Source organism: Elephas maximus, chromosome 25 (assembly GCF_024166365.1).
Source record: "Elephas maximus indicus isolate mEleMax1 chromosome 25, mEleMax1 primary haplotype, whole genome shotgun sequence".
Lineage (NCBI taxonomy): Eukaryota > Metazoa > Chordata > Mammalia > Proboscidea > Elephantidae > Elephas > Elephas maximus.
The window spans coordinates 52,284,111-52,572,468 of NC_064843.1; the positions used below are offsets into that span (position 1 = coordinate 52,284,111).

General features: G+C 40.1%; 1 protein-coding gene and 1 long non-coding RNA gene across 2 annotated transcripts; one reads left to right on the top strand and one right to left on the bottom strand.

The window, feature by feature from the left end:
- The first annotated feature begins 51,049 nt into the window (after positions 1 to 51,049).
- On the top strand, positions 51,050 to 230,903 carry SPTLC3 (serine palmitoyltransferase long chain base subunit 3). The gene is made up of 12 exons (XM_049868957.1): positions 51,050 to 51,479; positions 93,545 to 93,727; positions 114,573 to 114,727; positions 115,595 to 115,743; positions 136,531 to 136,655; positions 139,609 to 139,702; positions 165,986 to 166,091; positions 179,341 to 179,560; positions 189,012 to 189,138; positions 217,897 to 218,032; positions 223,728 to 223,857; positions 229,788 to 230,903. Exons 1-12 carry the CDS (start codon positions 51,363 to 51,365, stop codon positions 229,869 to 229,871), a joined length of 1,626 nt encoding a protein of 541 aa, XP_049724914.1. The 5' UTR covers positions 51,050 to 51,362; the 3' UTR covers positions 229,872 to 230,903.
- Positions 68,367 to 139,738, bottom strand: LOC126067249 (uncharacterized). Its single transcript, XR_007515377.1, has 3 exons — positions 139,575 to 139,738; positions 69,184 to 69,316; positions 68,367 to 68,479 (listed from the first exon to the last, which is right to left on the bottom strand). It is a non-coding gene; the product is annotated as an uncharacterized LOC126067249 (long non-coding RNA).
- Positions 230,904 to 288,358: the final 57,455 nt, after the last annotated feature.

Sequence of the window (288,358 nt, forward strand, 5' to 3'; positions counted from 1 at the left end):
CTTTGAGGCAAAATCTACCATAAAAGACAAGGAAGGACATTATATTATGATAAAAGGGACGATTCACCGAGAAGACATAGCCCTTATAAAAATCTACATACCCAAAGACAGGACTCCAAAATACGTAAAACAAACAACACTGAAAAGAGAAATAGAAAGTTCCACGATAATAGTAGGAGACTTCAATACACCACTCTCTGTAAAGGACAGAATATCTAGAAAGAAATTCAGCAAAGATACAGAAGCTCTAAAGGCCACAATGAAACAGCTTGAGCCCATAGACATATATAGAACACTCCACCCAACAGCAACAAAATATGCATTTTCTTCCAACACACATGGAACCTTCCCAGAATAGACCACATTTTAGGACACAAAGCACCCTCAGTAAAATCCAAACCATTGAAATAATCCAAAGCATTCTCTCTGATCACACTACCATAAAGGTAGAAATCAATAATAGGAAGAACAAGGAAAAGAAAATCAAATACATGGAAACCAAATAACGCTTTGATAAAAACAGCTGGGTAATAGAAGAAATTTTAAAAATTCCTAGATTCAAATGAAAATGAAAACACAACATACTAAAACCTTTGGGACACAGCAAAGGTAGTGCTCAGAGGTCAATTTATAACAATAAATGCACACATCAAAAAAGAACAGGCCGAGATCAGAACACTACCCTTACAATTCTAACAAAGAGAAAGAGAAAAGCAAAAGGAGCCCATAGGCTCCAGAAGAAAGAAAATAATAAAGAATAGACCAGAAATAAATGAAATAGAGAACAGAAAAGCAACAGAAAGCATAAAAAGACCAAAAATTGATTCTTTGAAAAGATCATCAAACAACTGGTCAAACTGGCAAAAGAAAAACTGGACAGGAAGCAAATAATCCCAATAGGAAATGAGATGGGGGACATTACAACAGACCCAACTGAAATAAAAATGGTCATGACAGAATACTATGAAAAACTGTACTCCAACAAGTTTGAGAACCTAGAGGAAATGGAAAAATTTCTAGAAACACACTACCTACCTAAACTAACACAAACTCAAGTAGAAAATCTGAACAGACCTATAACAAGACAACAGATTGAAGAGGTAATAAAAATAGTTCCAACAATAAAAAGCACTGGTCCAGACAGCTTCACTAAAGAGCTCTACCAAACATTTGGAGAAGAGTTCACACCAGTAATACTCAAACTATTTCGGAGCATAGAAAGGGAAGGAATACTCTCAAATTCATTCCTTGAAGCCACCATAAGTCTGATACTAAAGCTAGGCAAAGGCACCACAAAAAAAAGAAAATTATAGACCAATATCTGTTATGAATATAGAGGCACAATCTGTTACATATACTGTATAGGCGTTATGAGGTGGTTTATATTTAAACCAAATAAATTATCCCACAGTTAATATCAACTAATTTTAATCATATTTTATTATAAAAATAATACAGCAATAGATTTATATTTGCCTTAACTAGTTTTGAACTGGGAGGAGCCCAAGATGGCAACTTAGACTAAAACACTAGGACATCTCCCTACATCAAAGATCTAAAAACCAAGTGAAACAGATATAGGAGACAACCTTGGAACACCAAACATCATACAGAATGATGAAGAATAAGACTGAGCTCCAAGTGGAAAGAGAAACAGAAAGTAAACAATGGACATGGAGAGATATAAATCCTCAGTTCCTTGCAACCTGGCCCAGCACAGCATGGCCAGCTTGGGACAAAGCAGGTAGCATTCCTGGGTGAAGAGCAAAGGAAGGAAAGTATACAGAACTTAGAACAGGAGAAAGAGATACTGTGCAAAAACCTGGACTAAAACAAGTTGAGCAGAACGTAAAACGGGGCTAAAAGGGGAAACTGCAGGAAGACATGGAAAAAGCACCAATGATTCTTGTCCACCACAGAGAACAGAGGGAGCCAGGACTGGGGAAGGGCCCATTTGCCAAAAGCAGAGCCTGACCATTTGGCTGGGAAACACCCACTGAGTAGTTAAACCACAGAGGAACAACAAGAAACTTCCCAGCCAGCCAGTCTCCAGCCCCCCCCCAACTTAAACAGGGTGACCCTAGTTGCCTGAGGTGGCCAGGCAGGAGAGTCCCCTAGCCCCGCATCTGCTACAGGTAAGAGTGACCCCACACCCCCTGTCCGGAGACCAGCAGGAGAGACACTTACAGCCTGGCAACAAGAAGGAGAAGGCCTGTTTTCTGGTGATCTGCAGTCCAGAGGTCGGCGGGAGTATGACCACTTCCCAGGAACTGGTGGGAGTATGCCTGCAACTTGACAATTGGCGGGAGAGTGCCCACTGCCCAGCGACTGGCAGAAGCGTATTGCCACGCCTGTGATTGGCAGGAGTGCATTCGCTTCCCAGTAACTGGCAAAAGCACATCTGCAACCAGGCATCTGCAGCAAGCACACTTGCATCCAGGCAACCAGCATGAGCACCTCTGCAGGCTGGGAATTGATGTAAGCATGCTTGCTATGTGGTGACCAGTACAAGTGCACTTGCAGCCCAGTGATCAGTAGAAGTGGCCCACATCAGATGCCCAGCAACCACTGTAATTCCCCCAAGCCCCCACAATAACCAGAAACACACCCAGTGCTATTGCCCAGAAACCAACAGGTGTTCTCCATGCCCAAGCCCAGTGACTAGCAGACACACCTGTGTGCACTATTCCAACAAACACAGGGCATGGCTTGGTAGGCACATCCAGCCACCTAGTGACCACCAGTTGCATCCCAACAGGCTCCAATGACAAGCAGACATTCTCTGTGTTAACACCCAAAGACCACCTGGCGCCAGCATCAGCCATCCAACACTCTGCCAGTTCCCACAGGCCAACGCCATACACACTGAGACCCCCTTGACTTCCTACCACATACTAAGACACAAATTGTGCTTACATAAAGGGCTTACCATGAGCATTTGGGTAGCATTGTTAACCTGTGGTTACAAAGACAACCTGTCTTGCTCTCCAGCAGAGGTACTAACTGCTAGCACCAAACCAGAAGGACCCCATGGTCCTTCAAGGGCTGTGTAGGGACCCAGAACATACAACACTTGTCACCACAAAACAAAAAACCAAGACAAAACAAGCAAACATACAATCAATAAATAAAATAACACCTCAGTGCCTTGGAGACAGCAGATAATATCAAATCATATAAAGATACAGGATAAAATGGCTAAAACAAGCGACCAAAATGAAGGAACAAAAAATTTTCCTTATGAAGCAATGGCAACAGAACTACCTGATAAGGAATTTTAGAAATTTGCATATAGGATCTTCAAAGAGATCAAGGAAAGCACAGACAATACTCTAGAAGAATTCAGGAAAACAATACAAGAAAAAAATGACAACTTAAACAGACCATTAGAAACCATACAAAACCAGCAACTAGTAATCTAGAAGCTTAACAATACAATATCAGAAATAGATAACTTAATGACAGGAAACAGTAGAAGAACTGAATCAATGGAAGAAAGCACCCGTGAAATAGAGGACAAATCCCTTGATACTAATTTATCTGAAGAGCAATCAAGAAAAATGAAGAATGCCTAAGAGTTATGTGGGGCACTATCAAAAGGAATGATCTATGAGTGTGATTGGAATTCCAGAACAGAAGGAGACAAGAAAAAGCACAGGGAGAATTTTCAAAGAATTGCTGGCAGAAAACGTCCCTGATATGAAACATGAGACAGTTTCCATCCAAGAAGCTTAACAAACCCTATACAGGATAGATGCCGAAAGAAAGTCACCATTACATACCATAATGAAACTTTCCAATACTAAAGAAAGAATTCCGAGAGCAGCTTATGAAAAATGGAATATGACATACAAAGCACATGAATAAGACTAAGCCCTGACTTTTCAGCAGAAACCATGTAAGCAGGAAGGCAATGGGATGAAATATATAAAACTCTGAAAGAAGAGAATTGCCAACCAAGAATCATACATCCAGTAAAACTGTTTCTTAAATACAATGGTGAAATTAGGACTTCCCAGATAAAAAAGAAATTAAGGGAATTTGTAAAAACCAGACCAACCTTACAAGAAATATTAAAAGGAGTCCTTCGGACAGAGAACCAATGACATCAGATTACAACCTGAGACCAAGATACATGATAACATCACACAGATACCAACCAAGACAAAGAACTCTCAAAATGCAAATAAAGCTACAAAAATGAAAACAGGGAGCCAGAGATGTCAATCCAAAATCAATGAGAACTTCAAAAAACAAAATGGGGGAATGGATGATGTAGTTACAGAACTTCCATATGGAAAGGAAATCAAGGCAGTGAAAAAAAAAAAAGATGTTTTAAACATAGGATGATAAAGTAAACATCTCAGTAACCACGAAGAAAATTAACAAACTTACCCACCAAAAAAAAAAAAAGACTCAGTAAGCACAAAATGAACAAAAACAAAGGAAATGACAATCCATGAAAAAAAGAATTTAGGACAGAAAGTTAAGTGGAGAATAGAAACCATCAACACCACAAAAAAAAGAATAACAAAATGGCAGCAGTAAATTCATATCTCTCAATAGTCACACTGAATGTAAACAGTTTAAATGCACCAGTCAAGAGAGAGTGGTAGAATGGATAAAACAATATGACCCATCCATATGTTGCACGCAAGAGACACAAGGACATAAATCGGTTAAAAATCAAAGGATGCAAAAAAATACATATATATATGAAGCAAACAGTAATCAAAAAAGAGCAAGAGTAGCAATATTAATCTCTACTAAAATAGCCTTTAAATCAAACTCCATTATAAGAGACAAGGAAGGACATTATACGATGATTAAGGGATCAGTTAGAACTCTGGTGGTGCAGTGGTTAAGCATTGGCTGCTAACCAAGAGATCAGCAGTTTCAATCCACCAACCACTCCTTGGAAACTCTATGAGGCAGTTCCACTCTGTCCTATAGGGTCACTATGAGTCAGTACTGACTTGATGGCAACTTGATGGTAAGGTATCAATTGGCCAAGAGGACATAACCATAGTAAATATTTACGTACCCAATGACAGACTTCCAAAATACATAAATAAACCCTAATATAACTGAAAAGAGACATAGAAGCTCTACAATAATAGTAGGAGATTTTAACACACCACTTTTGACGATGGACAGAAAAACTAGAAAGAAACTCAACAAAGATACAGAATATCTAAATAACACAATCTACCAATTTGATATCATAAACATATACAGAGTACTGCACCCAGCAGCAGCACAGTACACCTTCTTTTCCAGCGCGCATGTATCAGTCTCTAAAATAGACCATATTTTAGGCCACAAAGTAATCTTCAACAAATAAAAAAAATACTGAAATAATACAAAGCATATTCTCCTATCACAATGCCGTAAATTTAGAAGTCAATAACAGGAAGAACAAGGAAAAAAAATCAAATACATGGACACTGAATATCACCTTGCTTAAAAACCAGTGGGTAACATAAGAAATTAAAAATGAAATAGAAAAATACTGAGCATCAAACAAGCATGAAAAGGGGTGAGGCCAAGATGGTGGAGTAGTCAGATACTTCCTTTGGTCCCTCTTGCAACAAAAACCCGAAAAAGCAAGTAAATCAATTATATATGAAAATCTAGGAGTCCTGAACATGAAAGGCAAAGTTGAGGAATCGGACTGAGCGGCAGGGGGAGGGAGAGATGATTCAGAAGCAGCGAGGAGTTGCCAGAACTGACCTGGGGAGAACTGGAACCCTGCAAGCTGGATCAGCTGTGTGCAGTGAGGCAAGCAGTGTCACTTGGGGCCCATTTTCCACATCAGGAGAGACAAGTTGTGGAGACTCTACTCACACCTCCAGAACCAATGAAAAATGGCATTCAATCAGCAAAAGATAAGTACATGCATCTAACCTACCACACGGATCAAAAAACACCTATTAGGAAAAAACTCTGCTATTTATCTGACTCTTTCCCATTCTGCACCAGGTCCTGAGCTGGCTTTAGTGATTGCCGCATCCCCTGGGCCAGAAGTAAAACTTGTCCTGAACCCTTAGCCATTCTCCTGGCCTTGGAGAGGGAACAAATTAACAAATAGGGAAAAATAATCTGCCAGCTCCTCTAAGCAAGGCAGAAACAGCTCCTTTGCCTAGGCACAGGCATAAGAGGTCCACAGACTTTGAATGCCTTTCAACACTGCATAGTCCTGTGTGAGGCCATTTTAACAGCATAGACCCTCATTAGCACAGGACAACAGAGTCTATACCAGACTTTACTTCAACTGTTTCAGCTGTATGGTGGAGAGACAGGCTCATGACATTTGACACCACTCTGACTATTAACCAAGGTCATCACCTACCCACAACAGAGGCCTGATGACTGGTGGCTCCACCCATGCCACCTAGCCATCTACAACAGGGGTCCAAGAACAAGTGGTGCCTCCCAGTTCTTACAGCCAACAGCACTGGGTGCCCATAGTCCAGCTGGAATACTCACCAACCTATGCACTCTAGGGAACAGGAACATACTTTCCTCCCAGACACTCAGGGGCTGTTGTCAACTCCCTGCCTTACTCAGTATGTGACCCCCCCCACCCACTGCAGCCAGATACCTGTGCCTACACCAATCACCCCTGCCCATCTAGGACTGTAGGTGAGAGCCTGCACCACACACTTGGTGACTGGACACCTGAGCTGAATCTATACAAGAAAAGAAAACAGACTCCTGGGATCACATACTTAGTAACAGATCTAACTGCCTGATGACAGGATGTTAGAGTTTCAAAGGCACCAATAATCAAAGTAGCCCACATAAGCAGCCTATTTGGGCATATAAAAACAAAACAAAACAAGAAGCTAGGACACAGTAGGCAAACATTAAATAAATAAATACAATAATCTATTGATGGCTCAGAGACAACAGCCAATATCAAATCACATAAAGAGGTAGACCATGATGACTTTAGCAAGGTCCCAAAACAAAGAATCAAGAAATCTTCTGATGAAGAGAACTTCCTAGAATTACTTGAGGTAAAACACAAAAGATTAATATACAGAACTCTTCAATAGATCAGGAAGAAGATCAAGCAAAACACAGAATAAGCCAAGGAGCACATGGACAAAACAACAGAGGAACTTAAGAAGATTAGGGAAGAGCATAATGACAAACTTAACAAGCTGCAAGAATCCACACAGAGACAGCAAACAGAAATCCAGAAGATTAACAATAAAATGTCAGAATTAGACAACTCAATAGAAAGTCTAGGAGCAAAGCTGAGGCAATGGAAACAGAATTAGTGAGACTGAAGATAAAGCACTTGACATCAACTTATCTGAGGAAAAATCAGATAAAAGAATTAAAAAAAATGAAGAAACCCTAAGAATTACGTGGGACTTTATCAAGAGGAATAACCTAAGAGTGATTGGAATACCAGAACAGGGAGGAAGAACAGAAAATACAGACAGAATTGTTGAAAATTTGTTGGCAGAAAGCCTTCCTAATATCTTGAAATATGAGAACATATCTATCCAAGATGTTCACTGAACACCACACAAGGTAGATTCAAAAAGAAAGTCCCCAAGACATATTATAATCAAACTTGCCAAAAACAAAGATAAAAAGAGAAGTTTAACAGTGACTAGGGATAAACGAAAAATCGTCTACAAAGGACAGTTGATAAGACTAAGTAGGACTACTCAGCAGAAACCATGCAGGCAAGAAGGCAGTGGGATGACATACATAAAACTGTGAAAGAGAAAAATTACCAGCCAAGAATTATATATCCAGCAAAACTGTCTCTCAAATATAATGGTGAAACTAGGGCATTTCCAGATAAACAGAAGTTTAGGGAATTTGCAAAAACAAAGCCAAAATTACAAGAAATACTAAAGGGAGTCCTCTGGTTAGAAAATCAATAAAATCAGATAAGAACCCAAGACTAGAACAGAGGACAGAGCAACCAGATATTAACCCAGATAGAGAAGTCACAAAAATAAAGCAAAGCTAAAACACTGAAAATAGGGAAATAGAGACATCTTTACGTAAAAGATGAAAACATTAAACCAAAAAAGAGGGACTAAAAAATGTAGCCATAGATCTTTCATATGAAGAGGAAGTCAAGGTGATATAAAGAAATAAAAGATTTGTTTAAACTTAGAAAAATAGGGGCAAATATTAAGGTAACCACAAAGGAAATTAATAATCCTGCACATCAAAATAAAAAACAAGAAAAATATATTCAGCAAACAAAATCAACAACAATGAAAAATAAATAAATAATGACTCAGCACAGAAAATCAAGTGAAATGAAGAAACTGTGAACAAAACACACATGAAAATATCAAAATGACAGCGCTAAAGTCATATCTATCAATAATTACGCTGAATGTAAACTGACTAAATGTACCAATAAAGAGATGAAGAGTGGCAGAATGAATAAAAAAACACAAGCTGTCTATATGCTGCCTACAAGACACACCTTAGGCTTAAAGGCAAAAAACAAAGTAAAACTCAAAGGATGGAAAAAAATATATCAAGTAACAACAATCAAAAAAGAGTAGGAGTGGCAATATTAACTTCTGACAAAATAGACTTTAAAATAAAATACACCACAAAGGATAAAGAAGGATACTATATAATGATTAAAGGGTCAATAGACCAGGAGCACACAACCATAAAAAATATTTACAAACCCAATGACAGGGCTCCAAAATACATAAAACAAACTCGAACAGCATTGAAAAGAGAGCTAGACCACTTCACAATAATAGTAGGAGACTTCAACACACCACTTTTGGTAAAGGACAGAACACCCAGAAAGAAGCTCAATAAAGACATGGAAGATCTCACAGACATATGCAAGACACTGAACCCAACAACAGACAACTATACTTTCTTTTCTAACACACATGGAACATTCTCCAGAATAGACCACATATTAGGCCATAAACAAGCCTTAACATAGTCCAAAGCACTGAATTATTACAAAGCATCTTTTCTGACCACAAAGACATAAAAATAGAAATCAACAGAAAAATCAAGGAAAAAAAAATCAAACACATGGAAACTGAACAATACCTTGCTCAAAAATTACAGGGCCATACAAGAATGAAGAATGAAACAAGAATGAAAACACATCCTACCACAACCTTTGAGACAGCAAAAACAGCTCTCAGAGGTCAATGTATAGTTATAAATGCACACATCCAAAAACAAGAAAGGATGAAAATCAAAGCATTAACCCTACAACACAAACAAATAGAAAGAGAGAAGAAAAAGAAACTCTGGCGCACCAGAAGAAGGGAAATAATAAAAATAAGAGCAGAATTAAATGAAACAGAGAATAGAAAAACAACTGAAAAGAGTTAAGAAGGCCAAAAGCTGGTTCTTTGAAAAGATCAACAAAATTGATAAACCACTGGCCAAACCGACAAAAGAAAAACAGGAGAGGAAGCAAAAAAAACCAACAAGAAATGAAAAGGGCAATATCACAACAGGCCCAACTGAAATTAAAAAAAATTGTAACAGAATACTATGAAAAATTGTACTCTAAAAAATTTGAAAACTTACAGGAAACGAACAAATTTCTAGAAACACTCTACCTATCTAAACTAACACAAACAGGTAGAACGACTAAATAGACTATAACAAAAGAAGAGATTGAAAAGGTAATTTAAAAACTCCCAACAATAACAACAAAAAAGTCCTGTCCCTGACAGCATCACTGGAGGATTCTACCAAACTTTCAGAGAAGAGTTACCATCACTACTACTAAAGGTATTTCAGAGCACAGAAAAGGATGGAATACTCCCAAACTCATTCTATGAAAGCAGCATAACCCTGATACCAAAACCAAGTAAAGACACCACAGAAGAAGATTACAGACATATAGCCCTCATGAAATTAGATGCAAAAATCCTCAATAAAATCTCAGCCAATAGAATTCAACAACATATCAAAAAAATAGTTCACCATGATCAAGTGGGATTCATGCCAAGTATGCAGGGATGGTTCAACATTAGAAAAACAATTAATGTAATCCACCACATAAATAAAACAAAAGACAAAAACCATATGATCTTATCAATTGATGCAGAAAAGGCATTTGACAAAGTCTAACACTCATTCAAGATAAAACTCTCAACAAGATAGGAATAGAAGGAAAATTTCTCGTCATAATAAAGGGCATTTATACAAAGCCAACAGCCAACATCATCCTAAATGGAGAATCTGAAAGCATTCCCCTTGAGAACAGGAACCAGACAAGGATGCCCTTTGTCACCACTCTTATTAGACATTGTGCTGGAGGTCCTAGCCAGATAATTAGTCTAGAAAATGAAAAAAAGTACACACAATTTGGTAAGGAAGAAGTAAAAGTATCTCTATTTGCAGATGACTTGATCTTATACATAGAAAACCCCAAAGAACCTACAGGAACACTACTAGAACTAGTACAAGATTTCAGCAAAGTACCAGGATACAAGATATAAAAAAAAAAAAAAGTATGAAAATTAGGTAGATCCCTCTACACCAACAAAGAGAACTTCGAAGAGGAACTCACCAAATCAATATCATTTATAACAGCCCCCAAGGAGATAAAATACTTAGGAATAAATCTAACCAGAGATGTAAAATACCTATACAAAGAAAACTACAAGACACTACTGCAAGAAACCAAATGACACCAACATAAGCAGAAAAACATACCTTGATCATGGGTAGGGAGACTCAATATTGTGAAAATGTCTGTTCTACCAAAGCAATCTACAGATACAATGCAATCCTGATCTAAATTCCAATGGCATTTTTTAATAAGACAGAGAAACAAATCACCAACTTCATACGAAAAGGGAAGAGGTCTGGGATAAGTAAAGCATTACTGAATAAGAACAAAGTGGGAGGCTTCATACTACCTGATTTTAGATCCTATTATACTGCCACAGTAGTCAAAACAGCCAGGTACTGGTAGAACAAAAGATGCATAGACCAATGGAACAGAATTGAGAATCCAGACATAAATTCATCCACATATGAGCAGCTCATATTTGGCAAAGGCCCAAAGTCAGTTAAACAGGGAAAAGACAGTCTCTTTAACAAATGGTGCTGGTATAACTGGATATCCACTTCAAAAAAAAATGAAACAAGACCCATACCTCACACCACGCACCAAAACTAACTCAAAATGGATCGAAGACTTAAATATAAACCCGACATGATAATGATCATGGAAGAAAAAATAGGGAGAATGCTAGGAGCCCTAACACATGGCATAAACAGTATACAAAACATTACTAAGAATGTACAAACACCAGAAGAGAAACTAGATAACTGGGAGCTCCTAAAAATTAAACACTTATGCTCATCCAAAGATTAAAAAATGGGCAAAGGATATGAATAGGCACTTCACCAAAGAAGACATTCAAGTGGCTAACATACATGAGGAAACGCTCATGGTCATTAGCCACTAGAGGAATGCAAAACAAAACTACAGTGAGATACCATCTCATCCCAACATTTCTGGCACTAATCAAAAATTAAAATAACATAAAACAAAATTTTGTAGATGTCGTGGGGAGATTGGAACTCTCATACGCTCCTGGTGGGAATGTAAAATGGTACAACCACTATGAAAATGATATGGCACTTCCTTAAAAAGCTAGAAATAGAAATACCATATAATCCAACAATCCCACTCCCAGGAATATATCCTAGAGAAATAATAGCTTTCCCACAAAGAGACATACGCACACCTATGTTCATTGCAGCATTATTCACAATAGCAAAAAGATGGAAATAGCCTAAGTGCCCAACAATAGACGAATGGATAAACAAATTATGGTACATGCACATAATGGAATACTACACAATGATAAAGAACAATGATCAATCCGCTAAACATCTCACAGCTTGGATGAATCCGGAGGGTATTATGCTGAGTGAAGTAAGTCAATCACAAAAGTACAAATATTGTAGGATATTGCTAGTATAAAAACTCAAGAACAGGTTTACACCTAGAAAAAAAACAATCTTTGATGATTATGTGAGACGGGAGGAGTGGAGAAGGGGAATCACTAACTAGATAGTAGACAACACACAATACTGGGAAAGTCAGCACGACTTGACCAAGGTCAAGTTATACAAGCTTCCCAGCACATTCAAACACCTCGAGGGCTAGACACCATGATCTTTTGGGATATCTAGGTCAATTGGTATAACATAATTCATAAAGAAAATGTTCTACATCCTAGTTTGGTGAGTAGTGCCTGGGGTCTTCAAAGCTTGGGAGTGGCTATCTATTGGTCCCTTCCTGTCCGAAGCAAAGGAAAATGTGGAAAACAAAAGACACAAGGAAATTATTAGTCCAAAGGACTAATGAACAACATGAATCACAGCCTGTACCAGCCTGAGCTCAGAAGAGCTTGATAATGTCCTGCTACCACCACCAACCACTCTGACAGGGACTACAACAGAGGGTCCCGGACAGAGCAGGAGAGAAATGTAGAACAAAATTGAAATTCACAAAAAAATGCCCAGATTTACTGGTCTGACAGAGACTGGGGGAACTCTAAAGCTATGGCCCCGGGTTACCCCAGTCACTCAGAACTGAAGCCACTCCTGAAGTCACCTTTCTGCCAAAGATTAAACAGACCTATAAAAGAACCAATAACACAGGAACCTGCTTCTTAACTTAATCAAGTATATGAGAAGAAATGGGAAACTCTTGGTCAAAAGCAAAGATGATAAGGCAGGAAGGGACAGGAAAACTGAACAAATGGATATGGGGGAACCTGGGGTGAAAAGGGAAAGGGAGAGAGTGTGGATACATTGTGGGGATTGCAACTAATGTTACAAAAAATGGGCATATAAATTTTTGTAAGAGAAATTAATTTGCACTGTAAATGTTCACCTAAATCAGAATAAAATTTTAAAAAATTGTTTTAGTCATCTAGTGCTGCTATAACAGAAATACTGTAAGTGGGTGGCTTTAACAAAGAGAAGTTTATTCTCTCACATTCCAATAGGCTAGAAGTCTGAATTCAGGCACCAGCTCTAGGGGAAGGCTTCCTCTCTCTGTCAGCTCTGGAGGAAGGTCCTTGTCATCAGCCTCCCCTTGGTCTGGGAGCATCTCAGCTTGGGAATCTCAGGTCCAAAGGACGCTCTCAGCTCCCGGCACTGCTTTCTTGGTGGTATGAGGTTCCCAACTCTCTCCTTGCTTCCCTTTCCTTTTATCTCTTGAGAGATAAAAGACGGTGCAGGTCATACCCCAGGGAAACTCCCTTTACATTGGATCAGGGATGTGACCTCTTAAGGGTGTTACAATTCCACCTTATCCTCTTTAACATAAAATTCCAATCACAAAATGGAGGACAACCAGAGAATACTGGGAATCATGGCCTAACCAAGTTGATACACACAGTTTTGGGGGGACATAATTCATGACAATTGTTCTTGGACAACACTGAGGAAAATTTTATATTTACTGAACAAATTAAGGAATACACTAGAATCAAACTGACTACGTTTTTGGAAAAAGGCTATGGAGAAGCTCAATATCATCAGTCAGAACAAGGCCAGGGGCCAACTGTGGAACAGATCTTCAATTGCTCATATGCAAGTTCAAGTTGAAGCTGAAGAAAATTAGCACAAATCCACAAAACCCACAGTACAACCTTGCATATATCCCACCTGAATTTAGAAACTATCTCAAGAAAAGACTCGATGTGTTAAACAGATGAGTTGTGGGATGATGCCAAGGACACCATACATAAATAAAACAAAAATTATTTAAAAGACAGGAAAGAAAGAAAAGAGCAAAATGGATGTCTGACTCAGAGCAACCCCATGAACAACAGAATGAAACACTGCCCAGTCCTGCACCATCCTCACAACTGTTGCTATGTTTGAACCCATTGTTGTAGCCACTGTGTCAATCCATCACATTGAGGGTCTTCCTCTTTTTTGACAACCCTCTACTTATCAAGCATTTTGTCCTTTTCCAGGGACTGGTATCTCCTGATACTATGTCCAAAATACGTGATACGAAATCTTGCCATCCTTGCTTCTAAGGAACATTTTGGCTGTACTTCTTCCAAAACAGATTTGTTAGTTCTTCTGGCAATCCATAGTATATACGATACTCTTTGCCAACACCATAATTCAAGTTCATCAATTCTTCAGTCTTCCTTAGTCATTGTCCAGCTTTCACATGCATAGGAGACGACCAAAAATACCATGGCTTGGGTCAGGCATGCTGTAGTCTTTAAAGTGACATCTTTGCTCTTTAACACTTTGAAGAGGTCTTTTGCAGCAGATTTGCCCAATACAATATGTCATTTGATTTTTGACTGCTGCCTCCATGGTCATTGATTGTGGTTCCCAGTAAAATGAAATCCTTGACAGCTTCAACATAGCCTAGGGAACCTGATGGGGCAGTTCTACTCTGTCCTATAGGGTCACTAGGAATCAGAAGTGAAGACTGGCAAACAACTACAGCAGCAACGCATGCCATTTAATAGTAGATGAAATAGTCTGTTGTTGTTGTTAACTGTCATTGAGTCAGCATCCGACTTACGGTCACCCTATTCACAACCAAACAAAATGCTGCCTGGTTGCAGATTGGACCGTTGTGATTTCACTGGCTTATTTTTGGAAGTAGATTGCCAGGCCTTTCTTTCTAGTCTGTCTTACTCTGGAAGTTCCACTTAAATCTGTTTAGCATCATAGAAACACACAAGACTCCACTAACAGACAGATAGTGGCTTCTTACGAGGTGCATTTACTAGGCATCGAACCCAGTTCTCCCGCATGGAAGGTCAGAATTCTACCACTCAATCACCACTCTCCTTGATGAAATTTTCTAGTTGGTATAAGTCTGTACTTAGCAGTTTGTCATGTCAGGGAAATTATTGGTCAGTATCTAAGTATAAGAGCTTTGGGAAAATGACTGATCTCTAAAAATATTTATCTTTTTATTAATTTCTTTTTTAGAAATTACACAGTTACACCTACTCAAACTAACCGATACAAGGATATATTAGGAATGAATGTTTACCTTCTCATTTCCCCAGGTAACCAGAGAATAATTCCATATATTTCTCCATGACCACACAAATGCTTATGATGATTTGCAATGTTTTTACGAAATGATTTTGTATTGTTCACATTACTCTTCAGCTTCTTATTCTCACTCAGCAATCACTCAGGAGTATTTCTCCAAGTCAATCATAGAAATCTGTTATTCCTTTTAATAGCTGCAAAATGTTTCAATCTATGAAAGTACCACAATTTATCCAACTGTTGAGCAGCTAATGGACATTCAGGTTGTCTCCAGTTTTTTTTTTTTGTTGTTGTTGTTCTTGTTGTTTGTGCGTTTCTATGTTCTTCTACACAAAATAAGCTATACATATGCCTTTGAGTCTTGGCACTATTACTTATCTGGAATATATTCCCAGACAAAAACTTTTCACTCATAGGGTGCATGGATTTTTCTTTTACCAGTTATTGATTGTTTCCTGAAAGCTAGTGCCAGTTTATAAACCCACCATCAGTATATGAAAGTGCCCATTTCCTTGAATCATTGCCAACACTGGAGGTAGTTGTGCTTTAGAATTTTTGCCATTCTGATAGCTGTCGGTTGACTTTTAGTTTAAAAACGAAAGTTGGAAGTCTTCTTGTTCCTTTGTACCTTAAAAGCGCTGACTGTACTGTTATATATCTTTCTTTATTTTAAATAGAAAAGCTTGCATCTTTTTATTTTGTCCGTCAGAATTTTTATTGCATTAACAATTTTATAACATAATAACAGATGTAGAAAACAAATGTCATCCTTGCAGAAATATTTTCTAGTTCTTGTCCACTTGCGTTTGAGTTTTATAAAGATGTAATGCTAGCATACTGCAATCTTAGACTCTTAATTTTTTACTAAAAATTCTCTCTTAGTTATCTAGTGCTGCTATAACAGAAATACCACAAATGAGTGGTTTTAACAAATAGAAATTTAAATTTATTTTCTCACAGTTAAGGAGGCTAGAAGTCTGAATTCAGGGCACCAATTCTAGGGGAAGGCCTTCTCTTGCTGTTGGCTCTGGGGAAAGGTCCTTCTCTCGTTTCAGCTTCTTCCTCTCTTCCTTGGTGATCTTCACGTGGCCTGGCATCTATCATCCCCATCTCTGCTTTCTTCTCTGTGCCTAATATGCTCGTTTTAAAACTCAAAGGTGATTGGCTTAAAACACACGTTACACACTGATATGGCCTCATTAACATAAGAAAGAAAACCCTATTCCCAAATGAGATTACATCCACAAGTGTAGGATTGGAATTTATAAGACATATTTTGGGGGGACACAATTCAATTCGTAATGCATTACAAGATAAGTACTTTCCCTTTTGTTAAAGAATATTTTTTTAAATTGTACTTTAGATGAAGGTTTACAGAACAAACTAGTTTCTCATTAAACAGTTAGTACACGTGTTATTCTATGACGTTGGTTAACAACCCCACGTCATGTCAGCACTCTCCCTTCTCAACCTTGGGTTCCCTATTACCGGCTTTCCTGCCCCCTCCTGCCTTCTAGTCCTTGTTCCTGGGCTGGCGAGCACCTTTGGTCTCATTTTGTTTTATGGACCTATCTAATCTTTGGCTGAAGGATGAACCTCGGAAGTGACTTCATTATTGAGCTAAATTGTGTCTGGGGGCTGCACTCTTGAGGTTTCTCTAGTCTCTGTCAGGCCAGTAAGTCTGGTCTTTTTCTGTGAGTTAGAATTTTGTTCTACATTTTTCTCCAGCTCTGTTCAGAACCCTCTATCGTGATCCCTTCCAGAGCAGTCAATAGTAGTAGCCGGTCACTGGACTCAGTCTGGTGGAGGCCTTGGTAGATGTTGTCCATTAGTCCCTTGGACCAATCTTTCCCTTGCATCTTTAGTTTTCTTTATTCTTCCTTCCTCCTGAATAGGTGAGACCAGTGGAGTATCTTCGATGGCCACTCACAGGTTTTTAAGGCCCCAGACACTACCCACCAAAGTAGAATGTAGAACATTCTCTTTATAAACTATATTATGCCACTTGAGCTAGATGTTCCCTGAGACAATAGTCCCCACAGCTTCCAGCCCAGCAATTCAGTCCCTCAGGGAGTTTGGGTGTGTCTATGGAGCTTCTACAACCCCGCCTTGTACAAGTTGTGCTTGCTTTCCCAGTGTTGTGTACTCTCCTACACTTCACCAAAGTTAAATAGACAATAGATAAAGAGTATTTTTTTAACAGCTGCTTAATGTTTCACGGTTGGTATCTACAAATTGGAAACCTGCTGGCATAGTGGTTAAGTGCTACGCCTGCTAACCAAAGGGTTGGCAGTTTGAATCTGCCAGGCACTCCTTGGAAACTCTATGGGGCAGTTCTATTCTGTCCTGTAGGGTCGCTGTGAGTTGGAATCGACTCGACGGCGCTGGGTTTGGTTTTTTGATCTACAAATTGTTTAATGATTCACTTATTGCTGGATGTCTAGGTTACTTCTGAGTTTAATAACAGATAAGAGTGAAGTAAAAATATTTATGAATATAAAAAAATTCTTTTTTGAGCAATGTGTTTCCTTTGAATGAACTTCCAAGAACAGTGTGATGGATTGAATTATGTCCCCGCAAAAATGTGTGTATCAACTTGGTTAGGCCACGATTTCCAGTATTGTGTGGTTGTCCTCCATTTTGTGATTGTAATTTTATGTTGAGAGGATTGGAGTGGGATTTTAACACCACGCTTACTCAGGTCACCTCCCTGATCCAGTGTAAAGGGAGTTTCCCTGGGGGTGTGGCCTGTACCACCTTTTATCTCTCAGGAGATAAAAGGGAAGGAAAGCAACCAGAAAGTTGGGGGCCTCATACCACCAAGAAAGCAGAACCAGGAGCAGAGACCGTCCTTTGGACATGGGGTCCCTGCTTCTGAGAAGCTCCTCGACCAGGGGAAGATTGAGAGCAAGGACCTTCCTCCAGAGCCGACAGAGAGAGAAAGACTTCCCCTGGAGCTGATGCCCTAAATCTGGATTTGTAACCTACTAGACTGTGAGAAAATAAATTTCTCTTTGTTAAAGCCATCCACTTATAGTATTTCTGTTATAGCAGCACTAGATGACTAAAACAAGCAGAATAGCATAAAACTATTAACAGATCTTAAGACATACTGCCAAATTATTTCCCAAAAGTGTTGTATCTACTTATTCAGAAACAAGCAAAGGATTCGACTTTTGGAGGACACTTAAAGTCTCTTAAACTAGTAATCTTTATTTTCAATGAGCTTTTTGATATTTTAAAACTGCTCAATACTATTAGAAATCAGTGATTGTCCTTGGGGGAGGTAGTAACTAGAATAGGGCACGGAAGGGTTCTGGGCCCTGGTCATGTTCTGTTTTCTTGGTCTGGGAACTGATTATTCAGGTGTGTTCACTTTGTGAAAACTAGGCACACAGGACACTTGTGCCTTGAGCATTTTCTATACAGATGTTCTAAGTCAATAGAAAGTTCAAGAAATGCATTGCAGAAAATTCCTGAGGCTGTGAGTCTTACTGCAGGAAGATACCTGAGCAATTTGGAATATTTCCCAAGCACCACTTTGGATTGGAATCGAATGTCAATATATATGCTTATGCATTTTGGCACATAAACCATCAAGGATGTTGCAAAACACCAAGTGTATAGGTGTTAGAAAGTTGCCCCCAGCCCCAGGAGACCAAACAATCTTTATTTTCCAAACTTCAGCAACAGTCTGACAGTAGAAACTTTAAACAAGCTAGGACTAGCAGCCTAGAGCTTAATGATTCTCAGAATAAACATTAAGGCACTTATCTGGTGAAAAAGACCAGAGAGGCTAAATGAACGGTCTAAGCCACACAGCTAACCAGTAGTAGAGCCAGAACTAAATCAATCCAGGCCTCCTATTTACCATAACAGGGCTTTTCCCAAGATGACAGTTTTCCTTTTCTCCGGCCTGAGATAAGCATCAGACATAATAGTTGATTAAAAGTCTTCAGAGCTTCTTATTGTGCCTGGTTTAAGTCTTCTGATTCTGTTTTAGTTCCTCTTCCAGGTATTCCTAGATCTACTTTTTGGATATTTACCAACACATACTCACATCCTGTGGGAATTACATACTTCTGTGCTTTGCACCTGTTGCTTCCTTCACCTAAAATGTAAAAGAACCTCCTGTGTTTAGTCCTTTGTATATACGACCTCATTAAAAAGAATCCACACAAAAATCTCATAAAGTAGAATTTTCAGATGAGGACTTGTGCAATAGCACAGAGCTACTAAATTTTAGCCCAGTTCTTAATTCCAAAGCCCATGGTCCTAGCTACTCCTCTCTGTTCCCGCATTCATGGTAGCTGTGAGTCTTGACAGTTACAATGCACTCTTGCATAGGCAGTGTCGTATTTGTCCTTCCTTACAACCTTCAGTGTTGAGCATTTTTATTGTCCCCAGTTGAAGATGAATAAACCAAGTTTAGGTAAGGTGAAGAGGCTTGTCCAGAGTCACACCATAATTATAGTCTACACCACACACTTCAGTCCCTGATTCGATACGATCTTTAAGTTAATCTAGTTTACTCAATAAATAATATTTACTGAGGACTTATTTCAAAAGCCACAGCCTGTCTGTCAGTTTGTCATACTGTGGTGGCTTGCACATTGTTATGATGCTGGAAGATACACTACTGGTATTTCGAATACCAACAGGATCACCCACGGTGGACAGGTTACAGTAGTTGTCAAGATTATTCTACTTGGACCAACCATCAACGCCCATAGAAGCAGCAGTCAAAAAATCAAACGGCATTGCATTGAGGAAATCTGAGACAAAAGACCTCTTTAAAAACTTAAAAAGCAGTGTCATTTTAACGGCTAAGGTGCACCTGACCCAAGCCCTGGTATTTTCAGTTGCCTCATACGCATGTGAAACCTGGACAAAGAAAAAGGAAGACTGAGGAAGAGTTGACACTTTTTTTTTTTAACTTAAAATGAATTATTTTTGTTGTTGAGAATATACACAGCAAAACACACAGCAACTCAAGTTTCTACATATACAGTTCAGTGACAATGACTACATTCTTTCAGTTACGCACCCATTCTCACCCTCCTTTTCTGAGTTGTTCCACCCCCATTAACATAAACTCAGTGCTCCATCAGGTTCCTATCTAATCTTTTGGGTTGCTGTTGTCAATTTGATCCCATATACATAGATCTTTAAAAAGCAAAATGCTCAAGGCAGACATTCTTTTATAAGCTAAACTATTCTCTTTTAAGGAAACGTTAGTTTTTGGTTTAAGGTTTAAAGATTACCTCAGGGCAGTAGTTTCTAGGATTCAGCCAGCCTCCACAGCTCTAGAAATTCTAGATTCCGTGAAAATTTGAAATTCTGTTTTGCATTTTCCCCTTTTTGATCAGGACAGTCCAGTTACTTTTTTTTTGTTTTTAGTTATGTTTTTTTTTTTAAGTGAAAGTTTACAAATCAAGTCAGTCTCTCATACAAAAAATTTATACACACCTTGTTATGTACCCTTAGCTGCTCTCCCTCTAATGAGACAGCACAATCCTCCTCTCCACCCTGTATTCCCCGTGACCGTGCAACCAACTCCTGTCCCCCTCTGCCTTCTCATCTCTCCTTCAGACAGGACCTGCCCACACAGTCTCATGTGTCTACGTGAGCCAAGAAGCTCACTCCTCACCGGTATCATTTTCTGTCTTATAGTCCAGTCCAATCCCTGTATAAAGAGTTGGCTTCAGGAATGGTTCCAGTCTTGGGCTAACAAAGGGTCCAGGGACCATGACCTCCAGGTACCTCTAGTCTTAGTCTGGTCTTTTTATGAGAATTTGAGGTCTACATCCCACTGTTCTCCTGCTCCATCAGGGATACTCTGTTGTGTTCCCTGTCAGGGCAGTCATCGGTGGTAGCTGGGTACCATCTAGTTCTACCAGCTCTGGTTTATGAGGCCCATTCTGTCTCTTGGGCTCACATTTACCTTGTGCCTTTGGTGTTCTTCATTACCTTTTGCTCCAGGTGGGATGAGACAAATTGATGCATCTTAGATGGCCACCTGCTAGAGTTTAAGACACCAGACACCACTCACCACAGTGGAATTCAGAATGTTTTCATAATACATTTTGTTATGCCAATTGACCTAGATGTCCTCTGAAACCATGATCCCCCCACCCGGTCCCTGCTACTCTGGCCTTCGAAGCCTTTGGTCGTATTCACGGAACTTCTTTGCTTTTGGTTTAGTGCAGTTGTGCTGACCTCTCCTGTATTGTGTGTTGTCTTTCCCTTCACCTAAAATAGTTCTTATCTACTATCTAATTAGTGAATACCCCTCTCCTTCCCTCCCCACTCTCATAACCATCAAAGAATATTTTCTTCTGTGTTTAAACTTTTTCTTGAGTTCTTATAGTAGTGGTATCATACAATATTAGTCCTTTTGCAACTGATTAATTTCACTTAGCATAATGCCTTCCAGATTCATCCATGTTATGAGATGTTTTACGGACCCATCATTGTTCTTAATCATTGCACAGTATTTCATTATGTGAGTATACCATAATTTATTTAACAATTCAGCCATTGATGGGAACCTTGGGTGCTTCCATCTTTTTGCTATTATAAATAGTGCTGCAATGAACATGGGTGTGTGTATATCTGTTCACGAGAATGATCTTATTTCTCTAGGATATATTACAAGGAGTAGGATTGCTGGTAGTTCTATTTCCAGTTTTTTAAGAAAGCACCAAATTGATTTCCAAAATGGTTGTACCATTTTACATTCCCACCAGCAGTGTATAAGTGTTCCAGTCTCTCCACAACCTCTCCAACATTTATTATTTTGTGTTTTTTGGCTTGATGCTACCCTTGTTGGGGTGATGATAATATCTCATTGTATTTTGAGTTGCATTTCTCTAACGGCTAATGATCATGAGCATTTCCTTGTGTATCTTTTAGCCACCTGAATGTCTTCTTTGGTGAAGTGCCTGTTCATATCCTTTTCCCATTTTTAATTGGGTTATTTGTCTTTTTGTTGTTGAGTTTTTGCAGTATCATGTAGATTTTACAGCTCAGACACTGATAGGAAACGTCATAGCTAAAAACGTTTTCCCGGTCTGTAGGTAATCTTTTTACTCTTTTGGTTAAGTCTTTGGATAAGCACAGGTGTTTTATTTTTAGGAGCTCCAGTTACCTAGTTTCTCTTCTGGTGTTTGTGCATTGTTAGCAATGTTTTGTATTCCATTAATGCCACGTATTAGGGCTCAGAGTTATCCCTATTTTTTCTTCCATGACCTTTATGGTTTTTGATTTTATATTTAGGTCTTTAATCCATTTTGAGTTAGTTTTTGTGCATGGTGTGAGGTATGGGTCTTGTTTCATTTTTTTGCAGATGGATATCCAGTTATGCCTGCAACATTGTTAAAGAGACTGTCTTTTTCTCATTTAACATACTTTGGGACATTGTCAAATATCAGCTGCTCATATGTGGATGGATTTATGTCTGGATTCTCAATTCTGTTCCATTGGTTGTGTATCTGTTGTACCACTACCAGCCTGTTTTGACAACCATAGCAGTATAATAGGTTCTAAAATCAGGTAACGTGAGGCCTTCCAATTCGTTCTTCTTTTTCAGTAATGCTTTACTTATCCAGGGCCTCTTCCCTTCCATATGAAGTTGGTGATTTGTTTCTCCATCTCCTTAAAAATTGTCATTGGAATTTGGATCGGCATCACATTGTATCTATAGATTACTTTGGATACTTTGGATAGAATAGACATTTTCACAACGTTGAGCAAGGTATGTTTTTCCACTTATGTAGGGCTCTTTTGGTTTCTTGCAGTAGTGTCTTGTAGTTTTCTTTGTATAGGTCTTTTACATCTCTGGTTAGATGTATTCCTAAGTATTTTATCTTCTTCGGGGGTCTTATAAATGGTACTGATTTGGTGATTTCCTCTTCACCGTTCTCTTTGTTGGTGTAGAGGAATCCAACTGATTTTTGTATGTTTAGCTTGTATCCTGATACTCTGCTGAACTCTTCTATTAGTTTCAGTAGCTTCCTTGAGGATTCTTTAGAGTTTTCTGTGTATAAGATCATATCATCTGCAAATAGAGATACTTTTACTTCTTCCTTACCAATCTGGATGCCCTTTATTTCTTTATCTAGCCTAATTGCTCTGGCTAGGGCCTCCAGCACAATGTTGAATAAGAGTGATGATAAAGGCATCTTTATCAGGTTCCCATCCTCAAAGGGAATGGTTTCGGACTCTCTCCATTTAGGACGATGTTGGCCGTTGGCTTTGTATAAATGTCCTTTAGTACGTTGAGGAATTTTCCTTCTATTCCTAGTTTGCTGAGAGTTTTTATCATGAATGGGCATTGGACTTGGTCAAATGCCTTTTCAGCATCAATTGATAAGATCATGTGGTTCTTGTCTTTTATTTATATGATATGTTACATTGATTTTTTTTCTAATGTTGAACCATCCCTGTATACCTGGTATGAATCCCACTTGGTCGTGGCGAATTACTTTTTTGATATGCTGTTGAATTCTCTTGGCTAGAATTTTGTTGAGGATTTTTGCATCTAAGTTCATGAGGGATATAGTCTGTAATTTTCTTTTTTTGTGGCATCTTTATCTGGTTTTGGTATCAGGGATATGGTGGCTTCAGAGTGTTAACTCTTCTCTGAAAGATTGGTAGAATTTTCCATTGAAGCCATCAGGGCCAGGGCTGTTTTTGTTGGGAATTTTTAAATTACCTTTTCAATCTCTTCTTTTGTTACGGGTTTCTTCTGTTTGTGTTAGTTTAGGTAGGCAGTGTGTTTCTAGAAATGTGTCCATTTCTTCTAGGTTTTCAGATTTGTTAGAGTACAATTTTTCATAGTAATCTGATAAGATTCTTTTAATTTCATTTGGGTCTGTTGTGATATCGCCCATCTCATTTCTTATTGAAGATATTTTCTTCCTCTCCTGTTTTTGCTTCTTTCAGTTTGACCAATGGTTTATTGATTTTGTTAATCTTTTCAAAGAACCAGCTTTTGGTTCTATTTACTCTTTCAATTGTTTTCTGTTCTCTATTTCATTTAATTCTGCTCTAATTATTACTATTTGGTTTCTTCTGGTGCCTAATTGTTTCTTTTGTTGCTCTTTTTTATTTGCTCAAGTTGTAGGGATAATTCTTTGAATTTAGCCCTTTCTTCTTTTAGGATGTGCCTTTATTGCTATAATTTGACCTCTGAGCACTGCTTTAGTTGTGTCCCAAACGTCCTGATAGGAAGTGTTTTCATTCTTATTGGAGTCTATGAATTTCTTTATTCCATCCTTAATTTCTTCTATAACCCAGTAGTTTTTGAGCAAGGTATTGTTCCATTTCCATGTGTTTGATTTCTTTTCCCTGCTGTTTCTGTTATTGATTTCTACTTTTATGGCTTTATGGTCAAAGAAGATGCTTTGTAATATTTCGATGTTTTTGATTCCGTTAAGCCTTGCTTTATGACCTAATATGTGGTCTATTTGAGAGAATGTTCCATGTGCATTGGAAAAGAAAGTATACTTCTCTGCTGTTGAGTGAAGAGTTCTGTATATGGCTATGAGGTCAGGTTGGTTGATCGTAGCATTTAGATCTTCTGTGTCTTTATTGAGCTTCTTTCTGGATGCTTTGTCCTTCACCAAAAGTGGTGTGTTGAAGTCTCCTACTATTATTGTGGAGCTATCTCGCTTTTCAGTGTTGTTAGAGTTTGTTTTATGTATTTGAAGCCCTGTCGTTGGGTAGGTAAATATTTAATATTGTTATATCCTCCTGGTATATTGTCCTTTTAATCATTTTATAGTGTCATTCCTTATCCTTTGTGGTGGATTTAACTTTAAAGTCTATTTTGTCCGAAATTAATATTGCCACTGTTGCTTTTTTTTAATTGTTGTTTGCTTGATATATTTTTTCCATCCTTTGCATTTCAGTTTATTTCTGTCTTTAAGTCTAAGGTATGTCTCTTGTAGGCAGCATATAGATGGATTGTGTTTTTTTATCCATTCTGCCACTGTGTCTCTTTATTGGTGCATTTAGTCCATTTACATTCAGCATAATTACTGCTAGGTAGGAGTTTAGTGGTGTCATTTTGATGTCTTTTTTATGTGTTGGTGACAGTTTCTTTTTTCCACTTAATTTTTTGTGCTGAGTAGTTTCTCTTTATATATTGTCTAATCCTCTTTTTAATTTTTGTTGATTTTATTTTTGCTAAGTTTTTATGTTTTTCTTGTTTTTTATTTTGATGTGTAGGATTGTTAGTTTCCTTTGTGGATACCTTAATATTTACCCCTATTTTTGTAAGTTTAATCCAATCCTTTATTTCTTTATATCTCCTTTACTTCCTCTCCATATGAAAGATCTATGGCTACATTTTTAGTCCCTCTCTATTTAATATTGTCATCTTTTATATATTGACATCACTTTTTTCCTGTTTTGATTGTATTTTTATCTTGATTTATTTTTGTGATTTCCCTATCTGGGTGGATATCTGGCTGCTCTGTCCTGTGTTCTAGTCTTGAGTTGTTATCTGATGTTATTGATTTGCTAACCAGAGGACTGCCTTTAGTATTTCTTGTAATTATGGTTTGGCTTTTGAAAATTCCCAAACTTCATTTTATCTGGAAATGTCTTAATTTCACCTACATATTTGAGATAATTTGGCTGGGTATATGATTCATGGCTAGCACTTTTTGTCCTTCAAGGCTTTATATATGTCATCCCATTGCCTTCTTGCTTGCATGGTTTCTGCCGAGTAGTCTGAGATTCTTCTTATTGAATCTCCTTTGTAGGTGACTTTTTATTTATCCCTCAAAACTTGTTGCTGTGGAGTCAATTCTGACTCATAGCGACCCTATAGGACAGAGTAGACCTGCCCCATAGAGTTTCCAAGGAGCACCTGGTGGATTTGAACTGCCATCCCTTTGGTTAGCAGCCATAGTACTTGACCAGTATGCCACCAGAGTTTCCCATTTATCCCTGTCCATTCTTAAAATTCTCTTTATCTTTGGTTTTGGCAAGTTTGATTATATCTTGATGACTTTCTTTTGGGATCTACCTTATGTAGGGTTTGATGAGCATTTTGGATAAATATCTTCTTGTCTTTCATGATATCAGGGAAGTTTTCTGCCAACAAATCTTCGACAATTCTCTCTGTATTTTCCATTCTCCCTTCCTGTTCTGGTACTCCAATCACTTGTAGGTTATTTCTTTTGATAGAGTCCCACATGATTCTTCGATTTTCTTTATTTTTTAAAACTCTTTTGTGTGACTTTTCTTCTAATATACTGGTGCCAAGTGTTTTATCTTCTATCTCACCATTTCCTCAATTCTGCTCTTTTGACTTTCTATTGAGTTGTCTAATTCTCAAATTTTATTGTTAATCTTCTGAATTTCTGATTGCTTTCTCTCTATGGATTCTTGCAGCCTATTAAATTTGTCATTATGCTCTTGAATAACCTTCTTAATTTCCTCCACTGCTTTATCTGTGTGTTCCTTGGCTTCTTCTGCATTATGCCTGGTCTCCTTCTTGATCTCTTGAACAGTTCTGTATATTTATCTTTTGTATTCTACCTTTGGTTATTACTGGAGGTTCCCGTCATCCAGAAGATTCCTTGATTCTTTGTTTTCGAAGCTTGTTGACAATAACTTGCAGTCTCTGAGCCATCTGTAAGTTACTGTATTAATTTATTTTATATTTGCTTACTGTGTCCTAGTTTCTTGGTTTGTTTTGTTTTGATATGCCCAAATAGGCTGCTTGAGTGATCTAACTTGATTATTGGTGCCTTTGAAGTTCTAACATCCTGTCACCAGATAGCTAGAGCTGTTACCAGGTATATGAGCTTAGGAGTCCATTCATTTTTCTTATATGGATTCACCTCAGGTATCCAGGTAGTTGGTCACCAAGTGTGTGGTGCAGGCTCTCACCTACAGTCTTAGAAGAGCAGGAGTGATTGGTGTAGGCACAAGTATCTGGTTGCAGCAGGGGGTCATGCTCTGAGCAAGGCAGGAGGCTGACAACTGTCTCCCAGGGTCTGTGAGGAAAGCAATCCCTGTTCCCTAGAGTGTACAGGTGGGTGGGCTCTGCAGCCAGATGATGGGCACCCAATGCTTTTGGCTGCAAGGACTGGGAGGCACCACTTATCCTTGGACTCCTGTTGCAGGTGGCTAGGTGGCATGGGTGGAGTCCCCAGTCCTTAGGTCCCTGATGTGAGTAGGTGAGGGCCCTGCTTAATAGGTACAGCAGTGTCAAACATCAAAAACCTGCCTTTCCACCACACAGCTGAAACAGTTGGAGCCAGACCTCAGGCACCTATACCACTGCACCCTGCCAACAAGGGCCTAAGATGCTGAAATGGGCCCACGCAAGTCCATGCAGAGGTGAAAGGCATTTGAAGTCCATGGACCACTTGTGCCAGGACAGGAGCCACTTGTGCCAGGACAGGAGCCACTTCTGCCCTGAGTTCCCAGTTTAAAGGAGCTGGCAGATTATTTTTTCCCCATTTGTTAATTTGTTTCTTCTCCAATGCCAGTAGAATGTCTCAGAATGTGCAGCAGGACCAACCTCAGGCCCAGGGAAATAGACCACTACTGAAGCAGGCTTGGGGCCTGGGTCAGAGGGATGAGGGATCAGATAAGTGGGAGAGAGTTCTTTCAGAAAGGGGTGCTTTGTGATCTGCATGGTAAATTAGACGCAAGTACTTATCTTTTGCCAAGAACACTGTTCTTTGCTGATTCTGGAGGCATGAGTAGACTTTGCACCACTCACTCTCTCTTGCTGAGGAAATCACATGCAAACACTACCTCTAGCCTTGCCATGGTCGCACCAGGGGATCAGGTCTGTGAGGCACCGATTTTGTCACTGAGTCAGGCCCGGCAACTCCTCACTGCTTCTGAACTGTCTCCCGCTCCCACCCCCTGCCTTTCAGTCCAATTTCTTAACTTTGCTTTTGATGTTCAGGGCTCCTAGCTTGTCATATATATAATCGATTCACTTATCTTTTCAGGTCTTTGTTGTAATAGAGACCACCGGAAACATCTGACTACTCTGCCATCTTGGCCCCACCTCCTTCACATTTTTAAAAATATTTATTTTATTTTTGTTGAAAATATACAGAGCAAAACATGCACTCATTCAACAATTTTGATACATACAGTTCAGTGATATTGGTTACATTCTTTAGAGTCAGCACATTTGAATTATGGTGCTGGCAAAAAATATTGAATATACCATGAACTACCAGAGGAATGAAAAAATCAGTCTTGCGGGGAGTACAGCCAGAATGCTCCTTAGAAGCAAGAATGGCAAGACTTTGTCTCATTTACTTTGGACGTATCATCAGGGAGGACCAATTGCTGGAGAAGGACATCACGCTTGGTAAAGTAGAAGGTCAGTGAAAAAGGGAGAGACCCTCAATGAGATCAGTTGACACATGGCTTCAACAATGGGCTCAAACAACAATGATTGCAAGGATGACACAGGGCTAGGCAATGTTTCTTTCTGTTATATGTTAAGGTTCCTATGATTCAGAGCTGACTTGATGGCACATAACAACAACTTCAAAAGCATTAAACTGGATATCCTGGGAATTAGAAAGATTGATCATTGATTGCTTCGTGTGTGTTAGATGAGCCTCTTCTGCCTACCGCATGAGATCTTTAACAGGGCAGAACTTATCCTGTACTGCTTGTCAGCCTCCCACAATACTTAGTCCAGCCTGGGGCCCAGAGTCAGTAAGGATACAGTATTAAGAGACTCTCATTTGGGCTGTCAAAATGATCAGATGCCAATCAGAAACAAAAGCAGTTTTTCTGTGGTTGATTCCGAGGACATTGACTTCCTAGATAATCTTATTTCCTTTGTTAAAAAAAAAAAAAAGAAATTCTCATTTAATTTTAGAAAAAAGATTTTCATACAAACCTGTCCTATGCTACAAATATGAATTCCACCCTTCTGAAAGCATGCAGAAAGTTGGCTGGTTTGCCACCTGAAATTCTTCTTTAAAATGATAGGAAACATATCAAGTTGCGAGAAGAAAATATGCAATGATATTTTAAGCATTAATAATTCAAAAATGCTCTGAAATCAACTTTTAAAATAAACTTCAATGACACCAGCAACACAGGAGACAAAAAAAAAGACAAATTGGATTTCATCAAAATAAAAAATGTGCTTGAAAAGATATCATAAAAAAAGTGAAAAGACAGCCTACAGAATGGGAGAAAATATTGCAAGTCATATATCTGATAAGGGACTTACATCTAGAACATATAAAGAACTTTTACAACTTAATTATAAAAAGACATATAACCTAGTTTTTAAAATGGACAAAGGATCTGGATAGACATATCTCCAAAGAAGATATTCAAATGCCCAATAAGCACATGAAAAATTGCTTAACAAAACTAGCTATCAGGGAAAAGCAACTCAAAACCACAAAGAGATAACACTTCACACCACTAACCAGTTGCTATTGATTAGAGTCCACTCATAATGACCTCATGTGTGTTAGAGTAGGACTGTGCTCCTTAGAGTTTCCAATGGCTAGTTTTTCAGAAGTAGATTGCTGAGTCTTTCTTCCAAGGTACCTTGGGTAGACTCAAATCTACAACTTTTCAGTTAACAGCTGAGCACATTAACTGTTTACATCACCCAGGAACTCCTCACATCCACTAGGATGGCTATAATTAAAAAAAAAAAAAAAGTTAATAATTAATGTTGGCAAGATGTGGGGAAATTGGAATCCTCACACATTTCTGGTGGAAATGTAAAATGATTTAGCCATATTGGAAAACAGTTGGCAGTTCCTCAGGAGGTTTAATATAAAGTTACCATATAACCCAGCAGTTCAATTCCTAGGTATATACCCAAGAGAATTGAAAACTTGTCCACATAAACATTTGCACATGAGTGTTCCTAGAAGCATTATTCATAACACCCAAAAAATAGAGTCTAGATGTCCATCAGCAGATGGATGGATAAACAAAATATGTGCTCATACTATTTTTCAGCCATAAAAGTGAATGAAGCAATGATACATGCTACAACATGGATGAACCTTGAAAACATCATGCTAAGTGGAGGAAGCCAGACATAAAAGACCACATAGTGTATCATTATGTTTTTTTATGAAATGTCCAGAATAGGCAAAGTTACATAGACAGAAAGTACATCAGTGATTACCTAGGGCTAGCAGAGTAGGGGATGGGGAGTGACTACTAGCAGTAGTGACTACTGCAGTGAGAAAATGTTCTAAAATTAATTGTGGTGATGGTTTCACAGCCCTGTGATCATAGTGAAAACGACTGAATTATATACATTTAATGAGTGAACTATATCACATGTGAATTGTTTCTCAATATAGCTGTTATACAAAGAAAAGAATAAAGTTTTATGTGGAAAATTTCAAAAACGTTAGAAAAAAATGTTTGATGACATATCCCTATGTTCAAAACAAGCTAAGATGTAACTGATGTACATTCTACTTGTGGTTCATTTCCATAAATTCTTCCACATGTCATTATGTGTATGTGATTTCTTCTTGCCCATCTTTGCATTAACATGGCAAGAACTAGAAATTAACTAGCTGGAAATGGAATGAGGGAAAAGTTGTCAGGTTCAGAACTGGAAAGGCAGGTTGAACACAGATGTGGTATGTCACCAGTAGGCTTATGTACACTAGCTCACTCATGGGAAGGGGAAAAGAAAGACATTTGGAAGGAAGGTGATTTCATTAACTGTGTCAGCCTGTAACTTCTGGAAATTGAACACATCACGATTTCTAGGCAACCAAGATTCTATTCAAAGGTCAACACCTGGTTAATATATAACCTTCCTTTTCCACCTCAATTCAGAGTAGACTGAATTCATCACAAAGTGTGGGCATGTCAGAGGAAAGATTTGGAGGAAAATGAAATTTACTATATCAGCTCTAATAATGTTAAAACTATTTAAAATAAATGCTATTCAGTAATAAGGATGAGCAAATTATAATCACATACAACAATCTGGAAAAATCTTACAATGATAATGTTCAGCAAAAGGAGCCAGACTCAAAACGGTACGTCTTGTATAATTACATTAACATATATCAAAAAAGAGGCAAAACTAATCTATGCTATTAGAAGTCAGCATAGTGGTTGTCCTTGGGAAATTTACAACTGGAGGGGAGCATGTGGAAGGTTCTGGAGTGCTGAAATGCTCTGCTCTTTGATTTGGGTTCTGGTTTGTAAAAATGGGCAGTTTGCAAAGATTTACTAAGCTGTACACTGATGACTGATGCGCAGATTTTTGAAGGTATGTTTTAAACATATGCAATGGAAAAACATCTTTAATATGACAGAAAAAAATTTTTTTTTGTTAAGATTCAAAGTTGTTTATTAAAAATAAAAGATTCTGGAGTAAAAAAGGGAATTATGTTTATACGTTTGGACAAAAAATTAAATATTGTACCCAAATATAGTTCAGCTTGGTTACTTTCTCTTGGCCAAAGAATTAAAATAAACCCTGCCTCTAAATAGGTTAACATTTATTTCTGAATTGCTAGTCTACTTTATATACAATTTCATTTCTAATTATTTCAGGGGCCAAAGAGCAATATATTATATGTATTATATAGTTATTATGAGGTGGTTTTTATATATATATATATATGTATATATATATGTATTATATCTATTATAATAAATATTATATATATTATAATATATTTGGCAATAAATTATCACACAGTTAACATCAACCAACTTTAATCATATTTTATTATAAGACTAATGCAGTAATAGGTTTATATTTACCTTAATAGCATTGAACCATGAGGAGCCCAAGATAGCAACTTAGACTGATGCACCAAAATGTTTTCCTACGTTAAAGACCCAAGAAACCAAGTGAAACAGATACAGAAGACAAGGTTGGAATCCTGAATATCAACCAGAAGAAAGAAGAATAATACCAAGATCTGAGTGGGAAGAGAAACAAAAAGTAAACAGCGGACATGGAGAGATATAGACCCTTGGTGCCTTTCCACTCAGCCTGGCACAACATGGCCATCTTGGGACAAATCAGGCAGTGTTCCTGCTGAGGAGCAAAGGAAGGCAACTATATGGAACTCACAACGAGAAAGAGATAACGTGCAAACAAAATGTAATGAAATAAGGTGAACAGAACACAAACTGGAGTTAAAAACAGGAACTGCAGGAAGATGGGGCAGGAGCTCCAGTGATCCTGATGACCACAGAGCATGGAAGGAGCCAGGAACTGGGAAAGAGTCTACCCACCAGTGGATGAGTCTGACCATTTGGCCAGGAAACACCCACTGGGTAGTAAAACAGCAGAGTAGCAACTAGAGGCTCTCCACACAGCCAGCCTCTGGGCTCCTCCACCCCCCACATTTAAACAGGCTGGACCCTAGTCACCTGGGTTGGCCAGGCAGGAGAACCCCCCCCCGCCCACCCACAACCTGTGGTGGCAAGCCCACACCTGCTGTCCAGAGACAAGTGGGAATGTGCCTGTAGCCTGGTGACCAGCGGGAAAGGTCCCACTTCCTGGTGAATGGCAGCAGCACACTTGCAGTACAGTGATCAGTGGGAGTGGACCTGCTTCCCAGCAACCAATGGGAATGTGCCCATTTCCCAGCAACTAGCAGGAGCAGACCTGCACCCAGGCAATTGGGGAGAGTGTGACTGCTTCCCTGCAACTAGTGGGAATGCACCTACAATCTGGTGATTCGTGGAGCACACCCCTGCCCAGTGACTGGTGGAAGTGTGCCTGCACCCCTGTGATCTGTGGGGGTGAGCTCACTTCCCAGAGACTGGCAGGAGTGCACCTGCAGTTGGTGACTAGCAGAAGTGCACCCTCTGCCCAGTGACTAGTGGGAGTACACACACTTCCCAGTGTCTGGAGGGAATGTGTCCACTTCCCAGTGACTGGAAAGAACATACTTGCAACTAGATGACTGCAGTAAGAACACCAGCAGCCAGCTGACCAGCATGAGTATATCTGCACCCCAGGAATACACAATGACCAACACAAGTGCCCCAGCAGAAGCACCCCCATGTCAGCTGCCCAGCAAAAAGTGCAATCCCCCCAAGCCTGTACAGTAACTGAAACACACTCAGTGCCATTACCCAGCAACCAACAGGTGGGCCCCATGCCCTATCTCACCAACTAGCAGATGAACCCCTATGCACTCTTCCAACAACCTCATGGCATGTCTCATCAGGCACATCCCAGCACCAACAACCACCAGGTGCAACCGATGGACTCCAATCATGAGCAGGCATCCCCTGTGCCAACATCCAACAACCACCTAGCTGCAGCAACACCCATCTTACACCTAGCCAGTTCCCACAGGCCAATGCCACACTCATTGAGACCCGTTGCTCTCCCACCACCTACTGAGAAACAAATCTGTGCCCACATAAAGGGCCTATTCTGTCCATTTGGGTAGCATTGCTAAGCTGTGGCTACAAACACGATCTGTCCTGCTTCCCAGCAGATTCACTAACTGCTAGCAGCAACCCAGAAGGACCCTGCAGTTCCACAGGGTTGTGGAGGGACCCAGAACACACAACACTTGTCACCACAGAACAAAAAACCAAAATGACATGAATAATCAACCAATAAATAACACCTCAATGCCTCAGAGGCAGCAGACAATATCAAATCAAATAAAGACAAAAGATAAAATGGCTGAAGCAGGTGACCAAAATAAAAGGAAATAAAGTTTTCCTGATGAAGAAACAGCAATAGAACTACCTCATAAGGAATTCAAAAGACTTACATATCAAATTGTCATAGATCAAGGAAAACACAGACAAAACACTAGAAGAATTCAGGAAAACAATACAAGAATAAAACAACAACATAAACAGACAATTAGAAACCATACAAAAACAGCAACTAGAAATTCAGAAGCTTAACAGTAAAATATCAGAAATAGATAATTCAATGGCAGAACACAGAATTGAATCAATGGAAGAAAAGATCAGCAAAGTAAAGGACAAATCCGTCGATACTAATTTTTTTGAGAAACAATCAGGAAAAAAGAACATATAAAAATGAAGAAAGCCTAAGAGCTACGTAGGACAATATCAAGGGGAATAATCTATGCTTGAATGGAATTCCAGAACAGGGGGAGATAAGAAAAGGCACAGAGAGAATTTTCAAAATATTGCTGGCTAAAAACTTGCCTGATATCACAAAGATGATCTGTACTGCTCTCCAGATGATGCACTAACTGCTAGCACCAACGCAGAAGGACTCCATGGTCCCACAGGGCTGTAGAGGGACCCAGAACACACACTTGTCACCACAAAACAAAAAACCAAGGTGAAGCAAAGAAACATACAATCAATCAATAAATAAAATAACACCTCAATGCCTCAGAGAAGACAAACAATATCAAATAAAGATACAGGACCAAACCCAGTGCCGTTGAGTCAATTCCGACTCATAGCGACCCTATACAGGACAGGATGGCTCAAACAAGTGACCAGAATAAAAGAAAGAAAATTTTCCTGAGAAATAAATGGCACTAGAACTACCTGATAAGGAATTCAAGAGACTTACATATAGGATCCTCAAAGAGATCCAGGAAAACACAGACAGTACTCTGGGAGAATTCAGGAAAACAATACAAGAACAAAATGACAACATAAACAATCAGAAACCATATAAAAACAACAACTAGAAATCCAGAAGCTTAATAATAAAATATCTAAAATAGATAACTCAGTGGCAGGACACAGAAGAAAAATTGAATCAAAGGAAGACAGGGGATCAGTGAAATAGAGGACATATTCTTTGAAACTAATTTATTTGAGGAACAATCAGGAAAAAAGAATAAAGAAAACCTAAGAATTATGTGGGACACTATCAAGAGAAACAATCTACACATGATTGGAATTCACATGTAGATTGACAAGAGAAGGAGACAAGAAAAAGCACAGAGAGAATTTTTAAGGAATTGCTGGCAGAAAACTTGGCTGGCATCATGAAAGATGAGAAGGTTTCCATCCAAGAGGATCAATGAACCCCCTACAGGATAGACCCCAAAAGAAAATCACCAAGACACATCATAGTCAAACTTTCTAAAACCAAAGACAAAAAAAAATTCTGAGATCAGTTCATAAAAAAAACAAAATATCACATACAAAGGGACACCAATAAGACTAAGCTATGAATTCTTGGGAGAAACCATGAATGAGGGAAGGCAATGGGATGAAATATGTAAAACTCTGAAAGAAAAGAATTGCCATCGAGAATAATATATCCAGTAAAACTGTCTCTCAAATAAAATGGCAAAATTAGGACTTTCCCAGATAAATAAAAATTAAGGGAATTTGTAAAAAACCAGACTAAACTTACAAGAAATGTTAAAGGGAATTCTTCAAACAGAGAAACAATGACATCAGAATACAACCTGAGACCAAGGCATACATCACTATTACCCAGATACCAACCAAGACAAAGAACTCTCAAAATTAAAATAAAGTAACAAAGCTGAAAACAGGGAACCAGAGATGACAATCTGAAGCTAATAAAAACTTCAAAACAAAAAGGGGGAATAAATGGTGTAGTTATAGAACTTCCATATGAAGAGGAAGTCAAAGTCATCATAAAAAAAAAGGCTGTTTTAAACATAGGATAATAAAAGTAAACCTCTCAGTAACCAAGAAGAAAATTAACAAACCTACCCACCAAAACAGTACTCAGAGGTCAATTTATAGCAATAAACACATACATCAAAAAAGGAGAATGGGCCAAAATCAATACTTTAACCATACAACCCAAACAAATAGAAAAAGAACAGCAAAAGAAGCCCACAGCCACCAGAAGAAAGCAAATAATAAAGACTAGAGTGTGAATAAATGAAACAGAAAACAGGAAAGCAATTGAAGCAATTGACAAGACCAGAAAGCTGATTCTTTGAAAGGATCAATAAAATTGGCAAAACACTTGCCAAGCTGACAAAAGGAAAAAAGGAGAAGATGCAAATAAACCAAATAAGAAATGAGATGGGTGACATTACCACAGAACCAACTGAAATAAAAAGGATCATAACAGAATACTGGGAAAAATTATACTCTATCAAATTTGAAAGCCTAAAGAAAATGAACAAATTTCTAGAAACACACTACCTACCTAAACTAACACAAACTGAGATAGAAAATCTGAACAGATCCAAAACAAAAGAAGAAATTGAAAAGGTCATAAAAATATTACCCCCCCTCCCCCCCCCCAAAAAAAGCCCTGTCTTGGACAGTTTCACTGGAGAATTCCATCAAACATTCAGAGAAGAGTTACCAATACTACTCAAACTATTTCAGAGCATAGAAAAGGAAGGAATACTCCTGAATTCACGCTATGAAACCAGTCAGAATAGCCCTGATACCAAAGCCAGACAAAGATAATACTAAAAAATAAAATTATAGAACAATATCCCTCTTGAACACTGATGCAAAAATTCTCAACAAAATTCTGGCCAATAGAATCCAACAGCATATCAAAAAAATAATACATCATCACCAAGTGAAATTCATTCCAGATATGCAAGGATGGTTCAATAACATTAGAAAATCAACCAATATAATCCACCACATAAATGAAACAAAGGAAAAGGATTACATGACCATCTTAATTCATACAGGAAAGGAATTTGATAAAGTCCAAAACCCATTCCTGATAAATACTCTCAGCAAAATTGGAATAGAAGGGAAATTCCTCAACATAATTAAAGGCATATATGCAAAACCAACAGTCAGCATTATTCTCAACAGAAAGAAACTGAAAGTATTTCCCTTGAGAACAGGAACCAGTCAAGGATACACTTTATCACCACTCTTACTCAACACTTTACTGCAAGTCCTAGCTAGAGCAATAAGAAAAGAAAATCAAGGACATCCAAATTGGAAAAAAAGGAAGATGTAAAACTATCCACATTCACAGATGATATGATCCTATACATAGAAAATCCTAAAGAATCCACAAGAAAGCTACTGGACCTAAAAAAAGGATGCAGCAAAGTAGCAGGTCCAAGATCAACAAACAAAAAGCAGTCTGATTCCTCTATACTAACAAAGAGAGCTTGGAAAAGGAATTCAGGAAAGCAATACCATTCACAATAGTCCCCCAAAAGATAAATAATTAGAAATAAATCTAATAGGAATGTAAAATACTTATACAAAGAAAACTACCAAACTCTGCAGCAAGAAAGCAAAAGAAGCCTTCATAAATGGAAAAACATGCCGTGCTCATGGATAGGAAGACTTAAAATTATGAAAGTGACCTATTTATATGATGGAATTCCCATCTAAATTCCAACATTCTTTTATGAGATGGAAAAACTAATTACCAACTTTATATAGAAAGGAAAGGACCAAAAAAGGAAAAGTAGGAGGCTTCACACTACCCTATCTCAGAACCTATTATACAGCCACGGTAGTCAAAACAGTCTGGTACTGGTACAACCACAGACACATAGAACAATGGAACAGAGTTGAAAACCCAGACCTAAATCCACCCACCTATGGACACTTGATCTTCAACAAGGGATTGAAGTCCATTAAATGGGGAAGAGAGAGTCTCTTCAAAAAATGGTGCTGGAAAAACTGGATTTTCCTTTGCAGAAAAATGAAGCAGGATTCATACCTTACACCATACACAAAAACTAACTCAAAATGAATCAAAGATCTAAATGTAAAATCTAAAACTGTAAAAATCATGAAAGAGAACATAGAGACAGTACTAGGGACCCTAGTTCATGGCATAAATAGGATATCAATCATAACTAAAAATGCACAAACTCCAGAAGATATACCGATGATTGGGACCTCCTAAAAATTAAATACTTATTCTCATCAAAGACTTTATCAAGAGAGTAAAAAGAGAACCTACAGATTGTGAAAAAGTCTTTGACAACAACGTATCTGATAAAGGTCTAATCTCTACAATATACAGAACACTTCAACAACTCAACAACAAAAGACAAACAACCCAATCATAAAATCGGCGAAGGATATGACCAGATACTTCACCAAAGAGGACATTCAGGTGGCCAACAAATACATGAAAAGATGCTTAGGATCATTAGCCATTCCAAAAAAATTCAAACTCCTAGTGACCCGATAGGATAGTGTAGAACTGCCTCATAGGGCTTCCAAGGAGCTCCTGGTGGATTCAAACTGCCAACCTTTTCGTTAGCAGCTGTGGCTCTTAACCACTACGTCACCAGAGTTTCGCATTAGCCATTAGAGAGATGCAAATTAAAACCAAGATGAGATACTATCTCACTCCTGCAAGAATAACACTGACCAAAAAAAAAAAAAAAAAAGGCAATAAATGCTGGCAAGGTTGTGGTGAGATTGGAACTATCATACATTGCTGATGGGAATGTAAAATGGAGAAACCACTATGGTAAACGATATGGTGCCTCCTTAAAAAACCAGAAATAGAAATATCACACAATTCAGCAATTTCATTCCTAGGATTATATCCTAGAGAAATAACAGCCATCACATGAATAGATGTGTGCACACCTATGTTCACTGCAGCATTATTCACAATAGTGAAAGATGGAAACAATTGCATGGACAAATAAATTATGGTACATAAACACAACAGAATACTACGCAACGGTAAAAAACAGTGATGAATCAGGGAAATATCTCACAACTTAAATGAACCTGGAGGGCATTATGCTGACAGAAAAAATAAATCACAAAAGGACAAATATCATACGAGACCACTATTTGAGAAACTCAAGAAAAGGTTTACAGGCAGAAAGAAACAACCTGACTGTTACCAGGCAGGGGAAGGATGGGGAGGCAGAACCACTAACTAGGTAGTAGACATGTGTTACATTTGTTGAAGAGAAAGGCAATACACAATGTAGGAGAAGTCAGCACAACTTGGCGAAGGCAAAAGAAGCCACTGAAACGCAGGAAAACTGGAGAAATGGAAATGGCAACTGGAGCAGGGGAAAGGGTGGAGTGCTGACACATTGCAAGCAACGTCAGAAACAATTTGTATATAAAGTTTTCGAATGGGAAGCTAATCTGCCCTGCAAACTTCAACCTAAAGTATAATATATTTTTTTAAAGAGATAAATATACAAAGATTAAAAAAAAATAGTATTAAACCAATGCCAATTTCCTGGTTTTGCCAGTATACTGTGGTTATCATTGAGGGAAAGAATACCCTTCACACAATACTTGCAACTTCTTGTGGGCCTATATTTATTCCAAATAAAGAAGTGAGAATGAACATTTTTATTTATCCCTAACTCTTTAACAGCTCTTAATTCCATAAATTTCTTTCTACCTTTTGTTCCTATGAAATAAATAGTTTTACAATCTATGCTTTTTATTACATATAAATTGTAAATATTACCGCATTTTTTCACACCAACCCTTCCTTACAGATGCACCAAGTTTTATGTTCTGACTATTCAATGTTTAAGTTGTTTCAGACTTTCAGGGCAAGTTAAACCCGAGTCACAATGCCCTTAACAGAAGTCTCACTGGGAAGTCAGGCAGAAGGAGCCTGAGATCCACGTGAGTCTCTGCAGAAGCCACTTAGCATTAGCACCACACAGAGAAGGAGACAGTGCACTGGCTGAGCTCCTGTCCCACAAAACAGCCGTCAGGTTCTTGCCAGGCGAGTTCGTGGCGAATTTTAATGGGACAATTATTAAAATTTGTATTCTAAGAACTGTTCTCTGTGTTACAAAATCACTGTTCCACTCAAGACAGAGAACTTAATATTTCACATAAATAATAGATTATATTACCAATGCCCACGTCCTCTGATCCAGCAGTTATACTCAATGCTAGATGGTCATCCTGCAGATATGATTGGCACTGTGCTAAATGTGATACATGTATGTGGTTATTCTCAGTGGCGGTATGGGTGAGAACAACGAAGGTGCCCACCAACAGGACACAAATTGGGGTTGTAAAATGAATTGCAGGCAGTCCCCAGGTTATGAATGTCCTACTTAAGGACAACTCCTATTTGCCCTTTAATGTTACATAAATTGCTCTCACTTTGAAAAGATTGAACCAATCCCTACTCGGAACAAATTCTTCATCACAACACTCACTGTCTCATGTGCTGCTTTTCAATCATTGAAAAGGTTTCAAGCTTTTCCTGCACTAATGACATGTGCAAAGAGCTGGAGATGGAAAACCAAAAGGGAAGAACACGCTCGACGTTCCTCAAGCTGAAAGAACTGAAGAAAAAATTCAAGCCTCAAGTTGCAATAGTAAAGGATTCTATGGGGAAAATATTTAATGACACAGGGAGCATCAAAAGAAGACGGAAGGAATACACAGAGTCATTATACCAAAAAGAATTAGTCGATGTTCAACCATTTCGAGAGGTGGCATATGATCAGGAACCGATGGTATGGAAGGAAGAAGTCCAAGCTGCTCTGAAGGCTTTGGCGAAAAACAAGGCTCCAGGAATTGATGGAATATCAAATGAGATGTTTCAACAAACAGATGCAGTGCTGGACGTGCTCACTCGTCTATGTCAAGAAATATGGAAGACACCTTCCTGGCCAACTGACTGGAAGAGATCCATATTTATGCCTATTCCCAAGAAAGGTGATCCAACCAAATGTGGAAATTATAGAACAATATCATTAATATCACATGCAAGCAAAATTTTGCTAAAAATCATTCAAAAATGGCCGCAGCAGTATATCAACAGGGAACTGCCAGAAATTCAGACCAGTTTCAGAAGAAGATGTGGAACGAGAGATATCATTGCTGATGTCAGGGATCCTGGCTGAAAGCAGAGAATACCAGAAGGATGTTTACCTGTGTTTTATTGACTATGCAAAAGCTTTCGACTGTGTGGATTAGAACAAATTATGGATAACATTGTGAAGAATGGGAATTAGAGAGCACTTAATTGTGCTCATGAGGAACATTTTCATAGATCAAGAGACAGTTGTTCGGACAGAACAGGGGCATACCGATTGGTTTAAAGTCAGGAAAGGTGTGCGCCAGGGTTGTATTCTTTCACATACCTATTCAATCTGTATGCTGAGCAAATAATCCAAGAAACTGGACTATATGAAGAAGAACAGGGCATCAGGATTGGAGGAAGACTCATTAACAACCTGCGTTATGCAGATGACACAATCTTGCTTGCTGAAAGTGAAGAGGACTTGAAGCACTCACTAATGAAGATTAAAGACCACAGCCTTCAGTATGGATTGCACCTCAACATAAAGAAAACAAAAATCCTCACAACTGGACCAATGAGCAACATCATGATAAACAGAAAAAATCGAAGTTGTCAAGAATTTCATTTTACTTGGATCCACAATCAACAGCCAGGGAAGCAGCAGTCAAGAACTCAAGAGACGCATTGCAAAGGGCCTCTTTAAAGTGTTGAAGAGCAAAGATGTCACCTTGCAAGACTAAGGTGCGCCTGACCCAAGCCATGGTATTTTCAATGGCATCATATGCATGTGAAAGCTGGACAATGAATAAGGAAGACTAACAAGAATTGATGCCTTTGAATTGTGGTGTTGGCGAAAAATATTGAATATACCATGGACTGCCAAAAGAACAAATAAATCTGTCTTGGAAGAAGTACAACCAGAATGCTCCTTAGAAGCGAGGATGGCGAGACTGCGCCTTACATACCTTGGACATGTTGTCAGGAGGGATCAGTCTCTGAAGAAGGACATCATGCTTGGCAAAGTACAGGGTCAGCGGAAAAGAGGAAGACCCTCAACGAGGTGGATTGACACAGTGGCTGCAACAATGGGCTCAAGCATAACAACGATTGTAATGATGGCACAGGACCGGGCAGTGTTTCGTTCTGTTGTGCATGGGGTTGCTATGAGTCAGAACCGGCTCGACGGCACCTAACAACAACAACAAACCTATTGCCATTGACTCAATTCTGACTCATAGGGGCCCTATAGGACAGAGTAGAACTGCCCCACAGGGTTTCTAAGGAGTGACTGGGGGATTTGAACTGCTGATCTTTATGGTTAGCAGCCGAATGCTTAACCACTGTGCCACCAGGGCTCCTTCTTGCACTAAAAAAAAAAAAAAAAAAAAAAGTAAGGCTAAATAAGAAACATACGCACTTGTTCCGACTTGCCTACAAATTCTTAAAAACACAGTTAGGAGACAGATCTTGTTCATACCCCAGGGACTGCCTTACACTATTGCCTCAAAAAAATAAAAAAGAGAAGGCTCTCTTTTAACTAATATGGAAATATCTCCAAGATAAATGGCGAAGTGCAAAAATGTCAGTTGAAGCACTCCGGTATGCAACCATACAAACAATATGTAATCCTATATGTTTGAATTTACACAAAATAGATCACTGATAACTGTGATCATCTATGGAGAGGAGAGTATGGAAGCTGGTGAAAGGAGAGACTTTTTACTGAATATCCTTTTACCCTCTTTGATTTATGAAGTAGGTGATATTTCCTATTAAGAATATAAATACCCCAATTTTTCAAATATGGGTACATCTTGCATGAAAAATAATGACAACCCTAGGCAGCTTGCTACTTGTGTGTGTGCCATGTTCAAATTGCAGAGTAATGAGGGCAAAAAGGATCCATGAACTGTCCCTTCATAGCCAGAGCACAGGAGAAGAAAGCATGTGTACATTCACACACACACATCTCTACATGGCAAAATCTTAGCATAAAAGTCTGTACAACTTTCAAGACTCTTCCCAACATTCCTCCTTCCTCCAGATTTATTTTGCTTTTTAGACTCCGGAGCCATTTTCATGAATATCTGGATGGTGGGTGCAGTGAAGAATGGCAGGCAGCTGAAGTTGTAGTGTAGATGGTGCAGTTCTCCCAGGAATATCAGTACTATAACTACAGGACCTCATGGTAGAGGACAATTGCATTCTTAATAATTTTCATGCCTCACAACAATTGGGGCTCAGTACACAGCTTGGTAGAATCTTGGTTACTGCTTTCCTGGGGTGGTTGGGATAGCTCTGACTAGCTAGACACACTTTACACAACACTGGCATAGTAGGGGCAAGAAGCCGAGAGGAAGATGGCGCCTATCATTGTTGGGTAAAAAATGCAATGCGTTGAGTTAGCAGGATGTTGTGCCTCTGGCCCTTTAACTGCCAAAGGTCTTGAAAGCCAGCTCACTCTTCTTCCAGAATAGGAACACACACATAGCCAGGGCTGGTGCCACGAGCAGGCAACCTGTGCAATCACTCTGGGCCCCTGCACATAGAAGGGCTGTGCTCCTGGTTTAATGTTTTGCTGTCGCCCTCTTGAGATTCTTAATAATGTTTAAACAAGGCATTTGTATTTTTATTTTTCACTGGGCCCCGCATATTTACTATGTCTGGGAACTCAAGAAAAATGTTTACAGTTGTTCTGAAAAATATCATGAATCATGAGCTCAGGGCAAGAAAAATTCAACAAAGGCAAGTCAGTCTCAAGAACAGCAAGAACTCTATACACTGTCAAAAGTACCCCAGTGCTGGTACCATTCAACTTTGAATCACAGTTTCCTTGTGGTTTAGAGAGGAGAGAAAAAGGAAACTAATTAAGATGGACTGACCAAATTTGAACTTGAATGCCAACATGATATAAAACATATATTCTCTGCTTTTTCTCTTTCCACTAAGGAGAGGAACATTCATTTGATCACTAATTTCTAATTAATTGTGATGTCTCATCTATTGTTTTTCTGAAAAAAATTCAGATTAAATCTTTTAAACATAGGGACATTTTTTATTTTACATGTCCATGTCTTGTCTCCTTACCTGGATTATTGATTGTTAGCCTCCCAAACATCATATATTCCTGATGCAACTAATACCCATTATCCAAAGTCCTGCAGGCTAGCTTCCAATTAGTTGCTGTTGTTAGTTGCCTTCAAGTCGATTCTGACTTGTGGAGACCCCATGTGTAGAGAGTAGAATGCTCCATAGAGTTTTCAAGGCTGTGAACTTTCAGAAGCAGATTACCATGCCCTTCTTTCATGGCACCTCTGGGTGGATTCGAATTGCCAACCTTTCAGCTAGTGGCCTAGCATTTAATTGTCTGTGCCACCCAGGGACTCCTTTTTATAGACTATGGATGCAAAAGTAATTGGCTGGTCAGTCTTGATTCCTTATCAAATGTTGCTTTGAATTTACACCCCCAAAGTTAATATTTTTTTTCTTTTTGAAAGGCTTTAAATGAGGACCATAAGGTCTTCTCATACATTTACAAGAAACTGTATAGTCCTCAGCAACTTTATCTATAAAATGGTCTAGGGTAATACAAGGGAGGCACAAGGATGTAAAGTAATCTAAATAGTGACTCAAAATCTAGCTCTATTACTTAATCCACCAACCCAGTGCCATCGAGTCGATTCCAACTCATAGCGACCCTATGAGACAGATACTAGTTTTTTAAATTATATGAGACCTATGATTAAAGAAACTATTCTTTGAGTCACACCACTCATCTGTCAGATTTTTGTACTGTGGTGGCTTGCGTGTTGTGATGCTGGAAGCTATGCCACCAGTATTTCAAATACCAGCAGAGTCACCCCTGGTGGACAGATTTCAGCAGAGTTTTCAGACTAAGACAGATTAGGAAGAAGGACCTGACAATCTACTCCCCCCCGCAAAAAAAAATTAGCCAATAAAAACCTTATGAATAGCTGCAGGACATCTTCTGATATAGTGCCAGAATATGAACCCCTTAGATTGGAAGGCAATCAAAATACAACTGGAGAAGAAGTGCCTCCACAAAGTAGAGTCAACCTTAATGACATGGATAAAGTTTTTAGGACCTTCATTTGCTGCTGTGGCATGACTCAAAATGAGAAGAAACAGTTGGAAACATCCATTAATAATCAGAACTTGGAATGTACAAAGTATGAATCTAGGAAAACTGAAAGTCGTAAAAAATGAAATGGAATGCATAAAGATGGATATGCTAAGCTTTAGTTAGCTGAAGTGGACTGGTATTAGCCATTGTGAATCAGACAATCATATGGTCTACTATCCCGGGGATGGAAAATTGAAGAGGAATGGCGTTGCATTCATTGTCAAAAAAATTTCAAGAACTATCCTGAAGTACACTGTTAAAGTGATAGAAAAATAGCCATATGCCTACAAAGAAGACCATTTAATACAACTACTATTCAAATTTACACACCAACCACAAATGCCAAAGATGAAGAAATTGAAGATTTTTACCCACTTCTGCAGACTGAAACTGATCAAACATGCAATCAAGATGCATTGATAATTACTGGTGATTGGAATGTGAAAGTTTGAAACAAAGAAAAAGGAGCAACAGTTGGAAAATCTGGCCTTGCTGATAAAAAGGATGCAGGAGATTGCATGATAGAATTTTGCAAGACCAATGCAATGACCTATTCATTACAAATAGCCTTTTTCAACAACATAAACACTGCCTATACATATGGACCTTACCAGATGGAATACACAGGAATCAAATAGACTACATCTGTGGAAAGAGACGCTGGAGAAGCTCAATATTATCAGTCAGAACACAGCAGAATGGAGCAGACCATCAATTGCTCATATGCAAGTTCAAATTGAAGATGAAGAAAATTAGAACAAGTCCACAAGAGCCAAAAAAGAACCTTGAGTATATCCCACCTGAATTTAGAGACCACCTCAAGAATAAGTTTGATGAACACTAATGACCAAAGATGAGAAGAGTTGTGGGATGATATCAAACAAGAAGAAAGCAAAAGGTCATTAAAGAGACAGCAACGAAAGAAAAGACCAAAATGGATGTTAGAAGAGACACTGAAACTTGCTCTTGAACATACAGTAGCTTAAGGTAATGGAAGAAATGATGAAATAAAAGAGCTAAACAGAAGATTTCAAAAGAGAAGCTAGAGAAGATAAAGAAAGTATTATAATGAAATGTGCAAAGACCTGGAGTTAAAGGACCAAAAGGGAAGAATATGATCAGCATTTCTCAAGCTGAAAGAACTGTAGAAAAAATTCAAGCCTCGAGTTGCTGTATTGAAGGATTCTATGGGCAAAACATTGAATGACACAGGAAGCAGCAAAAGAAGGTGGAAAGAATACACACAGACACAGTATCAAAAAGAATTGGTTGACGTTCAATCGTTTCAAGAGGTAGCATATGATCAAAAACCAATGGTATTGAAGGAAGAAGTCCAAGCTGCACTGAAGGCACTGACGAAAAACAAGGCTCCGGGAATTGACAGAATACCAACTGAGAAGTTTCAACAAATGGATGTAACACTGGAAGCACTCATTCATCTATGACAAGAAATTTGGAAAACAGTTACCTGGCCAACTGACTTGAAGAGATCCATATTTGTGCCCATTCCAAAGAAAGGTGATCCAACAGAATGTGGAATTTATTTCTGTTATAGCAGCACAAGATGACTTGAAGCACTTACTAATGAAGATCATAGACCACAGCCTTCAGTATGGATTGCACCTCAACATAAAGAAAACAAAAATCCTCACAACTGGACCAGTGAGCAACATCATGATAAACAGAGAAAAGATCGAAGTCGTCAAGGATTTCATTTTACTTGGATCCACAATCGACAGCCAGGGAAGCAGCAGTCAAGAACTCCAGAGATGCATTGCATTGGATAAATCTGCTGCAAAGGGCCTCTTTAAAGTGTTGAAGAGCAAAGATGTCACCTTGAAGACTAAGGTGCACCTGACCCAAGCCATGGTATTTTCAATAGCATCATATGCATGTGAAAGCTGGACAATGAATAAGGAAGACCAAGAAGAATTGATGCCTTTGAATTGTGGTGTTGGCGAAGAATATTGAACATGCCATGGACTGCCAGAAGAACAAATAAATCTGTCTTGGAAGAAGTACAACCAGAATGCTCCTTAGAAGCGAGGATGGCGAGACTGCACCTTACATACCTTGGACATGTTGTCAGGAGGGATCAGTGTCTGCAGAAGGACATCATGCTTGGCAAAGTACAGGGTCAGCGGAAAAGAGAAAGACCCTCAACGAGGTGGATTGACACAGTGGCTGCAACAATGGGCTCAAGCATAACAACGATTGTAAGGATGGCACAGGACCTGGCAGTGTTTCGTTCTGTTATACATGGGATCACTATGAGTCGGAACCAACTCGATGGCACCTAACAATAACAACAACATAGCAGCACTAGATGACTAAGACAATTTTTAAATACTTTATTGTGATTTAGGTGAAAATTTACAGTACAAGTGGATGGGTTTAACAAAGAGAAATTTATTTTCTCACAATTTAGTAGGCTAGAAGTCCAGATTCAGGGTGTCAGCTCCAGGGGGAGCCTTTCTCTCTCTGTTGGCTCTGCAGGAAGGTCCTTGTCATCAATTTTCCCCTGAACTAGGAGCTTCTCTGAGCAGGAGCCCTGTGTCCAATGAACAAGCTCTGCTCAAGGTGCTTCTTTCTGAGTGGAGTGAAGTCCCACCCTCTCTGCTTGCTTCTCTTTCCTTTTAACTCTTGTAAGATAAAAGGTGGTGCAGGCCACACCCAGGGAAACTCCCTTCAAGGGGATCAGGGATGTGACCTTACTAAGGGTGTTACAATCCCACCCTAATCCTCTTTAACATAAAATTACAATCACAAAATTGAGGACAACCACACAGTACTGGGAATCATGGCCTAGCCAAGGTGACACGTATTTTGGGGGGACACATTCAATCTATGGCAGTAATGGAGGGTGTTTTCACTCTTCCCATCATCCCTCATCCTAGTTGTTAAGCTTTTTTATTATCATTGAACTAGGAGGGGGAATTACAGAGTGGAAAGTAGAAGAATAAAAAAAGAACCTCTTTTGGACTTTGGTGTTCCAAAAGCAAAGCCTTTAAAGGAACACAAAAGACTCACATGAGCGTCAGCAGCAGGTTTGAGAAGAGAAGGACATTCTTGATGGACTGGAAGAAAGATGCTTCTAAGTTGTGAGGATAGCAATCTAAAGGGAATTAATGACAGAACAGGCATGTGTGGGTGGCAGTGGGAGGGGCCTTGCCCTACTTCCTGGCCATGTTCTGAGGATCACAGAGGCTGGGTCACATCAGTGTGGGTGTCAGACTTTAACTGAGCAGTGTGGCCCTGTCAATGCCCAGGTTGCTTTTCTGGCTTCTTGGTTAGCAGTGTTGAAAGGACCAGGTTGGTTTGGGGCCACAGATGTTCTTGCTGAGCCATCCTTTAAGGATGGACTTAGATCAGTCAAATTTACAGCTCGTGGTCTTTGAGCCTTTGTTTTGAGGAGTCTCAACAGCTCCATGAATGTCTTTCTATCATTAGTAGCAATGTTCATGGATTAAGGAGAAAGAGATACACTAAACTTAGGTATTGTATGCTACCTGATGTTTTCTCGTATAATTCTCATAATAGCCCTAGGAGGCTGTTATCCTTGTTCATGGATGGAAAAATCAAGATTTAGAAAGATTAATTTCCCTAATCTCAGAGAGCCAATTATTAACACCGCCCAGTCTCCAGGGAATATTGACATGTATTAGTGAGAGTTAAGAGTGTTTTATTTGATAGAAGAACATCCAGGACATCAATTTTTAATAAATCAGCTCTTTCTTTTTTCTCTTCTTCTTTATTTGCAGAAAAATTGCAACTATATGCTACATTTCTGTAGTGAAGCTAAGAGTGAAGCATTAAGAGCTGGTGGTGTGCCAGGGACATGGAAGAGTGTGTGTTTTAACCACGGCATAAATACCTACTTTTATATGACTCACTCAGGGATGTGGCAATAGCAAAAAAAGAGGAAAACAGCTATTTTGAAGTCTGAATGCCCTTGAGTTCATTGCTATCACATAGTTGTGGTTTGGCACCAGAAACAAGAACCTTGCGCAGAACAAGAAGACTCTTTTGATGCTAGGCTACTATGTGATGTTTCTGAGACTCAGAGGCTACTGCTCTGGTGTCCCCTTTCCTGGGCAGGTGCCACTCAGGTCAGTAAGTAAACGGCCTCTGCACAGTTAAAACATACTAACTGGGTCAATCCAACAGTCCACAGACTCTGATTGACTGCCTGCAGTGTGCCTGTACATTATGCCTGCCACTGGAAAAAGTGGGTTAGGAGAATAAGTAAATACTGTATTCCCTCTTCAGCCACAAGAATTTAATTCCCAAAGCCTCCTTGATACTAAAATTCATAGTTAAACCAAGTTGGAACCTTATAGTTCAAACAAGCTCGTTGTTAGGTGCTGTCTAGTCGGTTATAACTCACAGCGACCCGATAAGACAGAGCAGAACTGCCCCACAGGGTTTCCAAAGGAATAGCTGGTGGATTTGAACTGCTGACCTTTTGGTTAGCAGCTGAACTCTTAACCACTTTGCCATCAGGGTTCCTCAAACAAGCTCAGTGTTTGTCAAAATTCATTGAATTGTACCCTTAGGATTTGCACATTTTATTATTGTAAATTGTACCTAAGAAAATTGAAACAGCAAACAATCAACGAGCAATCACATTTAAAACACTGACCATACCAAGTGTTGGTCAGGATGTAGAGTACCAGAATGTTCATGCGTTACTGGGTGAAGAATAAACTGGTAAAGCACTTGGAAAACTTTGTCAGTATCTCCCAAAGCTAGGTGCATGTACGTATTATGACCAGAAATTCTTGTCCTAGGGTATATACATACCAAAGTATATAGTAAGAAAATTTATAGTATCAATATTTTGAATAGCTAAAAACTGGAAGCAATCCAAAACATCCATAATATAATGGATAAATAAATTATGGTATGTTAATAAAATGCATTACTAGATATCCGTTACAATGAATAAATTACTGCTACATCTGACAACATGGAAATTTTTCTCAAATATGGCATTGAATGAAAGAAGCTAAGCACAAAAAAACATATATTTTATTATTCTATTTATATAAGATTGAGAGGCCAAAGTAATCTATGGTGACAGAAATCAGGATAGTGGTTTCCTTTGGGTAGAAAGAAATAAACCAATACAAGTTTAGCTCCCAACTCCCAGTGTAACAGCCTCAAAGGAGAGAGACCAACGAAAAGCTAGTTCTGCTCTGATGACAAAGATTAGGTAGAAATGGAATAAAAATTCTCAACCTGAGACACAAATCAGGGTCTATGTACTTGCTATAAATTCTATCGCCTCACATGCAAATCATGGTTGGGAGAAGCATTATTCTTGCCTCCTCATTCTGTAAGCCACACCATTCTGTAGAGGAAACAAGCTCCTGCCCAGGAGAGCTGAGAACTAGGTAAGGAGGTCGTTTCTGTTTTCGTGTTTGTTGCTGCTGTTGTTTGTCCATTGACCAAAGAAATGGGTTTCTTTTTTAGGTGACTGATGTTAAAATTTTGATTCAGGAGAACCATGAGAGTGAGCTTGGAGGACTCAAATGGGTTGCCAATGATTGACATTCTCCAGCAGACCATGTCACCACAATTGCATTTGATGATGAAAAAAGATGCCTGATGACCGGGGCATTTAGAGAGTAAGAGTTAACGAGTAAACCGGCAGTGTTTCTGGACTAAACCTTGCAACCACTATCTGTCTCGCACACCTGTATCAGTAACAAACCCATGTCATGATTCTATTTTCCTACTACAACCTCAGACTTAGTCCACTAAAATTTCTTTGTCTTATATTACAGATGGAGAAGCTGAGGCATGAAGAGGGCGAATGACGCTCCCAAGTTCATGTTGTAAAAGTAATGAAGTAATGACTAGAATCAAATATTCTATCTCCTAGATTCTGTCTTACTGAAATACTTAATGGATTGGTACTCCTCATGATATCACTGGTTTTAAAGTTTGGTGGGTTCTAAATGTTATTTTTCTGCAAAAAGAAAAGTTGACCTTTCAGCTTGGTTGACAACCAAAAAATGGAATTAGACATGAGAGGGAGGGGATGTGGTAGGTGAATATAAATTCAGAATTGACCTTACTTAGAAGATTCTGAGTGTGAATGGGCTGTGGATGTATGTGTGTATGTCTTTAAAAGATTCTCCACCTCCCAGCCCGCCTCCTTACAGTTTGCCACTAGTTTCTTCAGTCCACATCAGGAGCTAACATGGGCACCCACATTTGATGTTTTGGAAGTGGGTTTGTTGCCTTGGAGCCCATATTCTGACTCTTTGCAGCTGAGGAATGCAAAGGTACCCATTTGTTTTTCATTTCAAAGATCTGGCAAAAAGATAGGCTGCTGCTCCTCTTCTGGAAAAGCCTGATTGGGTAGGTTTCCTTTTAAGGGCTCAGCCCCGAAGAAGTGTTTTATCCCATCCCCTCGCCAACGTGAAAACTAAAAGCTCGGCAAGATCCTCTGGAGGTAAACTTGCAGGGCTCCGTCATTTCACACAAATGGCTAATCCCGGAGGTAGTGCTGTTTGCAACGGGAGTCTTCACGATCAGGAGAAACAGAGCAATGGCTCACATAGTGGAAATTGCAGGAGGAATGGGATCTCAAAAGAAGCCCAGGTAAGAGCCACTCACCCCCTTCACCTTACTCTAATAACCTGAATATTTCAGCATTTCTTGGTAAAGCTGTTGAAACCTGTCATAATTTCGAGGTTTTTTTTTTTTTTTTTTATGAAGTGTTTTATTGCTTTGACTCTTCAGTTCTTTTTAAATGCTTGGGTACCAAAAAGTTTAGGTACAGATTAAAGAGAGAATGCCTTTTCTACTCAATAAAGAAAACACTTGTACCCACACAACCTTAAACTCCCTGAAATACAAATATAAATACTAAGCTTTTTTTTCTCCACCAAGCTTCTAATGGGGCAGGGTTGTGAAGGCACAAATTCCTCAGCTAAGAAACATCAATGTGCTACATTCAGCATGCTTTATTAGAAAAAGAAGAACTGAGATTATGCGGGATGGGAGGCATTTTCCCCTGATACATGAGAAATGCCTCCCTGGTTGAAAAGTGAATTCTCTTTGGTGTTCAGTGGAGCATTGTCATAGCTTACAGCTTGACTTTAAGCCAGTCTTTCTTTGAAACTTGACATCACAGGCATTTCTTTCCAAGACACTTCAGAAAGTGTGGCTCATTGTGACATGCTCACTGGAACCAAAGCAGCATCTTTGAAACAGATTTTTGTTTTCCAATTTGACATTTGAGTTTTTTGTTTTGTTTTTTGCTCCTCTTACGACAGAATGTTTGATGGGGATGTATGGAGAAAGAACTCAGGATTACAAGTACACCTGGCCATCTGGGTCTGATATACAAGGTGTACTTGTAAAAAGGCAGTTTCCCAAATCTTGTCCTTCCAGTTCCCACATGATGGCCTGTTGCTCTGCTCTGAGCAGCAGGGATGAGCTCACATGCTCCAGGCACAAACTCAAGTAGCCAAACAGGTAGCTTCACTGTTGGAAAACAAGGAGATGCTCAGGCAACCCCATGCTATCCTCCATCACTCATTTATCCTGGGGAATCAGCATCCACCCAGGGGGAAGGTCAGATTGTTCTAAGATCACAGGACAGGTGGGGCTGGTGGAGGCTGGTGTTCTAGTCAAGAAATTAAATTAGCATGTCCAGTTGGAAGAGGTGAGAGGTACTGTGGAGCCTGGGTTGTGTATGATCCCAGAAATGTGCCTTGGTCCCAAAAATGTAACCATTTTTTTTTTTTTTTTTTAACAAAAGGCATTACCCTAGACAGGGAAGTGTCTCCCAGAAACCTCAGGCCTGGCATCACCCAGCTGAGTATGTGAAATCTGGTGGGCCATGCAAGAGAAAGCACTCAACTCCCGTCATTTGCATGAGGACAATCACAGTCATATCCACTGTTTACTCAATCACCAAGTCTGGATTCCAACCACCACCCAAGATGTTCCTTGTCCTTGCGACACCTGGAAATCACTGGCCACTTGTCTACCAGCCATCTGGACCATTCTGATCCTGAGGGCTCTAATTTGGGCAGAGATCCCTTCAAAACTGTTCTCCTGTCTCTTTACTTTATCTTGGTTTTATAACCACGATATTTCCTAATGCCTAAGAGTAGAAACTGTGGTTACAACCACTTCTAAGTAAGGAAAAAGCCAGGATCCTAAAGCCTCGTCTGAGTCCAGGGGTGGTGCAAACAGTTAATGCATTCAGCTGCTAACTGAAAGGTGGCAGTTCGAGTCCACCCAGAGGTGCCTGGGAAGAAAGTCCTGTTGATCTACTTCTGAAAAATCAGCTGTTGAAAACTCTAAGGAGCACAGTTCTACCCTGGTCACACATTGGGTTGCCAAGAGCCAGGGCCAACTCGATGGCAACTGGTGAACAATTTGTTACTAATTGCTCCTGTAAGACTATAAATATCTTTGAACGTTGAGGCTTCCCTTTGAGCAGCAGAAAATGTCCTGGCTGCTGTTGCCTTTCCTGACAGTGCTTTCTGAAGAGCTACCCAGAGCCTGTTGGCTTGGATATATTTAGGTGTCGCTAAGTTGAAATTGGCTTCCGTTGAAAGCCTCAGTAGTCATAGCTTAAAAATATTTTTCAGAAGGAATAAACCCTGCTGAGATCTTGGTGTAACAGGGCAAACAAGGGCCTATCTTCCTCCCTCCCCCACACTCCACACACACACTATAGGAAGGGAATTGTCTTCACCATCATGATTCTCAACCACAAGTTTTAGACAATTTTACTTTGGGCCTTTTACCAAACTAGATCTTGACCAAAAACCTTGGCTGTTAATCTCATTTGGAAGCCAAAAGGCCGCAAATATCCTAGGCTAACGGTCTTCAAAACACACTCTGCCAGACCTCAGTTCCTGTGATCACCACCAGCAGTGGCCACTGAGTTGATTTTGACTTGTGGTGACCCCATGTGTATCAGAGGAGAACTGTGGTCCTCAGGATTTTCGATGGCTGATTTTTCAGTGGATTACCAGATCTTTCTTTCAAGACACTTCGGGGTGGACTCGACCCTCCAACCTTTCAGTTAGGAGCTCAGCATGTTAATCGTTTGCACCACCAGGGACTGCTATGGAATGGCATCTAAAATCCCACTGGCTTCCCCACTCGAGATCCTCTTACCCTTTGTCTTCCGGCTTATTTGCAACCACACAGCAACACATTTATCTCTTTTGCATACTGAAGGACCCTATAAGATTCTGTTGAGCATAGGGTTCCCTGGCATTAAAAAAAAAAACAATATGGAAATCACTGTTAAGCAGTTGCTTAGAAACCCTCCTTCCCTTTGTTTCAACATAGCCTAATTTCAACACTCTGGCCCTGGAGTCAAGGCTTGATAACCCAACCTCAAGATTGTCAAGGCGGCCAGAATATTTCCATTCTGGAAACCTTTTAGAGTTCCTTTGTGGAGTTTTTTGGAGCTTGACCATATTGCTTGTTTTTTTGTCTTTAAACGTCATACGCCCTGAGGATGCAATGATAACTGGTTTTCATCACTGATTAAGTCTCTTTCTTTGTTCACTTCTAATATGTCATTCTACCTCTTACTTCTGACTGATGGGGGCTTAGTCAGTAGCAGAACTCTATTGTTCTGAGAGATTTGTTCTCCTGCCTCATGAGTATGTACATCTAAGAGAGAGAAGTGCCCTTAGTGTCTTAATCCATAAACTCAATATTTCCTACTGAGTCACTTAATCCCCATATAATTAATTTGGAATTATTATCCACATAATTGCTTTTCACTCCCACTTATTTTTAACCAAGGGAGGTAGACCTTGTGTCTTTAGCAGTCTTACTACTGCATCCCCCTGGATATAGTCCTTTAATGGGATGGGGTCTGCATTTTCATGGATTAAATTAATCATCTATAGGATGAAAGACAATTTGTGCCCTTTCCCCTAATGGTTCCTTCCCTAAGAAATAAAAATATCCTGGGTTTATTGGTAGTCTAATTCAGCATGTACTGAGTCTTGACTCTGAATGTTATAACATTACCAGGTAAAGTGAGCCCTAAGGAAGTAGTTGCTTGTTCTATCATCCATCTATCCATTTAGTCATTCTCCAATATTTATTAATAATTTGTTATCCTTGTGACATATAAAGATAAGAGGTTTATAATCTAGCTATTAGGAAAAGCTTATATCAAAAGCAGGACAATAATATTAACATTAATATAAGGACAAGAGCTGCCAAAAGGCTGGTATAGTTTGAGGACAAATGGGTGGTACAGATATTAAGTACCAGAAATTCAGAAATTTGAAGAGGGGAAAGGAAAATAACATATCTTAATGCCAAGCTACGCATGAGGACCAAGCCAGGCACTTCACCTCATGAAGTGGTAACACCATGCCCATTGTACAGATGAAGAAATACAAGAGATTAAGGAATTTGTGCAAAATCATAAGCGGCATAGTCATGATTTAAACCTAAATCATTTTATTCCAAAGCCAATTCTCTTAACTTTCTAGTAAACCATAGGCTGAGGTGGTTATTGATGGCTTTGCAGAGGAGAGAAGACTTGAACTGAGTCTTGAGATATTTGAAATGGCAGAGAAAATGGGAAGTTTATTCTTGGCCGCAAATGAGAGAAAGAAGGGAAAGGAGCTCCAGAGATGAATGTAAAGAATTAGCTTGGTGAAGGGCATGGGGAAGGTTATATAGTATAAAGAAGGAGGAAGAAAACACAATGGCTGTGAGTCATGGCAGAGCATAGGACCTTTGAGAAACATCTCTCAACTCAGTGAGGCCCCTGCTTAGAGAGTGAGAGGGAGGGCTGTGACCAAGATGGGGCTCCGTAGATGCAGAATAAAGGGAAATCACTAAACCAGATATCATGCAGATCCTTTCTAGTTCTATAACCATTTAAGATGACTTTCCTATTTTCCCCACCTTTTCCTAAAGGCCTGTAGTGTTCTGGTCCATCTCTGTTTTTCTCTGACAGTATATGCTTCTGCAGAGTGAGAACCGAGACTGATAGTTTCATTGCACCCAGTGGTAGCTGCCTGACAGGTTCTTTTGAATACCAGTGACTGTGGGGCTCACCTATGCTGCACACTGATTGAAATAGAGTTCAGTCATCTTGCCAGTCATTAGGAGAATTTATAAAATAATAGAGTTTTTAGTATCACTTTCAATTGCTCTAAAATTTCATCTTCCTTTTGTCTCCCACCATCATTCTGTAACAACTTCTGTTTTGTAGTCCCCGTTCCTAAAAAAATCCCTAACGTGACAAGCTTCTCTGTGATCTCCCTGAGGAATCCCTATTTTTATGGGCTTGTTGTTATAAAGAATCCCTGTGTTTCAGATGCTGGATTCATAAAGATGAAAATATTCTATCTCCACTCATAAGCAGCTCACAGTTTGAATGGGAAAGACAGACAAGTATACAAGTCGTTACATGTTTTAATGATCGGCATTATAATAGATATCATGGTTATTACTGCTGGGTAACAACCACTCCAAAATGCAATCGCTTAAAACAATAGCTATCGTATTGCTTATGGTTTCTCTGAGTCAGGAATTAAGGTAGGGCTTGGTAGACATGACACATCTCCGTTCCACATGGTGTTGGCTGAAGATGGAATGGACTGAGTATCCACTCCTTTGACTGGGGCTTTGGTGCTAGCTGTTATCTAGTGCAGCTTGTGTCACCTTTACAAGGACACCCTTTCCATGTGGTCTCTCATTATTCGTCAGTGTAGTTCAAGCTTCTTTGCACGATGGCTGGCTTCCAAGAGAGTGAAAAAGGAAGCTGCTAGGCCTGTTAAGACCTAGATCAGAAGACACAAAATGTTATTTCCACCACATTCTGTTGTCAAAGCGAATTATAACCAACCCAGATGCAAGTAGAAGGAAAATAAACTCTGCTTCTTAATGGATTAGAGAGATTGTTGCGACCATCTTTGGAAACTGTTTATCACAATAGAGATATGTGCAACATGCTTGGGAGCTCAGGGAAGGAACATCTGACCTGGGCCAAGAAGGCAAAAGCCACCCCACAAGGTGATATTCAACTGAAGTGTTGATAGCAGAGTAGGAGTTTTCTACGCACATGGGCACAGAAAGGCATTCTAAGTAGAGAGAAAACTCTTAGAAAGATACAAAACATCAGAACATGATATGTTTGGGCAATGGAAGACTAAGCCTAGGATGCTGAATGATGAGACACAGGCAATAAGACTACAAAAGTAGGTGGGAACCAGACTGTGAAACGCCTTTGTTTTAGTTTGTGTTCCCCCAAGAGATAGACCCTGAGATAATAATTTGAGTGCAAGAAATTTGTTTTGGAGGTGAATCCAGAAAACACTGTAGGGGGACAGGAAAGCGAATGGGACAAAGAAGGGAAGGAAGCCAATATATTCATGAACAGATTATCACTGTGGACACCTGGGGCTCAGACTTGCTGGAGACCTCTGGGGGATTGTGTAGAACATGCTTCAAAGTTGTCCCAGTTGAGGCACAAGAAAACTGAGGTATTTATCAACCAACTCCTGTCCATTAGGAATTGAAGGATGCTTTTTTAATTTTTTAAATTTTTTCCAAGGAGGTTAATCTCTTGGCACCTGTAGCCTGCTCAACTGGATCGAGCACACTCCTGTAGCCGTAAAAGCCCTCGGGCTGAGTCGCAGGTGCCCCCAGGAAGAAGTCATCAGAATACAATGGGGTCTAGGTGTGGCACTAAGAGTGTCTGCAATAGCCTTAAATATTTGTAATTGATACAAGTTTGATAGAAGAATTGGCAGGATCAGATGTGGCTTTCTCGGGCATTTAGATTTGAATATCTGGTGACTTTTAAAGCACGCTTATGGATTAGCCCCGGCCCAATGGATTAATCATCAGAGAGAACTGGATTATGTTATTAAGCAAAATAAACAGAGCCTACCAACTGTGGCTGGCAAAAAAGAAAAAGAGTATGTCAGGGTTGACTATACTTGCCATGATTTGCTTTTCTTTGCACTCAACCAAAGTGAAAAAGCAGAAACCATAAAGAAAAGGTTCATGAATTTTAACTACACAAAAAATCTAAAACTCTGTAAGGCAAAAAGCTTTGAGAAGGCCAATAAAATATAAAATCAATTAGAAAACATAACTGAGGTAAAAACCCCATTGAAAGTAGCCTGAGACACATGAAATGCCTGGGAAGACTTAACAAGTAAAATGAAAATCAATCTGAAGAATATATGAAAACGCTACTGAGGGACAATAAAGAAAACTAGAATAAGTAGAAAAGCATACGATCCTTGTGAGTCAGCAGATTCAAGATGAAAAATATGTTAATGCTGCTTAAGGTAATCCATAAATTTCATGTAAGCCCAGTAAGTAAAAAAGATTTTTTTTTGAACCAGACAAAACTACTTAAATGTTTATGTGCAAAACCTAGCAAGCGAGAACAAATAAAAATCATTAAAGAGAAGAATAATGAGGGTTGACTAGCACTGCCAAATATTAAACCATGTAAAGCATAAGAATGAGAATGGTAGTGGCGCATGAATAGACAGATTAATATTCACAATCGGTAAAACTAATCCATAAAAGTAGAAGGAAAAGAATATTGTAAGGTTTTAAATATTCTCTACAAGGGGAAAGTCTTGATAATTATGACATAATACCCAGGAGCCATAAAGAAGAGGTTGAAAATTTTGCCAAATAAAAAACAATTCTTCTTGCATAGAAAAAAGAACAGAAAAGAAACCAACAAAACTGCTACCAGAGTATAATCAAAAGACAGATTACAGAAGAGGAAAATGTTTACAATTCAGGTCACAAAATGCAAGTGTTCTTGATATATGAAGAGCTTTTACAAATCAGTCCAAAAGAGTTCAAAAACCAGAAAGAAAAAAAATGGGCAAAAGAAATGAAGGAAATACAAATGGAAACACGAAAGGCGAGGAAAGGAAAAGGGAAAGAAATGGAAGGGAAGAAAATGAAATACGCGTTTTGGTATCAGTTTCTGTGAGAAGAGAAATAAAAGTCTATTTTCTCAGGTTGTGTTTATATAATACAAAATTAAGTTGAACTTAGTTTAAAGAATCTGGTTATTTTTATCAGTTTGATAACAGTAAAGCTAATAGGTAATATTTTTGGTAGTTGTTACATTCCAGTCCTTTTATATTATTTGCCTCATTTAATTCTCATAACAATACTAATCAAAACAAGAAACCCAAACCAAGTGCCACTGAGTTGATTCCAACTTATGGCAACCCCATGTGTGCCGAACAGAACTATAGTCCCTAGGGTTTTCAAGGCCATAACTTTCTGGAAGCTAATTGCTAGGCCTGTCTTCTGAGGCACCTCTGAGTGGGTTTGAATTGCCAATCTTTTCCTAGTAGTCAAGAGCTTAACCATCTGCATCACCCAGGGACTCCTAGTGACCCTAATTTTAAGAACTGAACAGAATTCCAGTTGCTGAAGGTATCAGTGACATTCAAGAGTGCTTTTGCTTTCATTGTGACCACCAATAATCAAGAACATCTGCTCCAAGTATGTGTTAGTCTGTGGTTAAAAATTTTGGGAGGTAGTGAAGAAAATATTATAACAACCCCTAACATATATGGAGTTCCAAGTGCCAGGCGTTCTAAGGGCTGTAGAGTCATCATCTATAAAAATGATGTGTTGTGAGGTACATACTATTATTATCTGATCCATTTTTGAGGTGACAAAACAGAGATTTATAAGTAGCAAAACCAAATTTGTAAACCAAGTTTGCTCAATTCTAGAACCCAAGTTTTTATGCCCTAGTCTGCCGTGCCTTTCTAAAATACAAGATATTGTTAGGAATGAGATGTATGCCTACTTCCACAGAGAAGGGGAGACCCACACACACTCAGTCTAATTCCTCTCCCCTTGAATCTGGGCTGGAATTAATGACTTTTTTGGCCAATAAAATGTGACAGAAGAGACATTCTGTGACTTCTGAGACTGAGCCATAAGAAGCCTTGCAGCTTGAACCCAGGCCTTTTAGAACACTCAAGCTTGAAGCCTAGCTGCCATGCTTGGAGGAAGCTAAAGCAGTCCCAAGAAGAAGACCACAGTGAGAGAAACCAAGGATTCTTGCTGTGTCCTAGCTGAGATGCAGCATGAACTTGACAACTCTGTGAGTCAGCTCTCCTGCAAGTGACTCATCTCCTTCCCCTCTCGCCCTCACCCCCACAGCCACCTGTACTTCACAAGGCCTGGCATCCTCACACCTTAGGACATTTGCACATCTTCTTCCCTTGGCCTGGAGCACTCCTACCCCAAATATCCACGTGGCGCTTTCACTCCCTTTCTTCAGGCCTTTACTTGGGTGTCACCTTGTCTGTGAGACTGAGGCTCACCGTCCTATTTAAAATTGCAAACTGGCTCACTTCCTATCCCTTTCCTTGTTTATTTTTTTTCTTTACCACTTAACATCATCTACACAGAGAGAGAGAGAGAGAGAGCACACCCATGTGCACATATTCATTTATTTCATCTTTTTGTGTGCCTCAACATATAGGATGTAAGCTCCACTTGGACAGAGATTTCTCCCTTGTTCACTGCTGTCTCCCCAGCACTTAGACTGGCACATAGTAGATACTCAGTAATATTTGTGGAATGAATAAACACCACCAGGTACTTGTTGTCTGGGAGAGCTCTCATATAAGCCTATTTTTTGTTTTGTTTTGTTTGTTTGTTATTTAAACTACCATTTGTTGTCCATATACCTAGTTCTTTAAATGACAAAAAAAAAAAAAGCTCCTATGCAATCCACAGGCTTCTCTGTAGACTTCAAAGTACAGAAACTTGTGTTAATTTACTAGTTTCCTAGCCTTTGTTGGAGAACATGGCTACTCTCCACTGTGTCCTTTTGAAAAATCACTAAATTGCTGGGTGGTACAGTTAACGCACTCAGCTGCTAACAGAAAGGTTGGAGATTTGAGTCCATCCAGAGGGACCTTGGAAGAAAGGCCTAGCAATCTACTTCCAAAAAGTCAGCTGTTGATAGCCAGGTGAAGCACAGTTCTACTCTGACACACATGGGGTTAACTCGAAGGCAACTGAGGAATCATTAGATTACTTTGTGTGACCAGGTAGTGACACGATTTTATATTGATATCCAGATTTTACATATAATTAGGCAAGTGAAATTTTTTGATGAAAACGAAAATGGAAATTAAATGCTATCGATTCATCCTGACAATTCCTGCTGCCTCTTAGCTGGAGATGAAATATGCGTGTTTTAGAGGGGAATGACTAATACCCCAGGGTGTGCAGGCCTGTTTATGATTATGCTCATGGAAGTCAGTATGGTCTGATTTCTTACCCATGACCCAGTTTATGAAATGATTTTTACAAGTTTGTTGAACAAACTTTTGCATCACACTGTATGCTTAGAACTTTACAAATATTAACTCATTTGACCCTCACAACCACCTTATAAAGTAGATACTGTTACTATTCCCATCTTCTAGATAAGGAAATGTGATGGTTAACGTTACATGTCAACTTGGCTAGGCTGTAATTCTCTCAGTGGTTTGGCAGACACTATATAATCACTTGCATTTTGTGATTTGATGCGAACAGTCAATCAGTTGAAAGGTGAGCTTCTTTGGGGGTGGGACCTGCCTCCAGTATGTAAATGGATGCTTGAGCAAAGCTTGCTCTCGCTCTCATTATCAGCCCTATACTCTTCTCATCACCTGACCTGCGGTTCCTGGGACATAAGGCTGCAGAAATCTCTGTAGAGGCCTCCAGCCTGCTGCCTGACCTACAGGTTTTGGGTTTGTCAGTCTCTGCCACCATGTGAGCCAGCAGAGGTCTTTAGCCTATTACCTGACCAAGGGATTTGAGACTTGCTAGTCATTGGGTAGTCCCAACAATCGCATGAGTCATTTCCTCACAATTGCATGAGCCATTTCCTTCAAGTAGGTCTTTCTCTCTATGTATATCTATATATGCTCCACTGGTTTTGCTTCTCTAGAGAATCCAGACTAAGACATGAAATAGGTCACACAAAAGTTAGATAAACTTGCCTAAGACCACACCTTTAGTTATAACAGAGGCTGGTCAACATTTTGCTGTACTTGTTTTATTATATGTCTGTCCATCCATCCATCCTTCTATCCATCCACCAATCAGTATGTATTATGCATTTCAAAGAAAGCTGTAGAATCAGTACCCTTCTCCCCTAAATCTTTCAGCATGCACATCATTAACTAGATGTCAGTGATCATTGATAGTTTTTTTTTTAATTTACGTATAATGAAATGGACAAATCTACATTATATCATTCAATGAGTTTTGATCTCTACTGCCTTTTGATTGATCTTATTGGAAAGGGTTTCATAATATAGTTATCGACTATGGAAAGGTACTATAATACTGCTCACTTAGCAGTGGGAGTTTAAAGCTTGGATAAGAGAACTGGCTGCATGTGAATTAGTGTCTAAAGAGGTAAAGAAGGGCACACTGGAAGGATGCCAAGTGGAGAGTCTCCCGGTTGTGCATCTGTAAATGCAAACAGGTCAAGAGCCATTTTTCTTTTTATTTTCAGAAGGGACTTTAGCAATGCTTACAGTTCCACTCCATCCCATCTTTTTGGACATGGGGCTCAGCAAAGCTAGATGACTACCTCATACAGCCAATGTGAGTTCCCCAGTCTCTTGATACATAGCCCATTGCCCTTTCTGGGAAGTTATACTTTTGAAACCTCAGCCTGTTAAAGCAATGACCAGGGTCTACAATATTTAATGACTCTTAAAATGGTACCTGCTGTTGCAAATTTCTTTCGTCTCAATTTCAAAATTGATATTGCAAAATTACATTTATTTCATGTCAGAAGGAAAGGCACCCCCTTTCCTATATCCCAAAATAAGAGCCACATGTATGTTGTTGTTAAAAAAAAAATGTCAATTCCGACTCATAGCAACCCTATGTATAACAAAACGAAGCACTGCCCTGTCCTGTACCATCCTCACAATCATTACTATATTTAAGCTCATTGTTTTAGCTACTGTGTCAATCCATCTCATTCAGGGTCTTCCTCTTCTTTGCTGACCCTCTAACAAGCATGCTGTCCTTCTCCAGGGACTAGTTCCTCCCAATAACATATCCAATGTACATAAAGTGAAGTCTTGCCATCTTTGCTTCTAAGGAGCATTATGGCTGTACTTCTTTCAAGACAGATTTATTTGTTCTTCTGGCAGTCCATGGTATATTCCATATTCACATGTATAGAGCTTTCATTTTTTGTGTACCATAGAAGACCATGTCAGAGAAATCAATAATAATTTCAGTTAATGATTGCTACCTATAAAAACAACATGGAAGGAGCATCTGACCTTCTCCAACCCTACAAGGGGAAGAAGAACCAAGATGGTATGGTGCAAGGCTGGCTCCCATGGGGCAGAGGCCGGACAAGCCCAGACAAACCTCCTCTCTCCGCCATCTTTACTAATTCTGACACCAGCTGTCCCTCACACGGCACTCTCTACTTCTCTGCCGGGTTTGATAATTCACTGCAATGGCCACAGAGAACTCAAAAACCATACTCACAGTTATGGGGTTTATTATAAGGGAAGTAACAGTTACAATTCCGTCATTAGGACAGTCTCTCCCCAGCTGTCAACTTGTCTAGGCTATAATTCTCTTAGTGGTTTGGCATGCCTCTTCCTGGCCCTCGGCCTCTGCCCAAAGGCACTTTGCTTTATCTCTCCATGGGCCAGGAAGCCCACCACACCATCTCCTGCTGCTGTGTCTCTGTTGCCAGTTCTCTCCTCCTGGTCTCTCCTTTCTTGGTGGTGGTGGACTCTTCTCTCTGCACTGGAATTGGCTCTCTTTTAAGGCAAAACTGACCAATCCCTTTGGTGGGCCACAATTATTTTATTTTCACATCCCTGCCCGATCACCTGGGTGAGAGCTACAAGACCATTGCAAGAAAAACCATACTAATTCATCACACTGCACTACCATACGTGAGGACCTACAATGTGTTTGCCCTTTTGGGGGTATTACTGTTTGTTCTCACAATATGCTTTCAAATTTTATACAGACGGAAAATTTTGAAGAGATCAGATTATCACTCACATAGCTGGCAAATAGTAGAGCCAGGATTTTCTGACTCCTAACATCATATAAGTGGGGACATTGGTACATCAGTGACAGAATTCTTGACCACCATGTGGGAGGCCTAGATTCAATTCCTGGCCAATGCACCTCGTGCATAGCCGCTGCCTGTCTGTCAGTAGAGGCTTGTGTCTTGCTATGATGCTAAACAGGTTTTAGCTGCACTTCCAGACTAAGATGGACTAGTTTGTCAATCTACTTCAAAAATAAGTCATTGAAAACCCTATGGATCACAATAGTCCTATCCACAACTGATCATGGGGATGGTGCAGGACCGAGCAGTGTTTCATCCTGTTGTACATAGGGTCTCCATAATTCAAGGGTGGCTCGGTGACAGCTAACAACACCACCAATATCGCATACCTCTAGGTAGGCCTCACAGCCCTGCCTCCCTAATAAATCGAATCATCACATGGAAGTTGGAAGCACAGCCTTATCTTCATACTGCCTGGTCTTGAATCTCAGCTTCATACTGATAGCTCTGTGACCTTGAGCAAGTAGCTTAATATCTTTGTGCTTCAGTTTCCTCCTCTGGAAGATGGAAATAATAGTAGTGCCTACCTGATAGGGCTGTTGTGAGAAGTAAATAAGAAAGTACATATAAAGTGTTAGATTGGTACCAGGCACCAGAGAAAATTCTCCATAAACAAGGGCTATTACTAATGTATTTTGCTGAAGATCATTCAAAAGTAAATGCAGCAGTACATTGACAGGGAACAGCTAGAAGTTCAAGCCAGAGTCAGAAGGGGATGTGGAATATGGGACATCATTGCTGATGTCAGCTGGATCTTGGCTGAAAGCGGATGTGGAATGGGGGACATCATTGCTGATGTCAGCTGGATCTTGGCTGAAAGCATAAAATGCCAGAAACATGGTTACCTGTATTTTACTGGCTATGCAAAGGTATTCGACTGTCCGGATCATAACAGATTATTGATAACATGACGAATGGGAATTCCAGAACACTTAATTGTGCTCATAAAGAACCTGTATGTAGGCCAAGAGGCAGTCATTTGTACAGAACAAGGGGATATTGAGTGGTTAAAGTCAGGAAAGGCCTGTATCAGGGTTGAGTCCTTCCACCATACCTATTCAATCTGTATGCCAAGAAGCTGAGAAGAACACAGCATCAGGATTGGAGGAAGACTCGTTAACAACCTGTGATATGCAAATGATACAACCTTCCTTGCTGAAAGTGAAGAGGACTTGAAGCACTTACTGATGAAGATCAGAGACCACAGCCTACAGTAGGGATTGACCTCAACATAAAAAAAAAAAAAAAAATCCTCACGATTGGACCAATAAACTACATCACGATAAATGGAGAAAAGATTAAAGTTGTCAAGGTTTTCATTTTATTGGATCCACAATCAACGCCATAAAAGAAGCAGTCAAGAAATCGAACAATGTATTGAATTGGTCAAATCTGATACAAAAGACCTCTTTAAAGTATTAAAAAGCAAAGATGTCACTTTGAGGACTAAGGTGTGCCTGGCCAAGTCATGGTATTTGTAGTCACCTCATATGTATATGAAAGCTAGACAATGAATAAGAAAGACCAAAGAAGAATTGATGCATTTAAGTTATGGTGTTGGTGAAGAATATTGAATAGACCATGGACTACTAGAAGAATGAACAAATCTGTCTTGGAAGAAGTACAGCCAGAATACTCCTTAGAAACAAGGATGGTGAGACTTTGTATCACGTATTTTGGGCAAGTTATCAGGAGGAACTAGTCCTTGGGGAAGGACATCATGCTGGGTAAAGTAGATGGTCAGTGAAGAAGAGGAAGACCCTCAAGGAGATGGATTGACACAGTGGCTGCAACGATGGGATCAAGTATAACAACGATTGCGGGTAGTGTAAGATTGGGCAGTGTTTTGTTCTGTGTATATAGGGTCGCTATGAGTCGGAACTGGCTCGACAGCAGGTAACAACAACATTAATAACTTTGGCTCTTGTGGGAATCTGCCTTATTTCTACTTCTAACTTTTATTTGGTGAAACAAAGTCAGAAGATGTCAAGGGAATACATATTCGGCCACAGAAGCCTTTAACACACAGTTACAGAAATGCTTGAGTAAAATACCAACAAGTTTTCAAATGAAAACAAACTGAATATTAGATAATAAAAATATGGAGAGGCAAAGGTTAGGTGTAAAGAAAGACAAATTATAGAATCAGGATGACTGTAGCAGATGCTGTTGGTGCCTGGTCCACTTCTCCTCTTGACTCTATTTCCAACTATGCAGACTGACTTCTAAACTCCAGCACCTGTATCCTTTACCTGAGGGCTTTCTATAGCCTGCTTGAAGCCCTAGTGATCAACAGGCCAGAAATGCCTGAAAATTGGATGGCACAAATGGTTTGCACTCAACTACTAACCTAAAGGTTAGCAGTACAAACCCACTCAGTGGTACTGCAGAAGAAAAGACTTGGTGATCTGCTTCCATAAAGATTCAAAACAAACAAACAAACCCACTGACTTTGAGTTGATTTTGGCTATTATGTGCCAAGCATTTATTTATGATGTTTCCATAAAGATTTCAGCCAAGAAAACCTTATGAAGAAATTCTACTCTGTAACTCGTGGGGTTGTCAAGAGTCAGAATCGACTCCATGGCAGTAGGTTTGTTATTGTTTTAGGCTGGGTTCTCTTGCAGGGGGCTGATGAACCCAAACTGGCAGGTCACATGGCAAGCTGCTCGCACATGGAGCTGCAGAAGCTGAAGAATCCCAGAATTGGCAGGTCAGATAGCAGGCTACTGGCTGAAGTCCCAAGAACTGAGGTCAGATGATGACAAGCCAGATGCAGGATCCAGCCAGCCAGCTTTGCCAGAACATCTGCGTATATTGGATACAAGCCACACCCCCAAGGAAACTCCCTTTTTAACTGATTGGCTACTCACATCAGATCACAAAATGGGGGTGCTGATTACATCATTGCATAACTGCCAAATTACTTCATTACATGACTGCCGAACTACAATCATTACATAATTGCCAAACCGTTGAGAATCATGGCCCAGCCACATTGACAAACAACTTTAACCATCACAGCTATATAGATTTGTTTTGCTTTTTTTTCCTAGAGCAGTCCTTAAGGATTGATGACAGGAGCTGGAAGATAAATATCCAAGCTCCCTTGCCCACTAGATGGAATAACTCTGGGTATGTCCTATACTGTCTCCCAGAACTCACAGTGGAATTGAGTTCCAGCTTCCTACAGCGATAACTGGCTTAATAACTCATATTTTATTGGTGTCCTTCCCTTCCATGTCTCATTCCCCCTCTTCTACCAGTGCTTCCTGAGGGTGACTTCCAAATAGACAACTTACACTTAAGCCTTCAGAGTCTGCTTCTGAGGGACCCAAAATTAAGACAATGATCTTTTTTTTAACATAACTAATTATTTGCACCATAACTTCACCATCAACTACAATGATCCTTGTATCCATGAGGCACATGGATGATAGAAACACAATTGGACGACAACTCCAAACTCTGGCTGTAATGCCAAGGATGTCTCTAAGGACAGGTTACAGTATACATTTGTCAAGCCCTTATTCAGTACATACAACTCCATCGATTGTGACTTACAATTATTATTATTGCTGGTCATGGTTGCTGTTGAGTCACTTAGGACTCATAGTGCCCCCGGGTGTGCAGAGTAGAACTGCTCCATATGGTTTCCAAGGCTGTGACCTTCTGGAAGCAGATTGCCAGGCCTCTCTTCCAAGGTGCTTCTGGGTATGTTCGAACCTCCAACCTTCCTGAAAACATCAGGGCCTTCGTCCTTCCATTCACAGCAAAAAAAAAGGCCATCTCAGGTATTACACTTGCTCAACCTCGAGGGCAGTCTTAGTAAATTAAAAAATATATGTATATATATGTACGTATATATATCCATGCTATTCTAAAAGTCTTCAAGAACAGCATGATTTCTAACTCAGATTTCTTAACCAGGCAGCAGAGTGACTTACGCAGTGCATCAGATACCAAAATTTCTGACACATTTTTCTTAAAAAATAATTGACCTTTTATCTTCACATCCTTATGTTATGGCACATGTGTATTCCTCAGAAATTTCTTCTTCTGAGCCTTCTATCAGCATTGACTCTATTTAAAAAAAACCTGACATATGAACACTTCCAGACCCAGCAAGAGTGTGAGAGTTAATTCTTTCCTTGGTTCTTTTGCTGAGCTTACTTGAGGCAATTACATTGATGACATGGTTGGGGGACACTTTGAATTTTGAACATGGCATGTTTTTCAGCCACCAATTCTGATGTTTAGTCCTATAGAAACCAGACTCCAGTTCTCCTCAAGCATTAAAATAATAATAGCAGAACTGATCTTAGATTTCAGCAAAGCGTGTTACCTGATTTTCTAAATCCTGGTGGCATACTTCTCCATAGGACCAAAAGATGTGAAAGCTAAGAGAACTGATACCTGGTAGTTTTGCCCAAGGAATTCCAGACTTTAGAATTTCACAGACCTTTAAGATAAAAAAAAAGGTGACCAATCTTAGTATGTGAACTTTTTATTTTGCCACAATCCAAAAAATCATAACCCATCATCTACAGTCACCATCATCTATAATATCACAACGGAAATGATATATCAACCCCAAAAGATAGTGAGGACATAATATCTGATTAAGGGACAGTCCCTAAGAAAGAAAATGTGCACATATGTATATGTATGTATACGTGTACATGTATATACAGAGATACATACATGCACATATATGTATACACGTGTGTGTATATGTATACATCTTTATACATACATCCAATTCTTTCTCATTTCGCCATGCATTAGTGAACATTTCAGCAAATATCTTCATAGACCTATACAGCACATTCAGGAATGGTTAAACTAAGCAAGGAGAACATGCAAAGACAATAGTGGAATGTTTTCTCCCATTGGTTTTGCATTTGTCAAAATCAGAATCAAAGACTGCAACAGCTACTGGCTCCTACTTCATTTAAGACTGAATCCTTCCAAGGCAGAGCCAAGATGGCGGAATAGACAGATGCTTCCGGTGAGTCATCTTTACAAAAAAGAGCCGAAAAAACAAGTGGAATGAGTATATTTGTGACAAGCTGGGAGTCCTGAGCATCAAAGGCAAGCTTAGACAACGAACTGAGGGGCAGGGGGAGGAAGAGACTGTTCAGAAGTGGAGAGGAGTTACCGGACCTGAATCGCAGGGAGCCCTCAGGCACCATTCCTGGAGTGGCGGTGGCAGCGGTGGTGGGCTGCTACTAGTGTTGGGCCGCAGTTTCCTCAGGGAGAAGCAGCCAGCTGCACAGCCTACCCACACCTCCGGAACCTGAGAAGAATGGCACTCTCAGCAAAAGCTAAGTACTTGCGTATATTTTACCGCACCCCCCACCCCAACCCCCAAGCCGGCTTCAGTGGCTGAATCCCTGGGCCTGAGATAGGCTCTGTTGAGCACCTAGAGCCATCGTCCCGGCCTTGGGGAAGGAAAAAATTTGCAATTGAGGGGAAAAGATACGTTGCTTGCTCCATTAACTGGGGGAGCTCAGGACAAAAGTGGCACCTGTCCAGGCATAAACCGTCCATGGACCTTGACCGCCTTTTCCTTCTTCATAGACCTGTGTGGGCCTATTTTGGGAGACTAGGCCCTTGTTGGCAAACTCCAACCAATTCAGCTGTGTGGTGGAGAGGTGGGTGTTTGACGTTTGACATTGCTTTGCCTATTAAACAAGGTCCTCACCTACCCACATCAGGGACATAAGGACTGGTAGCTCCACTCAGGTCACCCAGCCACCCGCTACAGGGTTCCAAAGATAACTGGTACCTCCAAGTTCTTACAACAAAAAACTTTGGGTACCCATGGTCCATCTGCAGAACCCACCCACCAGCACTCTCTAGGAAACAGGAATGCATTTTCCTCAGAGACACTTGGGTGTTGGTTCTCAGCCCCCTGCCTTGTTCAGAGTGTGGCCCCCTGCTGCAATCAGATACCAGTATATACATCAATCACCCCTGTCCCCCTAAGACTGTAGGACAGAGACTGTACCACACACTTGATGATCAGCTACCTGGAAACCTGAGCTGAATTCATACAAGAAAACTGAATGGACTCCTAGACTGATACACCTGATAACAGCTCTAGCCAGCTGGGGACAGGACACCAGAGCTCCAAAGGTGAAAATAATCAAGCTAGCTCACTCAAGCAACCCATAGGGGTATACCAAAACGAAACAAAGAAAGCAGCTACGACACAGTAAGCAAGCATAAACTAATACAATAACTTATAGATGGCTCAGAGACAATAGTCAATATCAAGTTACATAGAGAAACAGACCATGAACACCTCAACAGGCTCTCAGAACAAAGAATTGAGGGATCATCTAGATGAAAGTGCATTCCTGGAATTACCAGATGCAGAATACAAAAGTTTAATATGCAGAACTCTTCAAGACATCAGGAACGAAATGAGGCAACACGCAGAACAAGCCAAGGAACACACAAATAAAGCAATTGAAGAAATTAGAAAGATTATTCAGGAACATAATGAAAAGTTTAATAAGCTAGAAAAATCAATAGACAGACAGCAATTAGAAATTCAGAAGATTAACAAAATTACAGAATTAGACAACTCAATGGAAAGTCAGAGGCGCAGCATTGAGCAAGTAGAAGCTAGAATTTCTGAACTCAAAGATAAGTCACTTGGCACTAATATATTTGAAGAAAATTTGGATAAAAGAATTTTAAAAAATGAAGAAAGCTTAAGAATCATGTGGGACTCTATCAAGAGAAATAACCTACAAGTGATTGGAGTACCAGAACAGGGAGGGTAACAGAAAATACAGAGAAAATTGTTGAAGATTTGTTGGCAGAAAACTTCCCTGATACTGTGAAAGGTGAGAAGATATCTATCCAAGATGCTCATCGAACTCCACATAGGGTAGATCTGAAAAGAAAGTCACCAAGACATATTATAATCAAACTTGCCAAAACCAAAGATAAAGAGAGAATTATAAGAGCAGTGAGGGATAAAGGAAAAGTCACTTACAAAGGAGAGCCAATAAGAATAATCTCAGACTACTCAGCAGAAACCATGCAGGCAAGAGGCAATGGGCTGACATATTTAAAAAATTGAAGGAAAAAAATTGCTGCCAAGAATCACATATCCAGCAAAACTTTCTCTTAAATATGAAGGCGAAATTAAGACATTTCCAGACAAACACAAATTGAGGGAATTCGTAAAAACCAAACCAAAACTATAAGAAATACTAAAGGGAGTTCTTTGGTTAGAAAATCAATAATATCAGATATCAACCCAAGATTAGAACACTGGGCAGAGCAGCCAGAAGTCAACCCAGAGAAGGAAATCCAAAAAAACAAAGCAAGATTATATATATATATATATATATATATATATATATATATATATATATATATATATATAAAGCCCAAAACAGGGTAACAGCGATGTTATTATATAAAAGAAGACAACATTAAAATAATAAAGACAGTCTAAGAAATGTAATCATATACCTTCCATATGGAGAGGAAGATACGGTGATACAAAGAAATAAAAGTTAGCTTTAAATTTAGAAAAATAGGGGTAAATAATAAGGCAACCACAAAGGAGACAAACTATCCTAGTCATCAAAATAAAATACAAGGGAAAAATACAGACTTAGCAGAAACAAAATCACCAACAACAAATATGAGGAAAGGACAACATATAAAGAAAATCTACCCAGCACATAAAATTGAGTGAGACAAAGAAACCGTCAACAACACGCACAAAAAAAAGACACCGAAATGATAGCACTAAATTCATACCTATCCATAATTACCCTGAATGTAAATGGACTAAATGCACCAATAAAGAGACAGAGAGTGGCAGAATGGATTAAAAAACAAGATCCATCTATATGCTGTCTACAAGAGACACACCTTAGACTTAGAGACACAAACAAACTAAAACTCAAAGGATGGAAAAAAATATACCAAGCAAACAACAATCAAAAAAGAGCAGGAGTGGCAATATTAATTTCTGTCAAAATAGACTTTAAAGTTAAAGCCATCAGAAAGGATAAGGAAGGACACTATATAATGATTAAAGGGAAAATACACCAAGAAGATATAACCATATTAAATATTTATGCACCCAATGACGGGGCTGCAAGATACATAAAACAAACTCAGCATTGAAAAGTGAGATAGACAGCTCCATGATAATAGTAGAAGACTTCAACACACCACTTTCGGTGAAGGACAGGACATCCAGAAAGAAGCTCAATAAAGACGCGGAAGATCTACATGCCACAATCAAACAACTTGACCTTGTAGACATATACAGAACACTCCACCCAATAGCAACCAAGTATACTTTCTTTTCTAGTGCACATGGAACATTCTCTAGAATAGACCACATATTAGGTCATAAAGCAAGCCTTAGCAGAATCCAAAACATTGAAATATTACAAAGCATCTTCTCTGACCATAAGGCCATAAAAGTGGAAATCAATAACAGGAAAAGCAGGGAAAAGAAATCAAACACTTAGAAACTGAACAATACCCTGCTCAGAAAAGACTGGATTATAGAAGACATTAAGGATGGAATAAAGAAATTCAGAGAATCCAATGAGAATGAAAACACTTCCTATCAGAATATTTGGGACACAGCAAAAGCGGTGCTCAGAGGCCGATTTATATTAATAAATGCAAACATCCAAAAAGAAGAAAGGGCCAAAATCAAAGAATTATCCATACAACTTGAACAAACAAAAAGAGAGCAACAAAAGAAACCCACAGGCACCAGAAGAAAACAATAGTAAAAATTAGAGCTGAACTAAATGAAATAGAAAACAGAAAAACAATTGAAAGAATTAAGAAGGCCAAAAGCTGACTTTTTGGAAAAATCAACAAAATTGATAAGCTACTGGCCAAACTGACAAAAGAAAAACAGGAGAGGAAGCAAATAACCCGAATAAGAAATGAGATGGGCAATATTGCAACAGACCCAACTGAAATTAAAAGAATCATATCAGATTACTATGAAAAACTGTACTCCAACAAATTTGAAAACATAGAAGAAATGGATGAATTCCTAGAAACACACTATCTACCTAAACTAACACAAACAGAGGTAGAACAACTAAACAGACCCATAACAAAAGAAGAGATTGAAAAGGTAAAAAAAAAAAAAAAAAAAACTCCCAACAATAAAAAGCCCTGGTCCGGACGGCTTCATGCAGAGTTCTACCAAACTTTCAGAGGAGAGTTAACACCACTACTACTAAAGGTATTTCAGAGTATAGGAAAGGACCGAATACTACCAAACTCATTCTATGAAGCCACCATATCCCTGATACCAAAACCAGGTAAAGACACCACAAAAAAAGAAAATTATAGACTTATATCCCTCATGAACTTAGATGCAAAAATCCTCAACAAAATTCTAGCCAAGAGAATTCAACAACATATCAAAAAAATAATTCACCAACATATCAAAAAAATAATTCACCATGACCAAGTGGGATTCATACCAGGTATGCAGGGATGGTTCAACATTAGAAAAACAATTAATGTAATCCACCACATAAATAAAACAAAAACAAGAATCACATGATTTTATCAATTGATACAGAAAAGGCATTTGACAAAGTTCAACACTCAGTCATGATAAAAACACTCAGCAAAATAGGAATAGAAGGAAAATTCCTCAACATAATAAAAGGCATTTATACAAAGCCAACAGCCAACATCACCCTAAATGCAGAGAGCCTGAAAGCATTCCCATTGACATCGGGAACCAGACAAGGATACCCTTTATCGCTGCTCTTATCCAACATTTTGTTGGAGGTCCTAGCCAGCAATTAGGCTAGATAAAGAAATAAAGGGAATCCAGATTGGCAAGGAAGAAGTAAAAGTACCTCTGTTTGCAGATGACATGATCTTATACACAGAAAACCCTAAGGAATCCTCCAGAAAACTACTGAAACTAATAGAAGAGTTCAGCAAAGTATCGGGGTACAAGATAAACATACAAAAATCAGTTGGATTCCTCTACACCAACAAAAAGAACATCCAAGAGAAAATCACCAAATCAATGCCAGTTACAGTAGCCACCAAGAAGATAAAATACTTAGGAATAAATCTTACCAGAGATGTAAAAGACTTATACAAAGAAAACTAAAGTACACTTCTGCAAGAAATCAAAAGAGACTTACATAAGTAGAAGAACATACCTTGCTCGTGGTTAGGAAGACTTAACACTGTGAAAATGCCTATTCTACCAAAAGCGATCTATACTTTTAATGCAATTCCGACCCAAATCCCAATGACATTCTTTAATGAGATGGAGAAACAAATCACCAACTTCCTACGGAAGGGAAAGAGGCCCTGGATAAATAAGGCATTACTGAAAAGGAAGAACAAAGTGGGAGGCCTTACTTTACCTGATTTTAGAACCTATTATACCACCACAGTAGTCAAAACACCCTGGTACTGGTACAACAACAGATACACGTAACGATGGAACAGAATTGAGAATCCAGATATAAATCCAGCCACATATGAGCAGTTGATATTTGACAAAGTCCCCAAAACAGTTAAATGGGGAAAAGACAGTCTTTTTAACAAATGGTGCCGGCATAACTGGATATCCATCTGCAAAAAAATGAAAGAAGAGCCATACCTCACTCCATGCACAAAAACTACCTCAAAATAGATCAAAGACCTAAATATAAAATCTAAAATGATAAAGATCATGGAAGAAAAAATAGGGACAATGTTAGGAGCCCTAATATATGGCATAAACAGTATACAAAACATTATAAAGAATCCAGAAGAAAAACTAGATAACTGGGAGCTCCTAAAAATCAAACACTTACATTCATCCAAAGACTTCACCAAAAGAGTAAAAAGGCTACCTACAGACTGGGAAAAAGTTTTTAGCTATGACATTTCTGATCAGCACCTGATCTCTAAAATCTACATGATACTGCAAAAGCTCAACTGCAAAAAGACAAATAACCCAAATAAAAAATGGGCAAAAGATATGAATAGACACTCCACTAAAGAAGACATTCAGGTAGCTAACAGATATATGAGGAAATGTTCACGATCATTAGCCATTAGAGAAATGCAGATCAAAACTACAATGAGATTTCATCTCACTCCAACAAGGCTGGCATTAATCCAAAAAACACAAAATAATAAAGGTTGGAGAGGCTGTGGAGAGATTGGAACACTTCTACACTGCTGGTGGGAATGTCAAATGGTACAATCACTTTGGAAATTGGTTTGGCGCTTCCTTAAAAAGCTAGAAATACAAATACCATATGATTCAGCAATCCCACTCTTTGGAATATATCCTAGAGAAATAAGAGCCTTCACACGAACAGATATATGCACACCCATGTTTATTTCAGCAGTGTTTACAATAGCAAAAAGATGGAAGCAACGAAGGTGCCCATCAACAGATGAATGGATGTTATTGTATATTCACACAATGGAATAGTACGCATCGATAAAGAACAGTGAGGAACCTGTGAAACATTTCGTAACATGGAGGAATCTGGAAGGCATTATGCTGAGTGAAATTAGTTGCAAAAGGAAATTGTATAAGACCACTATTATAAGAACTTGAGAAATAGTTTAAACTGAGAAGGAAACATTCTTTTGTGGTTATAAGAGGGGGGAGGGAGGGAGGGTGGGAGAGGAGCATTCACTAATTAGATAGTAGATAGGAACTACTTTAGGTGAAGGGAAAGATAGCACATAATACAGGGGAGGTCAGCACAACTGGACTAAACCAAAAGCAAAGAAATTTCCTGAATAAACTGAATGCTTCAAAGGCCAGAATAGCAGGGGCAGGGGTCTGGGAACCATGGTTTCAGGGGACATCTAAGTCAATTGGCATAATAAAATCTATTAAGAAAACATTCTGCATCCCACCTTGAAGAGTGGTGTCTGAGGTTTTAAACACTAGCAAGCAGCCATCTAAGCTGTATCAATTGGTCTCAACCCACCTGGATCAAAGGAGAATGAAGAACACCAAGGACACAAGGTGATTACAAGCCCAAGAGACAGAAAGGGCCACATGAACCAGACTACAGCATCCTGAGACCAGAAAAACTAGATGGTGCCTGGCTACAACCGATGACTGCCCTGACAGGGAACACAACAGAGAACCCCTGAGGGACGTAGAGACCATAAGACCAGACTTAATGGTCTGATTGAGACTAGAAGGACCCCGGTGGTCATGGCCCCCAGACCTTCTGTTGGCCTAGGACAGGAACGATTCCCGAAGCCAACTCTTCAGACATGGACTGGACTGGACAATGGGTTGGAGAGGGATGCTGGTGAGGAGTGAGCTTCTTGGATCAGGTGGACACTTGAGACTATGTTGGCATCTCCTGCCTGGAGGGGAGATGAGAGGATGGAGGGGGTTAGAAGCTGGTGAAATGGACATGAAAAGAGGGAGTGGAGGAAGAGAGCGGGCTGTCTCATTAGGAGGAGAGTAATTGGGAGTGTGTAGCAAGGTGTATATGGGTTTTTGTGTGAGAAACTGACTTGATTTGTAAACTTTCACTTAAAGCACAATAAAAATTATTAAAAAAAAAAAAAAAGACTGAATCCTTCCTTAATTCTTATCACCTTCACCAGAGTCTGAGATTCAGACTTGGGCTACAGCTGATTAGGCTACATAGGTTTCGTTTTTCTCAAATAGCTGATGTCAGTTGTCCAAGATGCCAAAATGGCGGATCCAGGGCAAGACACACCTCTACCCACTTCCATTCTCCAGCTTCTCAACACAACACTCCCTTTCACATTATAGAACCAAAAACAAACCCTTACAAGCCCCATCACTAACACTTTTTGCCAACTTGTGCAAATGATTGGAGGCATCTGCAAAAACCGCACAAGTGATGTACCTCAGGATTTGTTTTTTTTCACTCATGAGAAGAGGTGCTGGCTTTCCTCTAAGGAGCCATGCCTCCTGTTAGTTAAATCTCAGCAAGGTAACTGGATTAGGTGCCTGTAGACAGAGAAACAGATAAAATACCCCACATGGCCTGAGGGAATGATTCAATGGCTGAAACAAATATATCACAAACATTAGTTTTCTTTTGTTAAGTATTAATATCAGTCTTCATACCCCATTCATATGGCTCATGCCTTCCACTCATCGTGTACTCAGGATTCAGAAACTATGAGGGCTGAAAGAGTGACTGGATCTATTAAGTTGGTTGATTCAGGAGTATAGGTTAAAACTAGCCAAGGCTAGTCTTTCCTCGGAAGTGGTTACTCTTTTTCTACATTATGTGCCACATGGTAAGAAAAATGTAATTATTCGGTAATTACAGCTATGACCTTTCTGAAGCAAGGAAATAAACTGTTGTGGCAAATATGTTGCTTGAAGGAAATATACTTATTTTTTCAAGAAGCAAAGGGTTTTCATAGAGAGTAAAATGATATTTACTGTCTTCCATGAAAACAAGAAATTTCAACCAGAGAATCTCTGAGCATGCAGCTAAGTATTGTCTCCTTAAGGACACACTTGGTCTTTAAAGGTAAGCAAAAGACAAGCCAGGTCATGGGTTCCTAGGTTGCTCTTGACACGCATAAAACGTGTGTGTTTTATCAGGTGAGACGCAGGGGAGGAAGTAGAGAAACCAGTTTGTGTAATCACAAGCCAACTGCTAACAGACACAGAGAAAGGAATAGAGACAGAATCCTTGGCACATTTCTCTCGTCCTCAGGAGGAAGGCTTTCTGCTTCTACATGGTGCTAAGTGGCAGGCCTTCTTTGATCAAGCTTCGGGGGGACAGGATATTTTGGATGGGGCCCAGGTACAGTAGTTCAGTAAGGAGGTGCAAGAAGACATTGGTTCAATCTGATTCAAAGAAAAGAATTGTCATTTGTAATTCGTGCTCAGCCCACTGAGCTCCGCTAATGACTGTGTGCGCTCAGAGCCTCACACCTCTGGGTAACTTGCCGGTGAGTCACTGGCCACCTGGCACACTGAAAACATGCTCACATCGTGAGGTTAGGGTGGGCCTCTGTTGCCGTTCATTGCTCTGCAGTTTAGGAGACTGGCTCCCCTTGATTTTCAGTCGTAGGGTCAAAATTGCAGCATCAACTAAGGAAGTGTGATCCATTGAATCTTCTTCCTTGATGGATACAGAGGAGCCTTTAAAATTACCAACCATAAATCGCTGTGAATCTTTGCCAGCACCAGCGCTCTGAAGATCCCTCATCCACAGGGCTATCACCGACCCTTTTGAAAATGCCTCTCTAATCAGGCCACCATTTGCTCAAAACTCATCCATGGCTGCTCTTGTTCTTAGGATCAAGGCTCCAATCCTGAAGTTGGTTTACAAGTCCTGCATGACCTCCCCAGGCTATTCATTTATAGAATCATTCACCCATTCATCAGATATTTATTGGACAACTACTACTTGCCAGACTCTGTTCTAGGCACTGGGGAAATAGTAATGAAAAAGCCCCTGCCCTCTTGGGCCTGACAGTCATGTCTATGCCCTCACTCTCAGTGCCTCCTGCCAGCCCCAGGCTTCATTCAGTCCCTTGACTGTGCCAGGCCTTTCTCCTCCTCAGGCTCTTCCTGATGAACTCCAACTGATTCTTCCAATCTCATTTTAAACAACTTCTTCTTTGGAAAGGCTTTTCCCTTTTCCTGAACTAGGTTAGATCCTGGTACTCTTACAGTACTCTTACTTATTCATCATATCCCTGTTTCTAAGTACTTTTTCTTCATATGTATTTCCATCTAGACCAGGGGTCACAAAATTTTTCTATAAAGGGTCAGACAGTAAATACCTTCAGTTTTCTGGGTCATACAGTTTCTGTCCCAGCTACTCAGCTCTGCCATTAAAATGTAAAAGCAGCCATAGGTAATATATAAATAAATGGGTGTAGATATGTTGCAATAAAACTTCATTTACAAACAGAGGCATTGGGCCAGATTTGGTCTGCAGGCCATAGTTTGCCAACTCTGATCTAGACCACCACCGAATAAGAGAACTTCCTATGATGATGGAAATAGCCCCTATCTCCCCTGTCCAATGACATAGCTCCTAGCCACATGTGGTTACTGAGCACTTGAAATATGTCTGGTGCAACTAAGGATCTAAATCTCTAATTTTATTTAATGTAAGTTTCAGTGTAAACAGCTTCGTGTGGCTAGTGACTACTATAATAGACAGTACAGCTCTAGACTGGGAGTGTCATAAGGTCAAGGGCTGTGTCTGTCTTGCTCACCACTGTATCTCCTAGACCTAGCACAGGGGCTGACATACAGTAGGTGCTCAATAAGTATTCATCGAATGACTAAATGAATGAACAAATTAGTATATAAATATTGAATGAATTATTGAATTTTTTGCTTGTTTCTTACTGCTGCTATGATTAGATGTTGCCACTGGATGCTTTGTGTTCTCGGATCTTGAAATGCTATATTTTTAGGTATATGTTTTATCTCCCCCCTAACTCATGAGTTCCATAGAGATGGGAGCTATACGAGAGACTACCTGAGTGTTCCTTCTAGTGCCCAGCACAGGTACATGCATGTGGCTGTAGGCGTTCATACAGAGTGTTTGCCGCTACCAACACCCACCTGGGAAAGAAAGGAAGTCAGTCCCATAGCTATTTGATTTCTGAAATATGTTCCAATCTGTCATGTCTCAATAGTCTTATTTTAAGCATCTTTCTGGCTTCAACTTTGGTGTTATGGAGGTGATGGCGTTACAGAGATTCTACTTGGTCCTGCCTTTCCTGCTTTATAACCTTACCCAAGTTGCTTAATGCCCTTGTATCTAACTCATAAGTGAAGAGAATTCTAATTCTATTACAGTTATCTACCATCTACCTTTTAGAAATATCATGTGAATAAACAAGATCCTGTCTACAAAAGCCTCCGAACCCCTCAGGGATAAGCATTGTTCTCACGTGGTTCATTTTAAAACGAATCAAGAAGAGTAAACCAAAAAACCAAACCAAACCCAGTGCCATGGAGTTGATTCTGACTCAGACAGAGTAGAACTGCCCCATAGGGTTTCCAAGGAGCACCTGGCGGATTTGAACTGCCGACCCTTTGGTTAGCAGCCACAGCACTTAACCACTACGCCACCAGGGTTTCCTCAAGAATTCTCAGTGATTTAAAACCTTCGGTGCATTGCTGTCTTGTTTCCAGGGATAGTTTAATAACAGCTCTGTGTTCCTCAAGTGAGCCAGCTGGCTATAAACAAAATCAGAAGAATGCAGCCGTTGCAGGGTGGTGGTAAAGGATGACCACTTTCTTCTAACGAGAAATTATGTCCAGGCTAAAGTTTGTCTGCACTATGTTCCTCCTGTGGTTTTAATTGGGGGCATCTCAGTGAGGGCACACCTTTCTTTCACCAGCACCTACAAGAGAAAATGTGACTCACCCTGGCATAGAAGGCCTTCCATAATGCAATTCCAGTGGGCTTTATATATATCATCTCCAAGTATGTAATGAGTGAGGTCCTGCCAGATATCTGTATGAAGCCCTTTTCTCCTATCCTTACACATCAGCTGGTGCCTGTGCGGGCTCTCCCATCCCAATCGTCACTTCCTCTCTTAAACTTTCCCCATCTTAGTTCTCCCTCATTCGCCCATTCCTTCGGCAGATAGTCATTGTGCACTCTGCTAACTGCTGATTCCAAGGCACCTCTGAGTGGACTTGAACTTCCGATTACTTTTTGGTTATCAGCCAAGCATGTTAACCATTTGTACCACCCAGGGATTCCATTTAGACCTTTCAGACCCTTCTAAGCAATTCTACCTTCTCTGTGATTTCTGGCTGCCCCCTATGGAAGCCTGTGGCACTCCTCACGGGCTGCCATGAGTTGTAGCTAAATTCTCAGATGGTGAAGGAGAAAGCAAAGATGATAGGAAATCCAGTTACCTGAGAGGTCTGGTTATCTCACTTTGGGCAAGCCATAATTCTTAAGAACCGAACTACTTCATCAATAGAAAGAAGGTGTTGAATTAGTTAACATACAAAGAACTTGCCCCCTCAAAAGTTCTCTGTTCATAACCTGCCTCTGTCTTTGACTTCTGGGGTCACCGAAGCCTAAGCCTTGGAATGTACTTTATCACGTCATGCACCACCTATCACAAAGACATGCTCCATGATTATGATTGAATCTTTGTTTGGGTTTATTTTCTGGCTTAAACTTCTCCTGAAATTTAAATTTGAATTTTTGGTTAGCCCAGGCAGTTCTTGACACAGAGGTTACTTGATTCTCAGGCATCTTCCAAACATTTCCAAGCAAGGGTTAGAAATGAAATAATTTTAATAATGTGTGTATGTATTCGTTAAGGTAATACTAGGTGGTATAATATGTCCCTAGGTGGCACAAATGTTTTGCTCCCAACTACCAACTGCCAAAGGTTGGCAGCTCAAACCCGTCCAGTGGTGCCATGAAAGAAAGGCCTGGCAATCTGCTTCTATAGAGATTACAGCCAAGAAAACCCCACGAAGCAGTTCTACTCTGTAACACATGGGGTTGCATGAGTCAAAAATTGATTGATGGCAAAGGTTTGTTTTTTTTGTTTTAGTTGGCATAATAGATAATCTACCAAACCTCAATGGCATAACCCAGTAGAAGATTATTTCTCACTCATATTAAGTATAATTAGTAGTGGTGAGGAGTTGGAGAGGGAAGTGGGGGAGATTCTGTTCCACACAGTTATTCAGGGACTTAGGCTAACAAAGACTCATGAGTCTTTAACGTGTGGCTTCCAAAATCAATTGGGCCATCAACATCTAGATGGCAGCAAGGAAAGGAAAGAAAGAGGAGCTTTAATGTAGTGGCTTGTGTATTGCCATGATGCTGGAAGCTATGCTGCTGCTGGTATTTCAAATACAAGCAGGGTCACCCATGGTGGACAGGTTTCAGCAGACCTTTCAGACTAAGACAGACTAGGAAGAAAGGCCTGGTGATCTACTATCAACAATTAGCCATAAAAACTTTATGGATCACAACAGAACATTGTCTGATATGCTTTCTTTGGATACATCATCAGAAAGGATCAATCACTGAAGGAGGATGTCATGTTTGGTGAAGCAGAGGGCCAACGAGGGTGAAGGGGACCCTTGGTGAGATGAATTGGCACAAGAGCCATAGTGACGGACTCAAACATGCTTGAACTGTGAGGACGACACACAACTTGGCAAGATTTTGTTCTGTTGTACCTAAGGTCACCTTGAGTCAGAGTCGACTTGATGGCAGCTAATAACAACATTAGGCAGGCAAAGAATAAAGGTGTTTGGGGTGGGGATGGGGATGGGGAGGTAACAGGGAAGGACAGTTAGGAAAAGGAGTAGAAACCAAAGAAATTACAGGAAAATAGTAGCAAGAGAAAAGGTTTGGAGGGGATAAAAAGGAGGGTGTGAAGTGGAAGTAGTCTGATGTCGTTTAAGCAACAAACGGTAGGCAGGAAGCCAGAGAACATCAGGGAGGTCATTGTCTTCTATCCTAAGCAACTTAGTTTTACGCTGAAAACCAACACTTCCCAAAGAGCATTTTGCTATGAAAATTTTTCTTGGGAAAAACACATTTGATATATGTGTTGGGTTTCCCAACATTAAATGGTTTTTCAATTCGATATTTTTCATAGCCTTTAATAGTCTGATTCCACAGACAAATATTTATCCCACACCTACCATGTGTGAGGCCCTGAGCTGGCACTGGAATATAATGATGAATAAGAGAGATATCTCCTCCTAACTGTTACATTCTAGCTATTGGACATCGTGAATCCTCAAAAGGAGACAGACAAGGTACGTAGCCTTTTCAAAATGTTTCCATAGAATCCTTTTTGGTGAGGGCCTTCTTTAGGAAACATTTTGGAAATGCTGTTATAAATAATGGTTAAATGCTACATTAGAGCTAGAGTTCTCTAGCAACTGCAGATTTAAGAAACCAGCATGAAGTAAAGAGACCAGTTAGGAGGCGATTGCAGTGGTCTAGGAAAAAGAGAATGAGTATCTCCCTTGATCTCAGTGATCTTTCTCTCCATTCATTGCTACTGCCCTCATCCTTCCATACCTCATCCTTCAAGCCTTTGCTCAATTGACCCGTCATTCCTGAAGCCTTGCCTGCCTCTTCCAGCCAGGTTTAGATGCAGCCTCCTCTCACTTCCCACAGTATCCTGAACATCTCCTTTTGGTACCAATTTTTAGCCTGCAGTCTCTCCGTGGGAACATCCTATCTCCTGGTAGAGGATCTGGTAACACAGGACCTCAGTTGGTTTTGTGGTGAAATGAGAAGAAAACAGCAACTACCACAATACCTTTTAGAAAGACTTGATACTGGAGTTTTGATACTGTTGGAGAAAATAAATTTTAACGCAAGTCATCTTACAACTTGAGTTGAACAGCTTGCGGTAGCTAAGCAACTCAATTTCTTCTACTCTAGCTCTCTTGCTGGGCCTTCTAGATAAGAGGTTTCCACTTGGATTGTACCATATGGAATATCTCTTTATTCCAGGCCATGCCAATAAACCGGCTAATAATTAATTACATCAGGTGTCTGAAAAATCAGAAGCAAAATTACCAGGAAGTTGCTTATATCCAAGTAGATTTATAAAACATGACTGTATACATGTAGAATCAGGTGACACATTTAAGCAGAAGATGAGCTAGGCTGAGACATATGGGTTCATAGGGGATTTCTAAACATCTCTATCCATAAAACACAAGGCACAAGGCTGTTGTAAGCATTCCCAGCCAACCTTAAGGCATTAAACACCCTTCCAAACAAGGTAAAATTCTGTAACCTCCTAATTTTAGTATCATTCCACTTTCATGATCTTTGTATGACTTTATCCATATCCAATTGACATTTTAAAACATTTTAGAAGAGAAAAAACAGCAGTTTGGGAATCATCCAGGAACTCAAATGTTTTAGTCTAAAAGTAGGGTATTATACTGGTGAAAGGGCTGCTTTGAATTTTACCTACCATTAGGGATGATGATAATAATCATGCTATCAGTCTGTCATGGGAAACCCTGGTGGGGTAGTCGCTAAGTGCTATGGCTGCTAATCAAAGGGTCGGCAGTTCGAATCCACCAGGCACTCCTTGGAAACTCTGTGGGGCAGTTCTGCTCTGTTCTGTAGGGTCGCTATGAGTCAGAATTGACTCGACGGCAATGGATTTTGGTTTTTACCTGTCTGTAATGTATACCAACCAATCAGAACAGGGCACTTACCAATCCAACTGAAATGGATATATCTGTATATTTTAGATGACCATCAGTCCTGCCCTAACCCTCCACCCATCTCTCATCTAGTCTACAATTCCTGTCACTTCCTTGGCTGGGGATAGAAATGGACTGATGAGATCCTTTCAGCAGCAAGTTATGAAAGGCTCAAATATAAGAAGATGAAAAATAAGTTTTTTTTTTTAAATCTCATATAATAAGAAGTCTGCTGTTGGGGTGGCCCACTGGTTTGTTAATTCAATGACCCAACAATATCAAGGACCATAGTGCTTTCCATCTCTCCATTCTGGTATCTGTTCTGCCTCTCCAGATACACTCCTCTCATTGCCACGAGATGGCTGCTACAATTTCTAAGGTCCCAAGCAGACATAATAATGTCTGGGAAAGAACAGTGGCATTTCTTTTTTTTTGCATTTCTTTTTATTCTTGAGTAAAGCCTTTCTCAGGAGCCATCCAATGGACTTTCCCTCAGTTCCCATTAACCAGCACTGGACCACATGCCCTGTCTAAGTCACATCACTATGGAAAGCTTGGGCTCTAATCATGATTTACCCCTAAGGCTAGGGAAGGGTCACTTTCAGGTGAATATCAAAGCTCTTCCCAGTAACAAATAAAGAATGCAGGATATGGCCCTGAGGTAGGTAACCAACAGTGTCCACACCACATGGAAAACCTTACTAGACAGTCTGTTTGAAAAGGTAGTTTTTGGTCCTATAAAGATAAACTTGCACTCAAATCTCAGTGTTTAAGCTCGTGAAGCCCAAAGCCGTGGCCCTCTCTTCCATTTCTTTTGTAGAAATAGCAACTGGACCACAGGGCATTTGGGGGTTCTGAAGACAAAAAATTCCTACATAAACATGAACTATAAACACCTACTATCTGAAAGTCCATCCCAGCACTCAGGGTCATCAGGAATGAAATGAGTCTTAGATACAAGGAGGTCTTTAACCTTGAAAGCATATCTTTTAATTGTATAGATAGATGGTGTATAGATAGATGGATTAATTGGAGTAAATAATACTAGTTACTGCAACAAGCCACACAAATCTCTCTAATGCTTAAGGTATTTGTCAGATAAATACCATACAATTCACCAATTTTAAGTGTACAATTCAGTGTTTTAGTATATTCATAGAGTTGTGCAACCATTATCACAATCAACTTTAGAATATTTCCATCACTCCAAAGAAGCCACATTACCTGTCATTACCATTTCCTCCAAACCCTCATGCCTCAGCAGAGGCAACCACAAATCTGTCTCTTAGATTTGCCTATTCTAAGTGTTTTATAAACAGAAATCATACAATCAGACTTTTCACTTAGCATAAGGTTTTCAAGGTTCATCCATGTTGTAACATGTATCGGTATTTCATCCTTTTTTACTGCCAGATAATATTTCCTTGTGGATATACCACATTTTATTTATCCATTCATCAGTGGATGTGTATCTGAACTGTTTCCAATTTTTAGCTAGTATGAATAATGCTACTATGAAATCTTGTGCGCATTTTTATATGGACATATATTTCAATTCCTCTTGGGTATAGGAGAGAAATTGCTGCATCGTACGGTAACTGTGAGGAACTGCAATGAGTGAGAGTTTTAATTTCTTCACATCCTTGACAATATTTGTTATTATCTGTGTTTTTTTTTTTTCTGGGTTTTTTTTTTTTTTTTTAGAGTCATACTAGTGAGTGTGAAGTGATATCTCATTGTGGTTTTGATTTGCATTTTCCTAACGCTCGATGATATTGAGCATCTTTTCATGTGCTTATTGGCCATTTGTATGTCTTCTTTGGAGAAAGATCTACTGAGATTCTTTCTTTGCCCATTTTTTAATTGGGTTGTCATTTTACTATTGAATTGTAAGTCTTCTTTATGTATTCTGGATACTAGACCTGTAGCAGAAATATTATTTGCAAATAAATTTCTCCAATTATGTGAATTGTCTTTCCACCTTCTTGATGGTATCCTTTGAAGCTCAAAAGTTTTTAATTTTGATGAAATTCAACTTATCTATGTTTTCTTCTGTTGCCTCTGCTTTTGGTGTCCTGTCTAAGAAGGCTTTGCCTTCCCTAGATCACGAACATTTACTTTGTTCGCTTTCTTCTTAGAATTTTACAATTTCAACTTTTACGTTTAGTTATTTGATCCATTTTGTGTTAATTTTTTGTATGGTGTGAGGAAGGGATACAGCTTCATTATTTTGTATCTGGACATTCAGTTGTCCCAGCATCGTTTATCGAAAAGACACTAAATTGTCTTAGCACCCTTGTCAAAACTCAGTTGACCGTAAATATGAGGGCTTATCTCAGAACTGTCAATTGTATTTCATTGATTTATGTTTTCCATTATGCCAATACCACACTGTCTTTACTACCCTAGCTTTGTAGAAAATTTTGAAATCATCAGCTGTGAGTTCTCCAACTTTGTTCTTCTTTTACAAGATTATTTTAGCTATTCTGGGTCTTTTGCATTTCCACATGAATTTTAGGATCAGCTTGTTCATTTATACAAAAACAAAACAAAAAAGTAGACAGCTGGGGTTTGATAGAGATTGTGTTGAATCTGTAGATCAGTTTGGAGAATAATGCCGTCTTAACAATATTAAGTCTTCCAATCCATTAGCATGGTATGTCTTCCCATTTATTTAGGTCTTTTTTAAATTTCTCTTAACAATGTTTTTGTAGTATTCATTTTAAAAGTCTTACACTTTTTGGTAAGTTTCTTCCTAAGTATTTTATTCTTTTTTATGCTACTATAAATGGAATTTTTTTCTTGTTTATTAATTTCATTGTTGGATCATTCATTGCTAATGTATAGAAATACAACTTATTTTTCTATAAAGATTTTGTACCCTGCAAACTTGCTGATCTATTAGCACTAATAGTTGTGGGCAAATTCCTTAGGATTTTCAATATACAAGATCATGTTATCTACAAGTAGAGACAAGTTTAAGTTTATTCCTATCCAATGTGAGATCTTTTTTTTTTTTTTTTTGCTTAAATGCCCTAGCTACAACTTCCAGTACAATATTAAATAGAAGTGGCAACAGCAGACACATTTGTCTCGTTCCTGATCTTAAGGGCAATGCATTAAATCTTTCACCATTAGGTATGATGTTAGCTGTAGATTTTCAGAGATGCCTAATCATTTGTGCCTGTGTATTCATACTAACTTTCAATTATAATTTAGAAAACTCTATACACATTCCACCTCTGAAAAGAATACAGTCATCTCCTTATCTTCAGTACTCTAAGTTTCCTTTAGCATTTCATCATCCCAGATCCCATCTTTTCCCCAAACTTCCCACCCTTGTAGATTGACCAAGGCCTGAAAGCATCCTCTTCCTTCTCATTCTCATCTTGGCTTTTCTTTCCAGGGATCAGCCTAGCATTGTAATGGAGCATACCATCTTACATGACCTGCCTCAGTCTGAAAACAAATGTTTGGTTGCAAATGAGTGGTTAATCTTTAGAATGACTTGGTTTCAGAACTGCTCGTGATTTTTTAGCATATCCTTACAGTAGCTCTTAACCGCTATACTACCAGGGAAGAGCCCAGAGTAGGACAAAGATCTGCAGCACAAGTTTTTCAAAATGCTTGGGGGCAAATGCTAGTCTGTGCCATTTTGGTTAGGACAGTGGTGCGTACTCATTCCATCCTCCTCAGGGGCCTTGCTTCAGGAATTAAACCATCTCTTACCTTTATCTCCAATTTTTCTTAATCTCTTGAGTATCTTCCTCAGCTCTGAAATATGCTAAACTTTCCTTATCACAAAAGAAGCATTTCTCCTCTTTATTAGTATCTAAAGCCACTCCCTTTTCTCTCATTCTTCACTCCACACTTCTTTAATCAGTAGTCACTACTTGCTGCCCCACTGCCCATACTCACTCACCTTTTTCCTCAAATCCTTGCAATCTAAAGCTGCAGGGATAACAGATGGATAAAACTACTTGCTCAAGTTCTCCTGTGAGAGTACCCTCATCCAATGGTCTTCCTCAGTTTCAGCATTTCAACCTCAGCCACCTTGAACCTTCTTCTTCTTCCCATCTCACCACGTGTTGTGTTCTTAGTGAACCCTCATTCTTCCTCTTCATCCTACATGTAGGTATTGGCCAAAGCTCTGTATATTTTCTTTCTCTTTTCTCCCAAACATTTCTCTAAAGGTAGCATTATCCATATCAACAGTTTCATCTAACAATTCTATTTAGAAGATTTAACAAAAATCGTAGCATTCGTTGAGTACTCACTCTGTGCCAGGTACTTTGCGTAAAGTATCTCCTTTAATTTTCAAAACAACCTTAGGAGGTAAATGTCTTTATTAGCCCTATTTTAAACTTGATGTATTTGAGGCCTAGAGAAATTAAGTGGTTTTCTCAAGGTCACACAGTCAGAAAATGAAAATTCCAAGGTTAGAACCCAGGTAGTCTGACTTCTTTACAACTCCTCTCCACCATTATGCTTTACCTTTGGTCAAGGCTGGGCTCAAATGCCACCTCCGTCAAGAAGCCACTCTTCATTACCCAGTGTAATGTGGTCCTTCCATTTGTGCCACCCTTATGAGATTAAAAATTTGTTTTATGTTATGGCCATTTATACCCTACAGACATAAAACATGTCCACACACCATTATACAATTGATTCTGGGAGGAACTGCTATACTGATTTCGAATCCCCTCTAATGTTAGTCTAAGACAGTACAAAATAGGCAACCAGTAAACAATCTGTTGAATTGAATGGAAGAGAAACTGTCTATAAAGATAAGTCTACTCAGCGCGATACAACGTCCTGTTTATTTTATGTAACAAGAAGGCAAGAAGGAAAAGAAAAAAAAAAAAAAACCCAGATGTCACAGTGTCCCAAATGCATTCTGGGCAATGTGGCTTATAATCTGTTTATTTACAAGGCTATGAAAGAAAAGGTAGACTAGTCCAAAGTGTATTGCAGATTGCAGTGCTGTGTCTGCCTTGGCCAACAAACTTATTAAGCAAGATTCTATGCTTCGTTTACTTTGATCAGAACATAATTTCATATTTCAGAACAACTAACCAATCCCAGATTGAGAAATCTGTCCCAACAGGGGTGGCTGACTTCAAATTTAAATAAAGGAATATAGTACATAAGTAACTTTCCATCTATTAAGAAAGATCTGTACATTTCCAGATATATTCGTTCTCCACAAAGGCATCTTGTTTTCTTTCTCCCATGTAAAACAAAATAAAGTAACATAAAAAATAAAGCTATCTGAAAAAGAGTAAAGTAAAAATTGATTTGGGCCTATGGGCATTGTTGGAAGTTTCTCCTTTTCATTATAACTTTCTTCTAGAACAAGTCATTGGGGCAAAATGTAGTTACACAGGCCCAGCCTGTGCAACTGAGGGTTTGGTTTGCATCTATGCAGACAATCCATTGTGTACAGCACAGGCTTGCCTCAGAGCCGATTCAAGCAGACACTGCCTGTGGAATTCAGGGAGAATGTTGTGCTTCATTTGGCCCCATGTGGAGCTCAGAAATTGACACAGGGCCAGGAACAGGAAGAAGGGGAAGCCTTGTGCTGAGCCTCATGCATTGACCTTGAATGTCCTGGAAATTTATCTCTGTAAATGCACCCACATAACAGCCATTCTTGAAGTCAGCTAAAAGGGTTAGTTTGTGAACAGGGCTGATTTTGGGCTAAACCAAGGTTCTGCAGTCACCCAGATCGGGTCCCCTGTATCCACCCTTCTTTCTCTGCAACGCTCTTAAATGCAGTGTGTCCCAGAATTCTGTCTTATGCTCACTGCTCTTCTCGCTTTAGGATTTGTCCTTTATTACATTCACCTCCAAGTATGGCTCGAACTGTGCCTCACAGATGTTGACCCTCAGATTTTCTAATTCAGCCAGGGTCTCTGCCTTTTCGTGTATCTCTAACTTCCTGGTGAGCAATCCCACTTCTGTGTGCAGCCACCACCTCTAACTTAATATGTCCCATACAGATTGATCATCGTCTTTTCCCAAGAAGTTGGTCTCCTTCTAATTCCAATTTTTTTATTTGTTTGTTTTTAGCAACAATATGATAATGCTCCTTGCAGATATTTTTCATTTTCCTCTTCCTTGGCCTCATACCTATCAAGTCACAAAGTTTCATCAAATCTTTCATGAATATTTCTGTCCCTTTTGCCAGAGTCTGGGAAAATCCAGTGAGGAAGCCTATTATATATATCCATGATGTGAAAGGAACCAAGAGGTGGATTTAACTGGGTCAGGAGGTCACCTAGAATACTGGAGACAGTTGTAGTCCAAAGGTGAGGTACAGAACAGAGCCAAAAAAAGAGGGGAGCGAAGTCTTGGTACTGGATTAGCAATATCAATTGTCCATCAGACCACACCTGGTGTAAGAACATAGGAGGGAGATCAAGAAGTCAGGAGCCTACCAGGGTCTGTCTTTTGTTGGAAAGGAGCAGTGTGATTAGGGAGCTGAGGTAACCTAGCATCATTTTTAAAAGTACCATCATTGCTTGGAGTCAGACAGAAGTTCAAATCCTGACTCTGCTACTTACTGGCTATGTGTTACTGGGCAGGTTATTCAACTTCTCTAAGCTTCAGCTTTTTTAATCTGCAAAATACACGTGAAACTAAGGGAACCCACCCCATGAGGCTGTTGGGAGGATGACTTGGTTTGATGGATATAAATCTCTTCATAACAGTAACTTTCACAACATTATATCTCAACCAATGGTAGCTATGAGGGTTGCTATTAAAGACAGAAGGCCATGCTAATTGAAATGCCATGCCCACATGCTTTGCTTTCTATTCCTTCTGTTGCCTTGCTCAGCCAGGCCCTTAATTCATGGGCTCCACCTAAACAGCTTTTTAGCCTCTAGCTCTCCTCTGAACCACCTGCTCAGATTAAACTTCATAGAACATCTCTTCCATACTGTCAACTTACTCACTGAAAAACTTTCATAGTAACTCATTGCCTTCTGGATAGAATCTGAATGACAAGGTCTGCATGCAAAGTCCAACTGAATGTGGCCTCAACGTAATGTCCATACATTAGCTATGGGTAAATGCTCTAGAAGGACCTACTGTCCTTCTCCCAAACTCTAGCTCACTTTGGTCTCTTGGCCTTGGTTTGAGGCTACACCCCACCCCCCCACCCCCCTGTCCCGAATCCTTCTTATTCTTTTAAGTCTCAAATCTTCTCTGAGGAACTACACCAGCAAACCTCCTGCTTGAAGGTGCTCAGATTCCTTGCTCCATGGGCTGTGTAGCCTGACAGACCATCTCTTTCTGGTCTCCTGCCAGTCTCCTGGTTCTGCTGCCTTTTCTGCTGCAATTTCTCTGATGCTCCTTCTCACTATCTTGCCGTCTTCAGGGTTAAACTCTATCTCCCTACTTTAAAAGGGTCTCAGCACAAGGATCCCAGGTCCAAAGGATGTGTTCTACTCATGGTTCTTCTTCCTTGGCAGTGGTGAGATCCTCCCCTTTCTGGCTTTGGGGTAGCTCATTTTAAGCCTAGCAGAATGGCAAAACTGACCGATCCCTTCCTTAGGGTTCCATAGACCTTATTTGCATGGTCCCACATTCACACTAGTACCATGAACTTTATTTGTATTATTAGCAAGCTATCCAATCCCCTTACCCTTTGCCACAGAGTTGATTTCGACTCACAGCTACCCTATACGACAGAGTAGAACTGCCCCATAGAGTTGCCAAGGAGCGCCTGGTGGATTTGAACTGCCGACCTTTTGGTGAGCAGCTGTAGCACTTAACTACTATGTCACCAGGGTTTCCCTTTGGTGGGCCACAATTACCTTATTTTCACAGTCACACTTAATCACTTGGATAGGAATTGCAAGACTGTGGTGAGAAAGGCCATGTAAAAGTGATCCATCATACTGGACATCCCATGGTTTAACAAAAGTAACTTGAAAACAGCAAATTACTCAAAGAACTGAAAAGAACAAAAGCACAATATTTATGTTCTTGTATTCCTTAGACACATATTAGAATTTGAAACATATTTATGCCAGTTATCTACAGCTGTGTAAAGAAATCCCTAAATTTATTTTAATGTTTTTTTTTATACGTATACTCCATATATAGTCAATAAAACCAACCCGCTGCCATCGAGTCGATTCCGACTCATATGATATATAGTCAATAGTTGTTAGAATTTCTCCAAATTTGTTTCGTCTCTATATTTAACTCTTCATGAGCTACTTGAAACAAAATTGCAGCTGTCATAACACTTCATCCCTTAATGCTTCAGCATGTGTCTCCAAAGACTACAACATTCTCCTCCATTAACAGTAATTCTACTATCACGCCTAATAAAATTAACAAAAATTCCTTAACTCTAGATCATACACAGTTCACATTTGAATTTTCACAGTTGTCTAAAATACGTCTTTTTTGCCTGCGTGTAAAAACAAAGAAAGCCAAGATCTAATCAAGGTTTCTATTTGGTTGTTGTGTCTCTTAAGACCCACCCCTGCCCCCCACTACCAATCTTCTTTTCTTATGAGGGTTGGTTTTTTTAAAATATTAGGCCAATTGTAATAGAGAAAATCTCACCTTCTGAATTATCTGATTGTTTCTTCAGGAAGTCATTTAACACGCTCCTCTATCCCAGATAAAAAAAGATAAAACCCCAAAAATCCAAACCCGCTGTCATACAGTTCTGACTCATAGTGACCCTATAGGGTTTCCAGGGCTGTAAATCTTTCTGGAAGCAGGCTGCCACATCTTTTTCCATGGTGCATCTGGTGTGTTCAAACTGCCGACCCTTTGGTTAGCAGCTGAGTGCTTTAACCACCATGCTACCCGGGCCTCTTTATATTTATTGTAAACTGGAAGTTAGATATAAGAGCTTACATAAATTCAGGTTAAACATTTTTGACAAAAATGTTTCATAGATGATACTGTGTATTAAATATTACATCATGGAAAGAATACAGAGTGGCTGGTTCCTACCAACGTTTGTGATATAATTTGATCACCTGGCTATGGGAGGGACCCCAGCTTTGTGATTAGGGCATGTTATTGCTCCTCGTTAACTTTTCACCTAATAGTTTTAGCATCTGTTGAGAATTTTACCTGAATCAATTATTACATTAGGGGTTGTAAAATAGAATTCACATTTCTGATTATCATCTTCAATTATCCATTTCTAATTTTCTCCAAGCAGCTTTTACAATTCTAAATATGCTCAAGGAAAAATAAATTAATGTCACTAGTACAAAACATTAAGTGTCATAGTATGTTTATAATGGGAGCGTGCTAACCTTTGATTCTGTTTTGTGTTTTCAGCAAAATGGAAAGCCACATTTCTATAAGCCAATTGTTGAATCCTTTGAGGAAGCACCTCTTCACGTTATGGTTTTCACTTACATGGGATATGCACTTGGAACCCTGTTTGGCTATTTCAGAGACTTTTTGAGAAACTGGGGAATAGAAAAATGCAAAGCAGCTGCAGAGCGAAAGGAACAAAAAGTACGTATGTGCACCGCCCTGGATCTTTGTCAATGTCAATTCTTCTGTAAAGTGTTCTCAGAAGTGGAGATGTGTGTACAGCTCCTAGAAGGAGTGAGGTGCTCAGGAACTACTCAGGGTACATCTCTTTTATCTCCTCTCCTTAAGCCCCCGTTCCCTGTCCATTCGTGAACTTGTTTGTTTCTTGTTTTTCCCAAACGTTTATTGGGCAACTATTTGCTCTATACTGAAATAAAGGTTCTGCCATATATTAACCTATCTAACTTTTATAATACCCCATGAGATAGATATTGAAATACCATTTGAAAGATGAAGAAATTGAAATATAAGAACAAGGGCATGGAGGGGTGCCGGGGGGTGGGGGGACCATACCCTGATTTCCTGGTTCTTAAGCTGAGTATTATTTACAGTCAATCCCAGAATCAATAAGTGTGTCTGAGTGAAATGTGAGATTTTTAGTTCATCTAGCTCATGGTTTCCCAACTACAACACTGACATTTTGGACCAGATAACTCTTCGATGTGGAGGGCTACTCTGTGCATTGTACCATATTTGACAACTTCCCTGGCCTTACCCACTAGATGCCAATAGCAGCCCCCACACACTTGTGACAACCAGAAAGGTCCATTGTCAAGTTGTGGTCCCTGACTTATGGCAAGCCCACGCACAACAGAACTAAACACTGCCGGGTCCTGTGCTATCTCCATGATCAGTTGCAGATCGGATACAGATTAAACCATTGCGATCTGTGAGTTTTCATCAGCCGATTTTCAGAAGTAGAACGCCGGGCATTGTTTCCTAGTCTGTCTTAGTCTGGAATCTCCACTGAAGCTCACTCGGCACTGTACCAACATGCAAGCCTCCACTCTCAGATGGGTAGTGACTATGCTTGAGGTGCATTGGCTGGGAATGCCTGTAGACACTGCCAAGTATCTCATAAGGCACGGAATCATCCCCAGAGTAGAATCATTGATCTAGATACTTTCAATACTTATAAAACTCTGCATCATCCTCTTTTCACACAGAGCTAACATGACAGACAACATGGAAAACATTCAGAGATCTGCAAAGGCCCTGCATTTTGTTAATATGTTCTCTAAATAGGTTCAAAGGATTTATGATGCCATGCATTTCTTTTTTCTAAAAATTGCTTTGGAATAGTATCAGTGTGGGCATGGAGTATTCCATGCAATTGAACCTTGAACACATCAAGGCAAAGAACATAGGTGAGGCATGAACATCAATGTAACAAGAGAACTTAAAATCCTGAAACCTAGTGACCGGTACCTGTGATAAGACAAACACTTATGACAGTGATGCATCCATGGATAAAAGCTATGGAACAATCTTTTGTAATTTCCTTAAGTCAAATGTTTCACCTTTAGAAGCAAATCAGGCCCAGTTTTATTATTATAATCCCCTTACCTTTAGCAAGTATTTGAGCACATGCTCTACACACTAGGTAATAGGTACAAAATACGCATAGAAGAAAAGATAGGTCCTGCCTTCAAATACTTTGAAGTCTAGTTTGCAAAGAGACTCACAAGAAAATAAGGCAATGAAAGGTGATGATGGGGAGGGGGTAATGTGGGAACACTGTGACTTACCTAGGGAATCAGTAGGGCATTATGTTGGGACTTGAATTGTGAACAGGAATTTGCCAAGTGAACACGGGTGCAAAGGGAGGACATTTGCAGAAGAGGGTATTGGTTATGCCAAGGTATTTATTGGTTAAATAAGCAAATCAGATTGTTTTGGGGCATGTATTTATGCCAGGCTCTGCACTACTATCTGAGGATATGAAAGTAAACAAGGCAGGCATGGTCCCTGCCCTCTGGGAGCTAACCAGGAAATAAGTAGTTGCCCTAGAATGTGGAAATAGGTAGAGTAGGAGTAAGTGGAGGTTGTAAGTAGTGGTAAGTAGAGGATGTCACGGGAGCAAAGAAGAGAAACATCTAACCTGAACTTGGGTGTTAAGTGAAGACTTCTGGGAGGAAGACCAAGTTAAACTAAGATCAAAAGGCTGGATGGTAAGTAGCAAAATAATGAGTGAGGCAAGATGTGGATAGAAGTGGTCTTCAGGGAGAAGGAACATGGTATGAGATGGCCCAGAGGTAAGAGAAAGCATTGTGCATTCAAGGAGCTAAGCAATTCCAGTGACTGGAGTGTTGTCAGTGAGAGTGGGAACATGTGGGGAGAAGCACTGTCTGAGAAGCACGCAGGGGCCAGACTATAATGGGTTTTTATAAGCCATGAATGTTTATTACAAAACCAATGAGAAAACACTGAAGGATTTCAGGCAGACGAATGCAGATTAGAAAGAGCGTGCTCACTGCCTTATGAGAAATGGATCACAGGAGGATAGCATGGAGACCAAAAAAACCAGTTAAGAAGCTGATGCAGAAATTCCAGATTTAAAAAAAAAAAAAAAAAACAACTTAGTGAGTGGGGCTGGGACCAGAATGGTGATAATAGGGGTGGTGATGAGAGATAAGGCCAAGAGATCAATAAGAGGTGGAGATAGGGAGATTGGATGGTGGATTCGACAGGGGAAATTACGGAGAGGACAGATCAAAAACCATACCCTGGTTTATGACTTGGTGAATTCATTTTTGGAAAATTAGGTTTGAAGTATTGGCAGCTAGATATTAGAGATCTGGACCTCCAGAGAAAAGCCTCAGACAGATATCGTGGCATCTTAACAAGTCAGCATTAATCAAAGCCGCAGAAGTAAACAAGATCTCCCAGGAAGGGCCCATAGGGAAAAAAGAGAAAGTGAGAAGAGAACTAAGAACTTCAGAGAATGTAATAGGTATTAGAGATAGAATTCCAATTCAAGACTAGAAGCAAAGGGACAATACTACTTTGATAGTTTAGCAAAGAAATGATTCATGCTTCAACTGGAAAAGGCAGATGGAAAAAAGAAAAGAGCTGATTGTAGAGACATGTAGGAGACAAAAACAAGTCTTGGCAGCTGAGTGTATAAAAGATGAGATAAAGAGAAGAAACAAGGGTAATCCCATATTTCTAGTTTGGTCAGACAGGTATATGGCAATACCATACCCATCACAATGGAATGGTCCTAAACTGGCAAAAAGATGGCCACAGACACAGTTTTGAGGATTTAAAAGTTCTTGAATGGTAACAGGTATAGAAACAGTTAAATAGATCAGGAGGCAACCCCACCTGCATTCCCAGATGCTAGTAGAACTGATGATGAGCTGGAAAATTGAGAGGTGAAAGCAATCTCGGCCATTCTCACGAGGAGTTTTATAACTTCCTGTACCCATGGCCTCTCCCCTACACCAACATGACACTTCTAGAGGTTTTTATCACCAATCTCCCTGCTCAACAGCTGTGAAAAACAGGTGCCCCATAAATCAGCACATTCCAGAGTGTTTACCGGGACAAAGGGGCGAATTAAACGTAACTTTCTCAGGTGTGGCATCTGTGGACCTAAATCGGCCAATTTAGGCTTCAGATCTATAATCTATTTTCTAACCTGAGTTTCAGTATTTTTGCTGGATCAACCCAGGGTGTCAGTTTTTCTTTTATTTTATTTATTTAGTCTAGTTTAGTTTTGTTTTTCTAAAGGGCTTCTTAGATTTCAGGCAGGAAAAAACAAACAAAATATACCCACCTTAAGTTGATTACCCAGGAAGCTTACTCTGTGATGGAGGCTTATAGGTGAGAAGGGCGTTGGGAAGTGCTCTCACCTCAACATCTGTGAGGACGTAAATAAGGCAAGGTGGGATCAGGGGAGGTAAATTGTGATGCAATCACAGCGAAGGTCTCAGCTCATCCTATTGGGAGCTCTAGGGGAGGGGTGGTCCTTCAGAATCATTCCAAATTGAGGGAAGGGGTAGGGCCTTTGGACTCTTACATTGGTGCTGGTTGCTACCAGGGAGGGGCTTGATCTTCAGTCAGGCAGCTCCTTTCAGCCTCAGGCAATCCTTGGAGAACTGTCAGATCCCATGCCCCCAGCATCTGGGAGGATGAGTGCTTCAGTATTGAATGGTGGGATGTGGGCAGTGCATCACAGCCTCTACTTGAACATCTATCACTATTGCTACAAGAACTTGTATTTGAACTACCCCACAGGAAGAAGTCATTGCACAAAATAAATCAGTGTCTTACATTTCTTTACAAGCAAAATGGCTTGCATTCTCTTTATTTCTGTGAGTTAGAGAGCATTGGTCAATTGACTCACCTCTGTAGGTATACCATTTATATCACACACTTTTTATTATTTGTTGCTATTTATTGTTTTGTGCCTTTGTAGAGATTGAGAGCCTGTCAGAGCTACAAGTTACAATTGATTGCTATCACTACATATATATACATCCACACAGTCCCTGGGTTGCAAATGTCTGACTTAGGCCAACTTGGCTTTGCCCTTTAATATTATGTAAATTTGCCCTCACTTTGATACAGTTCGGCCAACGCCTACTCACAGCAAAGTCTTCATCACAATAACCTTCACTTATTGCACATGCAACTTTTAAATCAGTGAAAAGGCTTTAAGCCTTTCTTGCACTAAAGTAAGACTAAATAAGAACCACACGCACCTGTTCCGACTTACGTACTTAAAGACACACTTAGGGACAGACCTTGTTCATAATCTGGGGACTGCCTTATTTATTTATTTATTTATAATGGAGTTGGTCACTAGCAACCCTGTCTTCAGGCTGACCCTTTATTCTTTTAATACTACCACCATTCCAGTGCTGACAGTGTCCAAGCTTTAGGTTAATAGGCCTTCTAAGCCGTATCTTGAACTCTCTTGTTTGAAACATGGAACATGCTACTTTTCCCACATTTCTTTTAGCAGAAATGAGCATTATCCTATTCTAAAATCTGGTCAGTGGGAGTGCAGAATAGGTTGTCCCACAAGACAAACCAACTATGGGTAAAATGACCCCAGAGAAGAAATTGCAGACACTTAAGTGGTGGTGGAACAAATCAATTTTTTTTTAAATCATAACTGGGTGCTCCTATTTCTGATTTTACTCTGTCTTTGAACTTTGTTTACTTAATCAAATGTAAGGATTTATTAATCCAATTTCCAATTTTTTCTCTCATCCTGATGACTTTTTGCATACCAAACCATCCATTCAAACTAAAGCCTTGTCACAAAGTCAGTTTTTTCAGCGCTCTCTTGGAGGGAGGTTGTGATTTTTCCATTCTTTTCTTTTTTTTTTTTATTTCTGGCCCAAATATCCTGCAATTGACTCTAAAGCATGAAGTCTCTGATGACCCCCTTTATCTCTACTACTTGAGTATCAACTAAGTGAAAAGAATAGAAAATCACAACCTCCCCCCAAGAGAGCACAAAAAAACTCACAGGCCCAGTGTACTTGGTACCTCGGATAGACAACAGCAACAAAAAGACAATACAGGCAGATAAAAGGTTTAAATGTTTTGCTTAAATTCTAACTCTCCATCTTTGGGTGACCAGTATCATTTCGTTTTTTTCTTTCTTTCTTTTTTAATCAAAGGCAACTGTAGAATTGAACTGCAATTTCTTGCTTCTGGTTAGATTATCAATGATGCAATGCTCCAATTCTGCAAACTCTAGGACATATCAGCAAATACAACCAAATTAATGTCAAGACTCATCAGAGACTCAAAAACTTCAAGCACAGCCATTGCACAGTTCTACATTTCTGAAGTCCATATGTTCCCAGTACTAAGTGGGTTCCACGAGACCCAGCTGACAGGACACTAGCCTGTTATAAACCATGTCCGTTGCAATCTTGTGTTCACATTACATCTGGATAATCTCCAGTGCCCTCAAGTAAATCCCAGACATTCCTGGCCTATCCCCAGAGATTTTTACTCCCACGTGAAATAAAGAGAATTCAGCAAGTTATAGCTATAGAAAATTTTAAGACAAACATCTGAATGTTCGCATGAATTAAAACTTGCCCTTTTGCATACATATTTTACATTCTGATGCAACAGCAAGATTAGCCCGGAAGAATTTCCTCCTGAGTGATTTGATGGATTGGGTTCATTAAGGTGGCTGGGTGTGAGATATAGTTGTATCCAAAGGAAACAAGCAATTCCTGTTTAAGCCTGGGTGAGTCCAAATCCAAAGGTTTATTGGGACACCGGGAGGAACTTAGATTAGCCAACAGTTTGGGGGATGATAACGCTAGACCAGTGCTTCTCAACTTTGGCTGCCCATTGGAATCTCTGGGCTTCACACACAAATATTCTGATTTAATCAGTTTGGGATGCAGAGGGGGTTTATAAAAGTCCTCCAAGTGATTCTCACGTGCAGTCAAGGTTACAAACCAATGTTTTAGATCGGTGCTTCTCAAATTTTTCTGTGCACACAAATTGTCTGGGGATCATGTTAAAATGCAGGTTCTTCTTCAATAGCTTTGAGATGAAGACAAAAATATGCATTTCTAACAAGCTCCCTGGTGGTGCCAAAGCTGCTTGTCCTGACACCACACATTGAGCCTTCTCACCATTAACACCTAGGAGCTGGTTAGAGAGATAAAATCTCAGTCCTAGCCCCAAACTACTGAAGCAGAATCTTTGTTTTGCCACATCTCTCAAGTGATGTGGATGCACATGGAAATCTGAGAAGCGCTGTTGGTCCAGAGGTTCTCAATGTGGAGTTCAGATAGCAGCTGTACCATCGCTTGAAGCCTTGAGGTGCCCAGCCCTCCCATGTGGTCAGCTGTCCTACTGTCAGTGCCACATAAAGTGATCCAAGTTCACCTATGCCTTATTGGGATGGCTCTTGGAAGTTAACTATTACAGATTAACTAGCAACTCGAGGGATGGTAATACTAGATGAGTGCATCTCAACTTTGACAGCACATTGGCCTCACCTGGCCTACTCCAGGCCTTTTCAGTACCAGCTTACTCCCTCCAGTTCTGCCTCCAACAACCCTTTTTATCCCACCCTTCCCTGCAGCTTATAATTCCTTGATTTTAACCTTATTTCATTCTTTCACATTTCCCCATGTTCTCTTTTCCTCCCTCCTGTGTAGTTTAAATTTCTTGGTCTTTCATTACAATCATTCCCTGGATACACCCTGAACTCCCTTGTATCTGTCTCTCCCTTGGTGTAGTCTCCAGACAATACTCCACGCATACTGGCAACCAACTTTCCACCAACAGCACCATGTCCATCTCCACCAACTCAGTGCCTACCTCCAAGTGGCTGAGCACAGCTAGGGAAAAACCCATCACCATGTAGATTGCACTCTCTTTACATTCAGGATCACTAGCCTCAAGGTGTCCCTAGTGCTGCCTGCCAATTATACTACGTTACCCTATTGCTTTTAGTCTACACTTAGCTGGGGGCAGTGATGGTTCAGTGGTAGAATTCTCACCTTCCATACCGGATACTTAGGTTCCGTTCCCAGACAGCATCTCATGCGCATGGATCACAACAGCCCATTCTGCAACTGAGTGTGGGGATGGCACAGAACTGGGCAACATTTCATTCCTTTGTGCATGGGATCACCCTGAGTCAGGGTCTGATTCCACGGCAACTAACAACAACACATTTAGTCACTGACTCTTCTAGGTGACTGTTTCATGCTATCCCCTTCTCCTTCAAACCAAAACCTCTGGGTGGCTTGCACTGGGAAAAAGGAAAAAATCAGAATTTCCATACACTCCCGCCTCTTGTACCTGTGCACACATACATGGCCTTCCTCCCTGTTACTGTGGAGGAAATATCTGTTCTATCAAGACAAAGCTTTCCACCTGTGCACTAGGTCGCATTCTTCAGCAAGCTCTCAACATGACCTTTGGCCTCTGCATTGCATGCCTAATAGGCATCTCAGCCTTGCACATCCAAAATTGAGCACTTGTGTTTCCCTCCAAACACGTTCCTCTCACAGTTTCCCCCATCAGTAAATCAGAACTCCACCATTCCAGGTACTTGTGCCAAAAACCTCAGTGTCACCCTTGACTCCCTTCTCTCCCACCCCAAGTCACATATGTCAGCAAAATTCCGTCCCTTCTATGTTCAAAATATATTCATAATCACATTAGTTCTTACCAACCTTGCTGCAATCAGCTTTGTCCAAGCCACCATCTTCTCATGTTTGGACGCAACTGCTTCTACCCTCGACCCCTACAGTCTTTTCTCAACCAACAACCAACGCGATCCTTTGAAAACTTAAGTTGGGTCACATCACACCTTTGGCCAAAACCCTTTAATGCCTTCCTATTTTACTCAGAGTAAGGGCTTAGAGTTGGCCAAGAAAAATGCAACCCCCACCCCTTATATCTCAAAATTCATCTCTCTATTCCTCCATTCTTTCACTTTGCTTCAAATACTAAGACCTCCTTGTTCTTCCTCAAGTATCCCCCCACACTCCCTCCTCAGGGGATTTTCATTTGATTTTCTGTCTGCCTAGAGTGCTCCTCCCTCAGATAGCTACGTGGCTCACTCCTTCGCTCCTTGACTCAAAATATCACCATGAAGTCAATAGCATTAAATACATCAGGAATCACCGGCCAGCGTGATCCCCAATTTCCTTCACGAGGCTTGGTTCCACATACTTCTGGTTGCTTCTAAGAAGCGAAAATCCATCCTCACAGGGGATAAAGACGTTCCACAACTGCATCGAGCACAGCATGTGCCATAGGTTGTAAAGGCAACCCAAAATTTAAAGATCTAGAAATTCGCAAAATAGGACCATCAGCAAAAGCAGATCAAAGCCTGTGAGTACTCTATCAGATCAATATTTACTTGAATATATACACACACATAAATAATTTCTTACATGTCACTAAAATGATGTATGTCACCTTATAGTTCTACAAAATAGACCTCTTTGCTTCCCTCAGCAAGAAGGAATCTATGGTAATAGGCAAGGTTGGTTGGTTTTGATGAAGTGGAGCTATGGTAATATTCATCAACTGGTACAAAACCAATCTGTGAAATGGGTGCATCATGACAAGTCTTAATGAAGAGCCATTTCTCAAACTCATGTCTTTTTTCCCTTTCCTATTATTATGGAAAAAAAATATGAAAGCAATCTCATTATGTATCCTTCCATCCCTTTGCATGCCCTTTCCTGCATATATTTTCATTTGTACTTACTTTGTCCTTTCCTTAATATAAAAGTGATTATATCATCATATTGTTCTATGACTTGCCTTTTTTACCTAATTATGAGGCACCAGTGGTTCAGTGGTAGATCCTTCACCTTCCACGTGAGCAACCCGGGTTTAATACCTGGCCAATGCACCATCTGTCTGTCATTGAGCGCTGTGTGTTGCTATGATGCAGAAAAGGTCTCAGTAGAACTTCCAGAGTAAGATGGACTAGGAAGAAAGAGCTGGCAATCTACGTCTGAAAATCAGCCAGTGAAAACCTTATGGATCACAACTGCCTGATTTACAACTGATCGTGGGGATGGCACAGGATCAGTAAGCATTTTCTCCCCTTGTGCGTGGGGTTGCCACGAGTGGGGGCCGACTCAACAGCTGCTAACAAAAACGATAGTAACAAATATGTCTGCGCATCTTTACATGCTGGTGTAGGTTTACTTCATCTCTTAATATCTTCATGATGGTACTGCATAATATGAAATATCGTAATTTATGTTGCAATTTTTTATTATTGCAAGTAATTCTTCAGTGAACAGTATATGCGTTAATTCTAGGATAATTCCTAGAAGTGTCTTTCAGAGTCAAAGGAATCCACATTTTAACTTCTGAGTGATACTGCCAAGTTGCCTTTCAAAAAAAGCTTAAACACGTAGCTAGACTCCAGTCAACAGTATCTGAGAGTGCTTGCTTCCTCGCCGATAGTTACACTGATGTTATAAAAATATTTTTAATTTTTGCCAATCTGCTGGGTAAAATTTTTTTTGTTCTTGTCTTAATTTGCATTTTCCTGGTTAATAGTGAGACTGAGCTTCTTTTCATTTGTTTATTAGTCATCTATACTTTTTTTTATACTTCTCTGTGAACTGCCTATTCATAGCCTTTGCTCATATTATTAAACTGTTTTTTTCTTACTTATTTAGAGCTCTTTCTACAGCCTCAATTTGTCTATTAAATGCATTTAAATATTTACCAATTATATTTCTTGGTTTTAACTTTGTATTTCCAAAGTTATATTTAGTTAGCCACACAAAAATTTTTAATTTTTGAGTAATATGTATCAAATATTTCTTTTATGTTTTTTGTTGTTAGTTTTGTTGTTATTGTTTTGTTTTGTTTGAAGGGGGAGTTAGTCACATTCAGGAAGGTATTTTTTTTTTCATCTTAAAGCTACAAAAAATTTTCCTATAGTTTCTTTCAGTACTCTTATAATTTAGTGGTTTTTAATTTTATACATTTACTCCACAGATCCACCAGAAATTTGTTACTATGTTTTTTTTTATTATTATTATGTGAGGTGGAGGCCTGGTGGCACAATGGTTAAGAGCTCAGCTGCTAACCAAAAGGTGGCCAGTTCGAATTCACCAGCTGTGCCTTGGAAACCCTATGTGGCCATTCTACTCTGTCCTATAGGGTCTCTATGAGTTGGAATCAATTCGACAGAAACAGGTTTTTGTTGTCATTTGTTTTTATTTAAGGTGGTGGGCTATTTTTTAAAGAGGTTTCCAATTGTCCCAGCGTCATTAATTGAATAGTTCACTTTTATTACCCACAGACTGGAACTATTGATCAATTTGTCAATTTTTTAGATAATTTTATAATTATTTTTAGATAATTCTTAAATATTTTCTTTGTTTATACCATGGAATTAGCTTGTCAAGTATTGAGTTTTTAAAAAAGTGTTGGCATTTTGACTGGAAATACAATCTATAGGTTGATTTTGGAAAATGTGACATCTATACAATATTTAGACTCCTCATACAGAAATATGATATATCTCTCCACTATTTCAATATTTCTTATCTCCTATAATAAAGTTTTGTAATTGTCTTTATAAAAGATTTACCCATTTCCCCTGAGGATTATTATTTGGGTAGGATTTTGTTAATGGTTCTGCTACTTGAATGCTATCATTTTGTTTTTCCCTCCATTCCATCTTCTAATTTAGTCACTGATGAAATATAAAAAAGCTATTTTTATTTTCATACTGTACTATTAGCTACTAGGATTTTAATGAGTTCTCTCCTTCTAGCCTTAGTTTTCACAGTTTCTCAGGTAATTTCATTTGAATTCCTTAGAATTTTCCATGTGTGTCAGGGAAAAAGCTATACTGTCCATTAGGTACAAAGATAGTAGTTTTTATTGCCAGAAACTTGTTAACTATGTTATTAAGATCCTCTAGATTTATTTTTTGTCTATGCAAACAAAATTTCTGAGAAATATGTATGAAGGCCTTCCACTCTGATTGTGGATTTGTTAGTTTATTTTTTTATTATTCTTTATGTATTTCAGTGTAACTGTCAGATATATATAAGTCTGTGGCTCCTATAGTTCTTGGTGGCTTTTCCTTTTTGTCAAGATTTTTACCTTGTATTCAATTTTACCTGATATTAATATTTTGTATCTTCAATGGCCATCTATTTACAGCCTTCCTTCACTATCTTCAGAAAATGTGGGCCTCTTATAAACAGCATACAGACTGATATTTTTAAATAATGTGCTTCTATATTTTAAGAAGCCCTGGTGGCACAGTGGTTAAAGTGACCAACTGCTAACCGAAAGATTGGCGGTTCAAAACCACCAGCAGCTCCGTGGGAGAAAGATGTGGTAGGCTGCTCCTATAGAGATCTACAGCCTTGGAAACCTATGGGGTCGTTATGAGTTGGAATCAGCTCAATGGCAGTGGGCTTGGTTTTTTTTCGTTTTTGATACTTTAATAAGATAATAATAATAATCAGCCAATATTTACTTCAACCTTGAATTATGCATACAATATATATATAAAAAACCAAACCCGGTGCTGTCGATTCCGACTCATAGCGACCCTATAGGACAGAGTAGAACTGCCCCATAGAGTTTCCAAGGAGCACCTGGTGGATTCAAACTGCCAACCCTTTGGTTAGCAGCTGTAGCACTTAACTACTACACCACCAGGGTTTCATATATATATATATATATATATATATATATATATATGATATAGTATGGAGCCCTCCTGACTCCATAAAATGTGATTAAACATTAAACTACTAACCAGAAGGTTGGCAGTTCGAATCCATCAGCCACTCCTTGGAAACCCTATGGGGCAGTCCTACTCTGTCCTATAGGGTCACTATGAGTTGGAATCGATTCTAAGGCAACAGGTATAATGTATTATAGAAGCACAAACAGTTAAGCGTTCCACTACTAGCTAAAATGTTGGCAGTTGGAATTCACCCAGAGGTGCCTCAGAAGACAGACCTGGTGATTTGCTTCTGAAAGTTCACAATCTTGAAAACCCTATTAAACAGTTCTGCAATCACACATGGGGACACCGTGAGTTGGAATTGATTCAATAGCAACTAACCACAAAAATAACATATTATGCATTACTTTTTTGAACATACATTTCAACTTAGAATTCAGCTACCATTATTTAGCATCTAAGGAGCCTGAGTGATGCAATGGTCAAGTGCTCAGCTGCTATCGAAAGGTTGAGGTTCAAACTCACCCAGCGGCTCCACAGGAGAAAGACCTGGTGATCTGCTCCCATAAAGATTACAGCCTAGAAAACCCTATGGGCAGTTCTACTCTGTCACATGGAGTCGCTGTGAGTCAAAACTCAACTCGATGGCACCTAACAACAATATTTAGTATCTAGAATCTACTACTAACCAAGAGAAGAACTTAATGTAAGTTTTGCTTTCTTTCTCCCACACACTCATCCTCTGTTTCATTTGTTTATTTAGTTTTAGGCTTTTGTTGTTGTTGTTTTTACACTACACATTGACAATTATTTGGATTAAGCCATATTCCACCAGTTTCTTTACTCAATATTTTTTCTCATTTCCTCTTTAGTTATTTCATTTTTTGCTTTGTTGGGGTACACACTCAAATAATTACTATAGAACAGCCTTTTGGGTATTAAACTTTATGACTTCTTACATATACTGGCGTGTTTCTATTGTCTCATTTGGCTACTGGCTCAGCTGAGTACAGGATTTTAGGTTCAAAATAATTTTCTCTTACAATCTTTTCCATCACTGTCACCTATGAAAAGTGACAATCTGATTCTTTTTCCCTTGTATATAAACTGCCCCCTGCCACTCTCCAAATACTTTTAAGATTTTTCTCTTTATTCTTGGAGATCTGATATTTACTCAGATGTATGTTAGTGTGACAATTCTTTACTCATCTGCTGTACTTAGTACTTAATGTGTCCTTCACATGTTAGGATTCAAACCTTCTTCATTTGCTAGAAATTTCCTCCTCTTCCTGTACCTCCTCTCCGTCTTCTTTCCCTTTTCTTCCTCCTCTACCTTCTCTTACTTCTCTCTTTTTTTTTTTTTTTGCCTTCTTTTCTTTCTCTTGCCTTCTTTTCTTTCTCTTCCTCTCCTCATCTTCCTTCTCTCAATTTTACAACTCGTCTTAGAGATATATTGAGTATTCTGAATCCGACGTGCATGTTTCTTGACTTTTCCTTCATTCTTTCATTCCTCTTTGTCCTTTTTCACTGTGCTCTGGGAAAATTAACTTAATATTCCAGCTTATTAATTTGCTTTTCATCTGTGTCCATTGTACTCCTGAACTGTTTATCCTTTTAAGGGTTGCATTGTTCAGTTGTGTCTCCCTGAAGATATTACTCCTATACGTTTTTAACTCCTTTTCTGTTTGCCCTATAAATCCTTTCACCAGATGTTAATTGTTCTGTTTGTTGAATTTGGTGCCTCCCTCTCATTTTGCTAGTTCCCAAGTATGGTGGCACTTTGTTTTATGCACATTCTTGTATTTGAGAACGTTCACCTGCCTTGAGCGATTGCAAAAGGGGAATGGAATGAGTTTCCAGGACCAGTAGCTTGTCTTCCTGATGTGCGGAGTCCTCACCATTTTACACTGGGGCACTGCTCTTACATTTCTTGCTGCCCACCACAGTGCTTTGTCCTGAGGACAATATTACTGTTTATTTCTTAGCCCAAAACAAGGAGGATGAAAGGGTCTAGCTTTCCTGTTAATAACATGACTGAATCTCTTGTAGATATTGATGCGCAGCTTGAAGTTCCCCTGAAGTTAGCTTATGTTTACACCAGTTTTATCTGAAAATATTTTGCATTATGTTTTCCTATGGTTTTATTTCTCTACTGATTGGATCATATTTGAGTTCTCTTGTGATTCTTCAACATTTCTGATTCATCGATGATACTCTTGATTGTTTTTCTAGGCATTTACAAATTTATTTTGTTTTTTAAATATATTTTTTGCCATTTCATGGGACTTTTAGATGAATGGTAGGATTCATGCAATGTTCAGTCTGCCATCTTCACTCAATTGCCTTCTAATTTTATTTAAATAACATTTTATTATGTTTTTGGTGAAAATTTATACAGCAGATTAAGCACCCCCTTCTAATTTCTTTTTTTTTTTCTAATTTCTTAAAAAGAGAAATTAAATTTAGCTACCTTTACTTTGTTTTATCATAATTCAAACAATTGTTTAAAATACAGTCCTGTACCACATAACGTCCATTCGGGCAACATCTGACCACATAACGTGGCCCCATAACATTATAATAGAGTTCAGAAATCCCAGAGAATGGGATGTAGTGGACATAACTAAATGTGGCAAACACAACGGCTTCCTGCATGCAACGTGCCTCTTGTATACAAAGCAACTGTGCTGCCAGGTGTATAATGGTACAGTACATGTATAACCTATAATACTTATGTCTTGATAGTCATAATAAATGCCTATGTTACTGGTTTATGTGTATACTGTACCATACTTTCTATTGTTATTTTAATGTGAACTTTCACTACTTACAAATAAAAAGTTTATGATTTAACAGTGTATGCTTCAACTGGTAGGCAGCAGTATCCAGTCTTATGTATCAGATGTCTCTTGAGTGTTATAGTATTATCTATCTGTTTAATTTTCTTTTGAAATCATTACCGTGAAGTTCATCATGGCTCGCAAACACAGCAAAACCAGTGCTAGTGATAGCAGCTGCAAGAGGCAAAGGAGAAGTATCTATCTGGAAGTGAAACAAAAGGTTATGAAACAACACGGAGGTGGAAAATTAGTGAATGCTCTTGCTCGCGATTTAGGCATGTTTGCACAATGTCTGAATCATGTTACGTCTCATTTCACAGAACGTATCACGGGTGTTAAGCAATACATGACTGTATAGTTACCTTTACCAACATAAAAGTAATCACAAACACATTTGGTTGTTATTCTGAGCTTAATGTTGGTAAGACAAACAGTTGTTTCTCAAAAAGAAATAATAAAACAGTAGGTGAGAAGAAATATGTCAGTGTAGGCACAAATGAATAACTGGTGTTCCATAATGATTTTTTCTCTCTCTCTACAAATCTATTAGTCTATTTGCTACTGAATAGGCATGTTGTTAAATCAAATAAAAAGGCATATGCATCCAAATTTGAGACATATGTGTGTGTGTGTATATATATACGTCATGGACATGTTCTCTTCACTTCCTTATAAACACCGGGTTCGGCAGCATGGCATATTGGAAAGTGCATTGGCTTTGAAACTGGGCACAATTCCTAATATGTCTTCTGAAATTTTCTGACTTGTCTTTAAAAGTTGGATAGAAATATCTATAACACTTTGAAAATGATAAAGTACCATGTAAATTGAAAGGCAACATTGTGAAGAATGAGAATTCCAGAACACTTAATTGTGCTCATGAGGAACCTTTACACACAGCAAGAGGCAGTTGTTTGGACAGAACAAGGGGATACTGATTGGTTGAAAGTCAGGAAAGGTGTGTGCCAGAGCTGTATTCTCTCACCATACCTATTCAATCTGCATGCTGAGCAAATAATATGAGAAGCTGGACTATATGAAGAAGAACAGGGCATCAGGATTGGAGGAAGACTCATTAACAACCTGCGTTATGCAGATGACACAACCTTGCTTGCTGAAAGTGAAGAGGACTTGAAGCACTTACTAATGAAGATCAAGACCACGGCCTTCAGTATGGATTACACCTCAACATAAAGAAAACAAAAATCCTCACAACTGGACCAATGAGCAACATCATGATAAATGGAGAAAAGATTGAAGTTGTCAAGGATTTCATTTTACTTGGATCCACAATCAACAGCCAGGGAAGCAGCAGTCAAGAACTCAAGAGATGCATTGCATTGGGTAAACCTGCTGCAAAAGACCTCTTCAAAGTGTTGAAGAGCAAAGATGTCACCTTGAAGACTAAGGTGCACCTGACCCAAGCCATGGTATTTTCAGTAGCATCATATGCATGTGAAAGCTGGACAATGAATAAGGAAAACCGAAGAAGAGTTGACACCTTTGAATTGTGGTGTTGGCGAAGAATGTTGAATATACCATGGACTGCCAGAAGAATGAACAAATCTGTCTTAGAAGAAGTACAACCAGAATGCTCCTCAGAAGCAAGGATGGCAAGACTGTGTCTTAATACTTTGGACATGTTGTCAGGAGGGATCAGCCCCTGGAGGAGGACATCATGCTTGGCAGAGTACAGGGTCAGCCGAAAAGAGGAAGACCCACAACGTGGTGGATTTACACAGTGGCTGCAACAATAAGCTCAAGCATAACGATTGTGAGGATGGCTCAGGACTGGGCAGTGTTTCGTTCTGTTGTGCATAGGGTTGTTCTGAGTTGGAACCAACTCGATGGCACCTAACAACAGCAACAAATTGAAAGATAGAAAAAGAAAGATTGTCACAAAGCAGAAGAATTGTCACATAGCAGGACTGTCACATTGCAGAAGAAACCATTTTTGTGGCTGCATATTTAGGAATCATTTGACCCCTCCCTCACCCTATACCCCAAAATGATTATGTCCTTACAGCCTAGGTTTAATTATCACATCTATCCGTTTGCCTCGGGAAGAAAAATGAAGATAATGAGTAAGCAAAGTGACATATTAAATCTACAGATGGATAAAGATATGTCCTATTGAAACACTTCTGTTCTTGCAATATCAAGTCCAGTTTCATTTTCTGGTGTAGTTAAAGTGTGGTGGGAGGCTTACCTGAGACTAGAAGGCACTGATCTTTGTAAGTGTTGCTCCTGAAGAAACATCCCTGGTGCTGAAAGGAATGGGTTGGAGTGAACAGACACCCTTGCAGAGGCAGGAAGCCTCACAGGTGAGGAGGAAGAAGAGGATGACACCCCAAAGGCAAGTCAGTTCATTCCAAGACCAGTTCTTGAATTCTAAGTAGTTTTCCAAGCTCATTGTCTATCTCAGGAACATGTAGGCTGCTAAACTAGTGTTTCAGATCTGGGTTAGTGCTCACTTCAACCACAAAGAAACGGCTTTGTGCAATCATAAAACTGGCTCTTCCTGTTTGCAAAGGAGTTTCAGGTAGCTTATTTATAAAATTTCTACTGAATGTGAAGATCACTCCCTAACAAGAAGTCTTCCCTGATCCCGCAGAAAAACCAAACCAAACCCCCTGCCATCAAGTCTATTCTGCTCATGGCAACCCCAGAGGGCTCACGAGGCTATAAATCTTTATAAAAGCAGACTGTCACATCTTTCTCTGGCAGAGCTGCTGGTGGTTTCCAACCAACGACCCTTCGGTTAGCAGCTGATCTCTTCAATCATTGCACTACCAGGGGTCTTTTCTGATCCCACAAAGTAGGTCAAAATCCTGTGTCTTGCCCTCAGAGCATTTATGTCAGTTTAGAAGTAGCTGTCCATTTCCTCATAGGTATGAATTCTGGATCACTGAGCCAAAGGTAGAAAGACTGAGTAGGACAAAGTATTTTTCCACCTTCTCTCAGGTGGCAAGCCACGGGATGTTTTCCTCAAGTCAACACCAAATTCCTTATGACTAATGGACACCCCTCCCATATTTTGGCAATCTGCTGGCCTTAGTTTTCCATGCCATGGGCCACATTCACTGTCGTCACTGGTGTTTTAGAGGGAAGCTGGGAAAAGCCAGGCGGATTCAAGCCTGGTGCCACTCTGAAGTGGGTGCCTAGGAGAATGGACTAGGCAGAAGACCAGCCAGAGTTCAAATCACTCACCTTGCTAGGTGTGATTATCCTCACACGTCAAATGGGATACTTGAACTATATAATCACATAATCTCCATGTCCCCTCAACCCCTGATATGTTGTGCATTTTGTGGTTCCATCTCTGAAATTAATTTGTGTTTTAATTTTATAGACAGAGTATTTTGGTTCTTTCCTCCTCCTCTCCTAAACTAACTGTTGCTTTAAGTAAAATTTCTCATAAAACCCAAAACTATGCTTCCATTTCAGAATCCACAAATATTACTTACAGACCTACTTGTTTCTTTTAACTTGGTAGGAATGTCTATGTAATATGATTTCAAATGTGGCTTTAAAGAATTAGAATGAGAGGGTCTCAGATGACGGCCGATATATAGGATAATCCACGGAGCAGTAAACAGCCTGGAAAAAAAAAAAAAAAACACTATTGAATCAAAGAAGAAAAATAGTTTGGAAAAAACTTTTCTGGAATTACTGAATTTCCTTGTCTCTCGAAAATATGTCATTTCCCTGTGAGACTATATGGGTATATGTGAGTCGTATAAGGGTATATGACTGACTGTCATACTCTGGCAGTTTTAAATTATATTAAAACACTACTATATTTAGCTATTTGGGAGAAAAAACATTTAGTATGAGATTTTAACTTCTAAGTGTAATCAACAGAGTTGTCCAATCATCTTCCAAATAGTGCCTCAAATTCACATGCAATATACAGTCCCCAGTTTGTGGTTATGAGGAGCCCTGGGGGCTCAGTGGTTAAAGCACTCAGATGCTAACCAAAAGGTTAGTTGTTCAAACCCACCAGCCACTCCGTGGGAGAAAGATGTGTCAGTATGCTTCCGTAAAGATTTACAACCTTGGAAAGCCTATGAGGCAGTTCTACCCTGTCCTGTAGAGTTGCTATGAGTCAGAATTCACTCAACAGCAATGGGTTTGGTTTTGGATTTTTACGCAGTTATGAAGTTGTCCTGGTAGCACAATGGTTAAGCACCTGGCTGCTAATCAAAAGGTTGGAGGTTTAAACACACCAGCAGCTCTGGAGAGAAAAAAAAAAAAAAAAACCTGGAAATCTGTTCCTGTAAAGATTTAAAAAGAAAAAAAAAAGCCTACAAAACCCTATGAGGCAGATCTACCCTGTTATGTAGGGTCACTATGAGTCAGAATCAACTTGACGGCACACAATAACGTGGTTATGAGCATTCTTTCCTACAAGTAATCACAGTTTTGGTCACTGAGGACCAAAGCATACAGTGCCACAGAGTGCTGTGACTTGGATGCAGCCGCCAGCTGCTGAAACTTACAAATCCTACATGTTTTCCTCTGAAATGAACTAGCTCAGGGGATGAGTGAGGCAAATCCGTAGTATATAAGGTCTTCCAGAAAGCCTTTCCCCACGGTCCTTCTCATTCCCTGGGGAAGCCACCTCTGTTCCATCAGGGGAAGTAGTGCTAAGAACTCAAAGAGGACTAGAGGGAGAATGTGAAAGCCCACTCAGACTGCTCAGCAGCTCCCCATTGCCTCCAGAATGAGGCCACGCTGTTCATGCAGACATTTAGGGCTCCTACCATCTGTGCCCAGCTGATATTCGCAGGCTCACCCACACTCAGGATAGTAGGGGATGGGATCGTAGAGGTAACAGGGAGTCAGACCATGCAAGGCCTTGGTCAAAAACTTGACTTTGACTCAGATGGAAGCCATTATAGGCTCTGAGCAAAGAGTGACAAGATTTGCCTTATGTTTTATCCTTACTTGCTCTTTTCAAACACACCCAACATTTCCAGCTACTGGCCCTATTCACCCTGAGTGACCTCCTCAAGAATCCCTGCCCACAACAAACTTATTCTGTCTTCAGTGTCCAACTGCAAGGCTCCTCCTACAGAAGCCGCTCTGATTCCTCCAGGAAGAAGGAACCCTTCCTTTTGTTCTAATCCTACGGACAGTCAAAGTACTTGGTTTAGATCAAAATTACGGTTTTTGCCATTTTTCTACCTTAATGTAAGTAAACTAAGATTCCTCCAGAAAGATGTGACCCTTCCTTTTGCTTTAATCTTACGGAAACCAACGTAATAGCTTAGACCAAAATTCCAGCTGTTTCCATTTTCTGCCTTATATTAATTCTTAGGAGTTAGATGACAGAGTTAGATACGTCTTGCTTTACCCTCGGCCGGATCGCAAATCCCTCAAGGCATGGATTACATGTTATACAGCAGCACAGGGGTTCTACCTCAGCTGTGAAAGAGGCCAGGTGCCTCCATGAGCTCCTGAGCTCCATTTCCAAGCCCTCAGCCACATGACAACAGTTTTGTCAACAAGTTCAACAGTTAAGTCCATTCACACTTCTGAAAACACAGTGAGTGGTAATATTCATATTTTTAAAAGTTAAGAGGAAACCGATGTCTCAATTTTTTTTCTGACTAAAACTGCTTTGGACATAGCCACCTGCTCTTACCCTTCAGATGGAATTCTCTCTCCTTCATAACACTGCAGTAATTCATTGTCTCTGTCATTTGTTTTGGGACTCATATTGTCCCATCATCTTTGTTAGCTTGATTTGTTTCATCTTTTACCTTCACTAAAGAGTAAATTCTTAGGAGATATATTTTTGCATGCTACCTGTCTCCTCACCCACTAGCCCTGGATCAAAATTACCTGATGATGCTTTATTTGTACGGCTTTTCTCCCAATCTTCCACTGCAAATGAAATATGAAAAAAGAGTCTAAAGCTATACTTCTGCCTCTGTTACAACAGGATTTTGTGCCGCTGTATCTAGACTTTGAGAATTTTTTCAAGCGGAACATATACGTGCGAATCAGAGACAACTGGAACCGGCCTATCTGCAGCAGCCCAGCGTCTCGGTTCGATATAATGGAGAGGGTGTCAGATGACTACAACTGGACATTTAGGTGAGGCAGTCACCTGGAGGGGGTTGGTTGAAAGACAATTATTTTCAAGGAAATACTAATACGGGGCATCAGATTTCCGATCTCAAGAAACAAAGGACATGGAACTGGCTAGTCTTCCATGCTCAGCCTTCCTAAGCCCTTGTAATGCCAGTGGAAGAAGCCACAGTAATTAAGTTGCCAAGGGTGTCTGTTTATATTGCAACTAAAGCTAGATATATGCCAACAGGTGCAGGAGCTGACACAGAAAGCCACCAGGTGGGGCCCTTTTCAGTTTTATTAACAAATTGTGCCCTCGTAATTCTCATTGAAAGAGAAAGGGATCGGCATAGCTCTTGTTCATTTTGAAAGTTTTCTGGAATTAAAAACAGCCTATGTGTCATGAAAGCAAGTGCCCAAGGAAAACCAGGGCTAAGTCGGACTTAGGATGTCTCTCTCCAATGTTCTTTCAAACGTCAGTATGAGTTTATTTTTCCCTAAAGGCAAGCCCTGTTGTGGTAACAGTAGTGCAAGTTAAAAAAAAAAAAAAAAAGGCAGAAAGAAAATGTATGATTTAGGGTAGGCTCAAGGCATCTTTGTGAGAGTCTTTTATGGGGCTCTAGGTAGTGCAAACAGTTAAGCACTCAAGCACTAATCAAAAAGTTTGTAGTTCAAACCCATCCAGAGGCACCTTGGAAGAAAGGCCTAGAGACCTATTTCTAAAAGTTCACAGTCTTGAAAATCCCATGGAGCACAGTTCTACTCTGCAACACATGGGGTCATGATGAGTTGGAATTGACCCAACAGCAATGGGTTTGGATTTTCGTTTGTTTGTTCAGAATGATATTAAATGGGAAAGCACTTGGTGCTCACTTGCCCCTCTCTCTGCAGGTTTACTGGAAAGATCATCAAAGATGTCATCAATATGGGCTCCTATAACTTCCTTGGCCTTGGAGTCAAGTACAATGAATCTATGAGGACAGTAAAGGATGTTTTAGAGGCATATGGCGTGGGCGTGGCCAGCACCAGACAGGAGATGGGTATGTGCATTCACTATTTTGATACTTTGTCCAATTGGATCTCCAGTTCCTTGTGCTGACTGTCAAATCCAGATCATATCTTGATTGTGCACCTCAAAAAGCTATTATAAAGTACAAAAAGGACAGGAGATATGAAAATCTTTGGGGAATTTCAAGGATTATGCTGTGGCAAGGTGGTTTCTTAATTGTAGGTTTTAACTCTCCAGAAAAAATAACTATGGATCACACTATCTAAAATAGCATTCATTGTGCCTCCTCCACCAAGTCATTTTCAGTCCCTTTATTCCACTTTTTTTAATGGCATCTATCACTGACTAAAATGACCTTGCCTTTGCATTTATATATTGCCTGTCTTCTCCACAGAAACATAAGCTTCATGACTAGAGGGGTTCGCTCTTTTGACTGTTGTATGTCAGTACCTAGGGCAGTGCCTGGCACATAGTAGGCCCTCAATAGAGAACTGTGAATGAATGAATGAATGAACAAAGTGGAACAGACTGCCTGTATATTTGTCTTTTAGCTAGAGTATTTTTCTCTTAAAGGAGTGAACTCGTGAGAAGAAAACATCCTGTCTTCACTTCAGGGAAAAGGAATACACAAGCTTCCTCTTATAGAGTACTTTGTGATTCCTGGCACACTTCTTTTTTTTTAATATGATCTCCTCTATTCCTCACAAAAACCCTGTAATGTGGTGTTATTCCCATTTTCTGGAAGAGGAAACTAACCATGGTGATGTCTAAATGATGTGCCCAGAATGGTGCTTAATTAACCATCCTACTTCCCAGTATAGCTACAGCTTTTTCTGCTACAGCTTCCTGCCCGAGGTAACACATGCAATGTTAACAAGGTCAGTTCCAGGCCTAAGAATCAGGGGTAATTCTGCTAAAAAGGGGTTGACCATTAATGAAAACGGAACCACAGGGCCTGGATAAAACCAGCTCTCAGAAAGGGCTTTAAAAACAAAGGGCTTTGCTACAATTAAAAACAATTAACAATTACGTTACTTTTTTTATCCACACATTAAGTAAATACTTAGCTATGGCTCCAAAGTTAATAAGTGGTTGCCCAGGTTTCTTATAGAAGACATCTTAACGTGTTTTCATTTTGAAGACTAATAGTTGGAGATATAAACAGGCTGCAGGGGCAAAGTTCTCTTCCACTTAGAAGAACTGGGTCAGTCACAATGCCCATCTGGAGATGGGACAGAGACTGGGAAAATACTCCCAGCCACAACAGACATGGAGTCAATAACCTTTTGGAATGTGTCCTCTGGCACTGGTAGCACCAACACCAGACAGGAGCTAATGACTCCCTTACTCAGTGAGACAGAACAGCCCCCATCACAGCTAGCAACTTAAGTAAGGAAGGCAGCTTAGCACAGCCAAGGGTTAGCCTGCGATGGAGGCCAGGCGTGGGACATGGACCCCTGATTCTGCAGTCTCAACGTACTTGGAAAAATCAGGCAGAGATGCAGTTGCTTGGCTGGGACTGCCCATAGCCTAAATTCTTTCTCCACCTACTCATCCTTCTGAATCAATGGACTATTGTCCTGCTTCATTTAGCATTTCAGCTCCGGTTCAGTGAAGAGGATTTTAACATTTTTTCAAGTTAACAGTGAGAGACTAGTTTTAGACAAATACACGGCCTAAGCGAGGGTTCAACAAAGAAAGAGGGAGAAGGAGGGAGGGGTAGAAGGAAGGAGGGACGGAGGGAGAAAGGAAAGAAGAAAGACAAACGGGGCATTTGAAAATATTCTGCAGCATAAATAATAATCTTACTACAGCACGCAAGAGTTAGGAGGAACATCATTTTAAAAGCCAGTTATTCTAAACACTACAAGTAACTTTTGGGAAGCATAGGCTTTACAGCCTTAATATGTAACAGTGCCAATGGATTAAAAATGACAACTCAGGAAGGTAGAGGTTTAGCAATATTTGGTAACCCCAATAGCTTTCCGAGAGACTAAAAGAGTGTAAGAACTTTTCATCACTTAAAAGTAACACTCCCAGAGCTTTTAAAAATAGTGTTCAAAGCTCTAAGAAAGTGGAGGGGGCAATAAGGAAAGTAACAACTCATATTATAAAAAAGAAAACAAAAAAGGAAATTGAGAGGAAGCATTTAAAATATAGTAAAAGGCAAGACCACATATACTATTTTGACTTCCCTCCAAAAAAAAAAATTGTAACTAGAGAATATCTGCCTATTAAAAATAACAAGACTAAGATTTGGCCAAAAATCTAAATTCAACTTTGCAATGTAATTAAAAGAAGAAGAAAACACACACTCAAGAGAAAACTAAATCTACTCCAAAGATAGGTCCCAGCTAGGCACCTGGCTCTGCCTCCCTGCTACAACCATCACCACCAGGATGCCTTCATGCCAGGAGGGAAGTCAAGTCAGTTAAAAGAGTAGCAAAGGAAGTGCCCAAGACATCAGTAAGGTTATGTCCAACTCAGGGCCTGCAAAAATTAAACTAACCCCGAAATAAACCCGGAAAGAATCCACCTCCAGACAGATACATAAACCAAAAACCAAACCCAGTGCCATCGAGTCGATCCCGACTCATAGTGACCCTATAAGACAGAGTAGAACTGCCCCATAGAGTTTCCAAGGAGCACCTAGAGGATTCAAACTGCCGACCCTTTGGTTAGCAGCCGTAGCATTTAACCACTACGCCACCAGGGTTTCCGACAGATACATACTGAAGCGTAAATGCTGTTTTTAAGGTGTGAAATGATGTGTTGTACAAGTAGAAATTAGTGGACTACAGAAATAATGCAGGCCTGGACTCTCTTGTCAGACAATTTAACATTCTATGGCTGATAGGGATGGGGCTGTGCGATTTTATATCCTGAATATGAGGCAGAGGGAAATGGCACTTTGGAGTCATAGTGAAGCATTTAACCTGTCTTCAACATTTTGAATTCCTATCTTCTATACTCTTATTGTTTTCCGTTGCAGTGCTCCCTGATCTTGGCTGTCCCTTTCAAATTCTGCACTGTATGTGACATCTTTAGTAATGACAATCTAGTTTTCTCTAACAACTTTGTAAATTTTATGTGAACAATTAGTTTTTGAGTCTTGGTATATATAATATTAAATTATTAATTAGTAGATTAATTATTCATTAGTAAACTCTAGACCTAATAGACCCTCTCTATGGCTCTCTCCCTGTGCACTTAAAAGAGAGTTTTGGTCCACTTTCCTCTGGTTCACATATTTAAATAATCTAAAATCTATTAGAAATAATAAGTGGTTCATTAAATTAATTCATTAAAGAACAATTTTTTTAATTCATGTGATATAATCAACAATCAATAATAATCAGTAAGAGGATATACTGGATAAGAAATATCATTAATAATGAGCAAAAATAGCAAATACCTAGGAAATAAACTTACTTTTAAAATGTATAGAACTGATTTGAAGAAAATAATAAAATTTTAAAAAGGGCTTAAAAGAAGGCTTAAAAATTTTTTGAAAGAAATACCATATTCTTGAGAGGGAATACCCCACATATTTTAATGCTATCAATTCTTCCCCAAATTAATACATAAATTTATCACAATTCTGTTGACATTTATGGTCAGGATAGGGGTGGGTGAGTCTAAACTGAAAGTCTAAAAACAGACATAACTTTGCACACTCATTTATAGATACTGCCTTTGAGTCGATTCCGACTCATAGCAACCCTATAGGGAATAATATTTCTTTTTTTTTAAATAAATTACTACATATGTATGTTTATTATTGTACTTTAGATGAAGGTTTACAGAACAACTACTTCCTCTTTAAACAATTAATGCAGATATTGTTTTGTGACATTGGTTACCAACCCCACAACATGTTAACACTCTCCTTTCTCAACCTCAAGTTCCCTATTACCAGCTTTCCTGTCCCCTCCAGTCTTCTAGTCCTTGCCCCTGGGTTAGTATGCTCATTTAGGCTCGTTTTGTTTTGTGGGCTTGTCTAACCTTTGGCCAAAGGGTGAACCACAGACTTCATTACTGAGCTAAAAGGGTATCTGGGGGCCATACTCTCAGGGTTTCTCCAGTCTCTGTCAGGCCAATAAGTCTGCTCTTTTTTAGTGAGTTGGAATTTTGTTCTACATTTTTCTCCAGTTCTGTCTGGAGCCCTCTATTGTGATCCCTGTCAGAGAAGTCAGTGGTGGTAGCCAGGTACCATCTAGTTGTGTTGGACTCAGTCTGGTAAAGGGTGTGGTAGTTGTGCTTCATTAGTCCTTTGGACTAATCTATCCCTTGTATCTTTGGTTTTCTTCATTCTCCCTTGCTCTAGATGGGGTGAGACCAGTAGAGTATATTAGATGGCTGCTCACAGGCTTTTAAGACCCCAGAGGCTACTCACCAAAGCAGAATGCAGAACATTTTCTGTATAAACTATATGTTATGCCAGTTAAGCTAGATGTTCCCTGAGACCACGGTCCCCACAGCCCCCAGTCCAGCAATTTGGTCCCTCATGGAGTTTCGATGTGTCTATGGATCGTCCGTGGCCTTGTCTTGTACAAGTTGTGCTGACTTCTCCAGTATTGTGTACTGTCTTACCCTTCACCGAAGTTACCACTTACCTATTGTCTAGTGTTTTTCCATCCCCACTCCTTCCCTCCCTCGTAACCATCAAAGATCGTATCTTTTCGTATGTAAACTTTCTCATGAGTTTTTGTAGTAGCAGTCTCATACAATATTTGTCACTTTGTGATTGGCTTATTTCACTCAGCATAATGCCCTCCCTCATTTACCCATGTTGTGAGATGCTTCGCAAATTTATCATTGTTCTTTATCATTGCGTAGTACTCCGTTGTGTGTACTTACCAAAGTTTGTTTATTCGTTCTTCTGCTGATGGGCATCTAGGTTGTTTCCATCTTTTTGCTATTGCAAACAATGCTACAACAAACATGGGTGTGCATATGTCTATTCACATGATGGCTCTTATTTCTCTAGGACTTGTTCCTAGGAGTAGGATTACTAGATCATATGGTATTTCTATTTCTAGCTTTCTAAGGAAGCACCATATCATTTTCCAAAATGGTTGAATAAGGAACAATATTTCAGGTCAGTGAGAAAAGGATGAATTATTTCATAATTGGTGTTGTGATAATGGCTGATCATGTAGGGGAGTAAGGTAGATTCCTGCTTCACACCTTACATCTAGGTAAATTAAAAACCAAAACCAGTTGCAGTCAAGTTGGTTCCAACTCGTGCGTGTCAGAGTAAAGCTGCGCTTCAGGGAGTTTTCAGTGGCTGTAATCTTTGGAAGTAAATCATCAGGACGTTCTTCCATGGTGCTTCTGGGTGTATTCGAGTCACCAACCTTTCTGTTAGCTGTCAAGCACATATCCATTTATGCCACCCAGGGGTTTCTGTTGGTAAATTATACCTAGGTAAATTGCAAATGTAGTTGAAATTGAAATACTAAAAAAATAAAAGCAACTACCACCAAAGATAACTATATAAAGTTGAAAATGAAAATGGATGAATGATTAAAGAATGAACAGAATATAACTCCTCGGACAATTCAAATGCAGAATGAAACTGTGTGTGTTCCTTGGTAAGTGCCCTGCTAGATATGTTTTCCCTTGATATGGACAATGCCTCTTCTATGGCTTGTCACTTATGACCAATCCCTTGGGTCTACAACCTGTGATGATCTCCAGAATATGCCAGCTAAGCTCATGTCACCCTGGAAGAATACCCTCTTAGATGGGAGAGGTCCATTGAAATGACCTCCAAACTGACTCAGGCCTCGCAGACTACACTGAACTTATGGAAAACAGGCACTCCACCTTATTAGAGGAGAGGCAGCCTGCTCCCAACCCTACCGCTAGCCATAGCCATTTGCCCTTCGGATGTCTCAGGCCTGATTCAGACAGTAGTCTACTTGTCCTCATAATCCAGGGAACCAAAGTAAGCACTCTCAAAAACCCTAAGGGAAATGATCCGGCAAAATAAAAAACCTAAACTTCTGTACATCAAAAATAATAAAGTTAAAAGTCAGAGGACAAAATTAGAAAAAGTTATTTTCAACATATGTTATTTTCATCAAAAATGTTCGTAACTGTAACATGTAAAGACTCTTCCAAAAAGAACACCCCAATTTAAAAAAAAAGGCCTCAATTTTTATAAAGTTCAAAAGAGGCAAAACTACACGGTCAGAATAGTGTTTCTAAACATGTTTTTCACAATCACCCTCCCAATCCTGGAGCCCTGGTGGCTCACTGGTTAAGAGCTCAGCTATTAACCAAAAGGTCGGTAGTTAGGATCCACCAGCCACTTGTTGGAAACCCTACGGGGTAGCTCTATTCTATCCTATAGGGTCACTATGAGTCAGAATTGACTCAGTGGCAATGGGCTTGGTTTTGGATTTTCTCCTACCCCATGAAATTTTAATACCACAGATATACCATATAGCTATTTATGTAACACTACATTTATATCTGTGCTTTAGATATAAAAAGAGTAAGATATCTTCTCCCCTGCCCCATCCTAGAACCAATGTTTCACCACTTTGGGGCCAATAATGCCCCTGTTGAGAATGTGCGGATTAGTGGTTACATTTGGGGTAGATGGATGTTGACCAGAAGGGGGCACAAGGCAATGTCCAGGGTTCTAGTCATGTTCTGTTTTTGATCTTGATGCTAGTTATATTTGTGTGTTCACTTTATAAAACTTTATAGAGCTCTACGCTAGTGGTTTACTTTTCTGCATGTATGTTATAGTCCAATGGAAATTTTACATTAAAAAGTCAATCTAGCGTACAACCAAAAAAAAAAAAAAAAACCAGTGCCGTCGAGTCGGAATCCAGAGAATTAAAAAAAAAAAAAGAAATCTAAGTGGCCAATGAGCCCATAGAAAATACTCATTCTCATTAATAATCAAAGAGTGATTAAGACACTGACAACCACTTTTTTACATAATTGGCAAAAAAAAAAATTGAACATAATAATATCCAGTAATTTCCAAGGAAAAAAGGACACCCTTAGATATTGTAGATGCATCTGTTGTTTTGGTGTACTGTTGGGGCTTGCATGTTGCTGTGATGCTGGAAGCTATGCCACTGGTATTCAAATACCAGCAGGGTCACCCGTGGTGGACAGGTTTCAGCTGAGCTTCCAGACTAATGGAGACTATTAAGAAGGACCTGGCAGTCTACATCTAATAAAATTAGCCAGTGAAAACCTTATGAATACCCACAGAAAATTGTCTGATATACTGTCGGAAGATGAGCCCCTCAGCTTAGAAGGCACTCAAAAGGTGACTGGGGAAGAGCTGCCTCCTTAAAGTAAAGTCACCCTGTCAACCTTAATGACATGGATGGAGTCAAGCTTTCAGGACCTACATGTACTGACGTGGCATGACTCAAAATGAGAAGAAACAGTGGCAAAAATCCATTAATAATCAGAATGTGGAATGTATGAAGTATGAATCTAGGAAATTGGAAATCATCAAAAATGAAATGGAGCACATAAACATTGGTATCTTAGGCATTAGTGAGCTGAAATGAACTGGCATTAGCCATTTTGAATCAGATAATCATATGCTCTGTTATGCCAGGAATGACACCTTGAAGAGGAATGGGACTGCATTCATTGTCAAAAGAACATTTCAAGATCTATCCTGAAGTACAATGCTGTCAGTGATAGGAAAATATTCATACACCTACAAGGAAGACCAGTTAATACAACTATTATTCAAATTCATACACCATCCACAAGGGCCAAAGATGAAGGAATTGAAAATTTTTACCAGCTTCTGCAGTCTGAAATTGATTGAACATGTAATCAGTATGTGTTGATAATTACTGGTGATTGGAATGTGAAACTTGGAAACAAAGAAGGATCCATAGTTGGAAAATATGGCCTTGGTGATAGAAACGATGCTGGAGATCACATGATAGAATTTTGCAAGACCAACAACTTCTTAAGTAAAATACCTTTTTTCAACAACATAAAGGGTAACTATATAGGGTTGCTATGTGTCGGAATCTACTCCACGGCAGTGGGGTTTTTTTATTTTTATTTTTTAAATACATGTGGACTTCACTGGATGGGATACAGAGGAGTGAAATTGATTACATCTGTGGAAAGAGATGATGGAAAACTCAAAATCATCCATCAGAACAAGGCCTGGGGCCGGCTGTGGAACAGACCATCAATTGCTCATATGTAAGTTCAAGTTGAAACTGAAGAAAATTAGAACAAGTCCACAGGAGCCAAAGTATGACCTTGAGTATATCCCACCTGAATTTAGAGACCATCTCAAGAATAGATTTGATGCATTGAACACTGATGACCCAAGACCAGAGAAGTCGTGGAATGACATCAAGGACATCACACATGAAGAAGGCAAAGAGGTCATTAAAAAGACAGGAAAGAAAGAAAAGACCAAAATGTATAGTCAGAAGAGTCTCTGAAACTTGCTCTTGAATGTTGAGTAGCTAAAGCAAGTAGACAAAATGATGAAGTAAAAGAGCTAAAACAAAGATTTCAAAGGGTGGCTTGAGAAGACAAAGTACTATAATGACATGTACAAAGTTCTGGCATTAGAAAACCAAAAGGCAAGAATGCACTTGGCATTTCTCAAGCTGAAAGAACTGAAAAATTTCAAGCCTCAAGTTGCAATATTGAAGGATTCTACAGGGAAAATATTGAACGATGTAGGAAGCATCAAAAGAAGATGGAAGGAATACAAAGAGTCACTGTACCAATAACAATTGGTCAACGTTCAGTCATTTCAGGGAGTAGCATATGATCAAGAACTGATAGTACTGAAGGAAGAAGCCCAAGCTACGCTGAAGACATTGGTGAAAAACAAGGCTCCAGAAATTGAGTAAATACCAATTGAGAAGTTTCAAGAAATGGATGCAGCACTGGAAGTGCTAACTTGTCCCCATGCCAAGAAATTTGGAAGACAGCTACCTGACCAACCGAATGGAAGAAATCCATATTTATGCCTATTCCAGAGAAAGGGGATCCAACTGAATGTGGAAATTATGGAACAATATTGGTAATATTACATACAGGTAAAATTTTGCTGAAGATCATTCAAAAGTGGTTGCAGCAGTAGATGGATAGGATACTGCCAGAAATTCAAGCTGGATTCAGAAGAGGACCCAGAACCAGGGATAGATCCTGACTGAAAGCAGAGAATACCGGAAGAATGTTTACCTGTGTTTTATTGACTATGCAAAGGAATTCGACTTTGTAAATCATAGCAAATTATGGGTAACATTTCAAAGAATGGGAATCCCAGAACACTTAATTGTGATCAAGAGGTGGTTGCTCAGACAGAATAAGGAGATAATTGCATGGTTTAAAGTCAGGAAAGGTGTGTGTCAGGGTTGTATCCTTTCACCTTATTTATTCAATCCATATGTTTAGCAAATAATCTGAGAAGCTGAACTATTTGAAGGACACAGGATCAGGATTGGAGGAAGGCTCATTAACATCTCATGATATGTAGGTGACACAACCTTGAATGCTGAAAGTGATGAGGATTTGAAGCACTTACTGATAAAGATCAAGGACTACAACCTTCAGTATGGATTACACCTCAACATAAAGAAAACAACAATCCTCACAACTGGACCAGTAAGCAACATCATGATAAACGGAGAAAAGATTGAAGTTGCCAAGGATTTAATTTTACTCGAATTCACAGTCAACACTCATGGAAGCAACAGTTAAGAAATCAAACAATGCATTGCATTGGGTAAATCTGCTGCAAAAGACCACTTCAAAGTGTTAAAATGCAAAGATGTCACCTTGAAGACTAAGGTAAACCTGACCCAAGCCATTGCATTTCCGATCTCCTCATACACATGAGAAAGCTGGGCAATGAATAAGAAAGATAGAAGAAGAATTGATGCCTTTGAATTATGGTGTTGGTGAAGAATATTGAATATTTCATAGACTGCTGAAAGAATAAAAAATCTCTCTTGGAAGGAGTACAGCCAGAATGCTCCTTAGAATCAAGAATGGCTAGACTTCGTCTCACATACTTCGGACATGTTATCAGGAGGGATAAGTCCCTGGAGAAGGATATTGTGCCTGGTAAAGTAGAAGGTCAGCAAAAAAGAGGAAGACATTCAGCGAGATGGATTGACACGGTGGCTGAAACAATGTGCTCAACCATAACAACGATTGTGAGGATGGCACAGGACCAGGCAATGTTTCTTTCTGTTGTTCATAGGGTTGCTATGAATCCCAGCAAACTTGACAGCACCTAAAAACAACAAGAGCATATACTTTGATAGAGAAAATTGGGGGGCAATTTGGAAATATACCAATACTGAACTATTTAAGCCATTTTCAGGGGTTTTACTTAACAAATATTTGAAAAAGTATTCAAAGATGTATGTTCATTGCAATGCAGTTAATAATAGTAAAAATGGAGGTGGGGGGAGTGAGTTCCGACAATAGCAAATTAAATAAATATATTTGCTGGATTTGGTCAACATATTATTCAGCCATTCTAACTTATAATGTAGTTTCTTGATTAAATTAATCAAACATTTTTCAGTACATTTCACTTAGTGTGTGGTAAACACCACATATGCCTGGGAGATGGAGTCTATAAATAAAAAATGGAAAATAAGTGACAGGCATCCCAGAAAATCAGTAAAGTTAAGTTGTTTTGACCTCTGGACATATCTTGATGGACATTATGAAGTCTTCCATGAAAAGGTCAAAGTGAGGCAAATCCTAGAGAAGCTTTTGTTTCCTTCCCCCTACCACCACTTTTACTCAAAAAGGGTGTGGAGTCCTGGTCTTTCTTTTCCTTAAACACCCAATGAATAAGAATGGGTGTGTGGTAGCAGTATATTATTTGCATACATATAATCTACAAACTCTTTGTGATGGTATGCATTTAGCCCAGCAATGCTTAGTTAGAAATCCACTTCTAAGAAAACAAACTCATGGAATACTAGAAGACTAATTCTTCTGCCAAAGAAAGCTCATCTCTACTTGGAGGTTTTCTTCCTTTGAAAAGAAAAGCTTAATGCTTGAATCACATGAGGGATACCTGAACAGTATGCATACCTACAGATAGCTTAGTTGAGGTCATTCATTCAAATTATATACGGGTGCTTGGCATCATATTCCCAGATACCCTTCACCCAGGTTCCCAGTGTTATTCCCTACTGTAGACTTAAAACCAAAACCAAACCCATTGCCATCTAGTCAATTCCGACTCTTAGCGACCCTATAGAACAGAGTAGAAACTGCTCCATAGAGTTTCCAAGGAGCACTTGGTGGATTCGAACTGCTGACTTTTTGGTTAGCAGCCATAGCACTTAACCACTACACCACCAGGCTTAGCCCATCTTTATTCTTCATCACATGACAGCCTGTAACTCTACAAGTATCTATTATGTGTCAGTACTGTGTTGCGTGCTGTGATGGCCAAGACAAATATTTCGAACAATTATCTGCCCCCCCCCAGGAACTCTCTCTGTAGCAGAGAGGACTGCCCCGTGAATATTCTCAGTTCAACTTAGTAAGTGCTATCATCGTTATGAGAGAAAGGTTATGCAATCTCAGAAAAGAAAATGATCAATTTTGCTTGAGGATGCTAAGAGAGGCATCAGAGAAAAGAGGAGATTTTAGATGGATCTTAGAGAGATAGTGGGAGCTTTTACTTGGACAAGGTCACTGTACATGGAGGAAAGAGCTCTCACAACATCAAGGATGCTTAAAACAGTGTCTCTTCTAATCTTTCCAGAGGCTGAGACGAGAGGCCACCCAGCTAGTTAGGGGAACCCAAGCTCCTTATGCCCAGGCCGGTGGTTTTTTCACTCCCTGTTCTTAGTACCATTTCCTTTGGGATGCAATCTCCATTAGAGAAAAGCAAATCTGACAAATGGTTATGTACTCATGCTGTGTGTGTGTGTGTGTGTGTGTGTGTGTGTGTTTGGTGAAAGTTTACACAGGAAATTAGGTTTTCATTTAACAATTTCTCTGCATACTGTTCAATGACATTGGTTACATTATTCACAATATATCAGCATTCTCATTATTTCCATTTTGGCTGTTCCGTTTCCATCAATCTAGCTTTCCTGACCCCTTTGCCTTCTCGTTGTTGCTCTAGGGTAAATGTTTACCATTTGGTTTCATCGAGACGATTATTTTGAGAAGCACAGTGCTCACAGGTGATAATTATTTATTTTATGGGCCAACCTGTCGTTTGGCTCAAAGGTTACCTCTGGGAGTGGTTTGAGTTCCAAGTTTAAGGATTATCTCAGGGTAATAGTCTCAGGGGTTCATTTAAGTCTCTACCAGTCCAGTGAGTCTGGCCTTTTTTTTTAGGAATTTGAATTTTATTCTACATTTTTCTCTCGTTCTATTTGGGACCATTTATTGAGTCTCTGGTGGAAATGGTAGGCAGTGGTAGTCGGGCACTATCTAGTTCTTCTGGTCTCAAGGTAGGTGATGTCGTCGTTTGTGTAGACTATTGCTTCTGTAGACTAGTTTCTTCTTTGAGTCTTTAGTTTCCTTCTTTCTTTTTAGCTCCAGGTAAGTAGAGACCAATAGTTGTATCTTAGATGGTTACTCACAAGCTTTTAAGACCCCAGATGCTACTAATCAAACCAGGATGTAGAACATTGTCTTGATGGACTATATTATACTAATTGACTGAGTTGCCCCACAAGACTATGGTCCTAAGCCCTCAAACCCAGTAGACCAATCCTGTGAAGTGTTTGGTTCTATCTAGGAAGTAGCCATAACTATGCCCCATATGTGCTTTATTTTATACTTCAAAATATATGCAGCACACATAAACATGTGTATACATATACCCACAGTTATTCATATATGCCTTCTTGTACATATTTAGGCATACTTACATATCTATGTGGAGCCCTGGTGGTGCATTGGTTAACAGCTTGGTTGTTTACCAAAAGATCCACCGTTCAAATACACCAATAGCTCCTTGGAAACCCTGTGGGGCAGTTCTACTTCATTCTATAGGGTCACTATGAATCGAAATCAACTCAACAGCAATGGGTTCATTTTTTTGTTGTTGTTTTTAGATATATCTATGTAACCAAGCACATATTTTTACTTGTTATTGCTGTTGTTGCAAAATTTTATATCCCCTATTGAATTTTTTTACAAATTTCCATATAATTTTTCATTGGCATTAGTTACATTTATCACAGTTTGTCAGGCATTCTCTTTAATTATGTCTATACCCTTCTATTCGTGCTCAAACACTCGTCTTTACTATAGTTGTGCTGCACTCACTATTTCCACACTTGGAGCCATACTTCCCATCACCAAATATAACAAGTCTCTAAGTTCTAAAGTGTGCTTAACCTTCCCACTCTCTTCTCCTTAGTAATCACCAATGAACATTGGTCTCTCTATATTTATCTATTCTTGTCTTCTTATAAAATAGGTATCATACAATACTCGTCCTTATATGCTTGAATTATTTCATTTTGCATCATACCCTCAGGTCCATCCATATTATATGTTTCGTCTTTGTTCTTCATGGTTGCGTAGTATTCCACTATGTACCACAATTTGTTTATCTATTCATCTATTGTTTTGTTATCATTGTTTCCATTGTTTTGCTATTGTGAATAAAGCTGCAATGAAAGTAGGAGTGCATATATCTTGTTGTATCAGTAGTTCTGGGTCTGTAGGATATATTCCCAGGAGTGGGATTACTGGATCATAAAGAAGCTTTATTTCTAGTTTTTTGAGGAAGCACCAAATTGTTTTCCATAGTGGTTGTACCATTTTACAGTCCCGCCAGCAATGAATAAGGGTTCCAATCTCCCCACATCCTTGCCAATATTTGTTGTTTTCTGTTTTTTTAATCAGTGCCATTTTAGCAGGAATGGGATGGTATCTCAATGTAGTTTTGATTTGCATCTCTCTAATGGCACTGATGCTCCAGTTGTTAAAAGCGGGGCTGCTAACCAAAAGGTCAGCAGTTGGAATCCATCAGCTGCTCCTTGGAAACCTTATGGGAAAGTTCTACTCTGTCCTATAGGTTTGCTATGACAATTGGCTCACGGGCAATGGGTAATGGCTAATGATTTTGAGCATCTTTTCATGTGTTTCTTGGCTCTTGGATGTCTTCTTTGGTGAAGATTCTCTTCATGTCCTTTTATAGTTGCGTTGTTTTTCTTTTTGTTACTAAGTTCTTGAAGGTTTCTATAAATATTAGAGATTAGAATCTTATCTGATATGCCTTTTTCTACAATCTTTTTCCCAGAATGTTTGTTCTTTTTTTACTATTTTGTTAATGTCTTTTGATGAGCAGAAGTTTATAATTTTTATGAGATCCTATTTATCTATTTTGTCTTCTTCTATTCATGCATTTGTTGTAATGCTTATTATCCTATTTTTACAGCAGATTAGGCCTTGTAGTTTTCTCCCTATATTTTCTTCCAGGAACATTCTGGTTTTAGGCTTGACATTTAGGTCTTTGATCCATTTTGAGTTAGTTTTTGTATTTGGTATGAGGTATGGTTCCTGTTTCAATTTTCTGCAGGTGGATATTCAGCTTTTCCAGCACTATTTATTAAAGAGTATATCTCTTCCCCACTGAATGGACTTTGATCCCTTGTTGAAGATCAGTTGTCCATAGATGTTTGGGTTTAGTTCTGAGTTCTCAATTCTATTCCACTTGTCTATGTGTATATCAAACCAACACCAGGCTATTTTGATTCCAATCACTGTATAGTATGTTTCAGTATCAGGGAATGTGAGGGCTCCTGCTTTGTTCTTTTTCTTCAATATTGCTTTGGCTATTCAGGGTTTCTTTCCTTTCCACATGAAGCTGGTCATTAGTTTTTCCATTTCAGTAAAGAGTGCTGTTGGGATTTGTGCTAGGATTGCATTGAACCTGTACATCACTTTAGGTAGTATTCACATTTTCTCTATATTAAGCTTTACTATACATGAGCAAGAAGTGCAAGCTGCACTGAAGGCATTGGAGAAAAGCTAGGCTCCAGAAATTGATGGTACACCAATTGAGATGTTTCAACAAACAGATGCAGCACTGGAAGTGTTCACTCATCTATGCCAAGAAGTTTGTAAGATAGCTACCTGGCCAACCAACTGGAAGAGATCCATATTTATGCCTATTCCCAAGAAAGGTGATCCAACTGAATGTGGAAATTATCGAACAATATCATTAATATCACACACAAGCAAAATTTTGCTGAAGATCATTCAAAAGTGGCTGCAGCAGTGTATCAACAGGGAACTGTCAGAAATTCAGGCTGGATTCAGAACAGGACGTGGAACTTGATATCACTGCTGATGTCAGATGGATCCTGGCTGAAAGCACAGAATACCAGAAGGATGTTCATCTGTTTTATTGACTATGCAAAGGCTTTTGTGGACCCTAACAAATTATGGATAGCATTGGTAAGAATGGGAATTCCAGAACACTTACTTGTTTTCATGAGGAACCTGTACATAGATCAAGAGGTGGTTGTTCGGACAGAACGAGGGGATACTATGTGGTTTAAGGTCAGGAAAGGTGTGTCTCAGGGTTGTATTCTTTCACCATACCTGTTCAATCTGTATTCTGAGCAAATAATCTGAGAAGTTGGCCTATATGAAGAAAAATGGGGCATCAGGATTGGAGGAAGGCTCATTAACATAACAACCTACATTATGCAGATGACACAACCTTGCTTGCTGAAAGTGAAGAGGACTTGAAGCATTTACTGATGAAGATCAACGATTACAGCCTTCAGTATGGATTACGCTTCAACATAAAGAAAACAAAAATTCTCACAACTGGACCAATAAGCGACATTATGATAAACAGGGAAACAACGGAAGTTGTCAAGGATTTCATTTCACTCGGATTCACAATCAACGCCCATTAAAGCAGCAGTCAAAAATCAAAAGATGCATTGCGTTGGGCAAACCTGCTGAAAAGGACCTCTTTAAAGTGTTGAAAAGCAAAGATGTCACCTCGAAGACTAAGGTGAGCCTGACCCAAGCCATGCTATTTTCAATTGCATTATATGCATGTGAAAGCTTTACAATAAATAAGGAAGACCGAAGAAGAATTGACGCCTTTGAATTGTGTTGGTGAAGAATGTTGAATATACCACGGACTGCCAAAAAACAAACAAATCTGTCTTGGAAGAAGTACAACCAGAATACTCCTTGGAAGCAAGGATGGCGAGACTGCGTCTTACATACTTTGGACATGTTGTTAGGAGGGATCAGTCCCTGGAGAAAGACATCATGCTTGGTGTAAAGTACAGGGTCAGCAGAAAAGAGAAAAACCCTCAATGAGATGGACTGACACAGTGGCTGTAACAATGGGCTCAAGAATAACAACAATTGTGAGCATGGCGCAGGACAGGGCAGTGTTTTGTTCTGTGGTGCATGAGATCACTATGAGTCGGAACCGACTCAACACACCTGACAAGAACAACAACATCCACGAGCATGGACTGTCTTTCCATTTTTGTAGGTTTCTTTTAGTCTTTTATAGCAGTGTTTTATAATTCTCATTGTATAACTGTTTTATGTCACTTGTTAAGTTAATCCCTAAGTATTTTATTGATTTGGGGGCTATTGTAAATGGTATTGTTTTCTCATTTCTTTTTCAGAGTAGTCTTTGTTAGTGTAGAGGAACCCAACTGACTTTTGTGTGTTGATCTTGTATTCTGCAACTTTGCTAAATTCTTAGTTTCAACACTTTTCTTGTGGGTTATTGAGGGTCTTCTACATACAGAATGGAAACCCTCATGGTGTAGTGGTTAAGCGCTACAGCTGCTAACCAAAAAGTTGGCATTTTGAATCCACCAGGCGCTCCTTGCCTACTCTATGGGGCAGTTCTACTCTGTCCTATAGGGTCACAATGAGTCGAAATTGACTCAACAGGAAGGGGTTTGGTTTTTTTGGTTTGATGTATAGAATCACGTCATGTGCAAATAGTGATAATTTTATTTCTTCTTTTCCAATCTGGATACCTTTTATTTCTCTTTCTTGTCTTATTTCCCTGACTTGGACTTCCAGTACAATGTTGAATAAGAGTGATGATAATGGGCATCCTTGTCTCATTCCCATTCTCAGAGGGAAGGTTCTCGGCCTTTCTCAATTAAGTATGATGTTGGCTGTTGGTTTCTCATATATGCACTTAACTAAGATGAATAATTTCCCTTTTATTCCTATTTGCTCAGGGTTTTTATCAGGAAAGTGTGTTGAATTTTATCAAATATCTTTTCTGCATTGATTGATATAATCATGTGGTTCTTTTCCTTTGTTTTACTTATGTCAATTACATTGATTGATTTTCTGATGTTGAACCAAGTTTGTAATCCTGGTATGAATCCCACTTGATCATGGTATATGATCTTTTGATATGTTGCTGTAGCCTGTTGGCTAGAAGTTTGTTGAAAAATTCACATCTATGTTTGCAAGGGATGTTGGGCTGTAGTTTTCTTTTTGGTATCACAGTTTTGCTGGCTTCCTAGAAGGAATTTGGTAGTTTTCCTTCCTCTTCTATGTTTTTGAAGAGATTGAGTAGGATCGGTGCCAACTTATGTTTGAATGTTTGGTAGAATTCTCAAGTGTAGCCACCTGGTCCTGACTTTTTGTTTGTGGGCTTTTTTTTTTTTTTGTATTTTCTTGATGACATCTTCAATCTCTTCTTTTGTGATTAGTCTGTTTAAATTTTCTACCTCTGTTTGTGTTACTTTGGATAGGTAGTTTGTTTCTGAGAATTTGTCCATTTCCTGTAGGTTTTCAAATTTGTTAGACTATAATTTCTCACAGTCATCAGTTATGATCTTCTTTATCTCTGTTGAATTGGTTGTAATGTCAACAGTTTCATTTAGTTTGGTCATTTGGCTCTTCCAGATTTTTTCTTTTGTCAGTCTAGCCAGTGGTTTATACATTCTGTTGATCCTTTCAGAGAACCAGCGTCTGGTTTTGTTAATTCTTTCAACTATTTTTCTGTTTTCTAATTCATTTATTTCTGCCTTTTTTTCTGGTTGCTTTTGGCTTTTGCTCTTTCTTTTATATTTGTTCACATTGTCTGTTTAAGTTAGTGATTTTGGATCTTCTTTTTTAATGTAAGCATTTATTGCTATAAATTTTCCTCTGAGTACTGCTTTTGCTGTGTCCCAAAGGTTTTGATATGTTGTGTTTTCACATTCATTTGATTCTAGGAATTTTTTAATTTCACTATTTCTTGTATGACCCAATAATTTTTAGTAGTATATTATTTAGTTTCCATGTAATTTTTTCCTTACTTAACTTGTTGTTGATTCCTAGTTTCACTCTGTTACAGTCCAAGAAGATGGCTCATAATGACCCTATAGAACAGAGTAGAACTGCCCCACAGAGTTTCCAAGGAGGGCCTGGTGGATTCGAACTGCTGACCTTTTGGTTAGCAGCCATAGCTCTTAACCACTATGCCACCAGGATTTCCATTATTTAGTTTCTATGTAATTTTATTTTTCCTTATTTAACCTGTTGTTGATTTCTAGTTTCATGCTGTTATGGTCCAAGAATATGCTTTGTATGTTTTTGGTCTTTTTTAAAATTGCTGAGACTTGTTTTGGAATCTAACATACGGTCTCTTCTGGAAAACGATTCATGTACAGTGGAGAAGAATGGCTATTGTTCTGTTGTTGAGTGTTCTATATATATCCAGTAGTTCCAGTTGGATTATGGTTTTATTTAAGTTCTTAATGTCTTTAGTGATTTTCTTTTTAGATGTTCTATGTATAATTGAAAGTGATATGTCGAAGTTCCCTACTATTATCATAGAGTTTTCTATTCCTCCTTTATATTAGTCAGAGTTTGTTTCACGTATTTGGTGCATTGCAATTAGGTGCATATATATATTTGTAATTGTTATATATGCCTGTTGAATTGACCCTTTTGTCCTTATTTATCTCTTGTAACAGGTTTTGTTTTAAAGCTGTTTTTTTAATCTGATATCAGTATGGCCACCTCTGTTCTTTTTTGTTTACTAGTTGCTTGAAATATTTTTCAGTCTGTTTGTGTCCTTGTGTTTAAAGTGGGTTTCTTGTAGACAGCAAAATGATGGGTCATGTTTTCTTTTATCCATTTTGCCGCTCTCTACCTGTTGCATGGGGTATTTAGAGCATTTACATTTAAGGTTATTACTGAAACCAAGTTATCTACCTCACTCATTTTGTTATTTGCTTTTTGACTGTTTTGTATCTTGATTATTTATTATTTTTTGTTTGGTTGGTTGCATTTGGGTGTTTTGCTGTGGTGAATCTTTTTGTTAACTTGCTTCTTTTCTCCTGAGTATTTCTTCTAAGTTGTTTCTTAGGGATTACCACATATGTTACATTACCTTACTTACAATTACTACAGTGTCTAGCATATGAATAACTGTTAACATCATCCCTAACATAATAAGTCTATTCCTGATATGCTCCTCCCTCCGCCACTTCTGTTGGTATGTCTCTACTAACATCGATATATATCAAAACATAATTCTACCAAAATAATAAAGTTGTATTTAGCAAAATATTTTTCAGTGCTTCAGTTTTTTAATTTAAATTTAACTAAATAAAATTAAAAAATCATCTCTTCTGCAGCACTAGCCACATGTGGCTAGACCCACCATATTGGGTAGCATAGCTCTAGAAGTCAGAGGGGTAGCAAAAAGAAAAATATGGAAAGCATTAAAATTTGCTGTCAGTAAGGCATGAGGGGTTATGTTTAAGAAGGGGTCAGAGAGCAAACATATAGCAAGCATCTTTTAGCTAGCAGAGTAGTTAAAAACATAAACTTTGGAGTTAAACTAATTATCTCTGATGGTTTTTATCTTTAAACTCTTTAAACTTCAGTTTTCTTATCTGTAAGGTAATAATATCTGCATTACTGGGCTTTTAAGATTAAATGATATAACCTAAATAATGGACTTAGCATAGTATCAAGTACATTCTAAAGTTTCAATAAATTATAACTAGTTTTATTACTTGGAAGTCATGGGATCTGCTTTTATTTAGATGTGGGGGACCTCTTCTGAAGGGTGATAATTTAATTACTTGTGAGATGATGAATGGAGGAAAGAGAAACTGTGGTGTTTTTTTGTAAATTTTATTGCATTATAAAACAAAAAAGGGTACCATTCAAAAGTATTTAGCTCAATGTATTTTCACAAAGCAAACATACCTGTGTAACTAGTACTCAGATCAAGAATCAAAACATTTCCAGAATCTCAAAATCCTCCTTGTGCACCCACCAAAAGTAGTGAGCATCCTGACTTCTAACACCATAGATTAGTTCCATCTGTTTGTAAACTTCATCTAAATGGTCTCCTAGTGTCTGCTGGAGCCTTGGTGGTGCACTGTTTAAGAGCTGCAGTGAGCTACAGCTGCTAACCAAAAGGCTGGCAGTTCAAATCCACCAAGCACTCCTTGGAAACCCTATAGGGTCACTATGAGTCAGAATCAACTCGACAGCAGTGAGCTTGGATGTTTTTGGGTTTAGTATCTTACTTTTTTAAAAGCCCGACTTCTTTCACTCAACATCATTATTTGTAAGATTCGTCCATGCACTAGTTTGATTTTTCTCATTGCTCTGCTGAATTCCATTGTATAAAAGCACCGCCGTGTATTCGTCCACTCCATAGATGAACATTTGAGTTGTTTCTAGATTGAGGCTGTTACAAATATTCTGGCTATGTTCGTTCTTGTACATGTTTTCTGGTAATAGGTATATACTGGAATTTGAGTTTTCAATCTTTGATATGTTGAAAAGAGAAGGCTCACTCCTCATATCATTTCATCGGCAGGTACCTTGGAAAAGCACAAAGAGCTGGAGGACCTTGTGGCTAAGTTCCTGAACGTAGAAGCAGCTATGGTCTTTGGGATGGGATTTGCAACTAACTCAATGAATATCCCTGCACTAGTTGGAAAGGTGAGAATGTGTTAACAATATTGTCTTCTGCTGTATTATTCTTAAGAATTGTAACTCTGAGCAGATCTTTTGATAGAAGTATGATTATTGCTTAGAAAAAGCTGGTTGGATATCCAGATTCTTGAATAAATGTACCATTTGTCCAGAAGATCTCTTCATCATGATATTCCTACGTATATAATCGAAGCCCTAGATGTGGACCAAAATTAGTCTTCAAAGATGGTTTAGCAAAGTCATTTAGCTTTTTTTAAGTTCCTGAGTCCCCACTTGCAATGCAGCCAAAAAACCAAAAACCAAACCCATTGCCGTCAAGCTGATTCCAAATCATAGTGACTCTATGGGACTGAGTAGAACTGCCCCATAGGGTTTCCAAAGTTGTAAATCTTTATGGAAACAAACTGCCACATCTTCCTCCCACAGAGCAGCTGGTGGGTTTGAAACACTGATATTTTGGTTAACAGTCTCACACACTTTAACCACTGGGCAACCAGGGGTCCAGTATAGCCAGCAAATACTTATTAAGCTTTTACTTGGCATGAAATATTTGCCAGTGTCATTCATTAATTTATTCAATCAATAAACCACTTACTGAGAATCTACTCTTCCTGATATGAGGCAAGATAAGATACAGGGCATACAAAGGTGGTAAGATCTATGTCTCACAAATTGTGTAGTTGATAGTCTAGTAGCAGAAACAACACATTAAATAAAATAGGATGAATGCTACAAAAAAGGTATGCACATACATGGGGAAGGACAAAAGGACTGCCCCAAATTCTTCTTGTTGAAGCCTGAGATGCCTGTGCAAACAGGTGGCATTAGAATAGAATCTTAATGGATAAGTAAGTTATTTCGTTAGGATGAGGAAAAGGTAGTACCATGCACAAACCACAGAGGTTTGGAGGACCTAGAACATAGGATACTGGTAGAAGACGAGATCAGAGATGAAGGCCTTATAGTGTAAATCATGCTAAAGTATTTGCAATACATCCTGAGAAAAATGAGGAGCTGGTTGATTCATTTTAAGTAAGCAAGTGTGATAATTAGATTTATGTTTAAAAAAATAGCATTTATGATAGCGTAATGCAATGTGTGATCTTTGATTGGATTCTGCATTGAAGGAAAAAAAAAAACAGAAGGAAAGAAAATAGCCACCAAGGACATTATTAGGTCAGCTAGGGAAATTTTAATTTGAACTGTGTATTAAATGATAAATAGATGTCATAGAGTCAACTCCAACTCGTGGCGACCTTATGTACAGCAGAACAAAACGCTGCCCAGCCCTGAATCATCTCATGATCAACAGCATGTTCTAGTTCATTGTTTTGTCTGTTATGCCACTCCGTCTCACTGAGTCTCCCACGCCCTCACTAGCCCTCTACATCATCAAACATGACTTCCTCCTCCAGTGATTGATCCCTACTGATGGCATATTCAAAGCAAGCAATTTGGACAATATTCTGTTGTGATCCATAAGGTTTTTATTGGCTTATATTTGGAAGTAGGTCCTCAGGTCTTTCTTCCTAGCCTGTCTTAGTCTGGAAGCTCCATTAAATCTGTCCACCATCAGTGACTCTGCTGGTATTAAAAATGACAGTAGCATAGCTTCCGATATTACAACACACGAGCCACCACAGTAAAACAAACTGACAGGCAGGTGATGAGTATTTGGTAATAGAATTGTATAAACGCTGACCACCTTGGCTGTGATAATTACATTGTGATTTTGTAAGAGAATGGCCCTGTTCTTAGGAAATACATTCTACTGAGTTTAGAGCAGAAATAGCATGAGGTTTACGTGTCACTCTCAAATGTTTCACACAAAAAATTACATACTCACACACATAAACACACACATACATCTAGAGTTTGGAGATGTAGAAATTTTGCTGATATTTGTTTCAAAAACTTAAAACACATCATGTGTAAAATTACGAAAATATAAGGGAGAATTAAAATATTCCACCTGGCCACAAAAGACAAATGTCTGCTATAATTTTATAAAAACTATATTTTATATTTTAGAATTAAAAAAAAGGAAAGTCATGTTTGGTATATTCAAATGATATTATAATTTCAGAATTTTAAATTAAAAAAGAAAAGTACTTTCATAAACAGTGATTTATAGGCAGTAAATTAGACTGAATTTTTCTACTTCAAATCGAGTTGCTGTCCATAGTTTTCCAAATCCAAAGTTTTTAACTATAAAGTAGTGATGCTTCTCTCTATGTGGAACATTAATGCCGTAGAGAAGAATCAGAAAATGGTAGCTTGAAATGTCTTGGAGAAAATCCAGTTGATCCATCCCCCTCCCTTCTAGTAGTAGTATACCAAAACCATCCAAAAGAATCTAGCATTGGACTGCAGAGCTCCAGCAAGTTCACCCAAAGTATATTAGTTTTCCTGACAAACACAAATCCTTTTGATCCTTACAAGATTTTGTATTAGCATCTTTGCAGAAAACTACATGTAAATCAGGGCTTCGAACCAGTTCATTCCAATTCAAACACCTGCTGAAAATTTGCATTTCCACCCCTAGATATACTGAATCAGATGCTACATAGTAGCATGATCCCCACTTGACTCTTATGTATAATAAATTTTGAGAACCACTGCTTTACTAGTGGTTCTCGGAATTAGCATCGCCTGTTTTTTAGGGAACGTGTTAGAAATGCAAATTCTCAGCAGAGGTTGGAACCAGAATGAATTAGTTTGAAGCCCTCATATAAATGCTTAAGCAAAGATGTAACTCCTCCAAATACTTCCCATTTCCATCAGCAAATTCTATATGGATTTTATCCCTATAGACACCAGGTTGAACTCTTGGCCTTTTAAAATTAAGGACTTTTAAAAGAATCTGCTATAGTTCTTGGAATATTTTCCTGTTCCCACAAGTTATTTTTCTTTGATTTTACTTACAGGCTTGTGTTTTGTGTGCTTGTTTTCTGCACAGGGATGCCTCATTTTAAGTGATGAGCTGAACCACACATCTCTTGTTCTTGGGGCCCGACTCTCAGGTGCAACCATACGGGTCTTCAAACACAACAGTGAGTATCAATGTGTTTATTCAACAGTGTCAGCTTGCTTCTAGAAGAAAGTAAAGATTATTGATGGGGTTTTGCCCTTGCGCTTCAAACTGGGAACTTAGTCTAAAACACATCATGTGTGAAATTACCAATAAATTCCGTCTGATTTATTGGACCCTCTTTTCCAACACAATTATGTTTATATTCACTACTGTCTTGTTAACCTCTAGTGACCTGGAACAAATGGTTGAAGTGCATTAAACATCCAGATTGCTAAGTGTAACCAAAACACATTAGTGTCATTATTATTAGTGGTCTTGCAATGAGGTCTCTGGTGACATGGTTGATCTCTTAGAATTGTCATTTAACTATCAGAAGTGTTATAACTCTCCACTTTCTATAACTCTGCCTCAGGAAAGTTTAAAGACTTGTTTTTTATGTTACAGTCTTTAGCATAATGCCTGCTTTGACTCTCCCCACCCACGGAATACTCACACAACCCCACTCAAATCGTTTATTAAACTGTGTTGCAATGCCCTTTCAGGCTCAGAGCTGTGTGGCTGGGTGGTGAGGAGGAGGCAAAAGGCTATTTCTTCTTTTTTTGTGGCTCAACAGGACAGCATGGATTAGGAAGAAGTCAGTATCATTTATACATTACTTAGATCAGAATGAATGACCTGAATCTAATCACGAGGGACCATTGGACAACCTCAAATTAGAAATATTATGTTAAAAAGAATGAAAAGGGAGTGTGTTCCCTAAACTTGTTCATATAATAAAAGACAAAGAAAGGCTAAGGAAATGATCCAGTTACAGGTTGCTGACGAGCCTTGATAACTAGACGGAATACCTGATTCTAGGCTGGATTCTGAAAGAAAGGGGAAAATGCCATAAAGGACATTATTGGATCAATTCACAAAATTAGAATACAAGCAGCAAGTTAGATAATATTAGATAGGAGCATTGTGTAAATTGATGAAGAAATTGAAGTTGTCAAGGATTTCATTCTTCTTGGATAAACAATCGACGCTCATGGAAGCACCAGTCAAAAAATCGAATGACATACTGCATTGGGCAAATCTGCTGCAAAAGACCTCTTTAAAGTGTTAAAAAAGCAAAAATGTCACTTTGATAACAAAGTTGGGCCTGGCCCAAGCCACGGTCTTTTCAATAACCTCATATGCATGGGAAAGCTGGACAATGAAAAAGAAGACTGAAAAAGAATTGATACATTTGAATTGTGGTGTTGGAGAAGAATATTGAATACACCATGGACTTCAGAAGAATGAACAAATGTGTTCTGGAGGAAGTACAGCCAGAATACTTCTTAGAAGCAAGGATAGACAAACTTCATCTCAGATACACAAAGCCCTCATTCCCACTCACCAACATGTTTGGTATAACTTTTAAACTGCATGACCGTACTCTCTCTGCTACTGTATTTACATCATGAAAATGACCACCTTCCAGAGTGGGGTCGTTTCCAGGGTCCTAGAGTGGCTTCTTTCCTGAGAAGTGAGGGAGATGAGTTGCATGGAAGGGGAAGGAATTAAATAAATTCATAACATGCACAGCATCAGTTGCTACTTGCTCTCTCTTGCTCCACTATTCTCAGGATAATACTAAACACAGTGATGTTTTGGCTCTTATTCTGCATCCACACAGACTAGAATGATAGTGTGCAGGTGGCTGAAGGATCTGTGGAAGATGTAAAGTCGCTTTCCTGTGTATACAGGAGGCATGTGGCCAGCTAATAACTTGTAAGGCAGGTTTTTGAGAATAGCCACCTAACCTGGAATGCTCTTAAGCACCGAATCATGGGATTTCATACAACTCAACTTGCTCTGCTCTCCTGTACTTTCCTCTACCTCGTGCCTTCTGCTTACGCCTTAGCAATACTCCCTGACTTTTGGTGGAGAGGAGGTTCTATTTTTGTTGGTTAGCACCAGTGGAAACCCTTTGTTATGTAGGGCAGCTAACAATTCATAAGAATTCTGTACCCTTGAATTTTTTAATTCTATGTAGGAAAAATATACCTAAAGTGTAGTTAAACCTACTCGAACCATCCTAATAAACTGAATCCTGTGTGAAAAGGCTTGACCATTGACTTCAAGCGATTCATTATTTGCTCCTCTCTATTTCCTGTAAGAAATCCTTAGGGGGCACGAACAGTTAAGTGTTTGGCTACTAATCAAGCGGTTGGCAGTTTGAATCTACCCAGAGGTGCCCTGGAAGGAAGACCTGGCAATCGACGCCCAAAGATCACAGCCGTTGAAAATCTCGTGAAATGCAGTTCTGCTCTGACACACACGGTGTTGCCATGAATTGAAATCGATTCAATGGCAACTTTTTGGGGCTTTTTGTTTTTGTTCTTTTAATTTCCAACAAAACCAAAATGAGGAACAGAGAAGAATAAAATGAAGGAAAGTTCTGGAAGGGAGCAAAATCAGAACACACAAAGGAAAGCACTATTCCCTAAGGAAAAGCGAAAGACTCAGAAGAACACTTTTAGCATACGTGTGCTAAATTCAAAACAGGGCACCAGAATCCTTTGTCACCATAGATTAGCTCTTTCTGGATGCAAGTATGGACAACAGTGTTTCCATAACTATTATCTATTCAGCATTATTGGTGCCAGGAACTATGTTAAGCACTTTACATAATTAGTTCCTTTGATTTTAACAACAACTGGGATACATAGTTCTCATGATCATCCCTATCTTATTAATGAGAAAACTGATGCTCGAAGGGATTAATGACTCGCTAAGGGCACACAGAGAACAAATGGTGGGAGTAAAAATGTAAACCCAAGTCTGTTGCTTTTGTCTTGGTTGGTTCCTCCCAGGAGTAGACCCTGAGACAAGGATTTAAGCGCAAGTCTATTTAGGAGGTGATCCCAGGAAGCAATGATATGTGAGCAGAGAACGGAGACAGAGAAGAGAAAGCAGTCAAAAAAGTGTGTGCTGTCCAGCAGGTAACCACAGTGGACAACTGGAGCTCAATCCCACTGGAAGCTCTGGGAGCCGATATAGACAGGACTGCAGGGTGAGGGAGCTGGGGTATTTATCCACCAATTTCCATACATGGTGGTTGGAGATTGTCTCCTGCTGAGGTCAAGTATGTTCCCACAGTCACAAAAAAAGCTGTTGGACAAAGAATGGCCAGCGTTTGCAATAGCAGGCTGGTTGGAGGGAAGATAGGCAAGTCATACACAGCATTTGCTACCGTTCTTAACCATTGGCGAAGTCCAGTTAACAACAGGCCATATGTAGGACCCAGAAAGCTATGGAGTCTTGTGTACCTTTGTAAATGTAAAAGTCAATCCAAGATAAGAACTGCTTTAGGTAAAGGGAAGGACAACACTCAATACATGGAAGGTCAGCTCAATTGGACTGGACCAAAAGCAAAGAAGTTTCCGGGATAAAATGAATGCTTCAAAGGTCAGCGGAGCAAGGGCGGGGGTTTGGGGACCATGGTTTAAGGGGACTTCTAAGTCAATTGGCAAAATGATTCTATTATGAAAACATTCTGCATCCCTCTTTGAAATGTGGCGTCTGGGGTCTTAAATGCTAACAAGTGGCCATCTAAGATGCATCAATTGGTCTCAACCCACCTGGAGCAAAGGAGAATGAAGAACACCAAGGTCACACAACAACTAAGAGCCCAAGAGACAGAAAGGGCCGCATGAACCAGAGACCTACATCATCCTGAGACCGGAAGAACTAGTAGGTGCCCGGCCACAATCGATGACTGCCCTGACAGGGAGCACAACAGAGAATCCCTGAGGGAGCAGGAGATCAGTGGGATGCAGACCTCAAATTCTCATAAAAAGACCAGACTTAATGGTCTGACTGAGACTAGAGGAATCCCGGCGGTCATGGTCCCCAAACCTTCTGTTGACACAGGACAGGAACCATCCCCGAAGACAACTCATCAGACATGAAAGGGACTGGACGGTGGGTAGGAGAGAGATGCTGATGAAGAGTGAGCTAATTATATCAGGTGGACACTTGAGACTGTGTTGGCATCTCCTGTCTGGAGGGGGGATGGGAGGATAGAGAGAGTTGGAAGCTGGCAAAATTGTCACGAAAGGAGAGACTGGAAGGCCTTACTCATTGGGGGAGAGCAAGTGGGAGTACGGAGTACGATGTATATAAACTTATATGTGACAGTCTGACTTGATTTGTAAATGTTCACTTGAAGCTCAATAAAAGTTAATAAAAAAAAAAAAAAAGTCAATCCAGTGTGATAGCTAATGGAGCCTTATCATGTTAAAAAAAAAAAAAAAATTTTTTTTTTTTTTTTTAGTAGCCTGGATTTCAACCCATAATGTTAAACTTTAGTCTCCGAATTCTAATTTTTTAAGTGCTAAGAATATCTCTGCATTTTCTACTGTGGTGAGCTTCTGTAAGAGAAGCAATCCTTAGGTTGTTTTTGTGATTAGTTGTGTGCCACAAAATAGACTCTTAAGTCCATTTCACAGCCTAAGAAATAGAGTCAGCTCCAACCAGGGACAAACAAGTATGTTCCTCACAATTCCGTGCATTTTGAGGTAATAGGAGTCTCCATGGGGTACTTGGAGGCCTTCTGTAAACACATAGCCTGGGACTGAGTGTATAACACCTTTGGTTATCCCAGGACACGATTCCAGTTGCATTCCAGTAATACCTTATCTATTCCCTGGGTAAGTTTTAACTCTCTAGAAAGCTCACCATCTTTCAGAGATTTGGAAAAATCAGGACAGTTATTTTTTCACAGAATCTGCCGGCTTCAAGAGTAGGCTTTAACAGTAGACTTTACACATGCTTCTCAAATGTCAATGTCCTCATGAGTTACCTGGGCATCTGCTTAACATGCACACAGACTCAGTAGGTTTGGGAAGGGCCTGAGATTCTGCATTTCTAACCAGCTCCCAGGAGATGCTGATGCTGTCATTCTGAGCACCACCCTTCAAGTAGCCAGGCCTTAGGCAACTCCCAGTCCTCAGTGAATCACAAGGGCCTTGTTGAGCTAGTCTTGGAGAGGGGAAATAGTATCTTCAGCCAGGAAAGTTGCTATGAGGTCAGAGGTCTGGCCAGGCCAAGAATTTGGAGTAGTTTAAGAAAAAAAAAAGAAGAATCAAGATTCTGCCTGGAGGCAACGAAAAGCCAAGAAGAAGGAGAACAAAGGGTCCAGTGTTTGTATGCAGACCGAGCACTCTTGAGTGTTGTTTGAGTGAAAGGTCCAACCTATAAAGTCAGTTGGACTACTTTACAAGCCATGACCTTTTAAACCTCAACGTCTGACTTGTGCTCCTGGAGGAGGTCATATACTTTAATGCAGTGGTTGCCTTCACATCTTTTAACGAAGCTAACGGTACTGGGTGCTTGCCGTAATGAGCAATCTACCTGCTTTAACTCATTTTAGCCTTATAACTATACCACAAGGTATATGCTCTTATTATTACCTTTTAATTGTTTGTGGTCACCAGCTAACCTAGAGGTTGATGGTTTGAACCCACTGAGGAGTGCAATAGAAGAAAGGCCTGGCAATCTGTTTCTATAAAGAACACAGCTAAGAACACCCTATGTAGCAGTTTTACTCTGTGACACACAGGGTCACACGAGTTGGAACCAACTTGACAGCAACAGGTTTGGGGTTTTTTTTGTTATTGTTTTGTTTTCTGATTTTAAGGCTTCATTTGAGCAATAACACCAAAAAAACCAATGTTCGGCTTAAAATGCTGAGCCCAAAACTGCAGAAAAAATTTCCAGATGTGGGTTGGCACATGTGGTACCAAGCCCAGTGTTACTGTTTTCTTTCTTCCTTTTTTTTTAATTGTGCTTTAGGTTGGGTTTTTTTGTTTGTTTTTTGGTTTTTTAGGTAAAAGTTTACAGAGGAAATTCGTTTTCTATTTATTTATTTATTATTTATTATTATTATTTTACTCGTTTTGTGCCATTGGTTACCAACCCTGCAATGTGTTAACTCTCTCCGTCTCCACTCCCCGTTCCCTGTTTCCATTCACGCAGTTTTCCTGCCCCTTCCCACCTCCTCGTCTTTGCTTTTGGGCTGGTGTGCCCATTAGGCTCATATATGTGATTGAACTATGAAGCGTGTTCTTCACTTTGGTTATTGTTGTCCTTGTAGACCTGTCTAATCTTTGGCTGAAGGGTGAACCTCAGTAGTGACTCCAGTACTGAGATAAAAGGGTGCCGGGGGGCCATACTCTCAGGGTTTCTCTGGTCTCTGTCAGACCAGCAAGCCTAGTCTTTTTTTATGTGTATGAATTTGAATTTTGTTCTGTATTTTTCTCCTGCTCTGTCCCGGACCCTCTATTGTCATCCCTGGCAAAGTAGTTGGTGGTGGTAGGCAGGCACCATCTAGTTGTGCTGGACTCCGTCTGGTGGATGCTGTGGTAGTCCTTTGGAGTAATCTTTCTCTTGTGCCTTTGGTTTTCTTCACTCTCCCTTGCTCCAGATGGGGGTGGGCCATCTTAGATGGCTGCTCAGAAGCTTTTAAGACCCCAGACTCTACTCACCAAAGCAGGATGTAGAATATTTTCTTTATAAACTATGTTATACCAGTTGAGCTAGATGTCCCCAAGACCATGGTCCCCAGACCTCAGCCCAGTAACTTAGTCCTTAGGGAGTTTGGATGTGTCTATGAAGTTTCTATGACTTTGCCTTGGGCAAGCTGTACTGACTTCCCCATTATTGTGTACTGTCTTACCCTTTACCAAGTTACCACTTATCTATCGTCTATTTCATGTTTTTACCTGCTGACCCCTTCCCTCCCTCATAGCCATCAAAGATTGTTTCTTTCTGTGTGCAAACCTTTTCATGAGTTTTTATAATAGTGCTCTCATCCAGTATTTGGGCTTTTCGGATTGACTTATTTCACTCAGCATGATGCCCTTTTGACTGATCCATGTTGTGAGATGTTTTGCATGTTTATTATTGTCCTTTATCATTGTGTAATATTCCGTGATGTGTATGCACCGTAGTTTGTTTATCCATTCATCTGTGGATGGGCACTTAGGTTGTTTCCATCTTTTTGCTACTGTGAACAATGCTGCAATGAACATGGGCGTGCATATGTCTATTCGTGTGACAGCTCTTATTTCTCTAGGATATATTCCCAGAAGTTGGATTGTTGGATTGTGTGGTATTTCCATTTCTAGCTTTTTAAGGAAGAGTCATATTGTTTTCAAAATGGTTGTACCATCTTGCATTCCCACTAGCAGTGCATAAGAGTTCCAATCTCCCTGTAGCCTCTCCAACATTTGTTATTTCCTGTTTTTTTTTTTATTTGTGCCAATAATGTAGGGATGAGATGGTATCTCATTGCAGTTTCGATTTGCATTTTGGTAGTGGCTAGTGATCACGAGCATTTCCTCATGTGTCTCTTAGGTGAAGTGTCTGTTCATTTCCTTGACCATTTTTTAATTGGATTATTTGTCTTTTCATTGTAAAGGTGTTGTATTTTCCTATAGATTTTTTAGAGATTAGACCTTTGTCAGATATGTCATAGGCCAAAATTTTCTCCCAGTCTGTAGGTTCTCTTTTCACTCTTTTAGTGAAGTCTTTTGATGAGCATAAATGTTTAATTTTTAGAAGATCCCAGTTATCTACATTATCTTCTGGTGTTTGTGTATTGTTAATTATAGTCTGTATCCTGTTAATGCCATGTATTAGGGCTCTTAGTGTTGACCCTGTTTTTTCTTCCATGATCTTTATAGTTTTTGGTTTTCTATTTAGATCTTTGATCCATTTTGAATTAGTTTTTTTGTATGGCTTGAGGTATGGGTCCTGTTTCATTCTTTTACAGGTGGACATTCAGTTTTGCCAGCACCTTTTGTTAAAAAGACTGTATTTTCAGACTTAATGGTCTGACTGAGACTAGAAGGATCCCGGAGGTCATGGTCCCCAGACATTCTGTTAGCCCGAGACTGGAGCCATTCCCAAAGCCAACGCTTCAGACAGGGTTTGGACTGGACTATGGGATAGGAAATGATACTGGTGAAGGGTGAGCTTCTTGGATCAAGTAGACACATGAGACTATGTATGCAGCTCCTGTCTGGAGGGGAGGTGAGAAGGCAGAGAGGGTCAGAAGCTGGCCAAATGGACATGAAAATAGAGAGTGGAGGAAAGGACTGTGCTGTCTTATGAGGGGGAGAGCAACTATAGCAAGGTGTATATAAATTTTTGTATGAGAGACTGACTTGATTTATAAACTTCCACTTAAAGTACAATAAATATTAAAAAAAAAAAAAGACTTTTTTTCCCATTTGGGGAAAGGACTTTGAGCCTTTGTCAAAAATCAGGTGGCCATAGGTAGATGGATTTATGTCTGGGTTCTCAGCTCTGTTCCATTGGTCAACATGTCTGCCATTGTACCAGTACCAGGCTGTTTTGACTACCATAGCTATATAGTAGGTTCTGAGGTCAGGTTCTGAGGCCGCCTACTTTGTTCTTCTTGCTCAGCAATGCTTTACTTATCCAGGGCCCCTTTCCTTTCCGTATAAAGTTAATGATTAGCTTTTCCATCTCATTAAAGAATGCAGTTAGTATTTGGATCAGGATTGCATTATATTCGTAGATTGCCTTGGGTAGAATATGAGAATTTCACAATGTTGAGTTCACCTATCCATAAGCATGGTATGTTTTTCCATTTATGTAAGTCTGTTTTTGTTTTCTTACAGTAGTGTTTTGTAGTTTTCTTTGTATAGGTCTTTTACATCCCTGGTTAGATTTATTCCTATTTTTTTTTTTTTTAGGGGCTATTGTAAATGGTATTTTTTTTTCCCAATTTCCTTTTCATAGTTCTCTTTCTTGGTGTATAAGAATCCAATTGATTTTTGTATGTTTATTTTGTATTCTGCGACTCTGCTGAATCTTTCTATTAGTTCCAGTAGTTCTCTTGTGGAGCCTTTAGGGTTTTCTATGAATAGTATCATATCATCCACAAATAGGGGTAGTTTTACTTTTCTTCCTTACCAATTTGAATACCCTTTATTTCTTGATTTATTGCTCTCGCTAGGGCTTCCAGCACAATGTTAAATAGGAGTGCTGATAAAGGGCATCCTTGTCTTGCTCCTGTTTTCAGGGGGAATGTTTTCAACTATACAAAACCATCTATACAAAACCAACAGCCAACATCGTTCTCAACAGAAAGATGTTGAAAATGATGTTGGCTGTTGGTTTTGTATAGATGCCCTTTATTATGTATTATGTTGAGGAATATTCCTTCTATTCCTATTTTATTGAGAGTTTTTAATCAGGAATGGGTGTTAGACTTTATCAAATGCCTTTCTGAGTCAGTTGAGGTGATCATGTAATTTTTTAATTTTTTTTATGTGATTGATTACCTTGATTGATTTTCTAATGTTGAACCATCCCTGCATACCTGATGTGAATCCCACTTGTTTGTAGTGTACTATTTTTTTTACATGGTGTGGAATTCTATTGGTAGAATTTTTGCATCTATATTCATGAGAGATACTGGAATGTAATTTTTTTTTTTTTTTTTTTTGGTGTCTTTGCCTGGTTTTGATATCAGGGTGGCTTCATAGAATGAATTTGGGAGTGTTCCTTCCTTTTGTATGTTCTGAAATAGTTTAAGTAGTACTGGTGATACCTCCTCTCTGAATGTTCAGCAGAATTCTCCAGTGAAGCCATCTGGGCCAGGGGTTTTTGTGGTTGGGAGTTTTTTATTACTATTATTACCTTTTCAATCTCTTTGCTTGTTATTGGTCTGTCAAGATTTTCAACCTCAGTTTGTGTTAGTTTAGGTAGGCAGTGTGTTTCTAGAAGTTTGTCCATCTCCTCTAGGTTTTCAAATTTGTTGGAGTACAGTTTTTCATGGTATGGTGTTATGATCCTTTTTATTTCAGTTGGGTCTGTTGTAATGTCCCTCATTTCATTTCTTGTTTGGGTTCTTTTCTTCCTGTCCTGTTTTTCTTTTGTCAGTTTGGCCAGTGGTTTGTCACTTTTGTTGATCCTTTCAAAGAACCAACTTTTGGTTTTGTTGATTCTTTCTATTGTTTTTCTATTCTCTATTTCATTTATTTCTGCTCTGATCTTTATTATTTCCTTTCTTCTGATGGTTGAGGGATTCTTTTGCTGTTCTCCTTCTATTTGTTCAAGTTGTAGGGCTAATATTTTGATTTTGTCCCTTCTTTTTGATGCGTGCACTTACTGCTATAAATTGACCTCTGAGCGCTACCTTTGCTGTGTTACAAAGGTTTTTGCATGATGTGTTTTCATTCTCATTTGATTCTAGAAATTTATTGATAACATCTTTGATTTCTTCTATTACCCAGTGGTTTTTAAGCAAGGTGTCATTCAGTTTCCATGTATTTGATTTTTTTTTTTTTCCTTACTCTTCCTATTATTAATTTCTACTTTTATGGTATTGTGATCAGAGAAGATTCTTGGTATTGTCTTAATGTTTTGGATTTTGTTGAGGGTTGTTTTGTGGCCTAGGATGTGGTCCATCCTGGAGAATGTTCCATGTGCATTGGAAAAGAATGTATACTTTGCTTCTGTTTGATGGAGTGTTCTATATATGTCTATGAGGTTAAGTTGGTTGATTGTGGCCTTTAGATCTTCTGTATCTTTGCTGAGTTTCTTTCTAAGTTTTCTGTCCTTTACCAAGAGGGGTGTGTTGAAGTCTCCTATTATTATTGTGAAACTGTCAGGTTCTCTTTTCAGTGCTGTTACAGATTGTTTTATGAATTTTGGAGTCCTGTTGTTGGGTGCATAGATTATTTATGTTTATGTCATCATGGTGGATTGTCCCTTTAATCATTATGTAATGTTCTTCCTTATCTTTTATGGTGGATTTTGACTTTAAGTCTATTTTATTTGATATTAGTATTGCAACTTCTGCTCTTATTTGGATGCTGTTTACTTGATATATTATTTTCCAGTCTTTGATTTCTAATATATTTATGTGTTTATATCAAAGGTGTGTCTCTTGTAGACAACATATTGAAGGGTCATTTTTTTTAATCCATTCTGTCACTCTCTGTCTCTTTATGGGTGCATTTAAGCCTTTTACATTCAGTGTGATTGTCAATAGATGTGATATTGTTTTCATTGTGTAGTGCTTTCTTTTTTGTGTGGTGCTGACATTTTCTTTGTTCATCTTACTCTCCTGTGCTGATTTCCTTTTGTTTGTGGATTTTCTTTTCATTTCTTCCATTATTGTAGATTTGTTGTTCATTGAGCCTTCATGTTTTGATTATTTTGATAAGTAGGTGTGTTAACTTTCTTTGTGGTTACCTTGAAATTTAGCCTCATCTTTCAAAGTTAGAACTAGTCTTTTATTACTTGATATCACCTTGACTTCCTCCCCATTTGAAAGTTCTATACCTACACCATCTATCCCCCCTTCTAGTGTTCTGATGTTTTCATCATTTACAGATTGGCATTTCTATTTCCCTGTTTTGAATCTTGTAGTTTTGTTTTATTCTGGAAAGTTCATTACCTAGGTTGGTATTTGGCTGATACTGACCTGTGTCCTAGATTCATGTTGTTGCCTGATGCTGTTGGTTCTTTAACCGGAGGAACCTCCACTCTATTCCTTCCCCATTTTCTATCAGTTTCTTCGTCTCTTCAGTGATTTCTGATCTGATCCTTTATTCCTTCATTTAAGGTTGAGGGTTCCAGGACTGATGTCTGTATCTGTTTTACTTGGTTTTCTGGGTCTTTGTTGCCATGGATGGCTTAATGCATCTGACTAGTCTGCCATCTTGGTTTCACCTCTGGATTTTTTTTTTTTTTTTTTGGTTTACAGATATAGAAACAGAGGCACAACGTGGTAAAGTAGCTTGCTTGGAGAATAATAACTAGTAAGAGGGAGAGCTGGGATTTAAACCTAAGAAGTCTGACTCCAAAGACCTCGTTTTCAATCCTGATGTGCTTTTATCTCCTTCCTTGGTCTTTTCCATCCCCTGCTTCCTGTAGATGTTAGAGTGATGTGTATGATACTTAAGTGCTTCCATCGCCTGCAAAACTCTCCCTGGGCCAGGGCAGCCTTGGTAAGGGGAAAGCAGCCACCTCTGACTTCAGCTACCTTTGCTGAAAGCCTAACCAGAGACACAGGATCACAGCACTGAACCCTAGGCTCCCACCTTGTTCTCTGAATCACAGCCCCCCTCCTTGCATTGGCCCCATTAACTTAGGGATCCCAGTGGGGCACTTTGTCTAGTTCTGCAGGCCCCTCCCTGAGGATCTTAGCCCTACATGCTGTGTCACACCTAGAGCCTGAATGCGTGGGACTCCCTAACCCCATGTTTCAGCTCTGATTGTCCCTCATCTCATGTCTTCAAGGTCAGAAGTTGCCGGCATGACAACCACCACCCCCCACCCCTTGGTAAACAGGCCCTGCCACTTACAACTTCCTCACCCTCAAATCTGGCCCAGATCCTCTGTTCCCAGCTGCCTTTGCACTCTTCCAAAAGTATCACCTTGCTTCTTTGACCAGCCATGGCTATGTAACACCTGCCACATGTTTACAGAGCCATGTAGAAAACCTGAATCAAAGAGTGTGCCCAAACTGCTTTTCAAAACTTGAAAAGCACCAAACTTTCAAGACACTAGAATGCCCTTGTGATTTCATGGAGGGGAGACTCCACAAATGCAACTTAAGAATGACAAGGGTGAGCCCCACACAAGGAAGCATCTGGAAAGTGAAGGCTATATTTTCCATCCCTAAACTCTGGTTCGTAGATCCAGGGCAGGGAAAGAGCACTGGGAAATTGGGCAGTGAGTCTCAGCCTTTGTCAAAGGCATGGATGAACAAAAGAAGAGGACCAAATCTGGAGCTACCCCAGATCCAGAGACCCACTGATAAAAATATCAGGGTTTTGAATTAAAGGGCAAGACAGGACCAGGCTCTCGAAGAATATTGGGCAGCTATGGCAGTTGCTGGAAAATACTTGGATTATTCAGGGTATTAAGTAATTCAATAAATAATCCAGTTAGCCATGCCTATGAAAGACCGGGATGACTTTGCACCAGAAACCAGACTCCAGCTTCCATGCTTTAAATTTTGATGGCTAAATGTTCATCATCCAGATCACCAGCCCTCTTTGAACTCTTTCACACACCAAAGGAAACCACCTTTGTGAGTGAGAACTTGTGTGGTGAATAATATCTAAGGCATTGTTGATGTTCAGATTTGCAGTAATTACAAGTTCATGGTCTATCATTCTAATTTCACGATAACATTGCACAATAGCACTATGTGCGCATTGATTAAAAAAAAATTTTTTTTTATTGATAGCATCAAATTTATTCTTCCATCTTAATTTCCATATTGCAAAATTTTCTTGTGAATCAACCACAAACTGGTATTTCTGGTTTTTTTTTTTTTTTTTTTTTGGTGGTGGTAGTGTTTTTTACAAACCACCTGGCATTAGTTCAAGCATCTGAAAAAAACAGAAACGAGGTGTCATGAGAATTAACATAATGCTAGTGTAAGTGCCTTAATAAGCATTATGATTAACAATTCCCTTGCAGATGTTAGCATGTGGCTTGCTGAAACAGTAGACTCCTTCAAGGACTGTACAACACGAACCACAATCTCCTGAACCCTATGGGGCTGAATGTAACCCATACACTATGATGTTCTAGAGAAAGAGTCTAAGAGACAGAGAGGAAGTGATGGGATCCTAACCCTGGTCCAGAGCTCACAAAGAGTGATGCCATCATGACCTTTCCTTCTCTAGCTTCCATGATTCCAAGAGGTCAATGAGTTCCCCCACCAGCTCCCACCAGTGGAAACACAGCTGATGGATTTCCCTCTGCTCAGGGATCAGAGTGTAGATACTCAGGAAGTTCAATCAAAAAGCCTCTCCCCATGGAGTTCTTTGTTCAAGCCAAACACAATGAGTTCATTCCGTGCCACGGAAGGGACTGGAATTTCTCTCATTTCCGTCTACAAAATGTGTAAAAAAAATCATGGTCATGTAAAGGCTTATTTTCATGTACTGTTTGCTATTAAAAAATGGAAAGAAACTTCTCTTTAGGACTACCAATGTTCATTTTAAACTTCATCCTGGAGTAACTTTTTTGATATAAAGCCAATACAATTGCCTCTGGTTTTACAGATTTTTCAAAATCTTAGAATATTTCTTTTTAAATGACTGCTAATTTTAGATCATTTGGGTTTATTTTTATTGTCATGGGTTTGGAGCCATGCTCATTCCATGTCATCTATGTACAAAAACTTACAAATTCCAAGTCCCAGGAAGAAAACATTATTTAAACAGGAATTGTTGTATTCATCTCTTTATACCATTTTGAGGCTAACAGGCCTGTGGTAGATTACAGAAAAAGAGACAGTGCCCCAGTCACCTGGATTCCTTCAACGATTTAGGAATCCAGCCTAAAGCAAAAATGGAAATCAGTAGCGTTATAGGTGCCCGTTGCCTTCAAGTCCATTCTGACCCACAGCCACCCTATCGGACAGAGTAGAACTGCCCCGTAGGGTTTCCAAGGAGTAGCTGGTGGATTCAAACTGCCTATCCTTTGGTTGGCAGCCGTGTCACTTAACCACTACACCACCGGGGCTCCAGTAATATAGATAAAGGTTTATTATTCCTGAAATTCTCAAAATCAGAAAGTTGCTGGGTTTTTTTTGTTTGCTCGGCTGCCATCTAGTGGTGAGTGATATAATGTCACTAAACCATGCTCTGGTGACCGTTCAGAAGATAATCCACCTGTCTTGAAATACACACACACAGTTCATTGTAAATGAATATTGTTGCAGACATAAGGCAATTATTCTTTCTAATAATTCTTATTTATATCCAAAGAGTCTTTCCCTTTCTGGTTTCCTGGTCTACATTCTTTCTCCACAAAAAAAAATTGATCCAATCATTAAATATTTACTGTGAAACCCGTGAAGTCGGAACCTGTGTAAAGTGGAAATCTGCCAGAAGGAAAATTAAAGTATTTTCCACTAAAATGAGCAACCGAAAAGTGATAAGACCGCATCCTGTCAAAGGCGGAAAACTTGAAAGACTTGGAAACAAGGCAATCCTGTCTAATTCCATCTCTCACAGGTTTCACTGTATTTAGCACTAACACTAAAAAAAAAAAAAAAAAATTTTAACACTGTACATTAAAAAACTCATGCTGTCGAGTTGATTCCTACTCACACTAACACTAAAAAAAAAAAAAATTTTTTTTTTTTTAACACTGTACATTAAAAAACTCATGCTGTCGAGTTGATTCCTACTCACAGCAACCATATCGGACAGAACAGAACTGCCCGACAGGGTTTTCAATGAACAGCTGGTGAATTCAAACTGCCAATCTTTTGGTTAACAGCTGAGCTCTTAACCACCACGCCACAAGGGTTCCAACACTGTGTATTAGAACGGCGAATATAAGGATAAATAAGATAAGGTCCCTGCCTAGTATGGAGGAAAGACATGAAAGGAAATAACAGGCAAATGATAAGTACATAAAAGAAGCCTGGATGAGTCATTGCCACTAAAGAGAAAGCCCTTAACCTCACTTGTACTGTATCATTGGCCAGAAAAGTTTGATTTGAGGCTTAGGTGGTAAGTGGGAGTTCCTCAGACAGATAAGAGGAAAAAAGCATACAGGATAGTTGGTAGGCTGTATGTTGGAGAACATTGACAAACTGTGTCAGAAAAATAGACAGGGGCTAAATCAAGAAGGGTCTTTTGGTATTGCATTAGTAACTACCACTATACCAATTCAAAACCTTGGTGGCATACAACCATAAGTATTTATTTCTCAACCACCAGTTTTGCAGGTGGACTGAGGTAACTGCCCTGCAATCTTTCATCCTCTCATGGGATCAATCGACTACCTAGGCATGCGCGTTCATGGCAATGGCAGAAAAAACACAAGAGGGACAGCAGAAACATGTGGGGTCCCTTGAGGTTTAAGCTTAGAACTATCACACTGTCCCTTCTCTGCTTTCTATTAGCAAAAACAAGTCCCTTGGCTGAATGTGAGTCAAGGAGCATGGAAATATGCTCCACCCCTTTAATGGGAAGGACTGCAAAGTCGTGTGGCAAAGAGGGTGTGACACAGGGGGCAGATACGAGGTTAATAATGTGGTCTGCCGCAAGCTCCATCTTGGAGATATTGAATTTGAAGTGCCAGAGGGCTTGTTTAAAAAGTGGTTGGAACTCAAAATAGAGGTCTGGCTTTGAGTTCTTGATCCAGGAGTCCAAAGACCCCAAACATGCACACTTCTAGGTCTCATCACACACCAACTGATTCAAAACCTCTGAGGCTGAGACCTAGAAATCTACATTTTAACAATTCCCCAGGTGATTCACATTCAGACATATTCATATTTAAATTAAGACTCACTGGTATGTAAAGGAGAAAAAACTGAGAAGGGCTTGGTGGAGCACCAAAAAGAAAAGCGGTGAAAAGAGGAAATGGCACACAAAAAAGGATACTGAAAGAATGGCAAGAGGGATAGGAGAAAACCAAGGAAGAGTAGTGTCCTGAAATCAGAGGTGAGAGCTCTAAACAGAAGATTAATCATGTCAAATGCTACCCATGTATCAACTAGAATAAGGACTAAAATCCATAAATATGGATCTCTTCCAGTCAGTTGGCCAGGTAGCTGTCTTCCAAATCCTTGGCATAGAAGAGTGAGCACTTCCAGTGCTGTATCCATTTGTCGAAACATCTCAGTTGGCATTCCATCAACTCCTGGAGCCTTGTTTTTCACCAATGCCTTGAGTTCAGCTTGGACTTCTTCCTTCAGTACCATCGGTTCCTGATCATGTTACCTCCTGAAATGGTTGAACGTCAACCAATTCTTTTTGGTATAGTGACTTTGTGTATTCCTTCTATGTTCTTTTGATGTTTCCTATGTTGTTTAATATTCTCCCTGTAGAATCCTTCAGTATTGAAACTCAAGGCTTGATTCTTTTTTCAGTTCTTTCAGCTTGAGAAACGCTGAGCATGTTCTTCCCTTTTGGTTTTCTATCTCCAGTTCTTTGCACATGTTGTCATAATACTTTACTTTGTCTTCTCAAGCTGCCTTTGAAATCTTCTGTTCAGCTCTTTTACTTCATTATTTTTTCTTTTGCTTTAGCTATTCAACATTCAGGAGCAAGTTTCTGAGCTTCTTCTGACATACATTTAGGTCTTTTCTTTCTTTCCTGTCTTTTTAATGACATCTTGCTTTCTTCATGTATGATGTCCTTGATGTCATTTCACAACTCACCTGGTCTTTAGTCATTAGAGCACAACGCGTCAAACCTATTCTTGAGTTGGTCTCTAAATTCAGATGGGATATACTCAAGGCCGTACTTTGGCTCTCGTGGACTTGTTCTAATTTTCTTCATTTCCAACTTGAACTTGCATATGAGTAATTGATGGTCTGTTCCACAGTAGGCCCCAGCCTTGTTCTGACTGATGATATTGACTTTCCTATTGTCTCTTCCCACAGATGTAGTCAATTTGATTCCTGTGTATTTCATCTGGTGAGTTCCATGTGTATAGTCGTCATTTATGTTGATGAAAAATGGTATTTGCAACAAAGAAGTTGTTGATCTTGCAGAATTCAATCATGTTATCTCTGGCATCATTTCTATCACCAAGGCCATATTTTCCAACTACCTATCCTTCTTCTTCTTCACTTCTTTTTTTTTTTTTTTATCCTTCTTCTTGTTTTCCAACTTTCATATTCCAAACACCAGTAATTATCAATACATCCTGATTGCATGCTTGATCAATTTCAGACTGCAGAAGTTGGTAAAAATCTTCAGTTTCTTCATCTTTGGCCTTAGTGGTCGGTGTGTAAATTTGAATAATAGTCATATTAACTGGTCTTCCTTGTAGGCTTATGGATATTATCCTATCATTCACAGCGTTGTACTTCAGGATAGATCTTGAAATGTTCTTTTTAAGGATGAACACAATGCGATTCCTCTTCAAGTTGTCATTCCTGGCATAGTAGACCATATGATTGTTGCTGTTGTTGTTAGGTGCCCTCGAGTCGGTTCCGACTCATAGCGACCCTATGCACAACAGAACGAAACACTGCCCAGTCCTGTGCCATCCTTACAATCGTTGTTATGCTTGAGCTCATTGTTGCAGCCACTGTGTCAATCTACCTCATTGAGCATCTTCCCCTTCCACTGACCCTGTACTTTGCCAGGCATGATGTCCTTCTCCAGGGACTGATCCCTCCTGACAACATGTCCAAATTATATAAGATGCAGTCTCGCCATCCTTGCTTCTAAGGAGCATTCTGGTTGTACTTCTTCTAAGACAGATTTGTTCATTCTTTTGGCAGTCCATGGTATATTCAATATTCTTCGCCAACACCACAATTCAAAGGCCTCAATTCTTATTCTTCAGTCTTCCTTATTCATTGTCCAGCTTTCATATGCATATGATGCGATTGAAAATACCATGGCTTGGGTCAGGTGCACCTTAGTCTTCATGTGACATCTTTGCTCTTCAACACCTTAAAGAGGTCTTTTGCAGCAGACTTACCCAGTGCAATGCGTCCTTTGATTTCTTGACTGCTGCTTCCATGGCTGTTGACTGTGGATCCAAGTAAAATGGAATCCTCCACAACTTCAATCTTTTCTCCATTTATCATGATTTTGCTCATTGGTCCAGTTGTAAGAATTTTTGTTTTCATTATGTTGAGGTGCAATCCATACTGAAGGCTGTGGTCTTTGATCTTTATTAGTAAGTGCTTCAAGTCCTTTTCAGTTTCAGCAACCAAGGTTGTGTCATCTGCATAACACAGGTTGTTAATGAGTCTTTCTTCAATCCTGATACCCTGTGCTTCTTCACATAGTACAGCTTCTCGTATTATTTGCTCAGCATACAGATTGAATAGGTATGGTGAAAGAATACAACCATGGTGCACACGTTTCCTGACTTTAAACCAATCAGTATGCCCTTGTTCTGTCCCAACAACTGCCTCTTGATCTATGTAAAGGTTCCTCATGAGCACAATTAAGTGTTCTGGAATTCCCATTCTTGGCAATGTTATCCATAATTTGTTATGATCCACACAGTCGAATGCCTTTGCATAGTCAATAAAACACAGGTAAACATCCTTCTGGTATTCTCTGCTTTCAGCCAGGATCCATCTGACATCAGCAATGATATCTCTGGTTCCACGTCCTCTTCTGAAACTGACCTGAATTTCTGGCAGTTCCCTGTCGATAAACTGCTGCAGCCGTTTTTGAGTGATCTTCAGCAAAATTTTGCTTATGTGTGATATTAATGATATCGTTCTATAATTTCCACATTTGGTTGGATCACCTTTCTTGGGAATAGGCATAAATATGGATCTCCTCTAGTCAGTTGGCCAGGAAGCTCTCTTCCATATTTCTTGGCATAGACGAGTGAGCATCTCCAGCGCCACATCTGTTTGTTGAAACATCTCAATTGATACTCCATCAATTCCTGAAGCCTTGTTTTTTGCCAGTGCCCTCAGAGCAGCTTGGACTTCTTCCTTCAGTACCATCGGTTCCTCATCATATGCTACCTCTTGAAATGGTTGAACATCGACTAATTCTTTTTGGTATAATGACTCTGTGTATTCCGACCATATGATTGTCTGATTCAAAATGGCCAATACCAGTCCATTTCAGCTCACTAATGCCTAGGATATCAATGTGATCCATTTCATTTTTGATTATTTCCAATTTTCCTAGATTCATGCTTCATACATTCCACATTCTGATTATTAATGGATGTTTGCAGCTGTTTCCTCTCATTTCAAGTCATTCCACATCAGTAAATGTAGGTCCTGAAAGCTTGACTCCACCTATGTCATTAAGGTCGACAGGTGGGCTCTACTTTGAGGAGGCAGATCTTTCCCAGTCATCTTTCGAGTGCCTTCCAACCTGAGGGGCTCATCTTTTGAAACTATATCACATGATGTTTTGCTGCTATTCATAAGGTTTTCACAGGATAATTATTTTCAGAAGTAAACCATTTGGTCCTTTTTCCTAGTCTGTCTTAGTCTTGAAGCTCACCTGAAACCTGTCCACCATGGGTGATCCTGCTGGTATTTGAATACCAGTGGCATAGCTTCCAGCATCACAGCAACACACAAGTCCCCACAGTATGACAAACTGATGGACACATGAAGGATATATATATATATACTTCACTAGTTTTGCTTCTCTTGAGAGAACCCAGCCTAAGACATTTGGTTCTAGAGAAACAAATTGTAAGGATAAGTTTTCTAAATTGGTTCTCAAGTCTAAATAGTCTTAAAGGCATTGATAACTCTGCTTCCAGTATTAAAGAGGGCACCGCTAATCCATGGCATGAAGTGGCAATAGAAATATGCAAAATACCACCACCAATAGATCTTGTATTGGTGAGAGGTAAAAGAAAGAGATGAGTCAGGGCTTCAGAGTCAAAGCTTAAGTAACACATAAATGAACTCGAAGTTGCCACTTGTACCTTAAAAGAAAGCCTTATTTCTTGTAGTAACAGAGATGACATTGCCGGGAAGAAAAAAAAAAAAACAACTCAGAATCTTATCCTAAGAGTGGCTGAATTACAATGGCAGTTGAATCCCCAACCATGAATGATGTCTGAAGTTAAAGTGAGGACAATGATTGGGAAGAAATAGGATCCTGAAACTTGGAATGAGGACATATGGGCAAATAATCAGGAAGCATGGGACAGCAAGCCCCTAATTTCCATTGAATCACTCCTGCCAACAAATCCATTAGCCCCTCCACCCCTGGCTGATGAGATTAACCCAGCTGTGTCTGAAGAGCCTTTGTCTGAGATATCACCTGCTGTGGCACCTCAATCACCTCCAGAAGTGGCATCTGAGTCATTGCCCGGAGCAGTGTCTGAGGCAAATGCCTTACAAGGCTTTGCTGAATGTTTTCAAAACACATCCCCACTACCCATTTTTGTTTCTAGACCTATAATTGGACTTAAGTCCCAACAAGCCCCAAAAGGTGAAGTACTAAGTGTGACCCAGGAGGAGATATGCTACACTCCAAAATAACTGCTTGACTTTTCTAATATATACAAACAGTAACCTGGGGAATATATGTGGGAATGGCTGCTAAGGGTGTGTAATAATGGGGCAAGGAACATAAAGTTGGATCAGTCAAAGTTTATTGTTATGCGTCCACTAAGCACAGATTCTTCATTCAGTGTTTCAGTTCAAGAGGTTAAGAAAGGATCTAATAGCTTATTTGGTAGGGTCACTGAAGCATGGATTACATGGTGGCCTACATTAAATCAAGTTGAAATACCAGCCCTGCCTTGGTATGCTGCAGAAGAAGGTATCCAAAGGCTTAGGAAATTGGCATGTTAGAGTGGATTTATCAGGTTAGACCCGCAGATCCACACATGGAGTGTCCAGAGGACACACCTTTTACCACAATGATGAGAAACAAATTTGTGGAGGAAGCCCCAACTTCCTTGAAGCCTGCTGTGATTGCTATTTTATTTAAGTCAGATTTGACAGTGGGAACTGCCCTAACTGAATCAAGACACCTAATTACAATGGGGCTGATTGAACCCCGTGGTGGTAGGGACCAAGTAATTGCATTTAATTGCCAAAGACAAGGTGGGCGCGGTTACTATAATGGACAGTGGAGTCAAAGCAGTAACCATAATAGTCCTACTTGTATGGACTTATGGAGTTGGCTACTTAGTTATGGTGTCCATAGGAGTAAAATAGATGGGAAATCTATTAAACATTTACTTGACCTGTACAAGCAGAAGAATTCTAGATCAAGTGAAAGGCAGTCTAACCCAAATCACCAAAATAAAGAATCATGGCCCCTCAATCAATTCCTACATTAGAGGACATTTACAGACCCACACTCCCTTGAGTAAATGGGAGACCAAGTCCTCTTGAAGAAGGACCCCACTACACTGCCAAAAATTTATATGATAACTCTTTCTCCCAGCATTCCCAAAGGAATCTATGGCCTTTTGCTAGAGTGACTGTTCATTGGGGAAAAGAAATAATCAGACTTTTCGAGGATTACCAGATACTAGTTCTGAACTGACACTGATTCCAGGAGATCCAAAATGTCACTGTGGCCCAGCAATCAGAGTGAGGGCGTAAGAAGGTCAGGTTATTAATAGAGTCTTAACTCAGGTTCATCTCACAGTGGGTCCAGTGGGTCCCCAAGCCCATCCTGTGGTGATTTTCCCAGTTTCAGGATGCATAATTGGAATAGATAGACACGGTAACTGGCAGAACCCCAACACTGGATCCCTGACAAGTGGAGTTAGGGCTATTATGATAGGAAAAGCCATGTGGAAACCATTAGAATGCCCCTACCTAGGAAAATAGTAAACCAAAAGCAATACCACATTCCTGGAGGAATTGCAGAGATTACCGCCACCATCAGAGCCTTGGAGGATGCAGGGATGGTAATTCCTACCACATCCCCATTTGACTTACCTATTTGGCCTGCGCAAACAAGAGATGGATCTTGGAGGATGACTGTGGATTATCAAAAACTTAACTAGGTGGTGACTTCAATTGCAGTTGCTGTTCCAGATGTGGTTTCATTGCTTGAACAAATTAATACATCTCCTGGTACCTGGTAAGAAGCTACAGATCTGGCTTATGCCTTTTTCTCCATACCTGTTTCAAAAGGCCACCGGAAGTAGTTTGCCTTCAGCTGGCAAGACCAGCAATACATCTTCCCTGTCCTACCTCAAAGGTATATCAACTCTCCAGCTATGTCGTAATTTAGTTCACAGGGACCTTGATCAACTTTCCCTTCCACAGGACTTCACACTGGTCCATTATATTGATAACATTATGCTGATGGGACTGAATAAGGAAGAAATGTCAATGACTCTGAATTTATTAGTAAAACGTTTGGGTGCTAGAGGGTGGGAAATTAATCCCACAATAAATTCAGGCACCTTCCACCTCAGTGAAATTTCTAGGGCTCCAGTGGTGTGGGGCATACCAAAATATCCCTTCTAAAGTAAAGGATAAGTTATTGCATTCAGCTCCTTCCATGACTTAAAAGGAGGCACAACACCTAATGGGGCTCTTTGGATTTTCAAAGCAACATATCCCTCATTTTGGTGTGCTACTCTGGCCTATTTATCAAGTGACTCAAAAAGCTGCTAGTTTTAAGTGGAGCCCAGATCAAGAGTAGGTTGTGTAACAGGTTCAGGCTGCTGTGTAAGCTGCTCTGCCACTTGGGCCTTATAATCTGGCTGATTCAATGGTACTTGAAGTGGCAGTGGCAGATAGAGATACTGTTTGTAGTCTTTGGCAGAACCCTATTGGTGAATCCCAATGCAGACCCTTATGATAAGCTCTCCCACCATCTGCAGATAACTACTCTCTTTTTGAGAAACAGCTTTCAGCTTATGACTGGGCCTTAGTAGAGACTAAATGCTTAACCACAGGCCATCAAGTCACCATGTGGCCTGAGCTGAACTGGGTGTTGTCTGACCACAGAGTCATAAAGTCAGACAGACACAGCAGCACTCCATCATTAAATGGAAGTGATATATATATATATGAGAATGGGCTTGAGCAAGACCTGAAGGCACAAGTAAATTGCATGAGGAAGTGACCCAAATGCCCATGGTCTCCACTCCTGTCACATTACCTTCCATCTCCCAGTCTACATCTATGACTTCATGAGGAGTTCCTTAACATCAGTTAACTAAGAAAGAGAAAACCAGTGCCTGGTTTACAGATGGTTCTGTGTGATGTGCAGCACCACTCAAAAGTGGACAGCAGCAGCACTACAGCCCCTCTCTGGGACCTCTCTGAAGGAGAGCAGAGAAGGGAAATCCTCCCAATGAGCAGAACTTTGAGCAGTGCACCTGTTTGCTCACTTTGCTTAGAAGAAGAAATGGCCAGACGTGCAACTGTATTCATGGGCTCTGGCCAATGGTTTTTTAGCTGGATAGTCAGGGACTTGAAAGGAACATGATAGGAAAATTGGAGGCAAGAAGGTATGGGGGAGAGGCATGTATGTAGACCTCTCTGAATGGGCCACAGAAATAAAGATATTTGTTTCTCATGTGAATGATCACCAAAGGGTCACCTCAGCAGAGGGGGATTTTAACAATCAAGTGGTAAGGCTGATGCATTCTGTGGAAATCAGTAATCCTCTTTCCCCAGACACTCCTGTCATTGCACGAAGGGCTATTGAACAAAGTGGTCATGGTGGCAGGGATGGAAGTTATGCATGGGGTCAGCAACATGGACTTCCACTCACCAAGGCCATCTTGGCTAAAGCCACTGCTGAGTGTCCAATTTTCCAGCAGCAGAGACAAACATTGAGTCCTCAACATGGTATCATTCCTCTAGGTGATCAGCCAGCAACCTGGTGGCAGGTTGATTAAATTGGTTCACATTCTTCATGGAAATGGCAGCATTTTGTTCTTACTGGAATAGAGACTTATTCTGGGTATTGATTTGCCTTCCCTGCAAGCAATGCCTCTGTGAAAACTACCATCCATAGACTTACAGAATGTCTCATCCACCATCATGGTATCCCACCCAGCATTACCTCAGATCAAGAGACTCACTTCATAGCAAATTAAGTGCAGCAGTGGTCCCATGCTCATGAAATTCACTGGTCTTACCAGGTTCCCATCATCCTGAAGCAGCTGGCCTGATAGAATGATGGAATGGGCTTCTAAAGACACAATTATGGTGCCAGCTAGGAGGCAGTACCTTGCAGCGTTGGGGCAATGTTCTCCAGGAGGCTGTATATGCTCTAAACTAGCATCCAACATATGGTGCTGTTTCTCCCATGTCTAGGATTCATGGATCCAGGACTCAAGGGGTGGAAATGAGAGTGGTACCACTTATTATAACTCCTAGTGAACCACTCGAAAAATTTTTGCTTCCTGTCCTCATGACCTTATGCTCTGCTGTCTCGAGGTCTCGGTTCCAAAGGGAGGAATGCTCCCACCTGGAGAAACATCACTGATTCCATTGAACTGGAAGCTAAGAATGCACCTCCCCACTTTCAGATACTTATGCCTCTGGATTAACAGGCAAAGAAGGGAGGTACCATATTGGCTGTTGTGACTGATCTTAATTACCAAGAGGAAATCAGATTGATATCACATATGGAGGTAAAGAAGAGTATGTCTGGAATGCAGGAGATACCCTAAGGCATCTCCTAGTACTATCATGCCCTGTGATTAAAGTCAGCGGAAAATGACATCAACTCAATTCCGACATGACTACCAATGACCCAGATCCTTCAGGAATGAAGGTTTGGGTCACCTCACCAGGCAAAGAACTACTACCAACTGAGATGTTGGTGAGGGCAAAGGAAATACGAAATACAGAATGGGTCGTGGAAGAAGGTAGATCTAAATACAAGTCACGGCCACATGACCAGTTGCAGAAGTGAGGACTGTAATTGTTAATGAGTATTTCTGCTTTGTATGTGTGCATTAAATATTTTTGTTTTCCTCACTTATAAAATATAAGATGTAAACAGGGCTAGTGCGTATTCAGTTGTACGCATGTTAACTGTATCATATTGGATGCAAGTATGGCTTTATAATTGTCTTTATTTAGAGATTATGTATGGTTTAAGGAGATGTGTACAGGTGACAAGTTGACAAGGGGTATACTGTGATGGTTAAGGTTGTATGTCAACTTGGCTAAGTCATGATTCTCAGTGGTTTCACAGTTATGATGTAGTTTGGCAGTTATGTAATGATTTAATCATCTGCTATGAGCAGCCATTCAGTTTAAAGGGAATTTTCTTCAGTGTATGGCCTGAATCCAATATATATGGACTTTCTAGCTAACCTCGCTGGCTTTCGCTCTGCTCTGGACCCTGTATTCCGCTCATCATCATCAGATTCTGGTTCTTGGGACTTGAGCTAGCAACCTGCCATCTTACCTGCCAATCTTGGATTCGTCAGCCTCCATAGCCCATGAGTCAGTAGCCTGCCATTTGACCTGCAGATCTTGGGCTTCTCAGCCCCTAAAGCTACATGAGTCCGGAGAAGCTTCCAGCCTGACACCTGACCAACAGACTTGGGACACACCAGCCTCTACAACCATGTTAGCCATTTCCTTGCTATAATTCTTTCTCTCTCTCTCTCTCTATATGTCTGTGTCGTTGACTCTGTCTACTAGTACATACCCGAGCATTCATCTTGTCAGAGTTAAGCTTTACTAGCTCTTAACCTCTTTTTTTTCCCCAGGTGTTTTCTAGTTGCAATTCGATGTTCTGAAAATTTAGGTCTGAGGCTAAGCCTAAAAAATATGAAGCTGTCTGGAGGAAAAAAAAAAAAAAACCCTCTCATAACTCAATTTCTTTTTTGCTATTATTTCAAGACACAAAAAATCTAGAGAAGCTCCTGAGAGATGCAGTAATCTACGGCCAGCCACGAACCCACAGAGCTTGGAAAAAGATTCTCATCCTGGTGGAGGGCATCTACAGGTATGTCATAGCTGGAGGTGTTGTAACATTCTGAGGCCCACAACTAGCTGAGAAGGGGAAAGGCTGACCTCTCTGAGTTAAACAGAGAAATGAATTGTTATTGTTGTTAGGCGCCATCAAGTCAGTTATGACTCATAGTGACCCTATGTACAACTGAATGAAACACTGCCCCATCCTGCACCATCCTTACAATTGTCCCTATGTTTAAGCCCACCGTTATAGCCACTGCGTCAATCCATCTCATCAAGGGTCTTCCTCTTTTTCATTGACCTTCTACTTTGCAAGCACGATGTCCTTCTCCAGGGAATGGTCCCTGCTGATAACCTGTCCCAAGTACTTGAGACAAAGTCTCACCATCCTTGCTTCCAAGGAGCATTCAGGCTGTACTTCTTCCAAAACAGACTTGTTCGTTCTTCTGGCAGCTCATGGTATGTATATTCAATATTCTTCACCAACACGGTAATTCAAAGGCTTCAATTCTTCTTTAGTCTTCCTTATTCATCGTCCAGCTTTTGCATGTTCATGAATTGATTGAAAATATCATGGCTTGGGTTAGGAGCACCTTAGTCCTCAAAGTGACATCTTTGCCTTTGAACAGTCTAAAGAAGTCTTTTGTAGCAGATTTGCCCAATGCAATACATCATTTGATTTCTTGACTGCTGCTTCCAATGAACATATAGGTTTTTCAGAGGCATCTGAAGTGGAACTACCAGTGTGAGTTGTCAGGTCTGTCCCTTTCAACATCTACACATATGGCAGAACAAGTAGGAGGCCACGTTGCTGGTGAAGCCTCCCGCAGGTCATTGCTAACTCTCTGCATTAGTTTCTGAGAGCTTCCATAACATATTACCACAAACTTTGTGGATTAAGACAACAAACATTTATTCACTCACAATTCTAGAGGCCAGAAGTCCAAAATCAAGGTGTGAGCAAGGCCATATTCCCTCTGAAGGCTCTAGAGGAGAGTCTTTGCTTGCTTCTTCCAGCTTCTGGTGATTCCAGGTTTCCTTGGCTTGTAGAAGTGTAACTGCAATCTCTGCCTCCATCTTTACATGGCCTTCTCCCCTCTACCCCTTTGTGTCTCAAATCTCCCTTTCCTTTCTTTTATAAGAACCCCAGTCATTGGATTTGGGGACTACCAAATGCTTTGTTGGTAACCAAAAGGTCTGTAGTTTGAACCCACCAGCCACTCCACAGAAGAAAGATGTCACAGTCTGCTTCTATAAGGAATACAGCCTTGTAAACCCTATGGGCAGCTCCACTCTGTCTTATAGGGTCACTCTGAGTTGGAATTGCCTGAACGGCAGTACATTTCCTAAATCCAAGATGATTTCATCTTGAGATCCTTATCTATATCTGCAAAGACCCTATTTCCAAATAAAGTCACATTCTGAGGTTTTGAATGGGCATGAACTTTGGGGAGATATTATTCAACCTGCTACACTTTCATTGATTCCTTCCACTACCTTTTGCTACCCTAGAGTTTCAAAGGCCTTTTGAAGCCCAGTTATTCAACATCAGAACACCCTTATGGATAGCACACCCATCCTCCAGATGCTGAACCTGGCACCATACTGCAAAAGGCCTTCCCTTTTTCCTCAAGGTGGGACTAACCTGTAGTACAATTCATGCCCCAGATTGGGGTGGAGGTGGTAGGGGAAGAGGGGCAGGGGTTTTAGCATCTGAAGGTATCCTCAGCCCTGAATTTTTCTGCCCTTTTAAAACTCACGACTATAAAATGGCAGACAAAACTACTGCTAATCCATTTAGAGTTGTACTTTTTTATTGCAAGTCATGATTAAAGTTGCTTTATTCTCTGCTTAAATCGACTATTGTCACTGAAATGGAAATTGCATCCAAGGGTCTCTTCTTGCAGGTGACTTAGTCCAAGAGCCAAGAAAACATTATCCCAGAGCACATGTTCCTAAATCAATTCTCGAATCGACCCTGGTGTTAGAGAAATCAATGCAAATGTCTCCTATGAGATAATTATAGAAAAGTGAAAAATATGAAAAGGGAGGAAATGAGGGTATGATAACTTATGAACAATGAGGAATATGGCTGCAAAGGAGGCTTGAGAGCAGAAGTGGCATTTCTTTCAGCCAGCAACTCTAATCAGTAGAGAGAGCACACATTCCTGTGAGCAGCACGTTGTTTCTGCTGTGCGGATAAACAATAAACAGTAGAAAAAATGTGCCTCCAGCCTTTTTCAACAGAAGAAGTGGAGTCTCTCAAATTTAAAATTGTAAAAAGACTGGTATTATTTTATTTTTTAGTTTAACTCCAGTACTTACTGCCCCAGTGGCTAGTGGTCTGAGTATTCCCAGTGTTACCATGGGGTTGCAAAGTGGGCATTTCGAGTTTCTAGTAGTCAGCTTCTACATGATCTATGAGTACCTAGGGGCAGCCCTAAGAATTTTTCCTGTTTGTGAAGTCTTGAGTTCACTCTAGAGCGGTTGTCACAACTGGGATAGAGTGCTATTAGAATCTAAGGAAGAGAGGCCAGGAATGCTACTTAACATCCTACAATGTATATAGGACAGTCCTCCGCAGCAAATAATTATCTGCCTCACCATGTCAATAGTGCTGAGGTTGAGAAACCCTGTTCTAGAATAATTAACTACTTGCTGGCTCTGAACCTGATACTTCTAGAAAAATGATCCCATATTGATTCTGGGCTGGCCTAATCTCCTGCATGGTTCTTGCTCCTGTGATTTGTGCCAACTCTGACACATTGTAAAGCCTGGAAAAGGAGAAACAGCCCTTATTTAAACACCTGTCACTCAGGCTGGGATGAGCTGGAGGATGGATCTACAGAGGAAGAAGAGACCAGGCATCTCTTTTAACCAGAGTAAATAGAACCCAACTGTAAAATAAACATACCAAGCTCTTCTAAAGGAAAGTTGCATTTTAAGCATTTTGATTATGGCTGAATGAAGTGGACCACCATCGTTTTACTGTCAAATATCCCCATCCGTTACACAGAGAAGCCCTTCCAGCAGCAGGCCTTATAAATGGTCTGCTTGGCCTGTGTCCTACCATGGTCTCAGGAAGACAAGTATCTGGGTGAGGACTTCTAACTCCAAGGCCATTGTGATATCAAACTGGCCTAGATTGCACTAGCAATGGTGACTACTCAGTCATCAATTACTGTGTGACAAACTACCTATGATGGTTAATGTTATGTGTCAACCTGGCTAGACTGTGATTCTCAGTGATTGCTCTTCCATGATGTAATATATGATATGATATGATGTGATCAACCAATCAGTTGAAAGGAGAGTTTCCTTGGGAGTATGGCCTGCCTCCAGTATATAAAAGGAGGTTCTGGCAAGGCTCACTTTCTCTCAGCCTTGCACTCTTCTTGTCACCTAACCTCCAGTTCTTGGGACGAAAGTGTGTATAAGTCTTCAGCTTGCACCTTACATGCAGATATTGGATTTACCAGACCTCACAACCAGGTGAGCCAGGAGAAGCCTCCAGCTACCTCCTGACCCATGGATTTGGGACTTTCCAGCACCCACAATTGTGTAACCCATTTCCTAGATGTAAATTTCTCTATACAGGCATGTCTCAGAGATATTTCAGGTTCGATTCCAGACCACTGCAATTAAGCGAATATCACAATAAAGTGAGACGCATGAATTTTTTGGTTTCCCAGTGCATATAAAAGTATGTTTATACTGTACTATACTGTAGTCTGTTAAGTGTGCAATAGCATTATGTCTAAAAATACAATTACATACCTTAATTAAAAAATACTTTATTGATAAAAAATGCTAACCATCATCTGAGCCTTTTTGCTTGTGGTAGGTCGTCCCTTGATGTTGATGGTTGCTGATGGATCAGGGTGGTTGCTGCTGACAATGTCTTAAAATAAGACAACAGTGAAGTTTGCCACATCGATTGACTCTTCCTTCCACAACAGATTTCTCTGTTGTGTGTGATGCTGTTTAATAGCATTTTACCCACTGTGGAACTTCTTTCAAAATTGAAGTCAATCTTCTCAAACCCTGCACTGCTTTATCAACTAAGTTTGTGTAATATTCTAAATCCTTCGTTGTTATTTCAACAATGTTCAGAGCATCTTCACCAGGAGTAGATTCTATTTCAAGAAACCACTTTCTTTGCTCATCCATAAGAAGCAACTTCTCATTTGTTAAAGTTTTGTCTTGAGATTGCAATTCAGTCACAGTTTCCGGCTGCACTTCTAATTCTAGTTCTCTTGCTATTTCCACCATATCTGCCATTACTTCCTCCACTGAAGTCTTGAACCCCTCAAAGTCATCCATGAGGATTGGAATCAACTTTTTCCAAACTCCTGCTAATGTTGATATTTTGACCTCCTCCCATGAATACTGAATGTCCTTAATGGCATCTAGAATGGTGAATTCTTTCCAGGTTTTCAATTTACTTCGCCCAGGCCCATCAGAGGAACCACCGTCTATGGCAGCTATAGCCCTATGAAATGTATCTCTTAAATAATAAGACTAGAAAGTCAAAAATTACTCCTTGATCCATGGGCTGCAGAATGGATGTTGTGTTAACAAGCATGAAAACAACTTTAATCCCCTTGTACATCTCCATCAGAGCTCTTGGGTGACCAGACGCATCGTCAATGAGCAGTAATATTTTGAAAGGAATCTTTTTTTTTTTTTTTTTTTCAGATCCGTAGGTCTCAATCCTGGGCTTAAAATATTCAGTAAGCCATGTTGTAAACAGATGTGCTGTCCTCCAGGCTTTGTTGTTCCATTTACAGAGCACAGGCAGAGTAGATTTAGCATAATTCTTAAGGGCCCTAGGATTTCTGGAATGGTAAATGAGATTGGCTTCACCTTGCAGTCACCAGCTGCGTTGGCCCCTGTAAGAGAGTCAGCCTGTCCTTGGCAGCTTTGAAGCCAGGTGTTGACTTCTCCTCTCTAGCTGTCATAGTCTCAGACGGCATCTTCTTCCAGTATAAAGCTGTCTCATCTACACTGAAAACCTGCTGTTCAGCGTAGCCGCCTTCATCAGTTGTCTCAGCCAGATCTTCTGGAGAACTTGCTGCAACTTCTATGTCAGCACGTGCTCCTTCACCTTGGACTTCTGTTATAAAATGGCTTCTTTCCTTAAACCTCATGAATCAGCCTTTGCCATCTTCGAACTTTTCTTCTGCAGCTCCCTCACCTCTCTTAGCCTTCATAGGATTGAAGAGAGTTAGGGTCTTTCTCTGGATTAGGCTTTGGTTTAAGGAAATGCTGTGGCTCGTTTGATCTTCCATCCAAACCATGAAAACTTTCTCCATATCAGCAATAAGGCTGTTTCGCTTTCTTATCATTAATGTGTTCACTGGAATAGCAATTTAAATTTCCTTCAAGAACTTCTCCTTTGCATCCACAACTTGGCCAACTGTTTGGTGCAAGAGGCCTAGCTTTCAGCCTATCTCAGCTTTCAACACACCTTCTTCACCAAGCTTAGTCATTTCTAGCTTTTGATTTAAAGTGAGAGACATGTGACTCTTCCTTGCGGGTGAATGCTTAGAGGCCACTGTAGGGTTATTAACTGGCCTAACTTCAATACTATCATGTCTCAGGGAATAGGAAGCCCAAGGAAAGGGAGAGAGACGAGGGAATGGCTAGTTGGTGGAGCAGGCAGAACACACACAACATTTACGGATTAAGTCACCTTCTTATATGGGCATCATTCATAGCATCCCAAAACAATTACAATAGTAACATTGAAGATCACTGACCACAGAATGCCATAACAGATATAATAATAATGAAAAGATGTGATATGTTGGTAGAATTGCTAAAACATGACACAGAGACATGAAGAGAGCACATGCTGCTGGAAAAATGGCACTGATAGGCTTGCTCCACGCAGGGTTGCCACAAACCTTCAGTTTGTAAAAAAACGCAGTATCTCCAAAGTTCAATAAAAGTGAAGTGCAATAAAATGAGGTGTGCCTATATATATTTTTGTATTGCTTCACTGGTTTTGCTCCTCTAGAGAACCCAGATTAAGACACCTTCTTAGAGCATAGTGGCTTAAACAGCAAAGATTTACAATGATTTTTCATTGTACTATGGTTTGTCTGGACCAACTGGGCAGTTCTTCTTCCCCTGTGGTTTTGGTTGGGGGGTCACTCATGTGGTTGAATTCAGTTGGGAGTTGAGCTAGGGCTGGAACATTAAATGGCCTCAGTCACACATTTTGGCCCTTGGTGCTGGCTATCAACTGGGAACTGAGGTGTTCCATTTTCTTCTTTCTCTTTTCTCTCTATCTAGTTTCAGTACTCTAGCCAGGGCTTCCTTACAACATGGTGCCTGGCTCCAAGACAGCAAAAGCAGAGCCTACCTAGCCCCTTAGAGATTAGGCCTCAAACTGGTACAGCATCACTTCTGTCCACTAGTCAAAGCAAGTCACAGGTCCAGCCCAGATTCAAGGGGAGGGGAAACAGACTCCAGCCTTTGATGGGAGGAGAAGCTTGTGTGTAGAAGAATAGGGAGAATTGCAGGCAGCCATTTTTGAGGCAGTCTGGCATGGTGGTACAATCAACCTGGGATTTATACAGAGTGAAGTTTCTACTTTTCACAGACTTGTCTTCAAAAAGTAGTTCCTTTTCTCTCACCCACACAGGAATCTGATTTTTAAAAGAGAATATGACCTAAAAGGCTGTGTTTATAGACAAGAAGCTGGCCACCTCTTAGACAGGATCTCAGTTTCCTCATCTATAAAATAATGTTAGTCTAGAGTGGACTTCTGGAGCTATAAAACTCAGAAGAATAGCCTTCATATGGATGTTCCTATTTGCTGCTATCATGAGAAAATATAATCATTTCCCACAGTGTTTTCCAAAGGGTCAGGAGTAAGAAGGCAACGTCAATAGTTCACAAACGTTCTTCTGTTTTTCAGAGATGCATTGTGGACACATAGCTTGTTAATACCCCATACATGGCCCCGTTTGAGTTTTCACTCCAAGGTTTTTACTTTAAATCTCTTGCCTGTCATATGCCACCATAGGCAACATCCCCCCGCTACCCCACACACACACCACCACAAAGAGTCTACATAATTTTTTTCATGACTTCAAAAGAGAATAGTCAGTCAAATCTGAAAGTCACAGGCAGGTATCAAGGTAGCGGAAGGCTAGGTACCACCTATAAGAAGTCAGAGTAACTCCACAAAAGTAATAATAATGTCACCCTCCATAGTCATCTTGGTATTATTACTTATATGTAAACGTAAAGGAGCCCAGACTTTGGAGACAGGTCTAGGACCTGGGGTTCAAATTCTGACTTTACCACCTACAGCTGTATGCCCTCCGTAGGGTTCTTTGTAAGGATTAAATGAGTTCATGTAACTGAGTGCCTGGCAGAAGGCCTGGTTCATAATAAGCCTACAACTAAGGGTGGCTGCCTTCATCATTACAGGCAGTCCCCAGGTTACCAATGAGGTCTATTCCTAGCTGTGTCTTTAAGTCAGATTTGTAGGTAAGTTGGAACAAGTACATATGGTTCTTATTCAGCCTTATTTTAGTGCAAGAAAAGGCTCGAAGCCTTTCACTCTTTTAAAAGCTGCAGTGCAGCAAGGGAAAGCGACTGTGATGAAGAATTTGTTGTGGGCTAGTTCAATCATTTCAAAGTGAGGGCAAATTTACATAACATCAAAGGGCAAGTAGTAGTTGTTCGGAATTCGGATGTTTGTAACCCAGGGAGTGCCTGTGTTTTATTTTCAGCTGAAGAAGTTGCAGCTCAGAAAACAACAAGCCTTCTGCATAGCAAAGCTGTTTGCTCTTCATCCACCCAGATGACCCCAACTCGTGGCAATCACATGTGTAAAAGTCATAGGGTTTTCAAAGGTTGATTTTTCAGAAGTAGATTACCAGGCCTTTCTTTCATGGTACCGCTGGGTAGATTAGAACATTCGACCTTTCATTTAGCTACTAAGCTCGGTAACCATTTGCACCACCCAGGGACTCCATCGTGTGAATCCTCCTTGCTAAATACTTCATATATGCAATTTTGAGTAAGCCTCCCAGTAACCCTGTAGTTATTGTGAAGATATAAAAAACTGAGCATTACAGGCTCAGGTAACTTCCCCAGGACCCATAGCTGGGACCAGGCAGAGCTGGGACCAGGCAGAGCTGGGATGCAAACCTGTGGCCCTGCTGAGAGAGGAACCCAGTGCAAACAGAAGACTCAGCACGTGTCCAGATCCAAAGAAGTAAACAAAAAACAGCTATCTTTTGACATCAGTCATTAACCCATCTGGGCCTCAGGCTCTTCAACTGTAAAGTAAGGGATTGAAACTTGAAGCCTAAAATTCCATGAGATTTTATTTAAAAGTACAATAGAATTATTTTAGTGTTCTGTATGCCCTTCAAGTACTGTTTTAAAGCCACACTCTTCTAGTTTTGTGTCTTTAAGAAGTCTAGGTTTCTTGTCAACTCATTATGGTTGAGAAATCTCAAAACTATTCAAAAATACACCAGCAAGAAAAAAAATATAAGGCCCCAAATATCCTGGGACATAACCTCAAGTCCAAACATTCAAAATAGAATGAGTATAGAAATAATATCCAGCCCTTCCCAAAACTACATACATAAATATATGCTAAATTCTCAGAATATCACCTACTTTAAGAACACAAGCCATTCTCCTCCCTCAAATAATATAAGGATTGAGAACTTTAGTGGTAAACTCTGTCCTATATTTCTATAATTTAAGTAAATAAAGACAAAGAAAAAGAAAATAGTAATTACTTTATTTTTAATTAGTCTTAGTTTCTTTTTAACTCTCTTCCCATCTTTCTTGTCTTGGGGTATACTTTGGGCCCACCAATGAGATTTTTCTACCATGTAAGTTGGCAAACTGGTGGATTCATTCCAAATCCTGCCAGTAGGTAATATGGTTTATATGTGGAAGGCAAGGTGGTGAGAAGGAGGTTTTTAAAAAGGAGACTTGTCACTTAGCTAATACATTATGTAATAGAAAAGATATAAAGAAATTATTCACAGGCTTGCTGGTTTGAGAATAACTTAAGTCCCTGCGCAGAGCATCAAATTAACTGGTGGAATTATCTGTACCCACAGTTGTATTTTAGTTGTTTTTCTTATATTGAAGTCAAAAGAAAAATGCAACCTCCCTTTCAGGAAGAAAGAATAAAGAGCTATTTTTGTTTTCTTTATTATTTTTGGTGCTGCATTTTTGACAGTATTGCATGGGAATAACATAGATAGCTTTTCTACGTACAGGCCAAGCTCAGTGTCACACTGCAGGTAAAGATTCAGTGCAAATTTGGTCACATCGAGGAAATGAAAACTTAACACGGGTGAACATAACTCTTTATAAAAGCTAAGTTCCCCCTAGGACTCTATACGTGCCCTGGGTTAACTCCAGAAACGAGCAGTATCCATAGAGTCATTAATCTTAGAGGAAGAAATATAAACCAGGTGGGGCGGGCTCTTAACGTCAGCTAGACCAGCCCACCAAAAGATGGCTAATTAGCTGGCCTGAGTGTCTGCAAGCTCCATTTGACATTAACTTTGGCTCCTGCCAAGCTCAGCTCCAGAACAAAGAATGGCTATTTGCAGCTTGTCAGGTTTGAACATATTTGTATTACCAACTTGTAACATTTTCAAGGTTAGCAGAAAATTCTAGAATTCTGAGAACACAAAGCCATTTATTTTGTGTGACACCCACATGCCTCTTTCCCAGAAAATTCGGCACAGAGCATCATCCGGGCTCCGGATTTCTCAAGTCAGGCCTCACCACTGACATTGCCTTCTGAGCACCTCCTTCTAAGAACAATAACAATTGCCTGAGAGCTCGTTACGTGTCAGGCAATTCACAAGCGTTATGTCTGGTTGTTGCAACCACCCAACGAAGTCAACATCCTTATTTTACATATGGGGAAACTGAGGCAAAGTGTCACGTAAGTTGCCCAAGTTCACAGTTAGTGAGTTATCCACAATCTGAGCTTAAGCAATCAGATGGCTACATTGCCTCCCCTCCTATGGAAATGACATTCACAAGCAATTAATCTATGAAAAAATTGGAATTAACTCACAAATTTGCATAAAAAAGAAGCCCCTGGTCTTTATTAAAATCTGAACTCAGTCAGCCAAAATGAGTTTGTGAAAAGCACAAATGCTACATTCAGTGATCACTATACTTCCTTCAAACCAGCACCCCTTGGTCTGGGTAATTGCACAACCAGCTGGACTGTTTTGACTGAATTGACCTAACACTTGAACTTGTATGTTTTTTTAAATACATTAAATTTCATCTAATGAGTAAATTAATAAGAAAGAGGGGAAAAGTTCACCTCACTGTTTGATTCAATGGATTAGTTCTTGGATTAAGTTGACAGGTTGCTTGAATTGTTTGACTAGCTCCTTTGTGTGTGTGACTGTGTGAGTTGTGTGTTTTCACAGAACTGGCTGCCAGTGCAGTCAAAACTGTGGGTGATGTAGACACAGCCTACAAAGTATCCCAAGAACCCATTAAAGTCAAAGTTGTTTAAATCCACTTTGTTCCAGGGTATTGTGTAAATATGAATTTTAATTTTACTTATTTTTTACTTCATATTTTTCCCTTTGCAGAAGGACTTGACATGTTTTCCAATTCATGATGCCATGAAAAATAAAGCACTTAGAGATCAAACAGAAGGGTTCCTCTAGCAGTGGTTCTCCAAGTGTAGTCCCCAACCAGCAGCAATAGCACCTTCCGCTGGGAATGTCTTAGAAATGCAAATTGTCAGCCCACCCTAGACCCATTGACCAGAAACTCTGGGGCAGGGCCAGCAATCTGTGTTTTAGCAAGCTCTGCAGGGGTTTCTGAGTCACTGGGTGGTGCAAAAGAGTTAATACCCTTGGCTGCTAACCCAAAGATTGAAGGTTCCAGTCCATCCAGAGGTGCCTGGGAAGGAAGGCCTGGCAATCTACTTTTAAAAAATCAGCTACTGAAAACCCTGTGGAGCACAGTTCTACTCTGACACACACGGGGTCATCATGAGTTGGAATTGACTTGATGGCAACTGGTGGGGAGGCAGTTTTGATGATCTCTCAAGATTGAGAACCACTGTCCTAAAGGAACAGAAAAAGACAATACTGCCAGGAACACAAACGGGCATTTTTCTTCCAGTAAGCACTGAAAGGAGCCTTGGTGACTTAGTGGTTTAAGTGTTCGGCTGCTAACAAAAAGGTCGGCAGTTGGAATCCACCAGCTGCTCCTTGGAAACCCTCTGGGAGAGTTCTGCTCTGTCCTGTGGAGTCGCTATGAGTCAGAATCGACTCCATGGCAATGGATTTGGTTTGGTTTTGGAAGCACTGAAAAGGAGGTCCTAAGGACTTTCTGTTGTGCTTTAATGAACACTATCAGACGTCTTAAATCATGTTGTTTGTGTGTTTTTAATTCCCTCTTTTAATCTTTAAGCAATTCAAGCAAGAGTTTGGGTCAGACTGAACTGGCCAAGTAGATACCTGCAGACTGGTAATGGTGGATCCTTATAGATTCATACAATTAAAACTACCAAAATACCTAGAATCCAAAATGATCTATCTAGTTGTACCAGTCAGCTTTATGAAGTCAAATTGGATCAATAGTGCAGTGAGCTAATTATTTACTTGGGAATTAGCTATAATAACACAAAGCACTCAAATTCACTGAATGTAATTTTTTTTTTCAAGTAGCATAGAAATGCCCGAGTAGTCTTTTCAAGATTGGAAAAGTTGCCATAACCAAATGAAATGTGCCTTAAGAAGAAAAGAATTTCAGGAGCACATAAAAAGATGTTAAACATTATTAGACATTAAAAAAACCAAACCCATTGCTATCAAGTCAATTCTGACTCACAGAGACCCTATAAGACAAAGTAGAACTTCCCCATAGGGCTTCCAAGGCTGTAAGTCTTAACAGAAGCAGACTGCCATGTGTTTCTCCCATGAAGGCTGGTGAGTTCGAACAGCCACCCTTTTGGTTAAGCAGAAGAAAACTTAACTACTGTGCCATCCGGGCTTCTTTATCAGTCATTACCAAACCAAAAAACCCACTGCTGTCAAGTCCATTCCTACTCATAGAGACCCTGTAGGAGAGTATAGAACTACCTCATAGAGTTTTCAAGGCTGTAAGTCTTTAAAGAAGCAGACTACCACATCTTTCTCCTGTGGAGTGGCTGGTGGACTCCAACCACCCACTTTTTAGTTAGCAGCTGAGCACTTTAACCACCGTGCCACCAGGGCTTCTCATAGTAGTCATTACAGAAATGCAAATCAAAACCACAATGTGATACCACCTCACACCCACAAGGATAATTTTCAAAAAAAACGGAAAATATTAAATATTAAGTGTTGGCGAGGGTGTAGAGAAATTGGAACCCACATCCATTGCTGGTAGGGGTGGTTCCTCAAAAAGTTAAACATAAAATTACCACAGGACCCAGTAATTCCATTCCTTGGTTTATACCCAGAAGAATTGAAAGCAAGGACTCAAATGGATATGTGCACACCAGTGTTCTTTGCAGCGTTATTCACAATAGCCAAAAGGTGAAAACAACCCAATATCCATCAATAGATGAGTAGCCAGACAAAATGTGGTACATGTGTACAACAGAACACCGTTCAGTAATAAGAAGGAATAAAATTCTAATACATGCTACCACATGGGTGAACCTTGAAAATATTATGCTGAGTGAAATAAGTCAGTTACAAAAGGATACATATTGTATGATCCCAATTATATGAAATATCTAGAATAGGCAAGGGTATAGAGACCATAGTTTATTAGTGGTTACCAGGGGCTGGTGGGAAGGGAGAGTGGGAGTTTACTGCTTAAAAGTACTGAGCTTCTGTTTTTTTTTTTTTTTTTCTGTTTGGGGTGATGAAAAAGTTTTGGATCTAGGTAGTGGTAATAGTTGTACGACTTTGTGAGTGTGAATAATGCTACTGGATTATAACTTGAAAACAGTTAAATGGAAAATTTTATGTTGGGTGTATTTTAAGACAAGGAAGGAAGACAGGGAGGGAGGGATGAGAGAGAGAATGTGGGAAGGAAGGAAAAAGAAAAGGAAAGAAGGAGGAAAGAAGAAAGGAAGGGAGGAAAAGGAGGAAAGGAAAGAAAAGGAGGGAAGGAAGAAAGGAATGGTGTGTGCTCATCACCCCGACTGATGTCAGGGCAGGCTGTCTGAGATGTAGTGGAAGGAGAACTAATGCAGAGCTTCCCAGGAGGCTTCACGTTAGTTACAAGCATCTCTCTTTGTGACCTAGCATGGAAGGTTCCATTGTGCACCTGCCCCAGATTGTGGCTCTGAAGAATAAATACAAGGCTTACCTCTACATAGACGAGGCTCACAGCATTGGTACAATGGGCCCCACCGGCCGGGGTGTCGTGGAATTCTTTGGAATGGACCCTCGTGATGTTGATGTGTTGATGGGCACTTTCAGCAAAAGCTTTGGAAGCTCAGGAGGCTACATAGCTGGAAGGAAGGTAAGAGGGGGCCTCCTGTGTCTGTGTAAAACCCGAGTCCCCTGGGGATGCAGTCTGCCAGACTTCTCTGAATTCCTGAGAGCTTCAGTTCAGTTCACCACCCCTTTCTTGAGCTCCGTGGTTTAGCTACAGTGAATTCTCAGACAATTCAGGTCCAGAATGTCCAGGAGCTCACCCTGTGAAGAGGGGAATGTGATGAGTAATTACATTCTTATAACATGACAACATCAGCAGTTACACAGGTAAAGACTTAGTGCAAAGAAGAGGGATAAGTAACTGTGCAGGACAGGAGAGTATCCAAGTCTTCTGGAATGAATGTCAGTCTTTTAGACCGATGTTTAGGATTGGGGAATTGTTACATGTCTGAAGCAGAAAATAATGTATACCAAGCCACAGAAATGATAAGGGGATGTTAGAGAAGTGAAGTAGCTTGGTTTTTGTAGCATGAAAAACACAGCAAGAGTAATAACAACAGTAGGCAAAGGTCAGGTATTAAGGAGCTTCCCCCTTGTGCTACCAGTTTTAGGCTTTAAGAATTTTCACTAAGACAGTGGCTGTATCACAGATGTGCTTTTAAGTGATTTTCTGTGCAAAATAATTTTCTCCAGCAATTTTGGATAAGCCATAGGTCAAATCATCCTCTAACATCTAAAAATTCTGACCAAGTGAGCTTTATCCCTGTCATTCTATTGCCAATATCATCAAGGAGGTTGCTAGAATAAAACAACCATCAATACATGTTTGAAAGAAATTAACAAGAAGAGGGAAGGGAAGGAGAAACAGGAATATATATACATTATATAGATACGCCTGGGTTTGAGGGTAAAGGACCCAGTTACCTCTCCCTCTTCCCCATTATATGACAGTCTCATCCAAATCCTGACCAGTTATCTTATACAAGCCTACACCTGTTCCAAAGAGTCTGTGTGAAAGTGGCGTGTCTCTGCCCAGGAGTGGACAGGAGGGCACAAACCAGCTCCTATAGCTTATCTATTAATAGCTTATCGAAAATTCCCAATTTCAGCAGGAACAAGAGTTCAGACTCCTGATAAGCCAGTTAGACAAACCAGGGAGCGCAGCAGAAAATAGTACTGTCATTGGAACCCTGTGATTTAAAACAACAGGTTTCATGTTAGCCACTCAGCCTGCCAAGAGACACACAGATGCTTAAGATGTTCAGGGTTTTCAGGGGTCTTTTTTTACCCTTTAATAAGCCCTAGTCTCTTTGGAGCTCAAAGCAGTGTTTTCACCCGCCCTCCAGTGTCCTGGGGGAATTAGCTGGGTAATGCTAAAAACAGAGGGAAGGCCCAGGCTTTGACAAAAGTCAGCTAAATTTGGCAAAAGGTTAAATATTCCATTTCTTGTTCCTGTCGAAAGCAGTGGGATCAGAGGTTCTCAAATTTAGGGGTTCCCTTATGCAGACTACATTGCTTTGTAAGCTCGTGGTTTTGTGATTAACAGCAGTCTGAGCTACAGAATTTTTAACCATGTGTAACTGTTTCCTGAGCCAAAGGCACCTGAGTAAACTGAAGCAGGTGAATCTTTGAAATGCTGTCAAACCTGGTGGTTGCCACATTTTTCTCTGAGTTTCTTCATTGGATACCCACTTTAAAAAAGCTGGCGAGGAGCCTGAAGAAAGGGCCAACTCACAGCTCAAGATGGCTCTCTCTCACTCTTCAAACTGAAGTCCTTTTAGTTGCAATATTTTTAAAGTGTGTTTGCTCTTTACTATGTAAAGAAAAAAAATTTTTTTTTCTTTACATGTAAAAAATGTAGCTGCTATTAATTTGGGATAGCTACTGAGCAATTGCAAAAATATTATAATTTACATTTTTTGAGCAATTGCAAAAATATTATAATTTACATTAGTCAGTATGCAAAAAAAAAAAAGTATGTAAATCTGTTCATTTGCTTGCCCTTTAAAGTACTGGTCATGTCCATACTTGGATTCAGACAGCTGCGTCATTTCTCCCTCCTATCCCTCCTCTTCTCTCTTTCCCCCTTCTGTCCTATAGGGTCGCAATGAGTCAGAATCGACTCGAGGGCGCTAGGTTTACTGGGCTCTGCTTTCTGCTCCCCGCTCCGCATTACACTGAAGTCCCCCTGTGTACCACTAGATGGCGCCAAGAATTAGTTTTTGGCAGAAACCCACAGCCCTGAGACAGCAAGACGCAAAACCCAAACCAAACCCACTGCCCTGGAGTCGATTTCGACTCAGCGACCCTATAGGACAGAGTGGAAATCCCCCATAGAGTTTCCAAAGAGCGCCTGGCAGATTTGAACTGCCAACGTCTTGGTTAGCAGCTGTAGCACTTAACCACCACACCACCAGGGTTTCTGCAAAACACAAGACCTAGAAAATATTGGGTCCTTTCAAGACATGGAGGGTAAGCAGGATTTAAGGCGGCAGTTGAGAAAGTGCATGTGTTGTTCCCTGAGGATTTAAAAACGAAAACAATCAGATACACACCTATCTGGGATGGTTTTGGTGAGGCTACGATGTTATCCTTTGCTGTGGGCTTGATTCCAACTCATGGCGACCTCATGTGTGCAGAGAACTGTGCTCCTTCAGGTTTTCATGGCTGTGATCTTTCAGAAGCAGATCTCCAGTCCCGTTTTCCGAGGTGCGTCTGGGTGGGTTCAAACCCCAACTTTGTCTGGGTGGGCTCGAGTCCCAACCTCATGTCAACGCTTAGCTGTTCGCACTGCCCAGGGATTCCTGCGGCTGTGGTGACAGCAGATAGGATACGGTTCCCTTCCAGCCTAATGAGCCCATGACTTAACGGAATATAGATATGTCTGCTCTCACTTGCTGTTTACTTTTTCTGGTGTCAACTCTCTGCAATTCAGCTCCAAATTTGTTTTTCGAACAAGCGTGCACTAATGTAACTGTTGGTAATAGTCAAGAAATGATTCCATTGAAGAATCATGGTTTGAAAATTTGAGAACCAATTTTATCTTGAGGTTTAGGTTTTATAAGTTTAGGTTTTCATCTTTCTCTTTGCTTCACTTTAAGTCATAGTTTTTATCCCCCTAAACTTTGAATAATTCTGTGAAGATTTTTAAACTATGCTTTTTAACTGAAAGAACGTAAGATTGGGAAAATGTTATTACTGCAAGATATCAAGGATTTTGTACCAATGGATAGAAAAGCAACAAAACTAACGCTAAAAAAAGAAGGTTAAAGTGTATACCCTGAGACTTTAAATTTTTCTGAAACCCGAAATAATTTCAATTTCACTATGTTAATGGTTCTTAATGGATCTTAAGATTTGGACATAATCACTTGGGTCTAAAAGTCTAAAAAAAAAATGAGCATGTCTGGCTCAGCTCTGTTTTTTTAAAATTACAATGTCAACATTGGTGATAGAGGGAGTATATTCCCAAAAACAGTGTTTAGGATGTTTGGCTCTAACAGCCCAATAGTAGTGTTTAGGAGACGCTAGACATCTTTGTAGAATAGGTCAAGCTTAGAGCTCTATTAGCAACCCAATGTGTCAGGTAGGAAAAAAGTATTTGGCAATAAACCAGGGGAGAAAAAAAAAATTGGCTTGGTGCTAAGGTATCTCCACAGAGTAGAGTTTCTGTTTTGGCCCCAGCCTCCCCCTCACAAAATGTGCTACAAATTCATCTCTGCTTACCGGAGTGTACTGCCCTGGGTGCGCCCTTCTCCTCCCATCCTAAGAATACTGCTAAAACAGTCTCTTAAGAACTGGCAAGATTTTGCTGTCTTTCTCACTGAGTTTGGAGCTGCTGTAGATGAGCTGTGAATAGACCAACCTGGAGCCCTCAGGACCTTTGAAGTGAAATGTCAGGTCATTACTTCTTTCTACCGTCAGAGCCCCATGCCATGAACAGCTTCTTTGAAGAAAGCCTGAGCTGATGGGGCTAGGTTTCTTATTCTTATTTTATTTTTTTATTTATCCAGTTGCTGAGGCAATGTGGTCAACATTGCAGATCCCAGTTTCTATGATCCAAATATTTCTCTATTCCTGGACCTTGTGTCCTCTTGCAAGCCTGGTGCTAACTACTGGCTTTCACAGCCCCCACAGACAAACCAGAGGCTTGTCAATACATGAAACAAAGGCAGCCTTCATGATTGATTAGCTGTGTGGCTGGAATTCTGGAGGAGGAAAGTGGAGCAGGGCAGCCAAGGTTGGGGTGAGCATTAGCCTCAGAAGCCTGCACACCAGGCGAAGGCAGGCCCCTCACAGAAGGCAGCTCTGCCCTGTGGGCTGGCCCTGGCTGTATTTAACGGCCCTTTGAAGTAAATGAGGGTTGTGGAATGAGCATCAAGATGTTTATTCTAAGACCCTCCTGTCTGAGTTCCTCAAGAAAAGCCACCCTTGCCCTTGAACTGTAGGCCTATGGATACAGAAACGAATCAGGATTTCAAACTTACAAATGAACTTGGAAACCTCAGTATGAGGAGACTTCTAACCCACCCTGAAGGAAGACACAACCCAGACTCACCTTGCAAAAGACCAAAGTCAACTCTTAATTCTTGGCTCATGGCACTTAGTCTGGGAACAAAAGGAGGGAATCAAGGCTTTCCTTGATGCTCTCCAGAAATTACTCACAGAGCCCCAGTCTCTGAGCCATGCTTGCAAATTAGCCCTGTCCTTAAATGTAGGCTCTAGGAGGAAGCAGGCTCAGTCTAGAAGAGATAAAATTATGGGCAAGACAGTCTTTAGGTTAAAAGGGAGTGATATCCCACTGATAAGATACTTACCCATACTAAGAGTGCTCATGACCTTAACTTTATGAAATTTCTAAATTTATGAAAGAAAACTGGGGGATGTGGACATTGGGAAAAGAGCCTTTATAGGAATTGAAGGAACTTTGGTTTCTTTCCTCAGCTGATCTTTATCAGGGATGCCTCAAGACCAAGTGGATATGCTACATTCATTCCTAAGAATGCAGCTTAGTACCCCTGGTTTCTTCAGAGAATTCCTAGGTAGTGCAAAAACTTAATGCACCTGCCTACTAACCAAAACATTGGAGGTTAGAGCTCCCAGAGGTGCTTTGGAAGCAAGGCCTGGCAATCTACTTCCAAAAAATCAGCCATTGAAAACCCTATAAAGCACAGCTGTACTCTGTCACACGTGGGATCACCATGAGTCAGAATTGATTCAACAGCAACTAGGTTTGTTTTTTTTTTTTTTTAATGTCTGTCAGAGACTCTCGCCATCCTCTGTCCCTGAAACCCCTTTTGCTTTCCATTACACCGTAAGTTTTTACCAAGTCCCTCCTAAGTATTCACCACTATGGACTATGAGAGAAGTGAGTAACTCCATCCCTACCCTCAGGAAGGTTTCCGTTTCCTTGGAGAAACGAGAGTAATAGACACGAAACATATTTAGAATAATATGATTCATCTGTGATTTAGTACTATATAAAATTGAGTGTATCAGGAATTAAGAAAAAAAAAAAAAAAGAGTAATTCCTGTGGATTAGGAAAAGAACCACAGGATAAGCAGAAGTTGCCTTGATCCTCTCTGTGTCTCTCTGTCCCCAAACAATAGGATTATTGTGAGACTTAAATGTGTTAATGAGTTCTTAAAACAGAACCTCAAGCAGCGATGAATATCAGCTATGGTGTTAGCTTCTAGCCCTGTCTGCCCCTTCAGAATCCTTCAATCTCCCTCTCTTTTCCTTTCTTTCCATTTCTACTGCAACCACCTCAACAAGGATGGAGGAAGAGCTGGAATTGAAATCTTTGGTTTGATGTCTGGGCATGCTAATGTGGGTTAGTGTTTCAACCTTAGTACATTAAAAAAAAACCTTCTGCAAAATGAGGGAGGTAGAATAAAGACATTTTGAGGGCTTTTTGTATTTTAAAAAACCCAGTGACGTACCCGCAAAATACTCCAGTTCTAAGAATCTTTGAGTTGGCAATCTATTAACAATAATTGTGAACGACATCAGGTATTCACTACGTATCAGACATTTTACTAATATGTCTTAATGCACTTAATTTTCGTAATGACTTGAGGTAGGTATTGCTATTATCTCAAGAAAAGTAAGACACAGAGAGGTTCAGTAATTTGCTCCAGGTCACATACCAAAACAAAACCAAACCTGTTGCCTTCGAGTTGATTCCAACTCATAGCGACCCTATACGACAGTAGAACTGCCCCATGTGGTTTCCAAGGAGCGCCTGGTGGATTCGAACTGCTGACCTTTTTGGTTACCAGCCATAGCTCTTAACCACTACACCACCAGGGTTTCCCCAGGTCACAAAACAGAGTCACAGTTTGAACCCAAGCAATCAGATTCCAGAGACTGTGTTTGTAATTCCTGGATCAAGCCTCCCTCAAGGGGATCAGAAGCACTAGCTTTTCCGACTACTTCCAATTGACTCCTCCATTCTTTGCTGACAAGACACCATCCTCATTCCTAATTTTAGCACATACCCGTGTCTTTCTCCTTCCTCTCCATCCATCCAAACCTACCTATCCTTTAAGGCTAAATCATTTCCTTGAAACACCTGTTTTCTGACACTGGTCCACATGAGCCTCCATCATCCTGATCCCTTCACTCCACCCCACTCTTCTACTTGGCTTCCCCAGCACTCTGCAGGGAGACATTCACTCTCAACATAAAATAAAAAATCTCTGCTGCTGGTCATGGAGGAGCACTGAATGTAGGACTGTGAAGGACAGGTTGGTTGCAGCTACCCTAGAAAATGGCCACCTCTTTTTTTGCAATGCCCCTGGGTTTACCCAAAGTGAATCCTGAATGTTGTGCAGCCAGTACCTAAAATCGGGCGATGAACCTAAATATAACTTACTGCCGTCCAGTCGATTCCGACTCATAGCAACCCTATAGGACAGAGTAGAACTGCCCCATAGAGTTTCCAAGGAGCGCCTGGCAGATTTGAACTGCCGACCTCTTGGTTAGCAGCTGTAGCACAAACTCTTCAAATTTGGTGAAAGCCCACCCAATAGTTTTTAGAAGATTCATTAAACAACAGAATATACAGAAACTCAATTTTAATTATATAAATGGATAATGGATGCCAGGGTCTAGCCTGTGGTCCCTTTCTATCCCCCTCCCCTCTTGGACATCAGCACATATGCACATCATAGCCCTATGTAAGTCCTTCTTACATACTTTTTGGGAGAAAAGATGAAAGGGAAGGGGGGAGGAAAGGAAGAAGGGAGAAAGGCAGGGAGGGAGGGAGAGAGACTGATTTAGAATGAAGAGGAAGAAAAGGTTTAGAATGGAGGATTTGAAATGAAAACAGGGAGGGAAAGTGGGGAGGAAAGGGGATAAACGGAAAGGAAGGAACAAAAAAACAAAGATTCTGAAATGAAGGAGGCGAGGAGGGAGAAAGGAAGGCAGGGAAGAAGGAAGAGTGGAAGAGAGAAGGGATTTAGGAGGAAGGATGCATTGAAGGAGGCAGGAAGAACAGAAATGCAGAGCGATTTGTTCCTCCTGTGGGTCAGGTTGAGGGATCCTGTCAGGCAACCTCCTTCACTGAGGAGGTGAATTACGAATCTTTAAAGCATTTGTGAACAACCATGCCCCACACTTACCCCAAGAGAGATGGAGAAGTGAGGGGCAGGGTGTGGTCCCAGGATTTGGGTAGGAATGGATATGTTCAGAGGTGGTGGTTGATATAGCCACTGAAGGAGGGGAGCAGGGGATGGGCCTGCCCAAAGCAGAGAATCCTTCTTGGGGATTACAGGTCAGCGCTTCTTTTCCACTTCCTGAGACCTTCTCTCAGATCACCTTTGTAAAGTGGGAATTATTGGGGAAGGCACCTAAGTGGCATTCTAAGCTCTGTCACTATCCCTCAAAGAGAAAGTGATTGGTCCATCACAGGTCCCACTGCTAATGCAGAGAGCTGTCATCAGCCCATTAGCTTTTCTACAGGGCATCCTGAGGGTCCCAGGCCGTGTGCCAGTACAAGCAGGCCCACAGATGGTCTGCCCAGCAGGGACTAAGCAAACCCAGATGCCAACCTTAAGGTGCTCCCCATTGCGGTGTTAGACTATTGGAGCTTCTTTTGGGCTCTCTGCTGACTTACCTGGGAGTTTTCTTTGGGCCTCAGGAGTCAAGCATATAGGTGAAGAATTGTTCCTACCATTGAAGACCAAAATTATGTAGTAGATCAGCACTCCAAATAGTGTTGCACAAAAATTCCAATAGTTCTCAACTGCCCAAAGCATAAACTCTGAACTCCTTGCCTTTACGTCTATCTGGTCCTAACCTACTCTTTGGTTTAATTTCCCACTAACCTCCAGTCTGTCATTTGTTGTTCTCCAAACATGCTATATCAGTTACTTTTTCTGTTCAACAACAACAACAAAAAAAACAAAATTTAGTAACGAAAAATGCTATCATTTATTTAGCTCATGATTCTACCCATCAACATTTTAGACTGGGCTCAGATGGACAGTTCTTTTGGCCACAGCTAAGTTTACCCTCATGTCACAGTCTCAGCTGGTAAGCTGGGGACTGGCTGGCCTAGGATGGATGGCCTCAGCTGTGAAGGCTCATTTTCACTCCATCTGGCTCTTATCCTCCTGCAGGTTAGCTAAGGCTTGTTTACATGGCAGATGAGAAGGGTTCTGAGAGAACAAAAACACTCAAGTCCTCTTGAGGCCTAGGCTCAACTAATGTACCATCACTTCTGCCACATTCCATCGGTCAAAGCAAGTCACAAGGCCAACCTGAATTCATCCACCTCTTGATGGAAGGAACTGCACAGTTAAATTGTAGAAGTGCAAGGGTACAAAGAGAGGAAGAATTACAGCCACATTTTTTTAGAGCAATCTACTATGCATGTCACCTGCTTTTCTACTTCCTGTGTCTTTGATCAGCCTCTTCCTTCTGCCAGCTCCACCTACCCACCCACCCACACACACACAAATTTTCTTTTCCTTTTTATCTTCATTCTTCAAGGCTTAGTCACTTCCGCTACCTGACTAGAGCCTTCCCTGATCCAACTAGGGAGGCCCTCTTTCTTTCCTCTCTAATCTCACTGCCCCGTTGTACATACTAGTTTGCATGTACTGTTACTTTTCCTACTATCACTTTTCCGTGGGCACAATCTTATATAATATTCTCAAGGTAAAGACACACTTCCTGTATTCTTGGGATACCTCTGAATGCTAAACCAGTATTCACACATAGTAAGTGATCAAAAAGGTTTGAGTAATCATTTTTCCTTATATATCTCATTTTGGCTTACAGATTTCAACTCCAAACTTGCAGAATTCTATCTTTGCATAACTTCTGGGTTATTGTGGGTGAGACTGGAATAGAATGATAGAAAAATTAAAGTTCGGTGATGTCCACTGAAAGCCAAACTATACTCATCTTTTGAGATGCTAGGATTAAATGTCTTTTGCTACGATGGAAGTGGAAAGGAGAAGATATGATTCTCACCACCAAGACTGAGACTGATATTCCTTCTGTTTGGGTTTCCCCTTTGTTTAAGGACCTCGTGGATTACTTACGGGTTAACTCACATAGCGCTGTTTACGCCACATCTATGAGTCCCCCAGTATCAGAGCAAATCATCAGATCGATTAAATTCCTCATGGGAATGGATGGGACCACACAAGGTAAGAGGTTCAGCTGTGAGCACAGCTCCCACGAACTCCTTTCCCAGACCTCCCTCTCTCTTATGCCCCACCAATCTCCCCCCATCTCAAATACATTCTTTTCTTTTATATAACCCAGTGTATAAATCAAATCATGTGCTAAATGTACTAAAACTGCTGTCAGCAAAAAAGAAACCTTTGTTAAAGCAAAGAAAACTTTCAACTTCAGCTCAATGTGATCAGTAAGTTTGGATAATATTGTGTGCTAAAATGAAGCAAATAGAGGTGTATGTTTGCTTGGGGCTGTCAGTTGTGTTTCTCTGAGACAACCTAATCAATTTAATACTTCCACTCTTTTAATCCTTGTTTTATTTGCTTGTTTTTCCAGCCAGAGGTTGGGAAAGGGAAATCCACCACCGACCGTTTGAGACTATATGGCCAGAACACACACAGTGATAACTTTCCACTATTTCCTTGACATTGGGTCACCAGAGATAGAGTGTGCTACATTGTTCATCCCAAACAAACTTAATCTTGTTTCTAAGAATTGTTTTAATCAATGAATGCCTCTTGGAACTCTTCTTCTACTTTTCCCATAAAGTTTATGAGCGTCTACTATACATCACACACAGTTGGGAATACAGTGATGAATAAGGTAGTTCTTGTTGTGAGTCAAGCTAATACGCTCATTTACAGAAGGAGCAAGTTATCCTGACCCCAGAACCGGTCATGGTGCTGTACAATCTACCCCCACCTCCAGCTGACTTTCACCCCGCATTGTCCAATGAAACCCTCCAAGCCTACTATTTCAATAGAAGTATGGAGAGACCCATCATTTTTTACTCTTTTTGAAGCAGAAAAATACATTATCCATGTACAAGTTTCACTCATAAGTCTACTATATAGAAGCAGGGCTGGTCTAGGTGAAGTAGTATCTCTACCCACTGCCATACCAACAGCCTTTAAGGCCCTTCTCCTGAGCCCTAGTGCTCCCCAAACACTGGTTTGAAAACCTCTAGGATGAACCTTCCTTTTTTCACTAAATCAAGAAAATGGCCTACAAGGTGACTGTTTTCCACCATGTAAAATGCAATGAGTAGATTGATTGATCTCTAAGGTCTTTCTAGGTTTGTCTTTATGATTCCGTGGCTTATTGAAATGGTCTGTCTAAAAAGGAAATAAGAATCCAGTCTAGGGAGGCAGCATAGTGCAATGGTTAAGGTCAGAGATTCTGAAGCCAGCTCCCCTGGTTTGACCCCCTTTGATGTTCCTTGTTAGCTGTGTGCCCTTAGGCAAGTAACTTATGTGTTCAATCCTGAACAAGTTACTTTTCTGTGTTCAGTTCTCCCAGCTGTAAAATGAGGAAAATAATTATTTATGAGTTATTATTATTATGAAATATAGGTAAATTAATCCATGAAAGACACTTAAAATTGTGTCTGGAAACAATTACATAGTAAGCATTATGTATTACTTGCTGCTGTTATTTCCTACTATTCTTGAGATGTTCAAGAAGTATTTAGACTGCTTCTCAGGAATGCTATAAAAAGGATTCTTACTGTAGAAATGAAGTAGGACTAGATGTCCTCCAAGGTCCTGTATTAGTCAGGAAAAGTTGGGCTATGCCATCATAACAAATAAACCCTGAGAAATCTCAGTGGCTTAACGTAACCAAGGTTTATCTCTTGTATGCACCAAGTCTCATAGAATCAGACAACTCTCAGTGCAGCTCTCCTTCATGGGGGTAGGAACTCTGGCTGCTTCTAGCTTGAGGCTCAGCCATCTCAACTCATAGCCTCTATGATGGTCACCAAGATGGAGAAAGAAAGACAGCATCATCAGTTTCAAAGTGACACTTGTTACCCTGCTTACAGCCCATTGGTTAAAAACCAATTACATAGCAATTCCCACGGGAGGGTAGGCAAATTAAGGGAGAACATGAATATTGGGTAAGCAAGTCTCTTTCAACCTTCTTAAAAGTGATGCTAGAAACGGAGCTGTATCCATTCCTACTTGAGCGCCTTCCTGCTTATCTGAAACCAGTGTCTTCTCACAAAGCCATATGAATACCTTCTTAAACTTCAAGCATTTAACTGAAAATCAGTTGGGGATTTAAGCCAAAATACAAGTTAAGTTCATTGACCTGTAACATCCAGTCTTATCCTTTAATCTTATTTTAAAGATAAGTGACTAGAGAAATGTTATTCTGAAAATTAGCCTATGTCTCAACAAGGATTTTCACTGATTTCTTAAACCTTTTCATGTATATATTAGCAGAATCAGTTGATTTAAATGGTCCCAACTTTACAGTCATTGCCTTCCCTCCTCTGGATTCGCTTGTCACCTCTTCACAGACAGGACTCGCTCTGTTCATTCTATCACAGCTAAAGACATGCAGAAAGATTTAAAGATATAATAGCTTGTCCTTGGCTGGTCGGTCATCTATTACCAATTTTGGGGGGAAGCATTTTCTTCATCCTCTGGTGTAGCCTTATAATTACAGAATTATTTTTTTACTTTATTTAACATCCCAGTTAAAGTTTCTCACTTTCTTCTTCTTGTCACTTTAGAAAAAAGCAATAATAATAACAGAGAATGCTACATGTACAGTATGTTTTCTTAGAGCAAAGATCAGAGAACCGGTGAGAAAGACAGCACAATTTCTTTTCAAAGGCATGAACAATAGTAGAAAAGAAAATTGATAGAATCATGAGCCAGCTTTCAGGTAGACCGGCGTGATACATCTTTTGAAGAATTCAAAGGCACACAGTGAATTATCACGCAGACCTCATTTACGACAATGCCTGCTTTAAATAAAGCAGCCAGGTTGGGAGGACTATATTAGCTCACCCCGTTCTGCTTAGATAAACTGGCTTTCAGGGTAAGGTTGCCCAAAGCTCAAAGTGATGCACTGTAGTCACGTGAGAGCTGCTTTACGGGGTCTGAGAAAAAGGAGACCAGCTCTGAGCCTTCATCCCAGGCCCACTGGCTGCAACTGTGATTGGAGCCTTTGAAGGCTTTGTTTTGAGTTCAGATTGGAGAGCGGTTGGCCAGATCTGTTCCTTGATGAATGTCTTCACTTTAATCTGCAATGCAAAGCCATACGCTTCAAAGAAAGGCAAGCTACAGGAATAAGGTCAGTGCTCCTTTGATGCCAAAGTTCTAAGATGAAATAGCAGTCCCAGTGAAATGACAATGTTTATGCACAAACAGCCACCTTCCCCCTGCAGCCGGGCTGCTCACAGAGCCAACGCACACAGGCCGAGAGCCGGAGCTGTACATGTACTCCACATGCACCGAGGCCCTTTTCATCTCCTGGCCTGTCACTCCATGTGGTACAGCAAGCCCAAAGTGGAGATTTGATTTCTCCATCCTAATGGATGCTGGGTGGTCCCCTTGACCAAACCAATGCTATAAGCCCCTGAAGGGCAAGAAATGTGTCTTGAATTAATTTGGCGTTCCTATGAGTGTCAAACCCAGTGCTCAGCTTAATAAATATGTCATGATTCAACTTCCATCTCACCGGCCTGCTAGATTTCAGGTCAGTGTTTATGCTACATAAGATCGCAGGGATGTTTATGTCATAGGACTGGGAGCCGGCAATCAGCTCCACACCCACTGTGGCAGCTGAAAGGACTACTGAGCTATTGGGCCTCTCAGTGATTGGAATCACTTTTGAAAAGGTCCAAAATGATTGTTGCTTGGTCATTTTCTTCATCTAAACATGGCATGAGCAACCACAGGAGAGTGAGCCCCAAGCCATACAAATGTCTGCCCTAAAGAAAGCATTGTCAACAGCTATCTTGCTATTATTTTTTTTAAATCTCTATTAATCAGTCAATATTCTCTTTGAACTCCCAATCTTGGCCCTGCCTTCCCCCCTTTTCCCTAACTCTGGGTAACCTTCTCCTTTACAAAGAAAACAGAGGTTATATCGTGTGGATGGTTAAGGGTGTGTGCCGGACCACATGGGAACGGGTCCCCTGTATTCCACTTGCTAGTCCCATGACTGCTAGTTCCAATCCAAGATGATTAACCTCAGTTCCTTCCTCATAAATTGAGGCTGTAGTGAGGGCTAAATGATGTTTTACATGTATATATACACACACACGTATATAATGACCTTAGCGCAATGCCTGATAGATAGTTTTATTGTTGGTGTTAGCTGCCATCGACTTGGCACTGATTCATGGTGCTGACCTTGGATATAACAAAAGGAAACATTGCCCCATCCTGTGCCACCTTCACGACTGTTGGTATATTTGAGTCCATTGTTTTGGTTATTGCGTCAACCCATCTCATTGAGGGTTTACGTCATTTTTGCTGGCCCTCTACCAAACATGATCTCCCTTTCTAGCTCTTTCCTGATGATGTGTCCAATATAAGCAAGTCATAGTCTCTCCATCCTCACTTCTAAGGAGCATTCTGGTTGATACATAGTAATCACTCAATAAAGGTTAACAGTAACTATTATTTTTAACTCCTCTACTTTCTTCCCTTCCACCTCCAATTTTTTCAATGGCTTTTATCCATCTTGAATTTTTCTCTTCTCTCAGACCTTACACATACTCCACCAGCAAATCCTGCAGCAATTCCTTTGATGTATATCTAGAATCTGGTCATGTCTCCCCATCTCCACCACCACTTCCATCAACTTCCACTTAGATGAATAGAGCAGCCTCCTGGCTATCCTCCCTACTTCTATTCTTGACTTTTTATAACTTCTTCTCCACACAGCAGCCAGAATCATCTTTAAAAAAAATGTAACTCAGACCATGTCATCCCTCTGCTCAGAAATTTCTATCTTCTCCTCTTACTCAAAGTAGAACCCAAACTGTATCTTTCAAGGCTTCTCATGATACAGTCCCCCATATTTTCTGCCATTCCCTTGCTCAGTCCACTCCAGACAGCTGACCTCCTCACTTGTTCTAAAACACACAGCACAGTTCCTGCTAAAGGGCCTTTGCATTTGTTGGTCCCTCCAGCACTGAGCAATATCTGCGCAATCCACTGGCTCACTTCTCTTTGGCATCTGCTCAAATTGAGCCTTATTGGGAAGCCTCCCTATCCTAAATACCGCACCTTGTGCTTCTGATCCCTTCACCTTGCTGTGTCTTCTTCATAGCATTCAAGGTCGCCTGACAAATTATATATGTATCTTCTTACTCTTTGTCTTCCCTCACTAGAATATAAACTTCAGGAGAACAAGTATTTTGCAATTTTATTCACTGCACCAAGAACAGTGCCTGGCAAGTATAAATTCTCAACAAATATTTGTTGAATTATTGAATCTTTCTTTCCCCCTTGTTTAAGCAAATGAACAATCCTTTCTCCTTTAGCTCTCTGTTCTCGAATCTCTCCCTTTCCTTTCCACCTTCTAAAGGCACTGGTCCCTTTTCTGAACCATGAACTTGTCCAATTTACTCTCCTAAAAAGCCTTCCCTTACCCCTTCTTCCTCTTTAAACAGTCACTGAATCTCATCCCTGCCATTCCTGCAAACCTTCTCAAAAGAGGGGCCTCTTCCCCCTGCTTCCAACTCATTTCCTGCTCAGTGTTCCACTCCTCCAGCCTGTTCTCTACCCCTTTGCTCCATGGACACTGCTTCTTCAAGGTCACTCCTGTCCACCTACTCAATTGCCTCTCATCCAGTCAGATTTAACTTGACCTCTGTGCAGTGTATGTCTACTGGTCACCATTCTCTCTCTTTGAAATGATCTTCTCGTATTCATGGAGATGCTCTTCTTTTTCCAGTTTTTCTCTTATTGTTCTGTCTGTTCTGCCTCCACCTTTTCTGCTAGGTCTCCTTTCTCTGTATTTTCCAAAATTCCATCTTCTGTCCTTTTTACTTTTCCCCTTGCATAAAAGCCTTCACTTGCTTTCTTTCCTTCATATGTAAATATGGTTCTCAGACTTAAGCTTGCATCAGAATCACCTGACGTGATGGTGACCCCACCCCCAGCGTTTCCGATTCAGAAATGCTTGTTGCATTTCTAACTAGCTCTCAGGTGACACTGATGCTTCTGGTCTCTGGACCACACTTTGAAAACCACTGCTGTGCAGTGACGTTGTAGTCATCCTTTCCCTCCCATCAGGCACCAAAAGATTGTGAATTTCTTATGGCTAGAAGCGATTGTTTTTATATCACTAGTGCTTGACACATAGTAGGCCTTCAATATATATTTTCAAGTTGCGTCGACAAGAAATGCGTTAAGCCACTGGTCGTGTATTTGCTGTAATGCAGAATGCTGATAAAGTATCTGTCCAGGGTTATCTTTTCATCAAAAAGCTTGAGCACAATCCCTAAATACTTAATGTCAGCCACCTGAGCAACTGGACTTGATCGCCAAGGTCAGCAGCTTCCTTGGAATTTTGCCTGTGTCCATGTTTAGTTTTGTTCATTACCTTTACAGTAAAACCTTTGAAAGTCAGAGCCTGTGTAAGGGGGAAACCTGTCAGAGAAGGAAAACACAAGTATTTTCTACTAATAGAGAGTGATAAAAAAAAAAAAAAATAGAGAGTGATAGGAAGTGGTAAACTGCATGCTGTCAAAGGGGGAAAATTTGTGAGACCCAGAAAAACAAGGCAGTTCCGTTAAGTTCCGCAAGTTTCACTGCATATACTAATTATAATGCCATTGATAGCTGAAAAAAATTACCCACCTGTCCCTAATTATCCCTTTATGTTTCTGTACAGTTTGATCCACTTCTTTAAACCCCTGTAATTCATCAACCCTAGGGAGTGGGTTGCTACAAGCATCTCCCATGTCCCTCCTCAACACCTGTAAGTGCTTTGATATCAGAATAGCAAAGACCTTTTTGCCTTTATGAAATGCATGTGCCTCAAAACAGGCTGTCCCTTAAACCTATGCTTTCATATAACTTTTAAAAAAAAAATAACTTTTAGAAGTGTGTAAAGTCATTAAAAGCTCATGGTCATAACATTAATTATATTATTTGATTTGTTAGTAGGTATCTGACACAGATACCAACAATTCTCTAATAATTCCTGTCCCTTAGGATGGACAAGGTAGTATTCATAGTATTTATTTAAATTATGTATCGCTTCAGTGCATTTTCAATAGGTAGAATCAGTATAGCAAGAAATGAGATCCTCAGTGGGCAACACCACCAAGCATTGATGTATAATGGGAATAACTTACAATAAAATGTTTCATATCCTCAACTTAGAAAGAATTGCTTTTCCTATAATACCTGTGAAGTCTACTTGAATTTATACGGTAATTATTCCCCTTCTTTTGGCTACTCATTTTCCTGCCATGATTATCACAATTTTGATGTCACTGAGTTGAAATAATATCAGCACTTATCTAAGAGAAGAAGGGCTGCTCAACCTGATGCATCTATTGAATATGAGATACTGTAGTTCTTGCTATGCTTTCAAGTTCATATCAGAATGAAATAGCAGCTATATGTCTTATCAAGCACTTACTTTTTCTCCTTGCCAGTGGGCAGTTTTTAGATCTGCAGACTCATTTATCTGAAGAACTAAATCCATGGATATTTTTAAAATTGTTGTATACCCACCCAGACCCAGTGCCATCGAGTCGATTCCGACTCATAGTATAGAATCAATCTTTTTAATACAAAACTTAATCAAAGACATGAACACTCTTGGAATACTCTAGTTATAATTAACAGGCCCGTACTTAAATTTGGGTAGCTCCATTGGCTCAATCGTCCCTTATTTCACCAAAATGGCTAAAGAAAAAGTAACAATGTCTGTGATTCATCAACCGTCTTTCTGTTGTTACTCCAGTGCTGGCCTGGTGCAGTAATCACCAACTTTTTGGACCACAAAGCCACTTTCTGCTACCATATGCATGAAGATATTTGATCCACATATAATCAGGTGGCCAGTAGAATGCCTAGGAAGGAAAATAAGTAGAGGAAATTTACTTACAAGAGAGAATGCATACAGAATTTCAATTCTTAATGTAGAATATCCATTTTCAGTAGAATACACCTGCATCATTGCTAATGAAATCTCTTATACTTAAATGATAAAGTTAGGAAAAATATATTTCTCTATTTTTCTTCAAAGTCACACTGGCTCCTCTCTGCCCTTAAACAGAAGGAGTTTCTGGGTGAGGATGTGTATGGATAGTCTGTAGTTGGGGGAAACTAAAGGTAAAATTAAGGCAGAATGACAAGTTATGATCTTTCAAGAATAAAGCAGTTGGTTATACAAGATGCTCAAGGAGTTTGATTAGATGGAACAACAGTGGAGTGTTTTTGTTTTAATTTAATGTTGTCTGGATCCAGTACGCAGGATTTCTTGCTGCGAAAAGAGAACACAAATAGTCATGCTTTTACTGTTATCCTTTCTCAAACATCTCAGATATTATCAATCAAACTTAGATATTCAGATGATTACCTCAATTCTTCACTTTCAGTGTAGAAAAAAAAGCCTATCAGAGCATGAAAACCCAGATTTTGGTGGACTTCAGCAAGAAGGCCAACAAGAGAAGGATACGGAAACTGAGTCTGCAAATTAGAACTAAACGCCCTTCTTTGGCCATTGCGCCGGTATAAGGAATTCTTCCTTAAGCCAGGCTTCCTTTGCCTTTAGAAAGTAAAAAAAATGTTATCTGCTCCTGTTCTGAGCAGGAAATATTAAGAAGAGTGCTCACCAACAGAGGGCTCCTCACACCAAATCATTCTGAGGTTTCGTTTCTTGGATCACTTGAGAAGTGTTCAAAACATTCCATCTGTGGGGAGCGTGTTACTGTGGCCTGAGAGTTCTGTTTATATACCATGCTGCCTTGAGAAGGGTTAGGGAATGAGGCTCTCCAGCCAATGGAATTACTCTTCTCTTTTCCTTTGAATATCATCCTCTAGGGTTAAGCTCTCTACTATTCCTGAACAGGAAGTGATCTTTTTTAACCCATGGTGACATTGCCTATTCTAAAATTAAAATGGAGTATTCTGTCTCTTAATGGCAAAATTCCTGCTTCTACTCACTGAGAAGATCTGTGGGACTCAACATAACTGTTGATTTCTACCCAAAAAAGGAAAAAATGAAAGAAGAGGGAGTATATATTCTGTTAAAGAAATCCAGACCTATTGAAAAACAAAGTAAGTGCAAAATTGGAAATGATAAAAATTTTCTCAGCCCTACAAAAAAAAGAGAGAATTTCTCCCCCAAATCAAAGAAGACAATAGGGGACGCTCCTGATTTCCTAGAGGCTTGCAGACCTCCCTCATTCTTGACCCCTCCCACCCAAAGACCTTCCTTACCCCTCCCCCCCAGCCCACACTCCAGTATCCCTGTTCTTTCTGCTGCACCAGCTCATCTCTCAGGACAGGCCCAGAGCCCAAACTTGAAGCCCAGGTTATATCTGGACTTGGAACAGCTTATAATGGGGGTTCAGGTCAGAGTGACTGTTCTAGTTCCTGCCACCAACCCAGAGAGACCTAAAGACATTGTGGGGGGAAGCAGGAGGCTAAAGGGGGCACTTGCCCCCAGATGCAAGTCCAAGGAGGTACCAGAAGAGGCATGAAATAATATTCTGAGGTGTCATAAATATGAAAGACGCCCGACTGAGGCAGCCAGACAAGAGGGAGAAAGGCCTTTCTGTTGATGGTTGCCACTATCAAACATCTATTCATCTGGAAAGTGTGCTGGGAGGGGGGAGGCACAACTTAGAGATTGCCCCTGGGTGCTCCTTACCCTCAATGTGCCCCTGGAGAAACCATCCCTAACTACACTTTCTAGTAGCTCTCCCCCTTTCTCTTGTGGTACTCGCTCCCTTGTTCTGCATCTTTTTTTCTTTTTTTTTTCTTGTAGCACTGTTACCACCTGGGATTATGCATTTGCTTCCTTATTTATTGTCTGTCTCCCCTACGGGCCATGAGGGCAGGTACACTGTTCCCAAACTCAATCAGTACCTGTTGACTGACTGGCTTGAGCTACATCCTATCAGCTGCTCACCGGGCATTTCCACCTCCCTACTGCATGCTCAGAAACCGTGGTGGCATAGTGGTTAAGAGCTACGTCTGTTAACAAAAAAGGTTGGCAGTTCAAATCTACCAGGCACTCCTTGGAAACTCTATGGGGCAGTTCTACTCTGTCCTATAGGGTCGCTATGAGTCGGAGTCAATTCAAGAGCAACAGGTTAATGCATGCCCATGGTATTTCCTGTCTGGAAGACTCTCATCTCTTCCCACAACCCATTGCACCCACTTCTTTATCTCCTAAACCCTTTTTCAGCCTTGTAAGTCCTATCTCAATGGCCCTAGTCAGAAAATCACCCTTATCTCTTCCAGTATTCTGCAGGGTTTTTTGTTTTTTTTTTTTTTTTCCTCCTATTATGTTATTTCACTCCTTCCTGGAAAACCCAGCCCTCCAAATAGGTAGTGATTAGCTAATTAATTGTACCTTAGGCACCAAATATATGACAAAATGGGTACCGAATGACTGGGTTTGGGGCTAAGCAGATTTCCTGGACAAGCCTTGGAATCCAATCATTTATAAACAATTGCAGCATCATTTCTTCGGAGGCTGCCTATAGAATTATTTTGTTTCAAATACTGGAGTTAAAGTCACTTCACGGGTAAATGCTTGCATGGGCCCAAATCTAGGGTTCCTTTTCTATTCTTTTGATAAATGGATGGTTTTACGTTACATATGCTAAGATCTGTTGTTGCTAGGTACCATCAAGTCAGCTCTGACTCATAGAAACCCCATGTACAACAGAACGAAACACTGCCCCGTCCTGCACCATCCTCTCAGTCATTGCTGTTTGAGCCCATTGTTGCAGCCACCATGTCAGTCCATCTCATTGAGGATCTTCCTCTTTTTCACTGACCCTCTGCTTTACAAGCATGGTGTCCTTCTTCAGGGACTGATGCCTCCTGATAACATGTCCAAAGTATGAGACAAAGTCTCTGCATCCTCCCTTCTAAGGAGCATTCTGGCTGTGCTTCTTCCAAGACAGATCTGTTCTTCTGGCAGTTTGCGGTATATTCAATATTCTTCACCAACACTGTAATTCAAAGGCATCAACTCTTCCTTGGTCTTCCTTATTCATTGTCCAGTTTTTGCATGCATATGAGGCAATTGAAAATACCATGACCTGGGTCAGGCACACCTTAGTCTTCAAAGTGACATCTTTGCTTTTCAACACTTGAAAGAGGTTCTTTGCAACAGATTTGCCCAATGCAATGTGCCTTTTGATGTCTTGACTGCTGCTTCCATGGGTGTTGATTGTGGATCCAAGTAAAATGAAATCAAGGCAGTGATTTCATTTTTCATACTAAGGTCTAGACGCCATCAAATATAGAGGTGAGTGAGTAAGGTGAGTAATTCAGCCAATGCTACCCAAACAGCAGAAGCAAATATGGAGTTTTTCCTTTAATTACCCAGACAGTTAGCTGAATCCCTCACTTATGGTTTTCTAGGGAGCCACCATGCAAAATTCAAAAGTGCATTTGACTTTTTATACGTAGTAATCAGTGAGGACTGGGCACCAACTAATCCTCTCTGTCCGAGTTGAAGTGCATTTCTAAAATAGAGGAGGTAAGTTGATTCTTAAGTATCTAAAATGGTATTTTCCATCTTCCCTGCCCTCCCCATTTTAATGATGATTTGCACTTATGGTCTTTTTCAATCAGGAAACTCCATGTTCTCATGACATTACTTGGAGACAAGTAATGAGAGGTTGAAATACTAAAATTCCCACAGAAAATTAGGGTTTCCCTTTATACCATACAGGCAAGGAAAGGTATTTTGAATTCTTGAAAGTTTTCTGTGGTGTCCTTCTGTATATGATCTGTATTAATTAAAATGAATTAGTTGCTGTAACAGACAAACCCCAACTAATCAGTGGTTCACCTCAATAGAAATTTATTTTTTGCTCATATAATGCCCAAAATGAGTGTTCCTACTGGGTAAGTCTTCCTCTCCCAGGAACCCAGCTTCCTTCCATCTGTGACTCCTCCAGCTTCGACATATGGCTTCCAAGTTTTCTGCCAGAGGGGTAAAGAGCATGAATGATCAGGGTTGATGTTTTCATGGGCCATGCCTGAAAAGACACATTTTATTTCTGCCCACATTCCATTGGCCAAATTCAGTCACATGGCCTTGTGTAGCCACAAAGGAGCCTGGGAAATTAAGTTAACTATTTTTTTTATATGACTAGGAAGAGGAAATGGGTTTGGTGAATAGCTTAGCCAGTCTTTGCCGTAGTACTTAACCTCAGTCCAAGGCATTCATTCTCCAGACTTTCTGATGGACATATGCTCTAGGAAGACGTTATATATTTTAGACACTTTCCCAGTCTCTCCCTATTGACTTAGTAAATAAACTCTTAACTCGAAATAGGATAAAAGCAACTAAGAACAAAATAAAAATAAAATCACAAAGACTGAAGGCAGATCTCGTTTCCTTTTATAGAGACTCTCAAGGCTACTAGTCTGACTTCTATTACAACTGTTTCTGCCTTCTTTTTCACAAAACTTAGTCCCAGGCAGATGGCAGATATTGGTGTCATTTTAATTATTGTTTCACTAAATTCCCATGCTGTGCACTTTCTGGAGGCATAAAGGGGACCCTGAAGATAATGCTTCCCCAGAAGAACTTAAAATGACATGTAGTTGGAACAGCTCCAGAAGTCAGATCAGAACAGGAGAGGATGTATCCTGTAGGAAATCATAACATACTTACAGATATTACAGACATACTTTTTGGAAAGGGAGGATATGACGGGACAGAAAATGGCATCATTATCAGAAAAATGAAAATTGCAATTCAAAAACATGGGCATTGAGACTACTTATATGAGTTGGATGGGTTTATTCTAGGACACTCCCTTCTTTGGGGAGAGTACTGAAAGCAAGCTAACAGGTTTGAACGGGGACTGAGCCTCTGATATTTATCACGTTTGCACCCAGCCCTTGACTAGTTGAGGAACCAGCCACAAGAGAAGATTCTGAGCCCAGGTAGAAAAATAAAACTGGAGAGGAGACCTCATATCAAAGTTGAGTTAGTATGAAAATATGATCCTGCCCAACATCACTTTAAGTATTTCATCACTTTAAGCATTTTGGAAGCAATAAAAGCTGTTGGCTTCTATGGTTATGTCTATTGGGAAAATTTGCTTAAGATAATTCATTCTGTGCCATAACACTGATTTTTTTTTTTTAAGGAGTTAAATAAAATTTCTATTTCTTTCAATTAACTTCATTAATTTATGACCCTGAATAATTTTTTTCTTTACCTTCTGGAGACAAAGCTTAAGATAAACTGTAAAAGAATGAGAGTGAAAATATAGTGCATTCTCACAGAAAAACACAACCATGCCTTGTTTTTAAATCCTTTTGCATTGATTACTTTATTCATCATGATCATTTGTAAAATTGTATCATGCCATTGGCAGGTGAGGCAGTGACCCTTGCTTTTAACCCAAAGTGGGCTTGGAGAAAGTGGCTCTAGAGCCTTCCAGCTGTGACCTTCGACCTTTGTTCTGTTCCCTAGAATAGGGCACACATATTTTTACACTTGAATTTGATAGGTTTAAAAATGGGAGTGACTAAGTGGGAAGATTTAGGACTTTGAGGGGGGAGAAGCAACGAATATGCTAGATAACAGCAATTAGCGTTCAAGAGAGGAATTGTCTCACTTTCCCACTGTTGATATTTGACATGAGATAACAGCTACAAACTGCTCTAGTAAAACGTTGCCTTTCTTCAGCACCCAGTGTTTGGGGCTACAAACCACACTGCTCCATCTTCATCATAACACTTACCCTGCTGTTCTGGTTGAGATTTAATAGTCACTCAGAATTCTAGGTCTTCTCTGAGGAAGAGACTGGGAACACCAAAAAGGATTGTGACGGGGGGGCATAATTAGACACTAAGTTTTAAAAGGTCAGCTTATGTTTCTCAACATCTATTTCAGCAGAGGATTCAAGGAATACAAAACCGGCCTCCTATAATGATTCTCCCCTCAAACTCAGCAATGTCCTTATTTCTGTCCCTCCCCGGTCCCTCAGTGAATGCCAGAGGAGTCCACAGAGAACGCTACCTTGAATGTATCACCCGAGGGGCCCCAGTGTTGAAGGACCCTGGCATTGATGAGGAAGGAGCTAGCTGCTGCTTCCTAAATACATTTGGCACTTGGTAACCAGCTGGAGATGCAGAGAGAGGCAGAGAAAGGGACAGAGGGCATGCAGGGCTGTGTTTTCTAAATGGTTTCAGGCCACTGGCATTTCAGCAATAGCTAATGCAAAACAGATGGTGAGAGCTACGCTCCGCTGGCTTTCAGCTGAGAGCCTGCCTCCATCCATGATTAATCACCTGTGCTGGGGGGTAAAAAAAAATTCTACCTGGTCGTGTGTGTGTCTGTGTGTGTGTGTGTGCATGCCTAAAGTTGGGTTAGCAAGCAAGGTGACAGTCATTGCCTCTCTGCCCCGTGCTGCTTAAGTACATGTAGGACAACTTGGGTTTTTCGAGTAAACACTAAATTAGCCCGCAAACTGAGCTCTAGCTAGGTGGGGAAGTTTGCCTGGTTGTGAAGAAATGGCTAGCAAAGTGTTCTACACCCTTCTGTCCCTTTGTTTGCCTTCACCTTAGAGTCAGCCAAGGGCGGAATTTTATGGCAGCTCAGTAAATTCAGCACTCTCTTAGAGGCTTTAAAAAAAAATGTACCTAACAAGAATGTAAAGAGAATCTTTTTGTCTTTTAGGTGGCATTAGGGTGGAAGGATAGTGTGGCCCTTCCTTCCACCTGACGTACAAACAAGATATCCTTTTACAATGTGAGTCCCGTAGAAGCTTCCTCCTCACATTTATTTCCCCTGTGTGGAAGGACTCTGAGGTGGGGGGAGTGGCATTGTGATGAAACATCATAGAATCCCACACTGGGTCAGTACAACTGGAGAAGGAAAAAGCAATTGAGTCTACAACGACTTCAAGAGTAAGGGGAGCTGAGGTTCCACACTGGTCTTTGTAGATCATTGAGGCATTTTTCCAGTCACAGGCTCATTTCCGCTAAGCTGCAAAGACCTTAAATGCAGTGGATGCCATACCCAGGGGCACTCTTGTTTGGAGAAGTTTGTTAAGAAAACCAGCTACCTCACTAGCCACAGCTAGGGAAGGCTAAGATAGGTGGATTTGTGCCTGGAGAAGCCCAGCATGCCCTCTGAGCTAGAAAGAATGTGCTAGTGTTCCATTTGTGCATAACAAATTACCACAAACTTAGTGGCTTAAAACAACACTCATTTATTATCTCACAATTTCCTTGAGCCAGGAGTCTGGGCACAAGATGTTCTCTCTTCAAGTTCTCACAAGGCTGAAATCAAGGTGGCAGCCAGCTGCCTTCTCAACTAGTACTCTGAGTCTTCTTCCAAGCTCATGTGGTTGTGGCAAAATTCAGTTATTTGGGTGGTAGGACTGAGGTCCCCATTTCCTTGCTGGCTCTCACCTCCTAGAGGGCACCCACATTCCTTGCCACATGGCCTCCTCCATTTTCAAAGCCCACAATGGAGAATCTTCCTCGTGTCAAATCCCTCGTTCTCTTCCAATCTCTTCTTCAGGAAGCGCCCGGACCTAGTTAGGTCTTAACTACTCATTAATGCCCATAAAGTTTTCAGCCCTTTATAAAATAGAGGAACTTTTTGTAGTTAGAGTCCCGGTCATCATCTGCCTCAACTTCAGTATTGAGAATGAAAATTATTTTGATGAACACTTAATTCTAGGAAATAGGAAGGTGTGAGAATGTCCCAGGCGCCAAGAAGACTAAAGAGCAGACAGGGATAACCAGATTGGTTAGTCACATCTCTTACAGGGGCCCAGCCTTAGAGAGCAGGTCTAAGTTAGGCAATCAAGTCTTTAGTTCAAATTAATGATTTTTAATGTTTTTGTATTATTGTTGTTACTTGCTATCTACTCAATTTCAACTCATGGAGACCCCATGTGTACAGAGTAGAGCTGCTTCATAGGGTTTTCAAGGTTATGACCTTTTGGAAGCTGATCACCAGGTGCCTCTGGGTAAGTTCAAACCATCAACCTTTCTGCTAGTAGTCAAGCAATCAACCATTTGCACTACTCAGGAACTTCTGGTTTTTAATATTTTTGAACCATAATTTTTTTTTCAGATGAAATGTACACAGAAGTCCATTATATAAAACATACACTTAAAAATTTTTATGAATACTCATATAGGGCATATTGTGTGCCAGACACTCTGTTTTTTTTTTTATAATAGCAGTATGAAATGGGCATTATTATTATCATTATCCGCATTTTTCAAATAAAGAACCTGAGTTACAGAAAGATGAAATACCTTGCCCAAGATAGTAGAGCTGATTCTAAACCCAGGGAATTGGGCTTGAAAGTCTTTGAGCACTTTGCCAAAGCAGGTGGGGACAGAGGGATGGGCTTGATCTTCTGCCTGTGAGACCTCACCCTCAGCGTTTCCCCACACCCATCTCTCTGAGGCTTCTTCAGGGCACCCTCTCTAGAAAATACTTTGAAATTCAGAAGTATCAAGTATATAGGGAGCTGCTTCGGGTAAGGCTTCCTGATGGCTACTTTGATTTGCATTGTTTCTCAGAACGCTTTCATGTAACACCATTAACTCAGTTAGTCAGCCTAGGACCTGTCCTTTTCCACCTCCTTTACCTTCTTGCCACAAATAGAAAGAGATGCTGATAATACTTCTCACCCACTTCAAAAGTTTGTTACCACTCTGGCCTTGTAACTTGTTTTGCCACCTCCACTCTTCCACTCATACCAATCCATGCGCTATATACAATGAGCTTCTTCTCCTTAGACCCTTTGAAACATCTTACTTATCTGCTCACAGTGCTGTCATGGCTCCCCATTACCCACCAAAAAAATTACAACTCTTAGAGTGGTATTCATGGCTCTCAGAGATCTGACCTCATGATTCTTTCTTGACAGTAATCTAAGCATTACAGGCAAGTAAATTACCCACCCTGCCCCCAAGTCCTTTACAAACATAGGTACATAACATATTAACTTACCACCTCTAGGTCCTTGCTCTAGACTTCCAGAGCACTTCTTCATGCCTCTACGTGGGTGCAGTAAATTTTCTACCTTCTGTTATGATTGTTATTTTTTTCTCATCTATAACAAACAAACAAAAACGAAACCCATTGCCGTCAATTCAGACTCACAGAGATCTGATAGGACAGAGCAGAACTGCCCTATAGTTTTTCTAAGGAGTGGCTGGTGGATTCGAACTGCCAAACTTTTGGTTAGCAGCCGAGCTTTTAACCACTGTGAAAAAGCCCCTTGAAAATAGTAGACATGCTCATTTTAATCCTCCACTGAACTCAACAGCCCACCTGCCTGTAACAGGTACTAAATAAACATATGCTGAATTAAACATCCTCCCAAAAGTCCTAGGAAATAGGCAGAGCAGCTCATATTATCATGCCCATTTAACAGATTAGTAAATTGAGTCTCAGAGATGATTAGTGGCTTGTTTATAGATTAAGGGGCAGATGGAACCTGACACACAGACCCTTTGCTTCAGTATAAAAATACTTTGATATCCTGGTTCCTCAGGATCAATCTTCTATTTTTGTAGAATCAACAACCACAATATAATTTATGCCTTGGTGCAGTGGTTCTTAAATGGGGATGCACACTGCAATTATTCACACATTTTCTAAAAGGTCCACCCCAGTCCTTCTGGAGCAGAATCTCTGGAAAAAGAGAGTTACTGGATGAATTCTGAGGGGGAAAAAAAAATCCCAGAAGACTCTGGTGTGTTCTCTTGCTTTGTTGTTGCTGTTGTTAGATACCATTGATTTGGTTCCCGCTCATAGCAACCCTGTGTACACAGAACGAAACACTGCCCAGTCCTGCGCCCTCCGCACAATCATTCTTACGTTTGAGCCCGTTGTTGCAGCCATGGTATCTATCCGTCTCGTTGAGGGTCTTTCTCTTTTTTACTGACCCTCTACCTTACCAAGCATGATGTCCTTCTCCAAGGACTGGTCCCTTCTGATAACATGTGAAAAGTATATGACATAAAGTCTTACCATCGTTGCTTCTAAGGAGCACTCTGACTGTACTTCTTCCAAGACAGATTTGTTTGTTCTTCTGCCAGTCTGTGAGATAGTCAATACTCTTCAACAACACCATAATTCATAGGCATTAATTCTTCTTTGGTCTTTCTTACTCACTGTCCAGTTTTCCTATGTCCATGAGGTGATCGAAAAGAATTGCGTAAGAATCATTAACTTATAAGGTTCCCAGAAGGCCTCCCAAATTACTTCATTGTTGTTGTTACTAGCTGCTGTCGCATTGGCCCCTAACTCATGGTAACCCCATGCACAACGAAGTTAAACACTGCCTGGTTCTCTGCCATCCCCATGGTCGGTTGTCAGTTGGACTGTTGTGACACACAGGGATTTCACTGGCTGATTTTCAGAAGAAGCTCACCAGACCTTTCTTCCTAAAGTATCTTTTTAAATGTCTAAAATTCCATAATTAGTGACCTACTAAGATATCACTCTATATTTAAATGCAAATTAACATTAAATCTTATAACTCCTTTTATAAATATCCGTGAAGGAGTACTATATGAAAAGCCTGCTTATTTCAATTATTTCACTTCATAGTCACATATTTCAACTATATATTATTTGATATCTGCCTTGCCTCCTATTAGATAATTTCCTTCCAAACAGTCTCGGAATTTTTTTTTCTTTTTGTCTGATATGCCTACCTTATCAGCAGGCCCAGCTCCTGTACCTAGTGCTTCCCTTTCATTTGTGAAATGTATAAACTCTTGACTCATGGAATTCACACATCATCATGAGTGAACTTGCCAACTTCTTTCCAAAGAGCCAACTTTGATAGTCCCGTAGTCATGGCCAGTTTCCAGGTCAGCTGAGTAGCGCATTAGTGACCTCCAAGCCTCAGTTTCCTCATCTGCAAAAACCTGTTGCCTTTTAGTCTACCCTGACTCATGGTGACCCTGTGTGTGTCAGAGTAGAACCCCACTCCATAGCGTTTTCAGCGGCTGACTTTTCAGAAGTAGATCACTAGGCCTTTCTCCCAAGGTGCTTCTGGGTGGACTTGAACCTCGAGTGAGCACATTAACCATTTGTCCATGTGCATCATCCAGGGACTCCAAAAAAAACACAGTTTCTGGCTCATAGTAGGTACACATTAGATGTCCATTTAGATGTCCATTCCCAACCCTCGTTGTGAATTAACTCTCTAAAGGTGTATGGCAACAGTGGGTGGAGAAGTGGAGGCAGGGGCCTGTTCCCAAGGCCCTTGAGATCAGGCCATGCAGACACCATCCACCCTCGATGTCCAGCTGCTCCTCCGTGCATTCCACAAGGGTATGCCTGCACTGCCAGGAGAGTCCTTGGAACATGTGGATGTGACTATAAAACATGCCGTAACCTCGGAATCTAGACATCAAAAGGCATAGCTTCAGTGCCTGATAAAAATATGTGTTCCTCTCCACAAACCACTCCAAACGCTGTTTTCTCCATCCCCCTGGGAAGCTTGTCACTGCCAATGTGATTCTTATGACTCTTGCTGCCCTGTAGCCTCTTGATCTTTTCCTGAGATCTCTCTGCCCCTGAGTGTGTTGGAAACAAAATGTCCTGTCTGGTGTCCAGTGCTTAAAATAACAGACGCTGGGTTCCTGCTGCCATGTCGAAAATTTACTCCAAGGCCTCTGTCCATCACTCCCCCCGCCCTCCCCCGTCCGCTGCCCACAGGATGGGTCCTCACGCCAGGGGCAGACAGAGAAGGCGGAAAAGCAGGGAATTAGGCACTCTTAGACCCTGCAGGCATTCTTTCATACCAATCTGATTTTCCTCGGGTTAATTTTTCAGAAAGATCAACTTAAAGCATAAGAAACATTCTATGGAAGGGTACTTCCCATCTCTAAAGAGAAGGGCCACATTTTCCAAGGACTGCTGCCTAGAAGTGTGGTTTTAGACTATCCCATCACTATTCCAACCATGCTGGTGTGCTAAATAATTTGAGGTGGGAGTGAGCAGTATGTGTTTCTGTATGTACATTTTTAAGCCTAGGAAATAATAAAATAAGTCACCTTGTGGCAACTGGGCATATTCGTGTTTCCTCTGTGAGAAAGTGAGCTTGAAAAGTCTGAAAAAAATGTAGTGTGACAGTAGTATTGGCCCATGAGGTCATCAAATCCGTCTCCTTCGCTTAGTCTTACGGGGGAAATGCCTCTCTTTCTTTGCATGCCAACTCGGCAGAGTAGAAATTTTCTTTCTTTAACTTGTGACAGCTCGTTCTGGGAGTCTCCACTGTCCATAATGCGTTCTGGCCCTCTGGAGATTCAGTTGTCCCAAACATAGTTTTGGAAATGCCACAGACCATTGTTTTTATTAGGGGACTGCAAAGCTTTATAGTGGGACCCTTTGTGTTTTATTTGTTTTCCTTCTCCTGCCCCAGCTGTTTTTGTTTTAACAGCATTGGAGGGAAGGTTAAAGTATGTGTGGCCTCCGTTAACCTAGCAGAGCTCTTAAGCAGCAGAGTTTGAAATCTGAACTAATGAAATGGTGACATTCAGGTTGTCTGCACTGACTGGTTCATGTTGTTGTTATTGTTAGGTGCCATCGAGTCAGTTCTGACTCATAGCAACCCTATGTACAACAGAGTGAAACAATGCCCGGTCCTGCACCATCCTCACAATTGTTGTTGTGCTTAACCCCATTGTTGCAGCCACTGTGTCAATCCATCTCATTAAAGGTCTTCCTTTTCACTGACCCTCTACGTTACCAAGCATGATGTCCTTCAGGACTGGTCCCTCCTGACATGTCCAAAGTATGTGAGACGTAGTCTTGCCTTCCTTGCTTGGAAGGAACATTCTGGTTTTACTTATTCCAAGACAGATCTGTTTGTTCTTTTGGCAGTCATGCTGATGGGTTCATACATGACCTTATCCACCCTCGTGATGGGTGAGGTGGACAGTGGGTTCATCTCAAGCTGAATGATCCTTTGGAGCAGTTAGCTGTCAGGGGAGCAGGTCACCCCTCAAAATCTGCTCTCTGAGAACCCAAACACTCAGTAACTGCTGGAATGGAATCATGCCGAGGAAAAACCTAAGAAATATACCCACTTTTTACTTTTCACACCCAACCAAGGAGCATAGTTTGACCAGGACGCATCAAGCACCTAACACCATGTGTACAGTCACCTTGGATTTGGAGCAGTAACAGCAGCTATTTCTGAGACACTAAGTCTCCTTGGCTGCACTCTGTGGAAACCAAGACTGATGTTTTGTCCCGTACTCAGAGATCTGCCTTTCATTGGTCTGGGGTGCATTCTGGCAAGAGAGTTTGGAAAACTCTCCAGATGACTCTGACGTGCCACCAAGGTTGAGACTCTGTTCTATGTAAAAAGCAAAGTAACCTTTTCAGTACCCTATCACGTGCCAGCACAGTAGGAAGCATTTTGTATTAAACCCATTTCCTGCATTAACCCCTTTACTTCTCCCAGTTTTCCCAGGAGATAAGCTTATTTATCTCTATTTTACAGATAAAACACAGATTTTTTAAAACCTAAGTTGTCCAAATGAAATTTGATTCCTAGTCCATTTAACTCCAAAGCCTATTCTTTTTTCACTCAACAGCCTCCTCAGAGGACCAAAATGTGGCAAAATAAACACTTGTATAAACTCTCTGGAATCCTGCCTTTGAGACTGGGGGCACTGGTAGTTCAGTTCCCAGCCAATGCGTCTCATACTCAGCTACCACCATCAATCAGTGGAGGCTTGTGTGTTGCTATGACGCTGAACAGGTATCAATGGGGCATCCAGAATAAGATGGACTTGTAAGAAACGCCTGGTAATCTACTTCCAAAAACCAGCCAGTGAAAACCCTATGGATCACCATAGTCTGATCTGTAACTTATCATGGGAATGGCACAGATCTGGACAGAGTTCCATCCTATTTTACATGAGATAGCCATGAGTCGGGGCAGATGCAACAGCAGGTAATAACAACAGTCTAAGAGACTGACCCATTCACTGATTCATTTCAGTGGGGACCTTCCCTATCTTCTATGTAATATCTGGACAGAGGATCAGAAGCTATTTAATTAGGGGCTTGGAGTGTGGTGACGTAGCTGGGGCAACAGTGCCTTATCTCCAAAGTGCACAGGTGCCCCTGGCATGTCCATTCCCATACAAGTGCAAATAATTCCTTTTACTTTTACAAAGCACTCCTCAAGCAAGGACCTCAAAGCACAACATAATTAATAAAATCACCCACATCCTCTCTAGATGAGGAGCATTTTATGTGTACAAATTCCCCTTTGCCCTCTGGCCCTCCAAGACTATGAGAATGTTTACAATTTTAAAGAGTGAGCAATAGAGTAATTGAGAGGAGCTGTATCTTGGCCAACACAAAAGACCTCAAAGGCATTTATGTGACCTATGTGAGGGTAACCACAGAGTGTGTCATGATGGCTTGTCAACCATGCTGTGCTAAATTGTTCAAATACAGGAAAAACAGGTCAAGAATAAAACATACAGTTCTTACAAATCAGCTACCGCCAGGATTGATATTATGATATTTGGTCAAGTCTCCAAAGGCTCTAGAAGCAGTGAAGTGGTGACATTAGCTGGTGATCCAGTTACTTGGGTTAATCAAGCCAGAAGGGACAGGCCAATTAAGTAGCTGGGCAGCCCAATGATAGATGAGTCATTACAGGCAAGTGCAAAGATAATGCCACTGGGAAAAGCAATTTAAGTCATTCATGCACTTTCAGGCCAGGAAATCCTTCTCGTCTTTGAGGGGGAACATGTAAGAATCATCAGGCCCAGCCTGATGAAGTCATCTGTTCATTGTGCAGCTAAGGATCAACAAAAGTGCTGAACGCAAAAGGGGACAGGCCATATGGAATACATTTTGGTGGCTGGGATGTATATCTGTGCCTTCGTTTTAATAACCTTCTTTAAAACAAGCCTTCCCCTGGCCCTTTTCTTCTTCTCCTGCCCCTACTCCTTATGTTCTCCACTCCCCAAACGGACAGTTTTGATGTATGGATGAAATTTTTTTCTTTTTAAATAAAGACAAATATTCTCCTCCCTAATTTCTAGTTCTGTCCTCCAAATAAGCTACTCTCTGTACACATACAAGTTTCCAAGGGACACTGCAGCATGTTATGAAACAGTTCTTTTTTCAAAACGCTTTAAGAAGACGATATCTGCAACAAAATTTACACTGATGTTTCTACAGCTTTCCAGATTCCTTACTTGTATTCATGTTGCACATCTGGAGTTTTTTGTAGGGAGGGCTTACCGTTTTTTTTTTGGAGGAGGTGGGTAGGAAAAGAAAAGGATATATGAACACCATACTTGCATCTACCTGTTTCTTTAAAACCAAAGTCACATCCGCGGTGCCCAAAGAAAATATTTATCAATGACCACCATGTTGATAAATCCAATGCATACCATTGCATCTCCTGATTTGTCTTCTCTTTGGATGTTCCTGTTTTGTCTTGGCCACTCCCATAAGCTTATTGTCTTTCCAACCATTAGTTCTTGGATTCTTTAATTCCTGCTCTCTTCTCTTTTCCTTCCTTTTCCTTCTTCTTCCTCAGCTTGACCCATGCCCAGTGCTTCAGTTACCACCTATATACATAAAAAGAAAAAAATTTCTTTTTTTTTTCTTTTTATTTATGGCCCACAAATTCATATCTCCAGATTCTGATATTTAGTGTTCCACTTATCTGTCTCACATTTGACATCCTGTACAAGACAGACTTTATAATCTCCAAATCTGATCATGTGTATTTGGCCTGGTGCTATGAATAGCATTAGCATTCATCAAGTTGTTCAAACCACAAGCATAGGAATATTCTTGACCATTACCTCTCACTCTCCCCAGGATCAATCATTAGATCTTGCTGTCTTTACCTCCTAAATGTGTCTCACATTCAGGCTCTTCTCTCCATGTTTACTGCCTTCACCCTAGTCAAGAGGACATCTTCTTACCCAATTTCTACAACAGCATCCTACCTGGATTCCCTGTTTCCACTTTGCCCCTTTCTATTCTGCCTTCTAAGCTGATATTAGAGTAATTTTTTTCCATGTATAAGCCTGATCATGTCACTCCTGCCCTACATGCTACCTCCTACCTTACCCGTAAAAACTGCATTTCAAAATGGCCAATATAGTCCTACATGATCTGACTGGAAAGATGTTTCCAGTCTCCTTTTGCCCCACACTTAACCACACCTTGCCTGAGTCTCAACGACTCTGCCCTCCTACAAACAACAAGACCACTGCACCTTTTTCTGTGCCTGGAATGCTCTCCTCTGGCTCTTTTTCTGGTTAACACTTGCTCATCCTTAAGATCTCAGCTCACTCATGGTATCCTGCCTTCCTTAGTCTGAGTCCAATCTCTCTAATATGGCTGTCATAAACCACATAATACTCCTTTACAGAGCTCGTTAGCATTGCAATTTTATATTCCTTTTTGTGACTATTTGATTAATGTCTGCCTCCCCAACTAGACTATAGTTCTTCTCTTTTTCCATTTCTCCTGTTCTTTTTACTACCAAGTGGCCTTACCTCTCTTCTTCATGATTTACCAGAGTTGCTACTAACCAATGGCTTCCTCCATCTGTAGATTCATAGATTCTGCTTTTCCCTACACAGCTGTCAATTTCTACTCCTAACACCCACTGCTGGTTCTCTCTAAATTTTTCAAATCCACACTCTACCAGGAAGAGGATCTGATTGGTTTAATTCATATTTATCATATCTTTGGCAAAGTTCCTGTAATTGACCTCTTTATGACTACTGGCCAACACTCAAATGGACGGCCCTTGGGTCGGGGCATTCTTCATCAATTGGCTATGGCCAGGATGGTGGGGTTGAAAAGTCAGCCTTCCAGAGAAAATAAAATAAGCCAGATGTTTTCTCTATCACAACCTGCCTACTTGAAATGGTAGGGTTGGGGAGGGATCTTTCTCTGAAGGTGGGGTTGAGTGAAGTGTAGTGACAGAAAACAAGCTTAGACAACTGGGGTATTCAACATCCTGCTCTGGCTGGTGTTCCACTCAACTAAATCTCCGTTTCTCTGCATATGTTGTCAACTCAATTAATATTCCACAGAGGTTAAGTCTATTTGGTTCTGATGAGCAAAGGAAAACTCTAGAAGGAAGACCTGAGGTCTTTTGGTAGTGATAGAGCCTAGTGAAAACTGTCAGATGATTGGATAAAAAAAGTGTCCTGTGGGGGCCTATCTACTTCTGGCTCACCTTACTTCTTGGGGTCAGCCCTTCTGGTACCCCAGAAGTGAAAAGAGCTCACCAGGCCTCCCCTTTGGTGGGTACAGGACTCTAGTCCTTGATGCCCTATTCACCTCCTCACACTATGAGGCTGATAAAAGCCTTGCTTAGCCTTCAACCTTACAACTTCTACTGGAAAAATTTGGTATAATTATGATCCTAACAGCTGGCAGAGGTAAGAGGTTTTTTTGTTTGGTTTCTTTTGTTTTTATCTTTGTATACATACTTTTAATAAATTAGCTGCATATACATAATCTAAGATTATATATATAATCTTTGAATACCAAAAAAAAGTGATTCGTGGTTAAATTAGTATATACAACCATAAGTTTGGAAATAAATTTCGTGGTTGCAAAAATTAGTGGTGGCAGAGGAAATTTTATTCTAAGAAATTGCGAGTTTGAAAGTTTTCAATGGATTTGAGCCTTAAATATAGAACAAGCATAGTCTTTTTTTCTTACTGTTTTTTTATTGTGGTAACAATATATGTAACAAAACATTTGACATTTCAGTGATCTTCACATGCACAGTTCAGAAACATTAACACGTTCATCATGTTGTTCAACCATCACCCTTATCCAGTCACAAATTATACCATCAGCCTTAATAGAAGTTCAGTGTCTCCTAAGCATTGTGTCTTCCTGTCCCCCTTCCTCCTACCCACCCCGGTAACTAATAAACTTTGGTGTCTATACACTCGTCTATTCTAGATAATTTATATAAGTGGGAATATACAATATTTGTCCCTTTGTGACTGACTGACTTTATTCAGCATGATGCTTTCAAGGTTCATTCATGTTGTAAATGTATGAGGACTTCCTTCCTCTTTATGGCTGAGTAATAGTCAATTATTGTACCACATTTTATCCATTCATCTGTTGATGGGCATTTAGGATGTTTCCGTCTTTTGGCTCTTGTGACTAGTGCTGCGATGAACATTGGTGTACAAGTATCTGTTTACATTCCTGCTTTCAATTTTTTGGGTATCTACTTTGGAGTAGAATTGCTAGATCATATGGCAATTATGTTTAACTTTTCAAGGAACTGCCAAACTGTTTTCCACAGCTGCTATAAAAAACCATTTTGTTATTCCAGTAGAATGGATGAGGGTTCCAATTTTTCTACATCCTCACCAACACCTGTTGTTTTCCCGTTGTTTTAATCATAGCCATCTTAGTGGGTGTGAAGTGATAGCTCATTGTGGTTTTGATTTGCATTTCCCTAATGACTAATGACATTGAGCATATTTTAATGTTCTTGTTGGCTGTTATATACCCTCTTTGGTAAAATGTGTGTTCATCCATTTTTTGATTGGATTCTATGTCTTTTTGTTGTTAAGTTGTAAGAGTTCTTTATATATTCTGGATGTTAAACATTTATCAGTAAGAAGAGTTTTACTGAGCTTGAGAGGATGAAAAAAGAAGGAAGAATTTTGATGCCTGGGTCAAAGTTTGGTTGGGACAGAGCAATGAGATTCCCTAAATACCGAGAACCTGGAAACCACTGATTTGGTACAGCCAATCTCCCCTCAGCTTTGGTTTCTCATCAGAATCTAGCCAGCAGCTATTACCTGGGCAGATGCCATCCATTGCTGCTATTGGGCAGAGCACCATAGGGTAGAGATTAATAGCACAGATTCTAGAACTTGAGAGGCTGATTTCAAACTCTGACTCTGCTACTTACCAACTATGTGAACTTGGGTAAGTTAATTGGCTTATCTTCATCTATAACATGGAATGAGAATACCTACCTCATACAATCATTGTGAGAGAACAAAAATAATTATTAAATGTTAAGTTCTTATAACAGTGTTGACATTCCATATATGTGCACTCTATTTATTATGTGGGTGTTGATATTATATTATCCTTTTAAGGCCACCTGATCCAATTAGTGGCTACCTATATTACTCGAGACACATTTGATCGTAAGTGGCAGAAACCCAGCTCAAAGTAGCTTAAATGAGAAAATGAAAAATGTATTGGATCACACAACAGGGAAGTCCAAAAGATAGACTAACTCAGGCGTGGCTGGACCCAAGGGTTCAAATAATGCTATTGGGACTCTCACTGTCTAGTGCCTCGGCTTTCTTCTAAGTCAGCATTATTCTCAAGCAGGCTTCCTCTATGTGGCGGCAAAGATGTAGCTTGAGGATTACCTCAGGCTTACACTTTTCCCACAGAATATCTGAAAGAAAGGCTCTAATGTGGCCAGATTGGGTTCCGTCATTGAACTAATAATTGAGAGGATGCTACCCTATAGCAAAGAGGAAAGGTAGGGTCAACGCTACCTGAATAATTCCCTGGAGGAAGGATGCTGAGCAGGAGATGTACACTGCTCAACCCTTTCTCAAAGCACAACCTGGGACCATCTCTCCAAGAAAGGGCTGTATGACCATGTTTACTGACACTTTTGCCCATTTTCCATCTAGAAGGTTACAGACACCCATAGAAGGTGTTCAAAATACTGAATAGCCATAAGGCAGGAGCTCTGACAAGCTAGAATGGAAATCTGACCAATCAAAATGGAGGTCAGCCGAAGACAAACACTAAAACTGTACCATCTCATTCCTACTAAATAGCAATTCTGCATCAAATGCAATCATTGATACTTGATGAGTTTCCTTAAGTAAAGAGCACCCACAAATGTCCAATAATATTCATTCTTCCTCAGTGAGCAAACACTCTCTTGTTTTGGCTGATTACTCACTTAGCTGCCAAAAAGTAGAGAACTGGAGTAGACAGGTGTCTTCAGAACTCTTTTGGCTCTTTAAATCACTTTGTCATATCACACGTGTGACCCTCTCACTAAATCACACACTTAGGATAGAGCTGAAGTACTAGTAACCTTGCTGTGAACACGTATACTTTGCTTGCTCTTTTGTCATCTTTTCCAGCTGGGGAAAGCAGAAGTCCCTCTCTTTCCTTCTTTTTATTACTCTGCCACTACCAATGGGCTGACACAATAGCCCTGGTCTCAGGTTGAATGAAAAATCCTTTGATTAGAGACTTAGATGAGGAGCAATCTAATGGGCCAGCCCAGCTTGCTAAAAAGCCTCTAATGACTGTGTGCATGTGTGTGTGTGAGTGTGCATGTTGTATGTGTGTGTGTGACTTCTTGTCACATTACCTTCTCCCAAGTCAATGTTTATAAAGCACTTAGTCCAGAGCCTGTATACAGTAGGTATCTAGTAAATGATAGTTCCTCACCTTCCTTACTGCCAGACCACCCCCACCCCATCCTGGCTTTGCTTGCTAGCAGTACACCTAGCAGCAGCATCCCCCTGGATCCTACCTTCTCGGCTTATGACAGTACCTGGGCATCAGAGCCCAAACCTGCTCAACAGGAGATAGTTCCCTGCCCTGTCTTCAAGCCCCTCCTAACCAATGATCCGGGCCTACAGAAAGACTTAGAAATGCTTGCCTAGTCGACCTGAACTTCATTTCCTTCTTCCTGGTGGGAACTGATGGATTTCATACCTGTTTCCTTTCAGGAACGCAGAGAGTACAACAACTTGCAAAAAACACGAGATACTTCAGACAGAGGCTAAAACAAATGGGATTCATTGTTTATGGCAATGAGGAGTCTCCTGTTGTTCCCCTGCTCCTTTATATGCCTGGTAAAATAGCGTAAGTATCCAAGGGTCTCAGAATAACACCTAAAACCCAGGAAATCTAGCTAAGATGGTGCTCTCAATGCCAGAGAAGCACTGGATTATGCCCTTTGAATGGGGTCTCATACAACTCCTCAGAAGCCACCTGTCAGACCATCAGCAGGGCCTTTCTGTGGCTTTCATTAGAAGGGAATCAGGTGCCAGGCTCACTTTTCTCGCTGATACTTTTTCCAGGCTCTGTGAATTTTGGAAATTCTCTTACGTCTCTAGGCCTCAACTGCAAATTAAGGGGTCAGAACATTTATCCCGGGCTTCATTCTGACCCAAGACCTTTCTCGGGGAGAATTCCTGAAGTCTCTCCCAACATGTAAAAAGCTCTCTGATTTCTCCCATTGAATTCTCATGACTATCCTGGAAGGCAGGCATTTTCCTTTTGAGTATCAGGAAACTGAGGTTAAGAGTAGTTAAATAACTTACCCATAGTCATTTTAGTCATACATGTCAAGATGTAGTAGAACCAAGACATGAACTCAAACCTAATTTTACTCTAAAGCTCATGCTATTAACACCCAATTTTAACGGCAGTTCAAATCCACCAGGCGCTCCTTGGAAACACAAGGGACAGTTCTATTCTGTCCTTTAGGGTCGCTGTGAGTTGGAATCAACTTGACAGCAACAGGGTTCAGGTACTATAAGCCCATTTTGGGTTGTTTTCCACTGATTACCACTCTGAAATTGATCAATAGTAACAACTGCATAAAGAGAAAAAATAGCTTTTTCTCGCTAAGGCATGGATAATTTTATAATGAGCCATACTCAAACTTGCTAAAGATGAATTAAAAACCAAACCAAACCCATTGCCTTTGAGTCGATTCCAACTCATAACGACCCTATAGGACAGAGTAGAACTGCCACATAGGGTTTCCAAAGCTGTGAAGATTTACAGAAGCAGACAGTCAAGTCTTTCCCCTATGGAGCGGCTGGTGGGTTTGAACTGTTGATCTTTCAGTTAGCAATCAAGCGCTTACCCATTGTGCCACCACAACTCCTTCAGAGACTAATTAACTCAGTTATTAAAAGGGGTTCATTAAAATTCTTCTAAATATAAAATGTTTATTTGTGTCTCTGACCAAGCACTTGGTAGAAAGTGATATTCATCATAATATTTATCAGATTCTAGAGGTCCTGAATCTCTTCCAACACAACCCCATCCCCAGAACTTCCTGTTTGACTCTCTGACAGCTGGATTGATGGACAGAGTGTAGAAAAGTACCAGCCTATTAGTTGAGAACTCAGGGTGGGTAGGACTGAGCTATAAGTTCTAAAATCACTGACTCTTTGGAGTATGCTCTGATGTTGTCTACCACAGCAACATGACAAGTTGAAAACACACACATGAGGATTTTACTCTGCCACACCATTCCCAGCCCTTTCTTCATGGATCTAGGTCAGAGAAAACATTCATGTAGTAGTGAAGAAGACAGTGTGCTACAGAAATGTATACAACTCTGCTCTGTGCTAATGGCAGGGAGAGGGACACAATGATTCAAGGTAGCATATAATGCAAAACCGTTTCCCATATGATTCTGGAAGTCACAAAAGAAAACCCACATTTATGCAGAGTGGTTGGGAAATGGTGTGTTCTACAAGAAAGAATCAACACTTAGCTCATGTCTATCTGATATTTGATCATTCGCTCAAATGAAGGCACCAAAAATAAACTTATTCCAAGTATAAAGTGTGCAGAGTTGGAGGAGTGGCAGTAGGGAGTATGCTGAATAGTTGCAACTCTGATGGCAAAAGTCAGAATTAAAATCTCAACAAGCTGGGAAAATGAACAAAACCTAATGAGAAGTTTCCATGAATAGTAAAAATGAATGCACTTAGGCTCAAAAATTCAACTGTCCAAGAACAGGATGAGAGAGGGAGTTCTTCTGCTCCTTTATATGTCAGGAGACTGGATGGACAACAGCTCACATGAAAAATAAAAATAGAACTGAGAGGCAAGCTTCGTATTTAAGTTATGCTCTAGGGCATAGTGAGGTGTTTGGAATCAAACAGAATTTTGACTCTGCCTCTTCCTAGTTGGAGGGGCTTGGACAAGTTACCCAACCTTCTAAAGCCCCTGTTTTCTCATTTGTTAAATGGGATGTAATAGTACCTACTTCGTAAGGTCATTGTGAAGATTAAAAAAGATGAGTCTATGCAGCATTTGATATGTTGCTTGCTATTTAGGAGCTACTCAACATTAGCAATTATATTAATATTAATAACAGGCATGAAGCACTAATACAGTGCTTGGCATACTTCCAGCATTCAATCAATGGTAGTATTGCTACTACTAATAATAATACAATTATTACCCTCAACTGAGTGAAAGTTTAAGCTAAGCTGACATGGTTGCAAGGCTCTCCAAAATAACCGTAACAACCTTTGGTTATATTAATAAAAATAAAAATTCTGGAAAAATAGTGGATAAAAGTGCTGCTATACTCTGCATCAAATCGGCTATGTTCAACGGTCAGTAAGTCAAACTATTTCATTCCTTCCACATAAGATTGTTTTTAAGGAGTAACTAACATTGCTGAGGGGGGCAGTTGTGGTTCGGTAGTAGAAACTTTTGCCTTCGATGAGGAAGAGCCAGCCAATATACCTCCTGTACAGCCACCATCCGCCTGTCACTGGGGACAGGCATGTTGTTATAATGCTGAACAGGTTTCAGCAAAGCTTCCAGACAAAGACAAACTGGGAAGAAAGGCCTGGTGATCTACTTCTGAAAAATCAGCCAGTGAGAACCCTATGGATAGTGACAGTCCCATTAACAACGAATCATGGGAATGACACATGACTGGGCATCATTTTTTCCATTTTGTATGCGGTTGCCATGGGCCGGGGGCCTCCTTCGTGGTAGCTGACAACAACAACATTGCTGACCCTGTGAACACCCACTGAGGGTGGGATCCTTATCCTCATTTTAAAAATGAGAAGACACTGAGATTCAGGTAAAATTCCTAAAAGTCACACACATAGGTAGCACAACCCAGACTTCAAACCCAGTTCCTTTGCCTCCCAAGCCACAGCTCTTTTCAACACACAGCACATCCCCTCAAGTGTTAGTCCACATGAAAAAATGCACATCTCTTTAAAACAACATGGAGTATACTTTTAACTCTCTTTAATGTCAGTTTTGATGATTCAAAAGGCATCAATTACTACAATGGAAAAAAATTCTGTATTTCTTGAATTGAAAGCGTATATGTAGAGAAGGTTTTGAAACCAGGAGTTAATTGTATAAGTACCTCTTTCATTTGCTAATTTAAAAACCTTTGGTTTTATTAAACAATTGGGATTTTCTCACATTTCCACCTACTATGGAATGAAAATATAATCTCCAGCCAGTTATCCTTTTGAACAAAGTCCAGTTACAACTCTACCACTGGAATCTTCTAGTGAGTTTAGTAGACTGTGATTTCACACATAAAACATGCACTTAAATAATCAAGACTGTGTTGTATTCACTCCTTGCTACGTGTTTTGCACCTTCCTCCACAGGCACTGCCACGTACTTAAATATGGCGGCACACAAGATGCTGCGACGCTACATGCAATACAGTGCTCATGTTTTTATTATTATTATTACTGTTATTATTATTTCACATAGTTTAGTTTCTTTCAGCCTATGCCAGCTCTAATTTGCATTGGGAAGTACAAACTCAGAGGGTCATTATATAAACTGTTTGGGGTAATCATATGCATTAACTTAATGAGGCTAGGTTTGATAGAGTAAGGCTTAAACTCGAAAGTGCTCCAGGAAAGCCCCAGAGTGGCCTCAAGAATTAAGAGTCATACATTTTGCTGCGCATTCTTTGGCAAATGTGCTTCCTTTGATACAAAGGGCAAGATGCAGACAGTGGGAATGATCTTTTGGGAGTCCTGAAAACTTGCCTGAGATCATGGGTCAGGTGGTTTGTACTCTAGCAATAAAAGCACTTCACTTGTCTCTCAGACAATTTTGGGCTCTCATTCTGTGTAGTTCCGTGGGCAGCCTTCCATAGGGTGATCAAGAAAGAGAAAGAGCGGTCTTTGTTTTCAAGTTTTCTCAGCTAGAAAGGTTCATCTCCTCGTAATCTTCCCAGCCCCAATCATAGGGCGAATCTTGCCTTGTCCAAGCCAGGGGGCCAGGAGGCTGTGTTCTCTGTGGACCTTGCAGTCTCCACTGCTGCCTTTGGTACACTACACTCTCCATAAGGAAATGCAAAGGCAGAACTGCTAACCAGTGGGAGAGAGAGGTAAAGGGATGAGCAGACTGACTCTCAACGTCTGGTTCTTCCTGAATTCCAGCTGGCGGTTTCCGTGGTGCTGTCAGGCTTCCAGCCTAAAACAATACACCAGCAACCTCTTAATGCTAAGAACAGATCTGTGGCATTTACCTCACTCGTGGGTAGAGGCAGTCATTAAGGTTTCCTGCAGAGAGCTTCAGAGCCCAAACGGGAAAAGATTGACTTTCCGGGTACATGCCTTTTTGTCTGACATTGGCTCTCAGGACAAGATTTTTACAGATTTAAGAGCTTGGCATTCTACAATCATTACTGAGATTACCAGCTGAGGGGAAGGAGGTATACCTTAAAAAGGCTTTTACCCTGCAGTAAAAGTTTTGTAGGTACGTGACTTCTATCTTACAAGCTGACCTACCCACACGTTTCTCTCCCAAGCTGCTTACTACCCCTTGGCTCTTTAATCTGCTCAATGGTTTATTATCTCTGAGTAAACTTGGGCGTGTTCATTCACATTTAAAAAATTGAAGAGAATCTTGCTATCTCTGGTTTGATGGAAAATAAAATCCATGGCCCTGGAGTGGAAATATCACTTGAGGTTGGATCCTGCACTCTCTGATCCTGGTCCTCAAATTAGAAATTTCCACATTATATGATTGGTATTAAGTTTTTAAAACATGTATCCTTGCCTTTAATATATTGTTGTTGTTGTTAGCTGCTATTAAGTCAGCCCCAGACTAATGGTGACCCCATGCACAACAGAACAAAACACTGTCCAGTCCTGAGCCATAAGCAGTTATGGATAAGACCATTGTGATCCATTGGGTTTTCATTGGCTGGTGTTTGAAAGTGGATTATCAGGCCTTTCTTCCTAGTCCTTCTTAGTCCTGAAGCTCCACTAAAACCTGTTTAGCACCTAACAGACAGGTGATGGCCGTGTATTAATTGCATTGGCTGGGAATTGAACTCAGGTCTCCCACACGATAGGTAAGAATTTTACCTCTGGGCCATGAATGCCCATTTAATATGTACCTTTTCTTTATGTAATTGCATTGTATTCGATGTTTGGTTATTATGCCTAGGAACCCTGAAGATGAGGGATTTACATCCATGCAGACTTGTTAAACCAGAGTTACACATGTCAGCATTTTCTATTAAATGTCAAAGACTCGGCACATACGACTGTCTACTGAGTGCATCAGGCCCCAGGATACTAGATATTCAGTTATGGGCAGTGTCCAATAATTGACTGTGCCATCACCTGGTCAGTCATATTTGACAGGATTTTAATAACTTTGTTTTCTACTTATCATCATAACTCAATTAGTCAAAGTAAATTAGTCAAATTCATTTTGTTTTTTGTTGGTTTGTTTGGTTGGCTATTTTGCAGGATAATCCTGTATTCTGTCAACTAACCTTTTTTTGCTTTTCCCTTAGGGCTTTTGCAAGGCTTCTGTTAAAGAAAAAGATTGGGGTGGTGGTCGTTGGGTTTCCAGCCACTCCCCTTACAGGAGCTCGGGCACGGTTTTGTGTTTCGGCAGCACATACACGAGAGGATTTAGACACAGTGAGTATGCCACAGGCTAATATTGTTGCCTTCGGAGGTCTCTAATGCTGTGAACTTGGATTCTGAGCAAGTTCTTTCATTGAACCAGCATTTGGAGTTCCCTGGGTTTCTCCTGGGTGATTTAGAAAAACAACACCAATGAAACTAACTGCTAAAAAACAAGGGTAAGACAGCAATGTCCAGCAATGTGCTCAACTCAGTAGATATACACGAAAATAATTTAGGGAATACAGGTCAAGTCAGTGTTTAGGTTTCACAGAAAAGACCGAGTAGATGAATGGTGTGCTATTTACTTGTTCTTCAATGCAAAAGCTGATCTAACATGCTCTTTCAGCATTAACTTCCTGTATTCTGATATTTTTCACAGCCATCAAACCTGTCAAAATTTAAAAAAAAAAAATGACCCAACTAAGCAAGGTGTTGGAAAGCCAACAACAAAAACAGATCTGTCACAAAAGCCGGATCTGATTGAAGTGAAAATGATTTAAAAACTCCATTTCATTATCCTTTGATTTCAATCTTTATGTGAGTGACATCAGAGAACTAAGCCATATCAACCAGTTTGGGGTTGATGAAACTGTCTCAGAATGTCAGTGCGGTGTAGCAAATACTATTGAGTGTTTTACTGTGGGCAAAACTCTGGGGCAAAAAAGACACAATTCTGTCCTGGTGGAGATTCCAGCCTAGGGGAAAATACTAATAAATATGTAACTAATGATAATAGCAGACAATAAATTCATCTTGAAAAAGAAATATAGACAATGAACTACAGAAGCATGGAGGTGGGATGGATTATTATAATGGGGAAAATTCACAGGGAAGGTGACTTTTGAGTTAGGCCTTTTTTTTAAAAGTTTGTGGAGCATCATTCAAGGTTTCTAACTAGGAATGACATATTCACATCCCCACAAAATAAACGTGACAAATGGATCCGAGGGGAAAGAGGCAAGAAGAAGATCTAAAATGGAGCTATTGGAACAAAATAAGAGACAACAAACTCAATGGCAGTGGAAACAAACAAAAAATGTATCTATAAACAGTTATTACAAATGCATGGAGTTGCCAGGACTTGGCAAATGACAGGATGTAGGTAGGGCATGTGTGGGAATCAAAGGTAACTTAAGGTCTCTATCCCCGGCGAATGAAATGATGGTAAAGCAGTTAAATGAGATAAGGTATACAGTCAGAAACAAAGTGTTCAATGGGAGCAGGGAATAAAATTAGCTCAGTTCTAGACACGTTGAAATTAGGTATGTACAAGCTATCCATGGAAGAGAAACTCAGGTTCTGGAATTTGGGAGAGTATGCAGGCTGGAGCTGCTGTAGTTCGGGGAACTGAGCAATCATTAACACCAATGGTAGAAGGTATGATTGTCTTCTACCATTATATCTGTAGGAGATACAGTCGGAATGAGCAGGTTAAAGGCCTGCTCTGGTGGAGTGACAATGTGGGATACCAGAGTGAGTAGAGGAATCAATCATAGGCGAGGAACTGGTCTTAGAGACAGCTAAAGAAGCCGTATTAAAAAATGTATTAGTGTAGTGTTAAACATGAGAAAAAGAAGACAGTTTCAAGTGTCCAAAAGAGTCCAGAAAAACTGCAGAAAGTTCCAGTAGAATGAGAGATGAGAAGAAACTGTGGGTTAACAATTATTAGGAGCTTGATGCTCCTCACAGAGGACAGTCTTGGGAGAACTCAAAACATGAATAATAAAACCAAGACCAAACCCATTGCCATCGAGTCAATTTCAACTCACAGAACTGCACGGAACAGAATGGAACTGCCTCATAGGTTTCCAAGAAGGAGCTGGTAGATTTTTTGGTTAGCTGCCGAGCTCGTAACCACTGGGCCACCAAACCAAACCCCAAAAACCAAACCCATCGCTGTCAAGTCGGTTCTAACTCATAGTGACCCTATAGGACAGAGTAGAACTGCCCCACAGAGTTTCCAACAAGTGGCTGGTAGATTCGAACTGCCGGTAGATTCGAAGTGCCAACCTTTTCATTAACAGCCTGAGCTCTTAAACCACTGTGCCACCAGGGCTCCATAATAAGAATAGAAGGAACAAAAGAATAAAGAGGGTAGTTTGAGCTTAAGTTACACACACATGGAATCTCGATGCCCAAATCTTTCTGTTTTATCATTGTGTTCTCAGGATTTAAGCAAGTAGTAGGTACACATTAAAACTTTATTGAATGGCATGCTAACCAGTAAGCTAACTCTAGACTTTGAGATGTTGGGTGAACATTGTTCTTGTTCGTTATACACTTCTATATTCCAGATTCTTTAAAATGGGTGTATTATTTCCAGTACATTAACAATTTTTTTTTTCTTTTAAATGGAATGAATTGGTGATAAGAAACAGTAGGCAAGTCTTCAAAGAAGTTTGGCTGTGAGGGCAAGAAAAATAGGTTAAGAAAAAGCCCTGGGAAATGGGGAAAGATTTATGTGTGTTTTCATATCAAGGGAAGAAGACCATGAAGACAGGGGCACCGTGGACATGGGAGAGATAAGAGCATGACCAGGGAGCAAGCTCCCAGAGGTGCTGGGGCTGGTAGACCCCAGGTTTGAAAGGAGCACTAACGCGTCATCTAGATAGTTGCCCTAAACCTTTGAAATCATGTTCCCATACCAATAAAAATTTTTGAGCAAGTCACTCTATATAAACATAAAAGAGAGTAAAAAATGATCCTGCTGAGCCACCACGGCATGAAGATAGCAACTGAACATAAACAATGCTCACAGAATATAAACAGTATTTAGGCAAGTCTTCTCAGTAACCACGTTTGGAACAAGACAGAGAGTAGGCCATTCTAGAAACACAAAAACGATGTAATATCTCCCTCTTCTGACTAATGTGAATGACAGCTGTTCCTTTACCAATGACAACTCTAGCCTCACTTTAATCTTCCCTCCATCAAGATAAAAACTGTAAATATAGCCAATCCATGAACCTCCCTGCTTCTCGAAAGCATTGAACCCCAAACTGATCCTTTCTTCCTCAGAAACATCTCAATCACAAGCCTAAATTTTATAAGAAGCCTCTCCCAACTCCTTACTAAGATGCCCCATGGTTCTTCAAGCATGTGTTCTCCCTTGCCGCAGCAAGCTAAATAGATAGACAGCTACCATCGAGTCGACTCTGACTCGTGGTGACCTTATGAGTATCAGACCAAAAAATGCTGCCTAACCCTGCGTCATCCCCACAGTCACCAGTGTGTTCAGTTGCTGAGGCCACTGGCCACTCCATCTCACCAAGTGTCCCCCTCACCCTTGCTGGCCTTCTACTTCACCAATGCAATGAAGAGCCTTGGGATTGATGCCTCCTGATGATGTGTCCAAAGCAAGCAAGGCACACAATGTTCTGTTGTGATCCATAGTTTTCACTGGTTAATTCTCAAAAGTAGACTACGAGGACTTTCTTCCTAGTCTTCCCTGGTCTGAAAGCTCCACTGAAACCTGTCCACCATAGATAACTCTGCTGGAATTTGAAATCCCAGTGGGATAGCTTCCAGCATCACAGCAACGTGCAAGCCAACACAGTATCACAAACTGACAGGCGATAGGGCAAGCTAATAAAACCCATTGCCATCCAGTTGATTCTGACTCATAGCAGCGCAATAGGACAGAGTAGAACTGACCCCAGGATAGTTTCCAAGAAAGCTGTAATCCTTACAGAAGCAGACTGCCACATCTTTCTCCCTCAGAGCTGTTGGGGGTTCCAATCGCCAAGCTTTCAGTTAGCAGCTGAATGCTTAACCACTGCACCACCAGGGCTCATAACTTTATATGACCACAGGCGTGTTCCTGGTGGTCTTTGGTCAGTGGGCTTTAACACAAATCTATGTATAAATGATATATGTATACCAAAAAAAAAAGAAAAAAAACCCATTGCCATCAAGTTGATTCTGACTCATAGCAACCCTATAGCCAATATATTATTTGTATATTATGTAACAGACACAAGAATAGAAGTTAAAAAGGTTGACATAAACATGATTAGAAATCTTAATGTTTTCTCCCACATCCTCCATTAATTGTCTCATATATTCCCCCAAAGTGTGCAGGTACTCCGCTTGGGAAACTGCTGAGTTACTACATCCTCCACCTTCACCTAGGATCAGGTAGAAACTATCCCAGACAGATGTCATGTAAAATATAACTTTTGTTACTTCTTCTTAGTACTTAGATTTGATGCCGGAAGTTTTAGAAAATACAGGGCAGTCAGAGGAACATTTTTATAAGCCATAATCCTACCACTCGGAAATAAACTACTGTTAACATAGTGGTGGATTTCCTGGAGGTGCAAACCACTAATGAGCTCATCTGCCAACCAAAAGGTCAGAGGTTCAAATGCACCCAGAGGTGCCTGGGAAGAAAGGTCTGGCAATCTACTGCCAAAAAATCAGCCATTAAAAGCTCTGTGGAGCACAGCTCTATTCTGACACTCATGGGGTCTCCATGAGTCAGCGTCAACCTTGAAGGCAACTGGTTTTTTAACATGGTGGTGAACATCTTAATCAATGTCAGTTTGAAAGACTTCCTTAAGACAAAAGTCCATCAGCCCCATTCACCACTCATTCTAATGTTAACTACTCTCACTTACCCTTTTTCAAAGCCCCTAATATTGTCTTCCTCCTCATTTGACAGGTTAAAAAAAAACAGGTTCAGAAAAGCTCAAAGACATGATTAATACCATAAGATCAGTGATATTCTAGAAGTAAAAATTACATCCTTTATTTTCTGAATCTCAGTTCTTAAATTTGTAAGACGAAAATACATTTACCTCCCTAAACTAAGGGGAGTGGAGCACTGATGGCGCAGTGGTTTAGCATTTGGCTACTAACCAAGAGGTCGGCAGTTCGAATCCACCAGCCACTTCTTAGAAACCTTATGGGGCAGTTCTACTCCATCCAATAGGGTTGCTATGAGTTGGAATCGACTCAACAGCAAAGGGTTTGGTTTTTTGGTTTTAAAGTAAGGGGGGTGAAACAGATGAGTTCTTGGTCCCTTGTGATTTTAAGTTCTATTATGCCATGCAACATAGAGATGAGTATTTAAAGGCTGGAGAGAGGGAAGATAAAGTCTGGGGTATAGAGGAGGATACTCATCTGCTCTTACCAAGTCCTGTTTTGTTCTTGGCCAGTTTGGTTTGCTGAAGACATAACCTCAGTTGTAATCTGCAACCTTATCTCATATGCATAAACATATATGTCATTACACTTTAAAATGCCTTAAAGGGTAAGGATGGGTACCAAAAAAAACGCATTGCAGTCCAATCAATTCCGACTCATATCAACCCTATCCGACAGAGTTGAATTGCTCCATAGGGTTTTCAAGGCTATAATCTTTATGGAAGCAGACTGCCACATCTTTCTCCTGCAGAGCTATTAATGTGTTTGAACCAACGATCTTTCAGTTAGCAGCTGAGCACTTAACCTTAACCACTGCACCACCAAGGATGGGTCAGATGCTTCTATTCCACTCCTAACACCCCCAAAAATAAAATAAACATTGATAACATGGAGTTAGCCCATGGAAGGAAGTGAATTTGCATCCAACATTTCTCTAGTACTTATAAGCCACAACCTAACGATATGGATCTTCTTCCTTTTCCTTGGAATTACAGAAACTAGCAAAGCAAGGTTGTGGGTCCTCATGGGGCTTACCACTAACACGTGTTCTAAAGGTCAGGAAAACCCTGGTGGTATAGTGGTTAAGAGCTATGGTTGCTAACCAAATTTCTGGCCGTTCAAATCAGGCACTCCTTGGAAACTCTGTGGGACAGTTCTGCTCTGTCCTGTAGAGTCACTATGAGTTGAAATCGACTCGACAGCAATGGGTTTGGTTTTTTTTTTTTTTTTTGGTCTTAAGAGCAGAGCCACTTCGGAGTTTAAAGATAACTGACGGGAGGCAATCTTCGTTGCAGGTCTTGGAAGCTATTGATGAGATTGGTGATCTCTTGCAACTGAAATATTCCCGGCGCAGGAAGTCAGCACACCCTGAACGCTAGATGAGACAAGCGTTGAACTTGACGATTAAGTCTGCCGTTCCTGAATGGAGCATAAAGACTTTGCTGGAAAGACCTCCCTTGTTGCCTCAAAAAGAATATAAATGAGTGTCATGGATTGAACTGTGTCCCCCAAAAATCTCCCTCAACTTGGCTGGGTCATGATTCCTTTGTATAATTATATGATTGTCTACCATTTTATCTTCTGATGTGATTTCCCTACATGTTGTAAATCCTATCACTGTGATGTAATAAGATGGATTAGTGGCAGTTATATTGGTGAGGTCTACAAGATTACTCTCTTAAGCCAATCTCTTTTGAGATATAAAACAAAAAAACCAAACCCACTGCCATCGAGTCAATTCCGACTCATAGCGACCCTATACGACAGAGCAGAACTGCCCCATAGAGTTTCCAAGGAGCACCTGGTGGATTTGAACTGCCAACCTCTTGTTTAGCAGCTGTAGCACTTAGTCACTACGCCACCAGAGATATAAAAGAGAGAAATGAGCAGAGAGACATGGGAACCTCATACCACCAGGAAAGTAGCACCGGGAGCAGAGCATGTCCTTTGGACCTGAGGTTCCTGTGCTGAGATGCTCCCAGACCAAGGGGAGGACAAGGACCTTCCTCCAGAGCCGACAGATAGACAAAGACTTCCCCTGGAGCTGGTGCCCTGACTTCAGATTTCTAGCCTACTGGGCTGTAAGAGAATAAACTTCTCTTTGTAAAAGCCATCCACTTGTGGTATTTCTGTTATAGCAGCACTGTATGACTAAGACAATGAGTTTCTCCCCCTTTCTCAAGACAAAGTTGGTTTCCAGACCAGGTTAATTGGACTGAGGGAGACATTGTGCTATTTTTAAAGTCTCTAACTTGGGGCTACCAAAAGATCAGCAGTTCCAATCCACCAGGCACTCCTTGGAAACCCTGTGGGGCAGTTCTACTCTGTTCTATAGGATCGCTGTGAGTCGGAATCAACTCAAAGGCAATGGGTTTCATTTTTTTTGGTTTTTAACTTGGGACTGGAGAGATAAAAATACAGTTTTGGATTTAAGCTTCTCTTCCAACTATTCTGCTAGAAATACACACACACACATTTCTTAGGAATATTTTTAATGGCAATGAGCCTGTGTTTTAGCTGCTACTGTGCAGCCTCTTTGGTCTAGGCCCTTTCAAGTGTTCCAGCCAAAAGAGACGGTTTTGATTTCTAATTCGGTAGATCTCATTATGTGTTTACTTATCTCATCTGCAGACGTGGGTGAGGGTGGTGGGCAGTAGCTGACTTCCTTGTTCCACCCATGAAAGTACCAGCTAGAACTCATCCATGTCATGGGAAGTTCCAGGCAGGAGGGTAAAGAAATGTTGCTTCTGCCGTTTGCTACATTTGGATGTTTTCCAAAGACAAGGGTTAAAAGACATAGTTAATGTTTCAAGGGAGAGAGCAAAGCTGGCCAGCAGAGACTAGAGACATCTTTGAAGGAAACTTTCCTTTTTCTCTTGCTGGTCTCCTACAGTTTTACAGCTGAGCTTTTGAGGTTTGAAAAACTCAAGACTTTTGTCTCATAAGAAAGGGGACAGAAAGCAAACTCAAGCCAATTTGAGGCCTAGACTTCCGAGTATGCGAAGTTATAACAACTTGAAACAACTGTTGGTGCCATGCAAAGTGAGCAATGAACAATGAGCATACATAACCTTTATTACTGTCAGGAATGAGTTGTCATTTTCCCGTTTAATTCTGAATAAATGGTGAAATACAATTTCCTTTAGCACTGAATCCCAAGACCACACTTGAATATCAATAAAGAACATTTAGAAGCAAATTGTATTCAACTTTTTTAAGACTGACACCCTGGTTGAAGACTATTAACACAGGCACTCCAATGTGGTGCAAAGTGGGCTTGCATATTGTTGGGCAACTAACTGTAATTTTCCTCTCTCTCCCTCTCCCTCTCCCTAAATGTGAACACAAACTTCTCTGAAAGAGTAGCCCTTCACTAATTGGCTCTAGTTGGTATGCAAAAAGCCAGTGGAAAACCTTATCTTTAACAAGCTCCCAGATGGTGCCCAGATTTGGAAACTCTAAGAGGAGTGGTGACCTTTTTGCAAAGCTTCTGTAACAGTTCAAATGAGTTACAGAACATTCCACTCCATCAAATGACACTGTAAACAAATCACTTCAAGAAAGGCTTGGCTTTGCATGACACAGATAGACCCAAGCTTTCATGTTGTGCACTGAGATAGAAACCCAACCCGCAGAGCCAGTGCTGGACGGAACAATATGCCCTGATGGTCAACGCCCATTAAAGAATAAAGGTGATCAGCGTGGAAAGCTTTTTATGGGGAAATTACAACTCCCAGTAGGTACATCAGTGTAAAAATGGATTATAATGACAAAGTTCCTCACGAACACTTAAGGGCAGGAAGGCGTGCTGTTGGTAGAAGAGGAGAGGAAGTGGGCATTGAAAACGCAATTGTCCCATCCAATGATTGATTTTTTTTAATAACTTATTTTTGTTGTTACTGTTTAGAATATACACAGCAGAACATATGCTGATTCAACAATTTCTACACGTACAGTTCAGTGGCACTGGTTATATTCTTCGAGTTGGGCAACCACTGTCACCCTCCTTTCCCAAGCTGTTCCTTCTCTCTTAACATAAACTCACTGCCGCCTAAGTTTCCTATGTAATCTTTTGAGTTGTTGTCAGTTTGATCAAGGCAGACATTCTCTACTAGTTAAGCTAAACTACTGTTTGGTTTTAAGAAGACTTCAAGGGATATTTTTGGTTTAATGTTTAAAGTTTAAAAATTATCTCAGAGCAATAGTTTCAGGGATTCCATTCACCCTCCATGGGTCCAGAAAGCCTGGAGTCTTTGAGAATTTAAAATTCTGCATTTTCCCTATTTTGATCAGAATTCGTCTGTAGAATTTTTGATCAAAATATTCAGTAACGGTAGGTAGGTACCATCCAGTTCTTCTTGTCTCATGGCAAAGGGTCGGTTGTTCATGAAGGCAGTTAGCTACGCATTCCATTTCCTTCTGTTCCTGACTCTCCTTGTTCCTCTGTTGCTCCAGGCAAATAGAGACCAATTGTTGTACCCTGAATGGCTGCTTGCAAGCTTTTAAGACCCTAGGCACTATGCAATGAACTAGGAGGCAGAACAGAAGCATTAAAAAATTATCAGGTCAATTAACTGGGATGTCCCGTGAAACAGTGGGGTAAACCTCCAAACCTGCTCATGTTGTACATAAGCGGCCTCAGCAGCTACTCTTTTTTTTTTTGGTCATCATTGTAAATGTATCACACAACTTTTGCCAATTCACCTTCTTACAGGTGCCAATGACTGATTTTGATAACAAATTCCAGCCCTTCTCGATGCACTGTTGCAGCATCATTTTGCAAAGAAAATATAAAAAAAGGGAGACACGTAGGTCTTTTCTCTTGAATATGTGCATTTAAATGAAATTGTTCCTCATTAATTGTCCAAAATGCAAGAATGTCTTCAGTTCTGTAAAGGGAACAGGAGGCAAAGAGGGCAACAGGAAGTCTAGGCCTTCACCAAGTTTCAGTAAGCAGTAAACACCCCTCCCCCGCATTCCATTGTGGAGTTGTCTGTGATCTGCACACACACACACACCTACCTTTTAGGTTTTAAGCCCCTAGAAGGGTGACTTCATGAGCAGAAATGTCCTCGATTATTACTTTCATGGAGTACCTTGAGTCTAATTCATCATGGAAACTAATTAGTTCCCCCTGAGGACAGGGTGTGACTCCCTTTTCATCAAGATCCAAGAGTCGTGGAGCAATTTGTCACATTTCCCTGTACAAAGCAAAAGACTTATCTTTGTCATAGAGTCTCTGTTGAATACTCATTTATGAGAACAACTGCAAGCCAAGTAAAATACCTCCTCAGCACATGACAAGGGACCCAGTGCCCATAGGGCTGGTAACGTAACAGTATATGTCATGTGGAATAAGGTTGCTTACAAGGGTAGTTTTGAATGATGAAAACTTTTAGTTTTTATAAGAAAAAGTCTGCCAGGTTAGAGAAAAAAACTGCTAGGTTAATAACACCATGATTTTCAGATTCAATAGGGATTATACCAGAGTTGAAAATGTCTCTTTGGTTAGATCTGTTGGGGAAGAATTTTCTAAAAGAACTATAATGGTTATGCATCCCCGACTGTCATGGATTGAATTGTGTTCCCCAAATACATGCGTTGCCATCTTAAACCCTGTACCTGTGGATGTAATCCTGTTTGGAAATAAGGTTTTCTTTGTTATGTTAATGAGGCCATTATCAGGGTAGGGTATATCTTAAACCTAATCAGTTCTGAGTTATAAAAAGAGCAGCTGAGATACAGATGCAAGCACAAACAGGAAAACACAGAGGCTATCTGAGGACGATGGAAACAGATGACTAGAAGCCCAGGAACTCCAAGGATCGCCAGCTACTAGAAACTCAAACAAAGAAGGATCTCCCCCTCTACCCACATGCTGAATTCAGGCTTCTAGCCTCTTGAACTATGAGAAAATAAATTTCTGTTCTTTAAAGCCACTGACTTGTGGTATTTCTGTTATAGCAGCATTAGGAAACAAAGACACCAACCTTTCTACGTGTGTGTGAGCATGCGCGCACACATGTGCACAAACACACATGCTTTTCCTTCCCTTTAGATAGTAAGCAAGCATATGAAAGTAGAGAAATGAGAATCTGTTTAGCTGATAGATAGGTGGAAGACATTATTCTAAAAATGTATTAGATAGAGGCTAGAAGTATTAGATAGAGGTTCCAGACAGCTATGTGTAAAGAGGGTTTGTTTCCATAATGAGGAAATGGCATAGACTCATTCCCAATATTATCATGGAAGTGTGGTATCAGGGATGTTTTGCCATATTGCTGTTCCACATATTTTGGTTTGACAGAGACCACAGGCTTCAGAATTTACCTAGGAAGCTTGTTAAAATGCAGATGCCTGGGCCCCATACCAGGCCTCCATTGAATCATAGTAGCTGTAGTACCCAGGAATCTATATTTTAATCAGCCTTCCAAGGTGATTCTAATCCATGAAAAAATTTGAAAACCATTATTGAAGCTTTTGGCTTGATAGGCCAGTTGAGTCTAATAGCAAAACAAGAACTTAGCTCGGATGCTTCGTTGATATTTAAGGGTGTTTAAACTAGTAAAGTAAAATGAATTATTCCATGGCTAACATTTTCTTCTCAATGGGACACTTTGCTCCCACTTACCAGGCAACTGCCCTTTCTAGAAAAATGGGCCTAAGATTGAAGAATAGTTTGCCCTTCGTTTGGGCAAAATTCTCTTTCTACAGTTCTACTCTGCACCACTTCCTTCAAGATGCTCTTCTCCCTTTAATCACCTAGTTTCTTTGAATGTGGTGTCTTATTTCTTTTTTTCTTCCTGCCTTTAAGAAAAACCCTTCAATCTCTGATTATTTATTTATTCTAGAGTGTGGCGGAAGTCTTAACATCTCTTTAAACATATAATGCATTTTCTTTAGTGATAACAAAGACTGTAAGTGGCTTACTCAGACTTAAAAATCAAGGTTCTGAGGTTGAAACTCTGACTCACTTAAATACATACTTTCATCCATAGCAAAAATAACAATTGCGTTTTGAACTCATCTAGTGATTTCTTGGCAATTTTTCCTAATCTCAAAACAGTAAGAACAACTAATTTGAAGTCTGTTCTCTTAGAATGCCCTACCCAGCTGCGTAATATTTAGGAAATTAAAAGGACACTGTCTTATGGTGGTGTGTGTGGTGTGGTGTGCGTGTGTGTGTGAGAGAGAGAGAGGTGTATGTTTCACTGAAATACCCGAGGTGACCAGTTTCACTTCAATAGTCTGTGAAATGTTAGTTGTTTAATAAACAAATCATCAAAATTGACAGTATGAAAATAATTTACAGTTTTTTGTTGATTTAGTTTGAGACTGGGGTATAGATTTGCATTTAAGAATTTCACTGAAAGAAATTGGTAGGAGTAGCTGGCTGGAACTGGCATGCTCTGGCTCACAAGAATCAATTGTGCACATCTCTTCCCAAATCTGTGTTAAATGACATATTAACCAAACACCAGGTGCCAGTGACTCCGTGTGTGTCAGAGTAGAACTAGGCTCTACAGGGCTCTCAGTGGCTGATTTTTGAGAAGCAGATCACCAGGACTCTTTTCCAACGTGCCTCTGGGTAGACTCAAACCTCCGACTTTTTGGTTAGCAGCTGAACACATAAACCGTTTGCATCGTCCAGGGTCTCCAACATAATATTAGCAGCTTGAAATTGGCCATGGCTGGAGTATTTACACCATGGAAATTGGCAAACACTACAAATCAGGAATCTAATCTGGAGAGCTCCATTGAGACCATATGCAATGGTACAAAACCTTATGTTGGAGTGATGAAACAGGATTGGGAAGAGGGAGAAGTTCAACTGTGATGTCATCTTAGCAGAGGCCTCAGTCAATTCCATGGGGAACTGTGGACTGAGTCCTTTAGAGATGCCTCAAATTGAGGCAAGAGAACCAGGTCTTTATACCCTCTGCTCATCAACAAATCATTGAATGCAAGCTACAAGAACAGAGGTATGGGGTGGGGCAGGACCTTGGGCGGACAACTCTTTTTAGCTGAAAGTAATTCCTGGGGAGGACCCAGCTATGAGCTGACAATAGTCCACCCACTCAAAATTTCGATATATAGTCCATTCACTTAAGAAAATTTATAATGGAAAATGGTAAACATACAGTAAAATAGAATAGCATAATAAACTCGCTGTATCTATCACTGAGCTTCAGACGTCGTCAATTCACAGCCAGTCTTTATCATCGGTTCCCCACCCACTTCATACTCCCTCATCAGATTGCTTTGAACCAATCCCCAGAAATCATATCATTTTATCTGTAAATACTTCACTCTCTCTCTAAGAGGTAAAAAACACCAAATCTCTAAAAGTAAACTACATCTTAATTCCTTCCTCTTTTCAACAACATTAAAGGCTAAACCTTCAGGGCAACAAAGGCATTAAAATGAGTCAAATACTAACCTTTTTTCTTTATCTCAAGCCCTGCAAATGAATTCCCTGGATCAAAACCAAGAAATTATTTCTAAAGTAGATGTGTGGTAACTTGAAAGATAATGAGATATTCAATTTTGGACACTTCCCATGTGTCAGACACTGTACTAGGAACTCCAACATACACTATCTTCTGGGTACTCTTGTAGAAATTAATAATGAGTTTGTCTTGGAAGGCAACAGTATTGAAGTTGCAAAGGGATTAGTGGAGCTCAAAGAGGATTTCTAAGACGCTGACAGTGTTAATTTTTCTTGCAGTGCTCGCCCTCTTCTTTATCAAATCAAATTTCTTAAGTTATTTCAGTTGAAATTTATATAACTGCTGTTGTTGTTAGTTGTCAAGTTGGCTCTGACTCATGTGACCCCATGTATGATGGAATGACATGTTGTCCAGTCCTGCGCTATCTTCACAATTATTGTTATGCTCAAGTCCACTGTTGCAGCCACTGTGTATTTAGAATGCCTTCCAACCCACAAGCTTATCTTCCAGCACTATATTAGACAGTATTTTGTTGTGATCCAAGGGGTTTTCCTTGGCTAATTTTAGAAATAGATCACCAGGCTTTTCTTCCTAGTGTGTCTTAGTCTGTAAGCTCCACTGAAGTCTGTCTACCTTGGGAGACCCTGCTGGTATTTCAAATGCCAGTAGCATAGCCTCTAGCATCATAGCAACACTCAAGCCACTACAGTATTACAAACTGATAGGCGGGTGGTAGAAGCTTTATATATTAAAAAAAAAACTAGCAGAGGTAATACATATGGGAATAAGAGAACAAGTGGGACCAGTTTATCCTTTTGGAGAAGATAGATGCCTATGCCAGTTTGAGCTTAAGATAGGACTTCTCTTTCTTGTTCTCACTGGATCCCTGGGTCTAAATGAGAGGCTTAACTGTGACAGATGCAAGTCAACTGCTCACATATACAAATCAGTAAAATATTCAATAACAGATAGAATAGAAGCAAGATGCTAATTTTTATACCAAAAATAATTTGAGGGGCTGGTGATTTTGACTTCCACTCAAGTTTATTCAGGATCTTTCTTAATTAGGTTTGGGTCAGCTGCAGTGCCCATGGCTAGGCATAGGTCTGGCTTTAATCACCGCATCGTGTTCTCTACTTCATCTTGCGCCAAGAAATAAGGCAAGGAAATTGCTGCTTCTTTGTTTCTCCAGCACTTAAGTATGTTTTTCCAGATTTGAAGTATGCATTGAGGAAATGTGTAAGGAAGACTAGAGGAAGTGTAATGGCTTTGCTGTGGTGAGATTAATCTACCCTACAACTCAGCGGTGATCCCCAACATGAATAAAGCTGTGTGTGTGAAATATGAATGGGTAATGATGTGAAGTCATGGAAAAAGATCCTGGCATCATTTGAGTGGCAATTTTTTAACAGCCTCATGTAGTCAATCCATCTATAAGTGTTTTACACAGGAGAAATAATTGGTTTTCCAACAATATATGAGTTCCCCATAATGTGTCTATGTTGTAAATAATTGTAGTTAAGTCAGTTAAGTCATCCAACTATTTTTATATTGTCCATACCCATTTCATACAATGTATACCAGTCTTTAAAAACATCTCCAAATGCATAAAGCATGATAGTCACAAATTATAAACACATATAACAAAATGGGTTTTCTTTATATATGAAATAGTGTATTGATTTTTAAAAACATAATTCAATTCCCCAAAAACATTTTAAAATAAATAGCTATGAAAAGTTTTTAACTCTAAAAAAAAATTATTCAATAAAACTTTAAGGTATAGATTTGTAAGAGATTTTCTTAGAAACAACTCTAAGTGTGATCAACCAAATGTTAAAGATTTCCTGTAAAGATGAGGCTGTAGTTCCTCTGTATAATCAATGTTGCAGCATATAGAAAATTTTAAATATTTTATTAAGGTGGGTCAATTTCTACTAAGATTAACAGTTATTTTTTGAGAATCACATCGATTTTTCATTGTGTATTTATTCTGTACAATCACCGGGTAGAGAAGAAATATTCTGGATATTTACGTTAATCAACATGGCTCTCAATTATGAATGATGGAAGACCGGAGATCATCAGATGTTTGAGGAAAACCAGCAACATCAAAATGGGGGACCAAATGGAGAAAAATAAAAACTTTCACTGGCAGAAATAGACAATCCATGGAAAAGAGAACTTTTTAAAATGTTCTAATTATTATCCTTACAGATCAATCTAGTTATGTGGAGATACCACATCCATAAAACAAGAATAGGCTGATGTGAAAAAAGGCATAGGGTTCATAAAAATTTTTTAAATATTTACTATTCAAATGTTTGGTGAAATAAATCAATAGACAACATAGCAGAATTTAAAAAAAAAATTCTCATAATATAAAGCAAAAGGCAAAAAAAAAAAATGCGAGTGAAAAGTTAAAAGATATAGAAAAGACATAGAGCAGGACCAATATCCATCTAATAAAAAGTTGAGAAAGAAAGAATGGGGAAAACTGAAAGCAGGAAATTATCAAAGAAACAATAGAAGAACTATGTCCCTCAAAAAAAAAAAAAAAAAAAGCCAAACCCAGGGCTGTCGAGTCGATTCCGACTCACAGCGACCCCATAGGACAGAGTAGAAGTGCCCCATAGAGTTTCCGAGGAGCACCTGGCGGATTTGAACTGGTGACCTCTTGGTTAGCAGTAGTAGTACTTAACCACTATGCCACCAGGGTTTCCTCTGTGCCCCTCAGGCTGAAACAAAACAAAAAAACAAACACGTTGCCATCAAGTCAGTGCCAATTCATAGCCATTCTATCAAACAGAGTAGAACTGCCCCATAGGGTTTCCAAGGAATGGCTGGTGAATTTGAACTGCCAGCCTTTTGGTCAGCAACCAAATTCTTAACCACTGCACTTGTGAACAAACATAGATTTTCACCTAAACACATCTTCACGAAATTTTAGCACGTCAAGGATAAACCACCCACTGTTATTGAGTCAACTCCAACTCATAGCAACCCCATAAAATTTCCAATCCTGTAAATCTTTATAGAAGCAGCCTGCCACATCTTCCTCCTTCAGACCCACTGATGGTTTCAAACTGCTGACCTTTCGGTTAGCAGTCCAGTGCTTTAACCACTATGCCACCAGGGCTCCTGCACCAAGAATAAAGAGCTTAAAAATTTCCAACTAGAAAATAATAATAATGATCTCACCTATAAAGGACAAAATAACAGACTTCAGTATTGAATATTGAAGATGTGTAGTCCAGAAAGTTCATACACATTTTCACATCAGTAAAAAAAAAAATCAGTAGTGTATAAAAATACCCACTTCTCCACATCTGCACCAATGCTGACTATTATCATTTTTATAATCTTTGTCAATCTGGTAGAAGAAAAAATGGTTCTCTTTAATGTCTGATTCTCACATTTGTTTAGTAGGGACATAATTTTTTATATGTATATTGGCTGCTTGTATTTGTTTTTGTTTGTTTTTTACACATTTCTTGTTTGTATCCTCTGCCCTTTGTTCTATCTTAAATGTCTAATTAGCAATACTGAATGCTAGAAGACAATGAAGCAATGCCTTCAGAATTCAGAAGAAAAAATGTTTTGAATCCAAAATTCTGTATCCAACAAAATCTAATTAAGGGAGGGAAAATTGAAACTTTATTTTTACATAAAAAGCTCAGAAAGTTTACTGCCTCTGTACCCTTTCTGTAATACATAAATTGAGGAGGCAGGGCCAAGATGGTCCTGTGGTCCTTCTTACAACAAAGACAAAAAACAAGTGAATTGATTATATGTGACAATCTAGGAGGCCTGAACATCAAAGACAAAGTTGAGGAGATGGACTGAGGAGCAGGGGGAGGAAGAGACAGTTTAGAGGCAGCAAGAATTTGCCAGACCAGACCTGGCCAGCACCCTGCAGGCTGGATCCGCTGGCACTCGCAGCCTGAGGCAAGCAGTAGCACTTAGGACATGTTTTCCACACCTGGAGAAACCAAGTGGTAGAGACTCTGCCCAACGGGAAAGCAGCACTGAATCTGTGAAAGTGCAAGTGTCTAACCTACAGTGCAGGATCAAAAAAACCCTTCCCGTCTCTGGGAAGTACCTCTATCCCATTTACCCACCCTCTCCCTGTTCTGCTCCTGTCCTGGTCTGGCTTCAGCAATTGCCATGTCCCCAGCCCGGAAGTGAGACACGTCAGCTGCCCCGAGCCATTTTCAACTGCAACAGCTAAGGCAGAGTGGCATTTCACACTGCCCTGCCCATTAAGCAGGATCCTCATCTACCCACATCAGGAGCCCAAGGACTGGTGGCTCTACCCACTCCAGCTAGCCACCTGCCATAGGGGTCCAAGAATAAGTGGTGCCTCCCAGTCCTTACAGCCAACAGCATTGGGTACCCAAAGTCTGGCTGCAATACCCACCCACCTACGTGCTCTAGGGAACAGGGACACACCTTCCACCCAGGCACTCAGGGGCAGCTGTCAGCCCCCTACGTTGCTCAGTACCTCCTACCACAGCCAGATACCTGTGCCTACTTCAAATACGCCTACATAGCCCTGCCCGTCTAGGCCTCTAGGTGAGAGGCTGCACCACATACTTGGGGACCGATGATCTGGACACGTGAGCTGAACCCACACAAGAAAACTAAATGGACTCCTGGGCTCACATCGCTAATAACAGCTCTAACCACTTGGTGACAGGACACGAGAGCTTCAAAGTCCCCAATAATCAAAGTAGCTCACCTTACCAGCCTATTTGGGCATATCAAAACAAAACAAGAAGATAGGACACAGTCAAAAAAAAAATCAAACCCACTGCCGTCAAGTCAATTCCAAATCATAACAACCCTGTAGGACAGAATAGAACTGCCCCATAGAATATCCAAGGAGCACCTGGGGGATCTGAACTGCCAGCAGTTTGGTTAGCAGCCATAGCTCTTCACCACTGTGCCACCAGGGTTTCCAAGGACACAGAAAGCAAACATAAAATAAATAAATATAACTTATTGATGGCTCAGAAACAACAGTCAATATCAAATCACATAAAGAGGCAGACCATGATGGCTTCAGCAATAAACCAAAACGAAAAGCCAGGAAACCTTCCAGAGGAAGAGAATATCTTGGAATTACCGGAAGTAGATTTTAAAAGATTAATATACAGAGCATTTCAAGAGATCAGGAAAAATGCAGACCAAGCCAAGGAACACACAGACAGCAAACAGAAACCCAAAAAATTAACAATACAATTTCAGAATTAGACAACTCAATAGAAAGTCATAGGAGCAAAATTCAGGGCATTTATACAAAGCCAACAGCCAACATCATTCTAAATGGAGAGTGTCTGAAAGCATTCCCCCTAAGAACAGGAAACAGACAAGAATGCCTTTTATCACCACTCTTATTCAACAGTGTGCTGGAGGTCCTATCCAGAGCAATTAGGCTAGATGAAGAAATAAAGCTTATTCACATTGGTAAGGAAGAAGTAAAAGTAACCCTATTTAAAGATGATAAGATCTTATACACAGAAAAGCCTAAAGAATCCTCAAGAAAACTACTGTAACTAATGGAAGAGTTCGGCAGAGTATCATGATACAAGATAAACATACAAAAATCAGTTGGATTAATCTACACCAACAAAGAGAACTTTGAAGAGGAAATCATCAAATCACTACCATTTACAATAGCCTCCAAGAAGATAAAATACTTAGGAATTAATCTAACCAGAGATGTAAAAGACCTATACAAAGAAAACTACAAGACACTACTGCAAGAAACCAAAAAAAGACCTACATAAGTGGAAAAACCTACCTTACTCATGGATAGGAAGACTCAACATTGTGAAAATGTCCATTTGGCCCAAAGCGATCTACAGATACAATGCAATTCTGATCCAAATTCCAATGACATTTTCTAACGAGATGGAGAAACAAAGCAGCAACTTCATATGGAAAGGGAAGAGACCCTGATTAGTTAAGCATTATTGAAGAAGAAGAACAAAGTGGGAGGCCTCATACTACCTGATTTTAGAACTTATTATACCGCCATGGTAGTCAAAACAGCCCGGTACTAGTATAACAACAGATAGATGGACCGATGGAACAGAATTCAGAATCCAGACGTAAACTCATCCACCTATGAGCAGCTGATATTTGACAAAGGTCCAAAGTCCATTAAATGGGGAAAAGACTGTCTCTTTAACAAATGGTGCCAGCATAACTGGAATCCACATGCAAAAAAATGAAACAAGACCCATACCTCACACCATGTACAAAAACTAACCCAAAATGGATCAAAGAGCTAAATATAAAACTTAAAACAATAAAGATCATGGAAGAAAAAATAGGGACAATGCTAGGAACCCTAATACATGGCATAAACAGAATACAAAACATAACTAACAATGCACAAATACCAGAAAAGAAACTAGATAACTGAGAGCTACTCAAAATCAAACACTTATGCTCATCAAAAGACTTCACCAAAAGAGTAAAAAGACAACCTACAGATTGGGAAAAAATGTTTGGGTATGACATATCCTATCAGGGTCTAATCTCTAAAATCTATAAGATACTGTAAAACCTCAACAACAACAAAAAAACCCAATTAAAAAATGGGCAAAGGACATGAACAGACACTTCATGAAAGAAGACATTCAGGTGGCTAACAGATACATGAGGAAATGCTTACCATCATGAGCTGATAGAGAAATACAAATCAAAACTACAGTGAGATACCACCTCACCCCAACAAGACTAGCATTAATCCAAAAACACAAAATAATAAATGTTGGAGAGGTTGTGGAGAGACTGGAACACTTATACACTGCTAGTGGGAATGTAAAATAGTATGACCATTTTGGTAATCGATTTGGCGCTTCCTTAAAAAGCTAGAAATAGGAGTACCATAAGATCCAGCAATTCCACTCCTTGGAATATATCCGAGAAATAAGAGCCTCACATGAATAGATATATGCATCCCTATGTTCACTGTAGCACTGTGCACAATAGCAAAAAGATGGAAACAACCTAGGTGCCTGTCAACAGACAAATGGATAAACAAATTATGGTATAGTCACACAATGGAATACTGTGCCACGATAAAAAACAATGATGAATCTGCATAACATCTCACAACATGGATGAATCTGGAAGCACTACGCTGAGTGAAATTAGTCAGTTGCAAAAGGACAAATAATGTATGAGACCACTATTATAAGAACTCAAGAAAAGGTTTAAACACAGAAGAAAACTTTCTTTGATGGTTACAAGGGTGGGGAGGGAGGAAGAAGAGAATTCAATTAGAAGTAGACCAGAATTATCTCAGGTGAAGGGAAGGTCCACGCACAATAAAGGGGGAGTCAGCACAATTGGACTAAACCAAAAGCTAAGATGTTTCCTGAACACAATAAAACACTTTGAGGGACACAGTAGCAGGGGCAGGGGTCTGGGGACCATGGTTTCAGAGGACATCTAGGTCAATTGGCATAACAAAGTTTACTAAGAAAATGTTCTGCATCACACCTTGGTAAGTGGCATCTGGGGTCTTAAAAGCTTGCGAGCAGCTGTCTAAGATGTATCAATTGGTTCCAACCCACCTGGAGCAAAGGAAAATGAAGAACAGCAAAGACATAAGGAAAATATTAGCCCAAGAGATGCAAGGGCCACATGAACCAGAGACTCCATCAGCCTGAGACCAGAAGAACTAGCTGGTGCCCAGCAACCACCAATGATCACCCTGACAGGGAACACAACAGAGTCCCTGACGGAGCAGGAGAAAAGTGGGGTGCAGAACTGAAATTCTCGTAAGACCAGACTTAATGTTCTGACTGAGACTAGAGGAATCCTGAAGACATGGCCCCTGGACTCTCTGTTAATCTAGAACTAAAACCGTTCCTGATGTCAACTCTTCAAACAAAGATTATACTGGACTATTTTATAAAACATAAAACAATACTCATGAACAGTGTGCTTCTTAGTTCAAGTAGACGCAGGAGACTAAAGGGGCAGCTTCTGTCAAAAGGCAGAATGAGAAGGCAGAAAGGGATAGGAGCTGGCTGAATGCGGGAGAGTGCTCTCACATTATAGGGACTGCAACTAGGGTCAAGTAACAATATCGTATAAATTTTTGTATGAGAAATTAACTTGAGCTGTAAACTTTCACCTAAAGGACAATTAAAAAAAAAAAATAATTTGACAAAACACTGCCAAGTGAAAGGAAGACTTTTTTTTTTTTTTTAGTATCCAGCAAAGAGTGGAATTCATTCAGGACTACAACAAAAAGAAATCCCAGAATGAAATTTTCTTAAAGTAGATTAGATATTGTAACAAAAAGTCACAGGTTATGTTTTGCTCCTATCTAAATCCAAATTGGCAAGCACTGTGCTCCACATTGTGTTTCAAGGACTCGGAAGCCTTCCAGCTCAAGGTTCCACCAAGCCTGAGGACTTTGTCCTGCTATGCCGGGTTGAGGCTCCAGGTTTCAGCCTGTGGAAAAGGAAAAGCAAGTGTGGAGGAGACCCAACTCCCATTACTACTTAGTGTTTGACTTAACTCTGACTCTTTGGACATATTCTGAGGAGGCTGGGAAGTTCTGATTCCATGATCCAAAGGCAGTATCCAGAGATCTGAAAAATGCAGAATTGCTGCAGATAACGCCCTCATAGGTCAATTCCTAGACATCTAGCCCTTCTCTCCCAAAACTGCTCCAAAACCAACCCTATTTACACCCATCTATTTTATAAGCCAGGGCTTTACTGGGTCAGTGGTAGAATTCTTGCCTTCCATGCAGGAGACCCAGGTTCGATTCCCAGCCAGTGCACCTCATACGTAGCCATCACTCATCTGCCAGTGGAGGCTTGCATGTTGCTATGATGCTGAACAGGTTTTAGCAGAGCTTCCTGACTAACACAATCTAGGAAGAAAGGCCTGGTGATCTACTTCCAAAAACTAGCCAAGAAAAACCCGATGGATTACAATGGTCTGGTCCCCAAGCAATAATGGGGATAGCATGCAGGGCTGAGCAATGTTTTGATCCGTTGTGCATGAGGTCGCCATAAGCCAAGGGCTGACTCAACAATAGCTAACAATACCACCAATCCTATAAGCAGATTCCTGGGTGATGCAAGCTCAGCTGCTAATCAAAAGGTCGAAGGTTTGAGTCTGCCCAGAGGCACCTTGGAAGAAAGGCCTGGTGATCTACTTCTGAAAAATAAGATCAGCCATTGGACAACCCTATGGAGCACAGTTTACTCTGACACCCAGGGAGTTGCCAAGAGTTAGAATCGACTCAATGGCAACCAGTCATCTTCTAAGCTTTATCAATACCCCAATCGCAGAGCCGAATCAGGATCCCAAAGCCTGCTGCTCGGCGGGTCAGACCAGTCACTTCTCATCTCTCTCTCTTCATCTCTTCACCTGAGTGTATTCATCTAATTCCTCAGAAACAATATCCTTAATTCTCTTCATTGTGCTTAATGTGGCTGTTAGGTCTGAGTGCTCTCGACTAGGGCACATTTTAAAAGGCTGGGCTGGCCCAGTGGTGGGAGGAGGAGTGTTTTGCAAGGGTGTCCATCTAAGTGCAGTTTCCAAAGCAGTGGGAACGCTGTCCCAGCCTGGAGAACCATGGGCATGCAAAGGCTGGCCCATATGCTCCTCAGGATATGAAAAGAGAGGTGACAGGTTTCTCGCTTCTGTGATCTTCTCTCTGCCTCTCAAATTGTCACACCTCATGTCAGGACCCTCCTGGGTTTCATTAGTGGTGGGGAAAGCGAGCCAACTGGGGGTCGGTGTAGGTTTGTTTGGGGTTGGCTCTTTTAAAATTTCACTTTCACAGGGGAATAGCCTGGGGTCAACTCTTCAGTGAAATGTTGGAAAAGAGAAAATATGGGGCACTTTATGGCTTGTTTATCCATCTGCATCTTCCCTGGTGCATGGTCTTGGAGCCTCTCCCTTCTTGGGTTATGACCTTTCAGAGTTTTGTTCAAAGCTAGTCTTGCTGACAGTTTAAGGACTAGAAGAGAAAACCTCTAAGAATAACAGCACGCACAGCAATTCATTACTGCCCCATCCCAGTGCAGTAACTCTCTCCATTTTCATCATCCATCCTTAAACGTGAATAAATACAGGGTATGTGAAAAATAAACTTCATATAGAGCAGTTTCTTACCTTGTACAAGTAAGAATCTGGAGACCTTTGTTTAGAAAATTATTTCTCATCATAATTCCATGAGCGTTCACATTCAGGTCTTTTGGACTTATATTTCCAAAGCTCATGATGAGACAGATATTACGTTCAAGGGAAAAACTATAGGAACAAAAATTGAAGAGTGAGATTCACACTTTGGAACTTGCTGTTTTTGTGTCTGGAAAATTTAAAGTTTTAATAAATACGCGCTTAAAATGAGAGAGAATTTTTAACAGAAATTTAGTTAGCCAAAGCACTAGGAAATCATCTAAGAGTTGTTGTGCACTCACTATTGTGCTCTTGAATTACGCACATAAGATATTCCAAAGAGGACAAGGACGAACTGCTTTCAATATTGTATATTATTTAACAAAGTTTAATGCATGAGATACATTAAAAATGTACATGTCTCTTAAACTGACAGTTCTAACTCTAAGAACTTACACTAAACAAAATGAACAAACAAAAAAACCCAATGCCACTGAGTCAATTCCTACTCATAGTAACCTTATAGGACAAGTAGAACTGCCCCATAGGGTTTCAAAGGAGCGGATGGCGAATTCGAACACCCAACCTTTTGGTTAGCAGCCTAGCTCATAACCACACTAAACAAATACTAAATAATTTTAGTTTCTGGCAACAGTATAGTCTAAATATACATAAACCATCTCATTGCAAAGTAGAAAACCTAGATAAAATGTAAGATCCTTTTAAGTCAGGCTGAGCTTGCAAGAAAGGTAGGTGAAATATCCAGGGGTGAAAAATGAAGAAGAATTCTTAGACTTAAGCTGTAAAAGCTGAGCTGGAACTCTGGAGGCCCTATGGGTATTTTCTGATCTCAGTAACATAGAGGCTTGGGCTTCAATGCCCACACAGGGAACAGAGATGCGGACTTACACCAGTGAGAGATGAGGAGTTGGACTAGAAAAATTCATCCAAAGGCATAAAGAGAGGATAGTAAAGTTTTTCTCTCTGAGCTCTAGGTGGAGAAAAAAAACTGATATTCTCTGAGAATTTATAACTGTAGGCCTACCCTCATCGGTTTGGCATTCATATTTATACTAGAATCTCTGCCAAGAAATTAACATAAAACATGTTCTGGGCTGGTAATACAATTGGCATGCCTGGCAGAAGCCATCAGAAAATCTCTTTGAAGGGGCATATTTTTACACCAGGATACCCATTGGTATCCCACTGAAGATGAACTTAGAGTCCAAAATTACAATACTCCTGGGGAAATAAACCACTATGAGCAAAAAGCAGTAGATACCAGAAACAATAAAAAGAGATCCTCTATAAAAAAAACAGGTTTAAATGATTTAAGACATAAAGCATTAATAGAAAATATGAGAAAAGATAGGTTTGGAAAAGAGAACTTCTAGAAATGTCAAAATATGATAACTGAAAATGAAATCTCAATAGATGGGTTAAATGGCAACTTAGATACAACTGAAGAGAGAATTAGTGAGCTATAAGATATGAAATTATTGAAGATGCAGCCCAGAGAGAGAATTTATGAAAGAGAGCTTAAGAAGGAATCAAGGATATCACAGTCTGTTTTGATGATCTGCTCTTATGTGGTTCTCCCAAGGTTTGATATTCTGCTGGACACACAGGTATAGCTGACCTGATATTTCCATGGTAAATAAATAGCCACTATCCTGGATTTTCTGTGTGATCCCCACACCCACCCTAGCCCCTCTCCTAGAACACCTTCAACCTCTCCATGATCTAAAAACCTCCATGACTTTCCTCTAGCCCTAAGGCTTATATATATATATATATATATATATATATATATAGTTATTGATCAGGTCCAATGCCATACCATTGTTAAGTATTTTGAATTATCCTCCTGCATCTCCCTGGCTCTTCATGAGCTCCTTAGGAGCAAAGACCTTGCCCTGTTCACCCTTGAATTCACAGCCCCAAGGACAGTACCTGACCCACAGTAGGAAGGAATAATAAAATGAATGAACAAAAGAATCCACAGAAGAGTTCAATTTTCTTTCTTAGACATTTTATACTCACTGTTTCACATCGGTGATTACATGAGACTGAAGTGGACATGGATTAAGAACAGTTCATTTAAAGAATAGAATTTTTATTTCAAAATATTTTTATCTGTGGAAAAATGATCAAAAATTCCTCCTATATTTGTGTCCATGCCTATATGTATTGAAACTTTGCCACTCTTCTCATGAAGATAAGAAGTTTATTTCTCCAGCCTTTGAACCTTAGCTTGACCATGTCATCTGTTTTGACCAATGGGACAGTAACAAACATGATGGAAGCTGAGGCTTAAAAATGTTTGCACAGTGGAGCTTGGTCTCTTGCTGCTGGAAACCTGAGACCACCATATGAAGACACCCTGGCTGGAATGCTGGGTGATAAGAGACCACATGAAGCAGACATGGGCTGCTGTATCTGATATCCACTAGCCATCGACATGCCTAGACCATCCAAGCCCAACTAGACTGCTCGACATACCTAGACCATCCAACCCCAACTGAGACTCACAGGCAAGATTTATAGAATCATAAGAAAGAATAAATGTTTGTTATTGGAAGCTACTAATTTGGGGAGTGACTTGTTAAGTAACAAAAGCTAATTGGTGTAAATATATTTTAATAAGTGCCTAACCAAAAATTCCGTTTATGAAGCAACATAAAAAATAAGTTTCTTGAATATTAATTTAAAGAGAAACATTATCTACATAAACACATTTGAAATATTAAGAAAAATTTTAATCTAAAAATGTAAATAGATGAAGATGGAAAATATGCTTATATAGGAAAACAGAATATTGTAAATAAGTCAAATCTCCCCAAATTACAAACAGAAACAAAATTATCCTGAGAAATAACAATTTACATTTACAAACATTAGAATAGGTTATAAAATAACACAAATGAAAATGGTGCGGTACTGGTATGAATTAACACTCAACATTTTTTCAACAAATATTTATTGAGCATCAGTTGGGTGCCAAGCACACTTCTAGCCCCTGGAATACAGCAATGAACAAAACAGAGCAAGTTAAAGCCCTCATGAAGGTTAAAAACCAAACAATACATTGTGGAACAAAATAGAAAGGGTATAAATAAACCCAGGAGCTATGAAAACTAACATGATAAATAAAGTATCCCAAAAGAATGGATGTATGAAAGAGTATTTAATAATTTTATACTGCAAGACAGTAAATTTAAGATTTTAATATTGTTTATTAGCACAGTAATAAATTCAGACTTAAGTTGTCCATAAGATATTCTAAGCCTTTCGGTTGACAAGATACGTCACTTCAAGTTTTCACCACTCCTTACTAAAATCTTTAATCTTTCCATAATCACAGGCACACGTGGTAGACTTAATTATTAGATTTAATTAGTCATGCACCATGGTAGTATTATACACCCCTATTGTCACGGACACAGGATGAGCAGAGTATACTTTTGATTTTGGGCTTGGGTATATGACTTGCCAGTAGAATATTAGCAGACATGATGCAAGCAGGGGCTTAAAACGTGCTTGTGTGATTGGCTATGTCCTTCCACACTTTTGCCATGAGAAAAACACACCTCAGGAAGCTTTTGGTCCAAGAAGGATGAAAGACACGTAGAGCAAACCTGGATACAACCCACAGCCTCGAACCCTGCCCAGCAAACCCCGCCAAGATCAGCTGAAGCTCAGCTAACCCACAGGCACATGAGTGAGAAATAAATATCCATTGTCATAAGCCACTGAGTTTTGGGGTGGCTTGATCCCAGCGTCATTGCATATGTAGCTGATTGACATAATCTATTAAAATGAAATACATTATTAAAATTAAGGAATCTGCTCTGCAAAAGACTGTTAAAGGAATGAAAAGACAAGTCAAAGAGAGAAAATATTTGCAAAACACATATCTGATAAAAGAATTAATACAAAATAGGCAAAGAACTCTTAAAACTCAACAATAAGAAAACAAAATAACTCAAAAAAAATGGGCAAAAGATCTGATCAGATACCTCATCGAAGAAGATATATGATGGCAAACAAGCATATGAAAAGATTCTCAACCTCATTCATCCTTAAGGAATTGCAAATTAAAACAAAATAAATACCATCACACAACTATTAGAATGGCTAAGACAACGCCAAATATTGCGGAGGATGTGGAGCAAAAGAAACTCAGATTCATTGCTGGTGGGAATGAAAAATGATACAACCGCTTTGGAAAAATCTGGAAAAAATTGGCAGTTTCTTACAAAGCTAAACATAGTTTTACCATACAATCCAGCAATCCCACTCCTAGGTATTTACCCAATTTCCTTGAAAATTTGCACATGAATGTCTATAGCAGCTTTATTCATAATTACACAAACTGGAAGCAACAAATATGTCCTTCAATAGGTCAATGAATAAACAAACTGTGCTACATCCATCCAACGGAATATTTCTCAGTGATAAAAAGAAATTAGGTGTCAAGGCACAATAAAGACATGAAGTGATCTTAAATATATATTGCTGGGTGAAAGAAGCCAGTGTGAAAAGGCTATATGTTATATAATTCCAATTACTGGATGTTTTGAAAAAGGTGAAACTATACAAACAGTAAAAAGGTTAGTGGTTGCCAGGCGTTTGGAAAGAGGAATAGGGATGAAGAGGTGGAACACAGGGGATTTTTAGGCAACAAAACAATTCCGTATAATATTATAGTGGTAGATACACGGCATTATGCATTTCTCAAAACCCGTAGTACTTTACAACACGAAGAGTGAACCTTAATGTACTCAATTTAAAATAAATAAATAATTTAAGAATTCGGAGAATCTCAGGAAATAGTGCTGACTGCGACAAGGGAATCTAATTGATCAAGCTCCCAACAGACAAAGATGGAGCAATTTGAGCAACAAAATAAGTAAAATACTATTGGATTATAACCCAAAGTATAAAATAAATATCCACGAGGCCATACTGATATAAATAAAAAATAGTCAGTTGATTTAAAAAAAAAAAAGAAATGCAAAAACTGCTTCTCCTTTCTTACATGGTGTCTCCTAGCTACAGGTTTATAATACTTGTAATAAGACGACATTATGTAAAAAGTCCGTTACTCCTAAAAAAAAAAAGTAAAAAAATCTCGATTTTCATTTTTTATAATAAAAAAATACAGAAAAGAATATAAAAAAAAAAAGCATTGCCATTGAGTCGATTCTGACTCATGGTGACCCCATGCGCTACAGAGTGTAACTATGCTTCGTAGCATTTTCTTGGCTACGATCTTTAGGAAAGCTGTTCCCCAAGCCTCTTATTCACATAGCCGCTGGGTGAGTTTGAACTGTCAACCTTTAGGTTAGCAGCCTATTGCAAACGGCTTGCACTATCCAGGCACCTTCAGAAAAGAATACCCAGTATCCACGGGGTATTGGTTCTAGGACCATGCCCAAGTCCCTTAAATAAAATGGCATATCCTTCCACACACTTTAAATCATCTCTAGATTACTGATAATACCTAACACAATGCAAATGCTATGTAAATAGTTGTTTCATCACGATTGAAGACTTACTTTGGAAGGTAGCTTTTCTCTTCTATGAGTTTCTTGAGCTCTTCTAGGAACGCTGATACTGCTTCGTCATTAGCCGATGAGGATTCATCCATGATCTTTAAGATCTTGAGGTTATAGCGCTTTACATAGCTAGCCAGCCATCCCTTAAACCAAACCCAAACCCACTGCCATGGCGTGGATTCCAACCCATAGCGACTCTGTAGGACAGAGTAGAGCTGCCCCATAGGGCTTCCAAGGAGTGGCTGGTGGATTTGAACTGCTGACCTTTTGGTTAGCAGCTGAATTCTTAACCATTGCACAACCAGGGTTCTTTACTAGTCTTAAACTCCTTCCTCTTGCTCATCTCAAACCCCTCATGCTTAGCCTCTGAGAGATTACTCAGACCACTGAATTGCTTTTTAGGAGCCATTTTCACAGCAAGGAATGAACAAGACTCAAGAGAACAATGCGCAAACAAGAGTGATGGAGAGAGACTGGGGATCTGCAAAATAGCAGGAGGCTACAGAAAGGTATGCCTACAGATGACTTCATTCATGTGGATTCAGCGAAGTGCTCAGTGAATGACAATGCAAGTTTTGTTTTTTGCAGCTTTTTTTTTTTTTTCCCAAATATTTTTGTTCCGTGGTTGGTTGAATCCATGGATGTGGAACCTGCAGATATGGAGAGGTGACTGTAGTTTTAATGGACCACAGAAATCATAACCTTCACTAGCCTGAGACCAGAAGAACTAGATGATGCGTGACTACCACTACTGACCACTGTGAGTGGTATCACAACAGTAGGTCCCAGTCAGAGTGGGGGAAAAATGTAGCACAAAACTCAAATTCATAAAGAAGACCAGACTTATTGGTCTGAGACTGGAGGAACCCCCAAGACTATGGCTCTTAGACACCCTTCTAATCTGGAACTGAGGCCATTCCTGGAGATCACTTTTCACCCAAATGATAGACCCAGAAAACCAAACCCATTGCCATCGAATGAATTCTGACTCATAGCCACCCTACAGAACAGAGTAGAACTGCCCCACAGGGTTTCATTAGAAGTGGCTGGTGGATTTGAACTGCTGACCCTTTTGTTATCAGCCATAGCTCTTAACCATTCTGTCACCATATAAAATAAAAAATAACATCCACGAGGAAAGTGCTCCTTAGAACAATCATCTATATGAGACCAAAAGGGCAACATCTGCCCAAAAGCAAATACCAGAAGGCAGGAAGAGACAGGAAAACCTGACCAATGGAAATGGAGAACCCAGGGTAGAAATGGTGTCATGGATTAAATTATGTCCCCTCACCCAAAATTGTGTGTATCAGTTGGGCTGGGCCATGATTCCTGGTATTGTGTGATTTTCTTATTATGTTGTAAATCCTGCCTCTATGATGTTAGTGAGGGAAGATGGGGGGCAGTTGTGTTAGTGAGGCAGTACTCAACCTACGGGATTAGATTGTGTTTTGAGGCAATCTCTTGAGATATAAAAGAAGCAAGCAGAGAGACAGGGGGACCTCATACCACCAAGAAAGCAGCACCAGGAGCAGAGCGTGTCCTTTGAACACGGGGTCCCTGCGTCCAAAAAGCTCCTCAACCAGCAGAAGCCTTCCTCCAGAGCACACAGAGAGAAAGCCTTTCCCTGGAGCTGACGCCCTGAATTTGGACTTGTAACCTACTAGACTGTGAGAGAATGAATTGCTCTTTGTTAAAGCCATCCACTTGTGGTATTTCTGTTATAGCAGTACTAGATGACTAAAACAAATGCGGAGAGTACTGACACATTGCAGGGATTGTAACCAAAGTCATGGAATAATTTGTATATAACTTATTGAATGGGAAACCAAATTTGTTCTGTAAATCTTCACCTAAGCACAATGAAATATTAAAAAAGGAAAAGATTATAGTCCTAATAAAAACAAAAACCAAACCCACTATCATCAAGTCGATTTTGACTAATGGTGATCCCATGTGTTACAAAGTGGAACTGCTTCGTAGGACTTTCTTGGTTAATAAACTACTCTAATTTTAAAGCAGTGAAGGCCTTAAGTGATATTTCAAAATCTCTGTGACAACTATAATGGAATATGAAAATATCTGTGGTTTCAATAAGTGACAAAATCACAGGCCCTGCAAACACCACCATGATTTGTAGCCTATATTCCTAAAGGGAGAAAACACTGAGAGGTTAGGGGAAATAAGGATGTAAATTGCTTCCACCAGAGTTCGTGAAACTTGTGAATTCCAGCTACAAAGTGGATCCAAGAATGGAACCCCTGCTCTAAAGTAAAGTCAGCCAGCACCTTCTGAATCCACATGGTACTAGGGGAAAGAGTTAAGAATTTTGATTCCTGCTGACTTTACTCTTTTTCTTGGGGGTATTTGTTTCCATCTCACTTTTGAATTGGATACTGGATATAAAGAAAAATTGGCACAGAGCTTCAAATCGTCATGCAACATAGCAAATCCTCACCCCAAATTAGTTCACAGCTCCCTACCCAACGTGTCTGAGCCATTCGTGTCTTTTTCTTAGCAAAAGAAAACAGTAAGCGCCAGAACAGCAGCTATTAGAAAACCAATGCCTCCCCTGTATCACACACACATACGCTCCTCCTCCATTGCCCACTATTTTAACAAAATCCAACATCATCAACCCCTTCACAATCACTCTCTCTGCAAGCTAGAGAGGATGAGGAGGGCACAGGACACAGCAGAAAGCCGTATTCCCAACTCCTTCCCCAGAATCTCTGTGGGTCACATTAGACGCTGAGAAATAAAATTTGTTTCAGATTCACATATTTTACTGGATATAGAAATAAACTTCAAATGAATTAAAAATGTAAGTGCAAAAAAAATTGAAAAACTAACAGATAAATAAAATTGTGTTTATTTCAAATGTGGAAAGCGCTACCTTCCTAAAGTTTGATGAAATGAAAGATTTTACAAAGGAAATACCAACAGATGGGAAGATCTATACATTTTAAATAACTGAATGGTAAGAACTAACATGAAAGAAAAAAGATTGGGAAATATTTTTTCTTAAATTGAATGATAAAAAGTTACATAATATATAATTAAAATTAGTTTATTTAAAAAACAAACCAAGAAGCAATAAATTAATGGGCAAAATACAAGATAATAATTCCATATAAGTAAATACATTAAAAGTATTGCAATAAAAAATACAAAATAAACCCATAATAAGGCACCATTTTCAATTTTCTACCTATTAAAAATGTGAACGATAGAAATTGGAGAGACCAGGTCACTGGTCTTCAGGCAGAGTCCATGCACTCCATGATGGCGGCTAAGCCCCCTCCACCATCATCTTCCACCTTTCTCTCCTTCCAGCCTCACTGTCCTATTTCTTTAATGTTCTTTGCTTCTTCCTGCCTCAGTAACTTCCCATAAATTGTTCCCTCCCTAGAGCTTTCTCTTCCCCTTCCTCCTCTCCCCAAGGTCTTCACTGCCCTTTTCTCATATTTGATACTTTAAGGCTTACTGTACCATGTTCACACCAGTAGATATGACCAATACAAAAAACAAGTAGAACTGTACATTATTTAAACTGTTTCTTTTCTATTTTATTTATTAATTTTTGTTGAATGTATCTAGTTAATTTCATGTAAGTTAATTGTATGCATGACTCAGCTCTATTTCTTTATGACAATGGAATCCCCTCTAAAATTTCAGTACAGACCCCTTTTTTATTGATCACCTGCTGTGGGTCTTACATAACTTTCTCATAGATTATTGCTTCATAAAATCATGGTAATAACACTGCAAAATAGCTATAAATGTGCTCATTTTTATAGCTGAAGGAAGAGAGACTCAAAGAGGATATAAAGAGGAGGTAAGGGGACTTCTGGTTTCAGCTCTGACATGTAAAGAGCTTGGAAGTCATCACTTTCATTCTTACAACAATAAAAAACTGGACAAACTGAAAATCAGTGACTTTTCTTGGATTCATCAGAGAACTGAGGTTATAGTGCAAATGGCCACCCTGAAATCTGGAGAGACAGGCACATCCAGAAAGTCATCTTTCTATATTTACCTGGAACAGAAGCTTCTTATAAAGTGGTAGAAACATTCAAATGGCAATTTCGATGAACTGCTGGAAGCTGAGTGTGGACTAGCATGACAGTGAGAAGAAGTTCCAGAGCTCCAGTCTTGGGGCAGGGGCAAAATTTCATGGGCTTTATCTCCAAGAACCCCATCAGGTTCCCAAGATGAAAGTCTGAGAAAGATGCTCTCCTGGTTCTGGCAGCAGGAGGGGAAAAGTAATGAAAATATGTTCAGAGCATTTTGCATAACAAAGCCCGCACTCCAGAGGGGTTGGAGAACAACTTTGCCAGAGCCTTATCCCACTTTTGGAAAGGGCATTTATCCCACTCAAGTCCCCTCTAGCCCTCTTGTCTCACCTAACACACAAAAAAATACATGATCACCAACAGTCAGGGCTGCAAGGAAATAAACTAGGAACACTGCAGCAAGGAAAGAGAGTAGGGGGCAGGGGCAAAAAAAAAAAAATAAGTTAACCTACTTGTAAAATGCTTGTGAGGGTCACAGTACAGAGACGCAGGTCCACTGAATCAATGAGATTTAATCAAAAGATTATAGAATGCTCCCCCCGCCCACATCTTACCATCACACCAACAGGGCTCCAGTACAATAACAGTGGCTTGAAGCTAAAAGAGCTGACACAGGTTCTCCGAGGAGGAGCACTTAGGGAATCCCAGAGTCAAGAGGCAAGACAAAAACCAAGACACTAGAGGAACTTGAAGCCTTTGCACGTAGATACGGCAAGTCTTAAACAAAACCAAACTTGTAGCCAGACTAACATAAATCCTTATACTAAAGGGCTATTTACCTCAATTCCTATTACCCAATACAACATGTATGGCTTTCAACAACTTATAAAAAAAAAAAGCCATGCCAAAAGGAAAAAACAAAAAAACACAGCCTGAAGAAGAAACAAAGCACTCATCAGAACCAATGACACAGATATTTGAATTATAAGACAAGAAATTTAAAATAACTATGGTGATACAGTGGTTAAGAGCTACAAGTGCTAACCAAAAGGTCAATAGTTCAAATCCACCAGTTGCTCCTTGGAAACTCTATGAGGCCGTTCTACTCTGTCCTATAGGGTCACTATGGGTTGGAGTCGGCTCAACGGCAATAGGTTTATGATTAATATGGTAAGGGCTCTCCTGGAAAAAGTAGATAACATGCAAGAACAAATGGGTAATGCAAACAGAGATAAAAACTCTAAGAAAGGATCAAGAGGAAATGCTAGAAATGAAGAACACTGTGACTAAAATGAAGACTGCTTTGATGAGCATATTAGTAGACTGGACATAGCTGAGGAAAAAATCAGTGAGCTTGTAAATAGATTAATAGAAACTTCCCAAATGGAAATGCTGTGGTGTGATGGATCACTTCTGTTGGCCTTTCTCACCATGGTCTTGTAACTCCCACCCAAGTGATTAGGTGGGACTATGAAAATGGAGTAATTGTAGCCCACCAAAGGAATTCGTCAGTTTTGCCATCCCACTGTGCTTGAAATGAGCCATCCCAGATGTGGGAAGGAGAGGATCCCACCACCACCAGGGAAGAGCCCCCAAGAGTGGAGTGTGTCCTCCTTGGACCTGGGATCCCTGGGCTAAAAAGCTTGAGGAATCAGAAGACCCAGAGAGAGAGAGAGAGAGTTGTAACAGGGGTGCCTCTGGGCACTCATCAGCAGAGCTAAAAGAGCTTTGTAATGCTTGCCTGACCAGGGCAGAGGCTGAGGGCCAGGGAGAAGCCTGCCTGTGAGCATGGCTGTGAAGGGGCTGTCCTGATGGAAGAACTGTATCCTGAGTGTTCCTGAGCTTGAATTTTAACCTGTTACTTCCCTAATAAACCCCATAATTATAAGCATTGTCTGTGAGTTCTGTGGGATCATTGAAATGAAATATCGAACCCATCAGAGAAGAAGAGAGTACTGTGGGAGGGATAGTTGTTGTCAGAATTGGTAAAGATGGCAGAGGGAGGAGGCATGTCTGACAACCTCATAGAAATCAGCTTTGGGCTATTGGTCTTGATTCTCCTTCCCCCTTGTGAAGTTAAAGGAGGTCAGACTCCTCCCCCCATACTGTTGTTATAAATGCAAAGAGGAAAATAAATGAAAAGAATTAGAGTAGAACATCCAAGAACTGTAGGACAATTTCAAAAGTGTGACGTATTAGTAATTGAGATTCTAGAAAGTGAAAAAAGGGAGAAAGAAGCAGAATAAGTATCTGAAGTAATCATAACTGAGAACTTTCCAAAACTAATGACAGACGCTAAACTGAAGATCCAGGAAGCTCAGAGAACACAAATTAGAATAAATATCAAAGTAAAAAAAAAAAACATGCCTCAGCAAATAATATTCAATCTTCAGCAAACTAGAGACAAAGAAAAAATCTTGAAAGAAGCTAGGGGGAAAAAAAACACCTCACTTATGTAGGAACAAGAACTACAGCCGACTTCTCCTCAGAAACCGTGAAAGCAAAAAGATAGTGCAGTGAATTACAGTGAAATCTGTGACAGTCGGAACTTTAATGGGACTGCCTTGTTTTTCCAGGTTTCACAAGTTTTCCACCATTGACAGGGTGTAGCCTTACTACTTTTCTACTGCTCATTTTAGTGGAAAATATTTAAATTTTCCTTCTCTGACAGGCTTCTGCATTACAGTTCAGATTCTGCAGGTTTTACTGTATTTAGTGTTGAAAGAATTCTGTATCGAACAAAATGATCCTTCAAAAGTAAAGAAGAAATAAAATCTTTCTCTGACAAAAACTTAGGGAATTCATACCAGCAGACCTGTCTTGAAGAAATGTTAAAATAAGTTCTTTACTCTGAGTGTATGGCCTCCGGACACCCTTTTAACTCAGTACTGAAGTCACCCCTGAGGCTCACCCTTCAGCCAAAGATCAGGCCTGTAAAACAAACAACACACATAGTTCAACCCTGTATACAAGACCAAATGGGTGCACCAGACCAGGGGCAAGGAAGAGAAGGCAGGAAGAGACAGGAAACCCGAGGTCGAGAAGGGGAGAGGTCGACGCGTTGTGGGGTTGACAACCAATGTCATGAAACAATATGTATTAATTGCTTAATGAGAAACTAATTTGCTCTGTAAAGTGTCACAGAAAGCACAATAAAAGAGAAAAGGGAGTTTTTTAAGGAGAAAAAAAATAATATAGAATCTACATTAAAAAAAAAAAACCCAAACAAACAGAAGAGCATCAGGTAAGTAATAAATTAAGGTAAAATAGAATATTTTGTTATTCTTCGTTGATCTAAAAGATAACATTTAAAGTAAATAACAGTAACAATGTATTGAATGACTATAGCATATGAATAAGTGAAATGAATGACAGCAATGTCACAAGGGATGGGAGACAGGAATCGGGAATACTCTGCTATAAGGTAGCTGTACTTTCTGTATTTATAGTGCTACTTGAAGGTAGACTTAGATTAGCTTAAAAAATGTGTATTGTAAACTTTAGGACAAACAAAAGACTTTTTAATGAGGTATGATTGATATGCTGGGAGAAAATGAAATGGAATCTTATAAAATGCTTCATTAATATCAGAGAAGGCAGAAAAAAGAGGGTAGAGACAGGAGCACAACAAAAATGAATAGAAAACAGTTACAAAAATGGTATATATCCAACTATATCGACAATGCATTGCATTGGGCAAATCTACTGCAAATGACCTCTTTAAAGTGCTGAAAAGCAAAGATGTCGCCTTGAAGACCAAAGTGTGCTTGAGCCAAGCCATGGTATTTTCAATCGCATCATATTCATGTGAAAGCTGGGCAGTGAATAAGTAAGACCGAAGGAGAATTGATGCTTTTGAATTGTGATGCTGGAGAAGAATTTTGAATATACCATGGACTGCCAGAAGAATGAGCAAACCTGTCTTGGAAGAAGTATAACCAGAATGCTCCTTAGAAGCAAGGATGGTGAGACTGTGTCTTACATAATTTGGACATGTCAGGAGGATTCAGTCCCTGGAGAAGGGCATCATGCTTGGTAAAGTACAGCGTTAGCAGAAAAGAGGAAGACCCTCAATGAAGTAGATTGACACAGTGGCTGCAACAATGAGCTCAAGCATAACATCGATTGTAAGGATGGCGCAGGATCGGGCAGTGTTTCGTTCTGTTGTGAATAGAGTCGCTATGAGTCAGAACTGACTCAATGGCACCTGTCAACAACAACATTTCAATAATATCTTTAAATGTGAATGGTCTACATACACCAGTTAAAAGACAGAGGCTGCCAGAGTAGTTAAAAATATCAAAGAGACGGTAAATGGAAGACTCTAGATTTGGTCCGCAACAGAGAGTTTCAGCATCATTTTGTGTTATTTTGGGTAGGTAGTGTGTTTCTGGAAATTTGTCCATTTCCTCTAGGTTTTCAAATTTGTCGGAGTATAGTTTTTCAAAATATTCTGTTACGATCCTTTTTATTTCACTTGAGTCTGTTGTAATGTCCCCCATTTCATTTCTTATTTGGTTTATTTGAATCCTCTCTTGCTTTTCTTTTGTCAATTTGTGGTTTGTCAATTTTGCTGATTGTTTCAAAGAGCCAACTTTGGGTTTCGTTGATTCTTTCTATTGTTTTTCTATCCTCTATTTCTTTTATTTCTCCTCTGATCTTTATTATTTCCTTTCTTCAAGTGGCTGTGGGCTTTTTTGCTGTTCTCTTTCTATTTGCTTGAGTTGTGTAGCTAATGCTTTAATTTTGTTCCTTTTTTCTTTTTTGATGTGTGCATCTATTGCTACAAGTTGACCTCTGATGACTGCCTTTGCTGTGTCCCAAAGGTTTTGGTATGCTGTGTTTTCATTCTCATTTGACTCTAGGAATTTTTTGATTCCATCTCTGATTCCTCCTATTCCCCAGTGGCTTTTAAGCAGGGCTTTATTCAGTTTCCATGTAATTGATTTTTTCCCTTGCTCTTTTTTCGTTAATTTCTACCTTGACGGTGTTTGGTCAGGGAAGATACTGTGTATTATCTAAATGTTTTGGATTTTGTTGAGGATTGCTCTGTGGCCTAAGATGTGGTCTATCCTGGAGAACATTCCACATGTGTTGCAAAAGAATGTGTACTTTGCAGCTGTTGGGTAGAGTGTTCTGTATATGTCTATGAGGTCAAGTTGGCTGATTGTGCCCTTTAACTCTTCTTGTCTTTGCTGAGTTTCTTTCTAGATGTTCTGTCCTTTACTGAGAGTGGTGTATTGAAGTCTCCTATTATTGCAGAACCGTCAGTTTCCCTTTCAGTGCTGTTAGAGTTTGCTTTATGTATTTTCGAGCCCTGTCATTGGGTGCATTGATTTTTATTACGGTTATGCCTTCATGATGGATCATTCCTTTAATTATTACATAGTGCTGTTCTTTGTCTTTTATGGTGGATTTTGTTTTAAAGTCATTTTATCTGAGATTAGTATTGCCACTCCTGCTCTTTTTTGGTAGGTGTTTGCTTAATATTTCTTTTTTTATTAACTTTTATTAAGCTTCAAGTGAACGTTTACAAATCCAATCAGTCTGTCACATATAAGTTTACATACATCTCACTCCCTACTCCCACTTGCTCTCCCCCTCTTGAGTCAGCCCTTTCAGTCTCTCCTTTCTTGACAATTTTGCCTGCTTCCCTCTCTCTCTATCCTCCCATCCCCCCTCCAGACAAGAGTTGCCAACACAATCTCAAGTGTCTACCTGATATAATTAGCTCACTCTTCATCAGCGTCTCTCTCCCACCCGCTGACCGGTCCCTTTCATGTCTGATGAGTTGTCTTCAGGGATGGTTCCTGTCCTGTGCCCACAGAAGGTCTGGGGAGCATGGCCGCCGGGATTCCTCTAGTCTCAGTCAGACCATTAAGTTTGGTCTTTTTATGAGAATTTGGGGTCTGCATCCCACTGATCTCCTGTTCCCTCAGGAGTTCTCTGTTGTGCTCCCTGTCAGGGCAGTCATCGATTGTGGACGGGCACCAACTAGTTCTTCTGGTCTCAGGATGATGTAGGTCTCTGGTTCATGTGGCCCTTTCTGTCTCCTGGGCTCCTAGTTGTCGTGTGGCCTTGGTGTTCTTCATTTTCCTTTGCTCCAGGTGGGTTGAGACCAATTGATGCATCTGAGATGGCCACTTGTTAGCATTTAAGACCCCAGACGCCACATTTCAAAGTGGGATGCAGAATGTTTTCATAATAGAATTATTTTGCCAATTGACTTAGAAGTCCCCTCAAACCATGTTCCCCAGACCCCCGCCCCTGCTCCGCTGACCTTTGAAGCATTCATTTTATCCCGGAAACTTCTTTGCTTTTGGTCCAGTCCAATTGAGCTGACCTTCCATGTATTGAGTGTTGTCTTTCCCTTCACCCAAAGCAGTTCTTATCTACTGATTAATCAATAAAAAACCCTCTCCCTCCCTCCCTCCCTCCCCCCTTCGTAACCACAAAAGTATGTGTTCTTCTCAGTTTTTACTATTTCTCAAGATCTTATAATAGTGGTTTTATACAATATTTGTCCTTTTGCCTCTGACTCATTTCGCTCAGCATAATGCCTTCCAGGTTCCTCCATGTTAGGAAATGTTTCACAAATTCGTCACTGTTCTTTATCAATGCGTAGTATTCCATTGTGTGAATATACCACAATTTATTTACCCATTCACCCGTTGATGGGCACCTTGGTTGCTTCCAACTTTTTGCTATTGTAAACAGAGCTGCAATAAACATGGGTGTGCATATATCTGTTTGTGTGAAGGCTCTTGTATCTCTAGGGTATATTTCGAGGAGTGGGATTTCTGGGTTGTATGGTAGTTCTATTTCTAACTGTTTAAGATAACGCCAGATAGATTTCCAAAGTGGTTGTACCATTTGACATTCCCACCAGCAGTGTATGAGAGTTCCAATCTCTCCGCAGCCTCTCCAACATTTATTATTTTGTGTTTTTTGGATGAATGCCAGCCTTGCTGGTGTGAGATGGAATCTCATCGTAGTTTGAATTTGCATTTCTCTAATGGCTAATGATCAAGAGCATTTTCTCATGTATCTGTTGGCTGTCTGAATATCTTCTTTAGTGAAATGTGTGTTCATATCCTTTGCCCACTTCTTGATTGGGTTGTTTGTCTTTTTGTGGTTGAGTTTTGACGGAATCATGTAGATTTTAGAGATCAGGTGCTGGTCGGAGATGTCATAGCTGAAAATTCTTTCCCAGTCTGTAGGTGGTCTTTTTACTCTTTTGGTGAAGTCTTTAGATGAGCATAGGTGTTTGATTTTTAGGAGCTCCCAGTTATCGGGTTTCTCTTCATCATTTTTGGTAATGTTTTGTATTCTGTTTATGCCCTGTATTAGGGCTCCTAGGGTTGTCCCTATTTTTTCTTCCATGATCTTTATCGTTTTAGTCTTTATGTTTAGGTCTTTGATCCACTTGGAGTTAGTTTTTGTGCGTGGTGTGAGGTATGGGTCCTGTTTCATTCTTTTGCAGATTGGATATCCAGTTATGTCAGCACCATTTGTTAAAAAGACTATCTTTTCCCCAATTAACTGACACTGGTCATTTGTCAAATATCAGCTGCTCATACGTGGATGGATTTATATCTGGGTTCTCAACTCTGTTCCATTGGTCTATGTGCCTGTTGTTGTACCAGTACCAGGCTGTTTTGACTACTGTGGCTGTATAATAGGTTCTGAAATCAGGTAGAGTGAGGGCTCCCACTTTCTTCTTCTTTTTCAGTAATGCTTTGCTTATCCGGGGCTTCTTTCCCTTCCATATGAAATTGGTGATTTGTTTGCTTGATATATTTTTTTCCATCCTTTCATTTTTAATAAATTTACATCTTTGTTTCTAAGGTGTGTCTCTTATAGACAGCATATTGATGGATCCTGGGTTTTTTGTTTGTTTGTTTTTTACCCATTCTGTCACTCTCTGTCTCTTTATGGGTGTATTTGGGTCATTTACATTCCATGTGATTATTGATAGGTGTGAGTTTATTGCTGTCATTTTGTAATGCTTTTTTTTTTTCTTGTGGTGTTGACATTTTCTTTGTTCCTCTTACTCTCCTGTGCTATATTTCTTTGTTTGTGAATTTTTTTTTAAATTTCTTTTGTTTTTGTAGGTTTTGTTTCGACTGAGACTTTATGTTTTTCTTGTTATTTTGATAGGTAGGTCTGTTAACTTTCTTTGTAGTTGCCTAGAAATTTGCCCTTGTCTTCCTAGTAGAACCAGTCTATTATTACTTGGTATCACCTTGCCTTCTTTTCCATTAGAAAGTTGTATACCTACACCGTTTATTTCCTCTTTTATTGTTCTGACATTGTTGTCACTAACAGATTAACTTCCCTGGTTTCCTGTTGTAATTCTTCTGGTTTTGGATAGTCGTTGATAGTTCATTTCCTAGGTTGGTGTCTGGCTAGTACAATCTTGCGTCCCAGCTTCAGGCTGTGGTCTGATGTTGTTTGTTCCCAGACCAAAGGCTCCCTGTAATAATTCTTGTAAATTTAGTCTGGTTTTTACATATTCCCTTAATTTCTGTTTTTCTGGAAATGTCCTAACTTCACCATCATATTTGAATGAGAGGTTTGTACAAAAATTATTCTCGGTTGGCAATTTTTTTCTTTCAAGGTTTTATATATGTCTTCCCATTGCCTTCTTGCCTGCATGGTTTCTGCCAAATAATCAGAGCTTAGTCTAATTGTTTCCCCTCTGTATGTGATGTTTCATTTTTTTTTTTTCAGTCTAATTGTTTCCCCTCTGTATGTGATGTTTCATTTTTTTTTTTTTTTTAGTCTAATTGTTTCCCCTCTGTATGTGATGTTTCATTTTTCTCAAGCTACTCTCAGGATTCTTTCTTTGTCTTTGGTTTTATCGAGGGTGATTATATGCATTGGTGATTTTCTTTTGGGGTCTATCCTGTATGAGGTTCATTGAGCTTCTTGGATGGTCAGCTTTTTATCTTTCTTGATATTAGGGAAGTTTGCTGTCATCGGTTCCTCAATGATCCTCCCTGAGTTTTCCATTTTCTCCCCCTATTCTGGGACTCTGATCACTAGCATATTTTAGCTTTTGATTGTATACCACATCATTCTCAGGAGTTCTTCAATTTTCTGCTTTTTCCACAAAGTCATAGCCAAGTGTTTGTCTTCAATTTCACTGATCCTGTCTTCCATTGTTTCAAACCTGCTCAGCCCTTCTATGACACTGTCCATTTCTGAAATCTTGTTGTTTATCTTTTGGATTTCTAATTGTTGTTTTTGTAGGATTTCTAGTTGTGAATTTATTTTGGCATTTTGTTCCTCCATTATTTTCCTGAATTCTTCCATTTTTGTCTGTATTTTCCATGAATTGGTCTGCCTTTTTATGAATTTGTCTATTTTTTCCTCATTTTTGACTACTTTTTTTGCTTCAACTCTTGGATAGCTCTGAATATTAGAGATTTGAATTCCCTATCAGGTAGTTCTCATGCCTTTTCTTCTACTGAAAAGTCATCTGGTGTTTTATTTTGGGCGCCTACTGGAACCATTCTGTCCTATTTACTTATATATTTTGATATTGTCTGCTGTCTTCGGGATATTCCATAGTTATTTTCTTCATTTATTGACTATAGATTTGTTTATTTCACCCTGTTTTTTTTTTTTTTGTTTGATTCTTTGTTTGGTTTTGTTTGGTTATGTCTGAGCAGATGGGCTGCATGTTCTTTGTTGTTTGTTCATCTGTGAGCATACTTTTCACCTTCTTATGCAATGGGCAGGGCCAGTCGCTCAGCTATGGTGCAGCAGGGCAGGCCCAGCTGAAGGGGAGGGGTTGGGATGGGTTATTTGTAGCAAGCAAAAGGGCCAATAGGGCAAGCCAGGAGTCAGTGCAGGGCCATGCCTGTGCTTCTCAGGGATGTGATGTTCAGCACACAGTGTAGGTAGGCAGGAAGGAGGGGGGAGGTTGTGATGTGTGGAGCTAAGATTGGTATGGGAAAGAACAGAGAAACAAGAGCCAAAAACAAACAAACAAACAAAAAGAACCAAACAAAGATTGTTAAGGGAGCTTGTAGTTGGAGTGGAGAGATGAGAAAACAAGAAATGGAGAAAAACAAAAAGGAGTAAAAAAGAAAAGGAAAAAAAAACAGAGAAAAAATGAATAGAAATTAGAGAAAGAAAAGCAAAGTCCCCAGGGATCCCACTGGTGTGGCTGCAAAGACTGGGGACGTAGCTCCCAGGCCAGGCAGTACAGCCTGGCTAGAAGGGGCTCCCAAGCCATGAAAGGAAAAAGAAAACAAACAAACAAAACAAAAAAAGGAAATGCCCCTGGGGATCCCATCAGCATGGCTGCACAGACCAGGGAAGTGGCTCTCAAGCTGGGCAGTGCAGCCCAGTTAGAAGGGGCTCCCAAGCCTTAAAAGGAAAAAGAAAACTAACAAGCAAACAAAACAAAACAAAACAACAACCAAAAAAAGGTCCCAGGGATCCTACCAATGTTGCAGCCCAGTCCAGAGAAGCAGTTCTCCAGCCGAGTGGCACTTCACAGCCTTTGAAGAAGAAGTAAAGCTGGCACACAGAGCCAGGTGTTTGAGAGAAAGGAGGGGGAGGTGGTGAGAGGCAGGGAGGAAACCGAAAGAAGCCAGAAAAAGCAACATCAGCAACAAACAAACGGCACTGACAGAGCTGGCCAATGTGGGTGAGGCAAATCCAGGCAGCGTGAGGTCAGAACCACTGCCTCTCAGCCAAGAGACTGTGGCTGGTGGCAAATGGTGGAGGTAGAGTGGGGGGGGGAAGGATAAGGGGTGAGAAATTGTATATCACTGGTTACCAGCTGTTCTGTCTCCTGCTAGAAACTCTGTGAAACTGCTTTTCTGTACTCCCTGTCCACTGATCTCCAATGTGAGCAGGGTGAATTCAAATGGCACAGACCCTGCCCTTCCTGGCCAGCTGAGCAACTGCAGCCAGCTAGGAAGCTGCAGAGCCTGAGTAGGGGGAAGAAAGATGGGGGGTGAGAAAGCATACATTGCTGGTTATCGGGTGCTCTGTCTCTTGCTGGGAGTTCCATGAAGCTGCTTTCCCACACTCCCTGTCCACCAATCTCCAACAGAAGTCCAAGATGGTGAATCCATGCTGTGTTAGCTGATAGGGGCCCTCCACACATACCTCTCCTTGCTCTGTGTTCTCTGACAGTTTCTTATTCCATTTGGTGATTGGCTGAGTTCTTTTATCTTTTCATTTGACATTTAGGGTTCCAGGATTGATGTTTGTCCCTGTTTTACTTAGTTTTTCAGGTCTTTGCTGTGGAGGGACAGCATGGTGCTTCTGTCTATAGCACCATGCTGGCTTCCTTGTTTTCTTTACGTTGAGGTGTAATCCATACTGAAGCCTGTAGTCTTTGGCCTTCATCAGTAAGTGCTTCAAGTCTTCTTCACTTTCAGCAAGGAAGATTGGGTCATTTACATATCACAAGTCGTTAATGAGTCTTCCTCCAATCCTGATACCTTGTTCTTCTTCGTATAGTCCAGCTTCTCAGATTTTTTGCTCAGCATACAGATTGAATAAGTATGATGAAATGATACAACCCCAACACACAACTTTCCTGATTTTAAACCACACAGTGTCCTCTTGCTCTGTTCGAACAACTGCCTCTCGGTCTAAGTACAGGTTCAGCACGAGCACAATCAAGTGTTCTAGAATTCCCATACTTTGCAATGTTATCCTTAATTTGTAATGATCCACATTGTCAAATGCCTTTGCATCATCAATAAAATACAGGTAATCTTTCTGGTATTCTCTGCTTTTTAGCCAAGATCCATCTGACATCAACAATGATAGCCCTTGTTTCATGTCCTCTTCTGAATCCAGCTTGAATTTCTGGCATTTCCCTATCAATGTACTGTTGCAACAATTTTTTAATTACCTTCAGCAAAATTTTACTTGCATGTGATATTAATGATATTGTTCAATAATTTCCACATTCTGTTGGACCCTACGAGATACCCCATCTATGGTGCTGCTCAACCCAGGAGCAACACTAGGGAGGTGCGGGGAGTTCAGATGGCACCGGGTGACACTGCCAGAGGGGGTGACACCAAATAATTTCTATAAAATTTTTGTGCAGCTTTTCAGCAGAAATTTATTATTTTTTTAATAAAAATATCCCTGTAGTTATTTATAACAAAAAAATTTTTTTTCATAAACCCAGCTTACATATACAAATATACCTACAAGGTTAAAACTCTATGCTAATTTACTTTTTGGGCCTTCTAATGCACTCCAGTTGGAGCTGTCATTAATACCCAATTACAACGACACATGCTGTTGTTTTCATTGCTGCTGGTATTTTTACAGTTGCTGATTTTGTCAAAATTTCTGGTGTTTTAGCTACAATATTGTGGTAATTAGCATGAGGGGGGATGACACCATGAGTTACTGCACTAGGTAACACCAACCCTAGTGATGCCACTGGCTCAACCTACCCCTCAGAGTCCTTGTAAGGGTTGAAAAAGATAAAACATAAATGAAGCCCTGCTGTAAATTGTAAAGTGCTAATGACGTAAGGCAGACTTGAATTATTAAGTGCTGAAGGTAAGCTTCTAGATGAATTTCCATTATATACACTGAGAGCAGATGTTGTTGGTGACCTGCTCATATTCACTCTGTCTTTGCCAGTTCCGTTCACACTGTCCACCTTCCAACTGTGAGCAAGCTTGTCCCTTTGTCTGAGGCTTCCCTCTCACCCTTGGGCAGATAGATACACCAGTTACTCAGAGAGTTAAGGAATAGACTCCCAGCTCCTGAGGTGGAAAAAATTCTGGGGAGTGGTCTACATAGACTCCCAAAGTTTTCATAGCCTAATTATGCTCTAGTTGTCCACTGTGGTAACTGGCTTGCTGATGTATCTCATACTGGTTTCCTTCCCTCCGTACTTCATTCCCTCATTCAATGTTCCCTGAGGGCACCTCCCAAATAAACTTCTTGCACTCACATCCTCGTCTTAGGGTCTGCATCTGGGAGAACCCAAATGAAAACATACATCAAGACACGTGAGTATGGGAATCCTTACTTGACAGGAAAAGTAGATTCCAGGCATTTGATTTTAAAATACACTCAGTGATTGTTTGAAGTTATTTCTGTGTGAGTTGTAATTTTCTATGTTTCTAACGAAATTATTGCTCGCCTAACTGAGGGATCAAACATGATCTGCCACCAGAGAAAGATAAAACACAAGTAATGATACCCAGATGTATATTTCACAAAATCCTGTCCTGAAGATAGATAATGCTATTAGAACCTTGTTTTTAGGTGCCATCAAGTCAGTTCTAGCTTATAACTGTATGTACAACAGAATGAAACACTGTCTTGTCCTGTGCCATCCTCACAATCGTTCTTATACTTGAGCCTATTGTGGCAGCCACTGTGTCAATCCATCTTATGGAAGGTCTTACTCTTTCTTTGCTGACCCTCTACTTTACCAAACATAATGTCCTCCAGGAAAGGGTCCCTCCTGATAACATGTCCAAAATATGTGTATCTAATGAGCATTCTGGCTGTACTTCTTCCAAGATAGATTTGTTCATTCTTTTGACAGTCCACAGTATGTTCAATATTCTCCACCAAGACCATAATTCAAAGGCATCAACTCTTCTTCAGCCTACCTTATTCATTGTCCAGCTTTCACATGCATATGAGGCAATTGAAAATAACATGGCTTGGGTCAGGAGCATCTTAGTCCTCAAAGGGACATCTTTGCTTTTTAACACTAAAGAGTTTTTTTGGTTTTGTTTTTCTTTGTCCAGTGCAATACATCGTTTGATTTCTTGACTGCTGCTTCCATGGGTGTTGATTGTGGATCCAAATAAAACAAAATCCTTGACAACTTCGATATTTTCTCCATTTATTGTGATGTTGTTTACTGGTTCAGTTGTGAGGATTTTTGTTTCCTTTATGTTGAGGTGTAATCCATACTGAAGGCTATAGTCTTTGACCTTCATCAGAAAGCGCTTCAAGTCCTCTTTGCTTTCAGCAAGCAAGGTTATGTCATCTGTATATCAAGGGTTGTTAATGAGTCTTCCTCCAATTCTGATGCCGCGTTCGTTATACAGTCCAGGTTCTCAGATTATTTCCTGATTTTAAAGCACACAGTGTCTCCTTTAGAACTAGAACGTAGAACCTACAATTAATATGTTTATCAGTAAAAGACACACGAGGGTGTGGTGAATTTCCATGTTTTCTTTTCCAGGCAAAAGAAAAGAATATGTTCAATATGCATTCACTTAAGCACTATTCAAAAAAAACATTTTTTTTTTTTTAGTACTGAGAACTGAATTCATTTCTATTATAACTAAGCTATTAAAATAAGCTGAATAGATCATTTCATTTAGGCTCATAAGAAATAATGGCTTTTTTTAATTTTGCGAGCATTTTGAAAGAATAATTTGGTTGCATACCATTTAGCAGGGCTGTATCCAAGCATTATACGTGAATGTCTAGCTGTATTTGTTTCCTTATTTTACAATCGAACTAAAATTTGCTTAAAACTTAACCCTGCCTCAGGGCCTTTGCGCTTGCTTCTGTCTCTATCTGGAGCACATATCTCTGCGTGGCTGCCTCTTTCTTACTATTTGTATGGTGGAAAGGCTGTCTTCATCCACTATCTGTCCAAAATAGTCACCAGTCACATGTGTCTACTGAGCACTTGAAATGTGTCCAAATTGATATGTGCCATAAGTATAAAATATGCACTGGATTTTGAAGACCTAATATGAAGAAAAGAATGCAAAATGTCTCATGAATTATTTTTGTATAGATTACATGTTGAAATTCTATTTTGGATATATTGAGTTAAATATGTATTATTCTAATTAATTTCACCTGCTTCTTTTTTCTTAATATTACTACCAGAAAATTTAAAATTACATATGTTACTGACATTTGTGGTCTGTATTATATTTCTATTGTTTAGTGCTGATAAAATAATCCCCCACACCCACCCCGGCCCCCTGCTTTATTGTCCTCAGAGCACTTTATCACTCTGGAATTACACAAGTAAATGATAAGCCGTTACTTGTATATTGTCTATCTGGCTATCCGAACAGAAGCTCCAGGGCCCCTTGGGTCAAGCTCACCTTACCCAGTGTCTGGCACTTGCGTTGTTGTCGGCACCGTGGGCCTGGTTCCAGCTCCTAGTGACCTCACGTATAACAGGACAGAACGTTGCCCAGTCCTGTGCCATCTTCATGATCACTGGTACCTTTGAGCCCATTTTTGTGGCTATTGTGTCAATCTCATTGAGGGTTTCCTTCATTTTCGCTGACCCTCTACCAGGAGTCCCTGCGTGGCACAAATAGTTCAAGGCTGACCTACTAACCCAAAGACTGGCTGTTGAAACACAGCCAGAGGCACTTTAGAAGAAAGACCTCACCATCTGCTTCCAAAAGGTCGCAGCCATGACGCAGTTTGACTCTGAAACACATGGAGTCACCAGGACTCAGAATCGGCTCAACAGCAACTGATTTGTTTGTTTGTTTTCTACTTTACCAAAAAAGATGTCCCTGTCTAGCAATTAGTCTTCCCTGATCAAATTCACTCCTGTTGAGTCAATTTCCGACTCATAGCGACCCTATGGGACAGGGTAGAATTGCCCCTTAGGTTTTCCAAGGCTGTAAATCTTTACAGAAGCAGACTGTCACATCTTTTTTCCCTCAAAGTGGCTGTTGGGTTAGAACTACCAACCTTTTGGTTAGCAGCTGAGCACTTAACCACTGTGCCCTCAGGGCTCCTCCCTGACCATACTAGAGTTAAAAGCAAACATTATGAAATGAACAAATAAAGGAATGAGTGGACTATGGACTTCTTTCCTGAGAGCTTCACTATCAATTGTGACTCAACAACATTCGAGTTTCTTGAGGGTTAATGAGCTAGACTAGATTCCCCTGGAGGAAGCTCCAGGAGGGGCAGTTCCACAAAAGAAACAAAAGTGCTCACTGGCCATTACTTAGTTATATTTTATGACTTTCTTTATAACATCACTGTCAGAAAGGTAAGACCATTTGGTTCATCTGGTAAGAATGACCAAGCCACCAAACTAACACAGATATAACTGACCAGACGATTTGCAGGCTATTAGAAAGCTAATGAGTCCGTAACTAAGATGACTGACTGGGATCAAAAAGACTCTTGAACACCTTCTGTTAAGCGAACAGTCATTACAACAATCAAGAAACTAAACGTGCTGCATTGGGCAAGAAGTCACCACTAATTGCTGGCCTCTGAGTCCCATAACTGACATCAAATGGCTCACAGTGTTATGTAAGTGATATAATTAGGCTCCATAGTTGACAGCCTTATTAAGAGGAATGGGAGAGTTCACACTCCACTCACTATTGTTTTCAGATTTGCCTCTTCAGAGACTAAGACTTTGCCCTGACATTTTGCTCACCAGATTGGCTCTGTCTGGTACAGAAAGCCAGGAGGCTGGTGCTCAGCAACTACAGTAAGTTATGCAAAAAATCAAGATTTCCATATTAAAGGAGCAGAGAAGGTGTATAGTTTTGAACTCATGTCCAAAGATTCTGTGTTCAAATTTTATAGCCAATAATTTACAAAAAATTTTAAACAATTGTTTCAGCCTTTCCTGTTTCTGCTTCTAGGACTCTGATCTGGGTTTTCAGTGAACAGTTGCTGATTATCCCTGAGGCAGAGTTCTAAGCCCCTCTGGGGAAGTACAAAGAAAGGGAAAGGGATGGAGTCTGTCTTCGAAAAGCTGCCAGGATAGTGTCCGGTTTCTATGAATTTACAATCAAGCCTCTGATTGCACTTCAGTTTCAGTGATTCTGCCTCTCCTGAGAGTGGTCTGCCCTGCAGATTAACTCCTTCAACCAACTTATGTGGACTTCACACTTCCCATGCACACCAGCCCTGAGCCCGGGTTCAGTACCGGTTACGCCCTGAGCCCGGGTTCAGGACCAGTCACACCTGCATGGCTTTAACTAGCAGAAATAGAATTCAGTTAGTGAGCATGTGAACTTGTCCTTCAGAGAGCATTTCGAACTGAAGTTTCTCTTTTCAAAATGATTCAAAATAGATAAGGCAGCAACTTTCTCCTTGTACACATACAATGTCAGTTGATTTTCCAAAGCTCAAACCTCATAGATCATTTAAAAATAAACTTCCAGAAGGCACTGTGGCTACTTCGTTGACTTTCTGTATCTGCTTTCTTCATCTCCAAAATCAAGCTAACACTGCCAGTCCGAGATATAACCTGCAGACATGAAGAGAGAGTAACTCAAAATTGTCAATGCCAAATGTGATCAGCACCATAATCTGTGTTAAGTAAATGGGTCTTCCCTTGAACACTGTCGGGTACTGGACATTTACCACTTGGAGAAGCATCTGTCCCTTTAAATTTAAATTCTCCTAGACCAGAGAACCTATTCTGGGTGTCCCCTCTATTGCAATTAGTACTAAATATGTTCTTGGAATTTGGTCAACTCCATGACTAAATAATAAACCTCAACATCACGAGAACCATTGCTATAAACCACTAAATCACCTTCTAGCAAAAGCTTCTCTCTCTCTGGGCTATCCGGATACCAACGCCCAAGGAAGGAAGTGGTGGGAGCATAGTCCCCGAGCCTGGAGAAAATTTAAAACTTGTTTATGGTTATTTTATCATCAGCCCACTTGACTTAATTCATCTACACCCAGTTTGTCGGTTAGAAAAAAAATGAAAACACTAATAGAGTCACCAAAGAAGGAAAATGACATTTGACACTTGAGTTAAATGTCCGTCTAATCTGGATTATGTTACCCGGGGCAGCTCCACCTCCACTCTGCAGGGAGAGGAGCTAGCTTCATTAGCCATAATGATAATTACACGCATTTTCAAAGAGGCTTTTATCCCCAAGGCTTGAAGTGCTCTATAAACATTAATTAATTTAAACTCTAGGTAGTCCAGTGCCAATACGTCTTTTGTAAAGAAGAATAAACAGAGGTCCACAGGAGTTAAGTGGTTTCACCAGGATCATTCAACCAGGCAGCAACATTGCTGTGAGCAAAATTGAGTCTGAATCACCGCCTCCAACGCCAACCCAAGGCTTGGGGAGGCTGAGCGGGAGAGAGGGAAGGGAAGAGGATGCACGCCTAAGTGGGGGAAAGTGAGGCAATGGTTGCATCGCGACCACAGTAAGAGGTGAGGAGTGCAGCCCCATTGATAAAATGAATCTCAGCTTGCAAAAGATAAACTGGCCTCCCATTTTTTTAAGGGAGCATTTCAAAAGCACCTGCTTCGCTATGCATGGAGATCACCGAAGGAATCTTGTTAGAGTGCAAAGCCTGATTCTGCAGGTCTGAGGTGGGACCAAAGAATCTTCATTTCTAACGTGCTCCCAGGGGCTGCGAGGGTGCTGGCCCACCAACCAGGCTGTGTGATAATTGCCCGTGCTGTTTTACTCGATTGTTAATTTCTTTCTTTATCTAATGCTGTACCACTTGGATTTTTTTCAGTACCAGTTTAGTTACTTCGTGCTGCTATAACAGCAATACCGCAAATGGGTGCTGGTTTTAAAGAACAAAAATGTGTTGTCTCACAGTTCTGGAGGCTGGAAGTCCAAATCAGGGTCCCAGCCTTGCTGATTCCATCTTTGAGCTTCTCTTCTAGTTCCTGGTGTCTGCCAGAGATCCTCGGCTTTCCGTGGTGTTCCTTGCTGTCTGTCCTCCCCCTATGTCTCTTCTGGTCTTTTTAAACTCAGAAGTGGTAGGTTTAGGAGCCACCCTACACTGGTGTGACCTCATTAACATCGCACAAGAGGACCTCCTGTTTCCAAACAGGGTCATATTTATGGGTACAGGAGTTAGAATTTCAAGACATATTTTAGAGGGACACAATTCAATCCATAACAGTACCTAAGTTTTTGTTTTTTTTTTTTTTTATCATTTCCCCCCTTTTAAATGAATGTGCAATATTTATAGAGCGAAGCCCATAGATCCTAAATAGGTTATTGTATAAATCTTAAACAAATGCATGCACCTGTGAAATCTACAACCCTATTTATCAAGATAGAGGTCATTTCCATCACCCCAGAAAGTTCACAGGCCACATGCTGGGTAGCCAGGTTATAGAATATATCTGTACAAGATCAAAGCCAAATAGCAGCATGATTTGGTGAACATCTAATGTGTGAGGCGTATTACTTTGCTATGCCTTTTAAGTTAAGAAGATGAAATCATCATAAAATCCACTCATTTCAGTGTGACCTTTGGAATTTGGAGTCAGAGCTGCAAGAACAGTGCGCTGCAAAGACCAGGCTGGGATCTAGGTCACCTGCCCTTTGCTCCTAGCATGAAGAGACTGCCAGGCCTTTGAGTCAATCTGCCTCGGTGCTTCCTACAAAATGTGCAAAGTGAATTTCAGTTAATGATACCTATTACTCAGTATTAGTAATTTTTGTGTTTCTAGGCCTTTCCGTAAAGAGGAAGCACTACATGGAGGAAAATTTGAGTGAGGAAAAGAACATGTTTAAGCTGATAAGAAACCCTGGGATGGTGTTTAAACAACCCTAAACCACAGAGATAAAAAGGAAGACATTTACTCAGTCATTCAGAGTGTTTTTTATTCCTGTATGAGGGTAAACATCTGAATATTTAGTAACATTTGTGTAATTAACTTACCTTTTTTTTTTTCCAATTTTTAATCATGACCAATTGAATTTAGCAAATTTAATGAGGGCAGTCCTGTCTATAAAACAGGTTGCAAGGTTCCTCAGGGATGCAGAGTTAGATGGGGCTGAGAGTCTGCTCTGGAAAAGTTTATCATCAAATCAACATTCAACAAGGTAAGAGCCTTTAGGGAGACGTGGACAGAGTAGGAGAAAGGTTCAATAAGAGCCAAATCCACTGGGAAGACCAGAGGAAGTCCATGGAGGAAGCTGCCTTTGAGAGGGCACCTCGCTGTGACCAGCAGGGGTGGGGCAGCAGGTATTTCAGGCAAAAGGAAATGGAAAATTAAAGGCATGAAAGTGGAAAAAAAAAAACGGATGGAAGTGTTGGGAAATAAATGCTCGCTATAACATCAAAAAAGAAAAAGCAAAGTGAGTGTATAGTTTCATTTGAAACTAGTAGTTATAACAGAATGTAACTCTGGGCTTATAGAAGTCTTCACGTGTGACTGAGCTTTCTTCACTTATCCAGTAAATATTACTGAGTGCCCACCATGTGCTAGGCACTGTGCTGGGCTTTGGGTGTGCTCTGATGAATCATGGCAGACATAGCCCCTCAGCTCATGGAGCTCGCAGTCTAGCTGGGAAACCAGACAAAAGGCATGTAAATAAACATGGCGGCCCTATCTACAATGGAACAAAATGCTGCCCAGTCTTGTGCCATTCCGTGAGTGGTTGCAGAGAGTACCACTGTGATCCACAGGGTTTTCACTGACTTGTTTTTGGACGTAGATCACAAGGCCTTTCTTCCTAGTCCATCTTAGTCTGGAAGCTCTGCTGAAACCTGTTCAATGTCATAGCAACATGCATGCCACCACTGACAGATGGGTCATGGTGGCTTCGTGTGAGCCACACTGGCCAGGAATCAAGCCCGGGTCTCCCACATGGAAGGTGAGAATTCTACCACTGAACCCCCAGTGCCCCCACAAACAAATAAAGCATACTTACAAATGATGACAAATTCAATAATCAAAGACATCCAGACCTGTGATGAAGAATATGGGGGATTTTATATGGGATGATCAAGGAAGAGCTTTCTGAGGAGGTGGTCTTCCAACTAATACCTGAAGGACAAAAAGGAGCCAGGCTTTTAGGAATCGGGGAACGTGGAGATGATCCAAACTGGGACACCGCTTGTGCAAAGGCAGCGTGTTCCAAAAACTGTCAGAAGAACAATGAGCCTGGAGTTTAGCAAGCAGGGGAGAATAGCTGCAGATGAGGTAGGGTAAACAGGCAAAGACCAGGCCATCGTAGAGCTTTCTAGGACGTGATGAGGACTTTGCATTTTATTCTAGGGGTGCAAATGGTTAACACACTCGGCTGCTAACCAAAGGGTTGGATGTTCATCCACCAAGAGGCACCTTGGAGAAAAGGCCTGGCAATCTAGTTTTGAAAAATCAGCTGTTGAAAACCGTGTGAGCACAGTTCTACTCTGACACATGTGGGGTCACCATGAGTCAGAATCAACTCAATTGCAACTGGTTTAGAGGGATAGTGATGGGTCAGTGGTAGAATTCTTGCCTTCCACGCAGGAGACTTGGGTTCGATCTCCAGTCAATGTATCTCACGCACGGCCACCACCTGTCTGTCAGTGGTGGCATGTGTGTTGCTAGGATGCTGAGCAGGTTTCAGCAGGGCTTTCAGACTAAGACGGACTAGGAAGAAAGGCCTGGTCATCTACTTCCAAAAATCAGCCAGCAAAAATCCTATGAATCACAACAGTCCAATATGCAGTCAATCCTGGGAATGGCACAGGACTGGACAACGTTTTTGTTCTGTTGTGCATGGGGTCACCACGAGTAGATGTCAACTAACAAGAATAACACAACGCATAAGGGTGGAAAAGTTTTAAACCAGTGAGTGACGTGATCTGATTTGCATGTTAAAAGATCATTCCTACCACTACAGAGAGAAGTGGATTGGAGAAGGGCGAGAACACACAGGGGAAGGCCAAGGAGAAGGACGGCTGTTGCAGAAGCCTGGTGGGAGATGATAGAGGCCTGATGAGGGGGCTGCCGCTGGCGATGAGCAGTGGGTATAGATAGAATCAGCAGATCCTGCTGATGGATAGGCTGTGGAGGGCAGCAGGCAAAGGAGAAATCTGAGTGACTGAAGGATGGTGGTACTATTTGCTAAGAGGAGAAAGGCAGAAGCTAGTGGGATTAATGATTACCTAAGGGGGAAAATCAAGACCTCAGATGTAAATATGATAAAAATTGAAAGGCCTGTAAATCCCAGTTTAACACATTCACCTTCTGGGAATCCACCTACAAATTGCTTATATCCATGATTTTTTAAATGAACCTGAGTTTACATCCCAGCAGAAACCATGTTTCCTACTTGTATGGGGCCCAGTAAGGACCAATGTCCTTACTGCCTACTAGATCCAAGGTCCCTTTCTCTACCTGCCAAATTCAGGATGTCTCAGGCTACTGCCGTCCCTCCGAATGATTGACTGAAGAGGTTTTATTTAACTCACTGTCATTTTGGATTTTCCATGCCATAAAAAAAACAAAAACAAAAAATAGTTGCTGTTCAGTCAGCTCCAACTCATGCAGCCTGATGTGTGCCGAGTAGAACTGCTCCGTAGGCTTTTAGATGCAAATTGCCAGGCCTTTCTTCTGAGGCACCTCTGGATGGGTATGAACCACCCACCTTTCTGTTAGTAGCTGAGCACTTAACCTTCTAGGGGTGCAAATGGTTAACACACTCGGCTGCTAACCAAAGGGTTGGATGTTCATCCACCAAGAGGCACCTTGGAGAAAAGGCCTGGCAATCTAGTTTTGAAAAATCTAGATTAGTTGGAAGACCACCACCCAGGAATTCCTCCATGCCATAGCTACCTGGATCAGCACAAATCTTTAAACACTGAAAGCAAATTTTAAAAGAAAGAAATGTAACACCCAATTATTATAAGAATTATTAAAATGTGATCAATATGCTACCAAAGTTAAATATTTAAATGTTTATGTACAAAGGCGGGTAAAGAAAAGAAGAATACGTGTGGGTTTTTACTCTGGGCCATTGGAAATATCACAAATGTGGGCTCAGTTTTCCCTTATGTAATAATCGGCAAAAACTTAAAAATGAAGAAATATTGGGGATGAAGCAATAAAAAATTTGGGGCTCCCATAGACGGCAAACTTTTAGAAGTCATGCCTCTCCATTTCTCAGGCTAGCACAGACTAGTGGTGTGCTAGTAAACATTTAACAACTAGCTGGGGAGGGAGAGGAGCCCTGACTTGTAATTTTGCAGCTTTCCATGGTGTGAATACTCCCTCCGTGGCCAATACATGACAACATTGGACGTGGAGTTGGGAAGAGATGTGCAAAAGCACACCATTATGTAGTATTTCCACTATATAGACACAATGGATTGAATAAGTCCAAGAGCATGCCTGTTAAAAAATACAGCAAATAATTAGGAAGTGATATGTTTTGAGTATTTATTACTTTTGCTGTTACTATAACTTATTTAATTGTGAGTTTATGTGATTTAACTTTTAACACATGGCTCAGAAAATTCCTGGAAATCTAACATTAAGCTGACACAAACAGTATGACCCGCTCTAGCACCGGGATGGTTCCCTGTGACACACAATAGGTGCCAATGAATGTGTTGAATGGGCTTCCTTGGCCTCCCTGAGCTAATGAAAATATCTGTTTTATCATTCAAATTCTAGAAAAGTTTCTATCTTACCAGGGCATTCGTTGGTAAGCAGTTTCTGAGCACTAACTACATGCTCAGTAAGAGGCACCAGGGCTTGGAGAATATAACTAATGTATTGAATGTTGCCATGTGACAGTCACTGTTCTAGATCCTTTATTATTAATTGAATTAACGCATACAAACCCATATAAATAGCTACTGTTATGTATTCTCCCCATTTTATGACAGATGTTGGAGCACAGAGGTTAATAATTCGATAACAGCACCCTGTCTTCTAAAACTAAGATAAATAAATCAGAATGAAGTAGTATCTCTGTCCTCAGCAATTTCACGAAGGTACATGTATAGGAATAGATACAGCTATCTATTTCATATGCTCAACGTCCCTGCATCAAACTTGAGGATCTTTTTCAAATATTGGGAAGGTTTTGCATTTTCAACTGCCTCTGTGCACTTGAAATAGTAGTCTGTTTTAATAAAATGTGCCCTTATGAATTAAAAGAGAGACAATTAAATTAAATAATGACATGACAAAAGCATTCAATTCCTCCAGCATGGTCGGTCGTTGCATTTTTCATTAGCAGTGATTTAACATTCATTTTTTAATAGCAATTACCTATTTGTCTCCGTGCCACAACTTGTAGAGATTTAAGTCTAATAATAGTTTGTACGCCTATAAAAATCACAAGCTCTGTTAAATGGAAAACAAAGAAGGTCATTTGTAATGTCAAACCATCTTTTCATAAACTTCAGGGCAGGGATGGGACGTGGGGAATTGAGAGCAAGAAACGCAAAACCTGTAAGGATAAATCCACCTATTAAAACAATTCCTGACCCAACTCTTTAACACCATTTTGAAACTACAATAAATGTGCCCCTCCGAGGGAGACGGTGTTTGCCCAAGTGCTTGTCACATTGGCTCACACCAAAAACAGTTTTGCAAATCATTTCACATAAAATTTAACATCCTAAGGTTTCTCAGGATCCTCATGAATATAATAACCCAAATAATATTACTAAAGCATCTGTATGTTTAAAGACAGACTTAATCAGACTTTTGAGTACTGATTGGTTTTAGATTTCCACGGTTTTATTTTAATTTTGAGACTTCTTAGCTCCAGTCCTGAAACAACCTAATTGCTTTTGCAACAGAACCCCGCACGTTTTAAGGAAATAATGACAGCGACTCCTCAGGGGGCTGCATTGTTCTGGCTGCCAGAGCCACTTTTGTTCACTTATTTTATATCAAGAGCTCACAATTTTCCTCTCCAGTTCCCAGCCTCCCTCACTGGAGCTTTGAAGGGTCCATTTTGTCTACCTTTGTAACAGAATTCTTCCCCTGGGCATGGAAATTTTGCTGGGACCTCCTTTAATAATTTTAATGGGGTGTTGTGCAAAAAGATATTTATTTGATGTGGAGCGAGGTGTGAGGGGAATGTCTTTTTAATCGTATTTTCTTCCCAGTTGAATTAAATCCACTTTAGATTTGGAATGAGGTACCTAGAATTTTAAGACAGAACGTTGTTGTTAGGTGCCGCCAGGTTGGTTCCGACTCATGGTGACCCTGTGCACAACAGAACGAAACACTGCCCGGTCCTGTGCCATCCTTACAGTCATTGTTATGTTTGAGCTCACTGTTGCAACCGCTGTGTCAATCCACCTCGTTAAGGGTCTTCCTCTTTTCCGCTGACCCTGTACTTTGCCAAGCATGATGTCCCTTCTCCAGGGACTGATCCCTCCTGACAACATGTCCAGAGTATGTAAGATGCAGTCTTGCCATCCTTGCTTCTGAGGTGCATTCTGGCCCCACTTCTTCCAAGACAGATTTGTTTGTTCTTTTGGCAGCCCATGGTATATTCAATATTCTTCACCAACACCACAATTCAAAGGCGTCAACTCTTCTTCGGTCTTCCTTATTCATTGTCCAGCTTTCACATGGATATGTTGCAATTAAAAATACCATGGCTTGGGTCAGGCACACCTTGGTCTTCAAGGTGACATCTTTGAATAGGGCCCAAGATAACTGTTTAGAAAGCAGTTGGGACACCTTCGCCCTCCAGGGTCACAACTGCCAGCCCTTTCTGACTGGAGGGTGGAGCCATGGTAAAGACGGATGGCAGACAGCTGGGGCAGTAGAGAGCACAGGGGCTCTGGACCCCACCAGGCCCCAGGCTCCCCTCCAAGAGGGAGCTCTCAGGCTGTGTGAGCAGACCCTGTTAGGGACCTATGTCGCCTCCTACAAAAAAATTTCCTGCACAAGTCTCCACTTGGTAGAGTTGCCTTGGTGCCTCAGTTTTCTAGAAAGATCTAGTACTGAACTTCGGAAACATAAATCATGTCAAACGGCTCTCTTGCCTATGACCTTTCACCGTCTTTCTGTCTCTCTTCAGATAAATCTGAATCACCACCGGAATCTAGCCTGCGCACACTTCCCCAGGTGCACCCCCATGGGCTCATTTCTGTGCCGTAGACATGACGAGCCCCTGGGTGGCACAAACGGTTAACATACTCGGCTGCTAACTGAAAGACTGGAGGTTCAAGTCCACCCAAAGGCACTTAGGAAGAAAGCCCGGTGATTTACTTTTGAAAAATCATCTGTTGAAAACCCTACAGATCGCAGTTCTGCTCTGTAACAAATGGGGTCACCACGAGTCAGAATCGACTTGATAACAACTGGTCTTTGGTTAGACATGCCAAACCCTTTTCTACCTCTGGGACCGTTTTTATAATTACTGAATATTTTGCCAGGAACCCTTTTGCCCCAGTTGTTCTTCCACAAATTCAGGTCTCTGTTCATATGTCACCTCCTCAGGGATAACTCCCCTCACCCTCTCTGCCTTATCGTTGGTGGGGGAGTAGGAAAGTGAGAGTGGGAGGGCAGGAGTCAAAACATGAGCAGGTTACCACTGAGAAACTGTGGCTCAATCCCACTGGGATTATAGGACATGCCTCAACTATACACACTATATCCACCAACTCCTGTCAGGGCCTCTCCCAGGGCATCAGTCCCTGTTTAAAGGTGGGCATAATTCTGTGGCCAGAGAATGCCCTCAGGCAGTGTCACCAGTGGTTGAAGGAGGAAGTCCTTGGGTCTATCAGTGAGTGTCTAGGGGATACAGGACACTGGTAGTGTCCGTTAAAAACTATTTTGTAATCCTGAGGGGAGCTGGTCCTGCAATTCCTGGTGGACTAAATACATGGACAGCGTTCCTGGAAACATAACCAGTCTAGGACTTGGCCATCTTGGATTCAAGCCCCAGCTTCTCTTCTAGCTCACTATGCACATTTGGGGGGTTTTCCTTCTCTGGGGCTCACTTTTCTTGACTGTAAAATGGGGATTGGGATCACAGCAGTGTGTCCAAAGTGTGGTATATGTACCACAGGTGGTATAGCGGATAATTTTAGATAATAAATGGATGAATGTGTCTTAATTTTAAGGGTTACGTATTTTTAATAATCAGGGTAACTCTAAATGCTGAAATAAATATCCCTCAAAATCTCAGGGGCTTAACACAGTAAATGTTTATTTCTCGCTTAATGACAGTCCAGTGTGGGTTGGTGGGGTGGAAGAGGATGATAGGGAAGGAGGCCTCTGATCCACAAGGTCATTCAAAAACCGAGGTTCCTTCCCTCTGCTGACTGTCATTTTTAAGAACCCTGGAGTCCTAAACTGTATTCTTTGTATCCATCCAGTAAACAAAGGAAGGGAGAGGGGAGGATAGTGTAAGAGACTACAGTCTAGAAACGACTATATCAGTACCACTGGAAAAAACCAAACCTATTGCCGTCAGGATCAATTCCAACTCATAGCAACCCTATAGGACAAAGTAGAACGGCCCCATAGGGTTTCCAAGGAGCGGCTGATGGATTTGAACTGCCAACCTTTTGATCAGCAGCTGAAATCCTAACCATTGCACCACCAGGGCTCCATTCTACTGGGCCAGAATTCAGTCACATGGCCCCACCTAGCTGGGAAACATAATCTTCCTGTGTGCCTAAGGAAAAAAAAAAATGAGGTTTGGTGAATGCACACACAGAATGATCACTGCCACAATATGTGTGTGTGCATGTATATATATATATATATATATATATGCACACACATATAGATACAGCCTCACATATAGACATAGAGACAAACATAGATATAGCTTTGAAAAATACAACTAGCACATCAAACTTATGTTTTCATGGACATTATTGCTCGAATGTGAGTAGGTAGAAATTTGATCAAAATAATTGATTTAAATTTATGTCAGAGAAAACAATAAGTGGAGAGGTTGTACAGTTGTAGCAAAATTGTGAAGACAGGATATGAATGGTCTTCCAAAGGTAAGATTTTATATAGAAATGGTTTATCCAAGTTTCATGTTGGTAAATGTGAACCTGAGTCATGGACATACAAATCAGCTCATTTTCCTGGAAATTTCAGGCATCGGTTAACTAGTTCTTGAATAATGCTGCATAGCAATCACCCTGAAACTCAGTGGCTTAAAACAGTAATCACTTATTCACGTTTGCAGAGCAGTGGTGGTTGGCGAGCTGGGCTGGGCTCAGCTGGCCTTGGCCTCAGGCTGCAGACTGGGTACAGGTCTGCACAAGTTCCAAGCCTAGGCTTAAGAGGCCTCACAAGCATCACTCTCTCAGACCTTATCACCATTTTGAGAACAAGCCCAAACTAGCCTGCTGGAGAATAAGACTGCATGGAACAGAGCTGAGTAGTCCCAGCTGAGATGATCCTAGATGAACCAGCCCCCAACCTGCCTGCCACCTGACCATAGATGCATGAATGAGACCAGCTCAGAACAGTCAGTCACCATCCAGATTGGCAAAACCAACCAACCAACTGATGGACTTGTGAAAAATAAAAAATCGTTATTGGCTTAAGCCACTAAATTTTGAGGTATTTTGGTATGCAGCCATGGTTACCGATATAGGTGGAATGTACTTGCCCAGTCTCCCCTTTTCAGCACATTGATGTTGGACTTGACCATATGAATTGCTTTAGCCAATGTAATGCAAGTGGATATGAGATGAGCTGAAGCTTTAAATGTGTTTGTGTGGCTGGGAGAAGCCTCTCGGAGCTTCAGCTCTCCACCAGGTGGTGGTGGTTTCTTCAGCTTGGGTCCTGAAATGCAAACATAATGAGCAGAACTGGAACTGATCTGAAACCCACAGTCCATCTGGACCAGCAAAAATTAGCCAAACCGCAGTAGACCTGAAGATAAGTGAGTGTAAATTAAAATGTGTGTTGTGGTAATCCACTGAGTTTTTTTGTTTTTGTTAAGCAGCAGTATCCTAGAAGAAACCTGACTAACACACGTATCAAGTTAATATACTAAGGGATCCATATTCTCTTCATAAACTAGCAACATCCTTGAAAACATAAAGCAATTGTTTATCGACTGTAAAATAACTGGATTGTAGTAGAAAAATTTATAAAATAAAGAATTTTATTATGAATTAGTTTTGGAAATTGAATTCATGGAGCAACATCTTCAATTATGTCGGCTTTTGAAATCCAATTTCAAATACATAATGCTGAAGTTCAGGGAGAAATACAGGGTTCTAGTCCTGACTCCCCAGCTGATTTCTTATCCTTTGACAAATCTAAACCTTATTAGCATTATCTGAAATAGTCTTCCTTTTATCTAGCTCAGAAGAATACTATAACAGAAAAATAACAGGCTATTAGAAGAAAGATGCTGTTTAACTCAAAATGGTATTTTTTTTAGAATGTTTAAGATTACTGTATCCTCAGGAACTTTTTAGAAATGAAGACAAAAGCTGGCTACAAAGATGACTTACAACAATATTTTTATTCTTTTTTATTGGGGCAAAACTTACATATACTAAAGCACACAAATCCAAAGCGTGCGACTCAATTTTTACATACGTGTGTGTACGTGTATGTATGTATGTATGTTAGAGCTAGGTCCTTGAGTGGAGCAAATGGTTTGTGCTTATCTCTGGACCTAAAGGTTGGTGGTTAGAACCCACACAGCAGTACAACAGGAGAAAGCCTGACAATCTGCTACGGTAAAGATTACAGCCAAGAAAACCCAAGAGCAATTCTACCCTGTGACACATGGGTCGTTTATGAGTCAAAACCAACTCGACAGCAATGACTTTTGTTTGTTATATATATACTACCACCAAGATCAAGATACAGAATACTTCAAGTGCCCTGAAGGCTTCCCTCCCAAAGGCCACTCTTCAGATCTCTCATTACCTTGGTTGGGTAATTTGTCTGTTCTTGAATTTCATACAAACGGAATTACACAGAATGTATTATTAGCTATTTTCCCATTAAACATGTTTGTTAGATTCATCCACATTGTCACATGAGGCAGCCATTAGTTCCTTTCCATTGATGATTAGTATTCCATTGTAGAGATATCTAAAAATATGTTTACCCATTCGAAAATTGATACACACTTCGATTGTTCCCAGCTGTGGGCGATTAGGAATAAAGCCACTATGAATGATCTGACATGTCTTTTTATTGATATAAACACTTATTTTGTTGGGTATGTACCTCTTAATGGTATTTCAATTTAAGATTTTTGTATAACATAATTATCCAAAAATAGAGGTTTGGCTAAATAAATTATGATACATGAGAGAATATGCTGCAGCCACTGAAAAGTTTTGCTTTAGAGAATTTTTAATGACCATATTTATTATGGTTTCAATTACATCCCCAAACTATGTAAAAATGTCTCATATATGTATAAGCTACACATATTTATGTGTGTGTGTGTGAAGACAAAACCTGTCTACAAAGGTGTCTTACAATCATATTATCATTCTTGTTTATTGAGGCAAAACTTACATATACTAAAGTGCACAAATCTGATTTATGACTCGATTTTTATGTACGTGTGTGTGTGTGTATATATGTACATATGCATGCATATGGAGCCTTGGTGGCACAGTGGCTAAGAGCTATGGCTGCTAAACAATACGTCAGCAGTTCTAATTCACCAGTGGCTCCTTGGAAACTTTATGGGGCCATTCTACTCTGTCCTACAGAGTTGCTAGGAGTCGGAATCAACTCCATGACAGCGGGTTTGGTTTATATATATATGTGTGTGTGTGCTTGTAATATATTTTTGTGTGGGAGCCCTAGCGGCGTAGTGGTTAAGAGCTCGGCTGCTAACCAAAAGGTCAGCAGTTTGAATCCACCAGCCACTCCTTGGAAACCCTATGGGGCAGTTCTACTCTGTCCTATAGGGTCACTATGAGTGGAAATTAACTCAACAGCAACAGGTATTTTTTTTTTTTTTTTAATGCTTTAGATGAAGGTTTACAGAGCAAATTAGCTTCTCATTAAACAATACACATATTGATTCGTGACACTTGTTGACAGGTCCAGTTTTTTTGTTTATGTGTGTGCGTATAAACAGAAAAGAACTGTATCAGAAGGTTACAGTGATCAGCTCTAGGTGGCAGGTTTATGAAGAATTTCAATTTTATTTTTCCTAATTTTCCATATTTTCAACAGTAAAAAATATTACTTTTATAAGCAGAAAACACTTAATAAAAAAGAAGATAAAAAGTAACAATGAAAATGTCTATTCACTAGCAAAATCTTATATTACAAAGCACATTTTTGCGATGCTTACTTTTATTTACTCTATTTATTTAACATGGACAATATATAAAATCTTACCCCTCAGTATACCAGCTAATGAGTCAGGACTGCTATGGTCAGGCCAAGCAGACATAGTCCTACTTGGCTCAGCCTAGACTATTTTCATGATTCAAGTTTCTCCTTAATATTATCATTTTCCAGTTTTTAAAATATTCAGGGAAAGTAACCATTCTAAAGCAAGGAGAGGAGAGGGAGCAAGGACAAAGACAACATCTGAGCGCTTAACTGAAAAAATAGACGTACTGGGTGAATCTCAAAAATTAATGTCAGTACAAGTACCTAGAAAATATTAGACAGCCTGATATACCTATGCATTATTTTGCAGAAAGGGGTCTGAGGAGGTTCAGTAGTAGAATTCTTGTCTTCTTTGAGGGAGTCCTGGGTTTAATTCCCAGTCAATACACCTCAAATGCAGCCACGACTTGCTATCAGTGGAGGCCTGCATGCTGCTATGAAACTGAACAGGTTTCAGTGGACCTTCCAGACTAAGAAGGACTAGAAAGAAAGGCCTGGTGAGCTACTTCCAAAAATCGCCCAAAGAAAACTCTGTGGATTATATGCATGGTCCGATGTGCAACTGATCATGGGAATGGTGCAGGAACTGGCAGCATTTTGTCGTGTATGGAGTTACCATGGGTTGAGTCAACTCAACGGCCACTA

What these genes read in the sequence shown, in the direction of transcription:
- SPTLC3 (XM_049868957.1), top strand. Translation starts at nt 51,363, where the DNA reads ATGGCTAATCCCGGAGGTAGTGCTGTTTGCAACGGGAGTCTTCACGAT. An exon ending in ACGGGTCTTCAAACACAACA is followed by an intron (nt 139,703 to 165,985) that starts GTGAGTATCAAT and finishes TATTATTTCAAG; the next exon opens with ACACAAAAAATCTAGAGAAG. An exon ending in AATGGATGGGACCACACAAG is followed by an intron (nt 189,139 to 217,896) that starts GTAAGAGGTTCA and finishes GTTTCCTTTCAG; the next exon opens with GAACGCAGAGAGTACAACAA.